Source organism: Ochotona curzoniae, unplaced genomic scaffold (assembly GCF_017591425.1).
Source record: "Ochotona curzoniae isolate NIBS_2020 unplaced genomic scaffold, NIBS_Ocur_1.0 contig_883, whole genome shotgun sequence".
NCBI classification, from domain to species: Eukaryota; Metazoa; Chordata; class Mammalia; order Lagomorpha; family Ochotonidae; genus Ochotona; species Ochotona curzoniae.
The window spans coordinates 16,629,408-16,917,765 of record NW_024466599.1 but is presented as its reverse complement, the minus strand read 5'-3'; the positions used below and the strand labels follow the sequence as shown (position 1 = coordinate 16,917,765).

General features: G+C 44.8%; 4 protein-coding genes across 4 annotated transcripts; 2 read left to right on the top strand and 2 right to left on the bottom strand.

Annotated features, from left to right (window-relative positions):
* The first annotated feature begins 3,634 nt into the window (after positions 1-3,634).
* Positions 3,635-82,710, top strand: ADCY3 (adenylate cyclase 3). The gene is made up of 22 exons (XM_040992921.1): positions 3,635-3,839; positions 4,238-5,072; positions 50,888-51,037; positions 69,889-70,019; positions 70,478-70,589; positions 70,694-70,821; positions 71,589-71,747; positions 72,304-72,481; positions 73,492-73,620; positions 73,894-74,036; positions 74,171-74,332; positions 75,413-75,500; positions 76,168-76,284; positions 77,454-77,713; positions 77,945-78,010; positions 78,684-78,765; positions 79,446-79,604; positions 79,802-79,948; positions 80,328-80,447; positions 81,139-81,262; positions 81,650-81,774; positions 82,069-82,710. The coding sequence occupies exons 2-22, from the start codon at positions 4,395-4,397 to the stop codon at positions 82,249-82,251; spliced, it is 3,441 nt and encodes a 1,146-aa protein (XP_040848855.1). The 5' UTR covers positions 3,635-3,839; positions 4,238-4,394; the 3' UTR covers positions 82,252-82,710.
* Positions 82,711-82,786: 76 nt separating this feature from the next.
* On the bottom strand, positions 82,787-98,507 carry CENPO (centromere protein O). The gene is made up of 7 exons (XM_040992922.1): positions 98,417-98,507; positions 98,157-98,270; positions 91,033-91,202; positions 86,275-86,392; positions 85,413-85,672; positions 84,069-84,240; positions 82,787-83,458 (listed from the first exon to the last, which is right to left on the bottom strand). Exons 2-7 carry the CDS (start codon positions 98,203-98,205, stop codon positions 83,325-83,327), a joined length of 903 nt encoding a protein of 300 aa, XP_040848856.1. The 5' UTR covers positions 98,206-98,270; positions 98,417-98,507; the 3' UTR covers positions 82,787-83,324.
* Positions 98,508-98,613: 106 nt separating this feature from the next.
* On the top strand, positions 98,614-101,184 carry PTRHD1 (peptidyl-tRNA hydrolase domain containing 1). Its single transcript, XM_040992923.1, has 2 exons — positions 98,614-98,935; positions 100,855-101,184. Exons 1-2 carry the CDS (start codon positions 98,684-98,686, stop codon positions 101,023-101,025), a joined length of 423 nt encoding a protein of 140 aa, XP_040848857.1. The 5' UTR covers positions 98,614-98,683; the 3' UTR covers positions 101,026-101,184.
* Positions 101,185-114,240: 13,056 nt separating this feature from the next.
* On the bottom strand, positions 114,241-278,522 carry NCOA1 (nuclear receptor coactivator 1). Its single transcript, XM_040992920.1, has 22 exons — positions 277,978-278,522; positions 264,558-264,693; positions 204,789-204,940; positions 198,469-198,574; positions 189,687-189,853; positions 185,586-185,683; positions 181,204-181,381; positions 177,192-177,371; positions 174,698-174,793; positions 173,761-173,901; positions 165,453-165,600; positions 162,837-164,160; positions 159,472-159,652; positions 148,201-148,315; positions 146,335-146,503; positions 144,885-145,199; positions 137,059-137,160; positions 134,704-135,106; positions 131,118-131,292; positions 124,656-124,839; positions 118,127-118,216; positions 114,241-114,532 (listed from the first exon to the last, which is right to left on the bottom strand). The coding sequence occupies exons 4-22, from the start codon at positions 198,555-198,557 to the stop codon at positions 114,365-114,367; spliced, it is 4,323 nt and encodes a 1,440-aa protein (XP_040848854.1). The 5' UTR covers positions 198,558-198,574; positions 204,789-204,940; positions 264,558-264,693; positions 277,978-278,522; the 3' UTR covers positions 114,241-114,364.
* Between the last annotated feature and the right edge of the window lie 9,836 nt (positions 278,523-288,358).

Sequence of the window (288,358 nt, the reverse complement as noted above, 5' to 3'; positions counted from 1 at the left end):
CTTTCACACAGCCTACCTTCTCCAGTCCGGGTGAAACTGGCCCCTAGCAAAGCAAAGAAGGGACAGTACAGAGGTCCTCGTCCCTCCAGCCATAACCAGTGATGGCCTTGACCCGGTTGCAGGGGTAAGCGCCAGGCCCTGGAATCATGTGTGGGCATGGCTGGGGTGTTATCCTCCACCAGCCATGAAACCTTGGGCAAGTGACACATGTGGTTTCAGTGTGCTCACCCATAAGAGGAACATGGTCATTGTTCTGACCTCAGATGGCTGTGGTAAGAATGCTAAGTGATAACGTGCATGCGGGGGCAAGGAGCGGGCTTACCAAGCAGTCCCCTGGAGGCTGAGGTTGCTGGATCCAGGAAGTGGCAGGAAAGCTCTAGAAATGTCTGGGGAAGTGGCACCATGCATTGTGCTCCTGAGAGATGGTGCTGAAGGCAGGAGCAAGAAGGCTGGCAGAAGAGCCTTGGAGAGACTTCCTGCTGCTCCCCGGGCGGCCTGGGGTTGCCAGGCAGCCTGAGTGGAGCTATGGAGCCTGGGCTGTGTCCTGTGGCTGCAGATCAGGGGAGCTGCAGGCAGTGAGGGAGCATAGACAGGCGCCTTGGGTGGGGACGTTCAAGCCGCCACTTCCTCTTGCATTGGACCCTTTTTCTTCTGCAAAAGGCAGTGCTTCCTAGTGCTTTCCCATGCCCAGATGTCACATGCTGGTGTCCCAGGATACAGCCTAGAGACTAGGAAACAAGTAGGAAAAAGACCAGTGTGCGGGATAAAGATTGGTCCTAGCTTTCCTCAGACATCATCATAGGGGCTTGCCACAAGAGGCAAGGACTGGGTGCCCATCTGAGTTTAATGACAGAGGTTCTGGGCTCTGTATGGCACACTGCTGTGTCTTGTGGGCTGTACCCTTTTAGGCCACTTCTGGCCTGGCATTGCTGCAGGTGCTTTTTGAGAGTATCTGGCCAGGTCCCTGGCACCAAGGAGCTCTCATTTCCTGCCCAGGTCCCTACCCTTTGCACAACTTGTGGGAACTAGGGAGAGAAGGCCGTGACTAGCAGTCCCTATCCAAGGGGAAGGGCCTTGGTGAGGACTCCAGCCTCCAGGCCTCCTGTGGGAAGTTCTGAGGCAGTAGGATGGGGCCCCTCTCACTTGGGCAAATACTCTGTGCTGGCTGGCGTTCCAGTCTTTTCTAATTTATGCTTCCCTAGCCCCTGGAATGACTTCCCCTATTACAACAGCTGCACACAGCCCCCAAACAGCGCTCTCCTTGATGCTGGCACCAGGGGAGCTAAGGATTTGTCTCCTCCCCCTTTCCTTCCCTGCCCCCTCTCCAGGGACACCAGAGGTCTGCTCTGATCTGTTGTTTGCTAGATCCAGGAGTCACCTCAGCCCCTGGAGGAATCAAGCCTCTCTTGTTTACCCAATAACAAGCTTCTCAGCCATATCACCTCTAGTTCCCTGCAAAGAGCTCCCCTTGGTGAAGCTCCTAAAGTTAGGGGCCAGCTCTCCCTCCTTCCCAGCTTCTATCTAAATGTGCTTCTGTCTTCAGGGCATCAGAGATAGGTCTCCATTGAGGGTCCCCAGCTGTTTGCGTGCATGCTTGTATGCGTGCGTGTGCTTTAAATGTAAACGTACGCTGTCTTTTGATTACAGAAGCAAAGCACGCCAGTGGCCCAGCTTACAACAACACAAAACGTGCAGTTTGGAAAGCTCCATGTGCTTGCCCCTTGCACCCACTGAAGGTGGTCATTTTATGACCCTTGGAACAGGACACTTTCAGGCTCAGGGAATGAGGCTGGTGGGGCCCGGATGGACAGCTGGAGTCCTTACCAAGGGACATTTCTTTCTATGCAAATCGTGCATCTCTTCATTTGCAGCAGCTCCTAGGTGCCAGGGACTGGGGGGCGCGTGCTGCTGGGAACGGGGCAGAGGAGGCCCTGGCGACATTTCCCCCACCCCACCTCCTCAATGGGCAGAGCCTGGGTAGCTCTCACGTTCTGAAAGATTCTTCCAGATGCTCCAGGCTGCGTGGTGTGCTTTGCTGTAGCACAGCCATGGTCAGACCCTTCCCTCCATCTCGGTTCTCCTTGGCTGGAAGTGGCCTGGACATACTATTGGCTTTACCTCTTTTATGAAACACAGGTCCCCTTTAAAATATTTATTTATTTGAAAGGAAAGCTGCAGAGATAGGGAGAGACACACAAGGAGACCATCCGTTGCTTGGTTTATGCCCCAAGCAGCCATAACAGTCAGAGTTGGGCAGGCGAAAGACAGGAGCCAGGAGCTTCCTCTGGGTCTCCCACATGGGTGCAGGAGCCCAAGGCCTTTGGCTACCCTCCGCTGCTTTCCAAGCCATTAGCAGTAAGCTGGAATGGAAGTGGAACAGCTGGGACTTGAACCAGGTGTACTCCATCCAGCACCCACATGGGATGCGAGGGGTCCAGGTGGAGGGCTTACCCTGCTATATCGCAGTCCTGGCCTCACAGATGCCCTTTTTAAAACATAGACATTCACCCTCTTTCAACATCCTGCAGCAGTTAAAAATCAATGTTTGGGTACCAAGAGGCTGGAAATTATGTAGGAAAGGTGCTGCTTTGGGCAGATTCCCCCTCCTCCCACACGGACGAGGGGGCGGGGAGCCCTCGGTCTCTGCCTTGGGAGTCAAGGCCGAGGGGAGATGTGGCTGCGGAGGGCAGGTTGCAGCAGGCGTGGGTAGCCTTCTGAGGGATATGAGTGGCCACACCTGTCCTCAATGCATTCAATTCCATCAGCTCTCCCCAGGACGCAGCTGGAGGTCGGTTTCCTACCTCCTTGCCACGCTTGCTGTTATTCCAAACTCGCTTAGCTCTCTCCTCTTCCTCATTCAGTTTCACAAAAGCTGTGGTCAATCTCATATCAAGGGAGGCTCATTTATACCTTGGTGCAAGAGACTGATAGGCTTGAAGGAGGCATTGGCGCAGCGCTAGCGCGTTTGGGAGCCGCGGGTCCTAGCCAGTTCCGCGTGCCCCACGCCCACCTCGCCACCCCAACCACCCACTTCCTCACGGAGAACCGGCGTCAGCTGTGGGCCCCTCTGCTTGGCGAGCTGGGCGCCGCCGGGGATCGCAGGGTGGGCGGCGCCCGGCAGAGGGGCAGTCCCCACACCTCAGCCCCGGCCCCGGAAGGCGGTGGCGGCCAGAGAGGCAGCGTCCCGGACTATCACCCTCCCAGGGAAGGCGCAGGTTCACTCCATCCTTCCTGCTCGTGGCCCTCCGCGCGCTTTACTGCAGCCGCCGCTGCCGCCGGGGACCCCGAGCCCCTCTCCCCGGCCGCCCGCGGGCCTAGAGTCCCCTCCTCCGCCGCCGGGTCCCTCGGCTCCGGGCCGCGCTCCCGCGAGGGCGGCGACCGGGGGAGGGGCCGCGCCCCCGCCCGCCTCCCGCCTCCGGGGCCCGGAGCGCGCGGGGCCCGCAGCTCGCGGCGCAGCGCGGGGACTCGCCGGTTCGGCGGGCGAGAGGATGCTACTGGCGGGCTCCTGCGGCCTCGGCCCGCGCTCTCGCCGGCCAGAGCCCCGGGCGCGCCCCTAGCCGCTGGCCTCCAGCCCCGAAGCCGCAGCCCTGAGGGCCGGGCGCGCTTGGCCGGCGTCCGCGAGCTCTCCACCTCGGCGTCGCCGCCGCCGCCGCTTCCTCCAGCGGCCGGGCCCCCGTAGATGCCAAGGAGCAACCCTGCGCCTCTCCCGGCCGGAGCCGGGGCCTGACGGCGGGGAGTCGCGCCCTGTCGGGGGTGGCAGGAGCGGGACCTGGGTTGCCGCACGCGTGACCCGGCCCTTAGCCCGTGCCGGAGCACGCTGTTCCTGAGTTCCTGCACAGGTAAGCGCGGTGTTGGGTGGGTGGGGGTGGGCGATGTTGGAGAGGGGGCCCGGATCTCCAAGGGCTGGGTGGAGATGGGAAGTAAACAGAAGGAAGATTCAGGAATCCCCAGGATGGCTCCAGGTCCCTCCTGGCACGTTTCATATCCACCTTCCAGGGATTGGGCCTGGAGGGAGTTTGGGCGAGGAAGTCAGGGTCTGGGAGACGACAGATGGTTGAGGCAGGGCGCAGGCAAGGGGAGGTGCCTGGGCCCCTGGACAGGGTTGCCCTGGTAGACTAGAGTGTGGCCCTCGGGGCAGGCAGGGCTGCGGGTGTGCCCAAGGTGCGGTGGTGGCCGGGTCAGATCCGCGGGTGGGGAGGAAGGCGTCCCAGTTTAGTGATGTCCCTTTTCTTTGCAGGTGATCAAGACCCTGTCCACCCACCTCTGCCTGCCCCAGTCCAGAAGAGGCCCCTCGTCAGCTCCAGGTCTCTCATTGCCCCACAAGGCAGAGGTTCCTTCCTCCCTCAGTTCCTAGGGCACCTCTCCAGGGCCAGCAGGGGCAGCCAGCAACCAGCATGCCAAGGAACCAGGGCTTCTCGGAGCCCGAGTACTCGGCGGAGTACTCTGCCGAGTACTCGGTCAGCTTGCCGTCGGACCCTGATCGCGGGGTGGGCCGGCCCCACGAGATCTCCGTGCGCAGCTCGGGCTCCTGCCTCTGCCTGCCGGGTTTCATGCGGCTGACCTTCGTGCCGGAGTCCTTGGAAAACCTTTACCAAACCTACTTCAAGCGGCAGCGCCACGAGACGCTGCTGGTGCTGGTGGTCTTCGCGGCCCTCTTCGACTGCTACGTGGTGGTCATGTGCGCCGTGGTCTTCTCCGGCGGTGACAAGCTGGCCCCTCTCGTCGTGGCCGGGGTGGGGCTGCTGGTGGACGTGGTCCTCTTCGTGCTCTGCAAGAAGGGGCTGCTGCCGGACCGGGTCACGCGCAAGGCGGTGCCCTACCTGTTGTGGCTGCTCATCACCGCCCAGATCTTCTCCTACCTGGGCCTGAACTTCGCGCGTGCCCACGCGGCCAGCGACACGGTGGGCTGGCAGGCCTTCTTCGTCTTCTCCTTCTTCATCACGCTGCCCCTCAGCCTCAGTCCCATCGTGATCATTTCCGTGGTCTCCTGTGTGGTACACACGCTCGTCTTAGGGGTCACTGTGGCCCAGCAGCAGCAGGAACGCCTGCAGGGGGTGCAGCTGCTGAGGGAGGTGAGTCCTGTCCACCGTTGCACCTCTCTGTCCATCCGTCCACACTCACGCCAGCCAGCACCTCCTATGATCGGGCCAGGGGCATGGCTGCTTTGCTTGTGGTCCTGCAGGGCTCCCAGCTCCTGTGTTTGAAGGATGCCTTGTTCCCTACCCTTTGGCGCCTCTGCGTTACCTTGTGCTTGCTACGCCTAGGGGAAGGTGGGCCTGGGGGTGGTTCACGGGGCCTCAGGCACCCTCTGTCAGCTGTGCCCAGTATGAGCAGATGGCAGGAAGGATCATCGAGGCCCAGTCCCCATGTGGTATTGTTTAGGCCATTTCTTGTTTGCGGCGCCAGCTGGGAGGACTGATGTGGGATAAGAGGGCCCTGCTAGGTTCCCTCCTGCAGACCACCACTGACCACTGTCCCCACGGGTGCTCAGTGCCCCTCTGTCCAGTGTCCTGCCCTGGTGACATGCCTATCGTTGGGATCCCGGGGAACATAGGTAAGCAAGGCAGGATCAGATGTGGGGTGTCCGTAGAGAAGGAAGCGGTGGTTATTCTGTTTTCTGCCTCTGCGAGGCTCCAGGTACCCACAAGCTGATGCGTGATGTGGGGGGGCGGGGGGGGGGGTTTGACCGTCTTCCCTGAGAAAGCTTGGTTTGGTTTGGGGACTCAAGTGGGGACAGTCATAGCAGCCCCTTTCGAGCAGGGTCAGCTGGCCCTGGCCGACATATCTGGAAGGCATGTTGGTCTCAGTTAAACTGATGTGTTGTGATACCCTCCCGCCAAGGCCATGACCCTTGCCAGGCTCTGGGGGACTGCAGTGACCAAGGAGAGGAGATCTTGGTGCAGGGTTACTTTGGGGGCTCAGTCAGTGCTTGTCGTGGTCTGCTGGAGACCCTGTGCCACCTCACAGTGTACAGGAGCTGGCTGTGGCACTGAGGTGGGCTGGAGTACCTGTTCCCTGATCCCCTTCCCCGTGTATCTCACTGTTGCCCACCACATCCTTGCTGCGGTCTTGGCCAGAGCCATCCCTGTGGTCTCTGGGTCCCCAGGCGGTGTGTGGGAGCATGTGGCCCTATTGGCGGTTGGTGCAGGAGCTGTTGTGTGGCTGTCCCTTCCGCCACCTCTCGTCCTGCTAACAGCTTCTGCTCAGGAATGGTTTTTCCTTTGTTCTTGGGCCTAGGGACGTCCCCATGTCCTTTCTGGTGCTGGAGCTCAAGGAAGTTTTGGGCTCTGGAATCTGGTGCTGGGCTTGTGTGTATGGGTTTGAATGGACCCCCCAGGTGCTGGGCTTGTGTGTGTGGGTATGTATGGACCCGCTGGTGCCCCCCTGCCCAATCTCCCCGGGTCCTGCCTGGACGAGGGCACCACACACTGTTACTGTTGTCACATGGGGTTGGTGGGCTGCAGCCCGTGCCCCTCCACTGCCCAAGCGCCCCTCTAGAGGTTGTTTGGGGAAGGATGAAGACCTTGCCTGTGGTGGGAATTGGAAGAGTGCAGGTGGACAGGGGGTCTGGAAGCGATTCTGCACCATCACCTTCTAAGGGACGCTTGTTTCTGGCTCTATGCTGTTTCCTGGAGTCCCTGAACCAAACGAGCTTCCCACAGCCCTGTGCTCTCGGGTCAGGGAGCAGGCAGAGGGGCCCATTGGAACACAGCAGTTGTCTCAGTCTCTGCTGAATCTGTTGCTTGGCTGGAGTAGGGTGGTTGTGTGGGGGGTTGAATGGTCACCCCTAGAACTGTTTCCGGTCTTGGCAGAGTTCTGAGGTAAGGGGACACGGGGGGGCGGGGAAGGCTGTCATGACCTGGGCAATTCTGGGCCGTAAACACAAGGGACAGAGGTGCTGTGTGCCCCTGTAGAGCCCGGCTGCGCACGGGCATAGAGAGGCCTCCATTGAGGTGTGGTGCTTGGTACGCAGGCATGCTTTCCCCCCCTGCCTTTGGGCTCTTGGGTCAGCAAAGGAGACCTGGCTGTCACTCCAGCTGGGAGATTGGCACCTCTGAGAGGTGATCTGCCAGGAGTGGCAGGGTCCCATGCCTCTGGCAGCTCTGGAGTCAGACCAGGCCCTGGGAACCTGCCACTATGCGCAGCCTTGGTGGAAGCAGGCGCAGCCTTGGGGGAAGCAGATGGTCCTGTTCACTTGCTTGTTTCTCTGCTTGTGCCTCAGCCTCTGACCTGTTCTGGAAAACCGAGCATGGCCAGGGTCTGGAGGAGCATCTGATCTAGATTCCCCGGTGTGCAGGGCAGGAGCCATGGGGGTGGACATGCAGCCCATCAGGGACAGACTCTGATCGGGAGCCCAGGTGTGCCAGCTTCCTCACAGGTGGGACGTGTGTCCTGCTAGCCTGAAAGCTGTGTGCAAGCAGGAACTTTGCTGATCACACCATGTTGGTGGCAGTGGCTGCTGCACTGGGGTCCCAACCTGAGACCTTTGGAGGAGGCCTAACTTGATGGTGTGGTGGGGTTCATGGACTCCCCGGAGACCCCTGCCACTTCCAGCCCTGCTGTGTGATGGTGGCCCCTGCCATGTTTGTTGGAAATCTCCCTCTGGTTTGGGTTGACATCACTGTGTGGAGACCATTCGTTGGGTCTGTGATTGCTGGTCTCCTTTGGGCACTAATTTAAAAACAAACAAACAGAACCAAATATAGGAAACAGAAAAAAATAAGCAAGTACAAAAATATGAACATCCCAGCAGGGCATGGCCTTGGCATGACAGCGTGGCTTTGGGGATGCAGGGAACAGGGGGCTGCTCCAGGTCCCCTAGGGAGCCTGAGATGGAAGGTTGACAGGGGGCTGTGTTCTGGAAGTTTGTGAGTCATTTGCTGGGGCCAGATGGGATTCTTGAACATAGGCTTGGGTTCCCAGACACGCACTGAGGGCTTCTCAGTCCCAAAGCGTCCTTGCGCTTGCTGTCAGCACTGTGGGGACAGATCCCGGGGTGGCCGTGTTGTTGTGGGGAGGGCCACCTGGGACCCAGCTCTATCCTAAGTTTTTGGAGCAAAGCATCGTTCACCTGCCCTGCCCTGCTCTCCTCTGGGCCTGCGTTCCCTCCTGGGAAGGGGCTACTGCAGACCCTGGCCCTGCACCCCATGCCCTGCCTTGCCTTCCCTCCTGGGATGGGGCCTCTGCAGACCCTGGCCCCGCACCCCACGCCCCGCCTTGCCTTCCCTCCTGGGATGGGGCCTCTGCAGACCCTGGCCCCGCGCCCCGCACCCTGCCTTGCTTTCTCCTTCCTGCTCTTTCTCTTCTGTGTCGCTGTGCCTGCGGGGTAGGCGGGGTGAAGTCTGGACTGCTGTACTCCTGGGTGGGTTGTGAGCTTTTGGGGATTTTGCCTTGGCAGCGCTGAAGAGGCATCCTTAGTGTCAGACTGTCCCTGGCAGTCCTGTGGGGAAGGAGCACCCAGTGCTCCCGCAGCCTGTCCCGGAAGGCTTGGCTGCTTCACCAGTGGTGAGTGTTACTCAGTGGACAACCTGCCTGGCAGCCTGCAGGGTTTGAGGGTAAGGAGGGACAGGCTGTCCGGAAGGCTGTGCTTTAGCAAGGGTGACCAAAATTGGGGTGGTGGTGTTGCACATCCTTGCCCGGTGGCTCACCACCCTGCCTGCCTGTTTCCGCTCCTGGGATGGGTTGAGGAAACAGGGATTAGTGGCTGCTGGGTAGACACGGACAACAGGGAAGGGGCAGAAGATGTAGCCTCTGGCACAGCATGCACCTGTGGTCAGTGGCTGCCTTGGCCCCAGGTACCAGTGTGCACCTACTAACTGCTGTTGTTAAAGGCAGGAGTCTATGGCAGATCCGCCTAGACACCCCTGATAAATTTCGGTGGCTTTTTTTCACAGTGGAAAGTTATTTGGGAGCAAATTGCCCTCATGAGATGAATAGTGTGCTTCAGGGGAAACCTGTTGGGGCTGTGGGTGGGTGATTCCAGTCACACCTCTGGGGTACCCAGGAAGTCGCTTGGTGAACAAGTGTTTGGCTGTAACAGGCTGCAGTGTGGAAAGTGGTGGGGAGAGCTAAGGTTTTCAGGGGCAGCCCTGCTGCAAGGCTGGAGCTCAGTGTTGTGGACGCATCGTCCTGCACAATCTCGGATGTGACCCTTTCACAGTTGAGGGGCCCAGTGAAGTGAGAGGAGATAGCAGGGTGGAGTCATATGTGAGTGATTGCGGAGTCTTCCTTGGAAGGCTCCTCTGTATAGAACCCAGGCAGTGTGTGGGCTCCTTCCTGCTTTCTCTGGTTGTCCCCAGTTCCCCTGGGGACTGGAGAGCAAGGGGGGAGATGCCATGCTGGACTGTCCCTTGTGGCAGCCTGGCAAAGGGAGTAGAGCTGGGGTGGGGCAGGAAGGCAGCAGGCAGAGGGCGTGGGGTGGGAGGAGGCCGACCCAGCCCGGTTCTTGTCCCTTTGGCGCCTGCTCTGTCATCATTTCAGGGTCCCTTTGTGAGCCCTGCAGAGGCCCGGGGTACTGGGGCATGCATGGAGGGGACTGTGGGGGCATGGACTTGCCTGCACGTGGGGAAGGGCCAGCAGGTACCGAGGGTGCACGCGGGCCTGAGAACACGTCTCCTTGTGGGTGCACTCCCACAACCACATCTCCCTGTGGCCTTTTCCGGTCCTCATCGGTGTAGGCAGAGCTCACCCGGTTTGTGACTCACCTTTCACCCTCAGCATTTCCCTGACATTTGGCTCTGAACCGCCGAGACCTCATGTTTATGGTTTTATTGGCAGCTGGTTTTTCTGGCGAAGAAGCCAAAGCCCAGGGAGGGCTGGACCATGCTGGCTGGAAGCCTTGGGTGTGCATGCATGTGCTCGTGTGTGTGTGTGCGCACGCACACTCAGGCACTGACATGCTGCCCAGGCTTGGTCTGCCCAAGGGCTCTGGTACATTTTCCATGAAGTAGAATTGCTACAGCTCCTGTGCTATGCTTGTTTTGTAGTTTCTTCAGAAGCAAAAGTGGATTGGGGCTGGCTCTATGGCTCAGTGGGTAGCTGGTGTTTGCAGTTCTTGCATCCCGTATGGATGCCAGTTTAAGTCCTCCGGCTGCTCTACTTTTGTGCAGCTTAGCTCTCTGCTAATGTGTCTTGGAAAGCAGCAGAGGATGGCCCAAGTTCTTGGGTCTACGTATGCACTTGGAAAACCTGGAAGCAGCGCCTGGCTCCTGGCTTCAGCCTGGCCCAGCCCCAGCCTCAGCTGTTGGCCATTTGGGGAGTGTACTACTAGTGGTGGGAAGCGCTGTATCTGCTTTTTTTTTTTTTTTAGATTTATTTTATTTTTATTGCAAAGTTAAGTAAACAGAGAGAATGAGAGAAAGGAAGATCTTCTGTCCGATGATTCAACCCCCAAGTGAGCGCAACGGCCGGTGCTGCACCATTCCGAAGCCAGGAGCCAGGAACTTCCTCCAGGTCTCCCACACGGGTGCAGGATCCCAACACCCTTAGGTCATCCTTGACTGCTTTTTCAGGCCATAAGCAGGGAGCTGGATGGGAAGTGGGGCTGCCAGGATTAGAACTGGAGCCCATATAGAATCCAGGTGCTTTCAAGGCGAGGACTTTAGCCACTAGGCCACCTCACTGGCCTGTTTCTGTTTTTCTCTGTAATTTTCCTTTCAGTTAAAAAAAAAAAAGAAAAAGTTTTTAAGCTGATGCCACTGGTGGTGCACCTGGCTAAGCATTCCAACAGTGCCCCCTCCTGGCTGCTCCCTGGACTAGGTGGAAATCTGTCCTCACTCAGGCTGGGGCAGCCCAGATGGCCATGTTGACTGGGTTGTGGCTACATTACAGTAAAATGTCTCCCAGAAAGGTAGTACTTTCATTTTGCCAGTGGTGACTGAAATGACTTCTCTAAAGCCACAAAGCTAAGATCATCATTGTAGTGGTGTAGTGGGTTAAGCCTCTACCTGTGATGCTAGCTTCTAATGTGAACACCAGTTTCAAATCCTGGCTGCTCCAGTTCAGAGCTGTTTCCCAACTAATGCACCTGGAAAAGCAGTGAGAGATGACCCAAAGTGCTTGGGCCTCTGCAGCTCGTGGGAGACCGGATGGAGTTCCATACTCCTGGCGTCAGCCTGGCGTAGCCCCAGCTGTTGCGGCTGTTTGGAGCATGACTCAGCGTAGGTGACTATCTCCTGTCTCATCCTCTCTTTCTGTCCTTCCCTCCCTCCAACTGTACATTTCAAATAAATCTTAGGAAAAACAAAAACCCTAGTGAATGGCAGGGCAGGATTTAAACTGAGGCCAGTAGGATACCAGAGTTCTTGGTTTTTCCGCCCTTTATTTTGTATTTGATTTTTAACGTGGTCTTCCCAGTTGAGAGGGATACCTGCCCAGGTGTATCTGATTAGGGTGGGGAGGATCAGGATGGAGGGAGGTGGAAGGGACAAATGTTTCAATTTTTTGCCTTCTGTGTCTGCAGGGGAGGAGGGAGAGAGGGCTGCTCATTGCTGCCAACCTGCGCCAGCATCTGGGAATGGGAGATGGTCATTTGACACCTTCCAGACCCCAGTGTGGGGAAGAGTGTCCTGAGGGTGTTACTTGAATGGTTTTGATAGTTCTGAGACGTTGTTGGTCTCGTTGCATCGGCGTTGAGAAAATCTTCCGAAGACCTGTTGGCTGACAGTTTACCTCAGTGCATCCGCGCATCCAGACACTGGTGCAAAGTTTGGCCACAAGAATTGTCCAACTTGTTCTGCTTTCCATCTTCTGACCAGGCACTCGACATCCCCTGCTGGCCTAGATGAGCTGGCTGGCAGGCTGGCATGTCCCCCTTGTATATTTGGATGTGTTGCCCACTGCATAGGCATCAGCAACTGAAGACCCAGTTCTGACACATGTACTCCAAAGTCAGACCGCACATCCTGTGATTCTCCCTGTGGCTGGTGGTTCAGAGTTCCCCAAGAAACCTCACCTGGGGTGACCTCAGACTTGACTCTTTTGTGAACCTGCCAGTGCAGTCAGGTTTGATCTGTCACCCGCACCAGCAAATGCACATACAGTGGATGCAGCTACCTGGTCAGTTCCGCCCCAGCCCCACATCTCATGCTAACCTATGGGTGCTGCAGCCCAGCCCAGCCAGTTTTCCACAGACCTGGGCCTCAGGCATACCATAGCATAGTTGGGGTGACCCCTCAAAACCTCTACTAGGCCCATCTCCAGCCCTGGTTTACATGTGTGTCAGCTTATGCTGTGCCCTAGCCCAGCCCACATCCCATCTGGCTCTCATACATAGCCATAGATGTTGTGGCTTAGCTCAACCCTCCCTGCCCCCAGACCTGGCCCTCATATATGCCAATAGGTTCTACTGTTTTATCCAGGCTGGCCCACCTCCAGTTCTGGTTTTAATACTCACCAGTGGTAGGTACAGCCTAGCAGGGAAGTGCCAACAGTTCCCCTGCCAGGCATGCTCCCAGCCCTGATCTTGCATCTGCTATGGGTCCTGTGGTTCAGCCTAACATGACTTGTACCATGTCTCAGTCCTGGCACTTTGCAGTTGGTTCTGTGTCCTAGCTTGGCTGGCCTGCATCCATTCCCTTGTGCATGCCAAAGGGTGCAGTAGCCTAGCCCAGCCTGACCCACTCCCAGCCCTCTTGTGAACTGGCAGGTATTGTGGTCCATCTAGGCCTGATATGTATCTCGTCCTGGCTCTTACTCATGCTTTTGTGTGCTGTGGGCTGATCCTGCCCAGCCTGCCTCCATACCCAGCCCACAAGTGTGCTGGTGGATGCTGTAGCTCAGCCTGGTTTGACCTGTTCCCAGTTCTTATGCCCACCAGTGGGAGCTGCAACCTAGCAGAGGAGTTCTCCAAGTTCCTCTATTGGGCCTGCTCCCAGCAGTGGATCTCATGTATGCCATTGGGTGCTGCTGCCCAACTGACATGGCCAGCACCCAGTCCTGGCACTCACTGCGGGTACTGTGGCTTAGCCTGACTGGTCTGCACCTGTCTGGCTCTCACCAGTGGGTGCTACAGCCTAGTCTAGTTTGGCCTACTCCTAGACTCAACCCACGTGCATGCCAGTGGTGCTGCAACCTTGTCCATCCTGGTCTGCTCACAGCCCTGGCTCTTGCACTCACTAGTGGGAGCTACAGCCCAGCAGAGGAGTCTCCAGAGTTCTCCTACTGGGTCCATTCTTGCTCTGGAACCTGCATCTGCTGGCAGGTGGTTTTAACCAAGCTGGCATGGCCCGCCCAAAGTTTCAGTTCTTGCTGGTGGGTGTTGCAGCCTCGCCCAGCTGAGCAGTGCCCACACCCTATCCTGACTCTTGTGTGCATGCCAATGGATGCCATGACTTGGTCCAGGCCTACCTGTCCCCAGAGCTGGCCCACACAAATGCTCATGAGTGCCGCAGCCCTGCCTGGCCTGGCCTGCCCGCAGTCACAGCTCTCGTGTTCACCAGAGGAAGCCATGGCCTAGCAGAGGAATTCCCCAAGTTCCCTTAACTAGGCCTGCTCCCAGCTCCGATACCATGTGAGCTGATGGGTGTGGTGGCTCTGATTGGCATGGGCTGCCTTCAGTCCTGACCCTTGCGTGCAGCAGCCTGCTCCCAGAACCTGTTCCCACGAGTGTCAGGTGGGTTTTGTGCTCCAGCCTGACTCAGCCCATTCCCACTCCCAGCTCTCCACATGGACTGTCAGGTGCTGCAATCCCACAGGAGCAAGCCCACAATTCTTCTATGGAATTTGCTCTCAAATCCAGTTCTTTTGTGTTCTGGTGGGTGCTGTGGCCCAGCCTGACAAGAGTGCTACATGGACAAGTAAGGGTGCTGTTTTGCCCGCCAGGAAACTCACTCCTGGGGTATATTTCCCCACAGACTGATGAGATATGTGTTCATTTAACTCATGTTTTGGTGTCCATTGTATGACAAACAATCTCAGAAAGAAAGGGTTCTAAAACAAGCACCCTTACTCCTTGTGATACCCTGGCCTGACTGTTCAGTTGGGTGGTTTTTCCCCTTGTGTGGCCTTGGCTGGGCTCTCTTGCTTGCTGCCTTGGCTGTTCTGTCCATCTGCATTCAGCTGACCAGCACGCAGGCAGCGTCCAGAGGGCCCTCACCTGCCTGGTGCTCTGGAGCTCCTGTGTGACCTCTCCCTGTGGCTGGCTTGGGTTTCCTCCCAGCTTGGTGGTCTCAGTGACAAAGGGGAAGCCACCAGAGCTTTTTCCACCCCACATTCTCTTTCTTTTTCCCTGTATGTGGGGGAAGAGGGGAGATAAAGGGAGCTCCACCTAGCCTCCCACCCATTCCAGAGTCCCCAATGTGGGGCATGCTCTGATGGTCCTGCTCAGGTGGTTTTAATAGTTCAACAGTTCTGAATTAACTGCCAGGCCCGCCATTCCAAGCATGATGAAATCTCTGCAGAATCCACTGGTTGACTTAGTCCACCTTAGAGTTTCCACTTGCCCAGATTTTCACTTGCCAACACATGGCTTGGGCAGTTGATTGATTTGTTCTATCCTCTGTCTTCTGTTGTGGTACCAGGTGTCCTCGGCAGGTTCTGATGGACTGCCATATCTTCCATGTGCACCTGAATTTCTGTCACTGTTCCGTCTGTCTAAGCCACTGAAGAGGCTATGCTTTGACACATGCACTCCAGGTTAGACCATGGAACCTACAATTCTCTCCATGGTTAGGGTTCTGAGTGCAGTAATTCAGTTGGGGGGATCCCCAAAGAAGCTTAGTCTGAGGTGATCCCAGACCTGATTCTTGTGCGTGCTTGCCAACACAGGGTCCGGTACGGTCCGTCACCCCAATCAACTTGTGCATATGTTGATGGTTGCAGTTGCTGGGTCAGTTCTGCCTCCAGCCCTGTCTTTTACACAAACCAAAGGGTGTTGCAGCCCAGCCTGATTCTACCCACCACACATCCAACCCTCATGCAAACCAATGGGAGCTGCAACCTAGTTGGAGTGACCCATAATAGCCCCCTCCTGCCCTGGTTCCTGTGCTTGCCAGTACAGCAAACTGGTCCAGTCTGTCCCACATCCCATTCAGCTTTCATACATGTAAATGGGCATTGAAATCAACCAGCCCCACCATCCAGCTCACACACATGTGCCCGTGGGTGCCGCTCTGTCTAGCCATGCCTGCCGCAGTCCTGGTTCTCATGCTCACCAGTGGGAGTGGTAACCCATGAGGGAGGTGGCCACCAGAGCTTTTGCAGGCTGAATTGGTCCCTGTCTGTCAGAGCAAGTTGCGAGGATCACTGAGAAGTTGAGTCTAGTCCCTGATGTAAGAGTGGCATGTGTCATAGGAATGAATGGCAGCTGTCTGCTGGGGCTGTTACAGTCCAGGAGGCATGGGGGGATGTCTGGGAGGCAGGGCTGAAATCAAACCATTGGTCATGGTGGGTGCAGGCTGCTTCACAAGTTAGAAACTTGGTCCCCAAGCCAGGCCTGTGTAACTTGGTTAAGGTCTTTGTGGGAGTCCAGCGTGATCCTTGGGAGATGTTTGCAATGTGTCAGAAGCTGCAGTGCCCACCAAGGGATGAAGTCTCCTGGTTCTCCTGTAGGGCGGTGGCCTCCCCTCCTGTGGGTGAGCAGTAGACCCCATGTCAAGGGCATGGTGCACTGGGCTCCTGCCCCTGACCTGAGCACAGCTTTATCAAGACCCCAGACGTTCCCATTCTTGTTCCTCGCTGACCCATGCCGGCTTGGGGGTGGGATAGGGGAGGGCTGGCTCTGGTGTTGGAATCCTGACCTGGGGAGGTAGGTGTGTGCTGTTTCAGGAACACAATGTGTGTGTGTGTGTGTGTGTGTGTGTGTGTGTGTGTGTGTGTGTGTGTGTGTGTGTGTGTGTGTGAGCGTGAGATGGTGCTCACTGTCCACTGCCAGGGGAACTGGGAGCAATAGCGGGATGACCACAGCTTTTGCAGTGTGAGAGAAAGGCTTGCGGAGTGTCCAGTTCATCCATCTTTGCCTCTGCCCTTACTCCCATTCTCATCAGCTCTCTTCGAGTGTTTAATGATAATTTTGGGCTTCATCTCGTGCAGAGGAATGTTCCAGTGTTAATCTGAGTGATTTGTAAAGCGAGATTCACCTGTTTACAGGGGCAAGTCGGTACTGCTTTGGTACCTGTTCATAAACATTCTTTCTGGTGCCGGCGGAAGGTGATGGAGGAGGGATTATGGAGCCTGGAGGATGAGTCATTGAGATCCTGTTGGCCTAGTGCTATTCTCACCGGGAAGCCTGGCCAGGCAGAGTGGGAGTCTACCGCCATCCGACCTCCCCTGGCGGTTCCTCCAGCCCCAAAGAACCTCATTGCTTCTCCCACTCACCCAGCATGTCACCACAGCTGCAGACTCATCCTAGGCAAGGACTTACAAAGAAGGAGGAAAACTTAGTCCCTGGGGTGAACATTGGGGCTCAGCAGGGAAGTTGCCACTTGTGATACATCAGAGTGCTGGATTGAGTCTGGGTTCTTCCACTTCCAATCCAGCTTCCTGCTGATATGTCTGGGAAGGCAGCAGGTGATGGCCCAGGGGCTTGGGCCTCTGCCACTCATGCGGGAAATGAAGATGGAGGTCCTGGCTCCTGGCTGTTGCGGTCATTTGTGGAGTGAGCCAGCAGATGGAAGATCTGTCTGTGGTTCTCTCTGTCAGTCTGCCTTTCAAATAAACCTTAAACAAAATAGCCAAAAACTCAGCCCCTCCCCTCAAGGAGCTCACAGGTTGTGGTACAAAACCTGTTGGTGAAAGACATTGTTCCTAGGGAAACTAAGAAGGCTTTTACAAGGTTGGCCGTTGAGTCAGGTGTTGTGGGTTGAGTAGGAGTTTGCCAGGAGGAGTGGGGCTTTCTGGTCAGGCATCCCAGCTTGGGACTGGTGAGCATACTGCAGAGTAGGAGCTGGGGAGACAGGGAGTCGGGAAGCCAGACAGTGGAAGAGCTAAAGAGGTTTGCACTTTGTATTATGATGATGGGGTTGTCCCTTTGAAGGAGTTTAAGCAGGGGAGAGGTAGGATCTAGTTTGTATCTAGAAGGACCCGTCTTGTCATCTTGAGTGAGGCCAAGACTGTTGAGGACATTAATGGAAAGAATCTGCCGTGGCAAAGGAGGAATTCCAGACTCTATGGAATTATATCATAAAATTCAAAATTCAAACAAACAAAAAAAAATCTGCAGGGGCGCCATGGTGCTGTGCAGAGCGCAGAGGAGATCCATTGAGCTGCAGTGTTGGGTGGATAATGATGCAGTACCTTCTGCATGCTAGATCCTGCACTCCAGATCTAGACCTAAAAAGAAAGGTGTGAGGTTACTGTGAGGAGAGTGTGTCACAGGGGAAGAGGGCTTTGGAGCTGACACCAGGGACAGCCTGGAGTGTGTGATGCCCCTCCTTGCCTTCTGCCCAGGCTCCCCTGTGTGTCCCAGGCGACCTGTGATGGGTGGATAGGTCACTGGGAGCAGGAGACAGCCCTGGCTGATAGTGGTTTACACCAGAGTCTCTTGCTTTGGGAAAATTTAAGCAGAGGCACAGTGGGGCTGGAAGAGGGACTCTATCTGTTAGTCAAGGGCACTAGAACGTTCATTTCTTCCCCGGTGGGAGAGACGGGGATGATACATGTAGAGACACCTTACAAACCCCATAGTAGTATGTAACAGTGCTGCTTTATTCATCTGTTAAACAGTGTTTATTTTTTTATTTTTTTTTTATTGGAAAGGCAGATATACAGAGAGGAGAGACAGAGAGGAAGATCTTCCATCCGATGATTCACTCCCCAAATGGAGTGCAATGGCCGATACTATGCCGGTCCGAAGCCAGGAGCCTCTTCTGGGTCTCCCGCGCAGGTGCAGGGTCCCAAAGCTTTGGGCTGTCCTTGACTGCTTTCCCGGGCCACAGGCAGGGAGCTGGAAGGGAAGTGGGGCTGCCAGGATTAGAACCGGTGCCCATATGGGATCCCGGGCATGCAAGGCGAGGACCTTTAACCACTTGCGCCACCACGCCGGGCCCAAAAAGTGTTTATTTGAGGGAACGATGCTGTGGAGTAGTGGGTTAAGCTGCCACTGGTGACACTGGCATCCCATATGAGTGCTGGTTTCAGTCTCAGATGCTCCACTTCTTATCCAGTTCCCTGTTAAGGACCTGGGAAAACAGCAAAATGGCCTAAGTGCTTGGGCTCACGCACCCATGGGAGAGAAGTTCCTGACTTTTGGTTACCTTTTTTGGCCTTGGCTGTTGCGACCAAGGGTAATAAACCAGCAGATGAATGACGCCTCTCTCTTCCTTTCTCTTTCTTTAACTTTGCCTTTCTAATAAAAAGTAAAACAAAATTAATTATTTGTACGGCAGAGAGAGTATGCAAGATATATCTCCTATATACTGCATCCTCTCCCCTAAAACAGCTTTGACCCAGGCCAAAGCCCAGAAACTAGAGCTCAATCCAGGTCACCTCGGTGGGTGCCAGAGACCCAACACTGAGCTGTGCCCTGCTGCCTCCTCAAGTGCTCCTTAGTAGCAAGCTGGAACGGGGACCCGAGGCAGGACTCGAACCCTGGCACTTTGGTATGGAAGGTGGATGTCCCAGTTGTCTTGGATGCCAGCTGAATGCCCTGCCCTTCTCTTGCTATTTCCTGGTTATGTGTAAGCCTGGCAAGCTGCCTCTGATCTTTGGTCTGTGAATGAATTGGACTGAATTTATTCATGATCCTTTTTTTTTTTCTTTTTAAAATCTCTTTTCATGGGAATCAGTGGGCTGTTTTTCTTCGTGGTGAGAGGATTATTTTCAAGAATGGTTTAAAGTGCTGTGTAATATTAGAATGTTTTCCTATTCCTGTTCTGTAGGGTGTTTGGCTTCCCTTAATTTGCTGGTTTTACTCCTCGGTATCTGTTCCTCCTGTCCTGTAGATTTCTCACCAGCAGGCCCCTCCTCACCCTCTCCGGTCCCATGCATCTTCCTCCCTCTGGTCTGTCTGCAGCTGTATCAGCCAGCAGGATTGCCTCGTTATGTGGTCTCTAAGACGTTGGTGCTCCTTAGAAACTAAAGTGTTTCCCTCCTTGTGCTACCCCTCCCCCAGGATAGACGGGAGCAAGTGACATGTTTCAAAAGCAGCCCCATTCCCTTCTTTGCTCCTGGTCCGCAGCTAGGGGTGACAGGCTGGGCTGGAACCTGCCGGGGATCTCCATGGCTGCGTTCTGCTGTTGACACATCTATTGAGGGTTGGTCCTCGTGAGACGTGGGTTGGTGTTAGTGGTGGTGGCAGGTGACAGCCACCAGTTCCATTTCCTCACTGGCTCTGGATGGGCTCCTGGGTTGTCCTTGGGGGCTGATTTTTCCATCCAATGGCACCAGGCCCTGAGGGGCTTATCCCCATGGACCAGGTTTTTGAAAGACTGACTGATGAGTTCAAGGCTTGTCCCAGCGCACTTTTTGTTGCTGTAGCAACAGGTTGTTTATAAGGAGGAGTGGTTTGTTTCACTCAGAAGCAAACGGCTGGCATCTGGTCTGCTCCTGGCGAGGGTCTCTTGCCTCCTGAGCTCACAGTTACAGGAAGAAGCAGGGCCAGCATGCCCGGAAGAGACCAACCATGAGTCAGCTACGTCCCGCTCAGCTCCAGTACCCCAGGCCTTGGGTTTCAGCATGTATTTCAGATGGGGACAGATGATACCCAAACCACGGTGGCTACCAGCCTGGTTGGTGAACTTGTTCCCACATTCCTGGGGAGGGCAGAGTTGCTGGTGGGGGTAGCACCATGAATGTGGTTTGATATCAATTTGCTACTAATTCCCAAAAAGCAGAGCAGTCCTTTTCTGAAGGGAACTCTGAGCAGGAGGCCTGGCATGGTGTTGAGGGTGACTTCTCTCATGGGGGCCAGGGGCTGACCCTGATTCCCAGGGCATGGATTCCTGGGATGGAATGCTCTGTTTGCTGGAGACTGCCTTACCCTTGTGGCCAGGAGGTGACATGTCCTCATTTGACTTTTTTTTTTAAAGATTTTTTATTTTATGTTTCTAATTGGAAAGGCAGACATACAGAGAGAAGGACACAGAGAAAGATCTTCCACTTGCTAGTTTATTCCCCAGGTGGCTGCAACAGCCAGAACTAAGCCAACGTTAAGCCAGGAGTTAGGATCTTGCATGTCGGTACAGGGTTCCAAGGCCCATCCTCCACTGCATTCCCAGGCCACAGGCAGGGACCTGAATAGGAAGTGGAGCAGCTGGGACATGGACTGGCACCCATATGGGATATCAGTGCACAGGGTGAGGACTTTTAGCCACTAGGCTGTTGTGCTGGGACCAAATTTTTTTTAAATACTTGGACACATAGTTATGTGTTGTCTTTCACTGTTGTGATATTGACTGTTCTGGTAAATACCCAAACCCTCCGAACTGGAGTTGCATTACTGAACATTGTATTGCCTAGCTCTGGGAACAAAAAAATTGGGGAACATGGCTTGTATAGTTCAGTAAAGGGCCTAGGGTAGGGTGCTGGCTTTACATTTTTATTTATGTATTTCTATACATTTATTGTTGCAAAGCTTACAACAGATGGGGACTAAAACAGATCACACCCAGCAGCCTGGAGGTCTCGCGTGTGGTTGGCAATCTTGGGGGCAACATCTCGTGTCTCCCAGGGACACGAGCAGGGAGCTGGATCTCATGCCCAGAGGTGGGAGCTCCAGTTTGGCATTCCTGCAGGTGATGTCTTCAGCTCTGCACCTGACACCTGTCCCTGGGGAGGTTATGACCGGGGCTGTGTTCCCCACCCCTTCCGTCGTGTCTGGTCAGATCCAGCTGACAGGAAGGAGTGGAAGGACCTTGCACGCCTCGGGCTGAGCTTTGGCGATGGAGAACTTCTCTTGGGTCCCCTTCTGTAGCTGTGAGGGCTGTAGGGAGTACATGCTTTCATCTGGTCCAGCCCCTGCCCTCCTCAGCGGGAGATGTATGCCTTCCTCCTTAAGGTGCATTGGAGGCACTAGAGATGGTCACTGCTCTGCCCATCACTGTCCTTGGCATCAAGGGCTCTGTGGGAGAGGGTGTTTGCAAAAGCCTGGGATATGGGGCCAGCATGGTAGCAGAGCAGGCTAGCCCTCTGCCCTTTGTGGCACTGGCATCGCCTATGGGCAGTGGTTCATGTCCCAGCTGTTCTACTTCCCATCCAGCTCCCTGCTTGTGGCCTGAGAAAGCAGTGGAGGACGGCCCAAAGCCTTGGGACCCTGCACCTGTGTGGAAGTTCCAGAAGATGCTCCTGGCTTCTGATCAACTCAACTCTGGCAATAGTGACTGTTAAAACAAAACAAAACAAAACAAACAAACCTGGGCCAGCCCCAAGTGGGCAGCACCACTCTGGGCCTGCGTGGCTTCCTGCACTTCATCATTGTCCCCAATTCCAGCGTGGGATGTAAACCCTCATCCCAAACGCAGATCTGCATTTTCCCCCAGGAATGAAGAAAGCACAAATTTGAACTTTGAGTGCTCATGGCTGTGCTTGCTAGGGGGAACTCCCAAACTGTCATGAGCAGAGAGGGGGCAGAACAGAGCAGTAGGGCAGCAGGGACGGGACACAGGGGAGAGGGAGAGGGTTTCCAGGCAGGCAGGGTTTCCAGGGGTGTTTGCTTGCTTCATCCACATGAGAGAAACACCTCTGATGAAGCAAGGCACACTTTTATTAAAGATTTATTTTTATTGAAAGGGCAGATTTACAGAGAGAAGAATAAACAAAGATCTTCCATCCACTGGTTTATCACCCAAGTGGCCGCAGCGGCTGTGTAGATCCAAAGCCAGGAGCCAGGTGCTTCTTCAGGTCTCCCATGTGGGCGTAGGGTACCGAGGTTTTGAGCCATCTTCTACTGCTTTCCCAGGCCGTAAGCAGGGACCTGGGTGAGAAGTGGAGCAGCTGGGGCATGAACTGGCACCTGTATGGGATGCTGGCGCTTGCTAGTGGAATTGGAAGCCTGAACCAAGCATTGAATGCAGGGACTGGAGTGTGTGCTCACCCCTGGGTTATGCACCTGTGCCTGTAGTAGGCATTTCGCTGTTCATTTGTTTCTTTTGTTGAAGGAGGATTTTTTGCTTGAGCATGTAGGCTCTCTGCTGGCTCTCCTGGTGGCCTTTGTTTGCAGCTGGCTTTTGTCCTCTGCAATTTGGAAATATTCTGGGCAGAGAACCCTTCTGGACTAGCTGAAGTTGGAGAAGTAGAGGCATGGCTTTCAGGAGCATGCACACTGGGTGTATGAAGTCAGTAGAGGGTTATAGCCCACGCCTGTGAAATCAGCATATGTATCAGGGTGCTCTGCTTCTGGTCCTGCTTCTTGTTAATGTGCCGGGGAAGGTGGCAGAGGATGGCCCCAGTGCTCAGGCCCTGCACCCACGTGGGAGAGCTGGGCGGTTCCTCAGCTGTAGCAGCCATTTAGGGAGTGAACAGCAGATGAAAGATCTCTCTCTCTTCCTCTCTCTTGCTTTACCCTTTCAAATATAGTAAACATATTAAAAGAAACATGAGTGGCTGACACAGGGGCATCCTGGCTCTTGGTGTCTTGCCGCTGACACGGGCTGCTACCCTTCCTTGTGGCATTTGGTGTGCTCCTGTGGCCCCTGTCCCTGGTTCTGGGGCACTGGCAGGAAGTGACACATGCATCTCTTTGTGCAAGAAGCCAGCCAGCCGGGCTCTCCCCTGTCCCTCCTGAGCCCGAGCCATCTCATTCTTTGAGGGAGCTCTCAGGGGCTGTGGCTCCCAAACCTTCTGTCCTCCTGGACATGCTCTGTGGCTGTCAGCTCGTCATTGTCATCGTCTCCTGTGTCCCTTTTCCCGCCTGTCCAGAGAATAGTGCTGCCCTGCCTCCTTACAGGACGCAAGTCCCAGAGGTAGAAACTCTGCACCTGTGGGCAAAAGGGAAGGGCGTCCCCCACACTCCTGCCCGGGAAGTTTGCAGGTCAGGCCCAAGTGGAGTATTTCCTTCCATCTGAGAGTTGGGGTTGATAGAGACCAACTCCCCACCCTCCTGTACTCCAGCAGAGATACGTTGATTGCTAAGTTGATCAGGGGAGCGGTAGACGGAGGTGGTGAGCTCTCTTGTTTACCATGCGCTTGCTGAGATGCATGCGTACTGCTGAACACTCAGGAGGCGTCACTTCATTAGTGTGCCTTTTGCTGGACATTAATTCTCCAGCTGTCTGCTTATTTATGGCTCTAAACACAAATTTGCATGTGTTGCTGCCAGGGGCTGGGACATAGAGAGGGATAGCCATGGGTCTCTGCCTGCCAGAGAGATTTTGCTCTGTTTATTTACTTTCTTTAATAAGAGCAAGTTTAGGGACTGGTGCTGTGGCATAGTGCGTTAAACTGCTGCCTGTGATGCCGGCAGTCTGCATGGGCTCCAGTTTGAGCCCTGGCTGCTCCACTTTCCACTCAGCTCACTGCTAATATGCCTGAGAAAGCAGCAGAAGTTGGCCCAAGTGCTTGGGCTTCTACACCCATGTGAAGCCCCGATGAAGCTCCTGGCTTTAGCCTGCACACTCATCCCACATCTGTGACAGGGGACCAGATCAAGTTCTTGCCCTACTTCACGCTGCCTTCCCAGACTCATTAGTAGGAAGCTGGTGGCAAGTGGAGCAGCTGGGACTCGAACTGGCATTCTGATATGGTATGCTAGAGTTGGAAGTAGTGGCTTAACCTGCTGCTGGCACTGTATCTGTTGAAAAGTAATGCATGAATTATTATTTGGTTGAACTGTAAAAGTAATGAGCATGTTCACCAAGGAAAGCCTGAACAAAAATGCTATGTAGTCTGGAGAAGTACCCACAATGCCGAGGGTCAGGGACGGTCAACATTGGTCATGAATGTTGAGTGTCTTCTCAACTACGCAGGTGGAAGTAATTCCACCTGGGCAGGAGTAGGAAGACTCGCAGTGCGAGTCCTTCTTCCCTCCCTCAGTGTGTCCTCTGCATGTTGCCCAGCGTTTGGCATGGCTCCTCCAGGGATTGTCCTGTGATTTGCATCATTATGTAAGCAGATGCAGATTTAGGGTCAATCGGTTATTACACAAATGCATGCAAATCAGGGAGGTCTGCACATCCCTGCTGTGCCCCATCTTCTGTTTGGCTGATGAAGTACACCTGCAGGTGCAGCTAGGCGGTCTGATTCCTGCTCCATGCTGGGGCGTGGGCTCTCTGAGAAGGTGGGCAGGTGCCCAGCTGGCCTGCTCCTGACAGTGAGGGGTCTTTCGGGGTGCTACTTAAACCCAAGAACTGGTGACCCTGCAGACTGATGGCAGAGGTGGGATGAATGGCCCACAGCACCCCAACCAAGGGTGAGACCCTTCATGGGCTTAGTGTCTGCCCCAGGTTTCTGACCCAAGCGAATGGTTTATTTGTTTAGTTTGGGTCAGTGCAGCCATTGTCAGAGAGGCTGATGATTTGTGGAGGAGGCTGTGTGCCAGGAGGGATCCAGGGTCTGGAGCTGGGCACCAGTGGCTCTTGACAGCCCAGCCAACCTCTATGGGTCCCTGTGGGAGAGGGTGGGGCTTCAGGGTCACCACCTGTGTAAGTGGGGTGGGGTAAGAGGGACCCAGGCCAACATCTTGGGTTTCTTCTTCTGTCTGTCAGAGTCATTTTATCAATGAACAGGAGTTGAGTCCACGCTGCTGCTCTGAGAGCACTAGGGGTCTTAAGCAGATCATGTGATCTCCCTGGGCTGTGATTTTTACCTCCATGAATGAGGAGGCTGGGGTGGGGGCAGGGAAGGAGAGCCAGACTTGGGGCAGCTTGGGTCAATCATTCTTTTCTTTCTTTCTAGTTTTGAACCTTTAATGAGAAACACACACACACATATGACTGAGAGCAAGAACATGTGTTTAGTGTGTCACTGGATGGAGAGAGCAGGATGGCAGGGTTGGGGTCTTCCCTGGATGGATGGATGCAGATGGAACCATGTGTGGTCATGTTGCCTGGGTCTCCTTGTCATTCTCTAAGCATGTTGGGGATGCTGCGATTGATGGGGCACTGCAGGGTGCCCTCCGGGGCTCCCACCTCCAGCAGCACATGGTGCCTCTTCCTCAGGATTCGTAGCCCTGGAATGGCTCCTGGGGCACCTCTGGCAAGTGCAGGGTGTTGGCTGTCTCCCAGAGCACCACCACACCACTTTGGGGATCATCCACACACTGAGATTGGAGTTGAAGCCCACGGAGTTGATGTGGACTTCCGTGGCCTGCAGGCACAGTGGGGAGCTGCAGGACCCCACGTCTCACACATGTAAGCTCAGCAGGTTGTGAGCAAGCAGCTTCATGTCACTGCTGGTGGACTCACCAGCTCAGAACTGGAAGAGGTGCTTCCTATGTCTCTTTAGTGCATGCTTACAGGAGATCCTGCAGGAGTCTGCCTGCTAAGTTTGTTTTAACATGGTGACAGCGCTAGCTCCCACAGGGTGATGGTCAATCTCACAGAGCCCCCTTTGCATGTAGGCAGCCTTCAAGTTGTGTTGTTTGCTGCGCCTGGAATACACATAATTCAAAAGGTTGCCATCCTTGGGCAGGGCTTACAGAGGGGAGTGGACTGGGCTCTGCACCTGTGGCTCTCTTGCCCCTGTTGCTCCCCTCCCTGCACACTGCTTCCGCTGGGAAGCTCAGCCCTAGGGAGCATGAGAGCTGAGAGGTCATGGAGCTTTCCAGGCACAGAAGGGAGGGGACCCACCTGAGGTCACACGGAGAGACCCTGTGGGTCAGGATCTGCCTTGAGCCAGATGACAACTGGGACACCAGCTCCTGAGGTAGGACAGGGACCTGGGATGGTGTAGGTGATGGAAAGGAGCTGAAAACGTAAGGAGGTTTTCCTGTGGATGTGCAGGGTCCCTGCACCCACATGAGAGATCCAGATATAGCTCCCATCTCTTGGCAGCCAAGGGGAGTGTGTCAGTGGTGAAGATCTCTCTCTCTCTCCTCTCTCCGTATAACTTTCAAATAAATGAGTAAAAAACTTTAAAGATTCATGTTTTTTTTTTTTTTGAAAGGCAGATTGTACAGAGAGGAGAGACAGAGAGGTCTTCCACCTGCTGGTTGACTCCCCAAATGGCTCCAGTGGCTGAGCTGAGCTGAAGCCAAGAGTCAAAAGCTTTTTTCTGGGTCTCCACCATGAGTGCAGGAGCCCAAGGACTTGGACCATCCTCTGCTGCGTTCTCAAGTCATAAACAGGGAGCTGGAATGGAAGTGGAGTAACTGGGATTTGAACTGGTACCCAAATGGGATGCTGGCACCTGCAGGCGGAGAATTAGCCTATTATGCCACTGCACCAGATCCTTAAATAAATCTTCAAAGAGATATATTTAAGTTCTGAGTGACTAGGAGGAAATCTGAGGCATGACTTATAATAATGGAGATAATATAATTCAAAAGGTTGCCAGAAAGAGAGAAAAAGGAACAGAGAACAAATGAAGACAAATATAAGACAAAAGATGATAGATTTAATTAAGCCATATTTACAATATTAAATGTGAATGATATAGATGCCAATAAATACATGAACAGAGTCCAAATATGGAAAATGAAAACTGGCTTGCCCATGTTAGTATCAGAGAAATGTAGACTTTGGAAAAGGAATATTACCAGGGGTGATGAGGGATATTTTATCATGATCAAGGGGTGAATTAAACAAAAGGTGTAATAATCCTAAATGTATGTATTCCTAATAACAAACCTGAGTGTGATGGATGGGGCCAATGTTGTGGCAAGGTGGTTGGCATGTAAGTGGTGGTCATGTCCCAGCTGCTCCACATGCAGTCCAGCTCTCTGCTAATGTGCCAGGGAGGGCAGCAGAAGTTACCCACTCAGGTGGGTGAGCTGTAGAATATCCTAGACTCCTGGCTCCAGCCTGTCCCAGTTCTAACTGCTGTGGCTATTTGAAAAGAACAGTTGGTAGATCTCTTTCCCGCTTGTGTCCGTAGTTTTGCCTTTCACATAAATAAATCTTTAGAAGACACTGGTGGCGAATATAATATATAGTAAACTATAAAGGTTAATACTGTAATTGTATTTGGAGATCTTAAAAAAATGTTTGAAAGAGACCTGCAGAGATCTTCCACATATTTGTTCACTCCCCCAGTGGTCACAACAGCTGGAGCTGTGTCAGGCCAAAGCCAGAAGCCAGGAATGCAACCTACATGTCCCATGTGGATGGCAGGAATCCAAGTCATCACCTGTTGTTTCCCAGAGTGCATTTTGGCAGCAGGTTGGGATGGAGAGTGGATCCAGGACTTAAAGCAGGTACTCTGATATGGAATATTGTCATCCCAGCTTGTGCCTTTGCTACTGAGCTAAACACTACTGTATTTGGAGATTTCAGTATTTTGTTTTTAGTAGATTAAATAGACAAAAAATGATAGTCACACATCACTTAATAACAAGAATGTTGTGAGAGATGTGTCACAGAGCAATTTTAGCAAGGTGTGAACATCACAGAGTGAGTATAGTTACACAAACCTAGCTGCTGTGCTCCAACCCCTAGACCTGACCATAAGCAGGCGAACTGTAACAGGCCATGCCATGTGAGGCTGCTGGTCCCTTAACCCACTGCGCCAAGTGTCTGCCCCAAAACCTGGCACTTTGAAACTACTGGAGGTAAACATGGAGGAAACACTTTGGGACATCAGAATGGGCAAAGGCTTGGTGTCAGACCTCAAAAGTGAAATCAGTCAGATGGGATTTTATCAATGCAAAGAGGTTCTCTACTCTGAAAAGGAACAGTTATGGGAATGAAGAGACAGCCTACAGAAGAGGAGGAAATGTGTGCAAAATATGCATCCGATGTGGGCTTAATAACCAGAATATGTAAAGGACAAAACTTAATAGGAAGCAAGAGGGGAAGAACAAATAGTTAAGGCCAGCTTTGCAACAGAGTGAGCTCTACTACTTGTCGTGTTGGTGTCCCATATCAGAACTCCAGATTGAGTCTTGGCTGCTCTACTTCCAATCCAACTTCCTGCTAACGTACCTAGCAAGCCAGCAGTGGATGACCCAAGTGCTTGGATTCATGCTGCGTGAGAGGCCTGGATGGAATGGTAACTGCTAATTTCAGCCTGGCTTTTGTGGTCCTTAGGGGAGTAACCAGTACATAGAACATCTCTCTCTGTCTTTCTCTGCCTTTCGAATAAACAAACCCAAATAATCAAATTAGCAAGAAATCAATAGGATCAGTAGGTCTAAAAGATAGTTCTTAAAGATATATATGCCAATAGCTAACAGGTACGTGAAGAAGTTCTCAATATCACCAGAACCACAGTAAGCCTCAGTGAGAGCTCCATGCAGTTAGAGTGGCTGTCTCCAAGATGACAAAACATCACAAAGCTGTGGACAGAAGGGACCATCACACGCTGTGGGTGGAGGGGGAAATGTTACTTGGTATGTCCATTGTAGAAAACAGTGTGAAAATTCCTCAGAAATTAAAAATGCAAGTACCATGTGATGCAGCATTCCCACTTCTGGGTGTATATCCAAGGGAAATGAAATCAGTGTGTTGAAAGGCATCCGTTCCCAGGCTTATTGGAACACTATTGCAGTAGCCGAGAAATGGGAAGCACCCAAGTGTCTAACCACAGGTGAGTGGATAAAGGGTATTTGGGTCTTGTACAGCACAGATGGAATGGGAGGTCATTATGTTAGGTGAAATCAACCAAACACAAAAAGATGAGTACCACATAGTCTCATTCATGTGTAGCATTTAAGAAAACCTGATCTCAGAAAAGTTGAAAGTATAATTCCTGCCAGAGGTTCGGGAGACTAGATGTGGGGAGAGAAGGTGATGGAGACAGGCCGATTAATAGGTACCAAGTCATAATTGGGAGGAGGAGGTGCCAGTGTTCTTTGCACAGTGGTGTGACTTAGATCATAGAAATGTGCTGTGTATTATTTTAAAGTAGAAACTAGGATAAAGTATTTTGAATGTTAAGAAATGGTAAATTTTTTTTTTAAAGATTTATTTGTTTTGGGAAGGCAGATTTACAGGGAGAAGGAGACACAGAGAGAAAGATCTTCTGTCTGCTGGTTCATCCCCCAAGTGGCCGCAATGGCCAGAGCTGAGTCATTCTGAAGCCAGGAGCCAGGAGCTTCTTCTGGGTTTCACATGCAGGTGCTGGGTCCCAAAGCTTTGGGCCTTCCTCTACTGGGGCATCTGGGACACAAACTGGTATCCATATGGGATCCTGGTGCATGCAAGGAGAAGATTTAGCCACTGGGCCACTGTGCCAGGCTCAACTTTTTTTTTTTGATTGATATTTGAAAGAGTGACAGATACGAAGAAATAGGGAGCGAGCATCCTCCTGTTAGGTCACTTCCTACATAGCTGCGGTAAGGCCCAGCTCCTGCCAAAGCCAGGAGCCCAGACCTCCACCCAGGTTTCCCATGTGGGTGGCAGGGGGCTCTGGGAGTGGGCCAGCACATGCTGCTTTCCCAGACACAACAGCAGGGAGCTGGATTGGAAGCCAAGCAGCCAGAACTTGACAAGGGGCTCTGATATGGGATGCTGGTGGATGGTAGTGGCTTAAAAAGAGAAAAGAGACATTCTCCCACTTACTTTATGATATCATAGTTGCCCTTACATCGAGGCCAGACAAAGACATTGCAGGGGGAGAAAAAAAAAGAGATGAATGATTCTGCATGATTGTGCTTGTAAATATCTTTGACAGAGTCTGAGAATGTATGAGGAGACAGGAAACAAAGGGGTTTTGGCAATTCAGAGTGGAAAAGAAAACCCATTAAGACCAGGACCAGTTAAGACATTGGCACGAGTTGAGATCCAGTCACAGGAAGACCAGTTACCAAGCCAGGAGTGGGAGGGATTTTCTTCAGCATGAGAAAGGACATCCACGAAACCCTGCATTATATTTAATAGAGTCAGTGTGCTCAAGCAGTTGTGGCCCTGGGAGCACATGGCCGTAGCAGCCCTGAGATGCTGGGCAACTTTATGTCTGAACTGAGGTCTTGCCATGCCAAGTCTGTCGCTAATGGGGCACACACACAAATGCAGGGTGGGGGAGTACAGTGGGGTCTTGCTGCTGTTGGCTGCCCCACTGGTGTGTGATGTTCCTGTCATCCCAGTACCTGGAATTCTAGGGAACATGCAAAGTCTGGACCAGAGGTTAAGCAGGTGTACCATCCCCATGGTGCACCTCCCACTGAGTGCATGCAGGAGCAGGCAGAGGCTGAGCTTCCTGCTCAGACTGGCACTGGCTACACCAGTAGGAGGAGGGTGTGGCATTCTCGGAAATCTGAACTGCAGATCTCATCATGTCTCTTGTGTGGCTTCCCCGAATTGGTTCAGCTTCAGGCTGAACTTGGGCAAAGCACACTTCCTGTCCTTTCCATCTCCTCCGTAAGCTGGAGGTGGACATTCCTAGTGGAATGTGTGTGTCTCCAGAAGTGAAATGAAAACAGCCAAGGTAGTTTCCCGTAGCTCTGATGCAACATACAGGAGTGTGCATTGTGTGCAGCAGGTTGAGCGACTGCTTAGCAGACCCACAACCTGCATCTCTTGAGTTCTGGGCTGCTCTGATTCCAGCCCAGCTCCTTGCTGCTGCTCATGCCCTGGGATGGTTCAATACATGGGTTCCTACCACCCACGTAGGAAGCTCAGGTAGTGTTTCTGGTTCCTGACCCAGGCTGGGCTGTTGTAATCATTTGATGAGTAAAACAGCAGGTATAAGATTGTTCTCACTCTTATTCTTGCTTTGCAATTTTTAGAAAGCACTTTTAAAAAAATTTTAGATTTATTTGAAAGGCAGAGTTAGAACAAGAGGAAGTGTTCTTCTAAGTGTTGATTCACTCCTTGAATGGCCACAGTGGCCAGTGCTGGGCAAGGCTGAGACAAGGAGCCTGGAACTCCATCCAGGTCTCTGAGCCGAGACTCAAGCACTTGGTCCGTCTTCTGCGGATTCCCTAGGCACATTAGCAGGGAGCTGAATTGCAAGTGGACTAGCAAGGAGTGGGACCAGTGTGCATATGGGATGCCAACATCGTGGCTTAACCTGCTGTGTGTATCATTTCAAGTTAGTGAACTAAAAGTAAAACATTAAAAAAAAATTATACAAAAATAACTACATGTAAGCCATGAAATTAGATGTTTCATTTCATTGATTCTGCATATGAGTTCATACTTTTATGTTTGCGTTTATTTTATTAAAAAAAAAACTTGAAGAGTGACAGATGGACACACAGAACTTCTATCCACTGGATCGTTTTCCAAATGTCTGCGATGGCTAGGGCTGGACGAGGGCCAGAGGCAGAAGCTGGGGACGTTAATCCATGTCTCCTGTTTGGGTGGCAGCCACCCAGCCTCTTGTGCCACCACCACCGCCAGAATACCCATTGACAGGAAACTGGGATCAGGAGTTAGGACCAGGACTCATATTAGATGCTGTGATATAGGAAACAGGCATATACCTAGCATTTTCACTGTAAGGCTAAACTCTTATTCCTGTATTTGAATTAAAAAATAGCACTGGGCCCAGCATTGTAGCCTAGTGGCTAAAGTCCTCACCTTGCACATGCCGGGATCCCATATGACCACCAGTTTATATCCTGGCTGCCCCATTTCCCTTCCAGCTCCCTGCTTGCGGTGGGAGACCTAGAAGAAGCTCCTGGCTTCTACCTTTGGATTGGCTGAGCTCTGGCTATCTCTCTTCCTTTCTGTAAGTCTTATTTTCCAATAAAAAGAAATCTTCTAAGAAAAAAAGTCCTTAAAAAAAACAAAAGAGCCTGGCTTGGTGGCCTAGTGGCTAAAATCCTTGCCCTATACACACCGGGATCCCTATGAGCACTGGTTTGTGTCCCGGCAGCCCTGCTTCCCATCCAGCTCCCTGCTTGTGGCCTGGGAAAGCAGTTGAGGACGGCCCAAAGCCTTGGGACCCTGCACCCATATGGGAGACCCGGAAGAGGTGCCAGGCTCCTGGCTTCAGATTGACTCAGCTCTGGCCAGTGTGGCTGCTTGGGGAGTGAACCAGCTGATGGAAGATTTTTCTGTCTCTCTTTCTCTCTGTATATCTGACTTTCCAATAAAAAAAAAATCTTTAAAACAAAACAAAAATAGCATTGTGTAATAGTTGATACATGATGAACAAGACAAGATGTCCATTCTCACCACTCCCTTCATCTTTGTGCTGGAGACCTTGCCAGTGCAGTAACGCAAGAAAAAATAATTTTCCTGGAAAGAAAAAACAAAGACTGTTCTGAGATGATACGGTTATCTGTGTGGAAAATCCTAAGGAATCCACAGCTCAGCTACTATATGTGAGTTTCGTTGGTTGAAAGTTATCCAATGACTGAAAAATCAGTCATTTTTATAAACTCTAGTTAGCTAAACCTTATAAAAATCTGACTAAAGCAGTTTATAAAACCATGGCATTCTTTTTTTTTTTTTAAGATTTATTTATTTATTGGAAAGTCAGATATACAGAGAGGAGGAGAGACAGAGAGGAAGATCTTCCGTCTGATGATTCACTCCCCAAGTGAGTGCAACGGCCAATGCTATGCCGATCCGAAGCCAGGATCCAGGAACTTCCTCCAGGTCTCCCACGCGGGTGCAGGGTCCCAAAGCTTTGGGCCATCCTTGACTGCCTCCCCAGGCCACAAGCAGGGAGCTGGATGGGAAGTGGGGCTGCCGGGATTAGAACCACTGCCCATATGGGATCCCAACTCGTTCAAGGTGAGGACTTAGGCCGCTAGGCCATGCCCCCAGGGCCCAAACCATGGCATTCTTGAAGATATACTGGACACACACCAAAAAAGACCATGGCTGTTGTGATTAAGTTGTTATTTGGAGCTCTCACATTCTAAGTCCTAGTGAAAGTCCTGGCTGCTCCATTTCCTGTCCAGCTTCCTGCTGATGCGTGCCTTGGGAGGCAGTAAATGATGGCTCAAGCACCTGGGTCCCTGCCACCCAGGGAAGAGCCAGCTGGATTTCCTGCCTCTCGGCTTCAACTTGGCTCAGCTTGGCTCAGCTTGGCTACTGCAGGCACTTCAGGAGCTCTCTCTGTTACTCTGCCTTTCATGTAAGATTTTTAAAAATGTATAAAACTAATGAAGCATTGCTGAAAGAAGTTAGAAGACCTAAATAATTTAGGAGTCATAAATAAGAATAATTAATGTTTTTTTATAAATGAGATGACTTGTGTCACTGGAACTTGAGGCTCACTATAAAGTTATGATAATTAAAGCAGTATAGTATTTGCGTGAGGATAAGTGACTGTGAACAAAGTTCACAAATTATTCCTTGCACCTTTTGACAGTTCATTTACAACGGAAGTGGCAAGGTGATTTAATGGGGATAGGATGCCATTTTTCAAAAACATAATAGTGCAATAATTAGATAATCATGTGGAAAAAGAAATCAATTTCTGGCCTTAAATTTAAAAGTTAAAATGAATCTGAATAAGACTGAAGCTATAAAGTTTGTAAAAGTATGGTGGAACAGCTCTGTGATCCTGGTCACAAAATATAGGTTTTTTAAATGCGGTTCAGTATCAGCACTGATGGCTCCCTTTTCCATGTATGGAGGTTGGAGAGAGATGTTTTAAAGGATTTGCTGTAGTATGGAGTAGGCGCTTGTCTGGCTCATGTTGGGGCATTGTTCTGCCTGCCATTGTAGGGACTGTGGAAGGACTTGTTGGCTCGGGCCCTGAGGTGATGTGGGCTCAGGGGTCTCGTACTGTTCTGTGTGTGCAGCAGATTTGGGAGCCATTGACACATGGTACCTTCCCAGATAATGGAAATGAACTTGGCAACATACAAGGCTAGGGGAGCTGAGAAATTGGGGAGTCAAGTTCAACCGTGATCTTGGGAATTTATCACTGGGATGATTGTGGCTGATAGTGATAGAGACGTCGCATGTATCCAGTGCAGCTTTCCACACGTCCATGATGAATTGCCACCCTTCCCCTATCCTGACGAAGCGGCAAGCTGCAGGGCCAGTGGCCTGGGTGTGGAGCTGTCTCTCTCCATGGGCTCTCCTCATGCTGCGTGTTCATCTTGCTGTGAGGAGGGGCTTGTGGGACATGAGGTCCTTGGGTTCCCACAGAAGGGGGTGGGGGAACCTGAATCCTTGCTGTATGGTGCCAGTGATGTGGTTCTGTCCGCCTTCATGGGAGGACAGGAGTGAAGAAATCCAGGACACGGCTGTTGCGGATAAAAAGGTATAGTGGCGCTGAGTGAACACATGGGGAAACATCTGTCGCCATCTCTTGGTGGCGGCCACCTGGCCTTTCTTTTCCTGGAGGGAGGGCTTGCAGAAAGGGCTGTGAGTGGTGATCCCATGGGGTTCCCCCTGCTCCAGCTCCAGCTCTCCAAGGGAGGAAAGTCTTTGCAGAGCTTGGGACTGGATGGTGGCACACAGCTGGGCTGGTAAAGCCTGACTCATCCCGTTCCAGGCCAGGTGTTCTCCCTCCATCCTGCATATCCTGGCAGTTCCATTCTCATGGCAACCACAGCAAGTTGCAGATAGCGTTTGTTGTTGTTTTGCTTTCTCAATTCCATTTATTTTTGTCTGAAAGACAGAGAAACCAAGATGGCCTTCCAGCCACTAGTTTGCTCCCCAAATGCTTGTAGCAGCCAAGGTGGGGCCAGGCTGAAGCCAGGAATCTGGCATTTAGTCTAGGACTTCCACGCGGGTGGCAGAGACCCAACCACTGAAGTCCTGACCTGCTGCCTCCCAGATTGGACATTAGCAGGAAGCTGGAATCGGAAGGGAAGCGGTCACTCGAACCTGGGCGCTCCACTTGGGGTGCAGGTGTCATGAGCAGTGTTAGCCACTGCACTGAACAACTGGCCCTGCTTGTTCCACATTGTCTCTTTGTCAAGGAAATAGATTCATTACAAAAAGGCTTATTTTATTTTTTTTCTCCTGAGCTCCCATTTTTGATTCTCTTCTCAAACACTTACAACAGCTGGGGCTGAAGCCAGGAGTCAGAAATGCAATCCAAGTCTCCTACTTGGCTTGACCCAATTGCTTGAGCTGTTCCCCGCCCCGATAGTGACTGATTTATAAATCAAAGAGAAGAAAGTTGTGCTGAAATCATACCCCTCCACCCCCAGATCATCGCTGTTCATGTTTCTCTACAAGTCTGTTTCAGTTCTGTGAAGTTAGCAGTCAAGTGTGGCTGTATCCGTAACCCTTCCTTCTGCTTACTGATGTATTGCATGCCTCTGCTTCATGACCACACTGGGGTAGAGTTGATCAGGAAGGCTCCAAGCAGGAAGTAGAGTCAGATTAGGTGCATTTGGAAGTTAGAGCAGAAGATGGCCAGGTTGGGGTGGCACTGAATGGGATGCCTCTTGCCTTGGGGCGTGCAGGGATGTGTCTGCTTGGTGTCTGGGAAGCCACAGCAGCTGTGGATTTGGCATGTCCTTCCCTCTCTGCCTTTGTTCTCTCTGTTTATTCATTCCTTTACCCAGTAGTCATCGTGTCCAGTGTTTGTGTGGTGCTGGTACAGCCTTCATTGTAACTGAGAGACAGATGTGTTTTACTTGAAAGCACACATTTAGAACATCACAAAGGAGTAATAGGAACATGGGTTTTGTTGAGTGGAATGCATAATCTCCAAGCGTTAGCAAGGTACTTAGAGCGAAACTTTGCCAGTCTCAAATTAAGGGTTGCCGTTTATACCGCGGTCTGGAGTACCTTCTGGGGGCCGCCCAGAAGGTGTGAGCACAGCTGGAGAACACAGTTTAGATGTTCTGAACAAGGTCTGGCATCCCAGACTCACACAGGTGTTTGTACCCTGAAGTCATACATTAATGAGCAATGAGTCAATGGTTGACAGATTAAGGATGAAGGCTTAATACAAAATATTATGTCCAGCAGTGGGGTGGGGAGATCTTTAGATTGCCTTTTTTTTTTTTTGCCCCTTTAAGATTTGCTCGTGTTCATTTGAAAGGCAGAGTTACAGAGAGAGAGAGAGAGAGAGAGAGAGAGACAGACAGACAGACAGAGAGAGCTACCATCTAACTGGTTCGCTCCCCAAGTGACTGCAATGACCAGGGCTGGGTCAGACAAAGCCAGTAGCTTGGCACTCTGTACAGATTTCCCATGTGGGTAGCAGGGACCAGCACTTACGCTGTCCTCTACTACCTTCTCCGGTGCATGCGGAGGGAGCTGGATTGGGAGTGGAGCAGCTGGGACTGGAAGCAGCGTAGTGCAAGCCCCAGGTCGTTATGTATGTAGGTCGTCCAAAACCTGCCCTCTGAAGATGATTAGACTCTCGGCTATTCAAGTGCATCTTAGCCCAGTTCTCTCTCTGCTTTGCGACTCATCCATCTTGCACTGCTAACCTCCCAAGTTACAGTCTACAGCAGGCCTTCCGCCCTCCCAAGTGCCTGCTCTCAGGTCGATGTGTAGTCCTGAGGAAATGCTAATCATGCATCATGCATACGCTGGGAACCGCGGAGATCTTCAGAACCAAGTTCCTGGAACCCTCAGGGTAGGGGCTGCAAGTGCCAGAAGGAAGATTTTCAACTTTTGGGCAGTCAAAAGCTGCTTGGATGTGTTGAGCAGGAAGGAGCATTTGCAGATATTTTTGGAAGATGAATGCGGGCTGAGGGTGACTTGGCAGGACCAGAGAGATGAACCTGTCCACAACCCTGTGGGAGGTAAAGGCTTGGGTCCCAGGAACCAGGAGGAGTGACAGGGAGGAGACCGAGAGCCTATCTGGAGAGACTGGGTGGAGTGATGACCCACCGCAGGAACAGCAGAGGCCTAGTGGTACAGGTGTTCTGCCAAGATGTCCGAAGGCCTCTGCTGTGCTGAGCGCTATGTTCTGGTTAGCTGGTGTACAGTGGGAGAGCTACGGTCCTGTGCTGAGGCTGAAGGAAGTGTGGCCTCCATGCCCAGGGATGGTCAGGGGATAGGACTAAGCAGTACCTACCCGGGCAGGGCACCCCAAGTGATACTAAGGTGCCCCTAGAATGGGCTCCCTGGGCCCAAGCTGAGAATGGCACTAACACAAGATGGCTAAAGCTCAAGATACTGCCATTGGGAGGTGAGAGCTGGCCAGGGCTTCGAATGCGAAGTTTGGAATGTGATCTATAATTGTCATGTGGCTGAGATCATGTGTGGAGAATGCTGGCCTGTGTCCTGGTAGAGAGAAGGCAACTTGGAGGCTGAATTGAAAACCCGGAAATGGAATTTGAGGCTGGAGATGCACAGTGGCACTGACAGATGGAAGACTTCTTGCTGCGGGGCGGGGGTGGGAGTGGGGGTGGTGAGGGTTGGAGCCTGGAGCCCGTGCAAAGAGACACTGGCCAGAAAGGAAGAGGAGGAAGAGGGTGCTGTAACTCAGGGTGTGGGAGAGCCAAGCATGAGGAGATTATTACAAAATGCAAGTGACAAGGAAAATTAGGCCAAGGGTGTTGGGAGGTGACCCAAAGCAGTCATGTGAGGACTTGGTTTGAAATATCAGGACAGTTGGAAGATCTACGCTGGCTGTTTCTTTCACAGACTGATTTTATTGATTTGAAAGAGTTACAGAAAGAAGAAGAGATAGAAAGAGATATCTTCTATCCATTGGTTCACTCCCCAAATGACTGCAAGGGCTTGGGCTGGGCCAAACCAAAGCCAGGAGCCAGGAGCTTCATCCAGGTCTCCCCAGTGGGTGCAGAGGCTCAACTATTTGGGTGATCTTTTGCTGATTTCCCAGGCAAATCAGCAGGGAACTGGATTAGAAGTGGAACCGATATTCCCATGGGATGCTGGCATTGCAGGGGCAGCTTCACCTCCAGTGCCACAATGCCAGCCTGTGTTTAGGTGTCTCTTACCCGATCTCTGACTGCTCAGTAGAGAGGAGGCAGCGATTGCATTCCAGGACTTGGGAGTTGGGAGAGGGACAGATGGACCCAGGAACCCTTATTCTTAACCAGTTTTCCAGGAGATACTGATGTCCCTGGCTCCAAAACACAGCTAAGGAAACTACAGTGCAGAGCGAAACTGGGATCAGGGCATGGGGAACAAACTGCAGGTGTGCCAGGGGGATGGCCGTAAGGTGTGCCAGGGGGATGGCCGTGAGATGTGCCAGGGGGATGGCCAAGAGGTGTGCCAGGGGGATGGCCGTGAGGTGTAGGGAGGGGAGTCACTGAGCAGGTCTCAGGCAGCACTGAAGGGGAAGAGCAAGTGCTGGGTTGGGCAACTGAGAGCCCCCACAAATTATACCCTCTCAAGATCTGAGTCCGTTCCTGGGCTGAGGGCTGGGGAGGCTTGTCCTGTGGATACGGACATGAGGGGAGGCATTGGGAGCTGTGTGGGATGGGGCCTGGTCTCTCTGCACACTGGCACCCAGGAGGTCTAGGTGATGAGGACTTTGCTGTAGTCCTGGGTATCATCTCTGCCCATGGATTCTGGGTGCTCTCCCTCTGGCATGGTCCATTTTCACGTCCATGCTAAGATGATGCCAGAAAGTCAGAAGAAGAGCTGTGTGCTAAGTGTCTCTTGTGTTGCTTAAAGCTGACCAGGCAGCCTGGAGTCTGGGGACTGTTCAGACTCTATCATGAAGATGTGGTCTCTTGTCCTGCTCTTTTCTATCGGCACTGACCATCAGCACATGCTTGCTGGTCCGGAATCCATCTGTTAAAATATCCGTGAAAGCTCTGTGTCTTTGCGTATGAAAACCACATTCACGTGTGCCCCATCCCTGTCTCCCTCCAGGGGATTTGCCGACCTGCCTCCCTCTCTCTCCTCTCCAGCAGTTTTTCCTCTTTGCTCCCAGGAGATGAGAAACCTTTCAGGTCTCCAGGCTCCAGCGTGGGGTCAAGTGCACATGAGAGAGGTCTCTGCAGGCTGAGCAGACCACTCTTTTAAAAAAGCGCCAAACCCAATTGTGATGAAAGGGTTTTAAAACTTGAGTCCTTTAAGAGAACCAAGATGGCAGAATAGGGTAAGGACATGTTTAAAGAGACGGAGAAACATTAGCCAGTGTGAAGCAGAGAGGGCACATTCCAGGAAATAGGAGAGGACAGAACAACAGCAGAGGGGCACCTGGAGGCTGTGTATGCCAAAAAGCAGCAAACTCTACAGTGTGGTGTTGCAGTGAACAGTACCTCAGCGGCATTCAGGGAGTGGTGATCTGAATTGCACCAGCAGCCGAAACTCCACCAGCAACAAGGTGGGAAGGGACTTTTACTGGGAGCTCAGGAGGTGAACCCAGACAAGAACTGCCCGTCCTGCTGATCTATTTGATTTGGCCAGGAACAGAGACAAAGCATCAGATCCCAGATGGGCAGTGTGGGAACAGGGTGGATTTCACAGCCCAGTCGGCCCCCTAGAGCTGAATTGGGTTTTATTTTAAGTAGGCAAGGGCTATGGACAGTACTGCTCATGCACTGAGCTGGGAGTGAACTCATTTCTGGCTCAGGGAACTGCAACAATATGGTTCCACCCAAGATAGGTCCAGGTAGCCCTCAGACCTGATGGCCAGCAGATGAAGAACTCTAGTAGTGGCACATCAGGCACCTTTCTGTACGGTGTGGTGAAGGCTTTAAAACTGCAGGGACAGGGCCCGGCAGCGTGGCTTAGCGGCTAAAGTCCTCGCCTTGCATGTATCTGGATCCCATATCAGTCCAGTTCATGTCCTGGCCGCTCCACTTCCCATCCAGCTCCCTGCTTGTGGCCTGGGAAAGCTGTCGAGGACGGCCCAAAGCTTTGGGACCCTGCACCCGCGTGGGATACCTGGAAGGAAGTTCCTGGATCCTGGCTTCGGATCGGCATAGCATCGGCCGTTGCGCTCACTTGGGGAGTGAATCATCGGGCGGAAGATCTTCCTCTCTGTCTCTCCTCCTCTCTGTATATCTGACTTTCCAATAAATAAATAAATAAATAAATCTTAAAAAAAAAAAAAGAAAATAAACAAAAAGCAGGGACAACAGTGAGCTGCGCATGTGCTGAACTCGGCGAGAACTCACTGAGCTCAGTGCATTGCACTGGTGCCACAGGAAAATAACACCAGCTATGGCATCGTACGGGTCAAAATAGGTCTATGTGGCCCTCAGACCCGGTGGCCAGCAGGTTCCAGCAAGATCACCAACACCAACAACCTAGCTATACAGGACACCTGGTGTCTCCCTAATCCTGGGACCTGCTCCAACTGAAAGTGGGAGAAAGGTTGTACAGGCAACGGTGCAGCTTCAGCACAGTATCACAGGAGGTGGAAAGTGGTGAGCCAGGACCTGGGCTACAGAGACCATGGTGGAAATCTAACACAAGAACCCAGACCTGGAACTTGCTGGAGAGAGTGACACAGGTAACTGCAAACAAAGAGCCATGCACCAACTGCAAAAAGTAAGATCGAACTGTGGACCTGTGGGTGACATGGCTTGGAGCCCTGCCCCAAGGAGAAGAATCTGATAACCAGAAGTACAATGACAAAAAGCAAAAGAGGAGACAAAGGCACAATGAATATTATTGAAGACTCACCTGCAAAGGAGCAAAAGCCTTTGCCAACCTCAGAGTTAACTAAGGAAGACATCAAGAAAATGGGGGACATAGAATTCAGAACACTAGAAGCATGTCAAGCAGGCATTGAAGGAATTTAAGGATTATGTCACACTGGAAATGAATCAAATGAAAGCTGACATATCAGAAATTAAGAATAGCACTTAGCAAATGAAAAGTACAGTGGAGGTGGGGGGTGTCCCGACCAGGCCAGACCCAGTGCTGGGGACTCAGGCCAAACTCACTGCTGCCAGGCAGTGACCGAGTCCTAGGCTTTGGGTGGCCAGTGCACATATTGTGAGCAAGGCTCTGCCTGCTGGCTGCCTGGTGGCGAGCTCTGGGGATTTTAGGATATGTAATTGCTGCCTAGGGACATCCATGGATAAGGCCAGTGTGAGTGTAGGTGAGGGATGAATTCTGGGTGATTCCCCAGCAACGGGGTCACGGAACTTTCTGGCAAGTGTGGAGACTGAGACCTGGTGGTTTGGAGGGGAGTCCATAAGATCTATTTCGGCCAGACTGATTCTCTAGCCCTCATGGGAATCCTGAGATGGTCTGTTAGCATAGAACATCACTGACTGCCACACACCAGTCCACACAAAAGCTATGGCTGGGAGCCAGTCTGGCAAGGCTAGGTACCAGTACCTGACTGAGTGGTAGAACAGGGGATGGATCACACTGGGCAGGGTTAAGACACTAACCAGCATGTGAGAGAACCAGGTTTGGGGTAGATTCTGTGGGAGAAGTGTGGGCCTAACCCTGTGGAAATATAAGTTCCGCTTGTTAGCTCGCAAGCTGGGGTGGTGATGGGCTGAGCTAGGTGTGACTGTGGAACCTGCTATTACTTATGGGTAAAGGAACCTATAGCAGTCTGGGCAGGTCAAGGCAGCAGCACCCGAATGTACATCCTAAAATAGGATGTGGGGTGGGCTGAGCTGCAACTGGAAGGGGAAGATCAGGCAGGGCCGAGCAAATCTCACAAGGAAGAACAGAATTCAGGATGGAGCACAGGTCATGCTGAGCTCTAGGCTCTTACACCAACTGGTCTGCATGAGCCAGGGATATTAGGCCATGGCATTGAAGGCTGAGACAGGTGAGGGGCTAAGCCAATTTGGTCAGAGCAACCACTGGCACGTGTGTAATCTAGGGTTGGGAATAGGCTTGACTGGAGAGCTGTGAGAGTATACCCTTGCTGGGTTGGAATTCCCATGAGAGAGTGCTGTGGCCAGAGTGGGGGCTGCATTCTGGTCTGGATATGGCTGCAATCTCCCTTGGCACAAGTGTGAAATGGAGCTGGATACACCTAGCTGGGCTAGATGCCAGCACCTTCGGGTGCTCTGGAGAACCTGAGTAGATGTAGGACGGACTAGGCTAGGTGTCTGCCCCTACTGAGCCATTTGTGAGCAATGTCTGGATATGGACAAGCCTTGGCAGGGCTGAAACATCCAACAGTAAGAACTGGAATGGACTGAAGACCAGCAATAAGGGCTGGCCCATGGACCCACCAGTATGCGCAAGATTTGTCATAGGGAGAGGTTCTGATGGAGGAGCTTGGGAACTCCTCTGCTGGAACCCAGTCCCTGCAGGTGAGCACAAGAACCATGATACGGAGCAACCCAGACCAGACCAGAGAAAGATACCCACTGGCATACATTTGGCATAGGTGGGGGGCAGACCAGGCTGAACCCGTTCACATCACCCACTGGCAAATCTGAGCACTATAACGGTGTGGGGTTGGGTCAGGTTGAGTCGTGACACAAACCAGTGCACATTGCAGAATGCCAAGGTGAGGTGAGCCATACCAGATGTGACTGCAGTGCCCAAACAGCACATGTGAGAACCAGGGAGGGAGGGGGCAAAGCCAGCAGGGGAAATGTGGACTTCCCCTGCTTGACAACCACTCCCACTGGAGAGCACGAGTTGGGATGGGGCAGACCAGACCAGGCAGGGCTAGAACACCTGTGGGCCTCATGTGAGCTAGATCAGGGAAAAGCCAGGTTGGGCTGACTGTTCCAACTGGTGCAAGCAAAAATTAGAGTGGATGAGGGTTGGTTGGGCTTTGCCGAAGCATCAGCTGGCAGAAGCTAGCACTGCACTGGGGGTTAAATCTGTGAAGTGAAACTGCAGAACCACCTGGAGAGTGCATAAAATGGGAGTGGGAGTGGCCTAGTAGGGAAATAGTGGGCACCTCCCTCTTGGGTCGCCACTCCCACTGGAGAGCATGAAAACCAGAACAGAGGCAGGGGTGGCTAGACAGAAAGGCACCTGCCAGTATGTGTGTGGGCAGGATAGTGGAGCTGGTTAGGTTGAATTAGGCCTCAATGCCCATTGACATGTATGAGAACTGAATGGGCAAGCATACTGAATACTGGCAAGCATGGGAATCAGGGTAGGGAGCAGGCCTGGTGGGGGTTCTGGGGAGTTGTCCCGAGAATGATGTGGGCAGGATCAGGCTGGACTGCAACACATTGGTTCACGTGGAAGAGAGGGCTGGAAACGGAGCTGACCCATCAGTTGCAACGAGCAGCATGTGCACAAGCTGATTGGGGCAATGGACTGTGTCGGACCCTGTACTGGCAAGCACACACAAGAATCATGTCTGCGATCACCTCAGACAAAGTTTCTTTGGAGATCCCTCCAACTGAACTTCTGATCTCAGAACCCCAACCATGAAGAGACTATGTCAGCAAGTGGATTCTGAATAGATTTCATCTTGTTTGGAACAGTGAGATTGGCAGCAATTCAGAACTGTTGAACTATCAAAAATGTTTGAGCTGGACCCTCGGAACACACCCCACATTGGGGCCTGGATGGGTGGGAGGCTGGGTGGGACTTTTCCCTTTGTTTCTCCTCTGACCCCAGATACAGGGGAAAAATTGATATTAGAATGGAAACAATGGTCTTACCCACTTTCCTATAGTTCTTGACCCTATGTACCCTAATCAACTATGTAAGATTATTTAAAAATTTTTTTTGAAAAAGTACTGTGGAGAGTCTCAAATAGAATGAAGGAGGCAGATGAAAGAATTTCAAAATTAGAAGACTTTTCCTGTCACCAGGTGGAAAACAAAAAGCTGGAAGCAGAGCTGGATCAAGCTAAAAAAAAGTATTCAAAAATTGAAAGACACTATTAAAAGGCCAAATGTAAGAGTTATGGGAGTCCCAGAAGGTGCAAAAAGAGAAGCTGGATTTGCAAATGTATTTAATGAAATAATAAATAAGAGAAAATTTTCCTAATCTAGAGAAAGAATTAGGAAACAACATCCAGGAGGGACACAGAACTCCCAACAGGGTTGACCAGAAGCGATCTTCACCAAGACACATGATAATCAAGCTCTCGTCGACTGAACATAAGGAAAAGATTCTTGAATGTGCACGCGAGAAAAACCAACTGATAAAGAAATGCAAATTAAACTCACAGGAGACCTCTCACAGGAAACTCTACAGGCCAGAAGGGAATGGAGCAACATATTCCAGATTCTAAAAGCAAAAAAAGTTTCGGCCCAGGATAACGTACCCAGCAAAGCTTTCCTTTCTCTTGGAAGACGAAATAAAATTCTTCCACAGTAAAGAAAAGCTGAAAGAATATGCCTCTTCCAAACCTGTCCTCCAAATGATACTTCAAGATGTTCTCTGGACAGAGAAAAGAAATAGCGCCCACCAAAACCAAAGGCAAATGCGAAGAACATCTTAGTAAAATAACAACAGAAGACTAAGTCAATGAACAACCCATTCTTAAAATGACAGAACCAAATTATCACCCATTCATATTTACCCTGAATGTAAATGACTTAATTTCATCAATAAAATGTCATAGATTAATAGACCGGTTTAAAAAACAAAACCCCTTTATTTGTTGCCTACAGGAGACACATTTCACCAAGAAAGATCAGTGGAAACTATATCATGGATTTTGATTTTTTTGTTAGTTTCATCTCTGCAGAACACGTTCTTCCTATTAAATACTTCAATTACTCATGATCATACAGTAGCATCATTTTCTTCAAGAAAGTTCTTGATTTTCATTTCTTCAGTGTCACATTAGTCATTCAGCAGCATCTTGTTTAACTTCATGGTGTTGGTAATTTCTTTTTCTTCCTGTTGGATTTTGTATTGTGGCTTTTCATTTAAGAGGATGTATAGTAACTGTGTAATGGAGACTCTCATATCCAGATGTGAGGATACGATGCAGTATGCATGTCTACTTCCAGACCAAAGATGAACTCCCAATTTTTCACTATATCTTGACAATAGGATGATGGACTCTCTGCCATTGTCCATGCCTGCAATGATGGACGTACGGCTGTGTATGAAGAACTATAGTATAGTAATGATATCGGGGAACTTGTGTGTGTTTGTGTGTAGGGGAGAGTTGTTGCTAGTGACGGTGGAACAGGTGGGAAGGTGGGGCTGTGTGTTTGGTTTTATGGTGAAGCCACAGGTGGCAGAGAGTGGCATGACTGTTGGCTCCAGGGACAGCAGCGTTGTCTGATCTACTTGTATTAGTCTGTCCTTGTCATAGAGTGCCTGAGGCTGGGCACTGTATGGAGAAAAGTCTACTCAGCTCACAGGTGGGAGGTTCAGAGTCTAAGATGGAGCAACTGCCTCTGGCCAGCCTGTGGGTAGAGCCCCCATGGAGGCATAGAGACTGGGAGACGGCATTGCAGTTGGCTGGGCTTCTCAGCAGCTCCCACACCTTGAGAGTCTGGGCCAGGGTTCTAGGGACCTAAAACCTCCCCTCCACCCTTAAAAGGGCCAGACACCTCTAGGATTGCCACCCTGGGGTCTAAGCTTCCAGTGTATGAACTGTTGGGAGAACTAACTCAAGTCACGGTCAATGAGTCCTGGGTTAGCAAGAGCACAAGACTGGATCATTTCTGCATGGAAACCTGGAGGTGGACCAGATGGCTCCCTGCTTTGGGATGGTCTCCAGGCCTAAATGGAGCCTTTCTGGTGGGCACATGTACCACACAGTCCTTTATATTCAGCAAGCAAACTCCTTGTTGTGCACAAAATCCACAACAGATTTCTTTTTTTTTTTTTTTATAGTTGTTTACATCTTGCTCCAGAGGTTGTTATTTTTCAGGCTGAAGAAAATGTATGTGTAAAAACTTGGGAACCCAACGGGAAAGGGAGCTTGCTTTTGAGGCTGGGGTCTCTTGGCCTCAGCTCTGTTGACATTTTGAGCCTGGTCCTTCTGCCGTGGGGACTTCCTGTGCATGGTAGGGTGGTCAGCACAGTCCCTGACCTGCACCTGACCCAGTAGATGCCAACAGTGCCTCCCCCCCCATCATGATAGCAAAAGATTTCCCCAGGCTCGTGCTGACTAGCTGTGGGTGGCACGCATCAGCTCCGCTCTGATGTTTGGTTCCACTTCAGTTCTGGGCTGTTTCATCTAGGAGAACACTCTGGATGAACAGTTCCACGGGCTTCTTTCTGCTATTGTTGCTACTTATGATTTCTGCAAGGCAGGCAGAAGGAACTCCTGTTTTCTCAGTTGCACTCGGTAGCTGCAGACTGGATCCAGGTCTGCCATGTGGGTGGTAGGCACTTAATTGTTACTTGAACCATCCCTGGGTGCCTCCTGGCATCTGCAATAGCAAGAAACTGAAATGAGAAAGTGGAGGAGAGTATTGAACCCCGGTACTCTGATATGGACAGTAGGCTAAGCACCAGGCACCATGCACAACTACGTTTTGCTGTGTATCAGGAGCTGTGCAGGGAGCTGAAGCTACCCAAGAGTGGGAGACACAACTTGTGGTCAGGTGCTTAGCAGAGGGGAGCCAGCAGGTGCTGGGGTCAGGGTGTGCCTTGTGCTGTGGGCATGTCACCAGGGCCCTGGCCTTCGTCTCCTCTTCCCTTTGGGTGCTCTTCCTGCTAGTGTTCCCTGTGGCTGGGTTGCCTTTGACCTTCTTTGCCTAGTTTAAGTTGCACAGCTCGTTGGAGACTACCCTAAGCAGCACCTGTATGGACTGGTAGGTAGGTGACTGTTTTCACCTCCTGCTCTATAATAGCTAGAACTTGGCTGTTCCCACCCCACCTGGCTTGTTGGTACGTCTATAGGTTGACTGGCATGTGGCTGGTTTGGATTTGGCTCCAGGCTGCAGCTGAGGTTCTGCCTGCTGCCTGGGTCTCGCATGGTTCTATAGTTCTGGATTTGGAGGTGCAAGTCATGCTTATGGTGAGGATAGCACATGCAGAAAAGCCAGCCTTGCGAGTGCATGTCTAAATTGTGCCCTTGCTGAAGGTGTTAACATGTTTTTGGCAAAAGCAACCCAACATGCTCACAGGCAGCAGGAGGGGAGAGCGGGCTCCTTGAGCTTACTGTGAGGGTGTAGCTGTAGCGTATGCCCACAGGGGGATGAGAAACTCGGGCCAACACTTTCCATCATAACCAGTACAAAGCAACTGGCTGGCCAGTTGCCACTTTCTGCCATTTTATTCTCTGTGAAGCTCTGCTAGATACTCTTAGGGGGCCTATGGTTTGTTTGCTTGTTGCTCCTAGCATGTCATGAGAACAGTGACTTTTCTGCTAAATGCTGAGGACACACCTGGCATGGGGTGGTGGTGGGGTGTTCACTAAATCTCTGTGGAACCATCACATCACATCTGTGGACCGATGACCCTGGGGTGTGAGCCACACAGCCTGACAGCCCAACAGGTGACAGGGCCCTTGTGCAACCTGGCAAGCAGACCAGATGCCAGCCTGTGTTCCAGGCAGACCCCGAGTGACTTTCTGCAGACCTTGTAAAGGCTCCTTCCCAGGCACTTGGAGAAGTGCCTGTATGAGCACATAGCCTTCCCTCCTCCTCCATTCACTGTCGAAGACAGCTGCCTCCCACCTGCTGCAGACCTGGGTGCTGGGAAGGGCCATCCCAGCCCTGTTAGCACACAGAGACAAGTGCGCAGAAGGAGTGGGAGAAGGGCAGGTGCCATGCTTGGCTGTGGGGCCCTGGGCTGGGAAAGCATAGCAGAGGGAGCTGTACCCTCTAGGCTGGCCTGGCCGGGGGGTGCCGTGGGACACAGCAGAGCCTTCAAGTCGCCTTGAAGGTGGGTGGGTGTGTTGAGTGGAAGCACAGGGAGACTTGTTTAAGTCACCTGCTGATGAGGTCGGGGTGAGTCTGGACATGATACTGTTTACTTTCATCTCAGGGTTCCTGGAACACCCAGTGCTGCAATGGGGGTGGTGGTGAGTAGGGTGGGCCCTGGGCCCTCGGAGGTGATGGGGACAGCACTGTTTATCTTCCCAGACCACTGGCTGGTGGGGCAGATGGGTTAACCAGCTGCCAATGGTGGGACCCGGTGGGGTGGATGTGGAACCAGATGTGGCCGGTTTAGGAGCAGATGTAGAGAGGGCAGCCTTGGGCAGAAGAAGGGGTGAGCTCTGCCAAGGAAAGCTCTCCCACCCCAGTATCTGCTTTGCCTAGGGGAAGGAGCCCTGGAAAATGAATCCCTGATGAGCAGAGCTCAGCACACACCTGGGAGAACCCCATTTGTCATTGTGACGCGGGAGGCCCATTTCAGACTCTCCTTGGGGAGCAGGGTTTCCCTGGAGGCTGGTTTTTTCCCTCCTAGGTCCCTGGCTCTTAAACTGTAACAAGAGGCGGTTCTGTGGCAGAGGAGTGGCAGCTACTCTGCCTCCCTTGACATCACGTCCCCGGAGCGCCCCAGCCTGGCCTTGGCCCTGACCCCTAGCCGGTGGGACGTGGGGACAGGGACAGTGTGATGGTCCCCAGCACAGCACAGTGCTAGCCCAATCTTTCAGGACTGAGGCTCGTTTATTTCAAGCATGCTTTGAGGGTCACCTCCATTTGGCTGAGTGAGACTCGAATTTTTATTTTTTATTACTTAAGATTTATTATTTTTTTTGTTGAAAAGTCAGACGTACAAAGAAGAGGAGAGACAGAGAGGAAGATCCTCTATCCACTGATTCACTTCTCAAGCGACTGCAATGGCCAGTGCTGAGCCAATCCAACACCAGGAGCCTGGAGCTTCATCCGGGTCTCCTACACGGGTGCAGGGTCCCAAGAATTTGGGCTATCCTTGACAGCTTTCCCAGGTCACAAGCAGGGAGCTGGATAGGAAGCATGGCTACTAGGATTAGAACCGGCACCCATATGGGACCCCAGCGCGTGTGAGGCGAGGACTTCAGCTGCTAGGCTACCATGCCGGGGCCTAAGACATACATTTTAAAATAGAAAGCTGGAATTCTGTGCAATTTCAGGGCTTGGAGGTGATGACCAGTGATGTGTGTGGACACAGTACGAAATCACAGGGGACACATCTTTGTTTCAAATTTTTAATGTTGCAGCTCCCACGTGTGGGTTTGTTGTTGAGACAGTTTTAATCTCGGTGTTCAAGATGTCCAGAGCCGGGGCGGGCAGTTAGCCGGGCGGTGAACACATCATCAGAGGAAGTGGTTTTGACTCCACCAGGTCTGAGTCTGGACTTCAGCTTCCTGCCAGCGTGGACCCTGACAGGCAGTGGTGCTGACTCTACTAGTTGAGTCCCTGGCACCCATGTAAGAGATTCAGCTTGAATTCCCAGTTTGGGCCTGGTCTGGCCCAGCCTTGGTCATTGCAGGTGTTTGGGGAGTGACTCAGTAGGTGGCAGTTCTGATGGATCATTTGCTGCTGATCTTGCCATGCAGGGAGCTGAGGTGGTCTGGGGCCACCTGGCTGCAGTGGCCCTGCTGAGCACCCGCCTGTGGCCACTTGCAGGCTCTGTGGGGAAGCCGCAGCTGTGCATACCCGCCTTGTTGATGCAAGCCACTTTGGAGCACAGGTTTGCATGACTCCCAGTTCCAGAGGTACAGGTAAAGGTTTATTTGGAAGAGTTAGGGATCCTCCGGCTGTTGGTTCACTTTTCAGATGCCCGCAATAGCCAGGGTGCAGGTGAGACTCATCCAAGTCTGCCGTGAAAGTGAGGGACCCAAGCACTAGGGCCATCTTGGCTGCCTTTCCCAGGCTGTTAGCAGGGAGCTGGATCGAAAATGGAGCAGCTGGAACTCGAACTGGTGCCCAGATGGAATGTTGGTGACAACTGGGTGTGCTATGCCACGCCATTGGCTGCTGTTCTCCCTCTTCTATCACGGAGTCGCCACCTGGAAGCCTCCCTCTAAAGCTAAGCATTCCCCAGAGGCCTGACCGCAGAGGAAGCCCTCTCAGTTCCTCACATGGTGCCTCGGTAGGTGCTCAGACTGTGTCCAAGGCACTGCATAACCAGGAAAACCAGAAAGCGCATGTCACACTTCACCTCCTGTACTGTCTGTTGAAACAATGAAAATTCAGAATGGGTGTACCCTGGTAGTTCCATGCCAGGGTGCCTGGGTTCAACACCTGGCTCAGACTCCAGCTTCCTACTGGGGCAGCCCCTGGGGTGCAGTAGTGATGGCTCAAGTACATGGGAGACCCAGTGTGAGTTCCCTTCCTGGTTAGGGTCCCAGCCAGTCAGTTGTGGCCATGGGTGCTGTGAGCCAGGGAATGGGGATGTGTTTGTCCCGTCCTTTGCTCCCTCCTTCCCCCTCTAAAATTTAAAATATATGTATTTTAAAGCATCCAAAATTGCTTTTCCTGTATTGTGCGCCTGCCCATTGTATTCACACGGTGTAGCATCCATCATCCCTTGCTGGGCCAGCCTTTATCTTTATCTTTAGTCTGAAACCTCTGCTTTTCTTTCCCATCCCACTTCTCAAGTGCAGACTGAAGTCCCAGACCTCCCCTGTGTAGAGGCATCTGTCCCACCCCTTTGCAGACCCAAGGCCAGGAGGAAGGACCCAGCCTGGGGAGGGGGAAGAGCCACAGCAGGACACAGGCTTTGTTCCATGGAGGTGTGGGGAGGCCAGCCATCAGGAAATGGGAGGACTTGGAACCTAATGCAGCTGTGATGGGCTCTGTCAGCAGTTGGCGCTGGGGGGGGGGGGTTGGCTGTGGTATGGCCATTTAGGTTGGTGTCCAAGGTTCCCTTGCCAGGTGGCCGTGGGCATACAGTCCCAGCAGCCCAGGGAAGTACCTAGGGCCCAGCATGCCAGCAGGCTGTGAGCCTGTGTGTTTCCTCTGATATCCTAGGTGTTGGTGACTTTTAGGATTGCATACTCCTGACTTGTGGAACTTGGGTTTGGACACCCTCTCCCCAGTGAGTCAGCACAGCACCCAGGAGTACCCAGGAGCACCCAGGAAGTGAACCCTTGGTGCTGGCTGGGTGCACATTAGTGAGTGGAGATGTGCACATCTGAGTGACGATGCAGGCCTCGGAAGGGCACGAAGCAGGGGCCTGCATCGAAGCTGTGCCAGGGGAAGAACCTTAGCTGTTCACAGTTCAGAGGGCAGGGACCACTGCTCGAGCCCAAATGTCCCCTCAAGGTGAGAGGCGCCGTGGGCCTCCTCCAGGCACCGGTTTCTGGGCGGGTTGTGATCTGTGCCTGCCCCTCACCACTGTCCTCTTCTCTCCCGGCTCCCTGGGTGCAGATCCTGGCCAATGTCTTCCTCTACCTGTGCGCCATCATCGTGGGTGTCCTGTCCTACTACATGGCTGACCGCAAGCACCGCAAAGCCTTCCTGGAGGCCCGCCAGTCGCTGGAGGTCAGGATGAACCTGGAGGAGCAGAGCCAGCAGCAGGTGAGCCCTCCGGGGGACAGCCTTGCACCTGCAGTTTCAGGGTTGGGGGCTGCTGCAGGGGCAGGAGCCAGAGCCACGGCCCTCGGCTCTCCTTGGGGCCTGCTGTCTGCTGGCCAGGTTCCCAACCTGGCCCCATGGGCGGAGGCTGTGTGTGCACACCCAGCAGCTGCCCACTGCTGAGTCTCCTGCTTGACCCAAATCTCCATTCTCTCCTTCCTTCTCTTTTTTTCTCCTATAATATAAAGCTCTTCTGTTTAAAGGCCCAAGCATCCTGCAGCCTCCTGTGCTGGTTCCTGGGGCTCCTCCTCCCTCATTGCTCACTACCCCTCCTGCTGGCTGCAGGGCAAGTTTATGCAGGACACCCACCCCTGTGCACCCAGATGGGGGTGGGACCTCTGCATTGCAGCAGCATAACCTGGCCTTGCTGCCTGCTCCCCACCAGGAAGCTACTCCCCATTCGCACACACGCGCACACACCCTCCTCATCCCCTTACCCCAGTTGTGGGCATTTAGGCAGGACATTTTGCTGCCCCTGGGGACTGCACTGTTCACGTTCTCTGTCTGCCCTTGTGCACGGCAGAACCCTGCCCCACATTCTCCTGGGACTTGAGGTTTTAAATAGCATTCAGTCTGGAGCCAGCTCACGTGCCCTCTGGACTTCTCCAGAAATGACCCCCACCAGCTCCCTGTCGTCGCTTGTTTATTTCCCTTGGGGAAACAAACTCATCAGGTTGAAAACTTGGTGCCCTTCTGCTCTGGGAATCATGGTGGCTTGTACTCAGGAGGTTGTGTTTGCTCTAGACCCTCTCCTGTGGTGTGTTGGAAGATCCTGCCCCTCAGGCAGAAGGGGGCTCAGTTTTGAGGGACCCTGTTTTTGGGAAGTCCCCCTGGAGACCTGTGGCTGGTGGGTCCTAGCTGCCTCTGACCTGGGGATGGCTTTCCTCTCTCTATTGGCGATCTAGAAGCTTCTGAGCTGCACTCCAGGCTCTGCAAGGGATGTTTCCTGGGTCTTTTGTGAGGCCAGGGGCCAGCATCGTATGTGCCCCATTCCCGTTGGCCCTGTGCTGTGGGGCCATTGGCCACATCTCTCTTGATTGTTCGTGTGGCGTCCTCTCACTGAGCCCGGAGCTTTCCTGGAGCTTTCAGCACATCTGACCGGAGCTGACCTTGTGTTTTACCCTTCTGATGGCAAAGCGGAGGTCTTGTGAGTTTCATGAGGATGACGTGAGAAACACAGAGACTTGCCCTTAAATGTTGCAAGTGGCTGTGGGCAGGCTGAGGTGCCTGGCATGGGAGGGCCCGTTTCTAATGCCCAGGGCCATGTGCTCCTCCTGGGCAGGGTCAGCATTGGATAGCTGAAAGAGTCCCCCAGGGACGCCACTTTCTTAGGACCTTGGAAGGCCAGGGAGCATCTGCAGGGTGTGGGCAGCCTGGCCATCCGAACCAGCATAGCAAACATTGGCCCCAAGAGGGAGTGGTCCCGGGTCCGTGGAAGGGAGGTGTGGAATGGACAGGGAGTTGCCATGTGCCCCTCTAGCTGGGCACAGCTGGTGCCCGTCAGTTCACTAAGTGGAATGACTGGTCTAACCCAGATCTATTGTTGGCTTAAAAAATTTTGTATGAGAGGCAGAGATACTAATACCTGCAATAGCCAGGGTTGGACTTCAGCCAAGCCAGAAACTGGACACTCAACCCACATGCCCCATACAAGTGGCAGGAACGCATTTCCATGAGCTGTGACCTCTGCCTCTCAGGAGCCACCTTGGGGAGAGTCTGAGAGCTGGAACTGGCGCTGGGTGGTGTGAGCCCAGGCCTTCTGCTGCGGGAGCAGGTGTCTGAGCCTACAGGCCAGATGTCCTCTGCCAGCTGCGCTCTGAGTGCAGCCTGGGGCTCGATCTTGGCCTCCTGGGGCCTTGGTTGTTCCGGCTGTGAAGCTTTCCTGGAGAAATGGATGGGTGAGCTGGGTCTGTCCCACTGGAGCCCAGGAGGTGAGCTGGGGTCCCAGGGCCTTCCTCATTTCCCCAGGCCCTCAGAGAGCTGTGCTATGTCCTTGGACCAGGCTTATGGATTCATGGGAGAAGCCTGAGGCTTTCTTCCCTGAGAAACCTAGAATATTTCAAAGAATTTGTTCATGATGTCCAATGGGTGTGAGTGATCCTTGATGGAACACCTGGGTTTCCCACGCCATTATTGTGGCATAACAGGTTAATCCTCTGCCTGTCTGTGCATGCATCCTATATGGATGCCTATTTGTGTCCCGGGTGCTCCCTACTTATGGTCTAGGAAAGCAGTAGAGGAAGACCCAAAGCCTTGGGACCTTGCACCCTTGTGGGAGCCTCAAAGAAGCTCCTGGCTCCTGACTTTGGACTCTCATAACTGAGGCTGTTGCCTTCATTTGATGAGTGAACCAGCAGATGGTCCATTCCTCTCTCTCTTTCTCTCTCCCCTCACTCTGTAACTCTGATTTTCCATGAAAATAGATCCTTTTTTAACCTTTTTTTTTCTTTATTTTTGACAATCTTTACATAGTTAATTAGGGCAAAAAAGTTCAAGGGCTACAGGAAAGTGGGTAAGACTATTATTTTCACATTGTTTTTGTCATGTATCTGGGATAAAAGGGGAGATAAAGGGAGAAGCCCCATCCAGTCTCCCACCCATCCCAGGTCTCCGAGGGTCCTGCTCAAATGGTTTTGACAGTTCAACAGTTCTGAATTGCTGCCAGTCTCACCATTCCAAGCATGATGAGGTCACTGAAGAATCCACTGATTGTCTCTATTTGCCCGGTCTTTCACTGCCAACATATGGCTGGGGTAGTTGATTGACTTGTTCTGTCCTCTGACTTTTCATGGTTAGGGTTCTGAGTCCGGCAATTCAATTGGGGAGATCCTGAAAGACACTTTGTCTGAGGTGTTCCCAGACCAAATTCTTGTACGTACTAGCAAGTACAGGGCCCGGAACAGTCCATCGCCCCAATTAGCTGGTGGTTGCAACTGCTGGGTCAATTCTGTTTCCAGCCCTGTCTTCCACTGGAACCAATGGGTGTTGTAGTCCAGCCTGATTATGCCCAGCTCACACAAGGCCCTCACATAAACCAGTGGGAGCTGCAGCCTAGTTTGAACGACCCACAATAACCTCTGCCAGGCCCGCCCGCACCTCCCAGAGAGGAACACTGTCTCCCAAATCCAGTGGCCTCCCTGGGCATGTGCACAGGTGAAAGGGCCCCTTTCAAAGGGGCTCTGATCCCACTATGAGGGAGATGCCATGTGGCCTGGGCCCCTTCCGAGGGCTCCTCCACAGCTGTCCCCCCTGAGCTTGGGAGTGGACACTTCCTGCAGAGTCAGAGCTCCAGGTCGCTGCCGTCTTCTCTGAGCCCACTTGAGTGCACCCTACCCACCTCCCACCGCTCCAGTGGAAACATGAGGTCCTCCATGGTGTTGCTCCTCTCCCAAGAATGTGTCCTTCCTTTTTGCCAGTAGTTCTCAGTGATGCCCTTAGGAATGTTCATGTAACTACGAGAGCTGCTTGCATTGGTGGTTTGGTGACTGTGATCAGGCTTTGAAATCTCTGTAAGCCAGTTCCTTCTCATCACTTCTGCCTCACCTCCTCTCTTCCTTCCAGGACTCAGCATCTTCCCCTTGGGCTTTTTAAAATATTTATCATATTATTTATGTGAAAGGCAGAGTGAGAGACCACGAGAATGAGAGAGGTATCTTCCATCCACTGGTCCGTTTCCCAAATGGATGCGAAAGCCAGGGCTTAGCTAGAATGAAGCCCAGGGCCTGGAGCTTCCTCTGGTTCTCCCACATGGGAAGAAGATCACAAAGGACTTTGGCCATCTTCCACAAGCAGGGAGCTGGATCAGAAGCAGAACTGGATTCAAACTCGGCCCTTATCTGGGATGCCATGTTGCAGGTGGTCGCTGACCCAGGGTGCCTCAGTGCCGGCGGTGCTGGATATTTTTAACATGTTCCACGAGCACCCGTCCCGCGTTCTGAGTTTTCCTTCTTTGTCTCTGTGCTTCAGGCTGCGCATTTTTGCTGACCTAATTTCCCTTTGCTGACCCTCTGATCCTCTGGTTTGTCAAGTCAGTGGTTGTGAGCTCATTTATCAAATCCTTACTTTTAACTGAGATGTTTTTTTCAGTTCTAAGACTTCGGTTTGATTTTAAAAACCGGTCTCTAGTTGTCCATCTGGTCATTTCTTTTCCCAAACACATTAAGCTTGCATTTTAGCTTTGGCCTGGGAACTGGTGCTGTGGCAAGTGGGCTAAGCTGCCACCTGTCATCCTGGCTTTCCTCATGAGCACCATTTCGAGTCCTGTCTGCTCCATCTCTGATCCAGAGAGGCGGCAGGAGGTGGTCCCTGTACCCATTTGGGAAACCTGGATGGAATTCTTAGCTTTTGGCTTTGGTCTGGCCCAGCCTGGTCACTGTGGCGCTTTGGGAAGTGAACCAGCAGATTAAAGATCTTTCCTTCACTCTTTCTAATTCTGTATTTCAAATAAGTAAACAAATATTTTTTAAAAAGATTTATTTTTATTATTTTTTTTATTGGAAAGGCGGATATACAGAGAGGAGAGACAGAGAGGAAGATCTTCCGCCCGATGATTCACTCCCCAAGTGAGCGCAATGGCCGATGCTATGCCGATCCGAAGCCAGGAGCCTCTTCTGGGTCTCCCACGCGGGTGCAGGGTCCCAAAGCTTTGGGCCGTCCTCAACTGCCTTCCCAGGCCACAGGCAGGGAGCTGGAAGGGAAGTGGGGCTTCCGGGATTAGAACCGGCGCCCATATGGGATCCCGGGCGTGCAAGGCGAGGACCTTAACCACTGCGCCACAGCGCCGGGCCCAACAAATATTTTTAAAAGATATGGAGAGTGAGAGAACAACAGGTGCTCCCACTTCCAGATGCTTGCACTGGCCATGCTTGGCCAGGCTGGGATGGAGCTTGGAACTTAGTCTGGGTATCCCACATGGGCAGCAGGGACCCAACTCCCTGAGCCACCTGGCTACCTTCCAGGGTGTGTCTGGGCAGGAAGCAGGAAGGCAGGAGCCAGAGCTGGGGGAGCCAGAGCTGGGGGAGCCAGGGCTGGGATTCGGCACTTTGTGGTATAGGATGTGAGCTCTTAGCTGGTGTGTTCATCCCTGGGCCCAATGCCCAGCTCCACCCCGGCCCCATCTTGGCTTTGTCAAACAGCAGGTGTGGGTACTGTGGTTGGAAGGTCCTAGGTAGTGACTCTAAGTGGGGCAGTGGCCCTGCTGGGAGGATCTCCTTGTCTGATAGCATGTGGCTGGGAAGGGGCTGACCTCGGGGACCCTGCATGGGGACGAGGTGTTTCAAGGTGGGATCTGTCTGAGAACCAGTGAATTTCTCTCCTGTGTCTGCTCCTGGGAGGTAGGGCCTCACAGGTCTAGATGAAAATGGGATCCTCGTCCTGGGGAACCCTGAGATCCCAGTACTGTGGCTGTCGGGGTCAGTGAGGCATTGCCTGTCCCTATGGCTGCAGCCTTTCAATCCTGTCTCTGTGGGCGCGGGCTAAGTGTGTTGGGCTCGCGTCAGTGTCTCTACACGCACTGGGGGGTTCCCTTCGCTTGCAGAGAGCCGAGGGCCACTCTGAGTTTGGTATTTTATTCAGCTTTTATGGTTGTTCTTGGCTGAAGGGTTGGTGTCTGGCATAAGTTGCTGTAAAATAGCAGCAGGCAAAGAGTTGAACATTAAAGTGTTTTAAAATTATTTTTCAAGTAGTTCAGAGAGCACATGGTATGAAATTATGAAAGTATACCAAAGGGGAGTCAGGAGAAGCCAGGCCTCCCCCTGCCATTCCTCCCGGCTGCCTGGTTCCCTGTCCATGACACAGGCGCTGTTACCTGTTTTGTTGATTTTTCCAGCGTGTTCTGTACATTTCCAGATGTGTCTAGATCTCTCTCTCACACTGTTCCTCCTTCTACTGTAGTTACTTTCTGTCAGCATTTGAAGTCCATGTTGCATTTTCGCGCCCTCCTAAACCAGGGTTGGACCTGTTGCATGGGAACGGGTCTGTGGTTGCTGCGGGCTCCTCCAGTTCTGGCTCAGTGTCCCCAGGGAGGGCCAGGCACCTGGCCTGGTGGTGGCATGGCGTGTCTTAGGGCCTGGGCTGGAGTCCCAGCGGCACCCCTGATCCCAGCTTCATGCTTAGGTGTATCCCGAGAGATAGCCTATGACGGCTCAAGGACATGGTTTCCTGCCACCCCACGGGCCACCTGGGCTGTCCCAGGCTCCTGTTGGGACCTGGCTCCGCCTTGCCTGTTGCAGGCATTTGGACAGCAAGTCATCAAATGGACAATTCCTTTACATCTGTCTGTCTGTCTCTGGGTGTCTCTTTGCAGGGTCCCAAGGCTTTGGGCTATCCTTTGCTGCTTTTCCATACCATAAGCAGGGAGCTGGATGGAAAGTGAAGCAGCCGGGACACAAACTGGTGCCCATATGGGATCCCAGTGCTTGCAGGGAGAGGATTAGCCGATTGAGCCATTGCGCTGGCCCCGGGGAGCATGGATTTTCCCCGTTTTCTCCGTCTCCCTGGACCACTATACCATTCCTCTGTCTTGAAGGCTTATCGCCTTGGCACGGGGTGGGGGCAGGTCAAGAACCCCAATAAATATTAAGATACTTAAGCCCCCTAGTACTATGATTTTTCCCCACATTTTTGTTAAATTTAAGATTTATTTATTTGAAAGAGTTACAGAGAGAGTGAGAGAAAGATAGAAAAAGAGAGATTCACTGATTTACTCCCCAAGTGGCCACAACAGCTAGGAGGAGCCAAGAACTCTTCTGGTGTCCCATGTGGGTGCAGGGGCCCAAGCACGTGGCTACTGTCTGCAGCTCTTCCCAGGCACACTGGCAGGGAGCTGCATTGGCAGGGAGCTGCATTGGAAGTGGAGCAGCCAGGACATGAACCATTGCCCATATGGGATGTGAGCATTGCAGGTGGTGGCATAGCCCCCACATTACAGCACCAGTCCTAACTACAGCATTATACCTTGGCTATGTGGCTGGCAGTGGCTTTCAGGGTAGCTTGATTTTTCTTTCTTTCTTTCTTTCTTTCTTTCTTTCTTTCTTTCTTTCTTTCTTTCTTTCTTTCTTTCTTTCTTTCTTTCTTTCTTTCTTTCTCTCTCTCTCTCTCTCTCTCTCTCTCTTTTTTAAACTTGAGGTGAAATCCACATAACCTGGGGTTAGCTACTTAAAAACCTGCAGTTTGGTACATCTGCAGTGTTGGGCAACTGTCACCTTTAGCTAGTTCCCAGTATTATCATTTGGAACGAACACCATGCCCAAGCCTGAGTTTTAGAGCCAGACTGAATGGGCACCTGCTGGGCTGGGCACCCTGAGCAGCGTAAAGACCCCAAACCTGGCCCCTTCACACCGTCCTGCACCTTCTCCCTCCGGGTGACCCTCACCTCTGTCCATGATGGGTGCCAGAGGCCATCTCTGACCTGGAATTGGAACCAACGCCCTGGCCTTCTTACCACTCCCCAGCGATGTGGGCACTACACCTCCTGTCTTTATCCTCGGGAAACAATGGGACTAAAAGTAGCACCAAGTGGGGTGGCTTGGAATTGCGTGAGGTAAGAAGGTGGTAGTGAGTCCAAAAAGCGCAGAGCCCCTGGTTGCCCTTCGCCCTGGTGGCCCCTGGCCTACGGAGGGGCATGGAGTGGATGTGTGATGCCCGAGGCGCCCAGGTGCAGGGGCTGGGTGGTGCCGGCTGGTGTCTCTTTAAAGCAGGGCTAGTGCTGGGGGTCACTTTGTGCACTGTCCATGCCCCTGGCAAGGGTGAGTGCGAGCTAAGAGGTGGAGGACCCTTGGGGTCAGGATGGCACACAGGCCTTGTGGGAAGGGGCCGAGGCAGAGGTGTGGCTGCTGTGCCAAGTGCTGTTAGAGATCAGGGCCATGCTGTGTGCCCACATGTGCATTTCATGTCTTCAGAAATTCTTACAGCAATGTCCCCCCTGCAGAAGGGGTCCCTGCCACACTCATGTCCACGTTGGGGCCCTGGTGTCACTTGTCATTCTGTCACTGTGCATTGGTCACGTACTGTACGTGGGAGGGGTGTGCCCTGCTCAGTGCTGTGTGGCCTCCTGCTGGTCTCTGTCCTTGCTGGGGCTCAGCTGGCGGCCGGCTGCACCCTGGAGGCCTCCCTTCTCACTGCGGCTGCCTTGGGGCCACTGTCCCTTCTTTTGGGTCAGTGGCCATCTCCTGCTAATGACAAGCCCTCGTCCCCTGTGGAGGAGCAAAGTGGCCCAGGCCCTCGGTGCACACGCGGTGGGATGAGCCTGTCGGTTTCCTGAGTGATGTGTAGAGAGGAGGGTCCTAGATTTCAGCAAGTTTGCGGTTTTCTTTTTAAAATGTATTTATGGGACATGGTGAACTAGTGACCCCTGGCGTTGGATCAGCCCGGCTCCGGCCGTGCAGTCATCCGGGGAGTGAACCAGTGGATGGAAGATCTTTTTTGTCTCTCCCTCTCACTCTCTGCAACTCTGATTTTCCAGTAAAATTTAAAAAAAATTTTTTGTAAAGATTTATCTATTTTTATTGAAAGGCGGATATACAGAGAAGAGGAGAGACAGAGAGGAAGATCTTCCATCGGATGGTTTACTCCCCCAAGTGACTGTAATGGCTGGAGCTGAGCCAATCTGAAGCCAGGAGCCAGGAGCTCTTCCAGATCTCCCACATGGGTACAGGGTCCCAAGGCTTTGGGCCGTCCTCAACTACTTTCCCGGGCCACAAGCCGGGAGCTGGATGGGAAGCAGGGCTGCCGGGATTAGAACCGGTGCCCATATGGGATTCCGGCACGTTCAAGGTGAGGACTTTAACCATTAGGCTATCGCCCTGGGCCCCCCCAAAAATCTTAAGAGATACGTTTTTTAAATTTATTTGAAGGGCAGAGCTAGAGTGAGGGGGAGAGACAGAAAGACAAAATTCTTCCTTAAACACATGCAATGGCCAAAGTGGGGTTGGACTGAAATGAGGAGCCAGGAGCTTCTCCCCAGTGGGTGCAGGGGCCCAAGCTCTTGGGCCACCCTCCGCTGTTTTCCCAGATGCATTAACAGGGAGCTGGATCGGAAGTGGAGCAGCCAGGACTTGAACTGATGCCCACAGGGATGCTGACATTGTAGGTGGTGACTTAACTTGCTACTCCACAACATGTTGCTTTAACTCCTCTACAGCTACTGTGTGGGAGGGGAATGGGCCTGGTCCGCTCAGAGGTGTTTGGGTGTGACCTTGGTGCCCTGTTTGACTGCCGGTGTTTGATGACATTAACTGTGGGGCAGGGCTGTCTGCTGGATCTCCAGCCCCTGGGCTCCGTGGGCATGCTTGGTTAGAACCACAGGCCCAGGGGCAGAAGCCAGAGCTGTTTGTTGCTGTTCCCCTGGGATGCTGCTCCAGGGTTTAGTTAGGGGCCTCAAGGGTTGCTAGGCACCCCAGTTGTCACCTGGTAACAACGAGCATCCAGAGAAATGCATCGGGAGCACACCTGTTGCTAGGTGCAAGCTCTAAAATTCCCAGCCTTTCCCCATCACGCGCCCAGACTCGGTGCCTGGGGAGAGGATGTGTTTGAGGGGGAGAAGAGGGAGAAGTCAGGGGGTGAAGAGGAGGTGGCCAGGCAGGCCCTCTCTTCAAATCACACCTGTCACCAAGCCAGCTGAGCCCTGTTCCCTTGCGGGAGGCAGTCGGGCCTTGCCTTATGGAGGGGAGGCAGCTATGGCCAGAGAGAGACTGGGGCTGGCCACACCGGGTCCCAGGCTGGCGAGCCCTTCTCTGCCCTGGTGCACCCTGTGCAGTGTGGCTTAGCTGGGTGCTGGTGGTCTCTGCTTGCCTTGTAGCTGCCTTCAGCGTCCAGGGCCACCTACAGCAAGGGACATTTCTTGACGTGGCCTAGGGCAGGGGAGGGAACTGTACATGCCACATGAGTTGGCTCATTGCTGGGAAGGAAGCTTGGCCGTGCTTGCTCCCTGGGCCCTCTGCCCTGAGCTCACCCAAGCCTGCCTCACTGTTCACCGCTAGACCTTTGCCCGCGAGGAACAGCATGGAGCAATATGACTTGAGCATAGCCTTCAGGGAGGGTATGCGGGGAGAGAGGCCGCTTGTTTCTTGGCTGGTGGCTAGACTTCTCTTGCCAGCCCCAGTATGTCAATGGTTGTCAGGCCTCAGTGAGGTGGGGGAGCCCCCAAGGGAGGGGAGAGCAGAGGAGGAATTGGGGCAAAGTTAGGATGGGGCCAAGGTGAGGGTGGGGTGGAGCTGTGCAGCTCTGTTTATATATTTCCCTTACCATCATGGCCATTGTAGTGTCATCAGCAGCTGGTGCAGGTGAGCCAGGCCCACGGCCCAGCTGACAGGAGTCACGGGGACTGGGCTCCACCCCAGCCTAGCTCAGCCTGGAGACTGCGTCGCCGTGGAACTTCTCCACGGAGCAATTCCCACATGTGTAGCTTGTATTTGAGCCACGGAGGCCTCCTGGGGGGCAGAGAAGTCAGCAGGTGGCGTCCCTGTGACGTCAAGCAGCAGTTATGTGCTTTGTGGTTCCATCTCCGTGGTGCCTCTTGGGTTCATGGAATGTTCCCAGGAACAGATCAGGATTATGGATGGTGCCGGGGAGGGTCCGCCACAGGGGCCAGGTCCAGATCCCAAGGCTGGGGTGGGAGGTGGGGAGAGAGTACTCCCAGAGGCCCCTGCACTGGGTGTGTGGCTTCCAGAAGCCCCCTGGCTGGCTCTGAAGGGTCTTGACTCCAGCTGCGTCCCGCTGTCCACGTGGTTGCGGAGGCTGTTGGTGGTGGCCCATGTTGTGGTGCATCCCACATTCAGCCCGCTGCCAGAGTGAAGTTCATGGGCTGAGAGGGGTAATTTGTTGAGCGCTTACTTTGGGCACTCTCTGGGCTGTGTCCATGATTGATTTAATTTCACAGTTGGCACCTTCATTGGGAGAGTCATTAGGTGGTCCTTGGACCACATCCAGCCAGTGGGCATTTGTTCTGTTCCATGTGCCCAGGGTTTTAAGATGTCTTGAGTTGAGCATCTGTAATCCTATAATCTGAAAATCCAAAACTGTTAAAGTGTCAGGCAGAGTGACACGGTGCGTGGAAAATTCTATCCTATGCATGTGAAGTGTCAGTCCAAATGCTGGCCTCTGAAAAATATTCTATAAAATGGCTTTGAGGATGCATGTTTAAAAGGATAGCTGAGGATGCATGTGTGAAACCTGAGTGAATTTCCTGTTTAGACGTGGGTCCTGTTACCTAGCTAGCTCATTATGCAGCCATATATGCAAATATTACAAATTTGAAAAAATAAATAACCCGCGAAACAGTTCTGCTTCCAAAAACTTTTGCCTAAGGAGACAGCCTAGAGCTGAACAGTGGGGGTTGTTGACTGTCATGGGAAGTGGAAGGATTGGTGCTCACGCCCTGCCTTGGTCACTTGCTGCAGAACTCTGAGGCTGCTGCTTCATGAGCCAGGAACAGGGAAGGGTTAAGAGATGGGAAAGCATGCATGGAGACCCTTCAGGTTCCCTCCTAGGCCCCTGTGAGCAGAGCAGGTCCCCGTGGGGAACAGACAGGCAGTGTGTGAGTGAGTGAGGCGGCAGGAGTGGAGAGAACAGAGCGGAGAAGGAGCTCAGGGTGGCTGTGGTGCGGGCAAGTGGGGCGCTTCCCGATGGGCTGATGTGTGAGAGGGGGTGCACTCACCTGCGGGGATGGTGGCCCAGGTCCCGCGGTGATGAGGTGGGCAGGTTTAGAAGGCAGAGCCGGTAGGGATCTACCGGGAGAGGGATTTGAGGGACCCACAAGGTTCACGGGCTTGTGGGCTGGAAGCAGTTGGAAGGACAGGGTTGCTCCTTGAGCAAGGGAACTGGGACAGGTATTGGGGGTGGCAGTGGGGGCAGGCTGTGCTATAGTAGAGGTGCCTTGTGGACATCTGGGTGGAGAGTTGGGCGGGACACCCTGTGCTTTTGGCGAACGGAGCTCGCTCTGTGTGTCACTCGGTTGCTGGTGGGTTTGGGGGATTTGGCTTGACTGCGGTTCTGTTGCTTCTCCCCAAGGAGAAATTAGGTGGCAGGTAAGCCCTGGGCCTGGGCCTGCCCCTCCTCTGCCTCAGGTCCCCTGGGGCTTGGCAGAGCCAGCCAGGGCTGCAGGGGGCAGCACCAAGGAGAAACTGTGTCCTCTGCAGTGAGCCCTCCCTACACCAGCCAGGGACCCTGTGCGTCCTGGCCTGCCTGGCTCAAAGAACAGGTGTACCCAGGTGGGCAAAAGCAACACAGGGTGCTAGAGTCCAGGAGACCTGGTAGGGACCACGCCTGGGGTGTTCCTGCCCATCACGTGACCCTGCTACGTCACAGCAAGGGAGGCACATGGCATAGATGGATGTGGGGAACGGGGCAGCGGGGGTGGGCAAGACAGGATGGAGGACAGAGGGGCGGTCCACAGGCAGTTCGAAAATTTTCTTGAAAGTGTTTGGAGTCAGGGTTACAAACATGGCGGATGTGGATTATGGATTCTGGCGTGGCTTTTCTACAAGACAGAAGGGAACTGGTGGACATTTGGTGGTGGACAGGAAGTGATGGGAATGAGAACAGGTAGAGATGGAGGTTAGTGAGGAGCAAGTTAACTTATGCACCTGCACCCCTTGGTGGTGCAATGTGTCGTGTCGGTGGTGGTGATGGAGCATGCTGCTGGGATGGGCAGTCTTTTTGTTGTTGTTGTTGTTTGTTTGTTTTAAAGATTAATTTATTGGGAAGTCAAAGTCACAGAGAGTATGAAAGACTGATGTTCCATCTGCTGGTTCACTCCCCCAAATGGCTGCAATGATCAGGGCTGAGTCAATCCAAAGCCAGGAGCTTCCATGTGGAGCAGAGGCTGAAGAACTTGAGCCATCTTCCACTGCTTTCCCAGGCCATAAGTAGGAGGTTGGATTGGAAAGTGGAGCAGCCAGGACAGGAACCAGCACCCATATGGAATGTCGGCTCCATAGGCAGAGGATTAGCCTGTTACACCACTGTGCTAGCCACATGGACAGACTTCATTGCAGGAAGGTCTCTTCTTGTGTGGGAGACTTGGAGTCAGGAGGGCAGTCAGAGTGTTTGGGGAAGGGGCTGGCATGGCAGCTGTGCCTGTGGAGAGGAAAGGAAGGTGGGTATTTGGAGAGAGCACTGGGCAGATTTGCTGCTTCGCTGGGAGGTGGTGTCCCGGGCAGACCCTGCGCTCTCATACTTATGGTGATATTGAACTGCTGCTTCGGGGCCACGATCAGAAGCAGGTGGGGGGTGCTTCCACTGCCCACCACACAGGGGACCTTCGCCCAGGGCTGGGGCAGCTCCTCCTTGCCCCTAAGGGCTGACACATGAGCTGTACTCAGCTGGGGCAGTGTTGTCCCACACAGGAGCCACAAGCCATTGGCAGCTGCTAAAATTCATTAGGCTTGAAAATTCGGTTTCCTAGTTGTACCAGACACACAAAGTCACACGCAGACAGCGGCCTGCACGCTGGACCTCACCAGAGCCTTCTGTGACAGTGGAAAGTTCTGAAAGCGCTGTTCTGGAGGGTAATGGCTTGCCCCTGGGGCCGCGGCTCCTGGTGGACAGCTCATTATCTCAGCAGACCTCTGAGGAGCAGCTGCTCTGTGCCAAGTCCTCCTGCTGAGGGCTCCAGACGCCACCCACGTGGCCATCTTTGGGCCCTGGGGGCTGTCTCCTAGGATGGCAGTCCCCTTGGCCTGCCCAGGGGCCCCTTTCTGTGCGGGCTGCCTGGAAGGAGCACATGCCCAGAGTCCCCGTGCCTTCCCTGACTGGATGAGTGATCTGATGTGGCCTGGAGGTGGCTTATCAGTTGGCCAGCCTGAGTCCTGCGTAGCCCTGCTCATCTTGGGCCCTTTCCTGAAGGCTCTAGGGACCCAGGCCAGTGCCTGTTCTCATGCCAGAGGGTCGCTAGTAAGCTACACTACATTCTGAGTTGAGTGGCTCCTTTTCCCTCTGAATCCCCACAGCCAAACACTCCTGCGTCAGGAGACCTGTCACTCATGATGTGACCTGGCCACCCCGCCCGTCCAGGGTGTGGCTACCTTTGACCTTTCCAGGATTTAGTGCAGGGAATGGCTAGGAGGCCCCAGGACTGTCCTGTGTATGACAGGCTGTGGCCATGACTGCGTCTCACTGCTGTGGTCCTCCCATCGGGGAGGAGGGGCTGGGAGCCTCTGACCTCACAGGAGGCCCAGCCCTCCTGTTCCTGCCCGTGGCCTCTGCCCAGCTGAGCAGGCCAGTGTGCCCACCCTGGTGGAGTCAAGTGACTGTTGGCTTCCGAACAGCCTGGAAGCCTCCCCCCACCCCACACATCTGGATGAACTGGGACCAGGGCAGAAAGGCATGCGGAGCAGCTGTTGGTCTGCTCACAGCCTGTGACCAGTTGCCATGACGCGTACTGTTAGTGTGTATGTGGTCATATGTGTGCTCACCACCCCGCAGAGTTCACATACATGTCTGTCTCAGACACTGCCAGCATGCTCGTTGTCCACCCCGCTGCGTGCACCACACACAGCCCAGGCCACGTGGGGTGCGGGCCTTTTGCTCCCCTCTCCCTTGCATGCATGTAGCTTCTCCCCCAAATCCCTCCGACTGCCACTTGCTGTAATTAACTTCTGGATGCCTCAGCAGCAGCGCAGCAGTGTCACCACCTGAGCCCTGGGGAGCTGGGCTGTCCTCCTTCTGTCTCAGTGCCGAGCCGTGAGTCACTGCTGAGCAGGGAGCTGCAGCCTGGCAGAGGCCACGCGGGCTGCACCAACCTTGCTGCCCACGCTCTGCTCTCGCCCATGACCCGCAGTTCGCCACCTTCAGGGCAGCCCCACCTCTCCCCGAGGGCCTGGAGAACAAGCCTCCCCTCTTAGAAGGCAACCGTGTTCCCTGCAGCCCCCCTCCCTCCCTCCTTAGCATTCTGCCCCCAGGAGCCCCCGGCCTGCCAGGCTGGAACCCAGGCCCTCCCTTCCCAAGTTCCTGGCCTCACTGTGGTTTTCTCCCTGTGATGGCACGGGGCAGCTGGAGCTGAGGACAGCATGACGTCGCACTGCCATGTAGCTCTTCTTGCACATGTGTTTTTTTTTTTTTTTACTTTTTTGTAAAGATCTATTTATTTTTATTGGAAAGTCAGTGGAAAGTCGGATATACAGAGAGGAGAGACAGAAAGGAACATCTTTCGTCCGATGATTCACTCCCCAAGTGAGCGCAACGGCTGGAGCTGAACCAATCCAAAGCTAGGATCCAGAAACTTCTTCTGGGTCTCTCACATGGGTGCAGGGTCCCAAGGCTTTGGGCCGTCCTTGACTGCTTTCCCAGGCCACAAGCAGGGAGCTGGATGGGAAGTGGGGCTGCCAGGATTAGAACCAGCACCCATATGGGATCTAGATGCATGCAAGGCGAGGACTTTAGCCACTAGGCTACCATGCTGGGCCCTTTTTTTTCACTTCCTCTGGATTGTTTCTTCAGCTAAATTCACAGAGGAATCACTAATGGGTCGAAAGCTGGGAGCATTCTTAGGATTCCTCAGACATACAGCTGCTGTTTTTGGAAGAGTAATTGTCTTGGTGCTGGGGAGACCCAGCTGCGTCCAGCAGATTCAGTCCCCTGAGCCATGCTGGGATGTTCTGGGGGCCCCTCTACCAACACCCCCCGTTAGACCCACCAAGCAGCTGCACCTGGACCCCTGCCACCTTCCTTCCCCAAACACATGTGACAGAACTTGAGGTCTTCACTGCCCGCTGCGTCCCTTGTCTCCTTGAACCCGTGCACACCAGAGGGTCTTTGCTTCAGTGTGCCCCCCCACAGCTTCCTGCTCTCCCCACTTTTAGCCTGTCGGCTCCCCCATGCTCACCCTCCCTTCCATGGGTGCCCGCTTCAGTAAGACCTGCCTTGTGGTAGAATGACTTCAAGTGGACTGTCTGCCCTCTGAGCCTTGTAGGGTTGACTGCAAGACCTCCATAAGCCAGGTGTGTCTTTTGGGAGCCCTAATTTATAACCTTTATTATTATTCTTAAGTTGGATAGTTCTTGATTTCCTAGCCTCATATATTTCTCTTAAAAATTGAGGTGATGGAACAACCCTAATGCAAAAAGGGGATTCCCCACCCCCATGTCAACCTTGCAGCCTCAGCATGGGTGCCAGGCCTTCCCAGGCACCTGCTAAAGGGCCTTGGGGCTGCCCCAGGCTAGTGCCAGGCTGGCTGTCAGCCCTGAAGCCCCAGGTCCTGCCAGGAGGAAGCAGGGGGTGGGCTCCACCTGAGGAGGAGCCGGCTTTTGGAGTGGAAACTGGAATTGTGGGAAGAGGCCCGGAGCACTTGGTGGGACTGGGTTGGCTTCTGCTGGCCCCCTGCAGCCAGGGAGCCCAGAAAGGCTTTTCTGGAGGGAGGGAGGGAGGAAGGAAGGGAGGGTGGGCTGAGGTGGACAGGACGGAGCAAGCCGTGAGGACACTGAATGCTGGGACATGCTGAGACCCATGCCTCACATCCTGCCCTTTGTTCCTCACCCACTCTCCGTGAGTAGCACTCAGACTGATCATGTAGGTATGGGGAGCAGAGCTAAGGATGAAAGGAAGGCAGCATCGGGCTGTGCATCAGCCTGTGCCCACTGGGAAGTCTGGCCCTGCAGAGCCACAGTGACCCGCAGAGTGGGCTCCAGCCTCGTCTTGCTGCAGCCCCTGCTGCCCCCATGACCTTGGCAACACTTGGCATGCTGCCTCTTGTCACCAGCAGCAGAAACATCCAACCTGTTGCAGCTGCCAGCACTGGTCTGAGAGCTTCAGGACCGGTTGTGAGTTGCCCAGTCCTGTCCAGGAAACAAGGCCCCAGGGAGTTTAGGGACTTACCTGATAGCATGGCAGATACAAGCAGGGCTGGGGTCCGAGCCAGGCCATGGAGCCTCCTGTATACTGTGGGTACACACTCGGCCAGCCAGGCTGGAACTGCAGGGATGCTTGACAGAGAGAAGTCACAGGCCCCATGCTCATGGTTGCCCACCTATGTCAGACCCTTGGCCCCTGCCCACTCCCAGCCATCCTATAGGCCAAGCTGAGCTGCAGGGTCCATCTCTGGGTTTCCTGGTAAGCCTTCACAGAGGCTGTTTTTCTTCATGGCATCCTTAACTGGGGTGGGGAGGGGGTCCAAGCTCCGCCTACACCCATCCCTTTGTTTGGCCTCCTCTTTGTTTGGGTGAGGCAGGGTGTCAAGCACTAGGGTCATTGAGTTAGATGCACCTGCTGGGCTCATGGCATGCCAGAGTGGCTTTGGCTTTTTGTTGCTGGGCTCTGGTAATGCTACAGTGAGGTGTTTGGCAGTGGAAGTGGGAGAAGCAGAGAAGAAGCAGCGGAAGTGTTCCGGACCCAGGGTGCTGGGCAGAAGGCACCCTCAGTGTCCTACCCAATGATTGACTACAAAAAAGAGTTAATTTATCTCTCACAAATCCACAGAGCCCGGGAAGCCAGGGCCCCACGGGCCATGGACAGCACCAGGGGGACAGGCAGGGCCGTCCTTGCAGCGGAGCCACTTCTGCAGGAGGGGAGGTCTCTGGACCTCTTGGCAGCCCCTCCTGGAGGATGGGACTTGAACCTGTGCCTCCATGCATGTGCAGGGCAGGTCTCTCTGCCTTCCCTGGGCCCGTGGGACACGGCAGAGCAGGAGCAGCATAGCCTGCCTTTCCTTCCACAGGCCTTGGCAGGGGGACAAGGTCCCCACAGCCTGGGACCTGCAGTCTGGCTATACCTGCATACCAAGGACCAGACACTGGCTCCTGGTATTGCTCCCGTGGCTGCTGGGATTTGCACACTGGGCCCTGAGCTCCCCGCCCGTCACCTCTCACCCTTCAGCATCTGACACCATGCCACTCAGCCCCCACTTCTCCCAGGCTGGCCTGGCGTTCCTTGCCTCCCCTCCTTCATTTAATTTCCTTAGGATCTCCCTCAGTGCAGCCCTTCCCCAGGTGCCATGCTCCCTGCCCTCTCCCAGCGGGCAGCCCTGGGCCCTCTCCGACTCTACCTTCCAGTCCTTTGTGTCCACAGCTCCCTTCTGGAATGCATGTGTGCCTGCCTGCCCACTGTCTGCCTGCCTACAGGGCATCCCCAAGCTCGCTCAGCCTCTGGGGATGCCTGCCTGCCGCATCCCCCAGATGCCCAAACAAGAGACTAAATATTTGTGGCTTTATGGGTCACACTGGGTCCGTTGCCACTGCTGCCCTTAACTGATGGAACTTGACAAGCCAGCGACACTCAGCGACTCTGTGAGGCTGAGTGCCGGATGCTTGGTGTGATGGGCAGCAGTCTGACTTGGTATCTCCCAGCCCCCCAGTCTGTGTACTCTGTGCCTGGCTCGTGAGCTGTGCCTCTATTTCTGCCCCTTGCGGGTCTGAAGCCACCAGGGACTCCATGTCATTCCCTTCTCGTGTTGCCCCTGGGTCCTTATGAGGTTGCTGGGAGCCCATAAGACCCCAAGCACTGGGGCACCTGTCACGTGGCACTCGTGGTCTATCACAGGTCTTGGCTCAAGAAACATGTGGATTTCAGGGGTGACTACCCTGTCCAAGGCCATGGCTTGGATGACCTGGAGGTGGCCACGTTGCTCCTGCCCTCTGTGGTTCCCTGGGCAGGGCCTACCTGCTGAGCACAGCCACGGAGCAGGGCCTCTCAGAAGGACTGGCTGGTTCCTCAGCTGAGCTGCCAGTGTGGGCCTCGGGACCCGGGTGATATCTCATGCCAGGTTGTGGGGTTTCCTTCCGGAACGTGTGAGCTGGCCTCTGCAGAAGGCAGGGACCTCCTTCCTGGTAACGCCCTGCCTTCTGCTCCTCTCTCCCCACCCCCAGGAGAACCTCATGCTCTCCATCCTGCCCAAGCACGTGGCCGATGAGATGCTCAAGGACATGAAGAAGGACGAGAGCCAGAAGGACCAGCAGCAGTTCAACACCATGTACATGTACCGCCACGAGAATGTCAGGTGCAACGGGCAGCCGGGGGTTCGAGGCTCAGCGGGGGCTGCCGAGGTGGTGAGGTTTGAGGGGTTCCCTAGGAACCCTGACCCTGGCCTCAGCTCCTCTGTGCAGTGACTCAGCTGGTAGGTGTCAGCACAGAGAGGATGTAGGCTAATGGCTCTGGCCACATCCCTCCGAGCAGGGCAGGACTGCCGGGCCTCTGAGGCTACAACCTTGAGCTCCGATTCCAGGAACTTGGCCATCTTCAGCCTGGAGATGGGGTGGGGCTGGGAAGGAGGGACGGAGGTCTGGGAGGTCTGCATAGGGCACTTGTGCAAAGGGTGGGCTGCGCTGTCAGAGCCATGAGTCTGGGGTCTTACTGCTCTGGGCCCTGCGGGGTGGGCAGCTTGAGCCAAGGCTGCCGCCTCCGCCCCCATGGGGCAGGGGACGGCAAGCTCACTGCCCGCCACTGTTGGCCCCACAGCATCCTCTTCGCAGACATCGTGGGCTTCACACAGCTGTCCTCCGCCTGCAGCGCCCAGGAGCTTGTGAAGCTGCTCAATGAGCTCTTTGCGCGCTTTGACAAGCTGGCCGCGGTGAGTCTCCATCTACCCCGCCCCTTGGCATCACTCCCATCTGACCCTGGCCCCTCCTGGTGGCCTCTGGAGGGACTCAGGTGCTGTGCACCCTGCCCTTGCAGAAATACCACCAGCTACGCATCAAGATCCTGGGTGACTGCTACTACTGCATCTGCGGCCTGCCCGACTACCGGGAGGACCACGCTGTCTGCTCCATCCTCATGGGGCTAGCCATGGTGGAGGCCATCTCGTAAGCCGCCCTGGAGGGGCGGGGGATGGGGGAAGCTGCCCTGGGCTCTGGGCCAGGCTCTGTCGCTGCCAGGGTCAGGTGTGGAGGTCGTCCTGTGTCAGTGGCTGCTGAGCTCACGGGACACCAGACACTTCAGTTGCTCCTGCTGGGTATGGCCAGTGTAACCCTTCCTCCCTCTCCTTGCCCTTGCTGCCACTGCTACAGGTGGGCTTGGTGAGCCCCACAAAGGTGGTCCGTTAAGTCTCCTGTGGCAGCCAGCAGTGAAGGGGCAAGGGAAACAATTGGGACCATCTTACCCCATCTCGGGATTAGACCCCTCTGCCTGTGGCCCGGAAGGAGATCCATGCTGTCTTGACCCCCGAGAAGCTATGTCCTGTGCCCATCTGCCGATCAGGCGCGTTGTTGCATTTCTCTTGCATATTGGTGCTCCCTAAGGAGCTCCCAGAGCTTGTTGCTCTGTCATGCTGGGCACATACCAGGTGGCCATTGTGCCAAGAAGTTAATGACTGCAAAAGGGAGACTGCAGGTCCCTCGACGAGAGCCCCTCTGCCTCACCGCCCCCTCACACCCCTGCCCCTGTGATGGGGGAACCTGGGTCGGCCTCCCTCCAGGGTCCATAGCTCAAATGCATACCAGAAGGGGGCTGAAAGGGCCAGGTACTTGACCCAAGCACATGCCCACCTGGAGGGACTCCTCAAACAAGGGAGGGGACAGCCACCTGCCAAGGGGCTCTGTGCTGACCCCTTCCTGCTGTGTGTGCCTGGCAGGTACGTGCGGGAAAAGACCAAGACCGGGGTGGACATGCGCGTAGGGGTGCACACGGGCACCGTGCTGGGGGGTGTCCTGGGTCAGAAGCGCTGGCAGTATGACGTGTGGTCCACTGATGTCACTGTGGCCAATAAGATGGAAGCCGGTGGCATCCCTGGGTGAGTGTTCCTTCTGGGCGGTGAGTCAGAAGGCCTGGGAACCAGGGGTGGGGCCACCCTCCCTCGCTACCCTCAGACAAGGCACCTCCAGGGCAGTTGCCCCTCCTGCCTCCAATCTGAGGTGCCTGGGATCCCTGGTCTGGGGTCTGGCACTTGTGGGGTGCCACAGCCTCCCTGGGAGTGTCCTTAATGGTCATGGTTGACTGCAGGCCAAGAGGCAGCCCCATGTATGTACATTGCACTTCACTGGCCAGCCAGGCTGGCTGACTGCTGAGTGGGGCTGCAGCGCCTCCCTTCCAGGGCAGCTGGGTTCTGTAACCCCTGGGGTTGCAACTGGAAATCCTGTGAGGTGAACACTTGGACTATGGAGTTCAAGGTCAGAGCAGACATAGGTCCTTGACCTCACTGGGTGTCCCAGGAGCCTCCTGCCTCAGGAGGGCTGAGAGGGGAGCAGGTGCCTTGCCTCCTGCCTGCTGGTCAGGGACAGGACGGGCCTCTTGCAGCCTCTGCCCACGGGCCTGGGCCGGGGCTCAGGGCTCCCTCGCTGTGCCCACAGGCGTGTGCATATCTCCCAGAGTACCCTGGACTGTCTGAAGGGAGAGTTCGACGTGGAGCCAGGCGACGGGGGCAGCCGCTGTGACTACCTGGAGGAGAAGGGCATTGAGACCTACCTCATCATCGCCTCCAAGCCTGAGGTGAAGAAGACAGCCGCCCAAAACGGCCTTAATGGCTCGGTGAGTCACTGAACCCCGGGGTGCCTGCCACAAACCTGATTCCAGAGCAGTGAGGGGGCGGTGCCTCCTGGGAGTCGGGGGGAGCAGCTGGTTTCTGGGGGAGCTGGAAGTGCGATCATGGCAGGATGGCACCCAGGTGGCTGCTGGTGCCTCAAGTCACATGAGAAGGGTCTGGAAGCAGCTGGGAGGGTGATGTGCAGGAGGGTACCAGGCCGGTGGGCAGGAAACACAGCGGGAACAGGCTGGTGTCAGATGCGCCCACTGGCTTGGTCTTTGTGGGGGGTTCTCCAGAGTCCCAGCTTTCCTGCCCACTGCCCCAGCAACCTCCTCCCCTGCACGCCTCCTGGCTCGAGTCCACGCACCTGTCCCCGGCCGTGGCAGCTGTGCACGGGAATTCTGCTCCCAGTTGGCTGCATGATTTGCTCCTTCCTGTGTTTACGACAGTGACCCCTGACCTCACCGCCCCTTTCAGCTGGCCTTGCCCACATCCGGCTTCTCCTCAGGGCTAGTTCACTCGTGCTCTACCTGTGTGCCTTATGTCACCTGCCCCTGCGTACTGTGTGTCCCAGTGGGATTCCGCCCCTTCTCTTGCACTTGTGTGGGACTCTGGCCCTTCATCCCCAGGAGGTGGGCTGGTTCTTGTCACCTGGTGAAGGAAGCCAGGAAGCATTTCCCTGCAGCGTGGTTTTTAACCTGTGACTCCCTGCTCTTTGGGGAGAAGGGTCTATGGCGTTCTCAGACGGGCAGAAGATAGTGGGGGCCCACACCCAAAAGGCCTCTGTGAATCTGCTCCCCAATTATTGCTGTGGGAGACGAGTCTAGTGTTTGGGTCGTTCTCTGCTTAGGAAATGTAAACTAACTGTGGCCACTGGTTGGAAGAGGAGAGCATTGCAGGGCGAGGGGTGGACAGTGAGGGGCCTGGGCCAGCGGGGCTCCTGGAGGCCTGGTGGGAGGCGCTGCCTGAGGCCACTCTTCCCTAACCGCCCCCCCCCGCCACCGACTCCCGGCAGGCACTGCCCAATGGGGCCCCGGCTTCCCCACAGCCCAGCTCCCCTGCCCTCATCGAGACCAAGGAGCCCAGTGGGAGCGGCCATGCCAGCGGCTCCACGTCGGAGGAGCCTGAGCAACAGGAGGCGCAGGTGTGTGCAGGACTGGGTCCCGCCAGCTCCCGGCAGCCCTGCCCATGGTGGCTGTGCAGGCCCAGCTGGCCTGAGTGCTGTGCACAGTACCCAACTCTGCCTGCCCTTCCTCCCTCCTCCTACTTGCTCCCCGCAGCAGTGTCATCCCAGGCCCTAGAAGACAGGGCAGGACCGAGGCCTACGGGCCGCACTGGGAGCTGCTTGCAAGCAAGAGGGCTCAGTCCCACCCTCCGCTGCCCCACCAACCATGTCCTTCCTTGGCTCGGCTTCCAGGCTGACAACCCCTCATTCCCCAACCCTCGCCGAAGGCTGCGCCTTCAGGACCTGGCTGACCGTGTGGTGGACGCCTCTGAGGACGAACACGAGCTCAACCAGCTGCTCAATGAGGCCCTGCTGGAGCGCGAATCGGCACAGGTGTACGCGGCCCTACCCTGTGGGCCTGGAGGGATGGGGAGAGGGGGGCCAAGATGTACATGGGCCCTCCCAGGCCTGGGGGAAGGAAATGCATGGCTGCAGGGAAAAAGGTCAGGCTGGGCTCACTTTCCCGCAGGGTCAAGAAGAGAAACACTTTCCTGCTAACCATGAGGTTCATGGACCCCGAGCTGGAGTCCCGCTACTCGGAGGAAAAGGAGAAGCAGAGTGGGGCCGCCTTCAGCTGCTCCTGCGTGGTGCTGCTGTGCACAGCCCTTGTGGAAATCCTCATTGACCCCTGGTGAGGGGGCAGCAGGGGTGGCCTGCGCTTGCCCTTGCTCGGTCAGGGGTGCCCATTAAAAACAGGGGTGTGGAGGCTGGTGCAGGTGACAGGTTGGTGGGCGGGGGAGGGTGCTCAACTCAGGTGCTGGACCCGGCCCCAGGGCAGGTCACTCCTGGGCTCACGGATGCCAAGACTGCTTCCTGTGGGCTCCGTACTACTGCTTGCCCACACACCATGGGCACTAAGGGTGAAAATCTGCCACATGGCTCAGTAAGGCCACTGTCCCCATGCTGGGAACAGACAATGTTCTGGGTGGTGCCAGCAAGTCCAGCAGGCATGAGGGTAAGGGTGGAGCTCTGTGCCCCACTTGGTGGCAGATGGGGGATCCTGGCCATTGTGCTGTGATGAGAGCCGAGTGGAGACATCCACCAGCTCTGAGCCCCCAGTGCCCCGCAGGTGGGTAAGGCAGGCAGGGAAGAGAGGTGCCAAGCTGGGATGTGGGAGGCAGCAGGACACCCACTCTCGGGGGATGCCTCTGCAGGGTAGAGACATACAGGGCTGCAGGGGTGGGTGAGAGCTGAGCTGTGCCCCTGAGGAGTTGGGAAGGGGCAACAGCAATGGACATAAGGACATAAGGATCCTTACAGCCATTTGGGGGCAGGCTCCTGGGAAGACAGGCTGGCGTCCACACATCCCCTGCTGGCCTTGGAGGCCCAGTTTCCCCAAGGGGCTCGGTGGGGACAGCAAGGGCCTGGGTGTCGCTGCCTGCCTGGCTCCAGGCGCTTCTCACTGCTCATTCCCAAGAATTTCTTCCCAGGCATCTGTGACCCTCCCTGGCCCGGCCAGGTCCCAGTGGACGGCTGCAGCCTGGGTGACCCATTCCCAGGCCCTACCCTCAGCTGGTGTCCGCCCCCTGCCCTGCCCAGCTAGGGCCTGTTGGCCATGGCCTATGCAGGCATAGTTAGCGACCTCCCTGGCACCCCCTGGTACATTCTGGGTACAGGCCCCCCCCCCCGTCCTCTCTCCACATGCCCTGGGCCTCTCCCTGAGGCTCACTGCCCCTTTGGGCCCTCCCCAGTCTTTACCTCTCTGTCACAGGCTGATGACAAATTATGTGACCTTCGTGGTGGGGGAGATCCTGCTCCTGTTGCTGACCATCTGCTCGCTGGCTGCCATCTTCCCCCGGGTGAGGACCGCTGTCTGTGGGCAGCACCCCCTTAGTGGCTAAGTCCTGAGGAGTTGGGTCTCCTGTCCAGTCCTGATAGACACACCATCACCTGTTTGGATGGGCCAAGCATTCTGTGCCCACTGCCTAGGCGTGGTACTCCCGGCTCTGGGATGGTGGGGAGTGGGAGAGCTGGGGATGAAGTAGCATGGTGCTGGAGCTTGGAACAGGAACCTCAGTGTGAAATATGGGGCGCCCCAGCCCGAAGGTGGCCTGAGCCAGCTGTCGTTGCACCCTGAAAGCCACACTGAAGGGCAGTGGAGTGCTGGCCAGGGTTTCTGTTCTGAATGCCAAGGGAGAGGCAGGGTTCCACAGGAAGGATCCAGCAGGTGATTTGCATGGCCCAGGGAAGTAGGGGTGGCCATGAGCTCTGGCCCTGCCTGGCCTCACCCTCGAGGTCTGCACTGCCCACAGTGTCCTGGTGGCCACTCAGTTCACTCTGGAGGCCAGGGTCTTATGCAGACACCAGGACGCATATGTATTTCCCACCTGGGCCTCTCATGAGCAAACCCCACTTTTCCGTTCCTGAGACTTGGGTTAAGGGAGCAGCCTGAGTTGGTGGCGGTCAAGGGTGCAGGAGACAGGACCACTGGAGGCTCAGAGTCCCAGAAATCCCGCTGCCTTCCAGGCCTTCCCGAAGAAGCTTGTGGCCTTTTCCACGTGGATCGACCAGACCCGTTGGGCCAGGAATACCTGGGCCATGTTGGCCATCTTCATCTTGGTGATGGCGAATGTCGTGGACATGGTAAGCACCTGCCGAGCCTAGGCCCAGCTGTGCGGGGCTTCTGTGCCAGCAGCTTGAGCCTGCTGCTGTGCCACTTGGACCCTGAGCCTGTTGTGCTACCATGGGGAAGGGGGCTCTCCCTCAGCCAGGGGAGAGCCTGTTGTGTTCCCTGTGCTGTCTCCTGTCCCTCCCAAAGCGTCACACACACTGGCTCCTTTGAGTTTTGAACTGACCCTGGGAGATTGTGGTTGGGATCCAGTTTCACTGCTGATTCACTTGCTGTAGGGCAGCCTTGAGAACAGAAGTGGCTTCCTGACTCCTGGCTCACTGCGTGGGTGCAGTGGGACCATGAGGGCTGTGGGCCCCTCCTGTGTGGCCAAGTGGGCCCCAGAGACTAGCAATGTGGATACTCCTGCTGGGTTAGTAGAGAAGCTGGAGGTCCCGACAGGGGCAGCCAGGTGCTTTCCTGGGGAGAAATGAGTGGAGTTGGAAGCCAGGATAAAAGTGTTCAGAGCCTCCAGGCACAGCATGCACCCGTCGATCAGCTCCTGGGACACAGGAGTTCTCTCCAGGGCTGTCTGCAAAAAGTTATATCCTGTCAGCTGCAGCACAGGAATGAAATCAGCTCAACAGACTGGCAGTAGGCAGAGCTGCAGGGCTTGGAGTCCTGGAGCCCAGGACCAGCCAGAGCGAGCAGTCAGGCACTGCACAGCCGCTGCCCCTGGGACTCCCAGCATCAGCAGACAGCAGGGGATATGGGGGGCACTGTCACATCTAGAGGCCTGAGAAGTTCGGGGTTGGGGAGCTGCAGGCTTTGCACACAGGCAAGGGGAACTTGACTGAAGCTACAGTGGGCTAAATTCACGGTGCCCTTACTGCTGACCATGTCTGGCCAGCAGAGGGAGCAGTGCACAGGCTGTAGTGGGGGTAGCAGGGGAGACCTGAGACCTTTAGGAGAGGGAGGCTGAGTGGCCCCAGGGGAGGGGGAGAGGAGTATGGGAGCAAGGCCAGTCTCCCAGAGTCCATACACCCAGGGGCGGTACTACAAACAAGGCTTTGTGACCATGGCCGACTCTGGGTAGCATTCCCCATGCCTCTTGGGAGCCAGGAGGGCAGCCAGGGGAAGGGATGCTGCCCGGACCAGCTGTATCTGAGCATCTGCTCATCCCTTGCTTGTCACTGGCCTTCAGCTCAGCTGTCTGCAGTACTATGCGCTACCTGGCAACAGCACGGTGGCACTAGAGTCGGAGGGCGGCTGCCTGCAGAACCCCAAGTACTACAGCTATGTGGCCGTGCTGTCCCTCGTGGCCACCATCATGCTGGTGCAGGTCAGCCACATGGTGAAGCTCACGCTCATGCTGCTCATCACGGGCACCGTGGCTGCCATCAACCTGACTGCCTGGAGCCCTGTCTTTGATGAGTACGACCACAGGCGCTTTCAGGAGCACAGGTAAGGTCTACTCTCCCTACTCCCCTTCCCTTGCCCGAGTCCCTCGCCTACTTGAAGGTCATGGGCATGTGGGGAGGTGGCTTCCTGTCTGGGGGTTCCTTGCAAGGCCTGCATGGTGGGTGTTGTTGGGCTGTGACCTGAGGGTTGGGCCTCTCCATCTCCGAGGGTGGGAGACTAGGACACCACTGCCTTCTGTGCTTAGGGGGCCTGAATGAGCAGTTCTCTCCACAGCTTTCCCCTGGTGGCCTTGGAGAAGATGCAGGTGTTTGCCACTTCTGGGCTCAATGGTACTGACAGGTAAGGGCCTCTCTTCTAGGCCAAAAGGAAGACTGCCCCATGCTCTAGGAACTCACCATGCTAAAAGCCAGTGATTAGGGGAGTGGCCTGCTGTCTGTTAGAGATGTCCCAGCTATTGGTTTGCTTCCCGAATAGATACGACAGCCAGGGCTGACCCAGGCCCAGCTGGGACTCATGCCAGTGTGCTGATAAGAGCTGGTGTCACAGGCATGGCTTAATGTGCTGTGGTCCAGCACCAGCCCCTGGCACGTTTCTGAGCTGGGGAAGAGGAAGGAGTGTGGTGCAGATCTGGACATGTGGTTATGGTATGGGGGCAGAGGCAGGACTGCCAAGTGGGCAATAGGGGCCTGCCACCAGGATTTGTCCCTGTGGGGCCACGGGCCGCTCACTTCCCCAGGGAGGAGGGCACTGATGTACTTAAGGACGTACAAATTGTCATAGCAAAATACTTAAATTTGGGTAAAAGCAAATTGAGTCCAACGGTAACTCACAGAACATGGTGTGGAACTGTGTAGTAATGTAGGGCTGAGATCATGACCCCCTTGGGCTCCTGCCACCATGTGGGAGACGTGGGTCATGCCCTGGCTGCCGCTGTGGCTGTGTGCTCGCTCCTGAGGGGACAGGGCAGGACCTGACCAAGGAGGCGGCAGCGGCTCTCCTCTCTGCTTGGCAGGCTGCCCCTGATGCCCTCCAAATACTCCATGACAGCAATGGTGTTGGTCATGATGCTCAGCTTTTACTACTTCTCCCGACACGTGAGTGCCTGCTCGCACCCCCCCTCCCCCCGCTCCCGTGGCTGGTGCAGCCCCCAGTGCCTGAGGAATACTGGTTCCATGTCCTCGCCGTGGTGCAGGACTCTGGGCAAGCCACCATCTTCCTTGTAAACTTGCTTCTCCCTTAGCAGTATGAAGTTCTCTATCCTGTGATCCCCGGGAGGCTGAAGGTGGGGTTGTGGGGAGGGTGGGTGCTGTCCTGAAAGCATCAATCTGTATTCCCTGACTGGAGCGCGTGGCCCCTGCACTCACCCTGGCCAGAGGGGATCATGGTCACTGATGCACAGACTGCAGAGCCAGAAGAAACAGGGAAGAGAGCTCAAGTTGCTTGTTGGCTGAAAGGAAAAAAAGGGGGAGGATGGATGATGACTCAGGCGCCCCCTAGTGGTACAGAGGGGAAGTGCAGCTTCCACAAGGTACTTCTTGGCCAAGCTTGCTCTGTGGGGTTGGGAGGTTCCCACTGCTGCCACTGCACCCCCCCAGACCTGCAGCCACAGGGTCCGGGATGGCTCCCACACAGGAGGCCTCTTGGATCCTTGCTGTGAACAGAGGCAGAGATTCCTATGCAGCTGTCTGAGCCTGTCTTCCTGAAGGGAAGCTCTCCATCTGGTCCTCTGATGGCCAGTTCCCAGCACACACTGGGCCTCTTCCTATGCCTGCAGGTGGAAAAGCTAGCGCGGACCCTGTTCCTGTGGAAGATGGAAGTCCATGACCAGAAGGAACGTGTGAACGAGATGCGACGCTGGAACGAGGCCTTGGTCACCAACATGCTGCCCGAGCACGTGGCGCGCCACTTCCTGGGGTCCAAGAAGAGGGATGAGGTGAGGCTGTCCCAAGGCAGGGACAGACTTGACCTGACGGGCAGCTGTCCTGGGGCTCATCTGCCAGGCTTTTGTAAGGGGCGGCAGCATGGGTCCCAGCCACTCAGGGCTTCCTCCTCACTGCTGGAGAAGCTGCTCTGAGCAGGTCAGGCTGTCTTCAGCCAGCTGGTCCTCACGCTGCAGCCCTGCCTTGGCAGGAGCTGTACAGCCAGTCATATGACGAGATCGGGGTTATGTTCGCCTCGCTGCCCAACTTTGCTGACTTCTACACCGAGGAGAGCATCAACAACGGTGGCATTGAGTGCCTGCGCTTCCTCAATGAGATCATCTCTGACTTTGACTCCGTGAGTACCCGCCTCAGACCACAGCCTGGGCAGTCAGACAGCTGTGGTTACTCCAGACTGGAGCCATCTGCTGCTGCATGGGCAGAGAGGGGGAAGGAAAGTCACCTGAGTTCCCAGGGTTAACTGATCAACCAACACTCTCAAACTACATTTATTGAGTAACTTGTTTTGGATATGGGCTCAACAACCCCAAGGAGGTGCTGGCAAGTTCATCTCCAGGTTAAGGGTGTAGAAGTTTGTCCAGGTTCACAGGGCAGACTGGCAGGGGGATGAATAAGGCAGCATCTTGTGATGTTCTGGAGGGGGCCCTGTGGCAGGCACAGCTCTCCTGGCTTGATTCTGATGCTCTGTGGCAGTTCCTTTTCAATTCTGTCCTCAGCTCTTGGACAATCCCAAATTTCGGGTCATCACCAAGATCAAAACCATTGGCAGCACCTATATGGCGGCTTCAGGAGTCACGCCAGATGTCAACACCAATGGCTTCACTAGCTCCAATAAGGTGGGTTACTCCTCAGTGGTTTCCAGGGAGCCAGCAGGTCACAAGCAGCTGACGCCGAGCACTGGGGCACAGAGGGGTCGTCAGCACCCACAGGCTGGACACGGGAGTGAGTGCCGAGGAGACAGCCCTCAGAAGCCCCTTACTGTTCTACAGCCTGGGCTTTGGGCGACTGAGGCCTCACGGCTCGGGGGGTGGTGGGGACAGCAGCTGTGCGTGCAGCTACATCATGGGGAAGTCGTTTTGCTAGACAGGTGCTGTGCTACAGCTGTGCAGCCAGCTCTTTAGCTCCCAGGATGGGAGAGGAGCTGCAGGGCCTGTTCACAGCGCACCTCCTGTGGTCATGAGGACGGCTTCCAACAGCTCATGAACAATGCTCTTTCTGAGAAAAGGAGGACTAGATTTTAAAAAACCTTGTGCATCGAAACATTTTACCTCTAATTCCACTGTTCATGAGCTGTTGGAAGTGTCTGATCGCATCACGACCTCATGGATGAGGTTACTGCAGACGGGCCGAGGGCAGCCGGCAGAATGGGAGGCTCAGGCCCACACACAGCAGCCAGCAGCACTGCCTCTCATTGCCTCAGAAGGCTGCTGCCCGGGGCGGGTGGCCAGGTGGCGTTGATGGCATGGCACAGGACTTGACCATGGGCCTGGGCAATGGCCAATGCTTGAATTGCTTCCTTGAGCCTAGGAAGAAAAGTCAGACAAGGAGCGCTGGCAGCACCTGGCCGACCTGGCCGACTTTGCTCTCGCCATGAAGGATACACTGACCAACATCAACAATCAGTCCTTCAACAACTTCATGCTGCGTATAGGTAAGGCTGAAGGCTGGGTGCAGGAGCACAAGGAGACTTGCGGCTGTTGAGTGGGAAGGGCAGGAGCCAGAAGGCCTGAAGCACTGCCAGTTCAGTCCCCTCAAGGTGATCAAACAGCATGGCCACATCCACCGCATCAGGGCGGCCTGCCTCCCTGAGGTCAGCGGTGGGGTGTTTGGTCAGACCCACCCTATGGGATGTGCTGGCAAGGGGACAGAAACTGCCATACCAGGTGTTAGGGAAGCTGATCACCAGCCCCCTAACGCTTTAGCCTGTTACACAGGCTCTTGATGATGGGGGCCAGGTGACAGTCTACCAGAATTGGGGGACTGTAAGGGGACGGCTGTGAGATCTTGTGTGGCTGTCAACTTCCTGCCTCCACCCCAGGCATGAACAAAGGAGGAGTCCTGGCTGGGGTCATCGGAGCCCGGAAGCCTCACTACGACATCTGGGGCAACACGGTTAATGTGGCCAGCAGAATGGAGTCCACAGGGGTCATGGGCAACATTCAGGTATGGACTGGGGCAGTGCGGGCTGGGCTGTGCACTAACAAGGCAGCCAAGCCAGAACTCTGCTTGTGGCTTGGAATGAGCCCCTGGCAGGTCAGCTTCTAGCTGTCTGACCTGGTACTGCTGGGAATGGGCAAGGGGACAGAAGGGCAGAGAACAAAGCGTTGCCCTCTGGCCCCCATCACCCACGCCTCTGGGAGAGCAGAGGCTCCAGGCAAACCTATCCTGGGGGAGACAGGTCTAGTGTGGATCAGGGCAATTGGGTTCCAAGGTCTCAAACCCTGCTCTGTCCCACAGGTGGTGGAAGAAACACAAGCCATCCTGCGAGAGTATGGCTTCCGCTTTGTGAGGAGGGGCCCCATCTTTGTGAAGGGCAAAGGGGAGCTGCTGACGTTCTTCCTCAAGGGGCGGGACAAGCCAGCGGCCTACCCTAATGGCTCTTCGGTGACACTGCCCCACCAGGTGGTAGACAACCCCTGAAGAGCTGCAGGCCGGCCAGTCCAGAAGGGAGGGGAGGACCTGTGCTCGGGCCGCGAGGCAGCCTGGAACCTGGGACCGACAGCTGCCGGGCCACAGCGTGCCCACTCCATAGACTCTAGGTTGAACTCTCTCCAGCCTTCATCTGTTGGTGGCCGCGTGGTCTCCGAGTGTGCCTGTAGCTGCCCCAGCGTAGGGGTCAGGGGCGTGTAGTCCTGGGGCGAAGCCCGCCACCCTCCAAGAGGGCTTACCTGGAGATGATGCGAGGCAGGCTGGGGGGAGCTCGTCCTGTTGTTCCTGATAATCTTGAAAGGTTCTTCTGGAACCCTGTCACCTTAGTCACGAGCGCAGAAAGTGCAATATTTCCTTTCACCTGGTCGGGGAGGGGGTAATTTCTGAAAGAAAAAATCTATGAACAGATCTTCTACATTTATATTTTTAACCTTCTGTTAACACACACTTTCTGATGTTGCCTTGCCTTTTGATTGAGCTCTTGCTACAGTCGCCTTTGCTACTGCTTTAAGAGAACTTACAGGTATTGATAAATAACAAGACTGTTTTATTAAAAGCTTTATTCCACTTGAACATGAGCATGTGGAAGTCTGTCAGCTCTGTCCTCTGTCCCCACCCTGTCCCTCTGCACGACTGCGTTAGACTGAAGTCTCACACAGCCCTGGGCAGAGGGCCACAAGGTGCCCCGGCGGCAGGGGAGAGACTGGCTGAGCTCCCAGGCAGAACTCACGCTCTTCCCCGCGTTCCTGAAGCGCCGCAGGGAACAGCACACTACCCGCTGTGCGTTCTCAGCAAAGGGAGGTGGGAGTGCTTCACGGACATGAAAGAAGGAAATGCTCTTCAGTCCAAGCAGCTGCCTTCGCTGGCCCACAAGCCTTTCTGGCTCTCAGCTCAGTACTGTGAATACCAAGTGACGGGCAGTGAGGGGGAACTGCACACATGCTCCCAGCTGGGCCTCACCACCCCGAAGAACACGTGGTGTTTCTTCTCATCAGCTGAGCTTTGCCTGGGACGCTGTCGTCCTCACTCACTTCCTCCCACGGGCTCCCAATGGAAGCGGCATTTCAGGAGGTGAGGCTCAGGTCCAGCTTCTCTCCTCTTGCAAAGGAAGCAAAAACCTGGTGGAGGGGCTTCATGGAGAAGAGCGTCCTGTGCGCTGCTCGCCGTCGTTCCCATGAGCTGGGTAAGCCTTCCGTCCCTGGAAGGGAAGGTCCCGCCACTGAGCACGCGGGGGCCCGCACCCACCCCGCCCCTGCTCAGGATCGGTGCACCCGGCTTTCCTTTCTAGTTCAGGGCTGACCGGGGCTGCCCTTCAGTGGGTCAGGGTAATTCTTTGAGGTGAGAACTTAGACTCGGTCCAGAGAGCTCTGAATACCTAGGGTGTGAAACCTGGGGCAGCCTGAATGTTTGCCTCCCAATAGCTGTTTCCCCCTTACCATTTCCCAGGTACAAGTTTAACAGAAGCAGGCTGGTAAAGTCCACCAGCCCTGCCATCCCCACGTGGAGCGATCTGGAGAGCCAAGTGTGCTCACATCTGCCCAGTCCCTTTGGCTGTGCAGGACAGTGAGTGTGGGCTCCACGCACGGCTCAGCAACAGGCCTGTGCGAGCAGACACTGCCCTGGACACTGGCATGGAGGGGAGAAACGGGCAACACTCACTGTGCATGTACCTCACTTTGGAGGACACACAAGTGCACCCCCAGGACAATGTGTCTCCTGGGGGCCCCCAGGACCCTCTGCCCATCCTCCCTCTGTCTCAGGTGAGCTGAATAAACCAGAGTGGACTGTGTCTTCTCCCCTCCCCTTACCTAGACATGCAATGGTGACATCCGTGGGGAGCGTGCCCGTGAGGTCCCTGTAGAGCAATCTAGCAGAAAAGGGGACACACTGAGCCCCCGAGTCCACTTTGTAAGTAAATGACAGCACATTGCACAGTGAGTTTCTCTGCAGGGGCCCGGTGAGAAGGGCTGCAAAGTCATCCTAGGGAAGGAACAACAGAGTATGCAACGCTTATGGCTCCCGCCACGCTGCCACCTGCCCACCCAAGCAGCACCCATTACAACTCAGCAAACTTGGTGACTTCCTGAAGGGTTCTTCATGGCCACCGCATTGGGGGCTGTCTAGAAGGGCCACAGGAAGTGGCCGGGAATGGCACTGATGTGCCTGCATGTGGCTGGGGGTATCACGTCTACACTGACAGCTGGGGGCGTCCACATACAGGTGAAGCTGCAAGCTACTTGAAGTCATGTGTCATTTTCTGTATATACTTCACCCAACCACAGCTCATTTGCAGCCCTAAGAAGGTTGGCTTTGGTTTAGTGCAGGGGTGGGGAACATCTGGCCACGTGGGCCTTACATGGCTTACAAAATTACCTGCTCTGGTCTGCCAAGACAACCACAGGCAAGACTTACAACTCACTAAATCCACAGCAGGCTAACTTTTCAGCTAATAATTCTGCCCACAAATGAGGTGGCCAACATTCTAATGGCCTGTGGCCGAAGGCTCCTCACCCCTGCTCTGGGGGAAGAGGACTGCGTTCTGATGGTGAGGTACCCTGCATCTCAGGCCCCACAAACCATGCACTCCACTGCCCTGTCACAGGTGTTTGAACGCCACGTGAGGGCAGCATCTCTTAATGAGTGCCCACGGTTCCACACCATCTAGTTTGAACGGGGTGAAAAGAGGAAGTAGACATACACAAGAAACAAGTATCAGGTAATGCTCACGCTTCCCTCTGGTTCAGCTAGGAAACATTTCAGAAACAAAAGGAGGGTCCAGGGTGGTAGCCTACTGGCTAAAGATCTCACTTTGTATGCACTGGGATCCCATATGGGCGCCAGTTCTAATCCTGGTGGCCCTGCTTCCCATCCAGCTCCTGCTTGTGGCCTGGGAAAGCAGTCAAGGACAACCCAGGTCCTTGGGACCCTGCACCCACATGGGAGACCCAGAAGAAGCTCCTGGCTTTGGATTGGCGCAGCTCTGGCCATTACAGCCACTTAGGGAATGAACTAGCAGAGGGAAGATCTTCCTCTCTGTCTCTTCTCCTCTCTGTATATCTGAGTTTCCAATAAAAATAAATAAATCTTAAACCAAAAAAACAAATGAGGCCTCTTTCGGGACCATCATGGGATCAGCAGCCGCAAGCAGCTACCTGCAGCCGATCAGCCTGGTACTTCCTCCCAGCATAGGCATTAAGGTGTTGGCAGAGAGCAAAGAGAAAGCGCTGGATGTCGGTCTGCAGGTGTTGAGCGGCCATCTTTTCCAGGGGAATGAAGGCTGGCACCGAGTGGTGACGGATACGCAGTGGCTTCTGCAGGACAAGGTCCACGAAGTAGGAATCCAGCAGATGATCCTCGAATGCCGTGTCGATGTGGATGCAGACTCCGCGGCTCGTCAGCTGTCCCCTGAGTCCTGCAGCCAGGGAGAGGACACCGCTCAGCAGACTCTGGGCCGTGCCAGCACCCCTCTCCTCCAGACAGCCCAGCAGTGCCCATGGGTCTGGGTGTGGCTCAGTGACATTCTAGGTTCTTCCTCTCTACTTGGCTCACACAAGAAAGGCGGGAAAGAAAATATCAGCTCAATGACGGGAAATTCGCAGTTCACCTGAGCTTTTGTCAGAGTCAAAGAACTGATGACTGTCTCAGTTCTTGCCCCAGTCCTCTGGCCCAGCTCAGGGAGGACTCTCCCACTTCCATGAAATACACTTGAAGGGCTTCAGCTTGTTGAGCATCAGCTTAAACTAGGAAGGAATGAAAGCTCGGGTACAGGGTCTACCGCACAAAGTGCCAAAGCGAATGGTCCCAGCTAGATGCCATCCAGTCTTGACCATGTGCCTCCATGAGGTCAGTGTGCTGCAGGAAGAGGCTGACCTCAGGGTCAGGTCTATGCACCCATGGCCAGTATGCTGGTATGAGGCAGATCCCCATGTGAGCCCAGGCCTGGCGCTGACATCAGGCCATCTGACCCACTGGGTGACAGCAGGTTGGGCTAGCCCAGGTCAGAAATGCCAGTACCTGTGAAGCGATACGCCTGCAGAATGGCTTTTGCATTTTCCCATCTTCTTTCCAAGACCTCCTGCTCACTCATCCCCACTGTCTGGTCAGGTTCTAGGCTGGCAGTGGCTGCTTGGACCTGCAAGACATTTTGTGAATTCTAGCGGGTGTGACATAGGGACATCCCAGAGCGCCTGCCCTCCCTGATGGGGCAGGAGCTGGGTGCAGTGTTTCCCATTACGTAACAGCACTGGGTGAGCCCGGTAGGGCCCAGCTAGTGCTGAGTCATAGCAAGTGTGTGTCAGTGCTGCCAACTGCTGGCTGAACACTGAAAAACTGGGTAGCAATGGAGAGGCCTACGCGAGGAGGAAGAGGGTGTGAGTACAGGATGCTGGGGAGTCAGGTCTGGGTCAGACTGCAGGTCCCCAGAGCCGGTACAAAGCCTGCACTTGTAACTGTGGCCCAGCAGGTGGGACCAGGCTGCCCTTCCTCTGAGAAGAGATATGTAAGCTGGCAAGACACTCTAGCAAGAAGCAAGCGAGCAAGCATCCAGGCAAGGCTTTAGGGGCACCAGTGGACAGCACTGCTGGGTCAAAAGATACACACTCTGAAGCTGACCCCTTGGAGCACTGGCTGCTTTGTCATAGGATACACGCCCCACAGGGAAAGCAGTCTCACCATCTAGGAGCCAACCCTGGAGACTAGGTTACCACAGCAGCCTTCCTGAGAGCCAGGATCCCACAGCGAGGGGAGCCCAGCATTCCGCATGCGGTCTGCCCACCAGCAGGCTCCACAGTTCTGGACCCACTTGCATGTGCATGGTGCTGAGTACCCCAACAGAAAGCAGCTTCTGGGAGCTGGTGCTGTGGCACAGCACGTGAAGCCATTGCCTGTAATGCCAGCATCTGGATCAGAGCAACACTTCCACGTCTTGGCTGTTCTGACCCAGCTCCCAGCTAACATGCCTGGGAAGACAGAGGACAGGACGTGAGCACCTGGGTTCCTGCCACCCCGGCAGACAGGAGGGCGGCTCTGGCTTCAGCCTGCCACTGTTGGCATTGGGGGGGGGGTTGAGCCAGAAGATGGAAAATCTGTCTCTCCCTCTAATTCTGCCTTTCAAATTCATAAAATAACTAAAAAAAAAAAAGACTGAATCTGCCAAAGGCTAAGAAATTCTGGCAGAACCAAATGTAGAGCTCAGGACCATGGGAGGAGGGGGGGACTGAACAAACCTGTCCCCAGCACACTGAGGGCCCCAACCAGGCTACACGCCCAGGAGTGGGGATAGATGGGAAACTGGCCACCTCAGCCAGGTCAAGGTCAGACGCCCATGTACTCTGCTGGCAGAGAATGAACTATGGATGGAAGATCTTACTCTGTATAACTGACTTTCCAGTAAAATAAAATATTAAATTGTCTCTCCCTGTCACTATGCCTTTCAAATAAATCTTTTTTTTTTTAAGATTTATTTATTTTTATTACTAAGTCAGATATACAGAGAGGAAGAACTTCCATCCGATGATTCACTCCCCAAGTGACCGCAATGGCCGGTGCTGCGCCAATCTGAAGCCAGGAACCAGGAACCTCTTCCGGGTCTCCCACACGGGTACAGGGTCCCAAAGCTTTGGGCCGACCTCGACTGCTTTCCCAGGCCACAAGCAGGGAGCTGGATGGGAAGTGGGGCTGCTGGGATTAGAACCGGCGCCCATGTGGGATCCTGGCATGTTCAAGGCGAGGACTTTAGCTGCTAGGCCACACCACCAGGCCCTCAAACAAATCTTAAATTTTCAATCTGTAACTATACCTGACAAAAACATCCTTATAAATGAGAAAAAAAGAACAATGTAGCCAAACAATTCACAGTTTAAAGAATACTGACTGTACAAAATAAATAGGACAACTGGTTAACAAGACAGCGAGCCAAATATAAGCCACACATTCTAAGTTCATAGCCTATTTACTTTAATTAAGAGACAAAGATGGATGGCTCGTTTCAGCTTGGTGCCAGAGGCTGGGATTCCAGGACCTGGCCATGCTGTTTAGTTCGTCTCAGGCTCCCCTGGAGGACCGACCAGGTCCAACACATCTTTTCCTGCGAGCTGTCACCCAGATTACCACGGATCTATCACAAGCTCAACCCAACCCTCACCGAGGAATCTTTTTGGATGTCCACTGAAGGACATTTTAGGATCCAGCCTCTCATTCCTGTGCCCCAAAAAGTTGACAAAGTATCTCGTCCTTACACCAAGCTCCCTTCCCCTGCACCAGCGAATCCACGCTGTGCGCCTGCAGGAGAGGGGCCAGGACACTGGTCTCTTTTCTGCATGGAGAGAAAGGCTGGTAACACTGAGATGCCGCTCAACAGACACTTCCAGATTCCCAGAGAACACTGCAAAGTCAGTCCTAAGGGAGCTCAGGGGAGCAAGAAGTGAGCCACGTGGATGCAGGGGCAGTACTGGCATGGCTGGCATGGAGACGGCGAGCACAGGAGGTGATCCTGGCCCAGGCAGGTTAGGTACGGGCCACCACCTTGTGCCGCACCTGCTGGCAAAGTTGTGTAGTACACAGAGGAAGTACTCCTGTACTGCTAGACTAGTGTTCCAGTGGCTTTTTTTTTTTTTTTTAAAGATTTACTTTTTATTGGAAAGGCAGACATACAAGAAGAGGAGAGACAAAAAGATCTTCTGCCCACTGGTTCACTCCCCAAAAGGTCGCAACAGCTGGAGCTAAGCCAATCCTAGCAGGAGCCAGGAGCCTCTTGAGATCTCTCATGTAGGTATAGGCTCTCTAGGCCTTCAGCCATTCTCTATTGCTTTCCTAGGCCACAAGCAGGGAGCTGGATGGGAAGTGGAGAGCGGGGACATGACATGGTGTCCATACGGGATCCCAGGAGTAAAAGGCGAGGATTTGAGTTGCTAGACTAGCACGCCAGGCCCTCCAGTGGTTTTGATAACCTGAGTTCCGTGACATCTTTTTGAAGTGCAATGTAATCTGTGTGACTGGAACTTTTTAAAAAAATTGAGTATTTGGGGTAGAGGCTAATAAATTAGGGTAAATATTTCGATTTCCTGGTTTTCAAGTTTGAATTGCAGAAAAGGAAATTTTGATGTGCTGTTTTGATTTTCAGAAGCCCATAAATAGAGGAACTTAAAACTGTCCAATTTGAGAGGAAGATCTGTTAGGGTAAGTGATGAGGCGCGGCACGTTAAGCAGCCACTTGGGCCCACCACATCCCGTATCGGAGTGCTTGTCTGAGTTCTGCTTATCCTACTTTCCATCCAGCTTCCTGCTAATGTTCCTAGGAAGCAGCAGATGATGGTCCAAGTATTTGAATTCCTACTTCCCAAGTAGGAGACCTGGACCGAATTCTTGGCTTCAGCCTGTTCTGTTGCAACCAATTGGGAGGTTGACCCAGTAGTTTGAAAGTCTGTTACTATTCTTTTCAGTGATAGCTATACTGCCACTCCATACCAAGGTGCCAAGTTGAGTTCCAATCCAGCTCCTTGTCCAAGTACCTGGACCCTGGCCACCGACATGGGCACCCCAGAGGGAGTTCCTGGCTCCTGCCTGCTGCCTAGCCCAGCACTGACTGTTGTAGGCGTTTTGGGGTGAACTAGAAGAAGGAAGATCTCTCCTTCCTTGCCCCCATGCCTTCCAAATAAATAAATCTTAAACAAAAACACTGGCTGCATTTACTAAAATGAATGTGTACAACCTATGACTCAGCATTTCTACCAGGCATACTCATACTCGAAAACTTATTTTTACACTAAAAGATAGAACAATAATGTTCACAGAAGCTACATCCATAGCTGAACAAGCCACATAATCCTGCATCAGAAGCAACAAGGAAGGCAAATTCATGAATATTCACAAACACAATTAGGTACCACAACAAGAATGACTGCTACACGCACCAGGACAGATGAACCTGACACAACATTTAGTCCAAGAAGCTAGGTGCAAAAACAGCATACTTTTTACACATACAGAGTTCAAAAACAGGGAGAAACCAGTGTCTGGGGACGGAAATGAGAACTGTGTTACACTGGGAGAAGTGAAGAGCATGGTGGCCGAGAGGAGACTTCTGGGGCACTGTGATGTTTGTATTCTAGGTCTCCACCTGTGTGGAAGGGGCCTGGCTGTGCTGGCTCACAGGGGAGTTAGTGCTGCTGGTGGCCTATGAAAAATTCACCAGCTCTTTGCACTTTACATGCACTGTAACAAAAGGAAGGAAGGAGGCCGGCCTGTACTCTGGGAGATGGGCAGTGAGGTGGTGATGACCAAGTGGCCCCTCAGCACACAGGAGGTGATGGGAAGGCACAAATGCCAGCCGACAGACATGAACAGATGACGCTAATACCTGGGATCCAAACCACCAGGTAAATACTAACATGGACAGTGCAACCCTGTGGCAAAGCAAGGAGGAAGGAAACTGACAGGTCGGCCAGCTGGCCCCTGGCCACAGAGAACTGAACCCAGAGAAGCTTTGAGTTCCTTGAGAGGTTCCGAGTCTGGGGGACAGGAAGATGCCTGAGCCATACTGGGACTGCAGACACCTGCCCGGACAGGGCAAGCCAAATCTATCAGGCCGAACTGGCCTGGCCCATCAGCAGTGCCAACACTGCCAGCAGGGTGAGCAGACACTTTGCAGGCCCGAAGATGTGCAGCACAAAGACCCCACGTGCTCATGAGGACACTGCACACTCAGAGCACGCCCACCCCAGACCGCACTTCCCTTCCCACCTGGGGAAGGCCAGCCCCAGCCCTGCCACTCACCAGGGCCTGCCGCCGTGTCACCTCAGCCTTCAGCTCATTGCGTAGCTGCCTCAGTTTCTGGATCTTGCTTCTGAGAGCATTTGCCTCTGTCTGAGTCCTCTGCAGCTTGCCCGACTTCTCATGGGACAGGCTTGCTTGCATCTCGAGTCTTTCCAGGTAAGAAAGAACACCTGAGGGAAGTGCAAGGAGGCTTTCACAGGAGGCCAAGGGCCTCGAACCCCAGTAGCAGGCATCTCAGGGACAGGCAGAGCAGACAGTTACCATTCTAAAGAGGGGAAGGTAAAGAGGGAGAGATTAGAACTAGGTTGTTCTGAGCCACTTCTGGGTCTCCCACTGGGTGCTGGGACCCAAGGATTTTGGCCATGTTCCCCTGCTTTCCCAGACATACTAGCAGGGAGCTGGATCAGAAGAGCAGCAGCAGGGACTTGAACAGGCACCCACGTGAGATGTTGGTGCTATGGGTGTCAGCTTTATGCACTATGCTGCAACACGAGCCCGACAGTTTTTCCAGAACTTTAAGGCCAAAGGGATTGCTGATATCCATAACCTATAAATCAAGCCAACAAATAAAATCCCAGATCTTTAATCTCTGAATGATGTAGAAGTCTAAACTGCCCTCTCCCCCATTCTATAAAAGAACTCTTGGATCAAGACGGGTGTCCACGCTGCTAGTCCAGTGAGCACTGTTCTAGTTCCCCTCGCCTCCCACCTCCTTAACATGTGATGCCACTGCTCACCGACTTCCAGAAATAGCTGGCCCTGAATCCCATCACACCAGCCTCTGCAGCTACTTCAGGGCCAGCACTAGAGCAGCAAACCAGACAGCTTTGTGATGGCCACATTCCAGCTTGCTGAACTGTCCTGCTTGCTGGCTCATCCTCTTCTCTTTGAGCATTTACTGCTGGGATTCCAACATCTCTCACCGGAAGAAATCTCTGACACGCACAGCCTTGAAGCCCCTCTACAAGCAAGCAGCCTGTGTGACTCTCTGGAGTTTTGGCTTAGGAGATTGGATTCTCCTGATTTACCTGCTTTCTCCCTATGTCTACCAGGAAATCCTACAGGAATCAGACCTTCAACACGTCATGACGAAATCCATCATTTCTCCCTTCTGAACTCCTCAACGACAGAGCCCATCACTCACCAGTGGTGTAAACTGTCTTCCACCCTTACCACCACTATTACCAAATCTGACTCAATTCACTTCCTTGGTATCCCCAAATGCCCACTTCTCCCCACCTGCACTGCCACTGCTGCTGTCCAGGCCTCCACCACTCTGGGTCTAGTGCGAGATTCCTGCCCCTTTCCACACTGGAGGACTATACCAAAGTCTGGCTGACATGGCACAGGGCCACCTGAAGCCGGTCACCTGCTGCCCCTACCTCCCCACTGTCACAGGGCCCCCTGCAGGCTAAGCCAGCATGATTCTGCCTACAGAAAATGCCCACCCCACCCCTCTCCACCTCAAGCTATAATTATACTAGCTCATCAGCACTCAGCACGCAGCATTTCCTCAGGAAAACCTTTACGGCACCTTCAGAACAAAGTCAGTACCTCTCATAAGATTACATGGTGTTCTCGACAAGCCTAGGAATCCAGTCATAAATGTGGACTTCTTGCTCTGCAAGTTCCACAAAAATGGTTTTTAAAGATACTTATCTGAGGAGCCAGTGTTGTGGAATGGCATTAAGCCTCCCCTGCAGCACCGCCATTCACTGATGGAAGGCGGTTCAAGTTGCAGTGGCTCCACTTCTCACCAGCTCCATGCTGATGCTCTTAAGGAGAGCGAGGCCATGCCGGACACAAGTGTAGAGCTGAAGAAGTCTATTTTCTAAGCTTGGCGACAGCAGCTCCTGCTACACTGCTATACTCCAGGAGCTGCTGTGCCGAGTGGCGAAAGTCAGGGGGTTTTGAAGTTCTCATCCTCCATCAGATCGACAGCCATGCAGTACAAAGTTTTAGGCAGGCAAGGAGTTACCAGAGCCCAAAGTTTTCCTATAGTTAACTAACCTAAAGTGGCACAACAGGAGGCAGGAGGGATCAGGCGTGTGGAGCCTCAGGAGTAATTTCTGTGCTGTCAGTTGTGAATGGTGTGGAAGGAAGGAGGGGCAGGGTGCACCTGTCGCACCTTCAACTACCTTGAATGGTGCAAGAGGAGGTAGGAAGGGCTGGGTGCAGCTGTGCCCTGTCTGCTGTCAACTGACAGGCAGAGTGTGCCATCAATGGCGGCGTCCTATTATGATGCACCTGCAAAAGCAACAGCGGAAAGGTCAAGGCCTGAGCCCCTGCACCCATGTGAAAAACTTGGAGACGCCAGGCTCCTGGCTTCAGACTGGTCCAGCTCTGGCTGTTGTGGCCAATAGGGAATGAACAGGCACCTGGAGATATCTGTCTCTCCTACTCATTCTGTAAATCTATCTCTCAAATTAAAGACATTTATACATATATACAAAGATATTTATTTGAATGGCATATTGCAAGGATAGGAGGAGAGACAGATCTTCCATCTGCAGGTCATTGCTCAACTGGCAGCAGGGACCAGGCTGTTCCTGTCTGAAGCCAGGGGACACGAGTTTGTCTGGATCCCCCATGTGGGTGGCAGGGGCCCAAACACCTACTTCATCCTTGCTGCTTGCCACGCACACAAGCAGGGAGCTGGACTGCAAGCAGCGAAGCCAGGACTAGACTCTGTACCCATGTGGAATGCTTGACCTGTCATGCCAGAGGGCTGGTCCTCACAAACCCCTACATTCAACTCCTCACCCCACTCATTCCACACCCACCCCCGGGCAGAAATTAGCTCATTTTGTGTCCTGTGAGTGGACCATTTGGGGGGATGGTCTACAAATATTTTTCGAATCAGCTGCGGAAAGTTAAAAATTTTTATTAGTTTCAAAAGTCTCTAGTAAGTGCATATGACTTCACGTTGGATCTTGCTTCACTGTTCTTCACTCTGCCCTTTTTCTGCATTTTGTTATGTTAGGATCTTCTTCTGTAGATAGTTCTTATGAAACTGTAAACTTTTCTTCTTAGTAAACACATTGACCATTTGTCTTTCAAGGCAGAGAAGTGTAAATGTGTTTTTATCTAACTTCTTCTGGGGGTATTTATACGGGGCCAGTTCTTGTTGCATACTTTTGAATGCATTAACACATGAATTAGCTTGTCCTCTACTAAAAGAATTGGATTGGGCCCAGTGGCGTGGCCTAGCAGCTAAAGTCCTCGCTTTGAATGCACCGGGATCCCATATGGGCGCCGGTTCTAATCCCAGAGGCTCCACTTCCCATCCAGCTCCCTGCTTGTGGCCTGGGAAAGCAGTCAAGGATGGCCCAAAGCTTTGGGACCCTGTACCCATGTGGGAGACCCAGAGGAGGTTCCTGGATCCCGGCTTCTGATCGGCGCAGCACCGGCCATTGCGGTCACTTGGGGAGTGTATCATCGGAAGGAAGATCTTCCTCTCTGTCTCTCCTCCTCTCTGTATATCTGACTTTGTAATAAAAACACTCTTGTGTAAAACACAGTTGCCTAATGAATGTAATTAACTCTATTAGTCTGGTTAAGTGTCCAAAATATCATCATAAATAAACGCTGAGGAGCTTCATTGCAGACCTTTTGTTCTCTGAGTTGACTTTCATTGTTTGAGTAAAGGGGACGGTGGTGCTGATGTTAAGCCGGGGCTTCCCTACACTGCTCCGGGAGAGGGTGGACTGTGAGCAGTGCGATGGGCTGTCTGGCTGGCTACATGGGGAGCACCCAAGAGGCGGCTGCTGGCCTTGGGTGTCTTCTCCCTGCTCGTGGCTGTGCACCTGGTGTTTTCCCACCCCTTTACCTCACAGCACAGTGTGGGAATCCTGCCTTCTGCACCAGTAGGGTCTCTGTGGTAGCAGGATGGCAGCGTTCGCCAACCTTGGGCCTGGCCTTCCCAAGTGCTGCCTGAGTCCTCAGTGCTGCCACTGAGGTGACCGTCTGAGCTGTTGTGCAGAAGCCCTGCATAGTGGGCAGCACCAAGAATGGCCCTGCTCAGCCATGTATCTGATGCCCTGCACTGCGGCTCCACCGGGGCCTGGGACATTGGCAGCCCGCATGCCTGTCCAGCTCTCTACCACATCAAACTCTGTGGTCTTGCCGTCTCCTAGGCTGGCACAGGTAACTGCTGAGATTGTAGCTCTTAATAGTGGTCGAATGAACAAAAACGTCTTTTTTGATGTTATGTCGGCTGATGAAGCCATATCTGGTCTTTACATTGAACCATATCATGGTTCTCAGAACCTTGGAGGCGATCAACTTTTGTTAGGGTCTGGTTTTGCCAATTCCCCGGAAATGCTTCACTGGTAATGGAAAAGCAAGCAGTTTTATTGTTCCAGCATCCTGGGGTCAGACCGTTCTTGGGGCACGTAAGCCAGCCAAGGAGAGGTTGGACCCCGAACCAGAGAAAAGCCAGCGATTCTATGGGCTCTTTCGGCCGTTACATGCATCATTACCTGCGCAAATCCAAACACAGCAATCAGCTTAAAGAGTCACACACTTCAAACACACCATCTAATCAGCTTAAAGAGTAACACACTTCAAACACATCATCTTTATGGGCTCCAGGTATCAGCAGCTCAGTGGTCTCTTATTTTCCCACTGTATCTTGAAAGCTACCAAACCTCAAGTTCTATTCATTTTGTGTCTTAATATTTGGCACAATGTATGACGGACAGTAACTGCTCTGTAAATGGACAAGGTCCGATGCTACTGGGCATGAAGGTCCTTTACGATTCATGCACAGAAAACTATTACTGGGCCTGGTGGCGTGGCCTAGTGGCTAAAAAAGGGCGAGACTAAAAAAGTCCTCGCCCTGAACGTGCCACAATCCCATATGGGCACCAGTTCTAATTCCAGCAGCTCCACTTCCCATTCAGCTCCCTGCTTGTGGCCTGGGAAAGCAGTCTAGGTCGGCCCAAAGGCTTGGGACCCTGCACTCGCATGGGAGACCTGGAGGAGGGTCCTGGTTCCTGGCTTCAGATCAGCGCAGCACTGGCTATTGCGGTCACTTCAGGAGTGAATCATCAGACAGAAGATCTTCCTCGCTGTCTCTCCTCCTCTATGTATATCTGACCTTGCAATAAAAATAAATTTCAAAAAAAAAAAAAAGCAAAAGAAAGAAAAGAAGTACTGCAAAACACACACTTCTGGGGAAAATAGTTTCAGCAAGTCAGTCCTTATCAGCATGGACTAACTTGCAAATTGCATCCAATAATTTGCAGGGAATTACTATGGGGCAGGGACTATGCTATTTACATTGTGCTGACATTACGCACACACCCTTGTCCACAGTTTACCAAAACAACTGTCTCCCTAGCGGCTGATGTGGAAGCGGCACCGAGCAGCTTAGGTTGTTACAGGAGACACGGAGTCAGAATCTTACTTCACGGATATAAAGCTCTCGGCGCTCAGGTTGATGAAAGTTCCCCCACTTTAAAATGATGAAAGCAAAGGCTGTTAAGTGATGCTCTCAAAGATGAGTTCCACTCTCCTGCCACAAACACCTATCAGAGCTCGGAGACACACAGGAGTTGCAAACGCTGTCAGCTTTGTGTCACGTTGCTGTCCGAAAAAAGGACAGGACTGTCTCCCTTTGTAGGTGACAACTGCATCTCAGCCAGGCAATTCTGTCCCCTAAAAGGTCAAACCCCTCCTGGTTGCCACGAAAACCCTGTGCTTCTTTCAAATGAGTTCGCAATGCTCACTTCTGACTTGCCAAGCTCCCAGTCATTGGGCTAAACAGGCACCAGCTGTTCAAACAGTGTCAGATGAGCAAGCATCTGCGGAATCACCCTTCGACCCTTCTCCTGACGATCGCCATCTTCCACCTCATCACTTGCATTTCCAAAGAAACACATTGAGGCCCAGAGAATGGAGTTACCCCTGACCGCCACATGTCACCTACACCTTAAGTACCCACGGTAATTTGTAAAGTAACAACCGACCTGAACCAATACTGTGTTATTACTCAACATCTCAGTGCTAATCGTCGGGATAAGATTACCCGTTTATATGACACCAAATGCACTCTCACAACAGGCTTTTCAAACTGTCACACAGTTTTTTTTTCTATACTGAGTTTTATCCACGTTTTCCCAAAGTACTGGTGTGTAACCCTTCAGGTGGGCTTGCAACAAGGGCTGGGTTTTAGTGGCAGGGGACTGTGAAGGCACAGAACAACAGCGAGTGTTGACAAATATTGCTGAGCAGCACTCGTGGACAGAAATTCGGACGCAAACCAAACGGAAAACCAAATGGCAACTCTCATCAACCCCACAACCAAGTCCTCCTAGCCCCAGAGCACGCAGACTTATAGACCCAGGGAATAGCCCCCCATCCCCACGCTGAGCACAGCACCCACAGCAGCGCCGGGCGGGAAGCCCACAGCGGCCCTCACTGGGCGGTAACGAAGGCATACAGGTGCAAATCATCGGGGAAAAAAAAGGCGACAGACTTCTCCAGCCTGCAACCTGGGAGCCCAACACAGACACGGGGCACAGGTGCAAAAGGCGCGAGGGCCCGGAGACGCCCTGAGGTGTCCTGGCTTGGCACCAGCTGCCCCTTGGGTAGTCCTTGTTAGTTCCCGCCACCGGGGGAATGGGGGGAAGGGGAACAGGGGCGGGTTGAAGAAAGAACCTAGATGTTTTCTGCCTTTTGTAATTCCTGCCTTAACGGCTTGGCTGGGGGCTGTGTGAACCTCAGGCCTGATAGTCTATGTGACACCCGGCAGGACACCTGGCAGGTCACGTAGGCAGACCAGTCCTCAAGGAGGTGTGCCTGGTGTTTGATAAGATTCTGAAAGTTGCTTGCTTCAAACTCACCAATAGAAGCCTGCTAAATCATGACTGTATAATTAATAGCCTGAAATATATAAGAGAACTGGGGGGGCTCTTGCTCTCTCTCCCTGCAGATCCTGCAGCAGCCTCGGCTGCGGCTGCCCCTCCCCCGCCCAGCCTTGCTGGGCTGGGCGAGGTGGCTGGGAGACCTAGGTTAACCTGAATAAACCACCTTTATGCCTTGGCACCGACTTCAGACTCGATGACTTTCTGGGGATTTCAAATTCCGGCACAACAGGGTAACCCTTCCCTTCCCTTTACCTCCTCCTCCACCTTCGCCATCCAGACCCGCAGCGCTCGCCGGCTCCATCGCCGAGTTCCAAAGCCTTCCCAAGGAAGCTGTGCAGGCCAGCGGCAACGGGGACCACGACGGCCCTGCCGGTGGAGGAAACAGCAGCTAAGTCCACCTTCTCCCACGCAGCTAGACCCTTGGCACTCAGGCCCTGGCCCCCGCCGGGTGACCCTGCCCCTGCCCCTCCATCCCCAAAACCCCGGGTTCGGAAGGCCGTGTCCACGCCCACCTCCTCAGCACGGGGCGCTCCCGAGGACACGGGAGCTTTGCTTCGCTGTCCTGCACGCCGAAGAAGTTCTAGAAGACCATTCCGTCCTCCACGTCGGATGGTCACGTCGGTCACTAGTCTCAGCGCCTCTTTTCCTTCCGTTCGCCAGAGGCGGACATAAGTTGCCGCCGTCTCGGCCTTCAAAACTAACGTCGCCGCTCCCGTCGTGCTTTGCGCTCCAGCCGTACAAAAACATGGCGGCGCCCAGGGCTCCTCCCAAATCCCAGCATGCACCGGGCAGTAGGTCCGGTCTTTCGGTCCGTCAGGAAGATGGCGACCTCAGGGGCGGAGCCGCAGGTCCTGATACAATACGTGGTGTTACGGAAGGATCTGTCTCAGGCTCCGCTCTCCTGGCCGGCAGGAGCATTGGTGGCCCAAGCTTGCCACGCAGCCACCGCAGCTTTGCACGTCCATCGTGAGCACCCGCACACGGCAGCCTACCTCCAGGAGCTGGGGCGCATGCGCAAGGTGGTCCTCGAGGTGAGGTGGCCGAGGCCGGAAGTGGGTGGGGCGTGGGGACAGCGTCCCTCACTTTCAGGGTTGGAAAAAGGTTTGGGAGAAGGGCGTTGAACTGTCCTGTGTGAACGGTGGAGCTCGGCCCCAGTGTGAGGGCGTCCTCCGGCTTCCCGCCTGTGTGGGCGGGAGCGTGACGCGCCTGTCCCCGGCCTTGGACCCGTGCAGCGGGTAGCCCGCCAGCCCAGAAGGGTCAGGTGCCTCACTGCCAGTGAGGCCCGACGGACGCACTTAGGTGTTCATGGCGCACCTGGAGCCAAGCGGAGGCGATAGCAAGCATGTAAATGGGCGCACCTTTAGGAACAGCGGTGAGGGTGTTTGCAGCCTTCCAGGCAGCCCTTCTGCTCTCCTGCTGAGTCAGACCCTAATGCTGCTGAAATACTGCATATCCAAAGGAGATAATCGTGTGTGCCCCGAGAGCTTTGCGCCAGGGTAGTCCACAAGACAGGGCTTTAAGACGTGGCACTTGCTGACAACGCTCGCGATTGGTCTCTGGCTGCCACCGTGGGCTTCCATGGGGGCGTATTTCTGAAACGTGTTTAGTGGCATGGAAGACGGCTCATGATTGGATGCCGTTTGAATCTTCTGCTGGACACGAATGCTTAACATTCTAAATTGGAAGTCAGGCTCTTTAAGTATGAAGTAGGAGGTGGGAGACTTAGGAGTCACTGCTGTAGCGGTTAAGGACCAGCAGACGTAAAGCAGTGTCTGGATCAGCCCGTATGTTGCTGCCAACTGTGGACCGTGTGCTCCACCGGGTACCAGGACTAAGCCGGAGCCACTGAGTCCCGATTAGCACTAGGAAGGCAGACGCCAGCTGACTTGTGTAACTTCGCACAGTCCGCGGGTGGCTGAGATTCCGCTGGACTCGAGGGTGTTGTGGGACTGTGTGGCTGCCCGGTGCAGTAAGCAGGGCAACTCGTCTTCCACCCAGGACATGGGCTCAATTGGTGCTCCCCAGCCTGCAGAAAGAAGCCTCTGGTTGTCTCCGTGGCTTCTGCTGTCTTAGGCGAAAATCTGTCTATTTCCTGGGTAACAGTTTTAGTATTTCCTTAGTGGACATCTGGAATGGGCGGTAAGGATGATCCGGAAACACCTGTAGAAGGAGGGCTGTTAGGGACAGGTGTGCGTGCCTCCTCTTCCACAAGTGGGAGCCCTCGGGCCGAAGGAAAAACTTCTTAAAGGCTGCGTTGGGTGGGAGGGAAGGAAAATGGGACCTGTGACTTAGGAACTATCTTTCCAGTGAGCCGGCTGAAGAGTTTGTGATGGTTGTTACCAGCACCTGCCATGAGGGAGTTAGACAACTTCTGCAGCACAATTGTCTTTTTGTTTGTTTTTTTTGGAAAGACAGAGTAAGAGAGGGGGAGAAACAGGCAAAGATTGGTGTGCCATGTGCTGGTTCACTCCCCAGATGGCTGCAGTGTACAGGCTGGGTCAGACCACAGCCAGGAGCCCAGAGCTCCTCCTGGGCCTCCCCCGTAAGTGCAGGGACTCACACTCTTGGGCCATCCTTTGCTGTGTTCTCAGGTGCACCAGCAGGGAGCTGAATCACAAGTGAGTGGACCAAGCTAGGACTTGAGCCAGTGCCTGTTTGGGATGCCAGCACTGTAGCTGGTGGCTTAGCCCACTGTGCCACCAAAGTAGGATTTGTGAGATTGAATGCAGCATTTCAGGAGTGGGAAGGAAGTCGTCTCCATTTATAAACAGTGAAGTATCTCCTCCAGCCCTTAGTAGCTTTCCCAGAATCACAGGGAATGAGTGGCAAGCCAGGTGGGGTGTAGGTCAATCTGGGCTCCCTGATTGTCAGGTCGGGGGCTTGTTGTGGTCTTTGGAGCTTCCCTCCCTCACTGGGCTTTTCCTCCCGGCCCTGGTTCTGCCCTTTGCAGGCCTCGGATGAGACTGTCCTCCGGGAGCTGGCGCAGACCCTGCACCAGAGAGACATCGACCATGTGCTGTGGCTTGAGCAGCCCGAAAACGTCGCCACTTGCCTTGCACTCCGGCCCTACCCCAAGGAGGAGGTGAGCCAATACTTGAAGAAGTTCCGATTGTTCAAGTGACTGCTGCAGTGGAACATTCCAGTGTTACCTGGGTGCGGAAGTGCCGTGTGACCCGACCACAAGCGTCCTGTTGTCCTTCCGGTGTCGGCCGCTTCCAGTCGTTACAGCTCCCCGACAGTCAAAACACACCTGCTCATATTAAAGCTTCGTTTATAAATACTTCCTCTTGTTGTTCTTAGAAGGTCATGTGCAGAAGATGAGAAGCAGTGTTGCCTAGGAGTCATTTTTGAAATACAAGATTTTGGTAGATTTATTTTTGAAAGGCAGAGTTACAGAGAGATGGAAAGTCAGAGAAAGAGAGATCTTGCATCTGCTGGCTCACTCCCCTAGACAAGGAGCCAGGAGCTTCATCTGGTTGCCCATGGATGCTTCTTTGTCAGGAACATGAACAGGAAGCTGGACTCAAACTGGCACTTACACATACAGAATGCTGTGCCCCAGGCAGTGGCTTTACCTGATGTGCCATAATGCTGGCCCCTATTTTTTTTATTATTAGTTTTTTAGGCATTTATTTATTTGAAAGATAGTGTGTGAGAAAGAACATACTTCCACCCATTGATTCACACCCCGAATGGCTGCAGTGATCCAAACTGAAGCCAGAGACCGATCTGGGTCTTCTTCCGGGGTGGCAGGGCCCAGGTGCTTAGACCATTCTCTGCTGCTTTCCTAGACACATTAGCAGGGAGCTGGATATTACCAACACTTAGAGCAGCAGCTTAACTCACCTCCAAAGTGTTGAGAAGAAACACCTGGGTGGGCACTTGGCACAGCAGTTGAGATGCTGCTGGGAGATACCTCTATCCCATATCGAGACACCTGGACTTGAAACGTACTTCCAGTTCCAGCTTCTTGATAACGCCGACCCTGGGAGTCACTAGCTGATGGTGCAACCAGTCTGTAGGATTTTTCATCACACTGCACACACTTCAGGAACTCAGTGCTGGAGGGCGTGAAGGGTGGCGAGGAGCCCAGACTGCTATCGCACTGAGTGCAACTCTGGCTCTGAGTTTGGAAGAGGCCCTTGGCTACCCTAAACCCTAATTCCCGCAGGTATAAAAGAGGGATTTACCATTGTGCTGTGTGGGTCGAATGCCTTTTTACGTGCAGATCCCTTAACATGGAGTCTGGGCAAGGGGTGCTAGGATCCAACGGTGGGAGCTGCCCAGACATGGCCCTTGGATCCCATCTCTGTTAGGGGACAATGTTCAAGATCAGCAAGCACTCCCTCATCTTGCCATCGAGTCCACTGAGGTGAGTGTGGTCAACTGGCCTTCATCTTCTTATTTATTTATTCTTAAGAAAGCTTACTTTTATTTAAGCAATGCAAACATAAAAAATAAACACTTCTGGCCTGGTGAATGGCCTAGCAGCTAAAGTCCTCGCCCTGAACACACCGGGATCCCATATGGGCTCTGGTTCTGATCCTGGCAGCTCCACTTCCCATCCAGCTCCCTGCTTGTGGTCTGGAAAAGCAGTCGAGGATGGCCCAAAGCCTTGGGACCCTGTACCCGCGTGGGAGACCTGGAGGAAGTTCCTGGCTCCTGGCTTCGGATTGGCGCAGCATCAGCCATTGCAGTCACGTGGGAAGTGAATCATCGGATGGAAGATCTTCCTCTCTGTCTCTCCTCCTCTATGTATATCTGACTTTACAATAAAAAAAAAAATATTTAAAAAGTAAAAAAATGAACACTTCTGCTCATACTTGGTGTCCTGAAGATGAATTTCTAAAGCATGGTACTTAGTGAAAAAAAGAAAAAACTGAAGGAGCCTGTTCTGCGAGCTACAATAAATTACCCATCTTTTTATAATAAAAAAATTTATTTTAAAGAAACTCAAACACATGAAATTCGGCCAAAAATGTGAACTGTTTAAGTCCAAGAAATACTATTTTTAAAAATTTCTTTTTAATTCCTTTTACATTTTCAGTGGCCTGTGAATACTTAAAAGTATCTTAAGAACAGGCATCCTTCTAGGACCAAGTGGAATTTTTCCGATGGTTGCAAGTAAAACAAATTTTTCCCAGAATTCTCTGAACTCCTCATGGCTGTATATTGGATTGCATAATGCAAATTAACCCTGGACCCCAGAAGCCTGTCTTTTTGAAACATGCTTTGAATTCTGGATTCTTTGTTAAGATATAGTGATGAAACCAGAGAGGTGAGCATCTACACAACTGGGAGACAGCGGCTCTGGCGACTCCGTAATGCAGAGAGCTGAGTGCAGCCAGCCTCAGCTTCTCCTATGGGACGGGGACGGTGGAGGGGCGGGAGGAGGCTCCCGAGGGATGCGGCCGCTTTGCTTCCTGGTGTCAGCTAGGTCACTGATTGCTCACGAGCTAAGATCAGCATCATTTGGATCCTTGTTAGAAATGCCATCTTTCAGGGTGGGCATTTGGTGGAGTGGTCCAGTTGCTCTTCGGGATATGCAAATCCCACAGTGGAGTGCCTGGTTCAAGTCCTGGTTACTCCATCTGATCCAGCTCCCTGCTACTGTGCAACATGGGAGACCTGGACCGAGTTCCTGGCTTCTGCCTGGCCCAGTCCTGTTTTATGGGCATCTCAGATGGAAGAGCTGTCTCTCAGTTTTTCAAATAAAGTGCAAATAAACAAATAAAAATGAAGGAAAGGAATGCCAGTTCTCAGGCTGTACTCTGGCCCTGCCTGGCAGCGGCCATTCCCCGGAGACAGCCTTTGGACCATAACCATGACTTGGAGTAAACACACAATGAGTCCTGTCCTCACGGTGATCGGGGACAGGTGGGGATCACAGCCTAGGTCCCCCTACTACTTCTGGTGCTACAGCATGCAGAGAGCTCCCCAGGTGTGGGCTTGAGGGCCGGCACCCCTTCCTACTTAGCTGCTGTCAGCATGGGTAAGGAGTTAAGTGTGGAGTTCCAGGCTTGTGGTCCTGGCCTGGTTATCAGAGTGACCCAGGGAATGGAAGATAACCTCTCTATTTGTTCCCCTCTGCCTGATATTATATCCAAATAAATCCTTTTTCTCTCTTTTTAAAAAAGGTTCCATCTGTCACTGTTTTGCTAATTTAAAGAATAGATATTTTAAAAATCAAATACGTTTTCTCATCTATTGATAATTATATCGTTTTTCTCTTTTGTTACCATGGTAAACTGCTCTCCAGACTTCAAATGCTGAAGTTCCTGGAATAAATCCTGTTTAGTGAATGTGAGTGAGATGGCCTTGGGTTTTAGTCAGCTTTAAATCTCATAATTTTAAAAACCAACACGAGCGGCCAACATTGGCACAGCAGTTAGGATGTCACTTAACGCCTGTATCCGCTAGACCAGTGCCTGGGCGTGGTCCTGTGCCTGGATGTGTGAGGGTCCTGTACCTGGGCGAGGGTCCTGGTGCTGTTTCTGATTCCAGTACTTGGGTCCCTGCCATGCACATGGGAGACCTAAAGTTTCTAGCTCCTGTCTTCAGCCAGACCCAGACATGGCCTTCCTGGGAATATGGGGATTATTACACTGCTGGACTGGAAGTCTGTCTCTATAATTCTACCTTTCAAATAAATCTTTTTAAAAATTCAGAACTAGGGCCCGGCACAGTAGCCTAGTGGACAAAGACCTCGCCTTGTACACACTAAATGGGTACTGCTTCGTGTCCTGGCAGCTCTGCTTCCCATCCAGCTCCCTGCTTGTGTCCTGGGAAAGCAGTGGGATGGTCAAAGCCTTGGGACTCTGTACTTGTGTGGGAAACCTGGAAGAAGCTCCTGACTTCAGATCGGCTCAGCTCCAGCTGTTGCAGCCACTTGGGGAGTGAATCAGTGGGCAGAAGATCTTCCTCTCTTTCTCCCCTCCTCTGTATATCTGACTTTCCAATAAAAATAAACATTTTTTTAAAAAAATTCAGAACTATATACAGGTGAGTATAGTTATGGATTTCTACCTTCAGTCCCAATCACTCCTTACATTTCAGATCCATAAGATCTAACTCCTGCTTGTTCAAGTCCAACAGGAATCTCAAACTTACCATGACAGAAAATGCACTAAACCTCTAAGGAGCAACTCCAACAGCGACCTGGAAGACCCAGGGTAAGAACCCCCCACCCTGGACCCAGTGCCACCTTACATACCCGCTTACCCAGCACTACTGAAATCCACTAGGTGTGGGTGCCCTTAATGCCCAGTAAGTTTTTGTGCCCTTGAGGTTTAAACTGGGCTGCCAATGCCAATCCAGTGTACTTCATGACTCCATGCCCTGCTCACCAATCCCCTGAGGCATTTAACCCTGGTGTCACAGCCGTATCTGCCTTTCCCTGAGCCCATGCTCCCCACTTCAAGACTATAAAGGTGCCTCTGCCTTTTGTTCTCTCTCTCTCTGCTCTTGCTTTCTCCCTGCTTCTCTCCCCCATCTTCATGGCCATCCCATCCTTCCAACTGCTCAGAGCAAAAGCCTGGCAGTTGCTCTTGACTCTGACATGCCACATCTGGTACTGTCATCTTGACCTTCGAGATACACCTGGAATTGCATCATTGTCAAGAGTCCCACTGCTGCCACCCTGCTCTGAATTGGCATCTCATGCCAGGACACTTGCAGCTGTTTCCTGACAGGTATCCTTAACTATGGCTGTTTCCAACAGCAAAGCCAGGGTGACCCTCTCAGCCCTCAAGAAAACACATGTCTCCATCTCAGTAACAAAGCTGGAGTATTTATGCTGACCCTCAAGGCCCCCTGACCATCCCAGCTCTCATGACCTCTGGTGTCATCTCCTGCCGTCCTCATTTGCTCTGCTCCCTGCACAGAGAGCCCCTTCGCCATGTCGCAGTGCCCACAAATCTGTCACTCGGCTAGCCCCTTCTCTGAAACACTGTGCTCACTTCGTGGTTTGGAACCTCCAGGTTATCACTGCTCGCTATTTAATTTCTCTCCGTAGCATCTACTGTCTACAACGTCCCCACTCCCATTTTGCTTATTTGTCAACCGACTCGCACTAGAGTATAAGCCCCACGAGGGCAGGGATTGAAATTTCCTTCGTAGATGGAGTGACACTGCCTATGATAATCCCTGACAGCGGGCAGGAACTCAGTTAATTGCTATTGGTTGAAAATATAAACTGTTATTATTAAATTGCTTTAAAAATATTCCTTAACTGTTGTGCAATTTTTAAAAGATAAATCCTTAGGTGTAAAAGTTCCCAAGAAGACTAACCACAATTTACTTTTGAGTTGGAGATAAAGTGACTGAAGTTTTGTCTATTCGGAATTATAAAAATCACATATCCAAAACGGATTAATCTTTCTACTTGTATACCTAGTTGAAAACTCCTTCATCAAAAGCTTTTAGAAGTAAGTGGGAACATGTGGAGTGCCTGTCTTTTCTAAATAGAAAATGTTCTACAGGGAGCTTTTCCCTGCTTGCTCTTGTTTGAACTTTAATATCTAGCTTGCTAAGTAATTATCATTTAAAATATACTTGCTAACATCAGAAGAATGTTAAAATGGAAAGCTAACTTATAAAAGTAACATTTTTTTTTGGAAATAAAAGTTTGCAAGGTAAAAATAATATTGGGAAGGAAATATGCAGCCTAAAATTTAGCAATGCAGGTGTTTATGGCAGAGTCCATAGGATCTGCAGACAAAGGAAGGGTGAGTCGGGTGGAACCGCTTTCCCAGGTCTGGGGAGAGACATGCCAGGTGGGACCCGTGCGCCTGGGAGTGGTAGGTCTCCCTGCTCACTGGCCTGGCCGTCCACGTTCCAAGTCACTCAGCTTCCAAAGGCAGTAAAGGCTAATTGGAATTTTATAACCAAGAGCTATCTTGTCTATTTGAATCTCAACATGGGTCACTTCTCAGCCACATATTTCCTGCGGGAGGGAAGGCTGCATGTGACTCTCCTGCCTTCTTCATGTTCTCAGGAAAAACCGCCATCAGCCCCTCCAGCGAGGAGGTAGTTTCTGGGAAATGTCACAGGGCTTGACAGAGCATATGTCATCCATAAATACAAAGCTTGAGAACGTGGTGAAAGCATAAAAGAAAACTGCTGATATGCTATACATTTGTCAAATACAGGAAGCTCCCCAAAAACCCCAGTGGAAAGGATCCACCTTCATCCACCTTACATTTCATGAAAAAGGCAATGGCCATCAGGTCAGAATCCTGACCCTGTTGTCAGCTCTTAGCCACGTCTACAACCTTCTATTAGATCCACAACCCAGGGAACGTTTGGTGCCTGTCCAACCATCAGTAGCTTTCCACATGGTTCTTCAAAGACCAGTCCTTCAACCCGCATTTAAAAGTCTGCTTGAGAAGGCCAGGAGGATGTGGGGGGCTGTGGGTGGGCAGGAGAGATGCATGCCCTCTAAAAGTGCCTGCAGTTTAGTGGAGAAGACGAAGTCAGGTGCTGCAGCAGGCTAGCGCACCACAGCAAGGCCAGGCCAAGGAGGGGTTCATCCAAACGTGGGCAGCAGGGAGGGATTCTTGAAAAAGCAAGAGAATGAAGCCTTGGGAGGAGTCAGAAGGGGACAGACAGCATTAAACGCCAGGGGAAGAGAGCTCCAGTAGGAGGGCGTGTTCAAGAACAAAGACCAATCCATGTGGTGGGTCTGTTTGATTTAGTGAGGATACCGAAGGAATGAAGCCAAAGGGGAGGTTGGCTTCAGATCAGCTCTGGGCAATGGGGAGTCACTAGTGGCTTGTGAAAGCCACATTTGCAGAAATGTCTCTGCTAGTTGTGTGAGGGATGGATGCAAAAGGCACCCAGGTGATTACTGCAATCATAGGGAGAAGCCCGCATCCTGAATTCAGGCAATGACTAATGAGCTAGAAAGGAGATGGTGCCCATGAGACACAGCAGAGGGTGCCTTCCTGCAAGCTGCTGACAAGAGTGGCAGGTGGTTGTTAACATGCCCACTCACAGGGTATTCCACTCATTCAGCTAAAGGACACACTAATGCTAAGGGATTGTGGGAGGAAAGCTGTCTGGGTTGGGCCTTTACTTTGAGGGCCTGGGAGTGCTAGTCACATGGTCTTTTGTCTACGAGGTGGGTTTCAGGACTGGCCCGATAGGAGCGTTCTGGCTGGAAGGGCAGGCTCATCACTCACACATGTCCATGGCACTGAGTTCAAGGAAAAGGAAGCAACTGTTCAGGGTGAGTGGAGGACCTGCTTGACGAATGCTGCTCTCACAAAAACTGAAAACTTGTCTCATTTAACAAACTTAAAATTGGTTCAAAAAGATTCCAGAGAAAAAAATTTCCAATGCAGCAGAATCCCCAGGCTTTACGTGTGATTGTCCAATTATACTTAATTCTAGCAGGTGGAAACCATGGCGGGTTTTATCCCTAAGTCCAGTGACTGACTCTAGGGTCCTGCACTTCAGACCAGAGCAGCACTTTCTGCAAAATGGTCTGTGTGGACTGATTCATTGGATTTTGCAGACTGAAGGTGTGAAACAAGTGGCTGTGGTGGAGCAGTGGGTTACGCGACTGTGTGTGATGCCCACGTTCTACTCTGCTTTTGGCCCAGCTTCCTGCTCGTTGCTATGGGAGGCAGTAGCTGATGACTTAAATGCCACCCAAAGGGGGGCTCTGGATTTACCCTTGCTGTTGTGGGTATTTGGGGGAGGATTTTTCTTTTTCTCTTTTGTCTCTGGCTCTTTCAGGTAGAGGAAAACAAATAAAAGACAAACCTAAAAAAAAAGCATGCGGGAAGTCCTGTACAAACAAGAAATTACTGACCAAAGAACAACTTAGTAGATTCCTGACAGAGAAGAGAGACTAGCCACTCTCAAGTGATGTCCGATAGCCATGGTTAGGAATGAAGCTGTTTCAGGCAAGGCTCACTACATTTCCCACATTGCAATGAGACACCAAAACCATGGAAAAATGCCCAAAGCATACATAGTAGGTTTTTTGGAAATTGGAACAGGAGAAAATCCTGATGGAACAGAAGTTGTTCCTTTTAACATCTAATCCTTTTCTCTTACACCTTGTCTCAGGTTTGTTATGGGCATCGCTTGCTTCTGCTGGGAAGAGAAAATAGCCAAGTTCAGAGACAAGCACGGGGGATTACACTGGAGAAAGATCCAGAGACAGAGGAAATTTCCAAGGCCTGATTCCAGAAACCAAACACTGCAGCAAAGACTGTAGGATCCAGCCATTCCTCTGCCTTATACAAAGGATCCTCCAAGAGCCATCAAGCCTACATTTTCCAAAACTCTTTGGAGCTAAGACAGTGTCCCTGTGGCATCGTGGTACGCCCTTTCCACTGCCCGTGTAGATATGCAGGGACAGAATGCCTCCCCCAAAGGGCTGGATGCTGACGGCCTGTAGAGAAAGGGCTGTGACCTCTCTTCCCCAACCTTGCATTCTTGCCTGTTCTGCAAGTGGAGTTTTCAAGTTAGTTTATTAAGAAGTAGAGCCCAAGGTTACACACAGATGAAAGGCTGCAGACTGCAAATCAGTTCTAATTCACGTGGTGCAGACAGAACACTGAATCCAGAGTTTGCCAAGAGTCACTTTCGGCTCCTGATCAACAGCTGTGCGTGTGGCACCACCTTTCAGAGTGTGTTTCTAACAGTTCTCTCAAAGGGTTGCAGAGGATTTAGATCAGGGACTTCAAGCCTCAGAAACTTTTTAACAGCACAGATGTGTTTTCTCTGAATGGCTTTGACCTTGCCACCAGCTACACATCCTTGCGTAGGCCAAGAAGGCCTGGGCAGGGCTGGTCATGGAAGTGACCTTGCTTGGGATGATCTCCAGATGAGGATCCAGAGCCCTGTGCGTCTTTGTCCTGGAGGCAGTGGCCGCTGACCTTCCTTTCCAGCCGTGCTGGCTGTTTAGGACAGCTCAGAATGCCAGCTGGTCTACAGAACTGCTTCTCTGGGTCCTCCTGACTGCAGGCCTTCACACGAGCCACACTCCTCCCTGAGCTACTCCCACACACCTCACCGGCCACGGCCACTGCTTCCTCAGGGAAGCCTGGCTTGACCCTCCAGATAAAGGTTCCAGTGACAAAGCCATGTGGACTTTGTTATATACCACTTACCCCAATGGTGACTTTCAACTCTCTAAGTCCCGGGCAGGGTCCATGTCTGGGTCCTTTCACATCCCTAGTGCTTCGGATAAAGATAGTAAGACACACTGAGTGAATGCACATGGGCAGGGCTGTGGGAGTCAGTTCTGTTCTGGTGGTGATCAGAGTGACACGCACAGAGTACACAGTGGTGGCCCGGCCAGAAGGCTGGTGGCAGAAGGCACAACTCCTCTGGCACTGTCTCCACGTCAAAGAATTGATGGGCTGAATGGAATCATGCAGATCTTCAGAGGCAGGGAGATCACAGCCTGCTCTAAAATACTAGCTTTGTTCAAGTGCAGCTGCTTTTCTGCGAAGAGCCATAAAATGTGGGCGAGGCCCTTAGCTGTAAGCAGACGAGGGCCCTTTCTTCGTGAGAGCACGGGGACAGTTTGAGTGCTTCATCAGGGGCTGCATCTACCTGGTACAGTCATAAAGAGTTCCTCTCGGCTGTCTGTACTTGCTTTTCCCTACCCCTAAGGATAACTTTGAAGCAATGTTCAACCTTTCCTAAGCCAAGTATCATTTTTACGATGTCCAAATTGAGGGGAGAAAATGATGGCTACTAAACTTGTAATTGTATGTGGGAAATGTATCTTGCTTGTCTTCTAGAATCACAATGCCTTACTCCCTTACACTCCCCTCCCTCCGGGGCCCTTACTCTGACCTGACTTAGCTGAGTGCTGTGGTTTGGAGTTGATGTTAAGACACCCATGTGCCACTCGATCTTGGTGTGTGGTCTGTAACCAGCTCCAGTTCCTAATTCCAGCCAGCTTCCTGCTCATGAAGACCCAGGAGGTGGTGGTGATGACTCAAGTCATCAGGTTTCTGCAGTCAGGAGAATGAGCCAACAGATGGGGGCGCTCTCTCGCATACTATTTCTCAACTGAGTAAAGAAAACACTTCTAAAGAGGCTGCTGTGGTGTAGAGGATTAAGTCACTGCTTGCAGTGCTGGTATCCCACGTTAGAGCTCCAGGCTACTCCACTTCTCAGCTTCAGCCATCTCTCTGGTAATGCAGTAGCAGATGGTCCAAGTACTTGGGTCCCTACCAGCCATGTAGGAGTTGGGATGGAATTCTGTGCTCCTGGCCTGGCCATTTGAGGAATGAACCAGTGGACAGAAACGTCTATTTCTCTGTCACTCAAATAAATAAAAAATGAGACAAAACCCATACACAAAATGAAGCAGGACTTTTTATAAAATGAGTTATCACACTGAAAGAACCTCCTCAAGTAATATTCAACATCTGTATCAAAAAGTGTTGGTAATAGAAAAGAACTAGAATTTAGGGCCCAGCGTCGTGGCCTAGCTGCTAAAGTCCTCGCCTTGAACACGCCGGGATACCATATGGGCGCTGGTTCTAATCCCGGCAGCTCCACTTCCCATCCAGCTCCCTGCTTGTGGCCTGGGAAAGCAGTCAAGGATGGCCCAAAGTTTTGGGACCCTGTACCTGTGTGGGAGACCCGGAAGAGGTTCCTGGATCCCAGCTTTGGATTGGCGCTGCCGGCCATTGAGCTCTCTTGGGGAGTGAATCATTGAATGGACGGAGTATCTTCCTCTGTCTCTCCTCCTTTCTGTATTTCTGACTTTGTAATAAAAATAAATCTTAAAAAAAAAAAAAAGAAAGAACTAGAAATCCAAGAAGGATGCAGTATTTTGTGGCTCAAAAATTTTGCCCAGATGGATGCCCTGGGTCAGGAACCAGCAGGCCAGAGGGTTGACTCATCAGACACGTGGCCACAGTTGGGATCTCGTGAGGGTCCACTCAGGGTTTTACTTTGGCCTTCTCAAATTGCATTGGCCTGGTTCATATTAGGGGGATTCTGAGGATTTTCTGGCTTTAGATACTCGGTTATTATGCTTTAATCATTTGACCTTTGGCAATTCCTGCAAAATGTAGGTTCATTCCCTCCCTCTCCCACTGCAAATGAAGAGGCAACCCATGAGGTTGTTAAACAAATTCTATTCAATAGCTGGAAAAGTGAATTTCCTGTGGAATAACAGGAATTACATAGAAGCAAGCAATTTTATCCTCCTCAAATGTAGCAATAATTTTAATCTGTACATACATAAAACAAACAGTGCAATTATAAAACCTTGAAGGTGACATGCATACGTTAAGGTGCAATTGGGGTGGGGGCGTATCTCCGATTTCCCTTACCACTTTTCTAGTTCCTTATGCAAAAGCATTTGAGTCAGTAGACATCATCTGGAATGCTGAAGTTAAAGGTGAACTTCTGGAGTCTGCATGTCTAAGGATCGCCAACAACATGGCATTGACCTCCTAGAGCGGCTTGGGAGGGACTGGAGGAACATGGCTGGGCTTCCAAGCTGGAAATTAGTACAACCACGGATGCAGTTTCTGAAGAACTAAAAGAGAGAATGTCTGTAGCTGAGGCTCCTGTGTCTGCGTCGGAGCCCTTCCACGGATTGTTTATTCAGCAGAGTTTCTGAGTAGATGCTGTTCGATGGACACGTCTGTAAGCAGGGGGTGGTGCAGAGGGAAGGACCCAGGAAAATGGCTTCTTCCCAAGGTTCTCCATACATGCTCCTCTCACTGTTGGTTCTCAGGGACAGCCGGTGCAGAATGGTCCACATTGCCATCATTCACAGACCAGGTATGTGGACGAAGGTGACCAAGGAGCTCTACTTTTGCTTCTTCCACCATGCCTTTCTCAAGCTTTCCTGGACTGGCAGTGGAACCTTCTAGAGCTAGAAAGTCAGTTCACTGGGTCCTTGACTCAGGCCAGGATGAGATGGGAGGTGGCCGAGTGATAAGATATAAAGGGAAAGCATGGTACCATTAGCCCCAGGGCAGGAATAGAGAAATTTGTATTTGCACTGATGAAAATTCAAATCCCCAAAGTCAATCTTAAAAAAACAAAAAACAAAACAAAAAAACAAAACAAAACAAAAAACAGATTTTCTTTGAGTCTTAACTTTTTTCTGTACACGTCGCTCGTGCTCTCCTGGCCAGCTGGTCCCAGGGACACTCGGACAGTCTGCTCTAGCCCAGCTGGTCCCAGGGACACTCGGACAGTCTGCTCTAGCCCAGCTGGTCCCAGGGACACTCGGACAGTCTGCTCTAGCCCAGCTGGTCCCAGGGACACTCGGACAGTCTGCTCTAGCCCAGCTGGTCCCAGGGACACTCGGACAGTCTGCTCTAGCCCAGCTGGTCCCAGGGACACTCGGACAGTCTGCTCTAGCCCAGCTGGAACAGCACTTTCTGGCAGTGGCATTTTGATATGAACCCCAAAGTAAATCCATACATGATGTCACACTTTTTAAAATAACAAAATATTACTAGCCAAATGCAACTGCAATTCAATCAACATTATAGTTCACACAAATTTAGAAAAATCAGGACTATGATAAGAAAAGCATAAAATTAAACAGAAGGAAATAAATTTCTACAAGAAATCAAATATATTTACAGTGAGATTCAAAGGGAAAAATAAGCTACCTTGATCATAAATTCAATTTTATTTTAAATAACTTCAGCTACCTCAGCTGTTAATACAATAAAAGCAGAAAAAAAAAAACAGGCTGCCTTTTATTTCAGATTTAATCAGAAAATTGTATCTACAATAATTGACAGACTCACTTCTTGTCCTTTACCCATCTCATCAAAAATTATTGCATTTGTCCCCAAACTGTATTTTTTGGATTCCTCTGTGAATAGATTCAATTTCACCTTTTTTTTTTTCCTCGGAGGCATCTTGGTTTAAATCCATCTTTAAAAAAAGGAGAAAAGGTACATATTTGGAGGCAAAATATTCTCTTGTAGCCAACGGGTACGAAGTTGCTAGAAGAGGCTGATTGTACACACAAGCTGCCTGGGCTCAGGGCAGGGGAGGACTGCTGACTTCGAGGCGTGACAGCCTTCAGTGGACGGGGCAGGCTAGGCCCCCGGCCCTTCTTCCCGGGTGGGTCGGGCTGAGCCGGCGGGGGCAGAGTCCTGTTTTCCCCTTGGAACTTGTTGTTTTGGTTATCCTCCAAAAAGCCTTCATCCAGGTAAGAAGCCAATGACTGATTACAAAAATAAGAATAATTAAATTTGGCTCAAGAAATAGATTGTCCAACTGTTCTACCTTGGTATTTTTTCAACATCCAAGGCCTTTACAAAGAAACAAAAACATCTTTCAATCTCCCAACAAAGGTGAACTCCTTTTTTTTTTTAAACTCCAAATGCTACGACCTGAAGAATGGCTGCAGATTGAGATATCAAAAATCTCAGAAAAATATATAATATATTTGTATATCTCTGTATGTCTATTATTTAAATTTCACATTCCTTTAAAAGTGGTTATTCAGTCAGTAGCTGCTGAAGGAGGCTCTTCTGCTGGGCCTGGGGGGTCTGTGGTCCTGACGTGGGCTTTTGAGTTCCCAGTGGACCGGGTTGGTTCAGGTAAGGGTCCCCGCCTACCAGATTCACTGTACACTGGACGTCAGCAAACACCTGAACCTGTTGCACCTGCTGGGACACAAACGAAAGATGTGTTTAGACAGAAGGGTCTGCCCCCCCGGCTTATGAGTGGGTACTACTTGAAGTGGAAACTCACTAGAGCATTCCTCTAGTCTGTAGTCACCACAGAGAAGAACTCTTCTGTCTTCTTGTCCTACAAAAAGAAAATCGCTGCACTCATTTTGCTCAGGGTTCTGGAAAGTTCACACTTTAAAAATAAAATCAAAATTGGAATGGTCACTCCTCCTACAGGGTTGCCACCAACAGGGAAAGTGAATGCCATTGCTAACACGTGGCCAAGATTGGGAAAAGCTGTTTCCAAGTCTGGGTTTCCAGTGGTGGTTTGGTGGTTTTTTTTTTGTTAAATATATGCTATTTGGAAAACTTGTCTATAAACTTCCTATGGATGCTTCAGTCAGATAGAAAAAATTTATGTTACTGAAAAATTAAGGGCTTTAACCCGATATTATCAAAATAAGACCACCACAATTCAATCATAGGACATCAGTGTTATTAAAGTCAATGTCCAGAAGATCTGAATAATGTGTAAATACATGATCACATAGTTTTTTACATACTGGCTCTAGCATTATTGCAAAATGTCAGTAGAACAACTTACATTTGATTTTTTCCCCTGATAGACGGCCCATTTAAATACACAAGCTTCAAGTAACAGTTATTATACTAGCTGAGGATATTTGAGAATAGTGTGAATTTTCCCTTCAACTATTTATGGTAGTAATTCATATATTTCTTGAAAATGTCTTAAGTTGCAAGGTTCTAGCGTTTTCTCTATTGGGAAAACAAAGCCAGAGGTTAGTGTTTACCAATCAACATTATTAAAAAGTCATTTGTAGAACTGATGCAGGCCATACCACATCAGGAACGGCAACGGCTTCAAAAGGTCTCAGCGCATCTGACTGCTTCCAACTTTTGGCAAACTTGTGCCTCATGCTTAGAAGGTTCATGAACATTTTAGATTAGTGGTACTTTCTTTTGCTCTTTCATTACTAAGTCATGCCATCTACACTTATTTTTTTCTGAAAAGTTAGGAATAAAGGTTGGTTCCTACCAAATTTTGGCCTGATGTTAAATGTCCTCACCACTGGATTTCTTTATCGTTCTAGCCTGTCTTATTCTTAGTCCATACATATCTCCACTCTGTTCCCACCTGGACAGGATACCCTCTGTACCATTCTGTAGCACTTGATGAGTGACAGAGATTAGCATTGCTTCTCTCTTCATTTTCTTTCTTTGCCTCATTTCCTAAATTTTGTTTCTTGTCTTACCTGCTCCCATCTGTCACCCATTTCTCTGGGCTTTTGCTAGTGGGTTTACCCCTCTCTAGGTCTATTCTCCAGCTGCCTCTGTGCTCCGTTGCAACACACTTGCTCTGTAACTTCCCATTCCTCTCCTTTCCTTCTACAATTTCCCCGGAACCTCCCTCCCTCCCCAGGATGACACTCCCCACAGCAGGCATCTCGCCAGTTCTCTCTCCTGTCTCCTGTCTCTTTCCCATTCCATCTTTCCAAGAGAGCAAGCCCCTGGCAGCTCCCTTCCCGGTCCTCCTCTCCTTGTCGTTTTCCTGTCCCTGTCTGTACATACATGTCTGTTCTAGCCAGTTCACTCCCCACTTTCTGTTTGACAGCTACAAACACAGTGGAGCAAGTGGAGCGTCCATGATGGGTTGCAACAGAATGACACCTCCCACACCGAAACCTCGCACAGACTGCAGTGCTTTCTAGACACTGATTTCTAACCAACATTTAAAATTTCATGTTTACAGTTTTCTACACATAAAATATTGGGGGGGGGGGATAAAGTATTTTTTTGTCTCCAAATAATTAAAACCATTCTTGATAAACATGAAAAACAAACAACTGAGAAAATATGGCTTCAATAAGAAATTGTGTTTTTTTGTCTTAGACTACTTTTGAAATAAAACAAATTGAAAAGATTAAACAAAACTTTGAAACATATTTCAGCCACTTGAACTGTCACTTAAAGCATGGGGTAGCTGATCTCTTTGGAGCAGATCTCAAAAGACTTCTTACATTGTCACACCACCTTCCAAGACAGGCAAAAACATCACAGGGAAGAGGCTTAGGACCCGTCAGGAGAGAAGAGCGGAACGGAGTGGGCAGCGCCAACCTCCGGTGACTTTCCACCATCATTTGACTTCCGTTGAATTCCCGTCCCTGGCTCCAGAACCTTAACCTTGGCTCCTGTGATTGAATACATTTGCTGCGCTGCCCAGTGTTTGTCTCTGTGGCTGTGAGACTTCTGGTGAATAAAGTCATCCTCATTTCCTCCTCACAAAATGCCCTCTCTTAACCCTGCACAGAACTCAGCCCTTCCTTCCTGGTGCAGCCTCCTAGCTAACTGAGCTTTCTCCTGAGCCAGCTGTTCTGCATGTCCTCCCCTCCACCCCTAAACCCAACCAGCACTTTCATCACTGTGCTGCTTCCTCAGTGGGACTGAATCCAGATCCCTGAGTTTAGCATTCGAGGTCTCTAGAGGTTTGCCCTAATTTACTTCACATATTTCAATTCCTACTAATTTGGATTACTAGTGCTTACCTATGTTAAGACACTACTGCTTCCTGTTCTCTACCTCCAGCACCTTCTTCACTGGCTCCAGCCACCATGGCACCCTTGCCTTTCTCTGGGCCTGGCAGCACTTTCTCAGGCCCAGTTCAGTTCGTCTCCTGTGGCCAGCTGGCTGACTGTTTTTTTCTGTGATCGCTATGTGGCTTCTGTTGCTTATAACACAAATAGGTCGGTTTACTGTCTCCCACTGTGTGACAGTCTACAGGCCTGTGTCACACATTTTATCCTTCTGTAGGTCCTAAGTGCCAGACAGGCACGGCACGGGCTTCGGTGTCACACCTGGCTTCTTTCTAGCTCTGTGAATGGCACCAGCAGGTCAACTTCCTCAGGCTCGGTCTGCTCAGCTGTGAAGAAATGAGCATGCTCTCCTTCGTAGGAAGGCGCAAGGGAGCCAAAGAATAGCCGCCCGAAGCACACTTCCTTGCACCGCCTCCCCGCGGCTCAGAGGGTGAGGGACACATTCTATTTGTCTGTCTACCTCCATGTGTAGCACACTGCTTCTCTGACAACTACGGATAAAAACTGAACCTAAAGCACCAAACTGAATGATAAACATCCGAAATTTCTAGATTTAGGTTAATTTATGGAAGTGGCCACACTTGCTGCTTGCGGTGATTAGTAGCAAACTTCTACAAGCACAAGGAGCAGGTCTGCTCTTTTGCCTGAACTCATGCACATTCTATGAAGCATTCTGATTACAGATGAGTTTTGAACTGTATTTGTTCACACATTTAGTGGCCATTTTTATACATTAGGCATTCCTTTACTTGCCTAAGCATTGCATTAAACCTTCCCATCTATTTCTTTGTGTAATCTCTGATTGTATAGCAGCTCAGAAATTTGATACCATGCCCAAGTCGGCACAACTAAGAAGAATGAAATGAGGACACCCAGGCAGGTCTGAGCCCCAGGCAGGCTCTGAGTCCCACAGTCACGTGTTCTCTGTGTGTCTGGAGTGCACCTGGCAGCTCTGGCTTAGTCCTGTCTTACTGACCTGGGTTCCATCCGCTTCCGTCTTGAGGAGGTCAGTGGATGAGAGCTGGCTGCAGTAGAGGCCTGGGTGTCGCAGAGATGGATCGTTCATCTATCAAAGACAAACAAGGCCAATTACAAGCTGGTTGTTCTTTCAGTTAAAAGCCAAGTGCTTTAATGAAAAGCAATTCTCTGACCAAAAAAAATAATAGGACAGAAAACAAAAGGTTAGCAATTTACTGTGTTGTTGGAAATTCTGACAGTGGTTCCCCCTGGGGAGGCGAACATGCAGAAGATCGGGAGACCCTGGAGTGGAGTGCTGCTGATGTTCTGAGGGGAGGGGGTAGCTACTTGGATCTGTGTTCAATTCATGAAAATGTATCAGGTTGTATATGATACTGCAGCAGTTAATTCATTCTCTCTCTGACACACACAGAGCTAAGAGTTAATCAGTGACACACATTCCCTCTAGTTATGATGTAGTAACATGGATCAGTTCTACCCTTCCGGCTGAATCAACGGGAAAAAAAAAACCTAAAACCAAAAACAGTGAACAGGGCCCAGTGCTGTAGGCTAGGGCCTTGAGTCATCGCCTTACATGTGCCAGGATCCCATGTGGGCTCCCGTTCTAGTCCTAGCAACCCCGCTTCCATCCAGCTCCCTGCTTGTGGCCTGGGAAAGCAGTCGAGGACAGCCCACCATCTTGGGACCCTGCACCTGCATGGGAGACCCAAGGGAGGCTCCGGGCTCCTGGCTTTGGATCGGCTCAGCTCCAGTCACTGTGGCAGTTTGGGGAGTGAATCAGCAGACAGAAGATCTTTCTGTCCTTCTCTCTGTATATCTTTCCAATCAAAACAAATCTTAAAAAACAAACCAAAAAAAAAACCAGTGGACAAAATGTATGAAACAAACGCCCTCAAGGCCCTGGCCAAACGCAGTGGAGGGCAGTGCCCTCTGTGACACGGGAAACAACTGAGGAGTCCTTCCTGTGGCACCCACCAAGCCTGCTGCCCAGAAGTGCCAGCTTTGCAAGATGGGGGCAGGGAACCTGGCAGGCTCCTTGACTTGGAGAAGCCCAGTTAGAATCCATGGGGCAGAAGATCAGAGGAGACACCCAAAGAAAGCTCTGGATGCCTGTAGGAATCCTCCATTCTGAGCTCAGGGATGAATGGAGCAATTCCCAAAGACAGGTCCTAAAGCCATCAGCTAGACTGGGAAATGATATAGTATCAGGTACAGCACTATGTGAATCTTGCTTCAGTGGGAAGGAAAAATTAGGTATAAATATTGCTTTGGTACTTCCCCCCGCCAAAAAAAAAAAAAAAAAAAAAAAAAAAGCAAGACCTGACCTGAACCTCTTCCCAAAAGAAGGCTCAAGGATATTTATAGGAATAGATAAAAATCACATGTGTGGCATCCAGTAAAGAAAAAAATTACTAGGTATGCATGCAAAAAAGGGAAAAAACATGACCCATAATGAACAGGAAAGCCAATCATTTGAAATCAACCCCCCAAATAGTTCAGATGACAGAAAGAGCAGGTGAGACTATATACAGTTAGTATCAGTCGGCCACACGCTCAGGAAGCAAGAAACTTGGGGTTAGCGTGATGGCTCAGTTGGCCAATCCGCTGGCAAGCACTGGCATCCCAGATGGGTCCCACTTCAAGTCCCAGCTATTTCACTTCCCATCCAGCTCCCTGCTTAGAACCTGGGAAAGCAGTGGAGCATGGCCACTGCATCCATGTGGAAGACCCAGAAGAAACTCCTCACTTCTCACTTCAGAAGGGCTCAGCTCTGGCAGCTGCAACTATTTGGAGAGTAAACCAGTAGGTGGAACATCTTTCTGTCTCTCCCTCTCTATAAAATCTACCTTTCCAGGCCCAACACAGTGGCCTAGCAGCTAAAGTCCTCACCTTGAACACATGAGGATCCCATATGGGTGCCGGTTCTAATCCTGGCAGCCCCACTTCCATCTAACTCCCTGCTTGTGGCCTGGGAAAGCAGTTGAGGATGGCCGCATGCTTTGGGACCCTGCACCTGCATGGGAGACCCAGAAGAACACTTGGCTCCTGGCTTTGGATCGGTTCAGTACCAGCCGTTGCAGCCACTTTGGGGAGTGAATCATTGAGTGGAAGGTCTTCCACTCTGTCTCTTCCTCTCTGTGTATCTGATTTTCCAAAAATAAATAAATCTTTCACTTTTCTAAATTATATTCTTGTGAGAAGTTCAATGAACCAGGGCTGGCTTATGGTATAGCACAGTTGTGTGGTTAAGCCACTGTGATGTGGGCATCTAATATAGACAATAGTTTGAGATCTGGCAACTCCACTTTCTGTCTAGTGCCCTGCTCATGGGCCTGGAAAAGCAGTGGAAGATGGCCCAACTCACCTACATGGGAGGCCCAGAAGAGGCTCTGGGCTCCTGGTTTTGGTCTGGAACAGCCCTGGCCTGGCAGCTGTTTGTAGAGTGAAATAGCAGATGGAAGATTTTTCCATCAGCTCTCCACTCTGTAACTCTTTCTGATAAATAAAAAAATCTTAGAAAAAAAAATTCAATGAACCCCAAGAAGAGAAACCAAAGCAAGGCATATCATAATTGTTCAAAATGACGTAAAACAAAAATCTGTCAGTGGCAGGCAGGGTGCAAAAAAACAGTCACACACAAAGAAGCAAAGACAAATGGACCAAAGGAAAGGGATCTTATCAGAAGCATGGAAGTTGAGTAAGATCTTTAAAGTGGTGAAAGCTAAAGCTGCTAACTTCTATCTATCTATCTATCTATCTATCTATCTATCTATCTATCTATCTATCTATCTATCTTTCTTTCTTTCTTTTAAAGATTTTTTTTTATTATTTTTTTTTTTATTGGAAAGGCGGATATACAGAGAGGAGAGACAGAGAGGAAGATCTTCCGTCTGATGATTCACTCCCCAAGTGAGCACAACGGCCGATGCTATGCCGGTCCGAAGCCAGGAGCCTCTTCCGGGTCTCCCACGCGGGTGCAGGGTCCCAAAGCTTTGGGCCATCCTCGACTGCCTTCCCGGGCCACAGGCAGGGAGTTGGAAGGGAAGAGGGGCTGCCGGGATTAGAACCGGCACCCATATGGGATCCTGGGAGTGCAAGGCGAGGACTTTAACCACTGCGCCACAGCGCTGGGCCCAGATTTTGTTTATTTTTTAAAAAATATTTGTTCATTTTTTATTGGAAAGTCAGATATACAGAGAGGAGAAGAGACAGAGAGGGAGATCTTCCGTTCAAAGATTCACTCCCCAAGTAAATGCAATGGCTGGGGTTGAGCCAATCCGAAGCCAGGAGCTCTTCTGGGTCTCCCACATGGGGGCAGGATCCCAAGGCTTTGGGCCGTCCTTGACTGCTTTCCCAGGCCACAGGCAGGGAGTTAGATGGGAAGCAGGGTTGCCGGGATTAGAACTGGCACCCATATAGGATCCTGGCATGTTCAAGCCGAGGACCTTAACCATTACGCTATTGCGCAGGGCCCGGAAAAGATCTTTCAAAGATGGAGGTAAAATAACTTGTAAACACATAAAAGCTAAATCATTATAAGCAGAACTGTAGCATAAAAAATGCTAAAGAAAGCCTTCAAGGAGAAGAAAGATGTTACCAGATTGAAAAACTACACAAAGGAATGAAGAAAACTGGAAGTACTGATTACACAGGTCAACATTACATCCTATTTAAAATTCAAAAATATAGCCATCTTTAAAAACATAACAACAATGTATCATGGGAGGAAAGGAAAGAGAACAGGGAGAGAGAGAAATTTCGTCCATGTGCTGTTTCATATTCAGAAAGACTCTAACACCCAGGAGCGAGGGGCTTCCGCAGCATCTCCAATGTGGGTCTAACACTTGGGTCATCTTCCATTGCCTTCCTACGTGCATTGGCAGGGAGCGGGATATGAAGTGGAGCAGCTGGGACTCAAACCAGTGTCCACATGTGATGCTGGTGTTGCTGGTGGCAGCTAAACCTGTGATGCCACAGCACTGGCTTCAATATTCCCTGAATTTTGTTATAAGAATAGGTATCAGTAAGTTCCACCCATCCCTCAATCTCATTTGGCTTACTGAAGATAAAGGCTTTAGTTTTGTTCTTAAAAATCACATCAAACAGGAATTCTATTCAACAGGTAGCAAACATTTATGTATTTTTAAGACTTGCTATAAATTATGGCCACACGGTAAGAGTCTATTCACCACTGTCTACTTGTGTGGTTATTGATGTGAATACTATCTGAGTTTAGTGACCACAAGGAGTTACTCCAATAATCTTATCTCTTTTGAAAGTCTGCAGGATAAACAATATGTTAAAAATAATGCAAGTTCCATTCTTCGAAACATCTGAGTTGAGACAGTATCAATGACAGGTTCAAAAAATAACAAACATATTGTTTACCCAATACTATGTCAATTAATTCCATAATGTTGTATATTGATACTGAGGCCTTGTTGGGGCTTTTAACTGACCGGATCTTTACTCTGTGAGACCTATCTTCAGACCAGAGAAGGTCTCCCCAAGAGGCCACTGAACTTATCTGGACAATAAGACACTGAACTTTATGCTAGGCATGTGTTTGCAAGGAATGAATCTCAACTGAACTTGAACTATGGTTATGCAACAAGGTGGAGGAATCCACCATGGGGGGAGGGGTATGGGAGGGGTGGGGGGAATCCCCAGCGCCTATAAAACTGTACTACATAATACAATGTAAGCAACAATAAAAAAAAAAAAAAGAAAGTCTGCAGGAAGCTCCAGTGTAAATGCCAAACACTTAGCTGCAACAGCCTCAACAAGCTTACCACGCAGCCTGCTCGAAATAGAACGCAGGTATTCTGTTACCCTTCACTAGGCTTGTTAACCTTTACTTCTGCCTAGGTTAGGTTGTGATAAACAATCATGAATGCATTTTTCAATACTTTTTTTAAATTGGAAAGTCAGATATATAGAGAGGAGGAGAGACACAGGGGAAGATCTTTCATCTGTTGATTCACTCCCCAAGTGGCCGCAATAGCCAGAGCCGAACTGACCGAAACCAGGAGCCAGGAGTTTCTTCAAGGTCTTCTATGTGGGTGCAGGATCCCAAGGCTTTGGGCCATTCTCAACTGCTTTCCCTGGCTACAAGCAGGGAGCTGGATGGGAAGTGGGGCCATCAGGATTAGAACCTGCATCCTTATGAGATTCTAGTGCGTACAAGCCAAGGATTTTAGCCACTAGGCCACAGTGTAGGGCACTCAATACTCTTTCTTAAAGCAACTTTTCTTGACAGTCTTCCTGAGCAAGTCCCTTTTTGTCAAACTCTCAGTAGTCAGTTGTATACACTTCTCATTTGCCTTAAGTATGTATGATACTAGTAGGGACAATCTTTTACACAATTTTTGGTCCTACTATTTAACTGACATTTTCAACTGTGTCTCTTTAATTTGTTACAGAGCTATTTTTGCACACAGTAAATATATAGTTAGAAAGGAAGCAAAATATATCTATAATAGAAGGGGGTATTCCAGGACATCTAGTGCCATGGAGGGCAGAACAAATTGGACAGCTCCCCTAACTCCCCAAGACTCTGAGGTGGACTATGTCAGCCAATGAACCTTGGACGGATTTCCTCAACCTTGGAGCAACGAAATCAGCAGCATCTCAGAACTATCAAAACCATTTAAACAGTGTCCTCAGAACATGCCCTGGGGACCCTGGGATGACATCAGGTGGCCTTGCCCCCTTCCTGGGCACTGCTGCGGTTGGGATTTGGGAGCAGCCCTCTCCTCTTCTCTCCATTTTTCCCAGATACTAAAAGAAACGAGGAGATTAGGGGCAGTTGTCTTATCCATTATCCCCCACTCATCCACCTTCCCCACCATAATTGGTGGTCCACATGGGCATGCATCCCTCTCAACTATGTAAACAACATCAAAATTAAAATGAATTTTTTAAAAGAAAGGGTTCTTTGAAGTTAATCCATGTACCATGTTATAATAAACCTGAGATCTTATGAGACTAACAAAGCCTCAAAGATTTGCATTTTAGATCTTTAGACAATAATTTTCAGAAGAAAGTGGGAAAAAGTAAGGAAGTCTGGTTATTTCTGGTAAGTACCTATCAGCATTCCTAATTTTCTTTTTTTTTTTTTAAAAAGATTTATTTATTATTTTTATTTAAAGGCTGATACAGAGAGAGGAGGAGAGACAGAGAGGAAGATATTTTATCCAACGGTTCACTCCCCCACTCCCCCAAGTGGCCACATTGGTTAGTTCTGCGCCAATCCGAAGCCAGGAGCCTCTTCCGAGTCTCTCACGCAGGTGCAGAGTCCCAAAGCCCTTGGCTGTCCTCGACCGCCTTTCCCAGGCCACAAGCAGGGAGCTGGATGGGAAGTGGAGCTGCCGGGATTAAAACCGGGACCCACGTGGGATCCTGGTGCATTCAAGGTGAGGACTTTAGCCACTACGCTATCATGCCAGCCCCATACCTAACTTTCTTTGTAGCATGGTATGAATGGTGGCTGTGTGTTTGGTGAATGTCCCAGGTAGTCCACTTACCTGATCAGGGCACACAGTGTTCATTCCTGGCATCTGCAAAGAGCTCATCTGCATCTGGCCCATCATTGGGTTCATGTTCTGAACACCTGTGTTTCCACCTGCCATGGACACGGTGATGCTCATGTTGTTGTACACTCCCGGCTGGGCAGGTGTGGGCTGGTTCGGGACAGCTTGACTGAACACACTGTTAACTCAAAAACAATCCAGATTACATCCACTGATCATGAACATGGGGATGATGACTAGGTTGCGTTTTTAAATTATTAGCATTCCAAATAAAATACATTAAATTACATATTACATTGTTTCCTATAATATATGAGTTAGAAATAATTCAGCTACATCTTCAACTCTGTCCAATGGGTTTGATAACTAAGAAGAGTTCAAGTTATAACTCTCTGGCTGAATGTCAGAGTTGCTAAGTTCCAATTATCAGCACAATTAAGAAAGGAGGTTTTCCCCATAAGTTCCAGGTACCTGAAGTTGACTCATTTAATCATCAAAGCCATTATAAGACTTATTAACCTTTTATATTCTTTCACACACCATGTGCTATTTAAATATCTAGCTCACAGCCTCAATAAATGTTTGCTGAATGAATTAACAAAAGAAGGAATGATTTGATGATAGCATTCTTGTATTGTGATCACTTGTATATCCTTTTAGACTTAACACATGAATAGAATGGTTGTACCTTGCTCCCCTTACTCCTTTTCTCTACCACTTAGTGACATACAGCAGGCATGACTTGTCACATCTGATGAACTGATGCAATTCAGAGGTCTCTTTTATGGATAACTTTTCATTACATCAATGTCAGTGTTTTCTGTAGCCCAGAGACTACATAAAAGACAACTGACACCTGAGACTAAGTCTTACTCCAGCCACAGTGAATCCTGTGTTTTTGGAGGTATAAAGATAGGAGCCTTTCTAATGATTTATGTGCCGTACAGATTTGAGAGTTTTGCTACTTCTCAAGGTCTCAGTTCTAGGTGCTTTCAACATGTTATAAAATAAGAGGAAATCAGATGGTTTTATTGTTGGAAAACATAATTATTTATTTAAAATGTATTTATTGCTTTGAGAAGGAAAAAGAGAGGTCAGGGTAGGGTCGGCCTTGAGTCAGGAGCCAGGTTCTTATTCAGGTGTCTCAGGTGGGTAGCAGGAACCCAATTACTAGAGGTGTCACCACTGCCTCCAGGGGGCTCTGTTAGCTGGACTCTCATCTGGAGCTGGACCCGGACGCTGAACCCAGGCACTCCAAAGTGGGATGTAGTTCTGAGAAGGCCAAACACCTGTCCCTATTTGGAAAGTTTAATGTTTGGAAAGATCTCAAAGCTTTTTTCAGAACTGAACACAGCTTCATGTCTTCTAAAAAGTGAAGTACAGGGGCAACTATATTTTCCAGAGCATTTGTTATACTAAAATCCTTCTTCATGGTCAAATTCTGTCATTATATCAAAGTTCTCAAATGTTAGTAGGGAGAACACTATGGATTAAATTTCAAGTAAATCAAAGATGACACTGCATATTTCAATCCTGAAACACAATAGATACCTCCAAAGGAAAATAACAGAAATTTTGTCTTTCCAAAGCTTATAAAACACTAAATATTTCATGACTATATATCAGTTGTTAAAACAAGCTGCTGGTAGAATTCCACCCATTTCATGCCAGTTTTACAGAGTTTTATTTCAGAACTGGCCTGTCCCCTCAATGGCTTAACTATTCCTCACAGGTTCTTAGGCTGTAAAGCAGTATAACTGACATTTACGGTTTCTTGATGGAGATAATCATACTGAAATCAACAGGCCAAGAAACAACTCATTCATCATGTGTGATGCAAAATAGCAAATTCCAGCTCCCCTCACCCCCGTAATTATAAAACATTAATGGTTACAGAAAATTATATCTTACAAAACAGTCAACTGCAGCTGTGGACCATTAAACTCAACTTGGGGGACAGCACTCCCATAGCTGAAGGTAACGACAAGACAAACCTATCAATCTACACCTATTTTCTGGTGAGAACATTTCTGCTTTAGACAATGCTCATTTGTCAATGGATACATAAATCACACTGTGAGGTGCAAGGCTGTGTAAGTTCCTGTGAGTGCCAAGTTCAAGGACTGCAATGATGTGACACTGAAAGCAAGTTTAAGGCTTATTTAACTGCCTTACAAATGTCTTTGAGACTACATGTTAGCTTAAATTCTTTCAAATGGATGCTGCTAATAGTCCCATTTTGCTTTTTCCCCTGTCCTGGAATGTCAACTGCGCTCACTGGTACTTTAAGTCCGAAGCCCGCAGGGCTTCTCCCTGACTCTGTACCCCTGGCAATGACCATAGTTGTGCTGGGGTAACACCAGGTGTCCAGCAGTCCCTACACGAGGTATAAAGGAGAAAGATGAAGACTGTCCTAGAGTGGGTCTCAGATATTAGAGTTACACCTCCTAATCTGGTGGATATGTTCCAGGACCCCAAACTGTGCGGGGTATTCAATCCTATACAAACTCTTTCTTCCTATATACATATGGGTATAATAATATTTAATTCGTAAATCAGGCTCAGTAAGGGATTAGCAGTAACCTAGTATACAGCAAATGGCTTTCACAGCATACTATCTCAGAGGTTATGCGAATGAGGTCTCTTCCTTTCAAACACATAGCATGGGTGTTCTGGATAAAGGCTCAAGCAGAAGGATGGCAGGAAATTCCATTAGTTTTCTCAGGATGGCATGCAATGTAAAAATGTGTCACCAATTTCTTTCTGGTCCTTTCCATTCAGTATTTTGAGTTAATTTTTTCTTCCTCTTGTCATCAGAGAGGTAACAGCTCTGAGAACCATGTCACCTGAGTTAATGATTTTCTGATTGCTTCATTTTATTTCTCTATGACCTACACCGATCACTAACGAGACTCCTGGATATCCGTCCGCAGCGGCTGCTTCTGCATGTTCCCTGAAGAACCCTGAACCATGTAACAGGACTATGAGTGGCCACCGTCTCTAGTGGAAAATGTGATAACATGGCTTACCATGTTCAAAAGTTTCTACATATTAACTACACATAATAAAGGGCTATATGTGAAGAGTTGGTGGTAATTATTTTCTTTCCCTAATGGTTTGGAATATTAAAGTTCTCAGAGACTAATGCAATAACAATAAAGCTCCACACCTATGTTTGGAATCCAGGAAGTGCTTCAGCACAGGAGAGTCTGTGCTCTGGGCTATGGAGGGTCTACATCTGTCCTACAGGCTGGAGGCACAGGTGAAGCCAAAACAGCCTCTGTTCTTATGAGACTTATCTTCTAGTTGGAGGCAAATTCTATCATAAATTCTATCAGGGGTTAACCACTATGGAGGAGAAGCAAGCACGGAAAGCAGGGGACAATGTAGTTTCAGAAATGATGGGCAGCGAAGTATAGCAAGGCAATATTTAGGCTTCTGGAGGGTTCTGAATAAAAGACTGACACACTGTCTCATGTTTTAAAAAGACTATTCTGGCTACCAGGTAGCATGAGCCATAATGGAACAAGCATGGAAGCAGGGTGACAGGAGTGGTCCTGCAAGAAGATGCTGGTAGCTTGCATACTGGAGTGTAAGTGCAACAGTTAAAGAGAAGCTGTCACGATTTGCAGATATGTTTGATGTGAGAAATAGAGAAAACGTTTTTTTCTGCTGAAAAACTGGAAGAACAGAGCTGCCCCTTACTGAGACAGAACAAAGTAAAAGAGGAACAAGTTTTAGGGAATATGTCACTGGATTTTCTGTCATGTAAGCTGGAGAGTTCTATTGGGCATCAGAGTGGAAATGTCAGACCGTGAGACATGCAGTGCGATGTTTAGGGGAGCTGCCTGGCCTGGGCAACATAAATTTGGGGGTCACAAACAGAGAGGTAGGCATTTCCCATGGTAAGATTAGATGACATGCCAGGGGAGATAGTAAGCATGGGTAAAAGGTTCTCAAACATGGGGTCTCTCAAACACAGGTCAGGGAGATGGTCTCTCAGCAAATCATGGTGTCTAGCAAGGAGGAGAGCTGCCTTTCTTAGGACAGAAAGTTGCTTCAGAAGCCACATGGAGAAAGAGATCCAAGAAATGAATGATAAATGCACGAACACTTCAACTGTGCTGACAAGCACTGCACTCCACTGCAGAGGACACACAACCACCTTGATGAGAACATGTCTGGTGCAGTGGCGAGGACGCCAGCCTGCCTGGCTCAATAAGGAAATAAGCAGAGGCCAGTGGTGGGTAGGTACAGTCTCAAGGAATTCCACTCTAAGGGGAGCAGAGGGGTAGGTGAGTGTGCTGTTGTGGCACAGCTGTTTAAACTGCTGCTTGCAATGCTGCAATGCTGGCATTCCACAGAAGCACTAGTTTTCTAGCTCTCTGCTAACATGTCTAGAAAAGCAGAAAATGGCTCAAGGTCTTGTATCCTTGCCACCTGCCTGGCAGACCCAGACCCAGCCACTGAAACAGAAGATGGAAGATTTCTTTGTCTCTAACTCTGCCTTTCAAATAAAATTGGGCAGATACATATTTTTAAAAGACTAGTGAAATTTATCAGAATAAAATTCAGGCCACATATATATGTATACAGCACATATAAAATATGTAATTATACTATATATTATAGATTAATTACTATATAAGATATTTATCAACATATAAAATATATTTATATAAAATTTAAAATGCATTATAAAATATATACATATACAAATATATACTTTATTTGAAAAGCAGAGAGGGAGAGAGAGAGAAGGAGGAGAGAAGGAGAGGAGGGCAGGACAAGAAGGATGGAAAGGTACTGACCTTCCATCTACTGGCTTACTCCCTAGTGTCCACAGTAGCCAGGACAGGGCAGGCTGAAGCCAGGAGGCAGGAACTCCAAAATGCGTGGAATGGAACCAAGCATTTGTGTTACTACCTGCTGCTTCCCAGGATAGGGACTAGCAGGAAGCTTGGCTGGAAGCAAAGAAGCCAGTTATCCAATCAGGCATGGGATAGAGACGGGCAGGTACCACAGGCAGTGTCCCATGTCTTGTACCAAGCAACTGCACCTCACGCCCTACCGAGGGGCTGAAGTAGAGCCGTGCCACATGAGGATCACAGGGGATTGTAGCAGACACAAGGGCAGCAGAGCGTCCTGCAAAGCAGTGATTAGAATCATGCCTCGGGATGGTGGGGGACATGTGGAAGACGGGATCAAAACACATTAGGAGGCTCCATTCCTCCCCAGTGCTACGGAGATTGCTCTGCTTCTACTGAGTTTAAATCTGGTCCTTACTGAGTGCTGCACGGTTTTCTAATAGGAAGATTTCTTCTCTCACCTTTCAATGAACTTTGAAAGAGAATATGCTCTCACGTTTTCAGTTTTAACTGCCTTACTTATTATGTTGTCAGATCAAATGGCTTCCTTGTCATTAGAGTCAAGACATAACCAAATTAAAATCCTGACAAAATCCAAGTGATGTGGGAAGAGTTTAGCAAGCCAGGGTTTGGAAGGAAGTGATGTTAGTGAGATAATTCTAAGAGGCTGGTGGAATTTTAGAGATTTAAGGAGATGAAAAGACAGAAAGGCCCAGGAAGTCTTAAGAACCTTTGCTGCTCACAGAGAGTGAGTCCAATTCTCAATTCTTTCTAGCGCTGACAGTGTGCAATTCCTGCTTTAGATTTCTAAGATTTTAAAGTATCCCCACAGGGACTTTTTAAAAAAAGACTGATTTTCTTTATCTGAAAGGCAGTGGTACAAAGAAAGAAAGAGGGAGAGGGAAAGGAGGAGAGGGAGGGGAGAGAAAGAGAGAGAGAAGGGGAGAGAGAGCGAGCGCTTCCATCTGCTGGTTCACATCCCCAAATGGCTGCGATGACTGGGGCTGGGCCAGGCTGAAAGCAGGAGTTTCATCTGCTCGCTTTTTGACTTTATGGCTAAGATCAAGTGTAGGAGTTTCATCTTGGTCTTCCAGGAAGTCGATGGGGCCAAGCATACAGGACTGTGCCTGGCTGCCTTCCCAGGCACATTAGCAGGGAACTGAACAGTTAGGAACCAAACCGGTGCTAATGTGGGATGCAGATAGCAGCTGAATCCCGCTTCCATCACGATGCTGTCTTCCCTATAGATACTTTGAAATCACTCATTTCTACGTTGGTTTTAGGAAGGCAGTTGTATTAACTGGATCATACTGTTAAGGTGAACTGCAGGTATAACAAAAGGTTGGGGCCACCAGGCCACTTCACTTTTTCTACAAACACAAAAATCTGCCCTAAAAATGATATGCCACTCAAACAATCTAAACACCATTTTTCCCTCTACCGGTGACATGAAATTCTTCCATTACGCAAGTGGCAGGAACCAATCAATTGTCTTCTACTAAGGAAGATTCAATGAGCCTGTGAAAGCACAGCTATACCATATGCGGCAGATGTTTATATACATATATATATAAGACTGCCCCCTTACTTGTTGTTTCCCATTGCTCCTTGCTGCCAGGCCTTCATGTCTGGGGACTGGTACCCAGAAGCAGGTGGAGTTTGCTGGAGCAGAGAGCTCTGCGGAGGAGGGATTGGCATCGGCACCATGGAGCTCCCAGGGCTTAGAGACGGAGCAAAGTTGGCCTCATTTTGGGGAATCATTCCTGCAAATTGATACAAATTAATTTGTGAGTATGCTACAACCTTATTAACCCCACAAAAGAATAAACCCAGAAGGAACTGTCATAATATATTCAGAAATATTTTTATTGAAGAATAGGGAGAACAATTTATTCCATTACAATAATTAGGAAATCTTAGTATAAGCAGGTAAACATAAATTTACCAAGATGTTGATTTATACTGCAGAATTATGTATGATTTAATTTCTTTTTTAAACTATGCAAATATTTATGTGTAAAAAACATTTATACACCTGTATGATAGAAACTGTTAGAAAAGAGTAACTCATGTTTAAAAAAAAAAAGCTTTGTTTTCTTTCTAATTAGTTTTCTTTATGGGCTCTTTTCCCCTCTCCTGTTTTTTTTATTATTCCTTTCTTTGAGAGGCAGAATCAGAGACATATACCCACAGGTAGACAGTTGGTGACTACTCTAAGTCTTTAGTATTTCCAGTTTTTAAAAAGACATTTTATTTACATAAAGAGAAAGAGAGAGAAAAGGAGACACACAGACCTCCATTTTCTGGTTCACTCCCCAATGGCTACAATGGCTGGGGCTAGGCTGGCTCACGCAAGGAGCCAGTAGTTTCTTTGGGTTTCTTGTGCAGACGCAAGGGCGCAAGCACCTGGGCCATCTTCTGCAACTTTCCCAGGTGCGTTACTAGGGAACTGAATCACAAAGTGGAGCAGCCGGGACTTGAAATGGCATCTGTCTGGGTGCCAGCGCTGCAGACAGTTTAACCCATTATGCCACAATGCTGGTCCCTCCACTTCTACTTTAGGGTAAGCTTGCCAATATTTCAAAAAAACATGGAGAAATTTTGATAGAGAATATATTAGATTATAAAACCAATTTGGAGTGAATTACAAAATTTGTAGTCTTCTTTCTCTCTGACTTCATTTGAAGTGTTCATTGGTATATCTTCGAGTCCACTCACTTTTCTTCTGTAATTCCCAATCTGCTATTTATCCTAATATATCTTTAGCTTTCATCTCTAGAAATTTAATTTTGGTTTTGCTGGTATCCTTCATACCTGTACTTACACATGTTCAAACTTTCTTGAATGAATAAATTAATAGCTGACAAGTGCCTCAATGTTCCTGTTCTACAATTCTATCATCTGTCCAATTTTTCCGCCTTATCATGTTGTATTTTTCTGCTTTTTTGTGTGCCTGGTAGTTTTAAGATTGTAAACTTGTAAATTTTACCTTTAAATATTTTGACCTTTGGCTGGGTAATGGTTAAGTTACATAGAAACTTACATTCTGGGGGTTAGAGAGAGTGTCTTGTGCCCAATAAAAGACAGCACAGGGTTTAGTGTAGGCTTTACGAAGATATTTCAAAAACATTGTGGGAAAAAATGGAATAAAAGGTAAATTTATTTTGGCCCCCAAAATTTCAAAATCTAGTTTAATAATTTTGTAATAAGTCCTTTTTATGACCTTTTAAATATCTGTATGCAAGAATTTAAAAATTTTTGCACCAAAATAAAAATAAAAGAAAATAAACAAATTTGCTTCTCTACTTAGGTAAACACCTGAGTGGTCACCCCACTTGATATTCCAGGAATTATGAGGTTTTGTATTTGGAGTGATGGGAAGGCAAACTGTCTGGTTCTGGGTGAAATACAAAGATGGTTTCCTCTATCGTTTTCAGGTGTTTTTTTAGTCTAAATGTCTCTCTCTCTCTACACACACCCCTCAAAACTGAATGAGACCCTCTGTGTCCAGAGTTATCTCTGCATATAACTCTGTCCTCTCTAGTATTATGTCCAGCGACCTTGAACTCCCTGGGTTCTTCCTGACTTCCAGTTTCAGTGCCTCAACATAGGGAAACTGGCCAGGCAAGGCTCCTCGTTGAAGCTGCCCTCCCGACAGCACAATGTGAACAATCAATTTTATTATCACTATTTTTTTAAAGATCTATTTGTATATTTGAAAGGCAGGGTTACAGAGAGAAGGAGAGGCACAGACAGAGAGATGGAGAGATATCTTCCATTCACTAGTTTATATCCCTAGTGGCCAGGCTGAATCAGCAGCCCTTTTTCCTTTTCTTCTGGCAAAATGCATCTTGCAGGAACACACTTTTAAAGGGAGAGTTCTACAAATATGGAAAAAAGGTAGTCATAATTTCTTAGAAACTATTTTTGAAAAATAGAGATACATAGAGAAGTAAAAACAAACAGGAAGAGCAGGGAAGGGAGGGGGAAAGGGAGAGAGGGAGAAATGCTAACTCCCAAGGGCCTGCAATCACTAATGGCCAGTGCTGGGCTGGGGCTAAAGCTGGAAGGCAGGAACTCAACCCAGGTCTCTGACCTATGAGCCAGCAGTGCTGTGTCAAAAGGGCCTGCATTGGCAGGAAGGTGGACCCAAAGTCACAGCTGGTGGTTGAACCCAGCTGGATGTGAGATGCAGGCCCTAACCAGTGTGTTCACTGCTAAGTCAAACACTGACCTAGAATATCATCATTTGATCATTCTAATTTAGTGCAATTCATCCAAATCTTTCTCTAGAAAATTGTGTATAACACTGTGACCTGCTTTTTTCCCTTGTCAGTTTATCATAAGCATGTTTCTATGATTTAACCTCTTTCTAAATATACTTGCATAGATCTGTGTAATAATTCTATTGTATTCTGTCACTGTTAATATAACACCTTTTATGAAAATTTGGTTAATTTCATCAGAGATGTAGTTGAAACAGTCATTTTTTTTAGAAGTTTTAAAATACTTTGAATTTTCTGTGAAAGCAGACCAACCATAGACTTTCTGTAGTTGCTTTCTTTCATCAAACGTTTAACTGCCTTTTTTATTTTGTAAAGATTATACAAATAGAGCTATCCTTTTTCTTGTTGCACACTCTACATGTTGTTCAGTCTCTGGTAAACAGTTATGACTTAGTAAGAGAACCATTCATTTATGACCTTTGGGGGGTGGTGGTGGTATTGTTACCATAACCCTATTTATGTACACTACAATAATTCTACATCTTATACTCTGCCTATTTTGGTTGTGTTAATTACTTTTAGTACATGAACTCAAAATCTGCACATGTTTTTTTCCCCGTGTTATTCTTGGTCTTGGTCATTCACTGGGGGGGTAATCGGTCTCTACACAGCACCTTGGACACCTCACCACAGACATCAAAAGTGCGTGCATGGCTTATGACCTCTTCTGCAGAGTCAGTCAACTTTATGGCTTCTAGGAGTTTTTCCTTGTTCAATTTTTCATTTGCACTGTGTAACAAGAACTGAGCCTGGATCTCATAAGTTCCCCACCAGTCTCTCCCCTTCAGCACACTGCCTCAAGGTCAGTGAACAGACACATGCAAGATGAGGGATCTGAGCCCCTGGGGATACTCCTCCCATGAGGAATGTGAGGCCGGACCCCCATACCTGATCCTGGGTACTGGAAGACATTCTGCTGCATCTGAGGATTGACTCCAGTGCCAAACTGTCCTCCCATGTTTCCTGCCAGGCCTCTGTTCACCATGCTGCCGCGGTTGGCCAAGGACGCCTCAGGATTTGCTGCCAGCTGTGAAAATGGGCTGGTAGAAGCAGGTGGGGTTCCTGGATTTGTAGCATAGTTTTGTGGGTAGGGGAACTGCTGTGGAGCACCCTGAGGAAGACGGGGGTTCCCCATTTGAACTGGCAGTCCAGATGAGGGAGGGAGATTGTTCCCAAAGCTCTGCTGCCTCATCAGCATTGCTCTTTGCTGCTGTATTAGCTGCCTCTGTCTGTGCTGTTGACTGTACAACTCCCGCTGACGCTGTGCTAACATTTGAGCGTTCAGGGGTGGCTGCAAAGGAGGAAAAAAATCTTTACTTATAATCATAATCTCTATCTGTCTTGAAAAGCTGATAGGAGAGAGCCTAATCACTGGGGGCAATACAATATCTAATAATTACCACAGTACAAGGGGGAAACTAGAGCAGGAAAGAAAGAAAACCCTCCCAAACAATAATCCTAGGAAGGGAATTATATACATTTTATAGATTAAAATAGCTGAGAAATACTAAAATAATATTTGACCATCACAGTTGGTAAAGTGCAAATTTTCAACCAAAAAAAATCACATAAAATGAACTGTAAAAGTCAAAGTAAGTAAATGACAATACATCTTTAGGGATCCTTTTTATTTCCAAAAACTTTATTGTGCGTTTACTAGGGAGAAACTCAGTTTTTGCCCTTCTCTGAGATAATTTCACTTGCTTTACTTAAATGAGTAAAATATAATTATAAGCAATTTAAATTTTCTACATTTTATTTTTCTGTATTTTAAAAAGTATCTACAATGCATGTATACTATCTTTACAAAAAGAAACAAATACTACTTCAAAAACCAAATATCTGGGCTCCAGTGCCTAACACATTACTGCTTAAAAATCAATTACATAGAAATAAAATAGTAGACAGAAAACAAATGGAAACGTCTATTTAAGCAATGATTACAGTTGAAGATAACCTCGGGCATGAACACAACTGATGTAATAACAACCATAATATTCTGAATAAGGAAAGAGAGGAAATCACGTTGCAGGTTAACATGCAAAACAACATGCCACGTCAGTTTGGACGAGGATCTGATTAAAGCGTGCAGCTCCATTAGGGTTAAGCTTGCCAACTTGTAACTCTCAAGCAACCTGAAATCTGAAATGCTTCAAAATTTGGAATATTCTGAGTCAAAATGACACTACACCTGATGGCATGGGTCATAACCCACATATAGGTACACCAAACAAAACCATACAAAATCATTTTCTGGCTATGTGTACAAAGTATATGTGAAATAAAAATGAATTTCATATTTACATTTGAGTCTCACTAAAATAAGCTCAAAATCTGAAATACTTATGGGCTCAAGCATTTCAGAAAGGGGTTATTTTTATTCAATTTGCAGATAGAGCCTACGTGAGAAGAAACTGTTGAGGACTTTCAGATAGAAATCATTGTAAGGGAATTCCCTTTCTGAGCTAATTATCCCTGAATGAGATGAGATTTACAATTTATAAAATAGAAAAACTTAAATCTGGGCCCATGAAGATGCCCATGAAGATGCTAACATCTGTTGCTTTCCAGCAGCTTCTGTCAATATCTGTCACTTTGATTAGTGCTGACTTCCTGTGTTTGTATCACATTCACTTAGGCACACTTGATGGAGTCTTGCTTGAATCCTCTCTAAAGTGTGTGTCAGCTTGGTGGCTATAACTTTAAATAAGTGGCTGAAGCAAAAATATTGAGATACATGTGGAAGTAAAGTAGGGAGTAAGCACTAGATAGCATTTAGGTTCTTATATTTTCAGTCCCAGTGGCTCTGATTTTATATATATGGATCTTTAAAATAAAAAAAGGGCCCAAAATTGCTGATCTTCATACTGGGCAGAGGTTGGCAACATATCTGAGCAATATAACTGGGTTTTGATTAGGTTTCAGGTACCATTCACACTGTTTCCTACTGAAGCTTCTTACAACGCATCAATGAGTCTCCCACCTGGTCACCTGGCACTCAGTAACCCTGACAACAACAACAACAACAACAACCACCACCACCAAAACCAAAGAACTCTTGGCTTAGATCAAATATCAGCAAGAAGCATTACAAATGGGTTATTAACTCATTGTAAAACTAAATTACACTGCAAACATCAATAAAAGATCAGCTCATAGATCATTTCACAAACATTCAAGTCAATACTACCAGCAATAGTGCCTGGGCTAGCAAAGTTATCACATGTGGTCTTCTCACTTTACCTGAGGTGTAATTTGCTGCTGTATGCCTGATCTCATATTGATGCCAACAGGATTAGTTGCTGCAAACTGATTTAAGAGAGCTTGTCGATTCTGATGTATCAACTAGAGAAAATACAATTAATGAGACATAATATTAACATATACAAACACAATATGACCTTACAGAGTAACATACTAAAATGGACTTGTAAAAAGTTCTTGCATTGCAGACTTAGTGAGAATATTTACCATGCTGATTTGCTAGAAGGTGAATAATTCCCAATACTTATTGGTAAGTGCAATGATGAAGGAAAGGAAATGTTGTAAATAAAACAGCAAGTGTGCAGGAAGGGCACATTTGAGAAAGGCCTGGAAAATGAATGGAAAAATACGGTACTTGGAGGTACCCTTAATTGGAGATGCTATGGGTGGTGGGTACATATTTCTGGAAAATCCACCATGCTATCATTAGCCGGAGAGAATTACATAAGAAACAAATGGTCTGAGAAAATGGGCCATTTATTTAACGAGTAAAAGTAATTACTTTAGACCAGCATTTCCCAAATTGGTGTTCTAAAGAACATTGTTCTGCAGGATATTAATAGATGTGCCAGGAAAATAGGATGCTGAGCTGTATGAAGTTTTGGAAATGATGGGTTACACAAGGTGAAACAGATTTATTTGCTGCAGTGATTTTATGAGTCTTTAATTGGTCAGAACACACTGTGGAGCTCTAAGAGGAGGATATACTATGCAACTTACTTCTCACAAACCTTATTTTTCAGACCTGATCAGCAACATCTACCCGCCAGAGCAACCTTCTATGAAACACTGGTTGGGAAGACTAGTCTAAATCAGGATTAGGGTTCCACGTCACAAGAGGCCTTAATTTTATTTGTTAACAAAGTAAGTATCCTTGGAAGTGAAGACTTCCTCATAAAAAATTTATAGCTTGAAACATTTCTTCTTCAATAATTTGGTAAGACTAAATTATTCAGAGAGATGATAGTAACAATATTATTCTGTTATATGGTGGTTTATAAGTCATCTTTAAACCATACTGATTACTTATATACCCATAAATTTTACTATAGTATAAACCAGAAATTTTATTAAAGTCTTATAAGAGAAAGAGATATGAGCAGTTAGTAAATCTGTCATCATCAAACAGATCAATTCTTAATTCTGGCTTTGTTTGTTTTCTGACTTAGATCAGAAAAGAAACCTATTTCGGAAAAACCTAATATATAATACAAAGATTATAATTTTCAGAAATTGTGGAAAACAATAAAAAGTTCTTAAAAAATAAATATAATAAGCTTTAAAGGTTGAGAAGATGTTTTAGATCCAAAATCTATAGTCTTCCTATACTCAAATAATCAACACACATATTTAAATAAACCAAGTTAATACCAAAACTACTTGGAAGGTTAAGACAACCTTAAAAGTTGGAAGCAAGTTGTTATTTTCTAGGAATTCCCTACTTGTTGGCAGAGGCCTAGACACAATTGTAACTCACAGGGTTGCACTTGTGTGTATTCAGACATCCACAGCAGGCACAACCACCTCAGCCTAGGAGTGGGAGGCAGTGCCAAGAGCATGTGTATACTCAATGGGTTCTTAGAGGATGACAGTGTCAGGTGACAAGAAGTTAATGTAAGGCCGGAAGAACAGCACAAAGAAAAACAGGAGAAGAGGCAACGAGGAGAGGGAAAATATATTTTTAGTGTTGAGAAGTAAAATCGTGGGGGGAGTGCAACTTGGGATCCCAAACTTTTAGCATATACTCCTTGAAATGGGTCAGAATAGAGGAAAGATGACTGGCATACATTCGGCATGGGTCGGGGGCAAACCAGGCTGAACCCATTCACATCACCCACTGGCGAATCCGAGCTCCAGAACAGAGTGTGGGTCAAGTCAGGTTCGGTCATGACAAAAATCAGTGCACGTTATGGAATGCCATGGTGAAATGACCCATACTGGATGTGACTGCAGCGCCCAACCAGCACATGTGAGAACCAGGGAGGGAGGGGGTGGAGCAGAGCCAGCAGGGGAAATGTTGGGGGATCCCCTGCTGGACAACTACTCACACTGGAGAGCATGAGTTGGAATGGGGACAGACCAGACTAGGCAGGACTACAACACCTGTGGGCCTCACATGGACTAGATCAGACAGAGAAAAGCCAGGCTGGGCTGATTGTTCCTACTGATGCAAACAAAAATTAGAGTAGGTGAGGGTTGTTTGGGCTTTGCTGCAGCATCAGAACGCAGAAGCTAGCACTGGAGGATAATTCTGTCAAGTTACACTGGAGAACCACCTGGAGAGTGCATAATCCAGGAGTGGGAGTGGCCTAGAAGGGAAATAGTGGGCTGCTCCCTCTTGGGTTACCACTCCCACGGGAGGGCATAAAAGCCAGGATTGGGGAAGGGGTAGCTAGATAGAAAGGCAACCAACATCTGTGAAGGCTGGATAGTGGAGCTGTTTAGATGGATCTAGGCTTTAATACCCATTGACATGTATGAGAGCCGAATGGGATGTGGGACAGACAGTATGCTACACATACTGGCAAACCAGGGTGGGGGGTGGGCCCGGTGGGTCGTTCAAACTAGGCTGCAGCTCCCACTGGTTTATGTGAGGGCCGAGTGTGTGTTGGGCAGAATCAGGCTGGACTACAACACCCATTGGTTCCAGTGTTGTTGGTCCAGGGCTGGAAACAGAACCGACTCGGCAATTGCAAATACCAGCTGACTGGGGCATTGGACTGTATTTGCTAGTACACACAAGAATCTGGTCTGGGAACACCTCAGACAAAGTCTCTTTGAGGATCTCCCCCAATTGAAATGCCAGACTCAGAACCCTAACCATGAAAAGACAGAGGACAGAACAAGTCAGTCAGCTATCTCAGCCATATGTTAGAAGTGAAAAACTGGGCAAATGGAGACTCTAAAATGGACTATGTCAATCAGTAGATTCTGCATTGACCTCATCGTGCTTGGAATAGCAAGACTGGCAGCAATTCAGAATCACTTGAGCAAGACCCTCGGAGCATGCTCCACATTAAGGACCTGGGATGGATGGGAGACTGGGTGAGGCCTCTCCCTTTATCTCCCCATTTACCCTAGATACATGACAAAAACAATGTGAAAATAATAATCTTACCCACTTTCCTGTAGCCCTTGAACCTTTTTGCCCTAATTAACTATGTAAGGAATGTCAAAAAATAAAGAAAAAAGATACTGGTTAAAAAAAAAAAAAACTAAGTCCACCATCTCCCTTTTGCTTGCTCATTCCTCAGATGTCCCACAGCCAGGGTCAGGCCAGTTCAGGTAGAAGCCAGGAACCAGAACTACACTTGGGTCTCTCACATCAAGCAGGGTCTCCAGAACTTGAGTTATCATCCACTGTTTCCCCAAGTACATCACCAAAAGCTAGGTCAGACGCAGAATATCTGGGACTTGAACCAGTGCTCCAGGATGAGATGTGGGCATCCCACACTTTGGGTTAACCTGCACAACCACACATCTGCCCCACTGCATCTGTTTCCTAAAAGTTGCAACCAGTGCAGCTACAGAAGTTTCCAGGATGTTCTCACCCTCCCTGACTAGGACTATTTTCCTGACTAGAGTATGTTTACCCTTTGTGTACCAGAGAGATATACTCTGAACCAAGAATTCACATCTATCTTTTAATTTTTTTTTTAAAGATTTAGTTATTTTTTTTTTAAGATTTATTTTTACTATTTTTTCGTTGGAAAGGCGGATGTACAGAGAGGAGAGACAGAGAGGAAGATCTTCCATCCAATGATTCACTCCCCAAGTGAGCGCAACGGCCAATACTATGCCGATCCGAAGCCACGAGCCTCTTCCGGGTCTCCCACGCGGGCGCAGGTTCCCAAAGCTTTGGGCCGTCCTCGACTGCCTTCCCGGGCCACGGGCAGGGAGCTGGAAGGGAAGTGGGGCTGCCAGGATTAGAACCGGCGCCCATATGGGATCCCGGGCGTGCAAGGCGAGGACCTTTAACCACTTGCGCCACCGCGCCGGGCCCTATCTTTTAACTTTTAAAATTGAATTTATTTTCTCACATCTAATTTTGACCTGCTTTTCTTCAAGTTCATTAAAAGAAAACTATAGTGTAGATCTCAGTCTGCCTCTTTCTGCCTCTTCTCAGCTCAAGAGGCACTGTACTCCATTCTTGCCCGAGATGCTCAGCCTCCTATGTTTGGGAAGAGGGAGCAGAGGACATGGCCAGCAAGCGAACAAAAGATGTAAATGCAATCATGTAAGTGCCTTATGAATTCCACATGATGAACCTGATGTATTCTTTCCTGGTTATATGGGGTTGCAAGAGTCTTCTGAGTTCACGGCTTGGCCCGTTACCTTGCTTATGGTTCTTCTGTCTTATACATTTTAAATTCAAATGCAAATATTAATCTTTTATGTCCTTTATTTTTCAAGACTCCATAGAGATATCCTCATATTCACATTTAGGTTATTAAAACATTTAAAGTTTATTTTTCTGTACTGAAAGAGATAAAATCTAATTCATTACATTGACTACATTTGTTACGCAGGCAATCCTCTTCTCACCAGCTGCCAGCCCTGCCCCTTATTGTAGCCCTACACATGTTCAGGTATGGGACATGATGTTCCAATGGATGCAACTGCCTATCCTGATGCTAGTCCTACATTATCTCAATTTTTAAGACTTTGCAAATCTTGGTATTTGGTAGAACAAGTTTACCTTGATTTTTCTTTGAGATTGTATTAATGCTATGGAAATAAATTTAATATGTATTTGTCAAATTTGTATAAAATTTGTATAAAATTGCATAAAATTTGACAAATTTGTTGGAATTCCACAGAACTTAATAATTAACTTTAGAATAATTGCCATCTTTATGACAGTCTTTCAACTTAGTAATAGCTTTTCTTTGGATCTTTCTGTTTTCAATGATGATTTACGTACTATAGATACATTTAAAACTGTATTTTCTAATTTATTGCTAGTAAAAGTATAGCCATCAGTTTTTATTTCTTGTTCTTTTATCTAAAAACATCACTGAACTGTTTTAAGTTAACTCTAGATCCCCTTGGATGTTCTATGTAAGTAATTGTACATATAATTGCATATAATTTTGTTTTCTCATGCTTGTTTTCTATATTTCCAAATACAGACTTCATATGACTTAATTTAGAAAAAAATATTTATTTGAAAGACAAGAGGCAGACTGACAGACAAATGCCAGCTACTGGTTTGCTCTCTGAGGAACACGGCAGCTAAGTGATGCCAGGAGGGCACAGTCCCGCTCTGGCACATGCAGCCACCCTGAGTCCTGAGCTATTGCCTCCCAGAGCACGCACTGGAGAAGGCTGGATCACAGGGGGCCAGCTCCCAAGTGGCCCACATGGCATCTCAACTGCTAAAACAAATGGTCCACCCTTACTGACATTTAAACTTTTATTTTCCACACTGATAGTAACTTTTGCATTTGAAATGTGCAAAATGTTATCAAACAGAATTTAAGGCCAGAGAAAGGGTGGGTGTAGCACCCATTCATCATTTGATCACTAGAGTGCGGCCTCCCAGCTGTTTACCCCTCTTCCTGTGGACAGGTGGGAGATGGTTTAACTGACCATCCCAAACCTCTGGCCTCCAGGAATAATCCAGGAGTGCTCCAAGTCCCACTTGGTTTGTGACTGTTTCAGTGTATGAATGTGACACAATTTTGGTTGGTCACACATGCGACACCTTTCCCCTCACTGCTTTGCCCTCCCCCAGTGGGGGAGGTCAGGTAGGAAAAGAATCTTTGAGAAAAATTTCATAATCTTGAAAAAAAGGTTCTAAGAAACAGTCTCTTCTTTGTTGCTGATTAGAGGTTTGCTTGGGCATGATCCCTGCAACCATGACATGCCAGGAATTGTAGAGCAAAACATAAAAAGAATTGAATCCTTGATAACATCCCCAGACCTTCAAAGTTCCCCCACCTAGCCCTATCTCTGTTTTGGATTAACTTAACATTTGAGTCTGAATATTTTCCTCTTTGTTTTATTCCCTGACCTTGATTTTGTTTCTTGCTGAAAGTACTTTGAGACACTAAGATAAACCTTGGCCCAGACCAGCTTACAGAAAGCCCTTCAGTAGACACCTATAACACCATCTGTACCTGAAAGTGCAAATGCAGACAGACCCACCAACACTCACACTGCAGGAACTTACGGCCCAGAACTCAGGCAAAGCCTGGAGGATGCAATCAACTAAATGGCTGAGTTATTGTTACATGGCAGTATAAGTTGGTTTTGGTGTTAAAATATCTGACGGCTTAAGACGTGATGAGCCCAAAATTGCCTGTTTTTTCAACAGTTCACTCTGTTGGGCCACGAAAACTCTGCAGGTGCCTCCATGAAACGTAAAGAAGGCAAACAGCAACAGTAACATCCACCTGTCTGCAGCGCTATAATGCTCAGCTGTTGCTTTAGATTCATTTTCTGAAATGAGTATGACATGAATTTGAGGTCAGTTCCTGATCTCTACTCAATGAACTCTTCTTCCTATTAATGTATTTATTTGAAAAAGTGACAAAGAGAGGGAAACACACTCTCTCTCTCTCCTATTTGTTGGTTCATTCTCCAAATGGCCTAGTCACAGCTAGGTGAAGCTGAAGCCAGGATCCAGGAGTTCCACTGGGATCTTCCACATGAGTAACAGGAGCTCAAATACTTGGGCCATCTTTTGCAGCTTTCCCAGTTACGGTAACAGGGAGCTGGATAGGAAGTAGAGCAGTCAAGACTCCCACTTTCACTGAAATGAGATTCCAGGATTGAAAACAGTGGCTTATCCTGTTTTACCTCAATGTCAGTCTCTGTTACATCAACCTTTAGCTTGGGATGGTATCCAATGAGTGGTAGCCTAGTAAAGAACAAATAAGAACTTCTATACTTTGCTTACTTGGTACTCAATGACACATTTACAATGTTACTTAACTTCCTCAGCTAGAGATGTTTTGATTATCCCAAGCAGACTGTGAGTTCTGAAAGTTGCTGATATCACTCACTCTATGCGTTGTTTACACTGTTCATAGTACCCATAGTAGGCCTCTTATCACGGCTTACATTCCCCCTTGCAACTCTTACTGAAACTTCAAATTCATGGTTCAGCATTTGGGAGTAATTGGAATTAGACAAGGTTATCAGGGTGGGACCTCAGGCGGAGGAAGGGAGACTGAGCCAACACTTCCTTCTTTGGCCTCCTCTTGGGATGATGCAGGACCAGGACTCTCCTGCTGCCGCCTCTGGAGCTCGAGCAGCATTGTATCTACAGCCAAACCTGAAGAAGTCCTGTTCTGGTGCTTTCTCTGAAATGTGATGGCTAGCAGAATACAAAAAGCGGTATAGGAGTGAAATGGACATACTGTGGTTTGATTTTTGTTTTTAACCCTTGTTCATAATCCTGTGGAACGGTGGTCTTTCTACTTGTTGAATGTAATGGTTAGTGATGCATTAAGCCTATGATTATAGAATGGATTGAAATTATATTTTTGGAAGAATTAAAGTAAGAGAAGTATGGAAGGAAGGAGATTGAGGGAGGGAGAGAAGAGGGGAGTACAGTTGTTTTCTTGGAATCATACCTATGTAATACATGAAATCTGTTCTCTTTATATCAAGATTAAAAAAAACACAAATAAAAATGAAAATTTAAGGCTCTGTACATAGAGCAGAGTACTCTGGTGGATCTCAAAGATTTTTCTATCTTTATTGAAGTGAATAGAATTGTAAATAAAGTTATGTATCTTTAAAGGATTTTTAAAAAGAACAATGTAGTATACACCCTAGAAGAGTAGAGCACTCACCTGTTGCTGTCCCTGTAACCTTTGTTGTAGCTGAAGTCGAAGTTGGTTAGGTGCAGCTGGAGGTCGAGTCAGAGTCTGCCTGGGCTGCATGCCCATGCCAGGGGAAAAGGCACCCCGGGGTGGTGTCACCTGAACAGGCATAGACCCCAGGGACGGCTTCTGCCTGACCATGCCTTGAAAAGGACTGGGCAGATTGGCAGTCGGAGAGGGAGAAGAGTATGGCTGGGAGTATAGGTTGGGTCTTTCCTCCATCATCAATGGCGCTGCTGCTTGTTGTGGTGGAAATCTGTCTGACAGCATGTCCAAGCCTCCCCCCTGTCAGAACAGAAGGCAAGACACGGCGCACATAAGTTTCTGCCAATAAACAACAGGTTTTTCTATAGAATTTTAGCTCTGAGAGTAAGTTAGCTCTTTTATTAGAAATGGTCATAACATATTCTTCCTGAATTTGTACTCTCCACAAGGGATTGTTTATGGAAGATGCTTTTGAAACAGAAAAACAGATTGACTGACATATTTAAAATCTCTGTAAAACATGCAGATGTGGTTAATAAATGGCCCTGAATCCATGAAATGAAAAAAAACAAAGGTCTGAAAAGAACTTTACTACGAAGCCAAAGAATCCTTAAACTTTCTACTTGGTATATTACCATATGCAGCAGATTCCTAAAAAGGGAACCAATTAGGAATTTTTCTATCTCCAACACAGAATTCATGCTTTTATATAAAAACTCTACAGCTGACATAAATCAATAGCTGACATAATAGAAGCCTTTCAAACAGCTGACTATCGCTTACTATAAAAAACACAATTTAGGGCCTGGCATGGTAGCCTGATGGCTAAATCCTTGCCTTGCGTGTGCCGTGATCCCATATGGGCACCAGTTTGTGTTCTGGCTGCCTCACTTCCCTTCCAGCTCTCTGCTTGTGGCCTGGTAAGCAGTAGAGGACGGCCCAAAGCCTTGGGACCCTGCACCCTCATGGGAGACCCAGAAGAGGCTTCTGGTTCTTGGCTTTGGATCAGCTCCTCTCTGTTACGGCCACTTCGGGAGTGAACCAGTGCATACAAGATCTTTTTCTCTGTCAATCTGACTTTCTAATAAAAATAAATAAACCTCTTACTTTTTTTTAAAGAAGCACAATTTACATTGTGATATCTGGTATATATGTAACTGAAAGGAGAGTTTCTTGAGATTAACTTGCTTTTTAAAATTAATTATGCACTGTGGCACTTTGTTACCATCTTCTACTTCATTTAGACAATGTTGATCATAAGGTACTAAACAGACTTTATAATCCTACAGTTTGAAAAAGAAAGGCATGAATGAAGGATAAATTAAGTCTTAAAAAGCATTACCTTTTGCTTTAAAGGTCGTTTAATTATTATTTAGTTTGAAACTTTTAATTGCTCAGTGCTAGGCCATTTCATAATGCTGCTTTCAGTAAATACCTGAACAAGTTTGTCAATTCCCAGAGCTCTGTCTAGTTCCGCCAGCTCAGTTTCATCTTTACCACTGAGAAATGATACCAGCTGCTCAAGAAGGGCCTTCTCATCATTTCTTCCTTCTACTGTTGTTGGTGGACAGAGAAGTTCATCTAACTGTGAACTAATACATTGGCTATGGGATCAAAATAGAAAGGTTTCAGACTACAAGCATATAATTTTTCACTCTTTAGAAAGCAAATACATACAGATACATATATGTGACCATATACACAAGGTTACTTAAAAAAAATGAAAGTTAAAAGGTTTGTTTTCATGTATTCAAAAATTTCAAAGTCCACGCATATTGAGGAGTCTGAAAAATTCACTAGAAGCAATTATGAAAAAACTGTACACAGATTTAAAAAATTGTGCACCAAAATAAACTTAACCTTAAATTTCAATTTCCATAACTTTTTCCACCCTCCTATACATGTATCTGTGATTCTGGTTCTACACAATTTCCTGTTGGGATGCTTAGTAAACAATTCTAGGGAACAAAATGCTACATGCTTAATGTGTGGAAATTAAAGCAATGTTTAGCATATAGCTCAAATACATTTTTCATACTTTTGTTAATGATTGAAATTTGTTTCAATAGTCTTCATTTCAGTCTAGACAAATACCTGCTAATCAAATGTGGCTAAAATAAAGGAAAGAATTTTAATGCAGGTAAAAAAGAAAAGTTGGCATGTCCCTTTCCCTGATAAAATTTACACTGAAATCTATTCTACGGATATCATTAGTTGGTAACTAAACCATAAGCAAAAGAATACATCTAATATTTAACTTTGAAAGATAAATCACAATGATGACATGATTGGAAAGATGAAACATGTTAAGCTTCAACCAACAAAACAAACTGTTCATTGATTACATGTAGAAAATTGTCTTATCCAAATTTGTATCAAGTGATATATGGAACTTGAAATATCCAGAAAGTTAATATTAACACTAACTCTGCAAAGGTCCGTGGTAACATTGCTCACACCCAGGCTCTCTTGCTATATTCAACACTAACTATTCTGGTTATTCGATACACTCTGTGATGTGGATTCCGCTGCCTATGTGGCTTAAGCAATTCAATTCTGGGGTGGATGGGTGGCAAAGCAGTTACACTGCTTCTAGGATCCCTGCACCCCACGCTGGAGTTGAACCCCAGCTCCTGCTGAAGTGCACCCTGGAAGCTGGCAGGCTAAGCCTCCAGCAGCTGGGATCAGCCATTCATCTGGGAGAACCAACCTGTGTTTTCAGCTCTTGGTTTCATTTTGGTCCAGCACTGGCTGTGTGAACACTTGCAAAGTGCTGCCATTCATAAATAATCAACTGCATTAATTATATAACTAATTATACAATTAATTAACTAATATTAATTAGTTAACTTGTTTAATCTTAACCAAGATGGCATACCAAATTGATGTAGAAAAATTTCCTTCCATATACTTTTCTGTATAATGCTGAAAAATGCTGAAGCAAAAAAATATAAGACGAAAAGCTTCAGAACAACAAAATTGTTGTATTCAGGTCAACTTATGCACGTGCCCTGAAATATTATGGTAATTAATCAAACCAAAGTAACAGATGAAAAGAAGCAACAATGTGCATATTGCATCAATCTCTTGGTGATTGCAACCTACCCTAAATCTTGTGTTCATGCAGTGAACAAATCTGGTTAACACAAAGTTCTCCTTTACCCCCTTTGTTGTTTCACTAAGCAGTTGTATCCATTGATATCTCCTAAAATATCAACGCAGAGTAGAATCCAGTGGGAAAAGTAGTTCTTTGTTTAGAAGCTGCATTTGAAAATTATAAAATATACAATGTATTACTTACTCTTCTGGCTTATTCTGATTTACAGCCACTGTATTGTTTGCCCATGGAATCTGATCACCTGCTCCCGGCTGTCCAAACTGGTTATCAATTGCTTCCAATTCTAAATCAGGTAATCCTGATTGACAAAAAACAAAAACAAAAATAAAAACAAAACAAAAAACCAAAACAAAACAAAAACAAAAAAACAAAAACAAGCCATTATCATAGTGAAGGATAAAAGGACAATAAATTTTCAGAAGCAATATATTGCACAGTAATATAAAACATTGTTTCAATGATGCCTAGAATGTGACCATTTAATAAAATGTAAATGAGAACATGAGAAAAAGCTTATGAATCAAAGAATATCCAATATTAAAAAACAGCCTATAGACTGAAGCTATCAAAAGAGAAATCATTCAGTAATTGGTCAGAAAGTATTTCTTTTAAAGATAAATATAACCATTTTGATTGTTTTTCAGTCCATAGCACATCAGAATACAATGTAATGACCACGAAATGAGAGCTGCAAGTAAAAGATAATAAAGTACACATAGCACAGGTGGGAACTGAAATGGAAAGGCATACCAATCTAAGCTATTTAGCAAAGGGACAAAACTACACAGTTGTTAATCTGAGAATACTGCTGTATAATAACAACCTATACTTACAATGACAACACAAATTTTGCAATTGAAAAAATCAGTATATATAATTTAGAAAATTTTTCTGTAAGAAATTTTTGAAATATTTATGATCATCTGTATTATTAACACTAAGAAAATATTACAAGTAATCTAAATGTTAGAAATTTATGGAATTATTAATGAATCACAGTATAGATATAAGTAAGTATATTTTAAGGACATTATGTTTAGGGTGATTTTATTTTTATAAACTAATACATGTGCCGAAGTATTAACAAAAAATATCTTGCTTCATTTTAGGTAGGGAGACTAAAGAATACATTTTGGGGCCAGTGCTGTGGCATAGTGCTTGCAGTTTAGGAACACTGGTTCCTAACACTGGTTCCCTGTCACTCACGAAAGAATCCTAGGTGAAGATCTGGGCTGCTGATTTCAGCTTGGAGCAGTACTGGCTGTTCTGGCCATTTGGGGAGTGAACCAATGAATGAAACTTTGATGAATCTCTCTCCTTCTGACTCCGTCTTACAAAGATTTTAAAAAGATTATTTCTTTTATAATGGCATTTATGTTAACTGAAACCTGTCATGGGCTGTACTCTGCCCTCTCATCCTCCCAATGCTGCGTTCATATGTTGTAGTCCTAATGCTTCACAAGCGTAGGCAGTTAAGAGGGGTCATTCTGGTGAGCCTTCATCAATCAAGACTAATGTCTACTAGGAGACGATAAGGACACACACAGAGGAGAGCCACCAAATGGAAGCAGAAGCAGCAAGGAGCTACATCCCCACCAAAAATGAGACCTTAGCTGAATTCCAACTGCTGCCAGCTTGATCTCGAATTCACTCGTTGCTTTCAAAACTATGAGACAATAAATTCCTATTGTTTCAGCCATTTAGTTTGTGATGTTATGAATGGCAGTCCTGGAAAACTAGTACAATTTTCTATGTAAAGTAATAATTTTGGAATTATTTTAAATCAAAATTTATTCATTTTGATGAAGATTATGTTGGCTTAAGAGTGTCTGAAAAAATTACTGGAAACAAGTAAGGCCCAACATTCATATGCAGTATATATAATACCTAGGAAAAAGAAAAATTACAGATCTATGGGGCCGGTAATGATGGCTCAATCAGCTAATCCTCTACTTGCAAACACCAGCATCTCTAGGGACTCCGGTTCATGCCTTGGCTGCCCCAATGCTCATCTTGCTCCCTGCTTGTAGCCTGGGAAAGCAGTAGAGGATGGCCCAAGGCCTTGGGATGCTACACCCACGTGGGAGATCCAGAGGAAGTTCCTGGCTCCTAGCTTTGGATCAGCTCAGGATCTGGTCGTTGTGGCCATTTGGAGAGTGAATCAGTGGATGGAAAATCTTTCTCTCTATCTCTCCTTCTCCCTGGAAATCTGCATTTCTAATAAAAACAAATAAGTTTAAAAAAAATTAAGAGTTCTACACATAATTACATTTATGTTCAAATGCACATAATTACTTCTAGTTAACTGGACTCCATATAAGATGATCAAGACGTCAAATTATGTAGGACCCCAAAAAGTGCAACAAACAAGTCAATAACATCAACAATAAATGGTGATGGGAAAATAATCACTTAATTCTGATAGTCCTTTCAATCAGAAAGTTGGTCAGATGGAATTATCTAAAGCTGTCCCATTGCTGTGCTCCACACATTAATTCTTCAATCCAAACCCCTTAAGAAATCTAAGCCCACATCAAATTATGTAGCGTCTAAGAAAAATGTGCAATCCTGTCTCTTACCCATATTAAATATTACAGGATGGTATCTGTCTTGGTAATAGGATACTATCTCATTTTACTAGTTTGATAAATAAAGTGTTAAGAAAATAAGTTAGAGAAAATTTTTTCAAAATAAAGTTAAGATTCATATGTTGAACTAGTAATTAAGGAAAAACAAATAGAAAAATCTTCAAATGAACCAAATTCTGATTCAGTTCAAAGCTCTGTGTACAATGGATGCATAAAACAAGTTTTTTTTTTCCAAGTCACTTCAATCTCATGGTACTTCCTTTGGAAACTGTCTTGTATAAATTCTGAGGGTTTTTTTTTTTGTTCGTTTCAGAATTTTTTTGAAAAACAAAAGATTTTTTCCCTTTGTCCAGGGAACAAGCCTATTTTTGGTCACGTTTTGCATGCTTATTACACACATGAGTTAGCATGAAGTGGTTTCAAAACATTTGTGAAAATTGCACACTCTGAAAATCACTTCATGTGAATTTTGACATTCTTTGGCTCCTTTCAATTTTGTTGTCTACAAGCCTTCTGAAGTCCCTGTGTACCCACAGGCACTATCCACAAGAAGCACCATCTCTTGTTAGAAGCAGGTGGCCCTCGGGGGTTAGAAAACTACCCTGCAGGGACCTTTGATCAAGCTATTAACACCTGTTACTGTTGTTGCAGAGGGCTCAACATCAAACTTTTTCCACTTAGACTCTGGTTGAAAGGGAAACTTGATACCACACTGAGTACAGCAAAAGCCCTGTATTATTATTAAATACTTTAAAATTTTCTGCACACAAAGCAGGGGGCATTGTGTTCAAGATGAGGGTGGCTTCTTGTAACCCACTCTAGCAGCTGATTCAGTATGTACTGATTCGCTATGTACTAATGTTCACAGTTAATTTTCTTCAGCTGTTGCTACGGTGGCTTCTGGGTTGGTTTTATGTTACACTTGGCAGTAAATGTGCAAAGCACTTAGTGTCCAGTATTTTAAAATATGATATGGAACAAAGGGCTAATTTTTCAAATATACAAGACAGTGAGAAAAACCCAATAACCTAGTAGATAACAGCAAAGAATATGAACACACAGGCTAAATAAAATCACTGAAATGATTAGCTCAATTTACAATTCCAGATTAAAACTACACTGGGTATTTTTAAAATAAAACCATCAGAGTGAAAAAGATAAGAAAGTAAATAATTCAATATATTATCAAGGATGTGTAGAAACAGGTACATTACAGGTCATAGCATAAACTGATACAATCTCTGAGAAGGCCCATTTAGCAGTAACTAGTCTCTGACCTAGAAATTCTATTAAATACTTACATTTCTGATACACTTTCATATGTGGTAAATTATCTCTGCTTAAGACTATTCATTATAGCTTTGCAATAGCACAAAGATGCCTATCATTAGGCAACCGGTTAAGTAAAACTCTGTGAGAAACATAAAAAGTCTTAAAAGTCAAAAAAGAAATAAAGGAGCCCTTTATATGAGTTATGTTGAATGGCATCCAAGAAACACCAAATGAAGAAAGGAGTAAGACACCAACGCTGGCAGCCAGCATAGCACTTTGGGCCTGCACCTGTGTTGCAGGTCCAATCTGGGTGCCGGTTTGAGTCCTAGCAGCTTTACTTTTGATTCAGTTCCCTGCTAATGGCCTGGTAAAGGCAGTGGAGGAAGGCCCAAGTGCTTGGGACCCTGCACTCATATTGGGTCGTGGGGGAAGCTCCTGCTTCTTGTTTTAGACCTGTCCAGCTCCAGCTGCTGCAGCCATTTGGGGAGTAAATCTGCCAGTGACAGATCTGTCTCTCCTCTTGGTAACTTTGCCTTTCAAATAAAAATAAAAAAAATCCTGACAATGAACGCATGTAGTGACAGCACCTATACACAGCAGGGGCTTTTCTGCAGCTGGAGGTTTTGGAGGACAGAACACCACTTTTCATTTTCTCTCTCTGATTTGGTATGTCTTGAGTGTTGAAGCATGCTTGCTGTCTTGATTACTCCAAAAATAAATAAGCAAGCCCCTCTCGACTACCTAAAACCAAAAATCCCAACACCTCAAACCACTCCGGCTAAATGTAACTTCAAAAACAAGCAAGTTAAAACAGTTCTTGCAGTGTGTGTCTGGAGCATCGCTTGTGGCGCCTGAATCCCCCCATCAATGCGCCTGGGATTGGGTTGTGGCTCTACTTCCAGTTCGGTTGCTTGCCAACATGCATGCTGTGAGGCAGGAACTCACAGGCCCAAGTCCCTAGGTTCCTGCCACTACTATCAGAGACCAGAGGGAGTTTCCAGATCCTGACTGCTGACTGGAGTAAGACCAGCTGTTGTGGGGATTTATTTTAAGAGAGTGGACTAGTAAATGTCTTTATCGCCTTTCAGATTAAAAAAAAAAAAGATCTTTTTAAGTACTGAAAATATTGTTGAGACACTCCTTGTTTTTATAGTTGCACAGTACTTTTACTTTACTATGAATTATTGAGCTATCTGAGACTGTGCATGCTCACAGAATAAGAAGTTTGCAGGGACCAGAGACGTTGAGACCCCTCCTGTCGTTGCAGTTCTTCAGGAAGTATCTCAAGATGGCTGCACGCTCTTCAAGAAAATCACCCTTCTCATTGGGATACCTAATTTTAGTTTTGATTTAGAAAGACAGTGCTATACTTACTTCTTGGATTGGTAACCCCAGATCTAAATAACTGGAAATTTTCAAAAGTCAAAATCACCATGAAAGAACAGGAATTTGGAGATGGCCTAAAGGACAGGGGAGCTGTTCTGGAAGCACTTTCTGAGGGGCATGCAGAGCTACAGTCTCAGCTTCAAAGAAGACTGTGTTGAAGAGCAGTGTTTCTGGATGTGCTCTTACAGAGCAGCTCTGGCAGTTATCCGAGCCACGAATTTGCTCATGTGTCTGATAACGCAGGTCTTCACAAACCAGCTGTATATAACTCTGGCCAACTTTTTGTTTCTATGTGTGTGCATGCATGTGTGTTTTTTCCCCCTTTGTTCTCTGGGTCTTATCTGTCTAAATGGAATTAGCTTGATACTGTAGTTCAGCGTAACAGATTTTTCACCGATATTTTATTCTCCTTCCAAAACGAACACTGAACTAACAAAAGAGATTTTAAAATATGCTGATAGCATATAAGGATTAGAATAAATTTCTCAAGGTTTGCACTGTGCTGTATCAGATCAAACTGCTGCGTGCACTCCACCTGGCCACTAATTTGAGTCCTGGCTGCTCCACTTCTGACTGAGCTCTCTGCTAATGGCCTGGAAAAGCAGGAAAGAACGGCTCAAGGTCTGGGTGCCTGCCAACCACGTGAAGCTGCTGGTTTCAGTCTGGCTCCGTCCTGGCTCTTGTGGCCATTCTGGGAGCAAACCAGCACATGGAAGATCTCTCCCTCTCTGGCTCTCCTCTTCCTCTAACTCTGCCAAATAAATTAAAAAAAAAAAAAACTTAAAAGAAAATCTCATGGAAATATGCATTATTTTAAAGAAAATAATTTATCAAAAATTAGACACATGAAAATATTAGCCAATGGTGAAACTTAAACTCCACTAAATACTTGCAACGGGAGAGAGGATTTTTTTATAAAGGGTTCTTACAGAGGAACACCAGAGCAACTGCAAGCTCACTGGTCATTTGAGTGAACAAAGCATCAGGCCAAGGGCGATGGCTGGGCTCAGTGAAGGACCATTGGACTGCTGCCACCAGGCCTGGGCTGGGAACGCAGCTGACCTGGCACTTGCCATCGGATTAACATGGTGAGTACATGACTCCAGGTGGGCTTTCTGCCCAGGGGATCTCCCAGCATGGGTGCTATGGCCCACCCCCAGGGATTTCCTCACTACACAGTGCTATTCCTTCTCAACAACAGAGAAGCAGGCAGGCCATCTATAATTAGAACTCAGATTCAATGCTGGGAAAAAGGCCTCTATTTCAAAGACATATTCTAGCCGTCATCATTTTTTCCATTCTACATTTTTTTCAGTATACAGAGACCAAACCCAAATTAACAAACAAACAAAAAAAACCCACCAAAAGTGAGAAAGATAAATCATAAATTTAAAAAAGAAAATAAAATAATTTTGAGGAAAAAAGCACTAGCACAGAAAATGGATCCACCTTGTCATAAGTATAATAGACATCATTATGCAAGTAAAGTCTATTACATCCATAACAAGTAATAGACTATCAAGAAAAAAATGATTCTAGAAATTGGCGTGATGGTCATGATTGTAATAATCCAACAGATGCACTGAGTGGCAGGCCAGGTCTATGAAAGACTCACATTTGACCTGGAAAAAGAGTGCAGAGATTCTCTCTGAATTCAGTGTGAAACAGCAAGGGAGAGAATAGAGTCCCACGTTCTCAAGTGGTGAGTACACTGGTGCTGGAACTACCCCACAGGAGTCATCTGAACTTGGCACATCAGACTAGGCCTCAAGATTAAAACAGGGAAAGCCGCTTGATTATGGCTGGCAGGGCTTATGAAACTGGCTGCTCAATAACATTCTGGTTCTAATTTCAAAGGTAGCGGTGCTACCAGCTGAAACAGGAACAGCTGCTACCAGCTGAAATCTCCTGGATTCTTCTTTCCTTTCCTATCCGTATCTGAACACTGCAGACTGAACACGTGTAAGGCCTTCCTCAACCCATCTTAGGATCTGCAGTTTAGCCTTTGCAAACTGAGCAGCACAAGGTTTAACAGCTTGGCCAATTTACATACTTTCATGAGTGGAGCTGTATCAATTTTCAGAGGGAGAAAGAGAAAAAACAAGGAGCCATTTGCTTCAACACAGAATCTAAAAGAAAAACACCCTCTTCCATAGACTTCTAGAACCAGAAAAAATATTTCATACTTTAGTAACTAATTTTTATCAAATCAACAAACACATGTGATTAAAAAATTTAGAACTACAAGGTGTTCACCGCTTTGTATTCTTTCAAAAGAAGCAACACTCACAACCTTTGAACCAATTTTCTTTGCCATTTCTTATTTGTTTCTCAAGATGCATGTTTCCACTTTTTGATATTTCAATTTTGGATTTATTGACTTTTCATCATGAAACATGAAATCTAGTTCTTCCATACAAACCTATCTCTCACAAACTCCTTGTTCCCAATTCCCTAAAGGAGATCACAGTTTTATTCAACCTCAGAAATTAACATGTGGAATTTTATGGCTATGTACTCACTCAGTGCCAAATCAAATTATGCACTATATTCAAATTTTCTTTTCTACACCATGTTTTTCTTTTTATGGAGTTGACAGGCACATATATTGAGAGCTGGATAGAAAGTAGAACAGTTAGAACTTGAACCATTAACCATAAGAGATGTTGGCATTATGCAAAGTCTATTACATCCAGCTCCCTGCTGTGGCCTGGGAAAAGACAGGAGGATACACAAAGTCCTTGGGACACTGCACCCACACGGAAAACCTAAAGGAATCTCTTGGCTTCTGTGTTAGAATAGGCTCAGCTCTGGCCATTGTGACCGTTTGCGGAGTGAACCAACAGGTGGAATATCTTTGTCTCTGTCTCTCCTTCTCTCCATAAATCTTTCTTTTTTAAAGATTTATTTTATTTTTTTTTATTGGAAAGGGGGATATACAGAGAGGAGAGACAGAGAGGAAGATCTTCTGTCCCATGATTCACTCCCCAAGCGAGCGCAACGGTTGATGCTATGCCGATCCAAAGCCAGGAGCCTCTTCTGGGTCTCCCACGCAGGTGCAGGGTCCCAAGGCTTTGGGCCGTCCTTGACTGCTTTCCCGGGCCACAGGCAGGGAGCTGGATGGGAAGCGGGGCTGCCGGGATTAGAACCGGCGCCCATATGTGATCCCAGGCGTGCAAGGCAAGGACCTTATCCACTGCACCACCGCGCCGGGCCCCATAAATCTTTCAAGTAAAAATAAATCAATCTTAGAAAAAAAAATTTTGTAGGAGACCTGGCTGGAGTTCTTGGTTCCTGGATTCTACCTGGCCAGAGAGTATCAGCAGCAAATAGAAGATCTCTGTCTTTTTCAATTGCTTTGCCTTTTAAATAAAAAAAAAATAAAGAAACATTTAAAATATATGCAAGGACTTTAAGGCCATGTGACTCAATTTGGAGATAACCGACTATTTTTTTAAACATAGTATCTATTTATTTGGCTATCCCTAATTTCTCTCAGCAATGCAGTTTTCAGTGTAGAGTTTTCTTTTTCTTTCCTTTCCTTTTTTTATTGGAAAGTCAGACACATAGAGAGAAGGAGAGACAGATAGAAAGATCTTCCATCCCCTGGTTCACTCCCCAAGTAGCTGCAAGGTCGGACTGAGCTAATCCAAATCTAAGAACCAAGAGCCTCTTTCGGGTCTCCCATGTGGGTACAGGGTCCCAAAGCATTGGGCTGTCCTTGACTGCTTTCCCAGGCCACAAGCAGGGAGCTGGAAGGGAAGCAGGGTTATGGGGACATGAACCTATGCCCATATGGGATCCTGGCGCATGCAAGTTGAGCAGACTTTAGCTGCTAGGCTACCATGCTGGGCCCTTTCCTTAAAAGTTTTTTAAAAAGTAATTTAAGTTATAATCATAGTCTTAATAGCACCACTTAATAAAAAGTTCATTACACTAAACAGTAAAAATAAACTCCAGGAGTCAGCACAATGTCTCAATTGACCAATCCTCTAACTGCAAATGCTGGCATCCCATATCTGAGCCAGTTTGTGCTCCAGCCTCTCCAGTTCCAATCTATTTTTCTGCTTACAGCCTGGGAAAACAGGGGAGAATGGATCAATTCTTTGGGACCCTGCACCAACATGGCAGAGGCTCCTGGCCCTTAGCTTTGGATCAGCTCAGCCCTAGCCATGTGGATATTTGGGGAGTGAGTTAGTGGATGGAAGATCTTTCTTTTTTTTCTCCTTCTCCCTATAAATTTGCCTTTCCAATAGGAATACTAAATTTTCTTTTAATACTTCTAAAAATTTCTATTGGAAAGTCAGATATACAGAGAGGAGGAGAGACAGAGCGAAAGATCTTCCCTCCCCTGGTTCACTCCCTAAGCAGCCATAATGGCTGGAGCCACGCCAATCTGAAATCAGGAGCCTGGAGCCTCCTCGGGGTCTCCCATGTGGGTGCAGGGTCCCAAGGCTTTGGGCCGTCCTCAACTGCCTTCCCAGGCCACAAGTAGGAAGCTGGATGGGAAGCAGGGCCACTGGTATTAGAACTGGTGCCCATATGGGATCCCAGTGCATGCAAGGCAAAGACTTTAGCTGCCATTCTGCCTCATTGGGCCTGGAATAAATAAATTTCTAACAAATAATAAAAAACTGCACAGTCCAGCACAAAAATAGATAAAAACTATAAATAATCAAATGAAAATGTTCAACTTCATTAATATAAATTTAAAAATAATCAGACATTAAATAGTATATAATTCCTATCAATTTGTTTGGCAAAGACTTAAAACAAAGTTTGTCAAAATACTGTATTTGTAGTAAAAGTGATGTACACAGGCCCTTTGCCCTCCTTTTCTTCCTTCCTCCTTCCCTCATTCATTCTTTCCTTCCTCTTTTCTCTGTTTCTCTCTCTGCAGTTTCCACATTAAGGGAGAATGCATGATATTCGCTTTTCCCTGTTCTGATGTTTCCCTGTTCTGATGTATGTGTGTGTGTGTAGAGCCAACACTGACTGGGAGAAGGCAGTGCAAGGTTTGTCATTTGGGACAGCCTTCATTTTCAGATGATCAGATGATATTATGACTTTCACCCTGTAGTGACCGTCCCTTATATATTCATATCCAGACATCTTCCTGGCCATTCAGTGACTCCTGAGAAAACCTCACCAGGGTCCAAAATTACATGTGGATGGGGACAAAGATGCCCAAAGCAATCAAAACGTACACTTTTATTCAATCTCTTTCTATTTTTGTAACTTACTATTTCTCTAATTTTGACTGACATCCCAGTCTGCAGTCTCTGTCTCAATTATGAGAAAAAAACTTTTTGTTATCTATTTTTTAATCTTGGATATAAAAAGAATAAGGCCAAAAAAAAATGCACTTCTATGAAATACCACGGTGAGTAAACGGAGAATAGGAGCCTTGAGTCTTGCCTGCCTCTTGGCCCCTCCTCCAGAGTTCTGGTCAGCTACAGCACTGCTAAAAAAGTCAGTGATGACTCAGCATTTTTTTTGCAGCTGCTTGGAAATCTCAGTAAACTTGCAGGAATTGGGTCACAGCAGCTAAAAGCTCCACTTAGAGTGAAAGTCCACAGCATTTTCCACCAGAAAGAAAATAGGAATCCATACGGGGTGTGAAAATGAGCGGACCCGTTTCTTTCAACTTCAAGGTCATACAACAGAATCATCACCTATGGTTTCTGTAACTTAAAAATTCGCTGGGTGAAAACCATTTGCCTTCTATGTGAATTAAGTGTTATGCTATCAAAATTTCTCCCAATTAAAAGAACGTTAACCTAGGTTAGAAAAATAGTGGCATTTTGACACAATTCTAAGTAACACTACACAGAAAACTCATTGTATTAGTAACATGTATCATCTTAGAAAGGGAAGTGGTGAGTTAACAGGGGATTGAAGAAGACGCATTGCATTTGTCCAGTATATTCTAGCATAGAATCCTCTTATTCCAACTTAAAACTAGTGTTCAGAAACTTTAGCTATGGGATATTTAGAATATGAACACCAAATTTCTCTGTTTAACTTCAGCGGCTCACCTTAACATTATATACAAAAGGCTATGCCACAGCTTAAGACAGACTCAATGAGTTAATAGCTGTTTGTTTTTTTGCAGTGACATCAGTGAAAGCATACTTGACTCTTAATCAACAAAAGGTCTGTGCAATAATGGTGAGAGACAAAGTGAAATGAAGTCCCCAGCACATACTGTTCAGCCTGGCAGTGGGCCTGGCAGTGGTGGACTGCAGGGAAGCTGGCAGGACCTCCGATTTGATGGTTACATTGGTGACCGTCCCATCCATCCTGTCTGTCTCACATAAACCTGGCAACTGGGCTGCCTTCTCCAGTGTGGGCAGTAACTGGTCAAACTGGTCAAGGTCAGCTGTAAACTGAGAACAAAAAAATCAAAGTTAGAGGAAATATATTCTTTGCTTTCACCTGAAAATATATAGAAAAACAGTTGCTCCTTTACATTTTATGAATTAAGTGTGAATGATTGGGGCTTCTTTGAAGTTACTATTACATTGGGGAAAAACCTGAATGTTTATGATACAATATTAACAAACTCTACAATATAGGACAACATATAGATATTATTTACTTAACCTAATGTGTATGTCAGTTTGCACTTTATGTATAGGACCAAGACTGAACTAGAAAGAAGTGTCAGGTGTACCCTGTATCCATGGCAGCATTATAGGTGATTCCTTTCTGTCTTACCTTTTTTTCTTTCCAAAATTTAACAGCTTCTTTTAAGTTTCCAGTGACATAACTTTTTTTTACTAAATAGTCTGTCAGTTTCAAAGATCTCAGAATGGTCACTTCCCATTTTAAGGGTATGACAGCACAAAAAATATATCTTTCATAGGGTTTTTTTTTTTAACATACAGAAGAAAATTGACATTTCCTTATATTTCTAGACTAAGATTAATTTGAGATAACTGAACAGAAAAATGCCTGTTGGTTTCAGTTTTATTATTTGATTCAATAAAAATGTTTGTACTTAGATTTTGTTAATAGAATAGAATTATATGTAGGTTTTGAAATGTCTGACATCTTTCAAAACTACATTGCTGAGGTTTGGACATGATTGTCACAGCAGCAATAATTCATTCAGTTTTATTGCTGAATACTATCTCATAGAGTGAATGTGTCACAATATAATTATCTACTGTAATGGCATTGGGAGTTGTTTCTAGTTTCTGGTTAACATAAATAAAGCTGCTATGAATATTTTTGAACTTATCTCCTGTTACATGTGTGAAAAAAAAAAACACCAGCCATAAAGAAAACCATTGACAAACTGAGAAGCAACCATTCTGTGAAAGAAAAAGTAAAACACATCTGGAGAACACGTCTGTAAATACATCGACTACACATTAAGAATCTTGCCAAGGTCAGCAGGCAAAAAACAATGCAATGAAACAATGGGCAGACAACTGGACAAGGCAACTGACAATAGTCCAAATGACCAATGAACAGCCTTTAGGGGAGTGTAAGGCAGAACCATGAGATTCCTCCACACACACCCTAAGATCAGTTTACAATACTGAAAATACCAAGTATTAGTAATGTCATGAAAGCACTAGAAGGATGTCTCATGTCCTAGAAAAGCTGACACTGCACACTAAAAGCTGAATATATGTCCAACTTACCAGAATAAGCTCGGCAGAAACGTGAGTACATGTGCATAAAACTGGATGTCGCAAGTTCATACACAATGACATTATTTTATGCCACCATTACTTTAAAATTTAATTGGAAAAAGTCTTTTTTTTTAAACTTTAAAAGGAAGTATATAGTTGGCAGCAGCAAGAATCACAGGTCAAAGCCTCATCTCAAAGAGCACACATGTAAATAAACACTGGAAATAGTGCTACTACAAATAGTAAACAAAGTGGAGAGGAAAGCAGCCAGCTAGGCTGCTGGAGAAGGTTGTATTGAGATGTCGTTGGAACTGGTTCATGAAGGAAGAGCACAGAAAGAACAGCAAGGCACAGGACACTCAGAAGAGACAGGACTTATCCCAGGAACAGTAAGGGCTTCCATGGCCTATAAGGCAGCATGCCTGAGAGGAGAGATTTTTGTGAGATGAAGGTAGAAAAACAAAATGATAAAAGAAACTGTATGGGGAGGTGGGTGTGCAGCAAGGCAACTTAAGTTATGCTTAGGATGCCTGCATCTGTACTGCAGGTCCTGGGTTTATACCAGCTGGCGATTCCACCTCCAATCTAATTCTCTTCTAATGGGCTTCCTGGGAGGCAGCAAATGATGGTTTGAGTAATGGAGTCCCTAGTAAGCCACATGGGAGACCGGAATAGGGTTCAGGCAGGTGGCTTCAGTCTAGCCCATTTCTGGTTAGTGCAGGAATCTGGGGAGTGAAACAGTGCAGGGAAGGTGCTCTGGGTCTATCTCTTTGTTCTTTAAATAAAATGGAAAGACAGGAAGAAGGAAGGAACAGGAAGGGAAGGAAGGAAGAAAAAGAAACTGAAGGATCTATGCATACTAAATGTGATTCAAGAAAGAGAAAGGTAAGGAAGAAAGACAAAGAAGAAACGAACAAAAGAAAGAAAGAGAAAGTGAAGGACCTATGTCCTAAATGTTACTCCTGTTTTATGATGGAAAGTCTTGCTGGAAACCTGCTTTTCTAAATATGCTGGCAGTTACTTCATGAAAGTTTACATTCTGCTTCAAAGTTTTGTGAAGGCTTTTGCAGGTGAGGGATCATACTTTATTTTGTTCTCATATTCCTTCAGCATCTACAAGTGATTATTTGGTAATGAAATTGTTCATTTTCACACCATTCCCAGTCATCTTAAATACTGAGGTACCTAGTCCATAACAACTTCTGGAAAGATTTGCTTTTTTTACTTCTGTTGTGGGGTATTGTGTAAGAATATATAAGGGTAGTATGTTTCTACCTAGACTATTCTAGTTCCCACTGTCAGTCGTTAGAATCTGAGAAGGAAGACAGCCTTAGGCAATTCAGAAGTAAAAACCAAACCAACCTGTGCAGTTCTGTCTACCTCTACACATTTTTCTCTGACTTCATTTTTACCAGAGATTCCCAAATGCTGTTTCATTTGCTGGAGTTTCTCCAAAGCACAAATGCCTAGGTTCTATTCCCAGGTTTGGATTTAACAAGGTTGGGAGCAGACAAGATATTTTTGAAAATTTTCAGATCTTACAGAAAGAAAAGAAAATCTATTCTTATAGGAAGGAGAAGAGGGAGTGGGAAGAGAGAGAAGGAGAGAATGAAGGAAAGAAAGAAGTGAGGGAGGAAAGAAAAGGAAGAAAAGAAGGGAGAGGGAAGGAGCAGGGAGGGGAAGCAGGCAGGCAGGAAGTTAGGTTTATCTACCTTTTTAGAATGCTGTAATGATACTGCAGGACTCTTGCATCCTAAAGAAAACTTTTGAAAGCATCTTTTCAGTTTTCAATTGATACTAACATCTGCACATGTGCCCTACGGACAGGACAAACTGTGAATCTGAATCTAGTCAATAGGTGGAGCAGAAAAGTGAAAACCAAAACCCATCTTGGAAGGCTAGTTCTGGGGAGCACACATCTACCTACCTGGCTCTGGGACTCCAGTTTAACTTCCTCAGGAGCAGGTTTGGTCACTGGGGGTGGGTTTGTGTTACAAGGTTCCATCTGTTCTTTCTTTTCCACCTTAACCTTTACGTCATCCAGACTCAGGTTTGGAGTTGATCTGAGATCCTTCTCATCTTTGTCTAACAGGTAGCGGAGGAGCTGATGGTCTTTTGATTCTTTTTTCTTTGAAGCATCCAGTTCTAGCTTTATACTGGCATTCCCTTGCACCTGTCCAGTCACCGCCACGGAAGTGGATGCACTGTCCTTTTTATCAGGCTCTACAGACAAAGTGGTGATATCTGAGGGGCTGCCCTCCTGTAAGAGCCGGTGCAGGATTTTGTGCCGCTCTGTCAGCGAGCTATGGGAGGAGGGGCAAGAGCCTCCTGAAGAGTTGGTCGAGCCTGAATTGGAAGTGCCAGTGCAAGACAGCACGTCTTTGCAACTTGTGTCTATATCAGCATGCCGCAACTGCTGCTCGGCAGTTGTTGTGAGGAGCTGCACCAGCTTGTGGCTGGTCTGAGCATATTTGCTGTCTCCATCTGAGAGTCTGTCATTGCTGTGCAGAAGCCCTGAATCCAGAGGTTTACCATCAGCAGCACTGTTGTCAGACTGAATCATTTCATTTAAAATGGATGCAATCTCTTTGTTATCTTTGGACTCGGCTTTTGCTGGCTGCATATTTAATCTGCTAGGTGAATTCTGTGAGGTCATTTGCCTGAGCACTGGAGAACTGGCAGAGAAGCCGACGGAGTTACTAGGTCCTTCATTTACACCTTGTAGAGATGGAACTGGGATGTTTGAGTAAGATCGGTTACTATTATTATTACAGGCACTACTTGTCATGCCAACAGGGGAATTTAATGTTGGGATATTGGGAGGAAATGAATTGTTCGGCATCCTGGATCTTGTTGTCAATCCGGAGGTGACCTGTCTCCTTGGGGACATGAACTGTGCTAGGGATATTCCTGTACCTTCCATAGGAGAGTTATTGAGGTTTAAGGAGGGATTACTGCTCTGGGAACTGGTCTGTCCCTGGTTTAAGGCAACATTGGCTACAATCTGATTTCCAGGTGAGCATCCAAAACTCCCTTGGCTGTTGCTAGAATTATTATGACTGCTGCTATGAAGCTCCGAGCTCTGCTGGCGGTTGACTCTGGCGGATCCCAAGTTGCTGTTAGATGGTGGTAATGTGGATGAACGGCTCACTCCATGAGCTGGAGAGACACTAGGATTGGCCGAGGGATTTACTCGGGGAATTGACATTCCAGAATTAGTGTCATCTTGAGGAGAAAGCCCACTGTGTTCCCTGGGGGTGGGGGGAGGGGAGGAGGGAGACATTATTATTCAAATGTCTTAATTTGTTTCCACTACTATTTTGATACTACTTAAAAAAAATTCATTAACCTTATCAATATGGCAAGCAATCAAGTACAGGGCAGTTTTATTAAATTAAAGCATGGACTATCAATACTATAATGAAACATTAGTACCACTTTTCAGGAAATAGTACTATGTACTCTTATTGTATGAAAAAGACATGTTTCTCAGCTTTGGAAAAAGTTCAATACATGCACTTTTGAAACTCATGACAAATAATTAACATTACAAAAATAACTTTTGGTTGAAAGAGAAACTTCTCACATCTTTGCTTATAAAACACTGACTCATGACTTCTCTATCACAGTTTTTAAGTAGTTCAATTCCAAAGAGGAAGACTGGGTAAGGAAAATATTGTGTCACTGATGTAAGAATTAAAAAAGGGTGATATGCAGAGATAGCAGATGTTTTGAAAGGTAAATCACAATATGAAAAAAAAGGAAGAAGAAAAAAAAAAAGAACTGTGCTAATTCCACTCACAAGTGTAATTCAAACTGAACTTAGGAAAAAACACCGAATACTGAATTCTACAAGTTTTTACTGAGTTCTTTACTCAAATTCATAATTATGACAACAGATTTGTGACTGGCATTACCATGTTCTGAGAAGCAAAACATCAGATGACGAAAAGATGAAGTGAGGGAAATGTCTTTGCTTGTCTTTAATCCTAAATTTTAATAGTGGGTTTTGGAAGAAGTCATACAATTAAAGAATAATTCCATGAATTCACCAATGCATCAGTGCAAAATACATTTAGCAAGGGGAAAATGATAAGAAATGACATAAAAAATTCAAAGCTGACAGTATGATGACTTATAGTTTCTATGAGAAAATGTCAGCTTGAACTCAGGAGCTGTCAAGTTTGCCTTAGTCAAAATAAAGCACTTTTAAAAACAAAAATAAAAAAGTTAACAAATTGGAAATACTTTTCAAGACTCTAAGTTCACACACAGAAAGTTGTAAAGTATTAATCACTTTTTTTTTGTTTCTCCCTAACACACATATTCTTCAGCCTTACTTTTCCTAGCTCTCTTTATGAAAAATGAAACTATTATGTAACAGTTATAAAACCCAATATGGATATATAGAGCATACACTCATCATGCTAGTTTTATGCCTAATTTAGAGTTCGTTTTCTAGCCATCAAGAGCATAAAATCTTCTCTAAGAAGAGATATGTGAACTGACTTATTTCATATGAAGCTCTCGAAATAGGTAGTACCTGTCGATGATATGAATTCCCATGATGAAAGGTTGCATGTCTGGACTTTGAGGGTAGCAAAGTTTACACTTGGTGTGGGCGCTAAGCATTGTCCCATCATTCAATATGAATCTATAGGATGGGCTGGAGGCAGTGCCACGAGTCATCACTGTTTCAAACAAAAGAGAAACCTAGTTAAACATCTGACACCTAAATGTCTGGCAAAGGAAAGTTATCAGGCCTTACTGCTACCTAGAACTTCACTTTAAATGCCCTCCCACTGCTGACTGCTCAGATTCAAAGAAAAGTTCATACAGACTATCTCTGGTGGGGGGAGAGGTGGGAGTGGAAAAAAATTATTTCAGTCGAAATATCTCACTGGACGACCAATTTTTTTTCTAGATTCAGTCCTACTTCAACGGGTGCCTCCTCACTCAAGCTATGATTACAAATAAATCTCAAACTAGGAAAATATCAACATTAATCTTTTGCCCCCTTTATAAAAGGGGCAGTTTTTCAAATTTATTAAACACCTCCTTGAGGAATACTGGGAGGTACTTGTCTCCCCTTCATTTTCACTATTATTTTTCAACAAGTTTGGTTTTGTTGTTGCTTTGCTGGCTGGTTTTTAAACAATAGATCCACTGAAATATAATTCATATTACAAAATTCATCCTCTATGTTTTAATTAGCCTGTAGAGTTCCTGAGTTAATGTACAAGTTTAATTTTTCACTCAGGAATGTGAATTACTAAGGTTCTATTAGGTAAATTATTATATTCATATATGTATGTATTATCTATGTATTATCAATTTGTGAAGTTTAGTATGCAAATAAATATCAAGTCAGTGATTGTAAATACCAAGAAAAAATAACTAGGTTAAGGCAGTCAAATAATTTTATAAACAATTTATCTTTGTCTTAACGCTAGGCTAAATGTACACAAAACTAACCATGTAGGTGTTTATTAAATATGTAACAGCTATAACAGACTCCTAAGCCATAACATACCAATGATGTTTTAGCAACACATGAAAATTTTAAGAAAAACATAATAAACCCAAACATATCAAATTTGAAATTATATTTACTAATCATATGAATTATTACCATATATAGATTATAACTTAGCTTGTAATACATATTCGTCCCATTTTTCAAAGACATTTCAGAAAATCTTCAATGACACTTTAAAGAATATGTGAAAGGCTTATAATGATTGATCAATTAATTTTTGAAACTACGCATTACTTCAAGAAATGATGTGCTTTATTTTATTGCCTTGGGTGTATACTATCAACTGAAAGAAGATACAGACCAGTGTAAATCTGCATCATAGTAGATCTGCCTAAGTACAAGAATTGGGGCATGAACCCCACTGCAGGGATTAAGACTTATACCCAGCCAACCACATTCTGTATCTATCTGACAATTTCACCCAAATTACTGGTGTATTTATCAAACATAATGCAAAGAGTAATTTAATGTCTAATGAAGCACTAGTGGGTGAAAAATAGTCTTTGGGGAGGATTAATCATTCCTTTGAGAGGAGTAAGTAAATGTTTGCTATGGCAAATCCTGAAAATACATTAGTACAATGTCAACAGAAAGTGGCAATCTAAAGTTAAAGCTAAAGGTGTATTAAGGGCCAGGCAAGACAGACAATATTTTTCACACTATTTTGCTTTTGCTATTTTCTCATCATTGTTTACTCTCTTCAGTATTTCTTCATTCTGGTGTAAAACACTCAGTGGCTCTTTACTACAGAGCTGGACTGTACTAGCTGTATGTGGTTACTTACAGTTACATAGACTTTAAAATCACTTCCTCAGTTTACATGTGATCAACAGCCACATGGGACTGGTGGTATCATAATAGTAATCCTTATTTCCTGAGAACTAACCTGCTACATATTTTCTACATCACTGTGGACAGGAGGTAGACTTTACACTTTTACTTTTCTTCTTTAACTAAATAAACATAAAAGTTGCACTGTGACTGTTGTGTTTCATTTCCTACCGAATCTTACAATATGCCCTGCAAGGCAATCACCTTGTAAGTACCGGCTGGCTTATCCTCAACTTGAAGTTAATTAGGTTAATGATGACATATGACTAACTGCCACAACTTCTTAAAAGGGATATGTTTTCAATCTTAGCTGTATAGTTGAATATTTTATATGAAAATATTATATCTCAATTTATGTTTTTGATTCTATAGATTCTCTAGATTCTCACAGGAATCTATAGTTAACATTATAGTGGAAGTTAATGAAGGGAGGTTTTCTTATTTACAAATCCTTTGAGAGAAATAACTATATAAATTCAGATTAACATAGGAACATTAATGTTTAATACAGATTATAGAAGCATCAATATCTTATGTTTAACTGTGCTGACTAAACTTGTAGGTCTATTACTAAAACTGGTCAAATCTTCCACATGTGAGGAACTTCATATTAATTTAATACAAGGAAATTATCATAGTTTAAGCTTTGAAGCTATTTACTTTGGAAGATAAAGTGTAGAAGAGTCAGCAAAGTATAATTCACATACCCAGTCTTTGAAATGAGAAAACGTAACATTACTGGAGCAAAACTTTAATTAGAACCCCATTAGATTCCCCAGGTAACTAAAACTGTAGTGCCAAATTTTCAAAGAGGTAAACACGAAGGCAGCATGAATCAATGAAGATGGGAAGAGTCTAGGATTCAGGTTTGAACTCTGACTTTGTCTTCTGTAAACTTAGGATTCAATGTTAATTAATCTTTGCCTATCCTAACTCATTCATGACAGTAATATGGTGAGATGACATCTGGCATGCAGCCAAGCACACAGTAGCTACTGGATGGATAACTCTTGAATAAACAACAAAGAAGAGAAATCTAAGTCTATTCCAAAAAAAAACTATGTCATGAGCCCCGAACAAATTCAATCAATTCCCAAAAACCATTGTACAAGCAGCCTCAATAATTATTGATAGCCTGAAGACAGTGAGGAGTAAGGAAGCCACAATTTCTTACAGAATTGGATATATATAAACATTTAATTGGCACACCAAATTTTTCCTGCAAGTGGTTTTCTAGGTTAGTTATGGACTCCCATTTTGATCACAGGAACTGGCGTATTTTCTGATCTAGGGTTGCCAGCTAGCTATTCAGACAATATTTAACTTCTAACTCTTGTTCCATTTCTATACTTTCTAGATCTTAGTGGGCAGGACATTATTATTATTACTATTGTCCATTGGGGCTTCTACTTGTGTGCGTGCATTACACCCCAAGATAAAGAATCCCAGGATTTTTTCTCTTTCGTATTTTCATCTTGCTTTGTCATGGTCATGATACCAACTGAGGTTGTCAGTCAAATGAAACTACAGGGTGGGAGTGGAGCAAATTATTTGGCCATTATTCTAGATCTCTGAGTTGCATGTCACAGCTGGAGCGGATCACTCCACACCTGTTTAACTTGTTTCTGAGGTTCAAAACAATTCCCCCAGCTCTGTGATATCAATGATTTCCAACCTGCCAATGTAACCAGGTTTCATCATCATAGTCGAAAACTGACACAGACTTTGGAGCATGGCCTCACGAGAGCTTGGGGTTGGCTTCTCTTTTCAACGTTGCTGCTGCTAAGAGCACTGGCCTCAAGAACAGTGGAAAGGGTCGGGAAGAGTATTATTAATGTCCCACAAGTCCCACAAGAATCTTGAATATGACAATTACTTCTGTTTTTTCCCCCTCCTAAATAGGCTTCAACAGAGCTACAAAGCAAAAGGAACATTAAAATTTCATTAGTCACAGCAGCTACAGGAGGACTAATTGGGGTTTTGATCCCTCCCAACTTGGTGCTGAAACAACCTCACGTAAGCAAGCTTTACCCTGCACACAGAAAGAACAGGGCACTATGGGTATATGCTGGCACAGGTTTCTTCTTTTTGGTGTTTCCCTGAGATACATTCAGAGAGTACGCAACTAAAAAAAAATTAGATAAGGAAAAAATTTACTTTTATAGATTCTTTTTTTTTGTTCCCTGTCACCAATGAGTAAATTTTACTTGGCATATTAAAATTTGTCTAAGTGAAAAGTACTCATATGTTAAACATTTTTAACCAATTTTCATGGACCATGGAATTAATATTACACAAGTTTCAAAGAACCCCCTGGTGAATCATTAACATGGTACTTATGCTTTATAGCAATGAAATCATTGTGAAACTATCAACTTCCATCTCTGACCTGTAATATTGCTTTAAAAAATGAAACTACTTTATTTTATGATTATAAAATGTTGAGGAAATAGGGAGAACAAAAAATTATCTGTAATTTCATTACTTAGAAAACCATTATAACCACTTTATTAATCTTCTAGAATTGCAGAAAAAGATATGCAAAAGTGAGATCATACTATGTTTGCACAGATTCTGTTTTTGTAACCTATTTTTTAAAAAAATATAACTGTATCATGGACATTTCAAAGAAATGATGATTTATCACCTCATTATAAACTGAACTTTTATAAAAATGATTTCTAAGCTAAAATAGCATAGCAAATACTTCTAGAACCACTAAATACTTTTAACTGCTGATATCTGTGACACAGAAAAATCAGTCTGAGTAACAAAGTTTTTTAAAAGGTAGCTTTATGATAAAACTTCCAAGAAACTTAAATTCCTTAAATATGTCTCATGAATCCCTAAAAGTGGGAGACGGAAGCATTTAGTTAAGCATGACACATAATTTCCCAGTGAGATCTACTTTACCTCCTGTGGAACCTAGCTTTATATTCTCTAATCTTCAGTAGTGGCACGTGGAGGCCAGATGTTCCAGATGAATTTACTTAAGTAGGAACCTTGGGGAGTATTAAAAACACAGACCCTTCTGTAAAGTAATGATTCTGAATTGAACAAAACCCAGCATCCCTTATCAAACTATATTCACTTGCATGGACTTTTTAGTTTACAAAGCTCCTACTTTCCACCTGCCTCAAACCCTAGTTAGCGTCACAGCCCCAGTCCATGCAGAGTGTTTGAGCATACTCTTGACTGAAATGCATTTTCAACATTACTATGGAAAACCAAACAGCTTATTTCCTGTAAAGCCACTCATTGTCTGTTAAAGCAGCTAAAAACTAAAATTTTAAAAGAAATATTAGGATATTCTATGAGCTGCTGCTGAGAATGATACTGGGCAAGGGAAAAAAAAAAAGAGGGCAGATGGAGAGAAATTTTTCTTGCTTCAATATCAATCATTATAAAGTTCCACACAAAATTAAGGATGGATCGGTATAATTTATTCTTATTCTTTTTTTTTTCCTCACAAAGTTTTAAATCAACAGAAAAATTGTATGAATGAATTATTGTGTATGAAATGATGCTCTAAAGCAGATTCATACTGTGGGATGTTTAACCCAACATGTATGTCATCTCACATGGTTATCGTTGTGATGAGAACTCTTCTGGCATTGTCCAAATATATATTACTCTTTCATTAACTAGGGTTACTGTCCACTACAATGAAACCCTTAAACTTATTACTCTGATTCGAAGCTAATTTTGTATCCTTTGATCAATATCTCCCCAGGAAGTCCCCTGCCTCAGCCACCCCAGCATCTGGTAACTACTATTCTATTTTCTATTTCTATGAGATCAACTGTTTTAGATTTCACAGAAGAGTGATACCATGTCAAGTTCTATGTTTCTATGCCTGGTTTATTTCACATATCACAATTTCCTCAAGTTTCATCTATGTTGTTAGAAGTGACAAGATTTCCTTCCTTCCTTTTTTTTTGCTACAGTATTTCATCATGCATATATATCTCATTAAAAATTCATCTGTTGATAAAACACATTGGCTGATTTCAAATATTGGCTATTGTGAATAGTATAGCAACAATCTCAGGAATTCAGATTTCCTTTTAACATGCAAATTTAACTTCCCTTGCAAATATACTTAGTAGTGGGATTGCTGCATGATACAGCAATTTTATTTTGAAAGATCTGAGTAACTGCCATATTGTTTTCGCTAACAGCTGTCTTGACATGCCCCCCAGTAATGTACAAGGGCTTTCTTTTGCTTCACATTCTTGCCAATACTTGTCATCTTTTACGTTTCACATGTAACAGCCATTATAACAGGAGTGGTCTTGTTTTTTCCACTGTTTCTGAGTGAAGTGGCAGCAAGGAAACTGCACATACAAATTGAACTTCTCTCCTCTCTTGATAGACCTGTGGTTCTCAAACTAAAGGACTACCTCACAGACTTATGAAGACCTCTGGGTCCTTATGAACCCCAATTTCTCTTTGTCAGGCTAAAATCTCTTAATATGCAATAATAGGCAAAGATTTTCAGCTCATGAAACCTGATAGGAAAGTTGTCTAGAAACTCAAAACAACAATCACAAACAAATTCTGGGTAACCTAATTCTGATACAAGTATCAGCTCAAAACTAGCACTTAATCTTCTCAGAGACAACTTAACTAAACTTTATGGAACACATACTTTAAACTGTGGCTCATGGAGGAACTATCTGGATGATGAAACATAACCTAGATAAGTTTTTCCTTGCTGAAACTGCATTATGAATTATAACCCCCCAAAAGGAGTTAAGCTTCTAAGTAAAGGCTTGGGATTTTCAATTTAGAAGATTAACGGGGAAAAAAAATCAAAGAGTAGCTACTGTTATACTACTTGGGCATTTGAGTGAATAAAGACAATGTTCTGAATCCCAAACTTATATGAAAAGTCAAGTGCCACTCCTGGCGAGGAACCCAACAGAGTTGGCACTCGAAGGGTAGCTCAGTAATTACAATGGTTTGTAAACTTCAGTGCACTTCAGACTGCCTAGGGAACTTAAAAAAATGCAGATTCTTGGCTTTACCCAATGAAACACAATCTTAGGAGATGGAAGAGATTAGTGAAGTACTCAGTGAGAACCCGAGTGTGTAGGAAGCTGCAGCAGAAGGACTGTGATTTGCATACATGTCTTCCTGAACGTGACACTAGGATACTAGACTTTCTACCACTGTCTATATCTACAATGTAGTGTCATGATACACTTAACTAGAAGAATTTTGGACTTGTGGCTATCACTGAAGAACTATTACTATTGTAATAATATTAGGAAAAAACTGTGTGGAAGAAAATGGGAGCGGGGAAGAGGCAAATTCCTATGCCTTTGAAACTATACCATGAAAAATCATCATCATTATAAAATACCAAAAACTCAAACTACTCTGTTCATACACCACTGAAAATAACTGATCTGAAATGTAAGGATGGGAAGTGATGTAAACTTAAGCAGTCTAATGTTATAACCAAGAAAATTAAGGAATAATGAAAAATATTTTAAGATAGTTTTTGGGGAATAGCCATTGATAGATGTTATCAAACACCTAATTAAAAAAAAAAAAAAAACGAAAAGGATTAGGATACCATAACAACCTGACAACATTGTTAAACTGCATAAAAATGTCTCAATTCTGAATATGAGGGTGAGAAGTAGGTGCTTTCAGGATTAAATTCCTAAAACAACAAACAAAATGCGAAAGAAAAAAACCACTTTCCCTGCTTTCCAATAACACTTGTAACTCCTTAAGGCAGGGGTACACTCACTTCATGTTGCCATACTACTTACTGAGACACAGCAGCTACTTAATGATGTCATAAAACATACTCTGCCATAAAACTTCAACCTAAGTTAGGCTGACGCAAGCATGCACAATGCTGATCTCTGCGTGCAGCAGAAGCCTTCTGACAGGCTGCTCTGTGGGAAACAATCCTTAAGAGCCAGGCTAAGTATCACTTCCTTCCTGAGCTCATGCTTGAATTTCCAATCACAACTGATTTTTTTCTCTTCTTTGGTCACACCTCGATTAGAGCCCCTGTCACACTGACTTTTAGACTTTTTGCACCCCTATGAATACTTCAAAAAGTTTATGAAAATGTACATTTTCTTTTAATTCCATTTTCCCATGAACATTTTAAAGCACCTTTGTACTTTCCTAAAATGTGGGTTTCTATGAAACCAAAACCTTGGTTCTTAGTCATCACTGTGTCCCTTGCTCCTCACATGCACAGTGAGAACACTGCGCACATGAGGATCCTGACTTTCTGCTGGATGAATGAATGAATGAATGAGTGACAGTCACGTGACATCCCAAATCTCAGGATCCACTCATGAATTACTTTGCTTACCCATTTCTTCCTTTCCTAAAACAGATCACTGAGTAAACCAGAATTTAGAGAAAATACTTATTGAGCTATAAGTTCTTGCCAAACTATTCAACATTAGTGAAGAGCAAGCTTAAGGAAAATAAGAGAAAATTTTACCTTCTTGAAAGAGCTGTCTGGCATAAGATGGCTCTCTGCCCTGAGGTTGGAAAAAAGCATAAATGCACTTTCTCACTAAATCTTCCCAGCCAGTTCTGCCAGCGGCTCTCAGGGAACTAGTATCGATAGAGATGATTTTACCTATAGAAAGAATGGAAAACTTACATTTATCATAGCCTCCTGATAGGATCATTTACACTTAAAAATGGACAACTTAGGAATAGTCTTTTTTGCTCAATAAACATGAACACTGAGAGTATTTATTATATATGGTAGTAAGAGAATATCAGTTATGTCATAAAAAATGGTTTTGGTCTTGGAGTGTGTTATGAAGCAGGATGCTATATTCTAAAAATCAATTCCAGTTCAGTATCAAGTCATATTGTGACAATGTGAAGCTGTCAAGGTGAATACAGTTTAAACTCCTCCAACTTGCTTCCTAGGTCCTGCTCTCTCTCTATGAATAACTGACTGGAGTGCTTATGGAGTGGCAGTTTATACAGCAACAGGTGCTTCTAAGGATTCAACATCATGTGTGAATACATTTAAAGAAAATGCACAGACGAAAGGATAGTGAAATGTACTTAAGCATTATACTAAAACCATCATATTTTTCTTTCACATAAACATTTACTTCAACATTTATGTATCTGTATCTGCCAAATTTCATTACAGACTCTTTTTCATGATGCTGAAAAATATTTCTAATCTAACAGACACATATAAACGGTTGTAAAAAAATGTTACCAGAGCACTCTGCTTCAGATAATGACTACAGTTTCTAAATCACACAGCATCAAGACCCTCACCTAAAGCATTTGCCCCGAAAGAACAGAGCAGAGACTGAACGTGACAAAGCAGAAGGATCTGACATTTGTGGTCTAGCTGGTTTTAACAGCACAGTCACAGCAAGCATTCTGAGTGTCTCTGTTAGTACCTGTAGTATCTTGCTTGGTCATAAAGGATTCTACACCCGTAATGGCTGGAGGCCGAGGTAATCGTCGTGCGATACAGATCAAACATGACTGGAAATCTGCTCCAAGCAATGTGGGAAATGGAAGAGAAGAGTGGAGAAACAGTTTGTTTTTAGAAAAGTAATACATACTGCAGGACCTAACATACCATTAAAAGCACACCAAAAATGGTAAGTTCCACCTGGAGAGGTAGTTAGCACACTCTTTCCTATTCAATGCTGTTACATAAAACAGGAGATTAATGAATCTCACATGCTCGGGTGATAATGACTAGAAGTGGTAGTTTGGGTCAGATTTAGGCAAATATAGTGGTGGTTTTTTTTAAAGATTTATTTATTTGAAAGAGTTATAAAAGAAGAAAGAGAACACACAAGAGAAAGAAGAGGAAGGAGGGAGAGAAAAGCCTTCTGTCCACTGCTTAACGTTCCAGTTGATGACAACAGCCAGGGATGAGCAGGGCACCCAGCAATGGGACATCTTCTCCTGCTTCCCCAGGCCATGAGCAGGAAGCCAGATTTGAAGCAAAGCAGCAGGGATTAGAGCCGTCACAGGGGATGGTTCTACCTGCTAGGTTATAAGGCCACCCTAAAACTATGCTTTTAAAAACAATGTATTCGTAGGGATAGTACAGTGATACCATAGGTGAATCTTCTTTCTACAATACCAGAGGATGGTTCAATCGTTCCTATTGTTCCCTGTTAATGGACTGGGAAAGCAATGGAGGAAGGATCGAGAATTTGGGTTTCTGCATACATGTGGGAGACCAGAAGCTCCTGGCTACTGGTTTTGGCCTGGGGAGTAAACCAGTGGATGGAAGATTTCTTTATCCCTCTATTTCTCTCTGAAGCTCTTCCTTTGAATTAAATAGATATTTTTAAAAATTCAAAAATCTTAGAAATTAAAAAAGTTATATATATCAATTTCCTATACTCATTAGTACTTACCAGCTACAAGGACCATTCTCCATTATTTTTTTTTAAGAGTCATTTTTGTATTTGAGAGTGTTACAGAAAGGAGAGATCTTCCATCTGGTGACTCTCTCTCCAAATGGCTGCAATGGTCAGGGCTGGGCCTGGCCAAAGCCAGGGGCTAGAACACCATTACAGGTCTCTCACTCGGGCAGCGGGGATCTAAGAACTTGGGCCCTTCTCTACTGCTTTCCCAGACACATCAGCAGGAAGTCAAACTGAGAGTGGAGTATGCATGGCTCGAATCCACACCATAAAGGGATGCCAGTGTCACAAATGATGGCTTTATGCCACAGTGCAAACTTCAACATTATTCTTACAACCACTGTGAAGATAATTATCATATTAAGAAAAATCCTTTATCTTGTTCTTGATAGAGACTTTGCTTTTATGACTTTTCTTAGTTGAGAGGGAGATTTACAGAGGAAGAAGGAGAAACAGAGAGAGAGTTATTCTTATTGCAGGTCCACTTCCCAAATGTATGCAACACATGGGGCTAGGTTGATTTGAAGCAATAAGCCTGAAGCTTTTCTGTGTCTCTTGTGTGGTTGCAGGGACCCAAGATGCACTTGGGCCATCCCAGGCATATTAGCAAGGAGCTGGGTTGGAAGTAGAGGAGCTAGAACACTAACCAGCACCCACATGGGATGCTGGCACTGCAGGTGAGGGCTTATCCTACTATGCCAGGGTATTCAATCTTTTTAAAAGCCCATTTTCAAATTTTATTTAGAGGATGGAAAACATATCACACAGCTAACAAATGTACTTTAATCATACAATCCTGGGCATTTAATCATATAATCATTTCTTGCAATTAATTTCTTATCTACCATCTTCCATGGTTCTTATTCCAGTCTGTAATCTTCCCAAATCTGGCTCATTATAAGTTTACAGGGAAAATGCCTGCACACACTGTCACATTTTAACTGATTCCATATTGACAACTTGTTAATATTGGAGCTGGAGCTATGTTTTCATCTGTTCATAAGCTTTCTCCTTCTAAATTACCTCACGCAGTATGAAACGTATCCCCAGGAATCTCTAAGGTGCCCTCATTCGGAAGCTGAAACTTTCTAAAAATCAGAGCTGTTCAGCAGCCTGCTGCAATTGGGACATTTCCAACTGGCAGCAGTTGGTTACGCTGCTTATTTCTAGACAGCAAGTTAGTCTGAATTATTTGACATTTTAGTGGAACTGCCAGCATAAAAGGAAGAACAGGGATAGGGGAGGGAGGAGAAAAGCAGGAATGTTAAAGGATGGATCCTAGATGATAATTATAATTATTGGTTTTTCATTCTCAGTGTTAAGCAATATATAGCAAAATGAATGACTACAATGATACAAAATCAGTAAGCAATACACACACACACACACACACACAAACACACACACACACACACGACCTCAAAGAGCAGTTTGCAATCAATTACCTCCCTGTTCGGTGAAGCGGCTGAAGAAGCAAACATGTTAACATAGCCCTCTGCCTTACCTTCCCCATCCTCTTGGATTGACCTGGGCTGTGACACAGTGAAGCACTGCATGACTTCATATCGCTGGCAAGCTTCTGGGGTCTCGGCACCTGGCTCCTCTGGAGGGTGAATTAACATCCTACAGTTGAATGTATGGCTATTTCGGCGTGCTGCCTCTTGAGGCCAAGGAACTCCATTTACTGGGGAAGAGAAATGGATCACAAGCCCGTGAGTACGACGAAAAAGCGCAAACTCAGAAAACAGAAAAGATGTACTTGAACCTTTCAGCTTCATTAGACATTTGGATTTAAAGGTCTTTAAAATTGGTATCTTACTTAGCAAGTCTAAATGGCTACTGATTAGAAAACTGCACTAGTTGCAGTAAAAACACAGGGTTTCTCCCTACCGAATGCCCCAATCCATTAATACTCTCTAACATTTTCTACAGAGACAAAAATTAAAATGAAAAATTTTTTTTTTTTTACAATTCTATAGCAGTTAATGAGTATTGCCGTTTCCAGTGCGTCTACTATTAAGCTTCGACATAGGCCTGGTACACACACATTCTTAGAGATAAAAAGGTGCAAATGCACACAAACCTTAAGGAAAAAACTCAGTTTCTCAAAAAGTCTGCAACTCAAAAACCAAACAAAAATACCTCCTGACATAGAAAACAATCCTGGTTTCTTATAACCACCTTCTCTTGTACTTGATTTAATTAGCACAGTTTATATGTGATACTGCCTTGCAAGTAATGCATATTGTTATATCAAAAGTAGTTTCAAAAAAAGAGAAATGTCACCTGATGCACAATATAATAAAACTGAATTCAGTGCCAGAAAAGATTCTGCTTTGGGCAAGGATCAACGTGTGGTGGCTTATGCCCAAATGTGTCATATTCATACTGTGGTGTTCATAACATAGCTGGAGGAGTTTGTGTTTTTTTCTGCAGAATACTCATCCACCGCCCCTCCTTCTCCCCCATTTTATTTGTAAGGCAGAAAGACAGCGGGCGATACAGAGACACGGAGAAAGATGGAGGGGATACTTGGGAAGAGAACTTTAATCCACTGGCTCATTCCTCAAATGCCTACTATCAGCTGGATCAGGCTGCAGCCAGGAGCCTGGACCTCCAGCAGGGTCTCCCATGTGGGTGGCAGGGAGCCAAGTACTGGAGCTGTTATGCTGTCTCCCAGGGTGTGCAACAGCAGGAAGCTGGATGGGAAGTGGGGAAGCCAGCACTGGAATCAGGCATTCCAAAACAAAATGCTGCCTCCCATAGGAGATGTGGGTGGAGGGACCAGGACTGCAATCCAGCACTCCAATATGGGCTGTGGGTGTCCCAAGCGGTGACTTGACAACTGCGCCAAACACCCCCTCATAACATTTTATCTGTATGTTTGGTTTAGTTCTGTAGAATTCTGGCCAAGACGTTGTCCTCACATTTGGAGCACATATGCAGACTGCAGAGTAGAAGGAAAAGAGAGCGGACTAAATAAAACTTACATTTTCATTCACCTCTGTATACATAGATAGAATAAACTGATTAAGCTATCTAGTCCTTAAGAAAATTCCCCAGCTAAAATAAATAGACACTATGATCAAACAATGGTTTGGAGCTTGTGTTTTTAGCCTGACTTGGAAAACATTAATCCTGGTCTACTCAGATACGACAGATAACTGGAACTTTCTGAAGATATTTACAAAGAGAGCTACTCACTAAATGTTGCCAGAGGAAATTCAGGTGAATATCTAGTTATCGTCAGTTTACCCAGAAAGAGAAAAAACTGAGAAAAGGAAGTGGTACAGTGAGTGTCAATCCACAGGAAGGGATAAGGACCAGGATAGGCGGCCATGCCACGGGGAACAGAAAGGCACTGCCTTCAAGGTCAATCTCATGACCTGACATCATTTCATCTAAACCACAGAAAACCTTTCTCAAAAGTGAAAAAGAAATTGAGAACTGACAAACACAAATAAATCATTTAAAGACATATTGATGCCAATTTACATGTAAATAATCACTTTCACAAAATAAAATAATAATTAGCACGGTGGTTTCTAAATATATAGATTACTCCAGTGTGTATTTCAGGTGATGTTTCTTGTATTTGATAAAATTACTGATTATGTTTTAAGTTATCCAAATTAATATATCATGACAGAGTCTAAGTTTTTTGAACTTAAATCTACTTTACTTTTTCTATTTAAAATAATAAGTATTGAGACAGACTATCATATAAAAAGAACAGCATCAGAAATGCAAGGCTTTGATTTCTCTGTGCTATGGGAAAAGGGACAGATGTAGCTCACGGGGATAAAGCTCCAGAGAAACTCAGGATTTGGAGGAGTGGAGTAGTTTAGGTTATCTAGTAGTGAGCAGTTGCTTTCATTTTTATTAGTTTATTTTTTGGCTGTGGGATACTCAAAACTTGTATTTTTTGCTGCTGCAGAGCAAATGTCCCCTCTATGCTTGCAGCAAAGGCAGCAGTATAACCTGTAATGTCTCTGAGGGGAAAGCAGGCTCTGAGGGGAGGACGTCCCCCACTCCTCTCTTTAGCGGAAGGAGCTGCGCAGAGCGGGCGGCAGTTTGGAGAGACTAGCCATGTCGCTGTCCCGCTGTCCAGGAAATGGCCTGGAGAGGCACCGCCATCACGTTAACTCTCAGAGGACACTCCCCCGTGTTTACCTACTGCCAGTGCCTGGGAAAGGCTGACTTGGCTGGGCAGCACCCTGGCAGCCGTGCCAGGACTGGAGCTGCTGTGTTGCTTCTACAGCCATTTCGCTTCCAGATGGAGAGGATACCTCAGCTTCACTTCCTGTGACTTACTTTCTCACAAGCAGAGAAGATGTGCAACTTAACAAACACCTTATTATCCAAGATGAGACTGAAATTAAGTCAGTTTTTTTTTTCAATGCAAAAATAAAATATAATAGCTTAGCTAAATTTACATATTAATAGTTGTTAAAATCTGTGGAATGGTAGAATAAAAGATACAATCCTGCCCGCACTGGCCCTTACAGGTGTCCTCTGCAATGACATGAGGAGCCCTTCATGTTGACTTCCCTGGCCCTCTGGTTGTTCCCTGAACATCTTGCCTAGCTCCCTTCTAACTCCACTACTTAGATACTTTACAAAAAGGATTTGTAATAAAGTTGCCTGTGTAAAATGGTCTTATCTCAGAGCTCAATGAACAAAGAAATGATGGGGGAAGATAGAAACAAACAAACATTAAAAAATCCAAGCAGGAATACCAAGTTTTCTATTTGTCAACAAAATGCATGTGACTATTAAACACATCCCCTCCAACAGAACCACAGGAGTAAATGGGACTTGGGCTCCAGAAACTTTGGTGGGAACTTGAATACTTAAGAAATATACAGAACTGCTGTTCTGCCAACCATGCTTTTATATGAATTAGAGAAAGGTCTTGTAATTCTGAAGGACCCAGCTCTGCTCCAAGGCACACAGCTTGGAGAATGGACCACAGGGTGGAAATCGTACCCTGTGCATCCTCTGCTTGGCAGTGAGAAACCCATTCCAAAATATTTGGAAACTCCTAAGTTGAAAATAATCCTGTTTTTTTTTAAACATTAAAGTGTTTATTTTAGTAGCCATGCAATATGACAATACATTCCTTCTTTCCTTCCTTCCATATTTATTGTCTGGGTAGTGTGCGGGAAAGATGCACATTTGTTTTGTTCTTAGATATAGTATTAATGGGGGGAGGAGAAGGACTTTTGAGCAGAAGCTTCTTGTGGCAAGACAAGCTGTTCTGCCTCCCACTGCCGCCATGTGATGGTTGCATAACACAGAGGATGATGGCAGGAGGACTCTGTCAGCTCTTTGACAATGATATTACCCTTGCAGATCCATTGCTGAGGACAAAGCTATATGAAGAATATTGGGTGATATAACACTGTCTATTACAACATAGCACATATTTGAATACTATGTATTATTAACAGAGTATGACTCACATATTATAGCATGAGAAACTACAGAGTCTTGCAAGACAAATTTCTTCTTACCTAGCGATTTTGGTAGCAGATTCTTCACAAATTCTGCATGATCACCGACATGCAGTATGCTGTACACACTGGTATTCATCAATTCTTCCTGATTGTAACCCAAGTAGCTGGTCACATTTTCTGACACAAATACAATTCTGCCTTCACAGTTCACAACAAAGAAGAAACCGTCCAGAGCCTGCAAAGCCAACAAGCAAATTAAGAGGCTGGAAAAATTAAAAGAGAAAAGAAAAATAAACACACTATACATTTATATTTTTTTAAAAATACATGTTCAATTTAAAAAGGAGGGTGCCAAATAAACTTTAATATTCTGTTTCTCTTGTAGAGGAGTGAGGATTTTTTAATAGACTGAACCACGCTCATATTTCCAATAGGCATGAACAAATGTCAGCCTGTGAGTGGCTGCTTCATTCATTCAGTTACAATAATCTTTAAGACTCTTAAGGAACTCTTAAGGCACAAGAAAGAAACATAAACATAACGTCAATAGAAACCATAATTTCAGAAATACAAATCAAATATTCTATGAGCACATAGAATGCCTAATTTGGGGTCAGGGTCAGGGGTACAGAATAGCTACTTACAGATCCCTGCCTCACTATAAATGGCAAATTGGAGGAGTTAAAGAGAAGTGGAGGAAGAACATTTCAGGGAGAGAAGAGAGCAGGGAACCAAAAGAAAAAGAATGAGCAGTCAGGAATTGTTAGTGTGTGGCAGCTTGTGGCAGCCTTGCAGCAGGTGGACCAGGGCCAAACCCCAGGAGCCTCCTCTATACCAAGATGGTGTTGGGCCTCCCGGGCAGGATATGCATGCTCTGCTGGGTGCTGCTTGACTGCCTCAGGAGTTTACAGCAAGTTAGAACCTCTACTTACACTGTCATCTGAAACATAAGGAAGAACTTCAGGTTAACCAACATGAAAACCCTCCTGCCTCACTTAGCGCAGACTGTCATGTTTCACAAAGTAGAATCTGGGGGAAGACCCAGAACACAGAGGCCGACAGCAGTGCTGCATTTGTGATCTGCTTGAGTGCAATATGCCATAGCTTACTTTAAAGAGTAGAAGACTTTGACCAAAAACGAGTCTTTCGTTATCTGTAGCAGAATACTTGAGAATTCTCCAGTAATGCTGATGGGCTACTCATTTTGTGAGCTGTATTCTTATCTAAGATTACTAGTATGTATTTACTTCTACATATTTATGACAAACAAGGTTCTTTGAAATACATATACATTGTAGAATGGGTAAAAAAATGACATGAATTAGTTTGTAAAATAATATTTTTGGTTTGGCAAAGATACTTAAAATATGTGTAGCAACTTTCAAGTGTAGAATAACTGTTATCACAATCACAATGATATGTAATAACTATCTTGAAATCATGTCTCTGGGCCTGGTGACATCTCTTGTCCTTTGACTGGCATTTCCTCTATCTCCACCTACCTCTGCAGACTCTGACTCCTGTTCATCACCATGCTTCTCTTTGCGTCTATGAGTTTGATGTATTTAGATTTCATAAAAGAGCAGGATCATGCGGTGATTTTCTTTTTATGTATGGTTTATTTCACTTAGCATAATGCATTTCAGATTATCCATGTTGTAACAGATAAGATCTTGCTTTTTTTTTTTTTTTAAAAATGGTATTTATTTATTTGAAAGAGCAAGCTACAGACAGGGAGAGACAGAGAGAGATACAGAGAGATATGTAGAGAGAAACAAGGAAAGAGAATCTCCAATCAACTGGTTTACTCTCCAAATAGCCAAAATGGATAGGACCTGGTCAGGTGGAAGCCAGAAGCTTGAAACTTCATCTGAGTCTCCCACATGGGTGGCATGGGCCCAAGCACTTGGTCCATCTTTCATTATGTTCCCAAGTATATTAACAGGAAACTGGATCGAAATGGAATGGCTGGGACTTGAACCAGTGCTCATACGAGATTTTGGCATTACAGGAAGCAGCTGAATATGCTGTATTATAACACCAGCCCCAAGCTTTTATTTTTAATGCTGAATAGTATTTAGCTGTGCAAATCCACTTGATTCACAAAAGCACAATGAACTATCACCCAACTCCTGTCAGAGTAATTATTATAAAAAAGACAAAAGATAAGTTGACAAGGAAGTAGAGAAAAGGAAAGCACTGTGGATTCACTGTGAGTGGGAATATAAATTAGTCTACAAATTATAGTCATAGATAAGGTAGAGCCACGTACTATGATTCAACAACTTTAACTCTGGTAAATATCCAAAGAAAAGGAAATCTTTGGAGGACATCAGAGCACCCTGTGCAGTATAATGCAGAACAACCAACCTATGTGTCCATCCATGGATGAAAGCCAAATATTAAAATAAATTTAACTTGAAACTGTATTTCCAAATTATTCCCATCACAAGCATATAACTAATTTTTTTTCAAAATAATAAAGTACAACCCATTATTCTCATTTGAAACATTGTTAATTTTTTACAACAACAACAAAAAAATGACCAGGCCTGGCGGCGTGGCCTAGTGGCTAAAGTCCTCGCCTTGAATGCACTGGGACCCCATATGGTCGCTGGTTCTAATCCCGGAGGCCCCGCTTCCCATGCAGCTCCCTGCTTTTGGCCTGGGGAAGCAGTCGAAGATGGCCCAAAGCCTTGGGACGCTGCACCTGCAAGGGATACGCAGGGGAGGTTCCTGACTCCTGGCTTCTTTCGGACAGGCTCAGCTCTGGCCATTGCAGCTACTTGGGCAGTGAACCAGTGGATGGAATATCTTTCTCTCTGTCTCTCCTCCTCTCTATGTGTTTGCATTTCCAATAAAAATAAATAATACACCTTCAAAAGAAAATGAACAAAGCTATTTTTCACTCTACCAGATTGTTATTTCTATGTAAAAGAAAGAATGATATAATTAATTATCTGAAAGCTCAGAACTAGGTAAACCCTTTGGTAAACGATTTTGGCATTGATGGAACACAGAAGAGCACCCTCAGATTTAACATTTTGGAATTAAATACAGACATGTGACTGGCTCCTCGCTCTCATATTCAACAGTATAGCTCTAGACTTCAGATGAATAATTCAATGCAAAAAATCTCTCAGTAGCTTTTGTATCAATTTCTTAGTTTCCGTGAATTAGAATCTATAAAAGCTAAGTCAGCAAGAACAGGATGTGGCGGCAAAGAAGAGATAACAAAAATATCAGGTAGGATGTCAGTAAAGACAACTCTGAAGTCTATCAGGTTCAGTAATTCTCTTTCAGTTTCTATTTCACATAGTTAGAAATTATAGATAAAAGTATTAGCTTCCTGAGGCCAAGAATTGGAATACATTTTTAATTCTATTTTTGAAACTTCTAATTTGCTTTCTTTCGTATTTGAAAACTCACCAACTGACATTTAACTCATGGGTAACCTATTGGGAGTTAGCCTTTGATTCACAATGGTTTTAAGGATAATAATTGTATTAGCTGAAAATTAAAAATTCTCCTCTTAGAGTTAGTTCTAAATGGATGAATTGGACATTTGTTTAAGATTAGATAGAAAAGGCAGGGGTGAAATTCATACAATAATTACAAAATCATTCAAGTTCCAAAGTATTATATGAAGTTTGATAGTTAAGAGTTAATTTCTAGAATATTTGTATAAACAGCTAAAAAATCTTAGAAAAAATTTCAGAAAATACCACCCTCAAAGTGAGCATCTTTCATTCAGAAGTGAGATTATACACACACATACACACAAAACAGTAGTTATCATAGTCTCCATTTGCCCCGTATTTTGCTGCCAACATATAGCTGAGATGGTTGATTGACCTGTTCTGTCTTCTGTCTTTTCTTGGTTAGGGATCTGAGTCCAGCATTTCGATTGGGGAAATCTCCAAAGAAACTTTGGGTGGGGTTTGTCCCTTAATACCCCCCTTTAAACATGAAGAAAACAATGTGGAAATAATACTCTTACCCACTTTCCTATAGCCCTTGAACCTTTTTACCCCAATTAACTATGTAAAGGTTGTCAAAAATATAGTAAAAAAAAAAATTGTCAAAAGAAAAGAGTTAAAAAAAAACAGTAGCTATTTCAATAAGTTAATATTTTTTCCCGACTAGTTGTAACTTTTGAGAAATAAAAGGCAAAAATCATCAATAGGCTTTAGTTTTTCAGTTATTTATTTAGAATAGCTTTAAGAAAATTTCTCAAGTTCATCACCCACACTTAATTCTAAAATAGTAACAGCAGAAGTTCATACCAACATAATAAGTTTTTTTTTTTAAATGATAAGGTTCTTAAAAACACTGTTTTGTTTCCTAACTTACAGACTGTATGTAAGACATAAGAGAAGATAAAGGAAAAACAAAACTGGCTAGAACAACGATATCTCTTGTTCAGTGGGAACACCTACCTCCAGCAGCAGAGGCCCCAAGGACTCCTTCTCTATCACTCCTTGACTACTGGACGAGATATCCGATTTCTGTACATCATCGTCAGTTGTTGACTTCTCTGTAACAAGGAAATCTTAACATCACACACCCAAAAAGGGCTCATTTCCAAAATGGCAAGTTTACAAAGGCACAGATTCATCTTATCTCTGATCCAAACATGATTATTTAGCAGCTGGTAAGTTTCAAGGGTGATCTTCCTGATACCGCAGGATGATAAAACAGACCATCATAAAGATTACATAATGTGCCCCACATCCTCTGACGATCAGCACAAATGGGGACCTGAATACAGTGACAGAGCTGCTGCAAATCTGTAGCTTTTTCTGAAAGTCTTACAAATTCTTTTGAGAAATAAATTATAAAGGAGTAATCAGTTCCTCCATTGTTTTCTGATGTGATTAACTGCCACTAATGAGAGAATAAAGATATGATTCTTCCTTTGGAAAACCTGCAGCAACCTCCTGAACTGTTTACATTCATATCATGATGCTGCTTTGCCAAACTGAAATATCTAACTGCTTTGGGGTTCTTTTGTGGAGGATGCTGAAAGATCATCTTAAAGTGTCACCATACACTTGTATTTTAAGTTTTCAACCTATCAGAACAGTTCATCAAAATTGCAGTGGTATTACTAGAATTATTGAATAAAGACCCACTTTTTACTTTAAAATATTAAGTATTTAAAATACTCTTAAATATATATAGAATTATGCAACATATACTCATATAGCTACCATTATTTCCACAATAGATTATTTACCTCAAGCCTTTTCCTTTTAAAATAAAATGTTACAAAGAGTTAAAGTCCTGTGTCTTCTTCCTCCACTCCTAGTTATAATCATTACTCTGTGGTTGGCTAATTCATCCTAAGCATATTTTTACATTTTTTTTCTACAGGTGTATGATTTCATGAGCAAAATATTTTCACTTCATGTTTTCAAATATATACAGTCTACTTCAATGTACCTTTCCTATTTGGTATCATACGTGAGATTTAATCACACTAATACATAGGATAATATCAACTGCAGTATAGTATTTCATTATATGAATAAACCCACAGTTGATTTATCCATTTCCCTACTGATTACAATATAAGCTATTTCTAGAATTTCCTCTTTAGGAAACACTGTACCTGAGCCATAGCTTCTTTTGGGTAAATACTAGAACTGAAGCTTTGTGTTTGTGCAAAGTCCTGTGTATCTACAACATTATGTAAGAAGAAACTGCTCTCCAAAGAAGCTGTACTCAATAACATAGAAGGTGCTTGTTATGTGCATCTCCACGGACAACTGATGACATCATAGTTTTTTGAGGTGCCATCAGGGTTGATAAATTATTTATTTATTTATTCATTCACTTACTTATTGATTAACTTATCTGAGAGACACAGAGAGTAAGCTCTCTGCAGCTGGTTCAATCCCCAAATGTCTCCAAGAGCTGGGGCCAAAGCTGAGAGGCCTAAACTCAACCCAGGTCTTCCACATGGGTGCTAGGAGACCAGTTACTTGATTGATTACCTCCTAATGCCTTCCAGCCTTGGCATTAGCAGGAAGACAGAGGACTACAACCTAGCACTACAACATGGGACACAGACACCATACTTGGCATATTAAACATGAGGCCAAATGCTTGTCCTTCATCACAGGTTTTAAGTTTGCACATCTATGGATGTAAAATGTTTATTTCACATAATGTTAGTAAACTATAATACACCTAGCATACAGTTAACACATTTAATCTACTTAAGCCTATTTAACCTAGTAATACAATAAACGTATTTGTCCAGTTTTCATATTGCCACTATACATCTGAAATTCTTGCTTTTAACGTCCACTACATTGTGCTCTGATGTGCATCTGTGGTTGTTTTTTCATGAACTGTGCCAGATACTACATCATTGCTTTCAATTTAGAAATCTTCCACCTCTGGAGTCCAACATAGCAAACTAATGGCTAAAGTCCTTACTTTGCACGTGCTGTGATCCCATACGGGCACCGGTTCTAATCCCGGCGGCCTCATTTCCCATTCAATTCTCTGCTTGTGGCCTGGGAAAGCAGTCGAGGACAGCCCAAAGCCTTGGTACCCTGCAACCAAGTGGGAGACCAGGAAGAAGCTCCTGGCTCCTGGGTTTAGATTGGCTCAGCTCTGGCTGTTGTAGCTACTTGGGGAGTGAACCAGTGGCTAGAAGATCCTTCTCTATTTTTCCTACTCTTTGTAAATCTGACTTTCCAATAAAAATAAACAAAAATTTTTAAAAAATCTTTCACTTCTGGGAAAGTTATTTTTTGTGTCATTTTTCTGATTAACATGTCGTTCCATCAGGTCTCTTTTTCTGGAACTAATCATTTAAACAAATCTTTCTTAATGTTTCTCTGGTTTTCCACTGTTTGCTTATCTTACTTTCTAAGGGGTTTCTTTAAATAATAACTTGGTTGTTTAGAATGGCTCAAGACCTTGGGTACCTGTACCAATATGGGAGACCCGGAGGAAGCTCCTGACTTTTGGCTCAGCTTCAACCACTGCAGCAATTGAGGGAGTGAAACAGTGGATGGAAGACTACTCCTTCTGTTTCTGTAACTCTGCCTTACAAATAAAAAATACGATAAAAAAAATACTCATTGAAAGCTGGTGCAGTGGATAACAGGGTATCGAGATCCTCAGGGAGCTCTGGTGGTGGTGGGCAACAACAAATGGAACATACAGTGTGTCAGATACAAAAAGGACTGGTGGGAAATAAGGAAGGTATAAAAGATTGTGGAGCTTTGCTTTAAAAAGACTATTTTAAATAAAGAGGCTATGGTGAAGTTCATTAAGAAGTCACACTAAAGCAAAAACATGAACGAGATGAGGTGTCATGTGGCTGTCTAGGGAAGACCATTCCAGAGAGAGGGACAGCACAGCAACACCCTCAGATGTACCTCAACCAGCTGGGCAGAAGAAATGAGGCTGCAAATTGCAGAAGCATGGCGAAGAGGTTATGTTTTTGCCTGTTACCCTATTGTAAAATTTAAAAATTTATCTTTTTCTCAGAGATGAAACATCTTCCCTTATGTGTCTGAGGGACTGATCATTTTAAGTTTGTTTCTCTGCTTTCCTATCACAAGCTTTACTTGGATATTTGGATTTTTGTTTGGGTGTAGGGGCAGGGAAAGAGCTGAGTTTTTTTTAGTTGAGGATCATTCCCACATGTTTTTCCCCTTGGACTGTGTTGATTCTGCAAAGGAGGCCTCCACTTCTACCTTGGGAAGCATGAACGTAGCAGTTAGTACGTTGACACCTGCCAGGGAAGGAACCAGATAACCTCACTGTCACCCTGTGGATTCTCCTGTGGGCTAAGTCAGCTATCATCACATTACACATTTTCCAGCTTTCAAAATCTGTGAGCCAAATAAAAGGTTATGAACATTTGTCTATAGTCTTCATATTTCCACTATAAATCTCAAGTTCTTTTGGACCCAAGTCTGCTGTTTGTTTTTTATGCTCTTCCTCGCTGTCAATCACTTCCTCATATGTATAATTTCAGTGCAGCACTCCCACAGGGCCAGGTTGGAGGTGTATGTCTTTGTTTCCAGTAAATAACTCCCCTGGGTTTTGTGGTGTGGGGTTTCCAGTAAATAAGGGCAGTATAAATATGAACTTCAAAAATAAATCCGTGATTTTTCAGAGAATGTTTCCCCTACCCAGAGCATGGGCTGAGATAAGCTTCCGCATGCAGGTAGATTTTCCCATCAAATGGAATTACCGTCCTTCACGTCTGGTACACAACCTCAGATTCTGGTCTACAACCTGTGTTTTCTCAGTCTCCTAAGACACTAGGTCCCACAAGTCTTTCAAGGACACTAGCTATTCAAGTCAACTTTATAATAAGCCATTTTGTAATAAGAAGTAATAAGCCACTTTGTTATAAGAAATAAGCCACTTTGTATAAGGTATATCTTGTGAAATGAACAGCATCTAAACAAAACATTTTGTTAAACAAATTATGAAATTCAATTCAAAAAAGCAAGATCATATATTACAAATGTCTTAATAAAAAGAACACTCTCCACCCTCTTTACCTTGTTCCATTCTCTTCATTAGCTGTATCTGATCGACTGTTTTCTTCAAAATTTTGCATTTGTCTGGCTTTACACTCAAGCTGTCAATGTCACTGATGTTGGCAGACAACAACTCAGCAAGTTCTTCTAAATATTTGTTTTCTTGCTCCCTGCGTCTCTTCTCAGTGCTGTTACACAGAGAAAAATGGTTAGCATTAATTGATATCCCAATATTCCCTTCTCTGAAAAAAGCATTTAATGTTTATACATCCAAAGAAACGCTTACTATTTTCCAGATTATAAAAGCAGAATTACAAAGCAACTTAAATTCACATCTAAAGAAATATTTAAAAATAACAGGGCCAAGTGTGACAGCCTAGTGGCTAAAATTTTTGCTTTGCTTATGCTGGGATCCCATATTGCTTGATAATTCGTGTTCTGGCTGGTCTACTTCCCATCTTATGGCCTGGGAAAGCAGTGGAGCATGGGAAAGCCTTGGGACCATGCACCTGTATGGGAGACCTGAAGGAGGATCCAAGTTTCTGGCTTTGGATCAGCTTAGCTCTGGTTGTTGCGTCCACTTGGTGAGTGAACCAGTGCATGAAATATCTTTCTCTCTGTATCTCTTTCTCTGTATATCTGCCTTTCCAACAAAAATATTAAATCTCAAAAAAAAAAATGCTGAAAACAGTTTTAGCTAATATAAAGTGAATCATTGTTTTAAGATGTATTCATTTATTTTCAAATATTCAATGATTACCAGATAGTGAAAATCAAATATTAAATATATTAGGTACATGTGCAACAACTGTACATTCTATACAATTTTCTTAAACAACTTCCCAAACAACTTCATTATAAAAAAAGGGCAGACTACATTGGTGTTCAAGTTTATTGTAATTAAAAACTCAATAAACTCTTAATTAGGTCACTAGTCTTTATAAAAAAATGTACCCATTCAAAAGTAAAATTAGAAGAATAGTAAAAACTGGAGGCAAGCATACAATAGAAGATAGAAGAAATCATCTACTTTTCAAAATTTTCATGAATGTAATAAAGCCAAATTTGATTTACTTAAAAGCAAAATAATACAGCACAAGGGATCATAGCACAAACAGCTAGCACTTAAAAGTATATCAAGCACACTGAAGGAATATGTTTTTGCTTTCTAGTTTTTATTCTTGGCTTTTTTAGCCACATCATCAGGCAATTTTCTTAATCTAACACAAAGAGAGTGAAATATTTCTTTCAACTATTCCAGTCATCAAACTAACATCACAGGAAAGATCAGTTAAAAGCAATCCTGTTTTTCAAGCAGCAATCAAAATCATTTGGTTACAAATAAAAGTGGAAAGAGAGGAAGTAAGAGGGAAAGAAGAACTGGCAAGAAGCTCATAATTGGCAGCATTTATTCATAAAATGAAAAGCAAAAACATTTATACAGAAGCACAGTAAACTGGAAGTATCAAGTCAACTGATGAAATGTGTTGACCTACATAAACACTACAAAATGGCCTATATTCTAAAATAAAACCAAATTCCAAACTATTATAATCACATAACTGTTTTTATCTTAACTCTTTCATTATTGTGGAATCATGCACATTTTGTTAAGTAGAACTATTTGCTACAGCTTCCACATCAGCAAGATATTGTGACCAATTTCACACTCAGGTACCAGAGGGGAAGCGTGTGTAGAATGAGTAACACATTCATTGATATGTACAAAGGTTCCTGAAACCAAGTACTGTTTGAAGAGAACTAGTTTTACCCTGGTGAAGCCAACAGATATACTAAGTGTATTTGGTCTAAAGCATGACCAATAGGTGTAAATTTCAACATGAATAAAGTAGATTTACTTGGTATGATTCTCCAATATATTTACAGCATTAGGTTTTGTTTCGAAATTGTAGAGAAATGGAGCACACAAAATCACTGATGAAGTCAAAGAAAAAAAATGACAGAATGAGCAGGACAAAGAAAAGGGAGATGGGAGAGAGAAAGTTAAAAGCTAATGGAATGAAGTGGTGAACTATCTAATTGACTGGTAGTTAAGATAGGGAAGAATCACCATGGAATAAGGTAACCCATAACTAGGCGGGAAAGTGAGAGCAGAGTCAGTTCCTATGGAGAGGTGGAGAGGACAGATTCTGCTTTTATGGAAAAAGAGGCTTCCTTCATTACTTTGGACTAATCACACTTCCAAAGCATTTGGCAAACCCTTTATTACCACCTACATTGAGATACGCTCATTTATCCTACTCTGGGTAAAGTTCTCATGTAGATATTTCAATATTCACAGATTGTTCATTCCAGGACCCCCCCACACACATCAAAATCCTTTTATGTCTCTAACATAAAATGGCAGAGTATTTACATATAATTGTCAAATATACCATCTTTCCTATAATTTGCTTTAAAAAAATCACCCCTAGATGGCTTGTAATACCTGTGTAAATAACTATTCCGTGTTGTTCTGGGAATAATGACAAGAAAAAAAACTGTACATGTACAAAAAGAAGTAATTATTCATTCCCCAAATATTTTTGATACGTACTTTATTTTTAAGATTTATTTATTTGTTTGTTTTTTATTGGAAAGGCAGATTTACAGAGAGAAGGAGAGAGAGAAAGAAAGATCTACCATCCACTGATTCACTCCTGAGTGGCAGCAATGGCTGAAGCTGAGCTTATCTGAAGCCAGGAGCAGCAGCTTCTTCTAGGTATCCATTGTAGATACAGAGTCCCAAGACTTTGGGCCATCTATGACTGCTTCCCCAGCCCACAAGCAGGGAGCAGGACTGGAAATGAACTGGAGCAGTACAGCAGCCTGGACATGAACTGGAGTGCATATAGTATCCCAGCACATGCAGAGTGAGGATTTAGCCACTGAACCATCAAGCTGGAATTCTGATAGACATTTTCAATCTGCATTTTCTTAGGCTACTGATACCTCTATGCCTATTTTATGCAAGACAAGCAGATATTATACATAAAGCACACAAGTGTAAATCAGTTAGTTGGAAAACAAACAAAAAGTCATTATAATATCATATGACAAGACTGTCACAACCACAGAAACATTACATAGATGTCACCTGGAGCTAGAGAAGGACATGTACAAAATCAGTGGCACAGACAGGCTGTCTTCATAAAAGAACAAAAGCAGCTTTTTCAAGGGGAAAGGAGAGCTGAAAACAGCAAGGTAAAGAATCTGTGAGCAGTTGAGCATGGCCAAACTACAAAAGTTAAAAAACAAAAGCAAGGGATGAAGTTGAGGCCAGATCACAGGGGGACTGTACATGTCGTGATAAATGATAGGGCCTACTGCTTAAAAACACAGGTTCCAACTTCCTGGTCATTTACTAGCCAGGCAACCCTGCACAAGTCACGTAGCATCAATTTGACGATGCTAAACTTCCATGTCCTTATCAATAAAATGAGGATAATAACATTAGCTATCTCTGATTTTTATGAGGATTAGAGATGCTATGTGTTTATGTAAAATGGTTGGCATAGTTTCTGGTATATACTATTAGCTCAACAAATGGTATCTGCTATTATCACTTTAATGATGATTATTTATCTTCAAGGAAATAGGGAGCCCAGAAAGATTTAAGAAGAATGAATGGCATGACCAGATTTATAAGCTCTTTGAAGAAAGAAAACATGTCTCTCACTTCACTTTCATCCTTATAACGTCAGGCAGATGGTGCTGGCTGAAGAGTAGGCATTTAATAAGCTCTTGCTGGGTTGATTTGGAAATGTTAAACGAACATAAGGCACAGCTACCCAATGATTTTAAGACTGGCAGTGAAATCCTCATTCTCCTGGAAGAATTAGGGAATTCAGAAGAAAAAACAGGAGAGTACAAGCTACCTCACCCCAACAGTAACTGAGTTTCCAGTCAAAGGCTGTGTACACAGGGCTGCCAAAACCCTGTTGGTCCAACAAAATGCTCTTTATGACGAATGGGTTCAAGATCTGCTTGCAGAAGACAGCATATACTGGTAAAACAAAAACATTATGAGGTAGATTTCACAAAAAAAAAAATATGTAAAATATATTACTAAATTTTAACAAATTAAAATAATTCAAAATGGGGCTTATGAGAAGCCAGCATCACAGGAGAAAGTTTAACCTACTGCACCACAATGCCAGCCCTAATAAATCACTTTATGAAAAGTGAAGTTCATACATACAAAGCTTAAAGAAATGTTGTTTACAAATACTTATAAAGCAAACATGAAGATAATTATTAAAATGAGAGGAAAAGAACACAAACTTTTTTAAAAAAGATTTATTTGAAAAGTCAAGAGAGATGGGGAAAGACAGAGGGGAAGAGGGTGCAAGAGGGGTAAGTCTTCTAATCACTGGGTTGCTCCGCCAAAGGGCTACCACAGCCAGGCTGGAGCCTGGCTGAATCCAACAGCCAGGAAACCCTTCCTGGTCTCCATCATGGGTGGGAAGGGCTCTTAAAGCTACTGTCTCTCAGGCTCAGCGTGGTAGTCTAGCTGCTAAAGTCCTTGCCCTGAACACACTGAGATCCCATATGGGCGCCAGTTCTAATCCTGGCAGCCCAGTTTCCCATCCAGCTCCCTGTTTGTGGCCTGGGAAAGCAGTCCAGGACAGCTCAAAGCCTTGGGATTCTGCACCCCCATGGGAGACCCGGAAGAGCTCCTGGCTCTTGGCTTCCCATTGGCATAGCTCTCCAGTGCAGCTTGCGCCACTTGGGGAGTGAATCATCAGACAGAAGCTCTTCCTCTCTGTCTCTCCTCCTCTTTATACATACACACACACACACACACACACACACACACACACACACACACACACAGTGATCTGCCTTTGCAATATAAATAAATAAATCTTGGGCCTGGCACCATGGCCTAGTGACTAAAGTCCTCGCCTCGAATGCCCCGGGATCCCACATGGGTGCCGGGTCTAATCCCAGAAGCCCCGCTTCCCATCCAACTCCCTGCATGTGGTCTGGGAAAGCAGTGAAGGACAGCCCAAAGCCTTGGGATCCTGCGCCCACATTGGAGACCTGGAAGAGCTCCTGGCTTTGGATCAGCTCAGCACCAACTGTTGTGGTCACTTGGGGAGTGAGTCATCGGATGAAAGGCATTTCTCTCTGTCTTTCCTCCTCTTTATATATGTCTAACTTTGCAATAAAAAGAAATAAATCTTAAAATAAAGAAATAAATCTTTAAAAAATTATTGCAGCTCCTTACCAAACTGCTAAAATATTAAAGTGAGAAGACACTATATTGTTAGTAAGATTGTGGGAATGAGGAACTTCAACAGAGCAGAGACAACTGACAAAATGGGAGAAAAAAATTTGCATCTATGCATTTGACAAAGCATTAACACCCAAAATTCACATGGAACTCAAACATAATAAAAGCAACAAAAACCCAGTTCAAAGATGGGTAAAGGATCAGTACAGACACAAATAGAAATACAAGAAAAAAAACAGTATTACTATCCGTCAGGGAACTGCAAATCAAAACCACAATGAGATTATCATCTTTCTCTAGAATAGTTATATTTAAAAGGACAAAACAAATGTTGTTGAGGATGTGGAGAAAAACTTTATATACAGTTAACGGAAATCTAAATTAGTACTGTCATTATGGAGAATAGTATGACGCTCACTCAATAAACTAATGACTTTGGTTTGTGTCCCAATTACTCTGCCTCTGATCCAGTTCCCTGATAATGCCTGGAAAAAGCAGAGGAAAAGGCCCATGTCCTTGAGCCCCTGGCATCCATGTGGGAGACACAGATAAAGCTTTCTAGCTTCTAGCTATCTAAATGTTTGTCAGTTGAAGAGCAATGTAGCAAATCTGTACTTAATGTAAAAATGTATATATAAGGAAACTCAAAATGCCCATGGCAAATGAAATGAAAAGACACGTTGGGGTGGGCGCTTGGGTTACTGATCAGACAATTGGTATGACCCATTCAATACAAGATCATGTGGCTCTGAATCTCCAATGTATTGGAGATCCCAGCTTAATGATGATGCAGGCCCTGGTAGGTGGCAGTGATGGAGCAGACCAGTGGACTCCAGTCACCCAAGTGGGAAACCCAGACTGAGTTTTTGGCTTCTGGCTTTATCTAGGTTAAGCCCTGGCCATTGTGGGTATTTGGAAGATAAACCAGAAGATGAGAGCTTTCTGCCTCTTGAATCATCACAATAAAACTTTATTTTGGTGCCCCAAAATTTTAAAGTCCATACAAACCAAGGGTCTTTTTTTTTTTTTTTAAGATTTATTTTTATTATTTTTTCATTGGAAAGGCGGATATACAGAGAGGAGAGACAGAGAGGAAGATCTTCCGTCCGATGATTCACTCCCCAAGTGAGCGCAACGGGCCGATGCTATGCCGATCCGAAGCCAGGAGCCTCTTCCGGGTCTCCCACGCGGGTGCAGGGTCCCAAAGCTTTGGGCTGTCCTCAACTGCTTTCCCAGGCCACAAGCAGGGAGCTGGAAGGGAAGCGGGGCTGCCGGGATTAGAACCAGCGCCCATATGGGATCCCGGGCGTGCAATGCGAGGACCTTTAACCACTTGCGCCACCGCGCCGGGCCCCAAACCAAGGGTCTTTAAATGTGCTTGGAACATGCATAAATGAAAAATAAATTCATGGCTCTCTGCTCTTCCCCACTCAACGGGCACTTGCATCTTTTCATACACTGCCAGTTCATCCCTGGGACACAAGAGGGAAGGTCGGAGCGAACGGATTTGGATGCACTGAGTGCTTGGTAATCAGGGTGCTTTTAACTCTGGCAAAGTGGATGGTGTCACCACCAATAATCCACTCACTGGCCTCAACTATTTGGTCTATGTGTTCCAGTATGACTTCACCCATCGCAACTTCCATGGCATGGTCAAGGCTGAGAATGGGAAGCTTGTCATCAATGAGGCGGCCATCATCATCTTCCAGAGAGCGATCCCACCAACATCAAATGGGATAAAGCTAGAGCCAATTATGTTGTGTAGTCCATTAGTGTCTTTACAACCATGGAGAATGCTGCAGCTCATTTGAATGGTAGGGTCCACAGTGTGATCATGTCCAATGATAGCCCCATATTTGTGATGGCATGAATCATGTGAAGAATGACAACTTCATATAGATCATCATCAATGCTTCTTACATCTCCAACTTGTTAGTCTCTCTGGGCAAGGTCATCCATGACCTTGAACTTTGGAATGTGGCGGGACTCAGAACTGCAGCTCAAACTATCATTGCTACCCAGAATACTCTGTGTAATGGCCCATCCAGGAAACTGTGGTGTGACAGGTGTGAAGCTGCGTAAAACATCATATCTGCTCCCACGCTTGAGCTGAATGGGAAACCCTGAGATGGTCTTTCATCTGTCATATCCACGCGGCATTCAAGGACATTACTTGCTATCTAGAGTAAGCTGCTAAACATGGTGACATTAAGAGGGTGGTGAAGTAGGCATAGAAGGGACTTCTGAAGGGCATTCTAGGATATGCCAAGGACCAGGTTTGCACCTGTCACTTCAACAGTGACACCAACTCCTCCACCAACTCCTCCCAGTTGGCACTACCCTCAATGGTGCTGGCACTACCCTCAATGACCCACTTATTCAAGATCATTTCCTGTAACTGGTTGTGTGACAGTCAATCTGTTTACAGCAATTAGGTGTTAGTGTTGGACCTTGTGCTTCACGTGGCCTCCAGGGAGTAATGTCCCCTGGACCACTGGCTGCAGAGAGATCATGAGATGAAGAGAAAGGCACACAGTCACTGGGGAGCCTTGCTCCCACTCAGTATCCAGAGTGAGTGATAATCTTCCCTCTTGCCTCTGGAGAAGGAGAAGGGCTTAGAGAATCCTACCATGTCATGGTACCATTAATAAAGTTTCCTGCATCCAGAAAAAGAAAAAAAAAAAAAAACAAACAACGGACTTGAAAGGGTTTTCACACCAAAACAAACATCTTCAAATTCTATTTTTCCATGGACTTTGTGATGTACCCTCAGACTCTAAAGAAGCTCTTAATAGTGAAATATGAACTGTATAAGAAGTGCTGGCTGTGATGGCAAAAATTTGTAACAAACATTATTTATCACTTCAGAAATATCTACTTTTAGGACAGCGCATTTTTCAAATTGAATGTAATATAACAATACCCAAAAGTTAATAGGCCATGAATAAAACCATATATATTTAAGTCTCAAGATCCACGTTACAAAAGGGCACATTGTGCAAAACTACATATTAGAGGAAGTATAAGCAGTTCAACCAACTTCACTGTTAATATTTAATCATTATTTAAATAAGATAATACAAGTATAAAATATTAGGAAGGCAGGAACAATAAAATAGAACCCTATCAACTATATTAGTATGTAAATTCACATAGTTTCTTAGTCTAGAACCTAGTGGAAAAGTCCAAGTCTCAGGAAACAATCATAAAAACCAGTGAAAGGCTACAATTATGAGTCAGAGCTATACAAAACATTTAAGCCAGACACATGCATGGGGGAGATCTGACCTCGTGTTTATGGAAGCAAAGAAGCATCCCTAAAGTTAGTAAGGCTAAGCTGAAATCTGAAGATGTACAGGTATTAAGGATAGGACACCAAGAGGAAGCAAGCTGGACTGAGGTAGAAACATTTGCCAAGACCCAGGGAAGGGAGTAAACACAGAGAGTATAAAGGACTCAGTGAAGCAACATTCATCTGGAAGAAGACGAAACAAATATTCTGAAGCAACACTGAAAAACAATAATGCACGTATGCTAGGAACAGTCTGAGAAGAGGGCTCCCACCTGGATGCCAGTGTGTCACACGGCGATCCTTTCCTCTTATGGGAGTCTGGGTTGGCAGGGTCGGATGAACTGTCCCCAAGGCCACTCATGTTGAAAATCTTCACACCTAAAAAGAAAGGATAATGCAATAAGAAATCTACCACTATGACCTATTCAACCAAATAATGGAATGGGAAGCCCTCCACTTCTAAACATAGTTGAAATAAGCAAACATTGTGGTCTCTCAGTGAACAAATTATTGCAACTATGAGAAAATCATTAGCAACAATACAAAAATGCAGGAGTCATCAGCTAGTCGGTGTTCCCATACTTTCCACCCTAGAATACAAAAGTATTACTCCTTCATGTTATGTTAATTAGGATGAAAACATTATCAGGACAAATTAATATACGCTGGTTTTTCAAGGAGAGAAAGAAATCGCTTTCATATGTGAATGTAAAACTCAATGCATGACCAGAGTCAGGGAAATAATTTTTGCATTTATTATATAGACACTGTTTCATTAAAGGATCTAAAACAATTTTTATTCAAAAGCTTTAGACTCCTTACATTGACAGGAAAATAACACAATCATACTTGATTACAGTTAAAAAGATACTTCTTAACCTTATGTTTATATAATCAAGCAGAAAGAGCAATTGTTTAGTCTATGTGAGGATCTTGGTACAGACGCCAGAGAACACAAAGTCAGTTCACTCATCTGCCAATGAGGCCTCTCTCATGTACTAATTAGTGACTGCTCTTGAAGATCCCTTCTGATTGGTCCCTCATCAACCACTACTCTCCAGAAAATCCCCAAGGAAACTCAGAACTCATCCCTGGCCTTTCAGTCACTACTACAGTATGGATTTTATTAGTGCCAAACAACATAGCTCACCATTCTTTTATTCCATGTACTTTCACAGAAACAAAAGATATTACACTTAAATGGGGAAAATTCACCTTTTTCTTAAATTCTAAATGATGAACCCACCACAGTACTTCATGTTAACAGTTATACCAGGAAGGTCTGATAAAAGGAACACTGAAATCTGTAAGAATCTCTTCCAATGGTCTTAATTAATTGTTCTGAGTAATTATTTTCAACTTTTCCTGGAGACCAAAAACTGCCATATCCTGTTAATAAATATTATTTATTCATAATAAGTATATATTACTTATAACTGTATAAGTAATACATAAAAGCTTACTATTACTTTATTATCTCATGTAATCAAAAAGGTACATTTAAAATTTTTCTTCACAAGTTCAGTTTATGAAAGTATCTAACTCCTAGGATTATAATCTTGCAATTGATATTATTCTATTTCTTTTAATTTCTAATTGCTATTCATTTCCTGCAGGTTCTTCTGTAACAATCAATTCTAATTAATTTTCTTTATTTGAAAGGCAGAGACGGAAAGAGGACCCATATGACAGCACATGCACTCTCACTGGTTTGCAGTCTAGATATCTCCACTAGCTGTGGCTGAACCAAGTGAAATCCAGGAGCCAGTAACTCAATCTGGATCTCCCACGTGAGCCCAACTACCTAACTCATCAGTTGCTGCCTCCTAGGGTGTGCCTTAGCAGGTAACTATAATAAGGAACAGAGCTGGAATTTGAATCTAGGTTTTCTACAGATGATGTAGACTATCTAACGAGTGGCTTAACCACAATGCTAAATATGCACACCCAATAACAGGAGACTTCACATGGTTTCCTCCTTCTTCATTACCAGGTATAATAATATCCTGGTTTGGAACCAAATAGCTAATTCTACATTTACACATGACGCTTTTCACCTTGATCCTTAATTCCAATCATTCTTACTTCTCATTTGTCTTTTAACAGCCGCAAGAGCACTGCTCAAATGTCATTGTCAAAATATAACTTCCTTGATAAAGAACCAACTTGATCTTCCTACTGAGGGCATGGGGTTGGCTTTGACACAGTGGTGCAAGCCACTGCTTGCAATGCTGGCACCTCATACCTGATAGCTGGTTTCAGTCTTAGATAACTGACTTCCAAACTTTCGCTAACGTGTCTAAGACGACAGTAAAAGATGATCCAAATGCTTGGGGGGTCTGCCACCCACATCAGAGACCAAAACAGTCTCCCAGATACTTGCTGTAAATCTTGGCCTAGAAAGCTATCCAATTGGCTTGCCTTCCATCACACTAGACATCCTCTGCAGGCCTCAATGAACTAGTTGTCATGTCATGACAGTGGGCATGCTGTCTGCTGCACAGGTTTCAACAACCAAGGTGTTCCAGATCTGACACATGCACTCCATGGTCAGATTACAGATCCTATGAGTTTAACTGTGGTTGGAGTTCTGAGTCCATTGGTCCATTTGAGGAGGCCCAAAGAAACCTCACCGGAGAGAGAGACCTGGCTTCTTGATTCAGTGTGGCTCAGACTTTTCTGTTGCGGGCATTTGGGTAATAAATCAGCAGATGGAAGCTCTCTGTTATTTGGCCTTTCAAACAAACAAATAAATAAATCTTTAAAAATGCATAAGAGGGCCCGGCGCGGTGGCGCAAGTGGTTAAAGGTCCTCGCCTTGCACGCCCGGGATCCCATATGGGCGCCGGTTCTAATCCCGGCAGCCCCGCTTCCCTTCCAGCTCCCTGCCTGTGGCCTGGGAAAGCAGTTGAGGACGGCCCAAAGCTTTGGGACCCTGCACCCGCGTGGGAGACCCGGAAGAGGCTCCTGGCTTCGGATCGGCATAGTATCGGCCCGTTGCGGCTCACTTGGGGAGTGAATCATCGGATGGAAGATCTTCCTCTCTGTCTCTCCTCTCTGTATATCCGCCTTTCCAATAAAAAAATAATAAAAAAAAATAAATCTTTAAAAAAAAAATGCATAAGAGTTGAGAAGGCCTTGGTTTAGTTACGTTTTAAAAAATAAAAAAAGATTGGGCCTGGCATTCGGCGTAGCAGGTAAGGCTGTTGCCTCTGGTGTCAGCATCCCACATATATATTAGTTTGGGTTCTGAATGCTCTGTCACTTCCAATCCAGCTCCCTGCTAAAGATACAGCAGCAGAGACAAAGAAAGAGACAAGGCAGATAGGATAGATCAAACAATCGATCTATCCTATCTGCTGCTTCCCTCTCCAAATGAACACAATGGCTGGGGCTGAGCCAGGCCAAAGGCAGAAAGAAGCCAGATGCTTCTTCTGGGTCTCCCACATGGGTGGCAGGGGCCCAAGCAGTTCGGCCACCTTCTGTTGCTGTTCTCAGTCCATTAGCAGGGAGCTAGATCAGAAACGGAACAGCTGGGACAAGAACCAGCACAAACATGCAATACTGATGTTATAGGTGGTGCCTTTATTCCCTATGTCAACATGAGTTTTCTTAAAATTTTTTAATTTATTGAAATTTCTATTTCTGTCCTTACAAAATGTAGGGTGGAGAACTACCTTTTTGGTTTAGAAATTGGAAAACATCTTACAATTTTGAGTAAGTCATGATCTATTTTGGAGAGACAATCTTCTTTATAACAATATGGAGACACAAAGCCACATTGCAATTATACAACCTAAATAATATAACAATTGCATCATTCTGAACAATAAATAAATCACACCAATGCAAGATTATCATGCCATGTTATCCTCAGACTACTTAGCTACAGATTCACATCCGCTAAATTTTTCTGAGATTCTAGCGCTGCAGCCAGCCAGGAATGCCTATCAAAATAAGAAGCAAAGGAGAGAGCTAAGAGTTCCCAACTATCCTAGCATCAACTGCTTTCTGTTTATCAAAGGATAGAAACAGAGAAACACAAAACCTCTGCTGAGGAAAAGCTATTACAGCTGTTGTATTTATCAGGAATGGATTCATATTTGGTAGTCAGGGTAATTAAATAAAGGTGATCAAGAAAAGAAATGTTAGTTTCAGAAAACCAATTTGCATATCACCTTTTTGGAAAAAAAATTATTATTTTTTTTTATTGTAAAGTCAGATATACAGAGAGAAGGAGAGACAGAGATGATGATCTTCTGTCTGATGATTCACTCCCCAAGCAGCCTCAATGACTGGAGCTAAAAAATCTGAAGCCAGGAGCCCAGGGCCTCTTCCAGGTCTCCTACACGGATGCAGGGTCCCAAATCTTTGGGCCGTCCTCGACTGCTTTCCCAGGCCACAAGCAGGAAGCTGGATGGGAAGCGGAGCTGCCTGGATTAGATTCCAACGCATGCAAGGAGAGGACTCTAGCTGCTAGGTTACTGTATCATCTTTTAAAAAGAATATATCACCTTTTAAAAAGAGGTAATGTTTCTGAGTCAAATTACGCTGTTGACCTAATGCTAAGCTATACCCAATCTCAGACAATCTCCAGAGAGCAGTAGACTAAAGTAAATAGGTGAAAGCTGAACAAACAGGACAGTGCTTTATAAATTCAATTGAGTTACAAATTCCTTTGATGGGCCTGGCTTGGTGGCTTAGCAGCTAAAGTCCTTGCCTTGAAAACACTGGGTTTCCATATGGTTGCCAGTTGCTAAACTTCCCCAATCTTGTAGTTATATGAAGAATAAAAATCATGATAAATAAGTGTTTCTATAGTGAGCGATTTCCATAAAGAAATATTTCCCAAACTAGAATCTTTAGATACCATGGGTTCTCTAAAAGAAATTTTTAATCTTGTTTTTTCATTTTAGTGAGACTGAAACCATTCTCAGGTGGTGAGAAAGGATGAGGGCTTAGGTTTTCCTTATCCTTTTAATGTCTGAATAATATTCCATAACTTGGAGATATCATATTTTGCTCATTAACTCATCAGATAATGGAAAGTTAGGTTGTTTCCACTTTTGGGATACTGTCAGCAATGCTGTTATGAATATTTATATACAAGGCTTTGTCTGAACATGTTTTTGTTTAGCTGGTTATAATGACGAGTGGAAATGTTAGGTCATATGATAATTTGCTTTTGAGAAACTACCAAGCTTTCCCACAGTGACCACAGAATCTTAAATTTCCACTAGAAATGTATGAGAATTCAAAATTTCCACATTTTTACTAAAAATAGCTATTTTTTCCTTTCAAAAAAATACTATAGCTATACTAGTGGATATGAAATAATATTATGCTTTTGATTCACATTCCCTGTTAATGACACTGGACACTGTTTCATGAACTTACTGGCCATTTATACATCAACTTCTTCTGAGACATGTCTAGTCAGGATCTTGATTCTTTTTAACTTTCACTTATTTTTTAAAAACAGATTTATTTTATTTGAAAGACAGAATGACACAGAGACAAGGTGGGATAGAGAAAGAGAGTGAGATATCTTCCATCCTCTGGCTCATTTTCCAAATGGCTGTAACATCTGGATCTGAGCCAATCTGAAGCTAGAAGCCAGGTGCTTCTCTGGGTCTCCCATGTGGCTTCAGGGAGGGGCCTGAGGACTCAGACCATTCTCCGCTGCCTTTCTTTGCATCTTAGCGGGGAACTGAATCAGAAGCAGAGCAGTCTGGACTCCAATCAGGGCTCTGATGTGGGATTCCCAGGCAGCAGGCAGTGGTTGTGGCAAATGTCTTCCAGTTTGCATAATGTCCCCCCGTTGAGGCAAATGTCAGGATCTGCTTCCTTCTTAACGCTGAATTCTATTTCACACATAAATATCTGTGTCTATATGTGCTACCTTCTTTACCCCTTTGTCCACTGACAGATATGCAGGCTATTCTGTATATGTGATGAATACAGGATGCATATATTTTTATGAGGGGGTGATTTCATTTCATTTGGGCATACACTCCAAAGAGGGATTGCTGTTTGCTTTCAAACATATAAAACAGAATTTCCTTCTGGAAGCCTTCCCATCCTGATTTGCTGTTTCTGACCATTCTTCAACTTTCTGTGTACCATCTTGGCTTACTGTGTGTTCCTTCTAACTATGGCTGCAATTCCTGTCATATTCATGGGCAGGTTCTATCTCTAGTTGGTCCACAAAGTAAAAAACATCAGCAATGCAATGAGGTCCAAATGTTTAGTTACATAGACAAATATATGCACAATTACTGGATAAATGTTAGAAATCTGCAGATGGTCCAGTAACTTTTCTGGGATCATTTTTCTGGGGTCAGTGAGGATCAGAGTTTTCAAGGTAAAGTCTGAAGCCAGTAGTAGTTTTATATGCATTAAAATGGCTCACAAAGAACCGACTACAAGTTGAAATATTTTCGCTAGAAAGGTCAGCACTAGATTTACAATAACCCTGAAGTTTCCAACACCAAAGACATATTTTGTAAACAATAATGGTAAAACAGCAATCATTTGCTCTTCAAAGCTTGAGTAGAATCAAAGCTCTTTGAATTCAGAGCTGTGGTTCCTACCTGGGAGACTTTGTTCATACTGAGTCCTCAAAAGAGATATGGTCAAATCTAGTGTTCCAGAAAGTGGCTTCTGGGGAAAGGGCAGTGACGTTTTCCAAGGACGGCTCTAGTCTCTCCACTCTCACCTCATTTAAGGCCAATCACACAAACAACTAAAAGAAATGAGAACAACAAATAAAAACAAACGGGAGGTTAGATGGTCATTTTATTCTCTAATAAACAATAAAGGTCAAGAATGCTAGAAAACATAAAGGCCAAATACAAAGATACTTCCAGAAGACAATGGATGAAGATCTGATTATATGTTGAAGTTATTTCTAGTGATTAAATAAATATGTATTTCTATTTATGGTTCCTGCCTACATAATGCCTAACTGCACTGTCTCCTTAAGCCTTGGAAAGACACATTCATCTGTCTTGAAAATTGTTGCTGCCTGCATTCTACATTTATCTTTCCTCTTATTTACAAATCCTGATTTTCATATTTTGTTATCGTTTAATTCTTCCTTTGATTTATTCAATACTGAGCAGAATGTATTTGAAGTTTCTATGTTTTACCTTAACTTTTTAAGAAGTTTACAAATCTCCTGTATTAACAGACTAGCTCATATGAGTCAAACTTGCTGACCAATAACAATGATAAAATTTGGACAAAATATAAAAAGCAACAGCTTGAACAAATTGGAAAGTGATCAAAGCAGGTGGACTACATAGGAGATTTGATCATGGAAAGAAAAAAGTCTAATTCATTCACATATGCAGGAGGAGGACTATAGAAGCTGCCATTGGAAAATTCTTTCCGGTATTCCCTTTCAGTGCTGGGAGCTTATGCTTAAAGGATCATAAGCATAAGCATACATCTTGTAGGCTGGAGGAAGCAGGGAATGTAGACCAAAGCTAACAGATAACAGGAAGTTGGCACAACACAATTATATGTAATAGAGACCTTATTTGAATTTGCCAGTTTGGGCATTACTTGTTTTTTGCATGTCTTTATAACAATATGACGTTACTGTACACATATAGGTACAGGTTCACATAACTACACCACAACTGAGAGACAGAACTATTCCACCACCACGGAGACAATCTCTCTTACATTGTTCCTCCTCTTTGCTTAACTTCTGGTAACCACTTGCTTGTCTCCATGCTCATAACTGTGTCGCTCTGAGAATGTTGCATAAGTTGTGTCACGGGTACAGATCTTTTTCAGATGACTTTTTCCCCCCATCATAATAGCCTCTGGCACATACAAGGACTAACACAGCACCTCAACTCTAAGAATCAGATAAAAGCAAGGTGACAGAGCAGCACCTGGAAGGAGCTAACACAGGAAAGGAGTGAAAGGTAAGTCTAAAGCCTTCTTGCTTTATTAATTTGGAAACAGCCAGAAGTGCCAGATGAGAATTTAAAGATACAAATACATACAGAACAAATTAATTCCCATCCATCCATCTACCTGAACTCAGGCAGGGTGTTAAACCCCAAAGTAACATATTAGTGGTGTGAAGAGGGGAGGGAAAATCCCAGAGCGTATGAAGCTGTATCATAAAGTAAGTAAAACTTAAAAAAAAAGTACTTCAGATAGTTCAAATTAACAGGACTTACTAACTGCATAGACTGAACCCTGTTACATGGCTGACAGAAATGTCTTTGCCTTCTAGGTAATCACTGTTGCCATATGTCAAGGAAAACATGCTCTGGATGTCAGAATCACCAAACACCATTCCATTAAATGCTCACAACCGCCTTTACAAAGATAGAGAAATAAATAAATAAATAAATGTATTAGTTCACTTTGGCGCAAAAACTAAATCAATGCCTAACTTTTTCCTTTTCCATTAATTTCTAAAAATTTCTCACATACCTAACTGCATACACAAAGTTTTCTCAGCTATCTGTTTTCCCAGGAGTTTTTCTTTTCCTATTGGTTGATTTGGTTTTTAGAAATTATATCCGAGGCTTTCCTCAGAAGCCTGAGTGCATTTTCTTATTTTTAAGTAGGGACATGAGATTTACTGACAGTAGCCTTCACAATGGAGTACTGTGCCCAAGTCTTTTGTCAGTGCACAACTGCTGAAGTGATAAATGTGCCTCTCATTATTTACTATTTTATCCATTTATTTCTGCAACAACTATGTGCATATAAAGAAGTTTTTTTTTAAAGATTTATTTATTTTTATTATAAAGTCAGATATACAGAGAGGAGGAGAGGCAGAGAGGGGACCTTCCGTCCGATGATTCATTACCCAAGTGAGCGCAACCGCCGGTATTGTGCCGATCCAAAGCCAGGAACCAGGAACCTCTTCTTCCAGGTCTCCTGCATGGGTGCAGGGTCCCAAAGCCTTGGGCCATCCTCGACTGCTTTCCCAGGCCACAAGCAGGGAGATGATGGGAAGTGGAGCTGCCGGGATTAGAACCAGCGCCCATATGCAATTCCAGTGCGTTCAAGGCGAGGACTTTAGCCACTAGGCCACACTGCTGGGCCCATACAAAGCAGTTTCAAAATTGTTAACCTACATCCCACAACAAGTCAACATTCCAATGGGGGCACACTACTCATGTCTAGCTCTTTTTGCCTTTAGGTTTTCCCCCTGGGTTAGTCAAAGTCTCCCAAAGACGTTCCCCCAACCCACTCCAACATTAAAGGCCTAGTTATCAATTTGGGGAGCCAATTACGAAGAAGAGGGCAGCAATTCTCAGCACTCAAACTTCTGTTGCTCATTTAACGTCCCTCAGCCTTCCATGTATGTGCCTGGTATTCAGCAGGCCAGAGATGCTCCACTTGAACGTGGAGCATGCACTTCAAAGTCTCCCACACGTGAGGTGGAAGGAGAGCACTGGACAGTGGCAAAGTGTACAGACACAGACTGGGCTTTCCAGATCGCTGAAAATGGTCTTCCTTACTTTAGCTTTCTTCCTTTTTTTCACCTCTGCTTCTATGGTATCCAGCTCAACAGAACACTCAGCTCTTCTGGAGACTTACCAGGACAAGTATAATTTAAGTTAAAAGCTACATTAAAAACAGGTGTAAATGATTCTTAGTCTTTCTTAAAAGAGGCCTCACTCAGGGCAAATAATATCGCTAACACTATTCTAGCCTGTCTTCTTGCCTCAAAAATTGTTAGACTTTTCTATTCCTTGACCTTTCTGGACTTATAACTTTAAAATAACTGATTTTCTTTTGTTGTTTAGCCAAATTGCTTTTAGAAGGAAATAATGTAAATATGTGTTCAGGCTACCCTCTTTACCCAGAGGCAAATGCTATATGCTATTGATTGTAAACGTACAATTTTCTATTATTTTGTATTGTAAAATTTTTACATCATGTGAATTGTTGCCACGTAAGTATGTTTGACAATGTTAAAATTCACCAACCTGACAAACCAGTTAGCAACTGAAATTACTCAATTACATAAAGTATTACATGAAGAAACATAAATAACAAGGGGCACTAAGACCAGTACAAACAATTCAGGTGGAGATTTTAGAAAAATGACCAGCTTTAGGTCAAGGAAATACCTCTGTGTATGCATACACTGACTCATGATTGCAACTTTCAGAAAGCAGGGGGTAGAATATCCTCTATTAGCAACTGGTATCCTGTGTGAGGCCAGTCAAAAGAATCTACTGTCCATAAGGGAGTAAAAGACATTTCAGGCCAGTAAGGGCACTGGATTTTCTTACTCAGGGTATAGTACTTTGGAAGTAGAACGGAAGTAACTTGTTAATAACAATATTTCAAAGACCAATGAATAGACGTTATTGAATAAAGTTAGTGCCGATTCAAGGCTATGGTCTGTTTGACTTGTAATTTTTCTTTAGGATACCCTTTCTGGTGGGGAGAGAAATGAACAACGCTAGAAAATATTCTCAGTGAGCTTAGATTGACAGCTATGCTGCCATTGAGAAGTGAGTCCTTATAAATAAGCCATTAACACTAGAAGCAATCATAAATTATTCTGGTAACATGGAGTTATACTTCCACAGTAACTTGTGTGTTCTTGTTAACTTTACCCCAAATAAAATTTGAGAAAGAAAAAGCACTTGAAAAATTGTGTGAAGAAAAAAGCTTTTCTTTTCCCCTTGGAAGAAACCACAAGGTTTTCATAAAAGGAAACAAACTAGCATTACCATCTTCCTGCTGATGACACTAGAGTCATGCACTCCAAGTAAAAAGATAATAATTTCAATAAAACTTGAAATTAAACCATCCATATTAAGCAACAATTTAAGCTAACCATCTAACAATTTCAGCTAGAGCAGGTGTAAAATTTAGTTACTTCTCCACTGTGTGGAGTTGCTTGCTTTATTAACACTATCTATGTAGAGGAGACTGCAGGGTGGAGAAAAAGGAGCAAAACTGTTTACTTTTTGTATTTGAATAGCAATAGGTATTTATTTTTGCTTGTTAATCTTTTATTTTTAAGACTATTTTCATCATTATTTTTAAAAATACTTTTGTGCATATTCTTCGGTACCTTTCTCAAAAAAAAAAAAACACTTATTTCAACATAATATTTTAGGTATCTTTAAAAATCCACGCAAATGCACAGGTGTTAACAAGTATAAGTTTGTCAGAAAGACAAAAACTACAGGATAAGGCCTCCAAAGGCAATCTGGCAAGGCACTGGGTCTTCATTAGGTGATACATATTTTGCTGGTGGGGGCTGGCACTGAGGTGTAGCAGTAAAGCTGTAGGCTGCAGCCTTGGTCTCCCAGCAGAGAGCCAGTGTGAGACCCAGCTGCTCCACGTCTCATCCAGTGCCATGCTTATGTGCCTGGGAAAGCAGTGGAGGCCCAAGTGCTTGTGCCCCTGCACCCATATGAGAGACCCAGAAGAAGCTCACGGATACTGGCCACTGCGGCCATTAGGGGAGTGAACCAACACACAGAAAATTCCTTCTCTCACTGTGACTCTTAAAAAAAAGGGGGGGGGCCCGGCACAATGGCCTAGTGGCTAATGTCCTCCCCTTGAATGTGCCAGGATCCCATATGGGCGCCGGTTCTAATCCCGGCAGCCCTGCTTCCCATCCAGCTCCCTGCTTGTGGCCTGGGAAAGCAGTCAAGGACAGCCCAAGGCTTTGGGACCCTGCACCCATGTGAGAGACCCAGAAGAGGTTCCTGGTTCCCGGCTTTGGATCGGCACAGCACTGGCCGTTGCGCTCACTTGGGAAGTGGACCATCGGACGGAAGATCTTCCTTTGTGTCTCCTCCTCTCTGTGTATCTGACTTTATAATAAAATAAGTAAATCCTTAAAAAAAAAAAAAGCTTCCAGCAGATCAATAATAAAGACAACTATTTTCCCAAAGAAAGTTTCTTGCGTATGTACAACGCATATAAAGAAAACATTCATCCTATTCATGTTTGGAAAAGCAAAAAATAGAAATAATCCAAATGCTATCAATAATAGACTGCATTAATAAACTTTGGTATTCTGATAGAACAAAACTTGATAGTAGTTCAATATGGTAACTAAGCTTCAGGAGTTCACATATCCTGCAGGCAACCAAATGCTCTTCTTCCAACTGAGGCAGCATGGCATCACTGCCAATTCGGGAGTACAACCTCATAACCGACTCTCTGACACGCGCCTTTCCATGTCTCACGTGCCTTAACTACAAAAAGTAGAATAATGCTTGTACCTAGTCAAGAGCTGTTAGGAAAGTAAACATCCAATATTTTTAAGTTACTGAAAACAGTGTCTGGCACATATCAAACACTGTAGAAGTGTTTGATTAATAAACACGCGCACCAACAAACCTAATTTTCTTTCTGCACAGCAGTCACCTGTTAATAAATGAAGGCAGCCGTCATGTTTTCCTCTCATTTCTGCATGACTTGGACATTGCGCATTCATTTAGTTGCCTGTTATACTCTCCTATTTCTCTAATACATCCAGGAGACTTTATATACCATCATACAGCTTTTTGATTTTAATTCTCATTCTGCTTCTAGGGAAACAATGACACTTAAATGCTAAATTTAAGATAAAGAAAAGCACAGGAAACCAATTCAAAGCACTTTCTTGTATCTTAATTGTGATTTCAAAAAAGCAGACTTCATACTTACAGCCAGAACTGTAGTCTTAATACTCTGTTCCAACCACTAAATATAAAATATCAACAACTCTTACACCCATGATTATAGTTACATTAAAGAGATAAAAAGTGACAACTCTAGGCTGCTTAATGTCAATACTACTAACTCTGGTCATGGTAGAAACAGTTATTTTGGAGACAAATCCCTATCAGATGAATGCTCCTATTATTTTTACGCTCTTTTCTACAAACATCTGGCTGTTTAAGTTCCAAACTAAACTCTTCATTCTCTTTTTCCTTTATTCTTCCAAATCAACAAAAAAAGAAACATTCATGCTCACCCATCTGCTGCTTCTTAGGACCTAGGTTATTACCCTTGAAATCTACTCTACTCTCTCATCTACATATTCAATTACAAACCCCCTCCAGTCTATTTCAAGCTCAATCAAACACACACCCCCTACCTATCTACCTACCTGCCTACCTACCTGATTTCCCATTACTGGTTACCGCCTTTCCAGGGAGTCTCCGAATTCCATAACTCACAACAAACTCTTCCTCAGGTATACTATGCTTAGAAACATTGGTCTTTCCTCAGTTCCTCCTCATGCCCAATCTTCTTTCCCTATTCTTAGGCCTCACTGCAATATATACCCTGCTGGGAATAACCCTTCACATCTCCACTGGTCTACTTCCTAACCACTGTGCAAGTTCTAGCTAAAATTTTACTTTTCTCACTCTAGTATCTTGATTCAGATCTCCAATACACTTCCATTTATATACTGGTTGTGTGATCATGTGTGTAGTGTCTAATTCCCACACTAAACTAAGCTCCCAGATGGATATTTTAATTTGGTACAGAGAAGGTACAAAACATTTAGAAAATTAATTTGTAGAAATAATAAACCTGCTCTAATTCAACTATATTAATACAGCTAGAAGCTCAAATAAGATGAGGATTATTAATTTGTCAGAGGACATTCCCAGGTTTGTCTGTTTTTTTTTTTTCCTTTTAAATTTTTATTTATTGGAGAAGCAGAGACACAGTTTCCATCCACTGACTTTCTACCTGCGAGTAGACAGTTTTGTACTAAAGTGTAAAATAAAACCCAGATTGGGTCTCTTCACGTAGTAGTTACAATTGGCTAAGAATTGACATGGACAATTTGTTCTACACATGCAGATTCTGTCTACTCTACCACACTGCTGGCTGACAGTATTATCTACTACTCTTTGTACCCTCTTAAGGGTAGCAATAAATATTCAACAAAGTCCACTGAAGAGTATCTCAAGTATTTCTATTTCATTTTATCACAATTGTAAATCACATATTATCTTTTAAAATAGAGTAATGAGCAGCAAATGTACTTGCACATTTTAATAAGTCATTCCAACTTGGGGAACATTAAGTTACAATCCAGTAATAATATGTTCTCATTTACGGTCACACTTCACCATCATTGTTTATATGGTGAATAGACAATGCTGGGGAAATGGGAAAAAATAATAAAGAAGCCTAGCTTATGACTTCAAGGAAACAGGTGGTAGAGGCAGGTGTTTCGCAGAGTGGTTAAGATGCTGCTTGGGACGCTCACATTCCTGGTTGGTGTACGTAGATCCAAGTCCTGGCTGCACTCCTGATCCCAGCATCTTGTATGTGAACATCCTGGAAGGTACCAGGCAATGGAGCCATGGATGAAGTCTCCAGCTGCTGGGCTTTGGCCTGACCCTGTCTGTAAGCACTGGGAGACAGAGCTAGTGGATAATCCTCTCTCTTATGTTTCCTCTATGCCTTTCAAGTAAATAAAACAAAAACAATAACAACAGCAACAATCAAAACAAGGTGGCAAACATTAGTGAGGTATTTTAAAATAAACAGTTTCTTTCACTTAGTACACATTAGTAGTAGTAATAGTAGTAGTGGTGGTAGTGGTGATGGTCGTGGTGGTAGTAACAGATGTTAGATTATCCTAAAAAATTCAGGAGACCAACATGTGACAGACATTGTGCTAAGTACCAGGAATAGGATGAACAAGACAGACAAACCAGCTGGGGCATGAACTACTGGATATCTCTTTCCCTTATTTTTCAAAAAATAAACGTTTTTTAAAAGTGTCAAAAAACTAACAGATTTTAATAAATTTAATCTAATAGACAAAGCCACAGCATCTGCTTAAAAAAGTCAGCAACAATAAAGAAAAAATATACTTTTTTACCAAGCAATAGAAAAAATCCCAAAATCCCATAAATTAAAAATTAACAGCCCCAGGGGGAAAACTGACAAATAAGAAATACACAAAAGACAATGTACAAATAAATAATAAAAACCAATAATATACCCAATTTAATCTATAATCATTTGAGTTAAAATATTATGACAACAATTTCTTATCTATCACTTTGGGCTGAGGGTCTAGGGAAATAGGAAATACCCCACATCACTGTTACGAAAGTAAGCTGGTACAACCTTTGTAGTGTTACTAAAATACTTAAAATGCATTAGCTATCATCTAAGAATTTGTCTTGGTCATATAAATGATCAGCCAAAAGGGTCAAGTGCAAGGTTCTTAACCAGGTTAAGTGTGCTTTATTCCACAGAACACTTACTGTTAAGAGACATGCTTGGTCGTGCCAACTCGGGTAAACACTGCTAATGATATCCACTGGTTAGACGTCAGAGACGCCGTGGAACATCCTGCAGTGCACAGGATGGCCCCCACAACAGAGTTTTGCAATCCATTATGTCACTAGTGCTGTGGTTGATAAACCGTGGTAAAGGACAATCAGTAATTTTTTCCATTGTGGTCACTACTGTCCTCCCCAGAGGGAAGAAAATATATTGAACTTCTATTTGGGTCAAAGTCCTGTATGCTGACTGGCTACGTCACTAGCCGGGGGAGAGGGTGTCAATGTGTGTTAAAAGGTCAGCTGCTCCACAGCTCTTCCTTGCCTGTGTCCATCAGCCATTTTGCTCCATGTGTCAGTAAGCTGATGCAACCTCATTTCCCTGTGTGGTTCAGCTTTTTCCTCTCTGCTAAATGTGCCAACACATGCAGCGATGAGCACCGTCACTAGTACTACCACACACCTATCACCCTTTGAACACAATCTGACAGTTGGCTAACTGATTTAACATCAGGTTTGGGGAAATGAGACAAGGGTGTGAATTAATTCCTAACACAGCCTCCTAGGATACAGGAACACAAACTGGACCTGGAGGGAATGTCAATTCATGAGCTCTTCTTAGAAAATCACCTGGACACAGGACACAAGCATTCACAGAAAGCAAATCCTGCATCTCTAGGCAGCAGTCATATTCAATCGAGCATTGAAGTGCCATGGCTAACGGTGTTCAAAGAAAAAAAACAAAGTAAAATGATCAAGAGTTTTTAAACATACCAGATACATACTAAGGCAACACAAGGAAGCTTCAAGAAAGATGAGACTCAAAGTGCCATTATTACCATTTTCTAAACGTTTCAAGTGCTTCAAATGCCAGATTCCAGGAAAAGAGCCAAGTGGATAAGTGAACAACTTCCTCCCACTCCTCAAGATTATGGGAATCAGAGTAACAAATCTTTCTACCTCGTGATGAAAGTGGGGAAGTAAAAGAGACAGAGAGTGAAAATTTCTAGTTAAGATGGTATCATGAATCCTAAGTAGTATTTCTTTTCAGATACTTTCTATCATTTCTTATCACCAAACCACAGAGGTATTTACCCAATTATCATAAAGTTCATCACAAACATGTAGCTTTTGCATAAATTATACCTAGAAAAGTCTTCTATGCCCCAATTCTTACATATCAAATGTCATTCTATCCATATCAATCTAAAATATTTCATTCAATAGAATCTTAATGTGAATCATCCTTTTAAAAATGAATCTCAACACATACTTTGTACAAGATCAAATTTTTATACAGGCAAAACAAGTTGATATGAAAAGCACTTGAGAACAAAATACACATTAAATTTTCTCAAAATGTTTTCAATACTGTCATTTAATTAATAATTTTCAAGACAGTAATAACTTAAATGTGACTTAGTTGTACAAACTAAATAGATGAAGTTAGATGAAACTCGGTGTTAGCCTATGAACTATGAAAACAAAAATCCAAAACTATCGTGACTTCCTCACCGTAAGATGAACTGAGAATCTCCAAACCCATTTTCTGCTGAGGATTTGTCTGGGGTAACTTTAATTTTTCTGAAAAAGAATTTAAAACTTTTGTAGGATAGGTAAGAATTTTCCTGGAAAGAATCCTGTACAGCAGTTCTGTAAGGAAGTAGCACTGGGAGCCCAGAAAGGGATAGAAGGGCAGGTTGTTTGGGGGAGACAAAGTCAGGAAGGAACAGAATGCAGCAGCTGTCTGACAAGGAACAAAGATATTGAAAGACAATTTATAGGAAGTAGCTGTTACTGGATTCCTCCAAAAACATTTAAGAACCATTTGGATTAGTTACTATCAAAATATAACTCTGGAATTATATATTTTATTATTATTATTCCCTGATTTTATCTATTACATGCCTTGGTGAGACACTCTGGGGCAGAGCATGGTAGTAATCTAAGGATGAAATTTAGTTTGCCCTCCTCCCACAGGTGGTTAAGTGGAATTACACAGTATTCTTTCACTTATGAAGAACAATATTATTACTTCAAGTCAACTAACTAGATAGTTCATGTTACCTCAAGCTCATCATGAAACCAAGGAGTTTAAATTTTAAATTTAATTTTTTAACTGAAAAAGGAAATTCATTTCAAAAAACCTAAGTAACATCTACATTTGAACAAAGTGACATTTGATCAAAGTGCCTTGCAAGTGAGGGAAAACAAAGCAAAACAAAACATGGCATCGAAATCTCATTTGGAAACAAAAATCACCTAAGTTTTATATTATTGTCTTAGGAAGGGAACATGACTGCACTTCAGCTCAGCTCTGAATGTACAAGTAGGTTTAAGAAATGTGAGGGAAATTACATGTTTATTACATGTTCACATTGACGCAGCTGTCCTCCGACAGCTCCCACGCCTGGAATGGCTGACAGCACTTGCTGTGTGTCTAAGGCCGCCTTCACCGCACAGCGCCATGCTCCTGTGACTCTGAAGAACCTGGGAGCTGAGGCTCAGCTTGGTGATTAAGAATGTTGAGAGATGATTGCCACCACTCCACAGCCAACCTACAACTTCTTTTTCTTGTTTCATTCTACTCATTCTAGTCTTTGAGACATGTTTTCCTCATAAGTATGCACAGTAATTCTAAAAAATGATTGTGCTACTTCCCCCTGCGACAAAATAAACAAAATATTCCCCAAAAAACACATCTGGCTCCTGCAAATGTCATTCAGATATTTTACCTGAGGAGCACACTTGGGAATTAACTGAAATCAGCACATCTAAACACTCAAATGCAGAGCAAAGGATCTATGTGACCAAACCAGGCGAGACTGTTACAAGTCAAACGCCAAAGGTCAGAAAGTTGACCTGTTGTGAGAAGCTTCAAAGCATTCAGGCTTTTGGTAACAAAGCAACTTGTACACTTTTATGTTTCTTGTGCTCACCTGCAGGGACTGTGTCCTAACAGAGGCGCTCCCCAAGCTCCTCAATCAGGACCTCTCCCAATGCCGTATCTCACACATACCAGTGGGTTAATGAGCCAGCCCTACTTAGTCTACCTCCTGTCCTAGCAGGAACAGTGGCCTTTCCCGACTGGCCTTCACTCATTCTGGTTTTTATTGTTGGGTGTTGCAGCCCAGCCAAGCCTGGTCCACTCAGACACAGCTCACACAGAGCTCAGCAGGGCAGAGACCTAGCCTAGCCTGTTATACACCTACCCTGGTTCTCATGAACACCAGTGGGTGCTGGAGGTTTGCCCAGTCTGGCACACCCAGTTCCAGCCCACACTTGTGCCAAGGAACACTACAGCCATGCCCAGACTAGACAAAAGCCCCCACTCTGGCCTTCGCACTGGGAACCACAATCCAGCCAGGGTATCCTTTTTGCTCCCCTATCAGGCCTGTTCCCAGCCACAGATCTCATGTGTGCCAGTGGTTGCTCTGACCCAACTTAGCATAGTCCCTCCTCTCTCTTGGCCTTTGCCTAGGATGCTGCATCCTGGCCTGACCTGGCCTGCCCACAGTCCCAACTCTCACTGGCGGGTGCTATAACCTGGCCCTGCTTAGTCTGCTCCCATCCCTGGCTCATGCAAACCAGTATGTGTGATGGCCTAGCCCAACATGACCTGCGCTCAAGCCTGGTTTTCTGTACTAGAACTAAGGCTTGCTCGGTCCTGCCCGGTCCGCCCCCTTCGAAAACTAACCTATACATAGCCAACAGTTGTAGCTATCTTGCTCAGCCTTCCCAACTCCCAGGCCTGGACCACATGCTCACCAGAGGGAGCTAGGACCCACTAGGGGGAAGTTTCCAAATTTCCCCACTCAGCCCACTCCTAGACTCAGATCTCACACATGCCAGCAGGTGGTAGGCCCTTGCCCGGAACAGTCTGCTCCTCCATCCTGGTCTAGGATGAGCTGGTGAATGTTGCAGCCTGGCCCGCCCCACAACTTGTTTTAGGATGCCCATGCAGGTACTGGAGCCTGGACCTGCCCAGACTATTCTCAGTCCCTGTACCTGTGAGTGTTGGCAGGTTCCATGGTTAAACCTAGCTCAGCCCATCACCACCCCTACTCTTTAGCTAACCAACGGGACTTGCATTTCCACAGGGTTTGGTCCACCTATCCCCCACAGAATCTACTCCCAGACCTGGTTCTCCTGCGTGCTTGTTAGTGTCATGGCCCTGCCTAATGTGACCCGTGCCCCGTTCCGACATTTAGTTAGGTACTGGGATATAGTCCCTGCTAGACAAGCCCCAGCCCTAGCTTTTGCGTGGACTGGTGTGGTGGTCAGCAATGTTTCATGCTAACAAGCCCTACTCAGGATTCTCATGTGGGCTGGTACATGAGTCTGACCCATACAGATCTTCCCGTTTCTCCACTCCAAACTACCAGGTCTCAGACCCCTCGATTACCTGCAAGTACAGTGGCCCTGTTGTTTAGTGTCCCTCAGAATTCATTCCTCACCTACATGTACTGTGGCTTTATCTATGGATGTCCCAAGGCAGTAACTCTAGACCCCCAAAGACCCCAGAGCTTGGCGCCGGGTGGTCAGCAGGTGAGGATTTGCCCACCACCTGGCAAGGGAGGACAGGGGAGCTAAGATCCCCAGCAGGAAGCCTGGTTCAGCATGGATTCTCCACTTTATCTGTTTAAAACAAACCTAAATGAATACTTTTTCAAGAAGAAATTAAGAACCATATTCATTAAAGAATTACTATTTAAAACAGTTGGTCCACTGTAATGATGTTTAAGTGAAAGCAATTAACACTGGAAAGAATCTGGGAAAGGTCATTTAACTCTTGGTTATAGAATTAAAACTGCACACACAGATTTTGTTTGAATTCCTCTCATGTTTAAATCGATAAAAGCAGTATTAGCAATGTGAATAGTATGAGACATCAAATTGTTAATCATAAATGAAAAGACCGTACAGAATGTCTCTTTTCTATTCAACCATCTGGAACACATTACAAACTATCTGAAAGCAAGAGAAATCTGCAAGTATAATTACACTCTGGGACTATTAGCATGACATGCTTCAAGAAATTCTCCTAATAAGACATGATATAATATCTGGTATGAAAACTGATGGATTTCCATTACTTCATTATTTGTTCTTACTAAATGCCCAAGAAAACAATAAATTGTCTACTGAACAGAGGAGAAAAAGGGAAGCATCCATTAAGGGCAAGGAATGGCAGGTTGCAGAGGCAGAATGTTAAGGAATGGACAACGGTTTGCAAAGGCCTGAGATCAAGCTGTATGTTCTCTCCCTTCCTTTCTTCCTTCTTTTATCTGCGTAAATAGTGGCAAACTATCTGTGTTCTGATAATAAGTGAGATATATAGGGTGAAGAGAATAGAGTAAATCAAATCTCAAGTTGGCTAAATTCCACCTGGCTGAGGGTCTTGTCAGGAGATTACACTGTAAACTTGGGGGAAATATTCAGCCTTTTCCTCTGAGGGAAATGATAATGAATTCTCTTTTATACACATTGATATGAGGTGCTGGGAGAATCAAGATGGTAGGCTATTGTAAGGACACATTTAAACAGGAGAATCATTGGCCAGAGTGAAGCAAAGCGGGCACGATCCTGGGAAAACAAGAGAGACAGGCTGATGGCAGACGGAAACTTGTGAACACAGCGAAGCAGCAGATAGTGGAACAGTGGCTCTGAACTGAGAAGTATCCCAATCCACACTACTGTGAGGAACAGAGGCGAAGCCAAGGGACAACAAGAAAGGCATATTTAAAGTAATGACAGAACAAAGCACAGTAGCAGGGAAACAAAGAATCATTTCAATGTTACCCTCAGAAATTATCTAATGTTGTCATAGATTTTTGAGATTGGTAGGCTAATGAATGAAATGGAGAACAACAGAAAAAGGTCAATTAAAAAACTGAGTGAAGCTACTGGGTTAGGTCGCCAAGATTCTGATTTATATAGTACGACCAAGCCTGAGACATACAAAAATTATAAATCTTGTGAAATAAAAAGGTATAAGAGCTATAAGTATAGTTAAGGTAATTTCAGATTCAGAAGTTTTATTTTTAAATATATAGTGCTTTAAAAATATACTTACTTATTTTTACTTGAAAGACAGGGCTATATAGAGAGCAGGAGAGACACAGAGAGACCTTCTATTCATTTGTTCATTCCCTGATCGGTCACAACAGCTAGAACTGTGCTGGCCTGAAGCCAGGAGCCAGGAGCTTTTTCCAGGTCTTCCTTGTGGGTATAGGGTCCACAGGATTTGGACCACCCTCTTCTGCTTTCCCAGGGGCATCAGTAGAGAGCTAGATTGGAAGTGGAATAGCTGGAACTCAATCAGACATCCACAGGGGATGCCAGTGCTGCAAGCTGAGACCTAACTGTCTACATTTCAGTGTTGGCTCCAAGATAAGGTACATTTAAGCTACAGCTAAGATTCCAACTTGTGGGGCCTCCTGCTCACCCCAGTTAGCCTCACCACATGAAACCTTTTTAAATATTTTCTGTAAGAACTTAACTTTGACACCCTCAGGATCCCTTAAGTAGCCTCCCATTCTGAACTTACAGCTTTCACTGTACTTGTTATAGTAGATAATGACTACACACTAGATAGACAAGATCTACCATTCACTAGACATTTTAAAAGATGTGTTTACTAATGTAAAGAGAACAGATTTTATGTATTCCATAGATATAATTCCAAAAAGACAATCATATTTTCCTTTCCTCCAACAGGCTTAATTTTCCATTACTTACAGCACTAAACAAGTAAAAAGTAAGAAAATCACACAACTATATTTCCCCTGGAATATAAACAGAGGCTAAAAATGACAACCATAATCCAAAGTGACTTTTTCATTTCTACACTGTGTGTTCTGAATTAGCTGCCACATACCAGGAAAAAAAAATTGTGTTTTTGAGAATTGGTATAGCTAAGAATAACGTTTTCCAGTTGCATCCATTTTGTTGCAAAGACAGGATTTCATTTTTCATGGATGAGCAGTATTCCAAAGTGCATACATACCACATTGTTTTTATAAGCCCCAGCTGATGGACATCTGAGTTGATTTCATATCTTAGCTATTATAAATTGAACTGCAATAAACAGTACAAATAACTCATATGCTGGTTTCTTTAATTTGGGTAAATTCCCAGTACTGGGATGGCTGGGTGCAGTATTAAATTCTTGTGCTACAAAGTTTCTAATAAAAGTTTGCTAATCTTACCAACCAGAATTCCTTAAGAAGGTACCATATTTTGACTTACGATGCCCAGTACATAAGTATGTGATACAGTAACTTCTACTTTATGGAATATCTAATGAGTCACACATATATATCACTCATCGTATTCCAATACGCACTTTGCAAATTTCAACATCACTGTTAAAGTTAATATTATCCTGACAGTTTCAGACTTCAAATTAGTCAATTCGGTTAAGTTAGTACAACCTCAATTACATTTGTCTCATTAATTAATTCTCAAAAATTTCTTTCTTGATTGCCTAGCTAAACAATTTAAAATGTATGGTCAACTCTTACTTCAGGTGCAGGGAAATGACAGACATGGAGGCAGAGCATGCCTACCCAAGCAACCATCCATCTTTCAGAACAAGATGGTTCTGCTCCGACAAACAGGCTGATAGAGGCCTCCACAACACCGCAAGAACACTGACCTGGGATTCAGTATTTCCCAGGAGGGCAGGGAGGGCACAGAGGGCACTGATGGTGGCAAGAAATGTCTTTTCACCAGCTACATCTCCATCGGCAGGTAGATCTTGTCTGACATGGTGACCAAGATGCAGACACAGAGGTCCCAGACTATATTTTAAGTACCAGGACTATTTCCACTATATTCACAAGTACAGTCACTTTGGGAAGCGTCGGAATGATGGGTTTGCGCAATTAACCCTCCATGTCCATAATGCTGACATGGCAACCTCACCAAGATGCTCAGGGAGTCAGATGGTACCCTTCAACAGGCTCATGGTTGCCAAGGTAGTCAGCACCAGGAAGCAATTCCAGCACTACTGAAACTAGATGCCTGATCCATTTCCCAAAAGAAAAGAAAGCGGTTTTCCCATTCAAAAAAGGAACAGAAATAAAATACAGAGTCAATATCCTCCTTCAGTCTTTCTTTGTCGTTTCTTCTCCAAACCTTTTACAGACCTTTGTTAGTCTACTTAGCTGAGTTCTCTGCCAGCTCCTATGCAAGTACAGAGTCACAGCATGGAACACTTTCCCTCAAATTTTGGTCAAGATTTATTCCTTAAATATACTATAATTTCACTCTAATTTTCTTTACTGTACCTTGAAAATTTCCTGATATATATACATATACAAAACAACATTATATACAAAATAATGTTGTTTATAAGCTATATTTTTTCCTTTCTGCATTTAAAAGATCCTAACACACCAATATATTCTGGATATAGATAAGAGTGGTTTTTCTAAATCTTATTTTATTACTAACACTTATAGTAATTTCAATATTTCTTGACTGATCTCACTTGTGGGAATGCTAGGAATCTGCAACCCATTCAAGTCAGTCACTGACATAGTACTGTCATGGTTGATTTTGTCTGTCAACAGAGTTACTGCACCTTGGGATTTGTTCAAACAATAGCCTAGATACAACTGTGTGGGTTTTTTTTTTTTTTTTTAAATCAACAGACGTTACGTCGAGTTAATTTAACCACATTATGGATAATCTGGTTAGGCCTCATCCAGTAAGCTGAAGGCCGCCTCCAGCCTGCTGTGAAGCTTAAGCTAGAACATCCCTGGGCCTCCAGCTTGCTGGCCTGTTTTACTGATTTGGGATCACCAGCTCCCATGATCACAAGAGTCAATTCCTAATTCCTTAAAACCTCAATACACCTGGGCCCGGCGCGGTGGCACAAGTGGTTAAAGGTCCTCGCTTTGCTCACCTGGGATCCCATATGGGCGCTGGTTCTGATCCCGGCGGCCCCGCTTCCCTTCCAGCTCCCTGCCTGTGGCCTGGGAAAGCAGTCGAGGACGGCCCAAAGCTTTGGGAACCTGCACCCGCGTGGGAGACCCGGAAGAGGCTCCTGGCTTCGGATCGGCATAGTATCAGCCCGTTGCGCTCACTTGGGGAGTGAATCATCGGACGGAAGATCTTCCTCTCTGTCTCTCCTCTCTGTATATCTGCCTTTCCAATAAAAAAATAATAAAAATAAATCTTAAAAAAAAAAAAAAAAAACCTCAATACACCTGCCCTGAAGTTGACTATTTCTCTACAGAATCATGACTAATACTGCATTCCACATTTCACAGTTCTGTCTAGAGACTATAGGGGATACAGACAGAGGTTATCATGTCCCTCATTCAATTGTTCATTTAAAAACTATTTGAGGGCCCAGCATTGTAGCACAGTGTGTTAAGCTGCTATGTGCATACTGGCATCCCATTTGGGTGACGAGTCATGTCCCAGCTGCTCCACTTCCAATCCAGCTCTCTGCTCATGAACTAGGAAAAGCAGTAGAAAATGGCTTAAGTGTTTTGGGGCCCCACTACTAATGTGGGAAACCCAGAGGAAGTTACAGGCTCCTGGCTTCTAACTGGTCCAGTGCTGACCATTGCAGCCAACTAGAGTGAATCAGCAGATGGAAGACCTCTCTATCTCTGTAAATCTGACTTTTAAAGTAAACAAATCAAGCTGCAACTCTGATCCCATGCCCCCTCATCCCAATTCCAGCTTCCTGCTGATGTACCTTGTGGAAGGTACCACAGCCTTTCATATGGGGATCTAGATAAAATTCTTAGTTCTCTGCCCTAATCTGCCAAGCTCTCTCAATGCCACATGGAAAGTGAAATAGTGGATGAAAAATTTCTTTCTCTACCAAAAAAGTTTTTTTTTTTTTAACAAAAAAAGCTTCTTTAAACTTAAACAGAATTAAATAAATTGGAGGTATGTGAATCATGTTCAAAACAAAACAGTATTTGTATCTAATCCCATTCTGTTAAATACATTTTCTCTCTGCCTCTCAGCATTATTTTCTAAAAATTGACAGTTAATGTTTCTGTCCTCAAGAACATAGGGGAGGTTTAGCATTGAAAACAAAATAATCTGTAAACTCACAGAAGTATGAGCTCAGGATTCTATTTGTGCAAGTGTAGAGGAATGACATATAATTAAAGTTCTAGCACCAACTGAACTCTACCTCCTGTAGCTAAAATAATGCTCATTATATACTGACCCTTGGAAGCCAATTACATCTACCAAACATATGAAACTAAAACCAAAGTATAACAAGTGAAGTCAAATAATATAAATATTGCATTGTTAATGTTTCCTCTGAATGATTTTCCTGCATGAGTTGCACTGACTAAGGAATCTTGAGCTAGGACTTAGAATACTGAAGATTTTTGAAAAGTCAAATGGGTTAACTAGGATTGGGAAAAAACACACAGAGAATCCTAAATATTCATTATCAACAAGTGAAATCTACAACTCCATAGTACGCACATAATAAATATTTGTGAAATAAATGAAATGCTTACACATTTGACATTCCTGTAGTCTCACATTTCCTGACCTTGCTACTAAAAATCTTTTTCAACATGTACACTTCCAAGATACAGGTGTTTTAAACAGAGATGAAGAGATTTTCCTCTGGGACAATGGGATGCTCCGTATACATACCCTTTAAGTGGTTGCCTTACAGCACATGTTCATGGAATAATTGTTAAGAGATCTCTATTATGCCCAGAAAAGGTGTGCATTCAAATATAAACATATTCTTGCCAAACTGAAAGTTCCAAAATCCCTTAGCAGAGGCTAGAAGACTAAGAAGGTCCTAAAAAAATCAATCAGGATGCCACAAGAGCCCCATTGCGTCCCCTGTTAATTTAGCAAGGATTCAGTAACATCCTTTGGTAAATCTCTTAGCTCCTAGGAGCTTCCAATTTCTCTTGGCCACTCCAAGATTCAAATAAATACTTTCAAAACGTATTTGCTATGTCTTTCTCTCATTTTTAAAAAATTATTTATTTTGGTTTTATTTGGAAGGCAGTAGAGAGAGAAAGGGGACGGGAGGGGAGGGGAGGGGAGGGGAGGGGAGGGGAGAGAAGGGGAGGGAAGGAAATGCCTGTGTGAGAACAGGGACTGAAGTCAGGAGACCAGAACTCAATATGGGTCTCCACGTGGGTGGCAGGGACCCAATTTCTTCGGCCATCATTTGCTGCTTCCCAGTCCATGTTAGCAAGAAACTGGATCCAAAGTGAAAGAACCAAGTCACAAACAAGGCATTTTGATGTTGGATATCAGCGTCTGAAGTAGCATATTAACCACTGTGCCAAACATCTACCCTCAAATAAGCAATTCTAGAGAGGAAAGCAAAGTTCTGGTGATTCTTATGTACACTTCAGAGGCACACATAAAAATGGATTTTTACTATGTTTGGGTGACAGACAGCTTTGAGATTCCAACAAATGCCATAAACTCTTTATTTCTAAAGATTTCCCACACGGGGGAAAAAAACCTGTATGTGACACCAATAGAATGTAATGATCCTCTGAAAAGGTTCGTTAAATTCCTGTTAGAAAATTCTATTGTGGGGTGGGCATTTGGCACAGTAATTAAGATACTGCCTGGAATGCCCACACCCCATACCAGAGTTCCTGAGTTCAAGTACAGCCTCCACCTCTGGTTCTGGCGTGCTGTTAAAGCATGCATTAGTAGGCTGCAGCTGATGGTTCAAGTAGTTGTGTACCTGCTGCCTACCTGGGAAACCCATACTGAGTTCCCAGATTCAGACTTTGGTCTGATCTAGCCCTGGCTGTTACAGGCAGGCAGCTGGGGATGAACCAGTGCATACAACTTCTCTGACTCTATCTTTCTGTCTTTCAAACAAAATGAAAACAAATCTTAAAACAAAAAATCTTTTAAAAAAGATTTCTACTCTGTAAATTTAAATTTGATAAATTGTATATTAAGGCCATACTTTATACCTAATTTATATTTGTTACACAAAGTTTATTTTATTTAAATTTCTAATAAGAAGACTTTTGTGACTATCAAAGAGACATATGGCTTTAAAGGACTTTAAGAAAAATTACATTGTCAGCACCAAGGCATAGTAGGTTAAGCTTTCACCTGCTGTACCAGCATCCTATGTGAGTATGGGCATGCATCCTGGCTGATCCATTTCCAATCCAGCTCCCTATTTATGACCTGGGGAGGCAGCAGAGGATGGTTCGAGTCCTTGGGTCCCTGCATACACATGGGAGACTCAGAAGCAGTCTCTGGCTCCCGACTTTGGATTGGCTTAGTTCTGGCCATTTTGGCCATTTGAGAAGAGAAGATGGAAGATCTCTCTCTCTCTCTCTCTTTCACTTAACTTCTCTCTCTGTAACTTACCTACTAAATATGTATATATTACCACACAGAGTATATATCTCATTGCAAAAATACAGCATGTAAATGTTCCACTGTGAGAAATTTTGAGATTTGATAAAAGGCCACAAGTAGGAAATTCCATACCTGACCTCACGTGACAAGTTATTCCAAACACAGGCACACTAGAAATACTCCATCAAATTTCCTTCATGTAAAATGCATAAGGCATATATAAAACAAACTGAACAAGAACAACATGTTAGGCGGTTGCTACATTCAGGTTTCTGCAAATACACCAACATCTGAAAAAAAAATCCAAAAACTCACACACTTTAGGTCCTAGACATTTCAGATAAGGGTTGTTTTGCAGCACTTACTGATGTACTGCTACTAGATCAGAGTTCTAGTAGGGAAGGACAAACCATTACACGATATCATAAAACCTCAATGCTAGCCAATCAACTGTCATGAATACATTTACTTAGAACCTCACACTTAAATATTTGACCCAGTTAATTTTTTATGGAAATCTATTTGGAGACAGAACTTCAATAGAAATATAAAACTAAATATGAAACATTAAATTACTACAATGGTTTAAATTTCTGAAAACATAAATACCAGCTATGTCTTTTTGTTATTGTTTTTTACTTGAGTGACAAACAGAGCTCTTATTCTCTGGTTCACTCCTGCAAAGAACCCGGGGGATAGGTTAGGCTGATGCTGGGAGCAGGAACTTGATCCACTCCTAAGCAGGTGGTAGGGTCCCAGCTACTTAAACCTGGCAGGAAGCTGGAATCAGGAGGGGAGCCAGGTACTCTAACCAGGGAAGAGGTTGTTTAATGACTCACTCAATCATGTATTCTTAAAAAGGAAGATAACATGAACCAACACCAAATGGGATCAAAAAAAGAGGGGGGAGCAGTTAGCACTGGTACAGTCAGTTCACCTACCACCTGCAAGGCCAGCATCCCACATGCAGCTGGTTTGAGTCTCAGATGTTCCACTTCTGATCCCGTTCCCTGCTGATGTAGTTGGGAAGACAGTGGAAGATGGTCCAAGTAGTTGGGCCCCAGCCATGCACATGGGATACCGGAAGTTCCAGGCTCCAACTTCAGCCTGGTCCAGTCCTGGCCACTGCTGGGGAAATTCCAGCAGATGGAAGAGCTCCTCTGCCTCTCTAGATAAATCTGCCTTTTAAACAAATAAATAAATTTAAAAACATCAAGTGGGAAGTATTCTCATTGTATTTGAATTTAAGTTAGTTAAGTACATTGAACTATAACATGAATTTCTTCATAATTTTTATTTCTAAGAAAAAGAAACTAAATTTTGAAAAGTAAAAGGAAATAAAATCAAGGGCTTGAATTAGCACAGAGAGGGGGAAAAAGAACAGTTACATAACTCTTTAGAGGTTAACTAAAAACAGGCCAATAATTCTGCTGTTGGGTTTTATAAATCACCTACAGAATAAACAAAAAAAAGATGCTAATATCTCCTGTGGTAGTCTAGTTTCCAACGTATATTTTCTGTTCTGTTCAAGGTTCTCTTAGGATTTCTCTTGCCCAAGATGAGTCCCCACGGAACGAACAAGAAGAAATTTTGTGATTATTTTCTGATGCAATCAAGGGAGGGGCTTTTCTAGCTCTGAATTTGCAGAAAATAACAACTCTGCTCCAGTTGTGGCCATAACATCATTGTCAGGAACACAGAAGTAAATTGGTTTAATTTTTGGTGTATTTCTCTTCTCTTTCTGGCTAAACTACATCTAATTTTAAAATAAAGCTTCTTCCATTAAGCTATGAGAAGATAAGTTAAGCACTTTTATTATAAATTACAATTTATAGCTTGCTTAATTCACAAAAGAAAAACACTTGAGCATATGTAACCTACTTACAGCAACACAAATTCTGGATTATCCAGAGAAATCTCCTATAAATTACATAGATACTGTGAACATAACAATGTGCTTACTTGAATAATTGCAGATTCTCTTTATGTGAATTATACTGTGGAAATGAATTCTATTTTAGCCCACAGTAAGCCTGACAATCCAATATACTATCTGGATTCCTATTTCTTTTTATCGAAAATTGGTTCCTCTCCTAAAATTGCATGATATGAGTAGCAAGCTTTAATTGGAATCTGGATTTAATGCTTCTCTGCAGCTGCTCATTTGGTATTCACCTAATTTTTTCCTGATTTGAGAAGAGAGAGGAAGAAGAAAGGGAAGAAAGAAACAGAGAATACTCCCATCTGCTGGTTCAGTACATGACCAAGGAGTGAGGAGCTGGAGTCAGTAATCAAACCCCAGGGTTCAATGTCACATGCTGGCCTTTTAACCTCAGGGTCTAGGCTAACCACTTCCCTCTGTTCCCCTAGTTTTCTAAGACATCTTAATTGTGCTTAAGATGTACTTGGGCAAAGTATTATATGGAAGATTTCACATAGGAATGAATATGTGTGACAAGAGAAATCTTAAAATTTTTACTTTCAGGACTCGCCACTACTTTGCCTCTGTAACAGCAAGTATATGACAATTTCAAAGGGACTCAGTTTTTGCTATCTGTAAAATACGTGTGTTGTAACACAAGACCTCTGATGTCATTTCTGAGATATCTGTCTAAATCTACATTTATATTTTTGTTTTTTTTTAACATTTATATTAAGTAGAGGAATAATAAAATGAGTCCATCGAAGACTGGAAAAAGGCAAATAAACATATAAAGTTTTTGAAAATGGACATGTAATACTTACATTTAGAGTTGCCTTTTATACTTTTGATTTGGTAAAAACTGATACCAAGGGGCCCGGATCACAAAAAAAGAAGTAATCAAGATGAACATTTTTAAAGCCTTCCACAAGACATTAAAGCCACAATAACATTAAAGCAGAAAACTAGCATTTGGCAGAATGATAGAGAATTTGATCAAAGAAACATTACCATGGGCAGCTAAACACATATATAAATAGAAATCTCATATATGATGAAAGTAGACTTTGATATCAGTGGCTTAAAAAACATTCAATAGAGCCCGGTGGCGTGGCCTAGCGGCTAAAGTCCTCGCCTTGAACATGCCAGGATCTCATATGGGCATCGGTTCTAATCCCGGCAGCTCCACTTCCCACCCAGCTCCCTGCTTGTGGCCTGGGAAGGCAGTCCAGGATGGCCCAAAGCATTGGGACCCTGCACCCATGTGAGAGACCCTGAAAAGGTTCCTTGATCCTGGCTTTGGATCGGCATAGCATCGGCCGTTGCACTCATTTGGGGAGTGAATCATCGAATGGAAGATCTTCCTCTCTGTATATCTGATTTTGTAATAAAAATAAATAAATCTTAAAAAAAATTCAATAAATACTACCAGAGCAATTATCTATTTTGGTAGAAAAGTTAATTTCATTTATAAAGTCAGGTATTATTTACTATAATTAGGAAAATAAATAATTGATAAAAAGAATTCAAATGGTTCTATAAATTAAATGGCATTCCCTTTTTAATCTTTCAGATTCACATTATATTTTCTGTGTAATTTGAATATACATCTGTCATGTTCCCACACTTTGTGTGAATGTTTGGATCTTTCTATCCCATCTTCCCCCCACCAAAAAGCAAAGAGGGGCCAAGGCAGAGCAGTGCACTAGGCCAATATCAACCCCACCAGCATCCCATATGCTAGCAGGTCCACGTCCTGGCTGTCCACTTTCCATCCAGTTCCCTGCCAATGCTCCTGGGACAGCAAAAGATAGGCACAGAAGACATTTTGGGGAGTGAAGCGGTTTATGGAAGACCCCTCTCTCTTGATCCCTCCCTGTGTCTGTCTCTGTCTTGCCGTAACTTTGCGTTAGAAAAAAAAAAAAGTACCCGTAGATCTGAATGATTAATTATCTCAAAACTCTCTATATTATCATAAAATGAAAAGGCATATAGAAGGGATAACTGGGATGCTGGACTGTCTGACATTGTCTGTACCAGCAATGTCGGGATACACTTAAATAAGAGACTGATGGAATTGTGATTCCTTATGAAGGACTATACCATTGTATTAAAATGGGAGAAAATCTGTCGGGTGGTTGGGAGTTTGAGGGGGAATCCCAGTCTATACGAAATTGTACCGCATAATTCAAAATTTTAAAATAAAAATATATAAAATATAAAAAGGGGTAACTGTATTTGCAAAACACAAAGTTAATATCCTTAATACACCAAACACTCACCTATGACGATAAAAAAACTGTTAAGTCTCCAAAGGGAAAGTGACTAGAGGACTCTACATGATATGCTATTACACATCAAGTAAGCAAATCCTGGTGTGGGGAAAGGCTTGCTCTGAGGATGTGGTAAACTAGACGTGCTCACTGAGTGAGAAAAAGCCAAAAAGACCTTATCAGGGTGCAAGTTAACATTAAGTAGCAAGAACTTTAAAAAGGCTAATGACTCTAAAGAAGCTATTACAATTTGTGAAAGTTCTCAACTCTATCCTCATAATGTACAGCTGTTAGTGGATAAGTCACATACCATTCTAAGCAACCATTTATTTATTGTAAACCATGAGCCTCAGCCACTAATTCACAAGAATTGTGATGTTTTATAAAAATGCCTTAAAACTGCAGGGAAGAGTTGACCCGGGATATGGGGTTTCAGAAGGTTGCTGAACTCTGGACAAGCATGTATGTTTATAAAAGACTTCCAGTTTTGAGTGCATCATCAAAGGTATTCCTATTCCAAAAGAAAAATCTAAAACCACTGCAGGAATCAAACAAAATAAAAGTGGCACGTTCTTCCTGGGGTCCGGCTTATTGGGCACAGTCTAGGGCAAAATTAAGAATTCACTATTAGAGTCCAGAGAGTATTTAAGGTGCTTATCTCAAATCCTTTAGAGAAGCATTTGGTGATTTCTTGGGCAATTAATTCAGCCTCAGATGCACTGGTAAAGGAAAACTGAAATTTAGAACAACATGCCAGTCATTTGGATCTATTTTTATCAATCATACGGAAATAATGCAAGAAAATGGACGGGGGAATTTAATAAATTTAAGCATTATTCTTAATTTATTAAAATTATGCATAGCTAATATAGAAAAGATGCTGGGACATTTATATGGAGGAAAGTTGAAAATCTATGTATGCATTTTTAATAAAATGGAACATGGAAAATTATCACTTCCTCCAAAAGCAATTAAGACATAAACTCTAATTTTAAATCCTCCACTTCCGGATGAGCCATATTTTCACTTAAAAAAATTAAACACTAAAAAAGAGAGTGACAAAATTCACTCAATGAAGCATATGACGAGAGGCTACAAGAAATGTTAAATTCTACTTCTATGGATGTATAATATATGTCCTTCCCCTATCTCTCCTCCTAAGAACACTAAAAACCCCGGACATTATATGAGAACAATTCAAGAAATTTGTGGATAAAGAAATGAAAAAGCAAAATGGAAAAGCAAACAATAATGCTAACCAGTTAGTCCATCCCTGAAGAACCAAGGCAATATAATTATATTAGCGCAGTGTTTTTTGGACAGTTAAATTGTCACCCCCCCCCCCCACACTCTCTCGCCCTCACACTCGCTCTCACACTCTCTCTCACACACGTACTTTTAAGGTTAGGAAACAAAAGGAGTTAATTGAGGCCTGTAAGGGGAATGTGCCTCCCACAGAAGCCTTGGTAACACCATCCTTGCTTGATGAGAGGGACAAGTGGGAACATTGCCAAGGTATGCCGCAGAACCACCTTCTGGTGAAGTTTCTCCAGGAGATTTTCTGCTGAAGTTTGGTAAATGTCCCAAAACACTCACAGTAAGCAAATATTACTGTATGCAGAACCTCCACAAAGGGAAACTCTGCAGCGCTGTGGGTTTCTGCTTTGATCATTTCCACCTGCTGGTAGACACCGCTTTGTGCATTGTCTTCAGGACAGTACTGATCCAGCCATGTTTCATGTCTTCACTCCAATTCTTCAAAGAAATGCTTTAGGGCATTGATGTCATTGGTTTAAAATTTTTTATTGAAAGCTTGCTCTTGTCAGGAGATGAACTGTTAGTTAAAATTTAGCATTCATCAAGCAGAAATTCTGCTCCACTGTAACTTTTAGGTCAGTGTGATTTGTGTAAGCTAAGTCGTTGAGATGTCTATTGTTCCTGCTGTTAGTCATTAGTCTCTTTCAATTAGGACACCAACAAGATTTCTGCTTGCACAAATGATGTGAATGATCTGCCAGAGTGAGGTTCTTCTGATCAAAGTTTCTTATCCCTCCTCTTTTTTTTTTTTTTTTTTTTTTTAAATTTTGAAAGACAAATTTTACCAAGAAAGAAAGGCAGAAAGATCTTCTACCTGCTGGCTCAGTCACCAAATGCTCAAAATGGTCAGAACTAAGGTGATCTTCACCTGAAGCCAGGAGTTTCTTCCAGGTCTCCCAAGCAGGTGCAGGGATACAAGGACTTCAGCAATATCCTCCACTGCTTTTCCAATTCAGCAGGGAACTGGAGTGCAAGTGGAGCAATCAGGACACAAACCAGTGCCCATATGGGATGGCAGCACTGGAGGACAGGGGATTAGCCCATTCCACCACTGCACCAGCCTCTACTGTCTCTTCTTAATACAAATTATCCATTACTAAACTTGACTGCTTGGTAGTCTCAAATTTTTCACCACACATCTGTAGATCTACATTCTTCCATTCAAGCTTCACCATAAATTTGATGCCTGCTCTTGCTTCAATTTCAGAAGAATCATGTTGGTCCGATATGGGCTCTTTTCATATTGTTATCTTAATCTTAATAGTGCTTCAAACTAGATCCTGTTCAAACATACGCCAACAAGACAATATACAGTCACTAAACTCCTTGATAATATGCACTTCCATTAACTTTCTGAGGATCCCTCACATGCATAGACTTTGAGTATTTTATACAAAAGTAAATTTATCTTTTTCATGAATTTTTTTCAAGTAACCTCATGTAATTTCCTCACTTGTTTCTTGTTCATATCATATCTACGACTACATCTAAAAGAGGGAAAACAGAGCAAAAATTTTAAAATAAAATAAAAGACTATATACCTATAAAGAATATTCAGAAAGTTCAAAGAGGAACTGGTGCTGTGGCACAGCCCAATAAACTTCTGCTAGTGATGCTGGCACCTCATATCAGAGCTCTGCTCCAAGTCCCACCAGCTTCACTTTGCACCCTCCTTCCAGCTATTGTGCCTAAAAAGACAACAGAAGATGACCAAGTGCTTGGGCCACTGCCACCATGAGCACACAGGTTCTAGGCTTCTACAGTCAGCCTGGCCCGGATTTGAGCGCTGCAGCCATTTGGGAAGGCTGGAAGCAGATGGAGGACCTCTTTCCCTGCATCCCTCTCTGTGTAACTCTGCCTTTTAAATAAACAGATCTTTTTAAAAATATATAGAAAAATATGCATTATAAAAAAGCATTTATGGTTTTAAAAATTTTTTGCACCAAATTAATGTTTTCATTCCATTTCTGTGAACTTTTTGAGATGCCCTCATATAACACACATAAAATGACTCCAAAAGTAGAGAGAACGAAAATTGGATATGGATCTCATCCAAAGCAAATGACATGGTAGTTCATTCTATGGGTTTTCTTTTGTATCTTAAGTACCCTGGATTTAAGAGCTGAAGGAGCTAGGAGGGTAGAAGTATCAACAAACCAAGGCTCTCCCTTTCAAAACAATAACAAACTAAACCAAACCAAATTCTCTTTTCCCAAGCCAAAGGATGAGGTAACAGACAATCTTGACAAAAGTCATTATACCCAGCCAGACATTATTAACAATAATAGAAGACAGAAACCAACCAACACATGGGTCCACCCCCCACAAAGCAAAGGTTAGGAGAGGATCCTAAATTTCAACTTTCTTCAAGCCCACAATTCTCCCAAGAACAATGATGCCAGAGAGGCTAGCTGCGAGACCCCCAGTGATCCCTGGATGTTAGTGAAAAACATTTGGACAATTTGGACTTCCACCTGGCAGCTTCAAGGTGCCCTTCCTTCCACAGGCTGGAGGCAGTGGATGCCTGACAGAGAGGCCATCCCCCTGTAGAAGCTGCCTGGGGAGGAGTAATGAACTAGCCCTACCACTGAGGCCAGGCAGGAGTTAGGGGAAGCCAGAGCTCCCATCACTGATAAGGGGTAATGGAGAACATCAACATGAGCGTAGAAGGCCAGAGTGGGGAACTTGAACCTAGATTCCTACAGGGAAGTAATGAAGACAGTGTCTGAGATGCTAGAGCAGTACCAGAGCAAATTAGCTAAACCTGAACACTGAAACAGGATCCAGAGTCTCAGAATATAAACTCAGAACGTTTATACCAAACGAAAAGCCACTCACCAAAAGCAGGAGCCAAATTTTAAACTGAATTTAAAAAGGACAACCCATAGATGCCAATACTAAGATGGAGATACTACAATTGTTGCTGGCCGGGAGGGTCATATGGGATAAGGAAGGAAGTATTGAGCTTATCAACAAACCCATCAACTGTTTCTATACTTTTGTTTGGAACTCCTTTTGTCTTGTATATTCCACCTAGTGTTCTCCCACTCAACTGTTCTTATACAAATGATATCCAATCAGGCATACAAAAGATAGCCATTTGGTTGTTATCACTCAAGTATTGTCCAATCAACTGTAATCCTGTGCTCAGTGACCTTCTAGGGTCACAGTGTCCACCTACACTATAATTATATGAAATATGAATTATATAAAAAAAGTTTAAGTAATCATCACTAAAATTATTCAAAGAAAAATCACACACACACACTTGAAAACAGAGTGTTGCAGTAGAGTATGCTAAGTTGCCATCTACAAAAATTGATCCCAGTGCCTGAGTCTCAGTTGATCTGCTTCCGACCCAGATCTCTGATAAAGAGTTTGGAAAAGCAGTTGGTGATAGCCCAAGCACTTGTGCCCCTGAAACTTATACGGGAGACCCAGAAGGAGTTCCAGACTCCTGGCTCCAGCCTGCTCCAGCCTTGGCTGATGTAGCCATTTGCAGAGTAAAACAGTGGATAAAAGATCTCTTCCTTTTTCTATCTTGATATTCCTAACACTGTCTTTCTAATAAACACAAAGAATTTTCAAAAAACAGGAAAATATGGAAAAGATTTAGACATATCAAAATACACGAGAAATAACTACATAATGTGGACCCAGCATGGTAGCCTAATGGCTAAAGTCCTCACTCTGAACGCTCCAGAATCCCATATAGGCGCCAGTTCTAATACCAGTGGCCCTGCTTCCCATCCAGCTCCCTACCTGTGGTTTGGGAAAACAGTTGAGGACAACCCAGGGCCTTGGGACCCTGTACCCACCTGGGAGACCTGGAAGAGGCTCCTGGCGCCTGGCTTCAGCTCAGCTCCAGCTATTGTGGCCACTTGGGGAGTGAATCAGTGGATGGAAGATCTTCCTCTCTGTCTCTCCTTCTCTCTGTATAGCTGACTTTGCAATAAAAATAAATAAATCCTTTAAAAAAAAATCAAGAACTACATAATGCAATAGCTTAAAAAGACTCAATGGACAGATGCGACGGAGGGGACAGCAGAAAGAAATTACTGAACTTGAAGAGAGAACACTAGAAACTATTCAATTCAAATAACACAGGGACAATAGTCCAAAAAAAATATACCAAGCCTTAGGATCTGTGTGATTTTAACAAAAGATCTGTCTTCTATGTCAAGGATTCCCAAAAGGAGATAAGAAATAGGCAAAGACAGAAAAAGTACTCCAAGAAACAAATGCTGGTAGTTCTCCGTATTTAGCCAAACATATAAATTCACAGATTCAAGAAGCTGAGTGAACTCATAAGCAACCCACACCAAGGCATAGCATGAACTTCTGAAAATTAGACTAAAAAAACAACAACAACAACAACAAAAAAACAAACCAAACTAAGACAACAAAAGAGATATGGCACATTAACTGAAAGAGGAAAACATATTTCTCATTAGAAACAAAGAAGGAATTCCAAAAGTGACCGAATGTGTTTCCCTAAAGCCCACATCTGACCATCTGTGTCTGTTTCCACACCTGTTTTTCCCTTTTATTTCTGAGTCTAGGCATGTTCGGAATCTAGGGATTAAATATCAGACACTGTGCCATTCAAACTGGAGAGGGTGTGAATGACCAACAGAGTCTCTTCAGTTTCTGCTTCCAGTGGAACAAATTCAATCAGAGAACAGGGCAGTTTGAGGTCTGCTTTCCACCTTCCTAAGATCTGGTCTGCGCTGGTTCTCCCTGTCAAGGTTCAGCTGCTGGGAGGGATCACTGCTAAGGCCCAAGACCTCCAGCACCATGACAATGTTCAAACCTTCCGCTTCCCAACCTTTCAGCCACTATTTTTTGCTCAACTTTTCTGCCTATTCACTTGTGTTACCACAGCAGCACTTTTAGCAGAAACAAGGAAGGGACTGCGGGCACCCACTTGTCTGTTATTGTCTTCTCTTCAGCAACTTGACCCTGAAGCTCTAGGGGCCTTGGAAACTAAAACTGAGTCACTTTCCACCTATGTAAGATCTCAAAGGTGCTTCTCAGGTTCTCTTTCGCAGCAATCACCATCTGTTCAATTTTCTTACCTCAGGACAAAGTCATCCAAAAGGCTCTAGATGACTGATAGCATTTTGCCTACTGCACTGATACAGCCCAAATCCCCAAATTCAAAACACAGAAAGCTAGTAATCAAAAAGTTTTCTCCTATTTATTTAAAACTTATCAGAACCAGATGGTGATAAGTTGTAGCCTTAGTGATACAACACATGTATTGTGATGTATATGAAAAGCCAGGTAATGAGAGAAATCACTTTAACTGGAAGCCTTAGCCAAGGCAATTAATCCAAAGATATAAAACACATGAATTCCAGACAAGACAGCCAAAGGGCTACATAATACCGGTTTATATAATACAAAATATACGGGTTATGAAATATATTACTATGCAGAAACATAACATAAATAACCATTCCTACAAACTCAAACAAGCGCCGTCCCTGTGGTGAAGCACACTCAACCTCCACAGTGAGGTCAGAGCTGAGCTGCGCCACTCCTGACCCAGGTCTCAGCAGGAACGCCCGGGAGGTGGGGACAAGGCAGTGACCACGGCCCCAGTGTTTGGGTTTCTGTAACCTACGTGGGTGGACTGGATGGAGTTCCAGGCTCTTTGCTTCAGCCTGGCCCAGCACTGGTGACTGTGGCCACTTAGAGAGAGAGAACAAGAAGACAGAAGACTTCTTTGTGTCTCCCTCTCTGTACCCCTGCTTTTCAAATAGAGAAATAAAGGGTAAAAACGAAATAATAAAATAAAAATTCAAACAAAATTGTGTGAAAGAACTATCAGAATTACTATGAATGGTTAATGTGGTGCTAAAAAGTAAAATATTTGTCCTTCTGAGAAAGTGAGAAAGCCAGTGCTGTGGCTCTGTGGGTTTTGCTACTACCTGCTGTACCAGCATACCATGTTCACTGGTTCAAATCCCAGCTACTCTACTTCCAATCCAGCTCCCCGCTAATGAACCTGAAAAAGTGGGCCTGCCACAACAGTGTAGTGGTTAAAGTCCTTGCCTTGCACGCCCTGGATCCCATGTGAGCATTGGTTCTAATCCCGGCAGCTCCGCTTCCCATCCAGCTCCCTGCTTGAGGCCTGGGAAAGCAGTTGAGGACGGCCCAAAGCATTGGGACCCTGCACCTGTGTGGGAGACCTGGAAGAGGTTCCTGGATCCTGGCTTCGGATTGGCTCAGCTCCAGCCGTTGCGGTCGCTTGGGGGGGTGGAACATCGGATGGAAGATCTTCCTTTCTGTCTCTCCTCCTCTCTGTATATCTGACTTTCCAACAAAAATAAATAAATCTTTAAAAATAAATGAACCTGAGAAAGCAGCAGCAGATGACTTACTTGGGATACCAGGATGAAGATCCTGGCACCTGTCTCCGGTCTGGTCCAGTCCTGGCCACTGCAGTCATTTGGAGAATTTAGAAGTGGATGGAAGAGTTCTCTTTCAGGGCCGATGTACTGGTATAACCCACATGGGTGCCAGTTCAAGTCTTGGCTGCTTTACTTTCTATCCAGCTCCCCGTTTTTGGCCTGTCTTTAAAGCATCAGACGATGGCCCAAGTGTTTGGGGACCCTGCATTTATGTGAAAAAACCCAGAAGAACTTCGTGGCTTTGGAATGGCTCAGCTCTGGCTTGGCAGCCATCTAGGAACTGGACCAATGGATAAGAGATCGCTCTTTCTCTGTCTCTCCTTCTCTAGATAAATCTGTCTTTTAAATAAAAATAAATCTTTTTAAATGAGGAACACAAGTAATAACAAAAACAATCAATTATTCAGTAGGCAAATGTTAATAGGGATGTAGTACAAGGAAAAATTAGAATCAGGAAAGGATAAGCTACATTTTTTTTTTATGAGAATCAGCCCATCACAGAAGAAAAGCAAATAAAAACCACCTAGTAATAATAAACTTAGCAAGATGCATATAAGATCTCCAAAAAGACAAGTCTTTACAACAACTACACTCTTGGAAATGAATGAGAAAATGATCAATATTTTTAATAGATACATTAATTTTCCCCAAATTAACACATAAATCAAAATAACATTCCAACAGATTTTTTATGTCCAATATATTTCTACTGTAAAGGCTAATACATATGCATACACATATAAATAATATACACAAAGATCATTTTGAAAAAGAATAAAGTGGGATTATTTGTATTACCTGATATCACAAATAATTTTTATGCTACAATAACTGATACTAGTGGCAACTGCAAAAAAACAGATTAATGGAAGAAAATAGAAATTGTAGAAACACACTGATGAAAACGAGGCTTTAGTATGTGCAAACGATGAGTGTGGTTGGTATTAATGAGAAGACAAATGATTTAATAAATGATTTTTGGACAACTAACAAGCTATTCAATCAGATGTATATTATTAAACATGGAAAAAATATGTGAGATACATTTTATATTTAAATGTGCAAATTCAATCTTAAGTTATTAACAACCAGGCAAAAGAAAGGGGGGGCGGGGGAGAAATGGAAAATTGAGAATACAGTTTCAGTTTTCAAGACAGAAAAGGTTCTGGAGCTCTGCTGTATAATTATATGATCACATATATAAGCACTGATGAACTGCATGCTTAAAAGTGGTGAAGATGGCAAATTTTGTGGTTTTCACCACAATTTTTAAAGTCTCAGGACAGTTTTATGCCCCTGGGCAAAGAGCTCTTGCTTAAACAACTGAAAAGTATACCGAAGAAAGAAAATTTTGCTAAGTTGACCTTCTTGCTTTTTGTAAATTTTATACAACAAAGGACAATTAAAATAAATTTTTAAAAACCCAGCCATTAGTGATGAGAAAACATTGATATCACGTGACAGAAGAAAATGAACAATCAAAATATTTAAAGAATTTCTACAAATGAACAAGAAAATTTATTAATGCTTAACAAGAGACAAAGATACGAATGTATGTGAATAGGCAATTCTCATGACAGGAGATACAAAGGATCCTAAAAAATAGGAAAATTTAAGCAATTCACTAGTAATTAGAAAAACAGATAGTAAACAACCAGAAAATCTTTTCCATTAGTAAGATTCAGAAAGAAACGAAAGCTTGCTGGTAGTCTGCAAGTATGTGAAATGACACTCTTTAGGACTAATGATAAAGGCTGCAACAGCAGTTCTGGAAGACCATCTGGCAACATCTTCCACATTAAAAACGCATACGTCACCACCGCCTCTTTACAGATGATCGCACACTTTGTATAATGTACTCTTGGCAAAAAAGAAGAAGGGGAAGGCATTTGGAGCAACAAATAAAATGTTGTTGGAGATACCCTTTTAGGAATGTCTAGTTCAAATTCCAGTTCCTATTCACATTCCAGCTTTGCACTAATGCACACCTCGGGAAGTAGGAGATGATGGTTCCAGTACTTGGGTTCCTGCCATGCGGAGGCCACGGCTTGTGACTTCAGTCTAGCCCAGCCGTGGCTGTTGGGGGTATTTGGGAAATGAATCAGCAGACAGGAAATCTCTCTTTCACCCACTTATGCCTTTCAAATAAAATAACAATAAATAAAATGCTACTCTTTAAAATGAAAAGAAATAAAACCACAATCTCACTGAGCCTGCATACCCAACTGAAAATACGCAGGAAACACAAAGGAAATTATGGCAGAACAATGCCACAGACATACAGTAAGCAAATCCCAAGGACTGAAAGTACAGAATGAGAGACCTGACAGGTGGCTTTTGTGGGATGGAGAGTAGAGAAGGCACAGAGATAAAAATAAAAAAGGCTTTTATAAAAGAAAAGGCATTTCGTGGCTGGTGCGGCAGCATAGCTAGCTAATGCTCTAGCATTCCATATGGACGCCAGTCTAGTCCCAGCTGATCCATTTCAAATCAAGCTTCCTGCTAACGATCTAGGAGAGACCTCTTCGTCTAATGGCAGGGGAGGATGACCCAACATGCTGGGTGCTAGCAGCCATGTGGGAAACCCAGAAGAAGCTCCTAGCTCCCATCTTTGAACCAGCCCAACTTTGGTTAATGCCGTCAATTGGAGAGTGAGCCAGTGGATGGGAGATCTCTGTCTCTCCCTCTCTCTAACTCTGACTTTCAAGTGAAAGTTTAAAACCTTTAAAAAAGAAGATGGATCATAAATTAATAGTGTAAATTATATTTGGATCCCAACTCAAACAAAATAATAAAAATGAAGAAAAAAAGTTTGTTTGAAATTGAGCCAAATGAAAATCTGAGTACTGGATATTTACTTATATTAAATAATTATTAATTTTTACTGTGCTAAAGTGTTGTGATTATGTAAAATACTTATAGATCAAATGATATGATGCCCATACTTGTTTCAAAATATGACAGGGTAGAAAAGGAGTAGTAATACAGATAAAACAAAATTAAAGTTTGCTAATTGTTGAGACTGAGTAAAATTCACATTCATTAATCTGTTTCATCTACTATGGCATATATTAGAAAGTTTCCAGACAACATATACTTAAAAGCATATACTAGGACTCAGAAATTTTACTTTTCTTTATCCTAAACAAATTCTTATATGCTTGCCTCCACGAGAAGACAAACACAGTTACTATTTCCTTCACTATAAAAGTGCAAACTGCAGTCACTCAGGTACAGTCACAGTACAATGTGGAGTCAGAGGGGCACACAGCGGGGCACTGGTGATGCCTGCATTCCACTGAGGTCTGCCCTACATCTCCTGCTACTGCGTGCCCTGCAAGCAGCGGATGACGTCCCAAGTGCTACGTGCCCTGCCATTTGAGGGGATGGCAGCCTGAGTCCAGGATCCTGGTTTGGGGCTGGCCAATTCTGGCTGTTGTGGGCACTTAGGGAATGAACCAACAGAGAGAAGATTTTCTTTCTTTCTCTCACTCACAGCAGAAAGTCTAGTATCCTATTGTGAAGATATATTTAGCAGTTTCATCAGGAGTGCAGCCTATATTCACTCTCCAATATGCTAGTCTCCATTCTACAGTTTGCCTGTGAGAACATATGTATACACACGTTCACCTAAGTATTTATCTTTTATTTTGTATGCAAGTTACCTTATATCAGAAGAGAACATATGATATTTGCCCTTTGGGGCTTGGTATATTTCACTGACTATAATGTGCTCTGGTTGGGACCATTCTGCTACAAATGGTAGAATTTTATTCTTTGTTGAAAGATGTTAACATCTTAGATATGTGGGACTTTGTACCATCTTTGCAACTTTTCTGCAAGTATAAATTCATTCCAGGATTTAGTTTTTAAATTACATATACTAGCACTTTACTATTCTACAATAATTTATGAGTTCCAATTTTTCCTTATTCTTGCCCTTACCTGCTATAGTTATTACCTGCTATAGTTATTTACTTATTCAAATAGCATCTTACTGAGGTCTTTAACTTGTCTTTTCCTAACAACTAATGATTCTCAACATCTTTACATGTGCTCATTTGCCAACACGATACCCGCTGATAAAATGAATGTTTACATCTTTGCTCATTTATGAGCTGAGTGGCTGCCATACTGAATTATAGTTCTTTATATAGTCTTGACAAAACTTTAGTTGAAAATGTGATCTGTAAACAGTTTCTCTTAGCTTGGAGCTTGTATTCTCAGTCTCTTAACTGTCTTCCACAGAGCAAAAGGTTTTAATTTTTTTAAAATTAATTTTTATTGGAAAAGTAGATTTACAGAGAGAAAGACCTTCATCCACTGGTTCACTCCAAAATGGCCACAATAGCTGCAGCTGAGCTGATCAGAAACCAAGAACCAGGAGCTTCTTCCAGGTCTCCTATGTGAATGCAGGGTCCCAGAGCTTTGGGTCATTCTCTGCTGCTTTTCCAGGCCATGAGCAGAGAGCTGGATGGGAAGTGGGACAGCTGGGACATGATCTGCCACCCATATGGAATGCTGCTACTTGCAGAAGGAGGATTAGCCAGTTCAGCAATCATGCCAACCCCCAAACTCTAATTTTTTAAAAAGACTTATTTAATTTTATTGTAAAGGCATATATATATATATATATATATATATATATATATAAAGTGAAGAAGAAACAGAAAGATCTCCCGTCCATTGGTTCACTCCCCAAACGGCCACAACAGCTGGAGCTAAGCCAATCCAAAGCCAGGAGCCAGGATCTTCTTCCAGGTCTCCCGCATAGGGCTGGGTCCCAAAGCTTTGGGCCATCCTCCACGCTTTCCCAGGCAGGGAGCTGGAAGGAAAGCAGAGCAGCCGGGACACGAATTAGCACCCATATGGGATCCTGACGCATGCAAGGCAAGGATTTAGCCATTAGGTAATCACATCTGGCCAAAAAAGTTTTAAAGCAAGAAGTCCAATTTGCCATTCTTTTTCTTTAATCAGTTCTGCTTCTGAGATTAGATCTAAGAACTCTCTTCCTAACATTCAGTCGTAAAGATGTGCTTCCTATGCTTTCTTCCAAAAGCTCTGCGGCTTCACATTTTCCTGTAGATCTATGTCTTGTTTTTGAATTGTTATATAAGTTGCAAAGTACCAGTATAAAATAGTTCTTTTTTGCATATGAATGCAAAGCCCATACATTAACCAAAAAGGCTATGCTGACGATTTTTGCATCTTTGTCTAAAAACCAACCATCACATTTGCAGAAATATTTCTGAACTAACTACTCTGTTCCTACAATCTGTGCCCAGCCTTTAGCAGTAACACACCACCTTTATTATTGCGTTATTATTATTACATATTTTAGTATCTTGGATATATACTTTAGAATACTGCAATACTAGATATGCTGGTTCTGTCTGTTTGTGTACCCTTTTTTCTAGTTATCTTTCAGAATTCAGCTTGAATATTACTTCCTCAGGAAAACCTTCCATCATGAAGCTAAAACAAGTTCCACTAAAATAGAGTGGGCAGGGGGAGAATCAAGATGCATAACGCCAAGAGGGCTTTCAAACATCAACTCAGCTAGAGTCCAGGGCTAACAAGGACTATAAACAGCTACTGCGGCTGTGGCACAGCACGTAAAGCCACTGCCTTCCACACTGGCATCCCAGATGGGTGCAGGTTCAAATCTCAACTACTCCACTGCTGATCCAGTTCCCTTGGCTAATGGCATGGGAAAGCAACAGAAGACAGCCCAAACACTTGGGCCCTTGCCTTTCATGTGAATGGAAGATCTCTGTCTCCCCCTCTCTTGCTGTAACTCTGTCAGATAAATAGGGAGGAGGAGAAACAGGAAGAAGCAACTATTGAACTTCCCTAAGTTTTGTCATTCTCCCTGCTTATTTCTGTCATCACTACCATCTTGCTTGTATCTTCCTCCATCTACCTTTCTCACAAATGCTAAGCTATAAAACTCTAAGAGCAAACAGCGAAAATATATTTATTGCCCTGGAATGCAAACAAGGGCAGAGTTACCAATAATGCACTAGTTCACTTCTCGCAAAGATGGATATTGGAACAGGGAAGATTCTCCATAGAATAAATTAGATGGAATGCCACGACGCACTTAACTAGCAGAGTGCTAGACTTGTGCTTGCTGCTGAAGGAGTGCACTGTTCAAATGGGAAGAGAGAAACTGGTGGGGATGGGTGAAGAGAATGGGAAGGAAAGGGAAAGTGGACGAATCCTTTTACCTATAATCCTGTATTACAGAAAATATTAACAATAAAATAGATTAAAAATGAAGCAGATGAATCTCCAGTGGTCTTGGGTATGAAGGAAAAACACCTAGCGTCCATCTCCAAAGAAGAACTCTTCGAAGCAGCCAGAAATAAACAGAGACACAATCAGAATGAGAGATTTCTCAAGAGAAATTTTAAAGGCTGAGAGAATTCCATTACATTAAGGGGAAAAAAAGTATCACAGACAGGTATCATCCATGAGGATGGTGGTAACCCTGTGCGTGCCTTTTATTTCACTTTTTAACTTATTGAAATTAAGATTTATTTATTTGTTTATTTGAAATGCACACAGAGAGGGGGAGTGATAATCTACCCACTGGTTTACTTCACAGATGGCTGCAATCACTGGGGCTGGGCCAGGCTGAAGTCAGGATCCTGGAACTTCATCAGTATGAGGACAGGGATCCAAGTACTTAAGCCATCATCCACTGCTCCCCCACATACATTAGCAACGAGTGGCATCAGAAGCAGAACAGTGAGAATCTGAATTAGGGCTAAAATACGTGACAATGGCAGTAAGGCTTACTCCACTGTGCTCCTCCATTCTTAAATTAGATGGTATTTCCTGGATACCTAATACAAAAACTGAGAAAAGTACACCTGTATTTCAATTTGTTTTTTTATTTTACTCAAGTGCCCAACATTGGTCGTCTATGATCATCATTGCAATTGCCACAGATATTCAGCCTTAGTTCTATATATAAACCTGCGTCCAGGGTTCACTGGATTTGCACAATAACACTGACAAGCTCTAGGAATGGCTGACTCCTTAAGCACACTCTCCTGGACAATTGTTCCCCAATATAAATGGTGTGTGTCTCACTATTCTGTTTTAATGTTTTCATGCGCCTATTTTTATGAAAATAATTATTTTCCTTTATTGGCTGTCTCCTTCTTCCAATAAAAATAAATTCAACGAAAGCATGGATCTTACATATTCTGCTTCCTCGTTTATGATTTATTTTGTGTATTGTCTTGTATTGTTTAGTTTGAGAATGGAGAGCTAAAAATCTCCCCTTGGAGCCTGGCATATTAGCCTACTTGCTAAAGCCCTCACATGCGTGTGCAGGGATCCCATATGGGTGCTGGTTTGTATCCCAGCTGCTCCACTTCCCTTCCAGCTCCCTGCTTGTGGTCTGGGGAAACAAGCCTCCTAGCTTCAGATCAGCTCATTTCTGGCTTTTGTGGTCACTTGGGGAATGAAAAAGCAAATGGGAAGTCTTTGTCTCTCCTTCTCTCTGTAAATATGCCTTTCCAATAAAAACAAATAAATCATCAAAAAAATTATCTAGAAACCATTATGCTCAATGAAACAAGTCAATCCCAAAAAGACAAGTATCTTATGTTCTCTCTGATATAAGGCAACCTTTATGCAAAATATGAGATCAACAGCTCTTTCAATACTATTTTTGCCGCTTCTCAGGTAATTTGAAAACTTTTTCTTTTCATTCAAAAAAAAGGTTTTTGTCTTTCTTATTAATTTCTTTCCTGACTCATAGGTAACACAACAGCATCATTGCTTCAGGAAGGTGTTTGATTTTCTTCTTCATTTCTTCAGTAACACACTGGTCATCCAGTGGCATGTTATTTAACTTCATGTTGTTGTAAATTTCCTATTTTTCTCTCTGTTGTTGATTTTGCTTTGTGGCTTTTCACTTAAGGGAATGCAAAGTAACTGTGTAATAGAGACTATTATATACAGATTGAGGATACAATGCAGTGTGCATCTCTACTTACAAATCAAAGAGGGACTCCCAAAGAGAGAAACTGCTGAATGCATCTTAACAACAGGATGCTGAACTCTCTGCCATTGTCCATACCTACAATGTCAGGATACACTTAGACAGCAGCATAATGGACTTACGACTGACTGTGAAGGACTATACTATTGTGTGACACGGGGGGGGGGGGGGGGGGGGGGACACTACACATTAGAGGGTAGGCAGAGATTTGGGGAGGGGGTAAGGGAAATCCTTTAGAACTGTATTATAGCATAACAAAATAAATAAACAGATTTTTTAAATCTCTCCTTAGAACCCAGATACAAATTTGGAAGATGGACCATTTATAACACATTATTCAGATAAAACTTTCAGGCAATAAAATGTGTCAAATTTAAGTGTGCATGAAATGAGTTTTAACAAATGTGAACATGAACACTTGCAAAATTACCAAAAACACTTCCATTGTTCCAAAATGCTTTTTCATAACTCTCTGTTGTACATACAACTTGTAAATTAATATTTAAAGAGATCCTAAATGAATAATAAGAGAAATGGTTTGAGGTATAACAAGGCATTTCTCCACACCCACCAATTAAAGCATCACGATGCTTATGTATGTTTAATGAGAACCAAGAGGACTCTGCATTGCCTCATGCTGCACAGCCTGCCAGGAGCATCATGCTCCAGGAGGGCGTGTGTGCTGACCCAAAGCACACCACTTCCTCTGTAAGGCGCTACCTTCCTCCTGCCCCCTGTCCCTTCTCCAAATACACCTCTTCGTTCCATGGCACACTGTTATTATCTTCATCTCTATATCAGTAAGGTAGTTTATAAGCAATTGTTAGTCTGCTAAGCAAAGGACCATACTTTACACAGGTGTGCAAACCTAGCATCTGCCATGGAGAACAAACAGGACATATTTAATAAATAATTATTATATCTCAGGATTCAGATAAAGTATCACCTATTCTGCAAAGCCCTTTCCACCTCACCTCTAGACCTAAAAATGCAAAATAATCTAGGTAAGCATTTGGGTACAGTCTTTTAAGTTGCTATTCAAACAATTAATTGAATTGGCAATTTAAATAAAAATTCATCATTTGATCATCAAAAGCTTTCGTTTAAATTTTTAAAACTGAATTTTAAACATTAATGCTCAAAACACTGTTCAACTGCTTGATAAAATGCCTAATACTTTTAAAAACAATCTGTACATGTTTAGATATAATTTATGGTTGTTCTTTTTTTTTTTTTGCTAACAATGCAGAGTTAATTTTGCACAATCACTGACAATAAAGTGATTTTTAAAAAATCCTCTTCCTTGTTCACTTTAATTTCAGGACACTAATTCAGCATAACAGCCTGCCTTATAAATGTCATCTTTCCCCTAGCCAGATGTCACTAGCATATTTGAAGCATTTGTTAAAAAAAATTTTTTTTTCATAAAAAATCTTATTCCTCCCCAGAATATACTAAGTTATAAATTATATTATAGCAGCATTTTTGACAGAATAAAGAGTGTTCTGACATAGTTTTCTTTCATCTTAATGAAGAGAGGTAAAACTTTAAAAAAATGGAATCAAAGCTGGTAGAATTACACATTTGTACAGCAAAATTCAAGAGACGTCTTGTAAGTTTTATTTTAACAATAAGCATTTTTGAACTTAACATTTAGGTAAAAATCTTATTGTATTGTATTTAAATTTGCATTTAATCATTCAATAACACCATGCTTTCATGTAACCAACTTAACTTCCCCATATGATTTTTAAAAATAAACAGGTTCACAAAGAAACAAATGACCAAATTCCTATGCACAGTTCGACATGAAAAGCCCAACGGTGCTTATAAAATTGGTGTAGCTGAACTTCATACACAAAGCCTGCTCCCTACCATTTGCCAAAGCCAGGGAATTCCTTGAATCACACAGCCCTTTCAACGGCCAGCTCTGCTGACAAACCATCAGCGACGTCTCTACCGCAGACACATTCTCACCTTAGTAACGGGACTCACCACTCCACTGGAGCCCTACTTGATTATGCCTCAGCTCCTGTCTTACCCTCTAATTACTTCCTCTGTCCGGCCTTGCCCCACGGTGATCCTTCCTCCAAGGCTGTACCCAGCTCCTGGATACCAAGAGAATACCACTAAACTTTAAAACCCCACTTCAAATGCCTCCCAAAAAAACTTCAACTAAATTGCTCCCACCCTACTTACCAAAGCACTTAATGAAAATCGATTGTGCTTTCATTTTTTAAAAACTATTATCCTACTGCTTTGTTCATGTAAAAAAGTAATAGATGCTAAGGACTTATTACATGTCAACTTATTGGCACCAGTTTTAAACAGTAAACAAAAAACATATGGTCCCTGTTGCCAGGGGTTCGCACTTACAAACAATGAATATGACCTTCTGAAGTGTTAAATGATCATAATACATCAAATTTCCAGTTGTTGAAAGATTATCTTTAATTTTGATTATTACAAGTAATACTATTATGAACACATCTCTAAAGCAGTTTTTTTTTAATTCCTTGGATCATTTATTAGGATTAATCTAAAAGAAAGAACATTAAATAAATGATCTTGGATATATTTATAGTTTCTAAGATATATACCATCATACAACCTTCCAAACGAGCTGCTCCAACTCCAAAACAATGCATGAGTATTTGACTCTCTGTGATCCTTTCATTAAGATTATGAAAAAGCTGTTAACTACTGTCCTAATTACCAATGAGGTTACACTCTACTTTTTTGTATTATTTTATTTTGCTTTACAGTCTAATGGGTGTGTCCCTTTCAGTTCTTTTGCTGGAATCTGAGTGCTGTCAATGTGTACAAGGTTCATGGCAATCATTTAACAAAATATTTTTAAATGTTCTCCACTTTTATTTTCTTTCAGTTTTAGTTGTTCTACTTGTCTTCATATAGTATGCTTTCTAAAAAAATGTTTGCTTGCTTATATTTGAAAGGCAGGGCAAAGACAAAGAAACAGATCTTTTTGGTTGGCTCACTTCTGAAGCACCTGCAGCAGACAGAACTGGACAAGACTGGTGTCAGGATCTGAGAATTCCATGGAACTCCCCCATGTGCATGACTGAGACCCCGCTACAGAAGCCCTCCAAAGGTGTGCACTTGCAGGAAGCTAGACAGGAAGCTAGATGGGATCCACACCTCGACACAGACAGGATGTGACGAACCAAGAAGTTTCTAAATTGCTGTACCAAAGTCTTGCCCCAGGTTCATTTTTTCACAATTATTTTTTTCACCTTCTTGCTTAATAAGATTATTCTTAGGTAAATATAACATTTGCATATGGATAGGCTCAATAGGCACAACTTCAAATACTATAGGATCATCTCAAAATTTACTAAACAATTTGACCACTGACACATTTTACACTTGCTTAATGTAGATCACTTTTTACACTTGCTTAATGTAGATCACTTTTTACACTAAGGTTACCATTCAGCGCAGTGATTGAAACGCTGCCTGTGAGGCACACTACCCACACCAAATTACCTGGGCTCAAGTTTCCACTCCACTCCAGGTTCTAACTTCCTGCTAATGTGCACCTGGAAGGCAGCAGGAAGACTGAAGCACCTGGCTCTCTGGCATCCATTGGAAAGGCTAAGACTGGGTGCCAGGCTCCTGGTTTTGGTCTAACTTAGCTGTTACTGCTGCTGGCATTTGAGAAATAAACCAGAACACATTCTCTATTTCTTCTTGCTAGGCGTGTGCATGTTTGTCTCTGCCCTTCAAATATACAAGTGTTTTGAATTCATAAATTGTTTTCTTAATCCTAAAGATAAAATAGAGATCATTCTAAAGATGAATTTTTTTTCCTAAAGTAGTATTTTCAGGTTCCTAAAACCAGAAAAACTGTCAGAATTAAAATTCAAAATTTCTACCAACAGCCAAGTGAAAGATTCTATCAGTACACCAGTGTGTGCACCTTTATAAAGGGGCTGGCGTATGGTACATAATGTTAATCCTCTACCTGCACTGCCAGCATCCCATACAGGTGCAGGCATGTGCCCTGGCTTCTCCAATTCCAATTCAGCTCCCTGTTTATGGCCTGGGTAAATAGGGGTTACAGCCTGAGACCTTGGGCCTGTGCACTCATGTGGGAAAAGCTCCTGGCTCCTAGTTTCAGCTCAGCTCAGCTCAGCTCAGCTCAGCTCAGGCCATTTTGGCCACTTGCAGAACGAACCAACAAATGGAATCTCTAATCTCTCTCTCTCTTTCTGAGTGTCTCCTTCTCTATATATAACAATCTTACTTTCAAATAATAATAAATAAAATCTTAAAAAAAAAAAAACCTATATAAGGCCCAGTGCAGTAGCCTAGTGATTAAAAGGCCTTGCCTTGAACATGCCAATCCCACATGAGCACCAGTTCTACTCCTGGCAGCCCTGCTTCCCATCCAGTTCCCTGCTTGTGGTCTGGGAAAGCAGTTGAGGACAGCCCAAAGCCTTGGGACCCTGCACTCGTGTGGGAGACCTAGAAGAGGCTCTGGGCTCGTGGCTTTGGATCGGCTCAGCTCCAATTATTACAGCCACTTGGGGAGTGGATCATCGGATGGAAGATCTACCTCTCTGTCTTCTCCTCTCTCTCTGTATATCTAACTTTCCAATAAAAAAAAAAAAACATATGAAATATCTTCCTTTAGAACGTAACCATGTAGCCACCTATGACCACATCTGAGTTGACCAATAGGTAGACTCCCATTTATAGTTGAATTTTAACTTAAATTTGTAAGTCTAACTTACTTGAAAACATTTTCAGAAGGCTGGAACCATGAGAAAACACTGAGATAAAAAGATATTGTGATGCAGAAATTGTCTGTTACAAGCCAAGCAAGGGCAATTAAACGCAGCAGAAATTGCTGTGTCTCAAAATAGATTACAGAATGATCAGAGCTGGAAGACACTGGTGTGAGCAATTTGCATTTTATGAAGTCCTATCACCCAAGTGGTGGAGATCAATCTGTCAAGTTTCCAGCTGACTCAAAGAGGAAGTTATTTAATTTGTGGTTTGTCTATAGAAAAACTGAAACTATAAGCTGAGCCAAAAAAGAAAAGCAGTTAAACTCCCAGCATTTCCCACCTGATTCAAAAATATACTAGCAATCATAACATGTGAATAGACCAAGAGAGCAGGCACAGGTAAAGAAAGCAGCGTGTCAGAAGGCGAAGGCTCAGACTCCGTCACGATTACAGAGAAGACGGTGCGGAAGGTCAAGGGTAGCGTGCCCTGTGCCAGTGAATCTAGTCAAAGTGTTTACGAACAGATGTCTCTTCTTACTTTTTCCTGAAGCATAAAGCATATATGTATCAAACATCACAAGTCTCAGAAATGGCTGTGTGGATGTGTGTGAATACATACATGGATTCATTCACTCATTTTTTTTCAATCATTAATTTGAGCAGAGAAAAACATCAACAGAGACTCTGTTGCCAAACAGAAAGACACAATAGGTAAATGCTTCTAAGATCTTAAAAGTCACTGTGATAAGAAAAGCATGACAAGTGAAAAAAAAAATAAATAAAAGCCTGCTGAAAAATGACAACCACCTACATAGCCAGAGATGAAAACTGATAAAATCAGAAGTAAGTATGATCTGAGACAAACACAGATCTTAGTAAAAGAAATAAGAACTTATTAAAGCTACATGTTAATTGATCAAGAATCAATACATCTTAATTTCTACCAACCTTCCAAATACTAAAATAGGTTCCAAATAGTACAAATCAATCAAAGAAGCTCCAACACGCACAATTAAGTGTCCATTATCAAAAGATTTGGATGACAGGCAAAATATAGACTTGGTTACAAAGCACAGTAAACTCCTCCCTGTCCTCCTAGCCCTCAAAACAGAACTAGTTTCTTGCTTTGTTACTTGGGCTCAAATCTTAACCTACAGAAAAAGGAGGAGCAAAAGATAATTAAGAATTTCCACAAGCAACAATGCTGAAATAATAGACTGGAGATTTATCTTCCCAATTTGTACAATCAGAAAACTAGGTAAAACATCCAAACACATTTGAAAACAGACCAAGAACAGGATCCCTGAGAAAAAGGTAGAAAAACAGGTAATCCTTACAATTGTCTAATGCTGCAGCCTGGAAACAGTTTCCAAAACACCACGTGGGGCAGAAGGAAGAGTGTTTAGAAACAAGCTTGAATGGGGCTGGTATGGTGGCATAGCAAACTAATCCTCCACCTGCAGTGCCAGCAGCCCACATGGGCACTTCATGGTCCAGCTGCTTCACTTCCAATCTAGCTCTCTGCTTATGGCCTAGAAACTGCAGAGTACAGCTCGAGGCCTTGCCTCCCGGCACCCATGTGGGAGACCTGGAAGAAGGTCCTGACTACTGGCTTCCAATCGGCTTAGCTCTGGTCCCTGCAACCATTTGGGGTGTGAATCAGCAGATGGAAGATCTCTCTCTGTAACATCTGCCACTCAAATAAAAATAAATAGATCTAAAAAAAAAATCAGTCTAAAAATCTGATTTATGGATAGCAACACACTGAGGGAACTCACTGAAGCAGGCAGACTTTGTAGATCAGCAGAGCAGAAAGAAGGGAACCAAGTACAAAGACAGTGCTGACGACCTGCAAAGGCAGGGTACCAATCTGTCATGTACGAAAGGAACTATCTAAGGTTAAGGAATGGACAGTTGGAAAACAGGCCAAACAATTCCTGAAACTCAAAAACATAAACAGGCCATAAATAGTTTATATTCCCACTGAGTAAAGTGAAAACATTCCATAATACATGAGAATCATATAAAGTGTTCAGAAAGAAATCAACTTTTAAAATAGATTCTAAAAATTCAATGAGATGACAAAATGTAGACCAACATTATCTAAAGGAATATAACAAAACCCAGAATAAAACATAAAAAGTAAAATATGACCTGTAGGCATGATGACAAATCAATAGAAAGATATAATACTGACAAAGACACAGAATCTGGCAGACAGAGGTAGCTACTTTAAATATCCTCAGTATCACCTACAAAAAATGATAAAATTGTTGGAAAGTACAAGATTTTTTAAGGTTCAAATGACAAAAAATGTAATGCCAAATATTGAAAATACAATGGGGGGATTAACTACAAAATAGCCAGTCAACATCACTGATATTTAATAAAATGTGAAGAAGCTTGTATTTCTGTAATTAAGGTATATCTGTAATTCTGTATTTCTATATTATTGAAGTTCAAAAGTTAGAAGGAAGGTGATAAAAATATTTGAAGAAATAACAGGAAAATTCTTTTCAAACACTATCAACCATAAACTCACAGGTCCAAGAGGTTCAATAAAGTTCAACAGCTTGAAAAAAACCACACCAAGTAATACTATAATCAAACTGCTGCAAGTCAGTGACCATAAAAAGTAAGAGCCAACACTGTGGTGGATCAGGTAGAGCTGCTGCCTGTGGACGCTGATATCTGCTATGGCCATTGGTGCAGGTCCTGGCTGCATCACTCTGATCCAGCTCCCTGCTAACACACCTGCAAAAGCAACAGATGATGGCCATGTGTTTGGGCCCTTGCGTTTACATGGCAGACCCCAAAAGGGCTCCTAGATCCTGCTTTGGCCTGGACCTGGCTGTTGATGCCATTTGGGGAGTGAACCAATATATAGAAAATCTCCATGTTTCCCCCACCTCTCTCTAGCTCCTCCAAGTAAATAAATAAAAAATTAAAGAAAAAAAGTGTTAAAACATGGCAGATGGAGAAAAAAAAAAAGACCTATAACACACAGAAAAATAAAGCTATTAAGCTACACATGACAATGGCCTTTTCATCAGGTTATGTAAATGATAAAATGAAACAATTTGATTAATATACTGGAAGAAAAAGCTATAACCATGAAATTCTAAACTCATAGACCACTTTTCCAATATTTAAAAATGAAGGTAGGAATATTTCTACACAAACAACCAAGGAAAATCCCATCCAAAAAAAAAAAACTTACCTCCAGAACAACCATTAAAAACATTCATAATAATCTTGTAGCATTACTTAGGTCTAATTTTATAATCTTTTTATAAAATCTGTGGAAAAGCTTCACCATAGGAATTATATGTTCCTTGAAAGCTAGAAGGAATTCTTTGGCAAAACAATCTGGCCACAGAATCAATTTTTTGGAGAAAATTCCCTGAACTTTGAGGGTTTTTGGTTTACTCAAATTTTCTTTTTTCTTAAATTGGTATGGGTATTCCATATTTCAAACTAACTAGCTTGAAGTTAACAGCATTCTTAACAATAAAAAAAACTTTGTTTTTAATTTCTCCTTTAAGCTAATGTTAATGTCCTATATTTTCCTTGATGAGATTTGCCACATATCTTCATTCCTCTATGTCTGCTTTTACCTAATAATATCTACCCTTTGTCCTAAGCATTTATTCTGTTGGATTTTGTTTGTTTTATTAAATTCTGATGTTGATTGCTTCCGCATATTTATTTCTTTCCAACAGGGGAGTTAACTAGAATTATGAATTTACTTCTAAACACAGTATCATTCTGAGCTTGAATCTCATTATAGCTTGCTCAACAGTTATTTTATAGTTGATCTCCTGTTGAATATTTAAGAAAGTTTTCTATTTGATTTTTCCCCAAGTGGCTGGAGTCATACATTTTAGACTTCTGTTGTAGTGTAGCCAGAGAATAAACATACACAGGTTCAGTTTTTCGGTGATTTATTGAGTTTCTCTTTGTAATTTTATCTAAAATCAATTTTTATGTTGTATGATTGAAAGTAAATATATATATTGAAAATATATATTCAAATAAAAATGTCAATGAAAGTTTAAACTAAATCCCATTTCCAGCAGTGTCCTATACCATATTTTTCTCCAGGGTTTCAAGAAAGCATCCATACAAGATAAAGAAAAGAACAGACTGTCAATCACATAACTATACCAATTTTATGTTTGCTCTGCTAGACCTGTAAAAAGCAATAAACTGTTTTTTTCAATTTTTAATGAAGCTTATTTTTATTTGAAAAGCAGAGCCACAAATAAAGGGGAGCAGTGGAAAGACAGGAAAAGAGAATCTTTTAGCTGCTGGATTGCTCCTCAAACACCCTTGTATCACATCTAACTTCTCATCTGTGGCTTCCCTGGTGCACAGCAGGTTAGATCCAAAGCCATGGCTCTCTCTGAAGCACTCCCCTGGGATACGGACACCACTGGCGACGGCCTAACTCCCTAGTGTCGCGGCACTTACCCAGAGCAGATCCTTAGTCATGTCAGAAATTTCTAATTTCAAAGAACGCTAAATTCCCAAAACATTTAAGAAATTTAAGTTTATTCCTATATTAAACATCTCCATTCTCATTTTTAATTGAGGAAGCCATCACTTTATATTAAATACCATTATAAGAACCAATAAAGTACTCCCTTTCCCCTAAAAATTTTACAACAGTTTGGGGACCAATTCTGCGGCATAGCAAGCTGCTGCCTGTGGCATCAGTATCCCACAGGGGCAATGGTTCAAATCTCGGCTCCTCTACTTCCTATCCAGCTCTCTACTAATGCACCTGGGAGAGCAGTGGAAGATAGTCCAAATGTCGGGCCCCTATACACTCATGCAAGACCCGTCCAGCTCCAGCTGCTTTGACTGCTTGGGAAGTGAACCAGTGGATGCAAGATCTCTCTCTCTTCCTCCCTCCCTCCCTTCTCTCTGAAACTGTGTCTTTAAAGATAAATAAATGTTTTTTAAAAGTAGTTTGATTATTAACTAGCATGTTAACAACTATGACCTTTCTTACATAAAACAGTATAGCACATCTAATTCATCTGATTAAAATACCTTTCAGAAGCTCCAGCATGTCATAAACTTACACTGAATAAGTAAATTTCCTGAACCCCTCATTTTCCCAAATCTTTGCATTTGTAATTTGTTTAAATTCTGATTAAGCATGCATCACACTCTTATTTCAAAATTTGCTTCATCCCTAGAGAAAGAGATGGATTAATCTCTCTCCTGTGAGTTATTTAACATGTAACTAAGCCCTACTACAACTTTGTTTAAATAGATGCAATAATCACTCACAATTCACATGGTAATGGGGATAGTAACTAAAAAACATACAAGGGTCTTATGAAAAATGAATGAGCCAGGAAACTAGATGAAAAATTCTCCTGTACCTAAATAAACTTAGCTTTTAATTCCTTTTCTGTCTCTCACAGTGCAAATGTACAACAATCATTTACCATTAGCTATTATCATACTTTGATTTTTCTCATATCAACTTTGTCTACTAATTAATTAATTTGATCTTTACATAGTTGATTAGGGCTCAAAGGGTCAAGGGCTACAGGAAAGTGAATAAGACCACTATTTCCACATTCTCTTTTTTCCTTCCAATATCAAGGGTTGGGGAGAGAGGAATGGAAAAGCTACACCCAGCCTCCCAACCATCCCAGGGTCCCCAATGTGGAGCATGCTCCGAGGGCACTGCTCAAGTGATTTTGATAATTCAACTGTTCTGAATTGTGGCCAATCTCACCATTCCAAGCATGATGAAATCTCCTCAGAACTCACTGGCTGACATAGTTCACCCAACCTTGTCTTTTCTTAAAACAACACAGTCCCTTATTCTGTGCTGACTTCACTACTGTTGCATCTCAATATTTCACAAATTAACTGATCACAGATGTGACACTGAGCATCCCTCATCCCTGCATATCACTTTTTGACTTCTGTAGAATAAGGATTTAATCTGGAAGCATTTCATCTCTCCTGTCACAGTTTTCATGATCACATAAGACTGAGTTTTTTGTCTTTCATATTTACTTTATTCTTCAAAACAGTATTTTATCTCTTAGCAATAACCATCCCTCCCTTAGCACAAATCTTCTTTAACACATTCATGTAATCAGCCATGCAATTTCAACACCACTGTGCACTGAAAAAGGGCAAGAAACTCCTGTCCTTCTACAGTCTTTAGTACTTGAACACCAAAGTTCAAAATTGTCATGAACAATTCCTCAATAGGCTGCTTTAGTTTACTGCCACCTGAAAGAAGAGCTGCAGCTGGACTGGAGGGGCCAGGTAGCAAACACAGAGAAGTACACACACTCACACTTCTCACCCCAGATAGTTTCAGGGCCACCTTCCATGTCCTTCAGGAAAAGCCTGCCTGGAATTGTGATCTCCCTGTTTCTCTTGGGAGTGACGCCGAAAGCTTTCTCTCTGTACTGAACTGCTAAGCTTCTACTCACAGCTTAACTGTCTTACTATGTCATGGCATCTTTTGCACTTGGCTAAAAGCAAATCCCAAGTCCCACCACATTGAAACAAGTCACATTTTTCCTTTAATTTTTCCTTCCCTGCTTCCTAGTGGCAAGCATTCTCTTGACAACTAACTCGGTAACTTTTCTCAAAGACTATTATTAAAAAAAGAAAGAAAAGAAAGGAAATAAGGAAAAGTTCCTACAGAGAACACAGGGATTACTCATTAAACCACCAAAGCACGTCGTCAGTTTTCTCTACCTGTCCCAGGCTTAAAACTTCATGAGAAAACTAAGCCATATTCTTCCATCCCTATTTTAAAAGTTAAAGAATAAAGAACAACTTTAAGCAAAGTAGGTTAGTCTCTAAAACCAAAAAGTATATTTACAAGGTGTATGTTATAGACAGAGGACACGGTCTTTGCCAACTCTATCACATGTAATCCATGTTAGCTGTAGTAGCAGGTAATTATATAACAAATAAAGCAGTTAAGGGGGAGAAAAGAGTAAATCCATCTGAGAGTTACAAAGAAATTGAGCAAAGAAGATAAACAAAATCAACAAGTAATTGAAAATAAAATGACCCATGAACAAGCTGCTTACTGACCAGCTGGACAATAATAAAACAAAAATAAAAATCACTAGATGTTTTTACAATATGCATTGTTCTTTGATTTGGAGCTACACCAAACAAACTCTGTAAAGTAGAAAACCTGACTGGTTTCTGGATATCCTAAATATTAAGGTAACTTTTAAAAGTAGAATTACAAATGGTCTTTATACAGTGAACTCTTTGATTATCACACTAAAACAAAAGAAATAACAAGTGTAAGGAATAACCTGGAAACTCATAAGAGACACAAAACTTAGGGAAGCACAGACTCTAGAGCCAGACTGTGCCACCACATACCAGCCAGATAACTTGTGGAAAATTAATGTCTGTTTCATTGGACTTCTTGTGATCATCTAATGAGTTAGTAAATTGTTTAGAATAGAATCTGGCAAAGGAAGGAAGTACAACTTTCTGTACACAACACCCAACAGATTCCAGAAATTAACAGAAATAAAAGTTCAGGGGCCTACCATGCAAAGCTATTTCCTGTGATGCCAGCATCCAGAATGGGCACTGGTAAGTGTACCAGCTGCTTCACTTCCAATCCAGCTCCTGCTAACGTGGCTAATGTGCCTGAAAAAGCAGCAGAAAATGGCCCAAGTACTCAGGTTCCTGCATCAATACAGAATCTGAACAAAGCTCCTGGCCCTTGGCTACAGCCTGGCCCTGGCTACTATGATCATCTGGGAAGTGAACCAGCAGATAGAATCAAACTCTCTCTCTCTCTCACAACATAACACACACACACAACCTTTCATATAAATGATTTTAAGAATTGAAAAATATAAAGAAATAAAAATTTAGCAAATTGCTAAATATGAGGAAACTCTGAAAAGTTCATAAAAGTCAAATTAAAAGATAAGTTTAGCACAAAAAATCTTTTGGAATCTGTGCACTTCTTTGAGTACACATTTTTCACGAACCTTTTGAAGACCTATATATAGCACAGTTCAAGTTATTTTATAAGCCAACAAGGAGATAATGTGTTTCTGGATCATTTTTTCAAATGAAATTTTTTTCAAATCCTTAGGAAAGTTATCAAGTATTCCTCCTCTCCCAACTGCTCTCCTCAAAGCACAGCTTACGCAATGATCGGGCTGTGGCCAGCATGTTTGATCTTTACCCCTAGCTTCTCCTGAACTAGGGATAATGAAGCAGATGCCAGGCATAACCTTGGTGAACCATATTTCAACATTTATCTCTAACACATAAGGACTCTTTTTCTAAAATAAAGTTAATCTTTTATACAGGATGTATCTGAGAAGAAGAGAACAGACTGACAGAGATCCCATCCATGGGTTCACTCCCCAAATGCCTACAACAGCCAAAATCCAAAGAAAGGAACTCAGGAACTCAGTGCAGGATGCCCACGTGGGCAGAAGGGCCCTAGTTACCTCAGCCGTCACCACTGCCTCCCAGGGGCTGCAGGACTGGGATCACCACCCAGAGCCAGGAATCATCCGCAGGCACTGAGGTGGAAAGCAGTTGCCATTCCTAGTTTCTCAACAAGTAGGCTACACACCAGCCAAAGCTAATAACATACTATTATCACACCTAAAAATTAACAATAATTATTTAATACTAAATATCCAGTGTTCCAATTCCTCTGGTTTCAGAGAAGTTTACTAAAACTTGGATTCAAATCAAGCCCAAACATCAATCAAGTTCCCTCCTCCACTTCTTTCTTCTCCCATGACTTGTTGAAGAAAAACCAAGTGATGTATCCCCAGGAGTTTCTCATACTAGTATTACACTGACTAATCCCATAATATTATTTCATAAGTTTTCTGCCTTGTGTGTTCCTATAAATTGGCAGTTACAGAAGGGATTTGGCTAGCTTCAGGATCAAATTCAAGTTTTGGCAGAGATACTTGCTAGATAATTCCTATGAACTTTCATGAAAAGAAATCTAATTTTGTGTGTGTGTGTGTTTTTTTCTTTTTCTGTAATGTTAGCAGGTACTGAATTTTGTTTAGGTCTAGGAAGTCACTACAAAATGATCATATTCCAGTTCATCACTCTTGATTCACTAAGGGCTATGTTTTGGAGAAAAGAAACTATCTCATCAATTGGTTACTCTGAAGTATCACTAGCACATTTCAAAAGAAGGTTGTTTTTTAAAAATTTTTTTAAATTTCATTTAATTTTAATTTATTTAATTTTAATTTTTAAAATTTTTTGTGTATTTCATACACACAATTCTAAGAAGACAATCATATCTCCATGTCCACTCCATCCTTTATAAAGAGTGTTTTTTAAAAATGAATCATCATGAACTCACAGCTAAAATGCTTGATGGAATTCATTATATTGCAGTAATGCTTAGTGATACTCAAACAAATCTCACCTTTGGCCAGCTAGAGTCCATGAAACACCTGAGTGTATTTCCACAACTCCTTTAGTGCTAGATAACTTTATTCCAAGATGTTCAAGACCCTGGTCTGGAATCAGACGAAGCCACAAACCAGTTTTCATATATATCTGGCTTCTTTCTTATTCTTTATTTCTATTAAATTAAAATTCCTTAATTATAAATCAGCCGTGTTACACAGTCTGGATATTATGATTGAACACAGACTTAAAAAATTATTGCAAGATTTCTTATTGAAGTCTACATCAACATTCCATTGAATCCCTTTGGAAAAAAAAAAAGCAAATCCTCCTCAAAGCTGGAAACTAAATGCCTCAATTCGAGAGACCAGAACAAAAAGACTCTAATTTACCCTCTGACTGTATTTTGCCTCTAGAAAGCATTTCTTCATGTTCTGTTTCAAAATTTGGATGCGGTTTTTAAACATGCACAATAAAAATGTTCTCTTCGATAAATGAATCAAGTGTAGAGAAATGATCAAACTATTAAGACTGAATTACTCTGTACTATAATTTAGACTTTCACAAAATCCTCATGTTTTAAGCTTAACACTAAAACCTGTGATATGGGGAGTAAAAAATTACAAGTTCAAACTATTTGAAATACTAGACCTATCTGATACATTGGGCTCCTGAATCATAGGACTGGCATTATCAGTAGTAAGCAAATATTCATTTTATTTTACTAAAAAAAACCAACAATGATCACGAAGACTTATTCTACACAAGCATACATCATTGTGAAAAAGCTGAATACTATTATTGTTGATCATTTTTTTCACAAAACTCTGAACAGATGTGGCTCTAATGCCCCAAAATGACTTATATCCACAATTTTTCCTCTTTGTTCAACACTGACCCTTGATCACATTCCTGAACATCAATTCTTTCTGAAAAGAATGAGATGTGAAATCAGTTTCTAGGGCAACCTCTTCTATTCAAAAAGCAATATAACCTTTCTGGGCAGTCAAGGAACCAAGGTACCTTTTTAAGGTAACTGCTTAACAAAAAACCACCACCAGCACTAACAGAGAAACAAAACAATAAAAACAAAGACCTCTTTTACTGTAACGCTTTTTCAGTGATATATAACAGCACACCTATAGCAAATGCTTGTATCCCTTCTCTGTATCAGTGTTCTCGCCCAAATGAAAAACAAAATATCCGCTAGCATGTGCACATGACAGTAATTGCTTTTCCAGATGGTATGCCTTTGATAAGGGATTTTTGCCAAAAGCTCATTTTACTTTCTCTCCAAGCATAATATTTGTCATTAACTTTGAAACTGGTTTTACAAGCTCTGCAGCAGCAGTCTGAATTGACCTGTTTTTTGCTCTAAGAAGGGTCCTTCTACTACATCAGTAGTACAGGCTTCTCTTAGAACAATATTCACTAATTTCATACTGAAAAGCATTATTTACATTACTTTACTTATTTATTTCCTTTTTCATCACAAGCCTTAAAATTACCTATTAAAAAAAGAGAGAGAGACTAAGCCATGTAAATTCACTTCCTTGGGAAGTATCAAATACAAGACTGAAAGCTTATGCAATTTTCATCACACCACTGAGAAAACTACAGCAAGGGAATACCCCCACACATCATGTTAAAATTTGTGTTCTAATGTTTAACTGAATTCAGGCAAAGCATTTTTTACCATTTAACTTAACAGAAACTGTAATACAGGACATATAATCTTACAAATGTTCCAGGGCTTTTTAATTCACTTTCTTCAAATATTGGTTTTGTTTTGTTCTAATTCTGCAAAAACAATAAAATCCTATAATTTCCAAATCTCAATCCTCTCAAAAGTAATTACAAAAAAATAATAATTCAACCTATTATATAGGGATGGGCACAACACTTCAGTCACGTGAGTCATCTGCCACCCATTTCAAGGGTGCCTGGGTTCTAGACCTGGCTCTGCTGACTTCAGCTTCCTGCTAAGGCACACTCGAGGGGGCAGCGGGGCTGGCTCCAGTAGTTGAGACCCTGGCACCACATGGGGAACCTCCACTCAGTATCTAGCTTATGGGCCCCTGAAGAGTGATTCAATGGATGGAACTCTGGCGTTCTGCCTTCCTCTGCATTAAATCCGGATTATGAAAGATTTTCAAACATGGGTTAATGGAATTCTTACTGTTCTTTATTTTCAAAAAGGAAAATGACAAATATGAACAGGGTGTAATCTGTGAACATTTGCAAAAGAGTGGGAAGATACAAGAAATTGTTGGAAATTACTAAAGAAAGAATTTAAGCAACCTGAATCAGATTATATAATACTTTCACAAGTAGAACTATAAATAGTTAATAATGACAACCAATTGTCAGCAAATGCAGTTGATCACAATTTGATTCTCTGATCTTCATTAAGGTTTGAATACAGACCCTGAACCATATTACCTAGAATGGGATTCTAAATTTTATGTGATCATTTTATAACTGCATATAAATGATGTAAGATGTATATAGTCTTCCTAGCCTGAGAGAGTAAACATTTTGAGTAACAGATGTCTTCAACTTTATTCATAATGAAGTTACAGAATTTATTTTCTTCACACAGCTAGAATCATTTTTTGCAAAGTTTGGATATTCCAGTAATGTCCTTAAATGAAATTATGAACAAATAAATTTCTAAAAAGTAAAACAGTTCTGGTAATAAGAAATTCTGTATTTACCAGTGATTATTACTTGATCCAAATCACACCAAAAAAGAGAAGTACAATAATCTGTCAGCTGGCAGAGAAGTCAAAGCGCATCATCAAAGCAACCTAACTCTTCCTCACCTGCTGCTTGATTGGACACAACTTTTCTTTAGAACTGCTCACTTACATGCTCCTCAAGGCAGTCTCGGGATTTACAGTATCATGAACTGTTTATTATTTTGTAATTATTTCTTTCTACATTCCTCTCCCCAAACAGAACAAAATAAAATTAAGAGTCCTAGTCATATAAACCTCAGCTTAAACCTCTACATTCTAGCAAGATGTTAATTTACAAACCTCTGTGACATATACAGAGAAACTTTGACGTGCTCTGTAAAATATTTTCCATATTTTCTGCCTAACTGGAAAACTTACTAAAATTAAAAAATATGTTAATGACAAAAAACAACATCCAATTCTATTCTGTTTGGAATTTACGTATATTTTAGAAAAGTCGAGAGAATTATTTCTGGTTTTATTTTTTTATTGCTGTTACATTTCTTGTTTGTTTTCATTTGTGTCACATAGTTTGTAAAGGGATTATCCACCCCGTGTTCTGCAGCACCCTTGACTCTTTAATTATATATTCTATTCTAGTCCAAAGGAGATCCAGCAGGGACAGCCTTTGAGCGGTAACTGCAATGTATCTTGGTGAAATAGAAAACTCTTCAGCAAGTTCAGCAGAAAAGGAGAAAAAAAATTTTAATCCTACAGTCAGGTCTTCAAAATCATGTGGGTAGATTCTGAGAGCTGAATTTCGTTGCTCATCTTGTGAGTCATGAGATAAGCAATTATTGCTATTGGCTTATTAGAGCTCTTCTAATATAGCTTACTAAGTATTCACTATATTTCTTATCACTGACCATCTTTTTTTTTTAAGATTTATTTATTTATTGGAAAGTTAGATATACAGAGAGGAGGAGAGACAGAGAGGAAGATCTTCCGTCCGATGATTCACTCCCCAAGTGACCACAACGGCCAGGATCCAGGAACTTGTTTGGGTCTCCCACAGTGGTGCAGGGTCCCAAGGCTTTGGGCCATCCTCGACTGCTTTCATAGGTCACAAGCAAGGAGCTGGATGGGAAGTGGAGCTGCTGGGATTAGAACCTGCACCCATGTGGGATCCCGGCGCGTTCAAGGTGAGGACTTTAAGCCGCTAGGCCACGCCACCGGACCCACTGACCATCTTTTCTAATTATCTTGGGAATATTTCCCTTTAAAATCTGGACACAGGTGGTGTGTTTACCTAAGAGGAGGGAGGGTGGAGACTTGTATAAAAGCTGACTACTCCTTTTCTGAAGCAGAGAGATACAAATGCAGAGTGAGAGCTCCCACCTGCTGATTCCCTCCAGAGATGCCTGCAAGGGCCAAGGCTAAGCTACCCTGAAGCCAGGAGTTGGGAACTCAATCCAGATCTCCCCTGTGGGTAGCAGAGACCCAATTACCTGAGCTCCAGTCTGGGGCATTTCAGGAACTGCAATAGCTGCAAGTTGGAATCAAGTCAAGATTTGAATCCAGGTACTCCAATATAAGATAGAGGTGATCTAACTGGCATCTTAGACAGCAGGCCAAACTCCTGCAGCTAAAAGCTAACTATTCTAATAAATACAAGGGTGCTTCAAAAAGTTTATGGAAAATGAAATTAAGCTAAGTCTGTGTGGGTGTGAAAAAAGCCTGCATACGTTGGGTCTCCAAAAACACTGTTTCTGCCTTTCAAAAATGTTTCGCTCCAAAATAAACTTTTGATCCCATTTTCCGTGAACTTCCTGAAGTGCACTCATAAGAATTTTTCCAGTTGCAAAACCTACATATAAAAACTAACATTATAAAATAAGTAGCAAGAGCTCAGTATAAAACTGTACTTGAAATACCTTTGAGTCAGTAGCAATTAGATGGGTTGGAACCTTCATCTGGAAACAACGGTCCCTACAGCATGATCTTGTCAGATGGTCCTTGATTGTATCCTTAGAGTCAGTTCCAGTTACATTTCCATTGGTATGAATAGACCTAAATGAAAAGAAAGACACATTTAGGCCACCGAGAACACTACACATTCTAGATACCATGGAGCACGACCGATGCCCTGTAAGCATACAGAGATGCTTACACAGAAGTGTCAACTGTCCAAGAAATGACGATTTTCATCTCGTTAGTACTATGGTTGAAAATTTAAGATTAAAGATATAATTGATCAATTACATACAGTTTACAAAAGACTGTCACTGACTTTAAGAAAAGGTTCAAATCCCCAAAGGAGCTATGCAGCAAACTGAAGCTTGTGTTTCTATCTGTCCTGTGCTTGGTATATTTTAACATGAACCACCTCCAACTGCATCACGTTGTTGTAATTAGTAAGTTTATCCCATTTATTGCCACATTTATTGCCATTATGTGTATATACCATATTTGTTTAAGCAGTTCATCAGTGGATGAACATTTGGGTTGTTTATTTCTTGACTAATGCAATAGTGCTGCAATAATTATGAAAATGCAAGTATTCCTTTGGCAGACTGGCCACACTTGGCTATATAGATCCAACATGAGGATTGCCAGATCACAGATACTCCTAAGTTTAGATTTTTGAGGAACTTCTATACTGTCTGCCACAACAGTTGGGCTATTTTACATTCCCACAAGTAGTGTGCAAGGGTTCCCATGTTCCCATTCTTCCATACTCCTACCAGCATTTGTTTTCTTTCATCATTTTAATATTGGCCAATCCAACTAGAGACATCTCAATTTTAAGACTTATTTATTTATTTGAAAGGGAGAGTGACAGAAAGAAAAACAAAATATCCTCCTTCTGCTGGTCACTCCCCAGACAGCCCCAACAGCCAACCAGATCTGGGCCAGACCTGGAGCCAAGAACTCCATCCTGGTCTCCCACACTGGTGGCAGGGGCCCAGGCATGGGACCGTCATCCACTGCCTGTCCAGGCACATCCACGGAAAGCTGTACAGGCAGCGGAGCAGTTGAGGTTCATACTGGCACTCCAATACAGAGTGTTAGCACCACAGGCAGTAGTTTTACCCAGTGCACCATACAGTCAAATGCATTTCTCTGATGATTAGTAATCTGAGCTTTTTCTGGCTTTCTCTGAGCTGTCTCTACTTTGTTGTCTTCTTTGCTGCACAGAAGTTCTTTAATTGATGAAATCCCATTTGGCCATTTTTGCTTTCATTTCTTGTGCTTCTGGGGTCTGGTACAAAAGAATTCTTCCCCATGCCAATGTTTCCCCTTATTTTGACTAAAAATTTCATAGTTTCAGTTCTTCATTTATGTCTTTAACCCACTTTAGCTGGTATTTGTACATGGTGAGAGATGGAGGTGGGGAGCTTAGTTTCAAGCATGTGAATATCCAGTTTTCCTAGCTCCACGGAAAGAATTATCCTTTTTCCAGTGCATGTTGTTTCTTACCACCTTCGTCAAGACCAGCTGGCTATAGTGTTTGGTTTATTCCTGAGGTCTCCATTCTCTTCTGCTGGTCTATATGCGTGCTTTGATGACAATGTCACCTTACTGTAATTATTATAGCTTTGAAATATATTTCAGGGCTGGCACAGTGGCTGAGCAAGCTAATCCTCTGCTTGAAGCACTGGTGCTGGTTCAAGTCCAAACTGGTCCACTTCCACTCCAACTCCCTGCTGATGGCTTGTTCCCAAGTGGAGGAAGACCCAATGTCTTGGGTTTCTGCACCCATTGTGAATGACCCAGAAGAAGGCTCTGGCTCCCAACTTCAGACTAACCCAGCTCCAGCAGCCATTTGGGAGTAAACTAGCAGAAGAAAGATCTCTTGGTATCTGTGTAACTTTGATTTTCAAGTAAAATAAGTAAATCTTTTTATTTTAAAAAATGAATACATTTTTCCATTTTAAAAATTATTATTTTATAATACAATTCCATAGGCTCTGAGATTTCCCTTCCCTCCTTGCCAACTACCCACCCCCACAAAAGAAAAACCATACACACACAGATTTCCCCCATGTCATTACTATAGCATAGTTCTTCATAAAGAGTCATAAGTTCATCTTGTGGGCATGGACAATGGCAAAGTCTAGCATCCTATTGTCAAGATATAGTAAACAGTTTCATTGGAAGTCCATTTTTGATCTCAAAGTAGAGATGCATACTACCTTGTATCCTCACATCTGGGTATGATACTTTTCATTACACAGTTACTACACATCCCCCTAATGAAAAGCCACAATGCAAAATCAACAACAGGAAGAATAGAAATTTATAATGCCATGAAGTTAAATAACAACAACAAAAAATTAAAATTAAATAATTCAAATAAAAATAATTTAAAAAAATAAGTTTTTTTAATTGAAAAGTCAGAATGACTATTGAATGACTAATGTAACACTGAAGAAAGAAAAAAAAAATCAAGAACCTTCTTGAAAAAGATGATCCTACTGTATGACCTATGAGTCAGTGAGGAATTTAATGAGAAAAAACTGTTTTGAAGAAATGAAAATAAAAATAAAAACATAAAATTTTATGATATAGTTTCTGGTTTCTGCTTATTTTTGTTGATGAGATGTGTCTCCTGTATGCAACAGATAGATGGGTTTTGTTTTTTGATCCTGTCTACTAATCCATGACATTTGATGAGTTTAAGCCATTTACATTCAGGGTCGATATGAATACATGGTAATTTGATCCTGTCATTTTAGCAATGGGTTGTTCGTTGTCTTAGTCTGCTGTTGTTATTTTACTGGGATGTTCTGCACATTTGCATTTGGTATTGATGGGTGCCATTCCTTTTCTCTATCAAGAAAACATCCTTTTGTTTTGTTTTGTTTTTTTAATTGAAAAGTCAGATATATAGAGAGGAGGAGAGACAGAGGGGAAGATCTTCCACCATTGATTCACACCCAACTGACAGCAATGGCTGGAACATTGACAATCTGAAGCCAGGATACTCTTCCGGGTCTCCACATGAGTGCAGGGCTGTCCTCGACTGCTTTCCCAGGCCACAAGCAGGGAGCTGATGGTGGTGTCGGTGTGGAGTTGTTTCCCCCCTTCTGTCCTGTCCTAGCAGTAGTATTATATTTTTGCCTGTGTTCTTAGCTCTCTCCCCCCCGGGGCAGAGGCTTTTTCCTTCTACCCCTACATTGGCTTTTTGCCAGCACCTTGCAGTGAGAGGTTTCTGTTCTTCCCCTAGTGGCTGGGGGCGTTTTTCTATGTCAGAGTAGCTGGAGCATCATGCAGGCTCCACGGCCATGCTGGACACCTGCTGCACACTGCCCTCCTGCCACAAGGCTCTCTGTTTCCTTGTCAGCACCCATTCGAGGCACGTGGAGGATCTTGGATTGAGTGGAATTGTTCCTTGTGCCTGGTCTCTCCTCTTGTATTCAGATTGACTTACTAACTCATCCTGATTTTTAAGAATTTGTTAAAAGTTTAGCTGACCTCTTCATCTGCTATTGTACAGTGGCCACTTCTTTTTCCATGACCTAACAAAGGTGACCTATTTTGTGTGCATAACACTCTAAGGTAGAATTTCATGAAATGCACTGGATTAGAATGGAATTTACTTGGTTGCCTTGTGATTTCGACTCTTTGTCAGATCGAGGGAAATTTTGAGTTTTATAGATAGTTTTTTAAAATTTTCAGTAGGGTGAGAACTGTGTTCTCCTGTGTTCTGCATTCCCCGTGGAAGCGCAGTGGCGGGGCATTCTTGACAAGGTGTGCCGCTTCAGGCTTCTGTTGGTGCCGACCCGTCTTTCATCTTTTCCTTTCATGTATCTCTTGAACACTTCATCATCCAGGATTCTACTGAAGGGGCTACTTTGTTCAGCAAGCCTTCCCGATTCCACTAAGTCCAATAAAATGTTTCTTGATCTTATTTCTTTAATTTTTTTTTTTTTTGCAGGCCAGTTGCAACTCTCAGAGAGGTTGAGCAGCCACAATCTGATAACTGTCCTATTTTCAGAAGTTGGCACTGCAGTGGTTTGATGCATCTTAGATAGGAACATATAGCAAGCTAGAGATCAAATATAAGCCGCCGTACAAGGAAGCTCATTTGTGTTAACTAAGTAAAAAAAAATTTTTTTGAAATTCTATCACATAGGCTTCCTGGATCCTGGCTTCTTGCTTGTTTAAGATCCCTACTGCCATATCCTTAGCTGGAGGTAATTCTTTTTTTTTTTTCAATATTAATTTTTTTTAATTGGGAAGTCAGATGTACAGAGAAGAGGAGAGGCAGAGAGGAAGATCTTCTGTCAGCTGATTCACTCACCAAGACATGGCAGAGCCAGACATCCACAGCATCCACTGGCAAGTGCCAGGACTGGGTACAAGTCATGTCAGGCCAGATCACAGTATCCCCTGGCAAGCGCAAGATTCGGAGCTGGGATTGGGCCTAGTAAGAACACTATGGGCACTCCTCTGCCTAGCTGTAGCACCCACTGGTGAGCATGAGAGCCAGGCAGGGCAAGGCAACAGCACCTGCAGCATGCATGTGGGGTGGGTCTGGGGGTAGGCTGAGCTAAGCCAAGCCACAGCACCCACAGGTGTGTACAACAAATGAAGGGGATAAGGGACTAGTCTCCTGCACATGCTGGCATGATCAGGAACCAGAGCTAGGGACTAAGGAAAAAAAATAAACAACATAAATGGCATGCTCAAGTTAAATTTTCTAAGATCTATGGCAAGAATGGATCTTATATTTGTAAAATTGTGAGAAAGGAAAAAAAAATCATGTTAGTTTTTCGATCTCACTTCAAATTGCAAGTTACAATCATCATGATTAAGTAGTCATGAGGGAAACAGCATTAACTTTGTTTTGCACATATAGAAAAACAAACAAAAAAACAGAAGTCAGTATATTCCCCAGCTTCAGGCACCCACTGTGGGTCTTGAAACATGTCCCAGTGGATAAGAGGTAGGGGATGGTGAGGGGACAGCTGTACCTACAAGCTCTAGAGATGTCCTCATCTTATTCCTGATATAAGTAATTTGTAGCTTCTCTCACACACACACTCTCTCTCTTTTTAAAAATTTATATGAAAGGAAGAGGGAGAATAAATGAATCATAGTGAGATTTCTCACCTGCTAGTTAATTTGCTAAATGCCTGCAACAACCAAGGCTGGTGGCCAAAGCCAGAAACTACAGTCAGGTCTCCATGTGATGGCAGAAACCCAAGTACCTGACGTGTCGCCTGATGTCTTTCATGGTACACATGAGCAGGAGCCAAAACTGGACGCGGAACCAGGACTTCAGCCCAGACAGTATGACATAGGATGCGCCATTCCAAGAAGCACCTTAACCAATGAATCAAACACCTGCCTGCCTCCCTTTTATTCTTGAATACCAGGATGAGAAGTCTATTCAATTTCACTGAAATTTTCTAACAATTAGTTAATGAAAAGTGAAAGTATGAATAAGAAGTATTTATTAAAAGGAAAATAAGGGGGAATAGCGTGAACAACCTTGTGGTAATAAATTCCACAACTTAGATAACAATAACAATTCATTGAAAGTTTAAAGATAAACTGCAGGTTCTCTCAAGAAGAAATCAGATGACAATAGTTCCTGATAATATAAGGACTAAGGATCTTTAGTTCAAGTTTTAAAGCATTCCCACGAACCAAATTTCATGACAAATGGCTTCCTTGGTGAATTCCACCAAACATCTAAATAAGAAGCCAAACTAACGTTACAACATCCTTCCAGAAACACATAAGGAGAAAACACTTCTCAACTCAGTTTCTGAGGGGAGCTTTACCTTGATAAGCAAGATCACACCAATAAGAACAATAAGAGGAACAAACCACAGACCATCATCCTTTCAGGAACACACATGGAAGGCACGCCTCGCTTCATCAATTAAATCTAGCACTGCATAGCAAGGGATATGTATCACGGCCAGACAAAACTTGTCTTAGGAATACAGTGAGGGGTTCAAATACAGGGGAATAAAAAACCCACCAATGAAATTCACACTGTAAATAGACTGAAAAGATGATCTTAACTAATGCAAAAAAAAGTGCATTTAAAGAAAACAAAATAGCACTCATGTTTCAATCTCCAGAAAACTAGGAACAGAAGGGACCATCCTCAACCTAGGACATGAATCTACAACAAATGCACAGCCGCCATGATGAAGAAAAATAAGAATGTCTGATCTCACCATTCCTGTTCAACACAGTACTCTATCAATACTATCAGCACAATGAGGAAAGAAAACAAAATGGAAGCCTAGAGATACAAAGAGAAAGAACAAAACTTTTTTCACAAATGATAGGATTATTCACATTGAATATCCTAAAGGATTACTACACTAAAACTAGTAAGCGGATCCAACAACATTACAGGATTAAAGGCCAACATGCAATGTAATTGGATCTCTATGTGACAGTAGTGAGAATTTAGAAATACATGTACAAAAAGTAGCAATTAGCCTTAAAAATACTATAAATTTAACAAAATGAATGGAAAATTTGGGTTAAAAATTTTTAAATGATGCAGTTCCATAGGCTTAGGGATTTCCTCTTAAATGGAAGATCTGCACGGTGGAAAATGTAGAACAGCCAGGCCTGGCACAGTGGCGCAGTGGTTAAAGTCCTTGCCTTGCACACCCGGGATCCCACATGGGCGCCAGTTCTAACCCCGGCAGCCCCGCTTCTCATCCAGCTCCCTGTCTGTGGCTTGGGAAAGCAGTCGAGGACGACCCAAGGCTTTAGGACCCTGCACCCACGTGGGAGACCCGGAAGAAGTTCCTGGATCCTGGCTTCGGATCGGCATAGCATCGGTCGTTGCACTCACTTGGGGAGTGAATCATGGGACGGAAGATCTTCCTCTCTGTCTCTCCTCTCTGTATATCCACCTTTCCAATAAAAAAAATAAATAAAATAAATCTTTTTAAAAAAAGAAAATGTAGAACAGCCAATGAAAAATCATTAACTTCAATAAATAGAAATATACCACTTTCAGAGATCAGGTCAATGTGTTGAAATGCCTACTCCCTAGTTAACTGATAGAATTATCACAAAATTTCAATTAAAAACCCAGTAGGTTTTGCTTCTTTAATTGTCAAAACCAGATAAATTAATTCTAAAACTTGTATTTAAATGGCAAGGACCTAGCATAATCTAAACAATTCTGAAAAAGAACAAAATTATGAGGGTTGTTAAGGCTTTCTACTAAGCTGTGTTAGGAGACTGATTCTGGCAGTAAGGGTGACCTAAGAACAGAGGGCACAGTCCAGAAACAAATTTATAAATTCATCGCCAGTTGATTTTCACAGTATCAGGGTAATTAAACAGGAAAAGAACTGTCTTTGCAACAAATTGTACTAGAAAGACTAGCAATACATATACCAAAACAAAACCTTAATCCTGAATCCATCCGTCACATATTAAACAAAAATTAATAGATGTAAATATAAATAGTACAAACTATGACACTTGCAAGTTCTACAGAGAAACAGAGGAGGAAATCTTTGGGCCTCTAGGTCCACCCAGAGGCAACCTCGGCCTGCAAAGCAGCAGCAGGCGCGCCTTCAGCACCACGAGCCTCAGCCTGTTGCTCAACCGCTCACCTCTGCCACTGTAGCACAAGCGCAGCTGCAGACACCACATGAGCAAGCTGTCTGGGTTCAAGTAACTCTTTATTTACCAACACACTAGTGCACTTAATCAAGTCACAGTTTGCCAAGCCCTGAATAAGAATCTTTACAATAACATAAAAAGCATGGACCAGTAAAATAAAATGAATAAGCAACACTTAACAAAATTTAAATTTCCAGGGCCAGTATTGCAGTACAGCAGGCTTTGTGGCATGCTGTGCACTCGTTCCATCCTGGAGTGCCAGTTCAAGCTCCAGCTACTCCACTTACAATCCAACATTCTAGCTAACATCGAATGATGGTCCCAGGTGCCTGGGCTCCTCCTCCCTGTGTGGGAGAACTGATGGAGTCTCTGGCTCCTGACTTCAGTCTGGCCCAGACCTGGCTGTGGGATTATTTAGAGAATGAACCACAGTTGGAAGGACTCTTTCCTTCTCTGAATTCTATATTTTGAATTAAATAAGTATTTAAAATTAAATAAGTATTTAAAATTAAATAAGTATTTTTTAAAACAAATAATTGGAATGTGTCTGCAAGCCTTCCAATTACAGGATACTATGACAAAGCAGCTACTTTTCATTATATAGTTCCAATTGCTAAGCAAAGATATTCCTGGATATTTTCAGCTAATATAAGACATACATTAATGCAAAATAAATTCACAAAGAAGGACAACATAAAAGAGTTTTAGAGGCCTCCATTACCCCCAATTTTTTTTTCTTTGAAATTAAGGTAGTAATCTCTATTTATGATTAAAAACCTGGTTTCTAAAAAATCTTTACAAGTTAAAATAAGGGGTAAACAGCACTAATCATAATAAAATCAAAAACACTGGTATGGCCACAAACTCTCATTCCAAGCCAGCTGTCTTCAAATCCTTCCCTTCTGGCATGCATGGACAGGTTACTCCACCAGAGAAGGAACTTTTGTTTCCCATTGGTGTGAATAACTGCTGGCCTCGTGACAGACAGGCTTTGACCAACAGGAGGTAGGAACATCACACCCTGAAACTTCAGAGAATCAGCAGCTTCCCCTTTCTCCCTCTTGGAAGCCAAAGCCATATCAGAAATGCAGTGGACAGCCCATGGAGGCACCACAAAAGGTCAGACACATGAAAGAGCGTTAGCCTGCCCAGCCTAGACAAGCGAGCGACCTGAGCTGATGCAGAGAGCAGAAGAACCTCCTAGTCAACCCCTGGACAGATTCCTGACCCAAACAATTGTACAAATACTAAATCGTTACTTTAAACTGCAAAGTTTGATTTGTTCTGCAGCAATAGGCAACTGAAACAGAGACCATTAAGCTCATGGTATCAGTAAATTATGAATACTGTCAAATTTGGGTCAAGTTTTTTTTATATACATTTCCATTTTCTGATAAGAATAAAACATGCAAATTAGGTCTCTGAACTGTATGCACTTGTACAAAGAATAATGAACCTAGTGAGCCACAGTTTCAAATATAATTTTAGAAAAGCCACATCCTTCAAATGATTTTTCTACAAAAAGATTCTATACAGACAGATGACACTCATTAAATCAGAACTCACACCGACATTTTCATGTCAGGGGAGATGGAGATGACATGGCCTTGATAATGCTTTTCTCTGAAGACTTAACATAAGAAATAGACGAATGCATAATTAAGATATTCATTAGACTGTCTTCCTTGTATCTGACACCTTATGTGAACTTTTGATAGACACTAAATGGCTGTCAGTTAGTGATTAAGTCTTTCTAGTAAGAACACACAGTAATGTTAGAGCCGTGTCATTTAGGAGCCTCCAAATCTGCTTCTGCCTAGACCTGCTCACGGAGATTCCCAATATTTTCTTTAATGCTACATCCCATGAAAACACCTTGATCCTTAACTTATGTCCTGTTTTTTAAGCAGGATCCACACAAACACCTACTTCCTCTTGGTCACTATGGACAGCCCACACTGGAGACAGGGTGAGCATTAAGGCCCACCTCCTTAAGGGAATGTGTGTCTGCATTAATCATTCACAATTCTTCTCTACAAGATGAACTGGTGCACACACTTATTTATTCAATCCCTTGTTTTAGTCATTATGGGCATGGGGATATGTAACGACTGGAATTTCACTATTACATTACTGATTTTATTGGCCGAACTGTTCCAGTTTTGGTCACTGTATACTTTATCAGATTGGCTCTTGAACTCCTTTGCCAAGCCCCCATCCTTTTGCATTTTTAGTATTTTGTTCCTTTTTGGCATTACAAAATACTGTAGCTCATCTTACACATTCCCTGCCCTAACCCTCAAATCAGCTATTTTCCACAGAGACTTGGTTTTATGTGTTGGGGAATGGCATCTGCCATCGAGATGTGAGTGTTGGATCTACTCACACTCCCAGGTTGTCACTGCTTCCAGGCTCACTGCAGCCTTCCTCTGCCCATGGAGATCTGCAATCCAAAATGAAATCTCTTCCAAAAGGTATGTTTAATGGTAGTCTTTCAAATGAATTTTACTAATTATATTATTCTAAAGAGCATTTCCTTGGGTACTTCCCTTGAGAAAATGCACAAAGGTGGAATAATATCTGAAACCCAGTCTGTCTGAAATCTCCCTCCCGCCTCTGTGTGTCAATGACAGTGTGGTGAAGAATAAAGCTCTGAAGGTACCTTCTTACACAGCCTTGAAAAGACCAATGTCACTTCTAACAGCAGTTCCCAGACTCCCAGGCTATGTAAGTGGTGAGGTTTTCACTAGCCCTAAATCAAATAAATAACAAAGTGTTGGTGTTATTTAAAATAAAGCAAAAATGGGAATACCTGATGATCTATGCTACTCATACAAATTTTCTATTAGAATTTTACTAGATCATGGAATCAAAACCCTAGAATTCTCCACTGTAGTATTTTTCACTAAATAGAAGACTAAAATCTAACCTAGTTATGTTTGCCTTGCAAATCACTTGTTTTTTCCACCAAAATACTCACAGTATTGGCTCTTATTCTTGAACATCAGAAATGCAACTGGTTCATTCACTATCGCATTCATTTTCTGAGTACTGCTAAACGTATGAGTGAATAGCAACATTTTCAACTTTTTGAGTATTTCTGACGACTCATAAGTTACCTCAGTTCCTTCCATCTCAAATAGCCAATTTATCTACACTGGACCTCTTCGATCTATCTACTATATCTTATCTCTTTTTTACAATAAATTCCAACATAATCGTATAATAACTCTAGAGCAGCATTTGAAGTAGCCTTCTGATTCTCCAGTTTTCTGGGAGTGTTTCTATCCACATTTATGTGATGATGACTTTGCTCTCCAGAAGCTTTCCTCTATTCAAGCACCCTTTTCTCATAAGAATCCCCTCTTAAATTTCACTGGGCCTAAAAATTTGAATTATTTATATCTGATGCAACGTAAAACTGTTTCACAAATAGGTACCTACTGTGAAAACTCAACTTCTTCCTCCTTCTCAATTGCTAAGTCATCTCTTAGGATTTTCTGCTTCCTCACACCTACTAGTAGGACAACCATGATCTTCCAAAATCAGAAGGCAAGAAAGGCTTTCCACATTAGATCTGTCAGAGTATTCTTCAAAAAAAAACCTCCTCCTCTTAAAAAAAAAAAGTATTACTTTTTTATTTGAAAGGCAGATATATGAAGAGAAGGAGACAGAGTTCCATCAGTTCACTCCCCAAATGGCTGTAATGACCAGAGTTCAGCTGAACTAAAGCTTGGAGCCAGGAGCTTGTTCCAGGTCTCCCACATGGGTGCAGGGGCCAAGAACGTGAGCTATCCTCTGCTGTTTTCCCAGGCCATAAACTGGGAACTCAACTCAAGTGGAGCAGCCAAGACTGAAACCAGAGTCCATATAGGATACAGGCACTACAGACAGAAGCTTATCCTACTGTGCCAGGGTGCCACCCCCAGAAAACCTCCCTGTTACTTAAGAGCAGGAAAGCCAGAAATCAGCTAGGGCCACAATCCTTCTCCATCTGTGGAAAGGAGGCTGCTAAAGCTAGTCCTTCTTTCCTAGACCTGCAAAAGAAATACTGTTAAGCTTAGCCTTAGTAATAGCCCTAATGCAAGCAGCCCATTAGTCCTCTGTGTCACCAAGCACTTGGATCAATTACACATGAACACCTGTGGTTTCTAGAAAACAGAGGCACTTGCTGTTCAGTCAAATAAGAGATCCATAAGAAGGCAGTTCAGGATAATTAGAAACTCTATAGTCACCATGAACCCTTCATTTTACCTTTTTACTATCTTTACTGACCTCAGATGATCCCATGTGGGTGCCAGTTCTAATCACAGTGGTCCCATTTCTCATCCAGCTCCCTGCTTGTGGCCTGGGAAAGCAGTTAGGACGGCCCAAAGCCTTGGGACCCTGCACCCACGTAGGAGACCTAGAAGAGGCTCTGGACTTCTAGCTTTGGCTCGGTGGTTTTTTGGGGAGTGACTCAGCAGATGGAAGGTCCTTCTCTTTGTTTCTCCTTTTCTCTGTATATCTGGCTTTCCAATAAAAATAAAATAAATCTTTAAAAAAAAAAAACTTAAAAGAAAAGGAACAACTGGTCCTGGGAACTGAACCGGAGCCCATATGGAATGGGCAGGAGAAGGCTGACCCTGGCATATGTTTGATTTTAATTCTGAATATTGTAAGAGAGACATTGACTGACTGGAGAGGATAAGACTGGTGTGAGTTGGACTGTTGGTTGTCTACCAAAGATCTAGTCTGTTTCTCTCTTACTGATGTAACTGATACATTGTGGTTCGATCATTGAAGCTAGAAATATATAAAATCATTTTTAGAGGCTGTAAACAAAAGTCTTTAGGTAGATTTCCACAAAAGCTTTTTAAAGGAGGTGGACTGATTCGGAGAGTCTCGGAGCTCTTGTGCACCTCTCCTTTCTTCAGCCCATGACATTCTGGTAATCACTCCGGCTCTGGCCACTGCAGCCATTTGAGAAGTGAACCAACAGATAAAGAACTGTCTTTCCCTCTTCCTATAATTCTTTCAAGAGAAATAAATCTTTTTTAAAAATCAAATGTATGTCACACACATTTTCTCTGAGGTGGAATAGTTAATTATTCCTGTGGTGAGGACATAAAGCTTCAATTAATGCATCTAAAGACTGAGTTTTCCCATATGTCATATCATACTGCTAATCTAAAGCACACACTTCTTTGCAAGAAATTATTACTTAAAAAGATTCCTCTGTGCTACGTTTGTGTGGCTAATTCTCAGGGACTCTTAATCGAGCATTTTTAGAGTGACAATATGGTCAAGCTGAAGATTCAGAGCAAATTCTGGACCTAGAGAGTGTGCTATCACATGAACGGATAAACAAGTACTTGTACACATGAACAGATGTATAACATTGCAACAGCACAGGAAACTTTCCAGAACATACGTGCTACAAAAGCATAAAGAAAAATACATGGAAGAAGGTTAGAGGTTAAATACAATGGAAGAAGACCTGACAATGTGGGAAAAAGGTAAGAAACCAACAGAGAAAGAGGCTGGAGGAAACAGGACCGACAGAACAGCATGCTCCCTTTACCCTCCATGCCATCCCTAACCCAGTTGCCACAGCTGTCACTCCTCTACAGATACAAGAGTCTGCAGAACATGCTCACTCCCCACCACCTTACCTTCCATTATTTTCAACACACTGCAATCTGCTTCTGCTTAAAGCCCTTCTTAATTGCCAAGTCACCACTCAACCCTTACCTATCCTTACTTCTGTGGCTTCCACGATTCATCACTCACTGTTCCCTTCCTTTCTTGTGCTGGATACTCTTCTCCTACCTGCCTCTCAAAGGCTGGACATCCCCTGGTTTCGCAGTCTGCAAACTCTCCCTAAGAAACCTAACCTGTGAACATGAGACCAAGTACCATTATCACTCTCTTAAGATTTCCAAATTTTGCGCAAGTCCAAACATTTGCATTTAAACTCCATATAACCACTAGCATAACAGACTATATCACTTCTCTGAATAGTTCTCAAGCATCTAAATGTCAACATGTCCAACCAAAGTAATAGTCCTCAAAAACTGCTTCTCCTTTTGAATTTACTACCATGGCTTCCAGCAATATTAACTCTATTCCACCAATCAAGCTACCACTTGCAAGACCCCTATTCCATACTTAGAGTACCAGTTTGAGTCCCAGCTGCTCTGCTTTCCAGCAAGCTTGCTACTAATACACGTGACAGGACAGTGGAAGATGGGCTCCTGTTGCCCACATGGGAGACTGAGATGGAGTCCTGTCCTTGGCTTCAGCCTGATCCAGACCTGACTGTTACAGCCATTTGGGAAGTGGCCCAGTAGATGGAAGATTGATTTTTCTCTCGCTCCCTCTTGAACTTCTTTCCCCACCCTCCCATAACTATAATATATAACAAAGTACATAAACTAGAGCTAAAAAAAAAAAAAAAAAAGAAAGAAACTTAAGAATATTCTATAATCTCAGGCCCGGCACAACAGCGTAGTGGTTAAAGTCCTCGCCTTGCACGCCCTGGGATCCCATATGGGTGCCGGTTCTAATCCTGGCAGCCCTGCTTCCCATCCAGCTCCCTGCTTGTGGCCTGGGAAAGCAGTTGAGGATGGCTCAAAACCCTTGGGACCCTGTACTCACGTGAGAGACCCAGAAGAGCTCCTGGCTCCTGGTTTCAGATTGGCTCAGCTCCAGCTGTTGTGGCCATTTGGGGAGTGAACCATTGGACGGAAGATTTTCCTCTCTGTCTCTCCTCCTCTCTGTATATCCACCTTTCCAATAAAAATAAATAAATCTTTTTAAAAAAGAATATTCTATCAGTCATTCTCATCAGTCATCCTTATATTCAATTGATATTCTTAATTCCACATTTCTTTCATTATTTTTTTTTTCCTGTATCCAAGGGAAGAAATAGAGGGAAAAGCCCCAGGCAGCCTCCCACCCCTCCCAGGTCCCCGATGTGAGGCATGTTCTGATGGTCCTGCTCAAGCAGTTTTGATAATTCAACAGTTCTGAATTGCTGCCAATCCTGCCATTCCAAGCAAGATGAAATCTCTTCAGAATCTACTGGCTGACATAGTCTCTTCATGATTGGGGTTCTCAGATCAGCAGTTCAGTTGGAGGGATCCCCAGAGAAATTTCGTCTGAGGTGATCCCAGACCTGATTCTTGTGCGTGCATGCCAGTACAGGGTCCGGCGCAGTCTGTTGCCCCAATCAGCTAATGTACATATTGGTGGTTGCAATTGCTGGGTCAGTTCTGTTTCCAGCACTGTCTTTCACATGAACCAATGGGTTTTGCAGTCCAGCCCAATCCTGCCCACCACACACTTGGCCCTCACGCAAATCAGTGGGAGCTGCAGCCTAGTCGGGGTGACTCCCATAACCCCCACCAGGCTTTCTAACATCCCTTGTATTTGTTTCATCAGATGTATCCCAATTTTTACTATCGTAGCGCAAGATCTCACTGCATGACTGATCACTACAAAAAGGCTAGCTTTGCCTGCAACTAACATGCATCTCTAATCCACTCACAATGGCACAAAAATATTCCATTTCACAACCATATTTTTCAACCTCCAGATCTCTAATTCATTCCTTTTAATAATGTCTCTTTCTGTTTTCTAACTACTTGCTTTTGTGAAGGTTACAATAAATTCCCTAGTTGTCTAAAATTATTAACTACACTTAGTACAGAGCTCTGTTTTAGCAATTTAACTTAACCCTAGGTTCTGTTGGCTCTCTTTTATGGTGCTGGCTTTCCTGAAACACTTGGAGATCCTTATCTTGGCACTCCAGATTCTGTTCCAGGCTGTTCACTTGGAGAACAATACTCAGTTCACAATAGAGGGCAAGCAGAATTTGCCACCAGGTGGGATCCTCAGTGCCTGGCCTTCTAAACACGAACATTCCAGTGTAGCAGAACCATTCCTACATGCAGCTCATTCAGCAACCCAGATCTTTTACTCGGCCCTGTATTTGTGTAACTGGTATTAGAAAATACACACAAATCCAGATACCTTCATCTTTATCTTCCTACAACCTAAAACAAGCCAAAATCTCGTACTATATAAATGAGTGAGTATAAACAGAACTGAATGACTCAGGAAGAGGAAGTTTCGAGCTCACATGAACTGGCTTTTAAAGTCATTTAGCTTTTTCTTCTGAGAGACAAAAGGGTGAGAAAGTATATGAAGTTGGAGGTGATGAGGAAGGCATAAAATTTATATAGCCATAGACTTTGTAAGCTGTAAAAGTTTTTTCTTTCTTTAAAAAAATCACATCCATACCTTCATGTTACAGGCTAAAGAACTGCGTCCTGGCTTGGGCTCAGAACTTTGGACAGTCTCAGGTCTTTGATTTCCATTCCAAAGTTCAATTTCACTGATTATTCTAACATGGTTAATGTCTTCAGAGGCCTTGATAAGTCCTATATCATTTTAATTGCTTGAAATGAAAGTTCTCCCAGTATACACAATCACCCAAGTCCCAGTTCCTGAGCTTGGTGCCAGGACTTGCTGTGAATATGACTGTTCGCACCAGGGAAGGAAAGGTGAAAGCAGCAATCACACCAGATATTTATTTCACCAAATGACCAAATCATTGCATACAAATGTAACACTTGTTCTTTTCTTTGCATATAGTCTGTAATTTCATCTGACAAACCAAACCAACATCTGCAAACATGCAAAGAAGGAAAATAAATGTGTTTGTTTCTGCTAGTGGGTCATCCCTTTCTCCTAATCTAGAAACAAAAGACAGCAAAGATATACAACTGCAACCAAAATATAACTTTACTAGGGTAGTTTTCAACTGAGCTGTCCAACACAGCCATTCTAAATAGTACTGTACTATACCACTTAAGAGATACAGGATCATTTTTTATTACAAGGCTATAATACTGTGATACAGGGCAGTAAAGAAATTGTATAAAAATTCCCACAAGACTTTGGCCACATAGCAATCAACTTCCTTTCAAAGATGCCTTCTATTTTAAATATTCATAAATACATTTTCCTCTCCTCACTCTCAAGACATTTCTTAGTCTCTCCCTTGTCTACAAGCACATAACAGATTTGCAAAGATCCTATAAGCCTAGCCTAAATATATATGCACTCTGGACCGGGCCATTTTAAAGGAAGTACTAAGCAAAATAAAAGGAAAACGTAAACTAAGTTAGCCTGAGACAGAGTGGCTGGATTGACACTGCAAGTTCTTTATGATGTTTAATTTGCATACAGATGATGCACTTCTGGGTATATAAAAATAAAAGCCAGCCAGATGAAGAATAATGAAAGGTTGGATGCTGTGATTGAACGGCCACATGGAAAGTCAGCATCCCATGTTGGAAGGCTGGGTTCAAGCCCTGGCCACTCTGCTTCCAATTCAACTTCCTGGGAAAGTGAGAAGTAGCAGCAGATGGAGCAAGTAGCTGTGTCCCTGCCACCACGTAAGAAAACTGTGTCCTCACTACATTTTAATGTTTACTTCATTTCTTTGAAAGACAGAGTTACTGAGAGAAGATTGGCACTCTGTTAGTTCATTCCCCAAATGACTACAACAGCCAGGGCTGGACCAGGCCAAAGCCAGGAGCTTCAGCCAATGCTTTTCCAGGCCCATTAACAGGGAACTGGATCAGAAGCGAAACACTTGGGATTCAAACCAGCAACTATGTGGAAAGCTGGCACTGCAGATGGTGGCATTACCTGATATACCACAATGTCAACCCCTTTTTAGTATATTTTTTTTAATTTTATTGAAAGAAAGGCAGAGTTACAAAGATGAAAGATCGAGATAGATATCTTTCTCTTGCCCACTCTCTCTAACTTTGACATAAACAAACAAGTCTTAGGGGAAAAGAGGAAAAATGAAAAAAGGATTCATAAGCTACCAGAAAGACAAGATGAAAAAAAGGCAAAAATGTGAAACACAGGGTCCAGTGTGGTAGCATAATGGCTAAAGTCCTCACTTTGCACAAGCTGGGATCCTATATGGGCGCCAGTTCTAATCCCAGTGGCCCTGCTTCCCATCCAGCTCCCTGTTCGTGGCCTGTGAAAGCAGTCAAGGACCACCCAAAGTCTTGGGACCCTGGACATGTGTGGGAGACCAGGAAGAGGCTCCTAGCTCCTGGCTTTGGATTGGCACAGCTCCAGCTGTTGTGGTCACTTGGGGAGTGAATCAGCAGACCAAGATCTTCCTCTCTGTCTCTCCTCCTCTCTGTATATGACTCCCCGTTTCCCGCAAAAGATCTTTAAAAAAAAAAAATCTGCAACACAGATCTAGGGCCATATTCTTTAAGTAGTAGGAAAAAAAAGAAAAAATTGTTCTGCTCATCAGATGGGTCCTTATCTCCCAAAATAAGAACCTCTGATCAGAGGGGGGAAAAAATCCAGAACTACTATTCGTAACAAAGATACTCTTAAGAAGTTCACAACACAAACAGGAAGGTGAATGTATTCATTAAATCAGTGATCTTTTCAAGATCTTAAAGATAAACGCCATTTTTGGCCAAAATCAAAACTGTACTGAATAGCTTTTGTCCAAGACTCCTTTAAGGTAACCTACTCACTGCTAGCAATACATATACAGTGTGGTACCCAAAAAACAAGCTACTATTAACACTTAGATTGGGGAAATCCATGGTTGCAATTGTGATCACTTTGTAATCTGTAGTCTTAAATCATTTAATACGAGCCTAATTCTGAAAAGCAGTGGAGAAGATGTTGTTACATATTACTTACTATTGCAATGAGAACTAAACAATAAAGCAGAGGGGCAGGCGAGTCAGGCTAACTTGTCTCCTGGCCTTCTTTCATCCCCGATCTGAGAGCAGGTGTGAGTCCCAGTGACTCTGCTTCTGCTCCAGCTCCTGCTGAGGTAGCCGGGAAGCAGACAAGGACAGCTCAAGCGCTCCCCACTGCCTCCATGGGAGACCTATGATGTCTCTGGCTGCAGGCTTCAGCCAGGTCCAACCTCAGCTGTTGAACTCATTCAGAGACTGAACCAAAGAATAGAAAATCTCTTAAATGAAACATTTAAAACTAATTTTCACTCTACAATATGTTAAAATGGAACAATGTGTATATGTTGCCACATCCTAAAATATCTTAAGAGTTTGTCACAACATTATTGTAAATTTGGCTGAAATTTTTTTCCCATAAAATTAACAGATCTGAGTTTCCATGTTTGTAAAATCAAGAGAAACGAATGCAGGTAAGTCAGGACAATACTAAAGACAGTACATATCTGGCATTCGTCTCTCAAATGTTCATATATAGAAAATGGTAGAAAGCTTCGTGGTTAACAGTACTTTCACGCAGAGGTGAAGCCGACTGTTAACACAGAACAAACAATCGCTCTGCCTTAGAAACTGCTGACTAAGTACTTTCAGACAGCACCAAGGGCTTGTGCTCTGCTTCATAATACCTTGGTAAATATTTTTTTCAATGAGTTGTTCCAGTAATTCAAAAACTTACTCATCACATTTGCTCATCACACAAAGCTGAGTACAGACCAGAAAGTACAGCAAATGAATATTTTAAATGGTAAATGACATAGAGTACAACATTGAATTTAAAATAAACCAGACATAAATAAAAGGAGACCAGTATACGGGTGTTTGCTATAAAATATCCTCTATATGTTAATGTTTCTACATATTCTTGGCACTGACTACATGCTTAGTGTTTTTTCAGGACTTACACAGGTAAAAGAATGAAACCGACCCTTATATTACACCACACACAGTAAAGCTCATAAGCACTGACTCTGGCAATGATCACTTGGGTACCACAAAGTCTCAGACTATAAAAGTAAAAATAAGTAAGCAGAACTATATCAGCCTATAAAGCTCCGCATAACACAAGAAACAATCAATAAAATGAAAAGTAAAATAGTTTCAAAACATTAGATAATTTCCAAATTTATAGGAAACTTAATACAACTCAAAGAAAACAAATCACTCTAATAATGATTTATTATTTAAAGAAACTGAACAAGCACCTCTCCAGACACATAAAAATGATCAATAAATACATGAAAAAAATGTTCAACATCACTAGTCATCAAGCAAATACTGCTGACAGCCACTGAGATACCACCTGATACACAGTTAAGACAGCTATTAGCAGAAAGACAAGTATTGGCTAGAATGTAGCAGAAAGGGAATCCTTAAATACCATTGGTGGCAAAATAGATTGATGGGGCCATTTCAAGAAACAAAGGTTCCTAAGGACTCTAAACATACTCACATCGTCCTCCTTTATCTGCACGGAATGCACTTCTAAGGCCCCGAGAGGATATCAGAAACCGGGTAGTACAGAACACTATGTATACTACACACATTTTCCTAATTTATAAATCAGCTAATTTATAATCAGGCCGTAAGAAAAGCAATAGTAGTAATTGTACTATAATAAAAAGTTATGCATGATCAGTTTTTGAAGATATATGTATTTAGATCATAGTTAAGCACAGCTAACTGAAACCATGGAGAGTAAAACTGTGGATAAGGGTGGTCCATTTTATCACACGGCTCAGTGACCTTTCTGGATATATACATCAAGGGAAATGCAATCACCTCACAAAGCTCTCTGCACTCCCATTCACGGTAGCACTATTCACAGTGTCCACTGGTCCAGATAACTGAAATATTATTCATCTTCTAAAAAGGAAGTGATCACACCATTTGCCATATTATGGATAGACCATATTAGGCTAAGTGAAATAAGCCAGAGATACAAAGAAAAATACCGCATGATCTTATTTAAATGATCCCTTAAAAAAAAATCAGGGGCTGGCAGTGTGATGCAGCAAGTAAAACTGCCGCCTATGACCCCAGCATACCATACTGACACTGCATCAAGTCCTGGCAGCTCCATTTCTGATCTAGCTTCCTGCTAATGTGTTTTGGAAAGCAGCAGAAATAGTCCAATACTTGCACCCCTGCAACCACATAAGAGAACTGGAAAAAGCTCCTGGTCCTGGTTTGGGACAGGTTCAGCCCTGGAGTCATTTAGGGAGTGAATCAGCAGGTATAAGACCTCTCCATCAATAACTCTGCTTTTCAAATAAATAAACAAAATATTTAAAAAAAAATAAGTCAAATACACAGATACAGAATTGAGGGGGGAAAAAACACAGTAGTTACCAGAAGCAGGGTGCAGGCAAAGAAGAATGCATAGGTTAAAGGGAACAAAAAAAGCAGGTATGTAGGATAAACAAGTTTAGAGACTTCATATACAAGTACTACACTTAGTAAGGCTGTGTTATATTCAGGATTTCTGCTAAAAGATTAGATGATAGCTGCTGTTGCTAAGGGGGACAGGGAAAGAGATAACCCAAGCAAGATGATGGATACATTTATTTGTTTCATTATAATAACCATTTTACCAAATATATGTATCTTATCATATTATATACTTAAAATATACACAATAAATCTTAAGAGACAATTTTTAGAAATTAAAGATAAGCAATAGTGGGCATTGAGGCACACAGACATTACACAGCTAAGGGGGATACCTTCCTCCCACATTAGAGTCCCTGGGTTCGAACACCACTTCCATTTCCTATTCCCACTAATGCTCCCCAGACAGGCAGCTGATGAAGGCTCAAGTACAAGAGTCCCTGCTACCACATGGGAACCTAGAGCTCTTGGCTTTGGCCTGTCCAGCCACAACCAGTCCTGGCTGCTGCGAGCATTTAGAAAGTGAATCAACTGACAGAAGACTGATTTCTCGTTGCTGTCACATAAACTAAAAAACCAAGTTTTAGAAAATTTAGAGATAATTAAAGCACTGTTATTACTTTAAAATGAAGAAAAACTTAGTCTAGCAGCCAGCAGGAAGGAAGGCTGGAATGATGGACAAATTATTTACTTACAAAAATAGTTTAAACAAAATGTGGAATATCATTATAAAAAAAATACGAAACTAACTGCAAACACACACATCTTAATCACACAGATTAAATGGTCCATTCTAAATTGGAACTATCAGAATCCTATCAGAATCATTAAATGAGGGTTTGAATAGCCTAATTTAAAGCAGTTACAAATTAGAGAACATGCAGAAAAATTACCAAAGGAATCTGAAAACAATCAGGCTAGGGAAATTAAGTCTGGAAAAGAGCAGTATTTGGAAAGACAGAAGAGCTATCTTCCAAAAGCTGTCATGTAAGAATTTGGTATATAAAATGGACCCCAAAGTCTCCTACACAACCCAGAGAGCAGACACAAGACCACTATTAGAACTTCTAACTATTAGCACTGCAACTCAGGGAACAATTTCCATAAGACTAAAGATAATCAAGCAGAAGGGACACTGAGTAATTAAACAAGGCTTCTTATAAATCTCAGATTCTGTTTGCATAATCTTTATCCTTAATACAGGAAACTTGTTCTTTAGAACAAATTACACCCTCGATTTTAACTGTATGTTAGTCATTTATTAGCATTTTATATGCATCATCCCATAAAACAGATGTCACAAATTATGACCCAGTTATATGGCAAGCTAGTCTCACAAAAGCTTATTTTACAAAGCTTTACAACAGTAATTATAATGAAGTCATATTTTACTTTCTTTTATCTTCCTCAAATTCAAACTAATCTTCACCCCCACCACTTGTGTCCTAAATGTGGAAAGTTAACTCCACATAATCAATCCTAGCTCTGAGACATTAACTAAGAAGTCAACAGAACAAGACTGATCCCAGAAAAAAAAGTCTTCCCTTCCTATAGCATGGAGGCTCTCTAACGTAAGAGCCAGGAGCCCTATGTCTCCCACATGAGTGCAGGGGCCCAAGCACCTTTGCCACCATCGCCAATTTCCCAGGCCATTAACAGGGAGGTGGATAGGAAGTGGAGCAGCCAGGAATCAAACCAGCACCCAGATGGGCTACCAGCACTGTAAATGGAGGTTTTACCTACTACATGAAAGCACCAGTCCCAGCAATTGTTTAATGAAACAATTTGTCTTTTCCACCATTTTGTGCAGCATTCCACAAGCCCTTCTCCCTTAATTCAGTAGCCTCAGGTTTTCTAAGGCATCCCATACCACAGTACCCTATTCTTGCTGCTCCAACTTAATATAGCACTTTCATTTTCAATATTACATTTCTCCTATTCAAAGCTCTTACTCAGTAAATTAAAAAAAAAAATCAAGTATGGGTTGAAAGGTAATCTGATCCAAACAATAAAAAACAATTATACCCTCTTAGCTTAACTAGAGGTATTGAAAAACAGGTATGTCTCTATCCAAATTAAATCTTAATAAGCAGAACTTAAGGGGCAGGCAATTGGCCTAGTAGGTAAGATTTCCATGCTGTAAGTTCCTACTTCCTGCTGATACAATTGCTGGGGGACAATGGTGATGGCCCCATGAAGGGGCTCCTGCTGCGCATACAGAAGACCCGCCTTAACTTTCCAGCTCCCAGTTGTGGTAGCTCTCCTTCTCCCTTCCCCTCCTTGACAAAAATAACAACAACAATAATAAATAACAAAATAAATAAACTTGGGCGAAAATATTCTAGAATGCAGTCCATCATCAGTTTTTTTCTGAAGACAGTTCCCATAAAGTGGATTCCTTCAAAACTTTGCTTCCTCCTCTAACTCTGAGACATCATATCCTTTGAAAAATCTAATTATTCTACCACTGATTTAGGGAAAAGAGCCTAATAAAAGGAGAACTGAGAGCTCAACCGGCACTTACATAATAATTAAATTGTAATTTAATATAAAAAAGGCTGGATAAGTCAAATATTAAAAAGAAGCAAGAAGTTAGGAAAAGCCAAGTAAGGGAGCTGAGGTATACTTTCCTTAAGCTTATGTGATACCTTCTCTGCCCAGCAAATGTCAATAGCAGAAAGAAATATATCAAACTTTTAAAAATGTGAGATGCTCAATCAGCATTTTAAAAATATGTAAGTTGAAATACAAATAATATACGTACAGATAATCATGATTTAGTCACATACACAAATGAGAGTAAAATCACATCACATCATTCATTTAGAGCAATGTCTGGCATAATATAAACAATCAGATGATACTTCCTTTTTGATTACATTAATGTTTGATTTCTGTTGTAGCTTAATGCAATTTTAAACATCAATCTT

What these genes read in the sequence shown, in the direction of transcription:
- ADCY3 (XM_040992921.1), top strand. Translation starts at nt 4,395, where the DNA reads ATGCCAAGGAACCAGGGCTTCTCGGAGCCCGAGTACTCGGCGGAGTAC. An exon ending in GCCATGGTGGAGGCCATCTC is followed by an intron (nt 70,822 to 71,588) that starts GTAAGCCGCCCT and finishes TGTGCCTGGCAG; the next exon opens with GTACGTGCGGGAAAAGACCA. An exon ending in GGGTCATGGGCAACATTCAG is followed by an intron (nt 81,775 to 82,068) that starts GTATGGACTGGG and finishes TCTGTCCCACAG; the next exon opens with GTGGTGGAAGAAACACAAGC.
- CENPO (XM_040992922.1), bottom strand. Translation starts at nt 98,205, where the DNA reads ATGGAGCCGGCGAGCGCTGCGGGTCTGGATGGCGAAGGTGGAGGAGGA. An exon ending in TGGCGAAGGTGGAGGAGGAG is followed by an intron (nt 91,203 to 98,156) that starts GTAAAGGGAAGG and finishes CACTTCCCTCAG; the next exon opens with GTGTTCTTTCTTACCTGGAA. An exon ending in TGTCACCATTGCATGTCTAG is followed by an intron (nt 83,459 to 84,068) that starts GTAAGGGGAGGG and finishes CTTCCCTTCCAG; the next exon opens with GGACGGAAGGCTTACCCAGC.
- PTRHD1 (XM_040992923.1), top strand. Translation starts at nt 98,684, where the DNA reads ATGCACCGGGCAGTAGGTCCGGTCTTTCGGTCCGTCAGGAAGATGGCG. An exon ending in TGCGCAAGGTGGTCCTCGAG is followed by an intron (nt 98,936 to 100,854) that starts GTGAGGTGGCCG and finishes TGCCCTTTGCAG; the next exon opens with GCCTCGGATGAGACTGTCCT.
- NCOA1 (XM_040992920.1), bottom strand. Translation starts at nt 198,557, where the DNA reads ATGAGTGGCCTTGGGGACAGTTCATCCGACCCTGCCAACCCAGACTCC. An exon ending in AATCAGAATAAGCCAGAAGA is followed by an intron (nt 146,504 to 148,200) that starts GTAAGTAATACA and finishes TTGATCCCATAG; the next exon opens with CCAATGTATTAGTTCACAGT. An exon ending in GGTTACAGGGACAGCAACAG is followed by an intron (nt 137,161 to 144,884) that starts GTGAGTGCTCTA and finishes TATTTTCTCTAG; the next exon opens with TTGATACATCAGAATCGACA.